This window comes from Heterocephalus glaber, unplaced genomic scaffold, assembly GCF_053883595.1.
Source record: "Heterocephalus glaber isolate CG9 unplaced genomic scaffold, H.glaber_assembly_v1.0 deba00001773, whole genome shotgun sequence".
NCBI classification, from domain to species: Eukaryota; Metazoa; Chordata; class Mammalia; order Rodentia; family Bathyergidae; genus Heterocephalus; species Heterocephalus glaber.
In genome coordinates this window covers 3,980,601-4,268,958 of record NW_028258463.1, presented here as the reverse complement: position 1 = coordinate 4,268,958, position 288,358 = coordinate 3,980,601, and the positions used below count along the sequence as shown (strand labels likewise).

Genomic DNA, 288,358 nt, shown 5'->3' with positions numbered 1-288,358 from the left:
TGAGATATCTCCATATGGATTTCCACAGTGGTTGCACCAGTCTGCACTCCCACCAACAATGGAGAAGGGTTCCTTTCTCTCCACACCCCCACCAGCATTTGTTGTTGGTTGATTTCTTCATAGCAGCCATTCTTTGGGGGGTGAGGTGGAATCTCAGTGTTGTTTTCATCTGCATCACTTGAATGACCAGCGATGTTGAACATTTTTTCATATATTTATTTGCTGTTTTTAATTCTTTGTCTGAGAATTGTCTGTTCGTTTCAGATGCCCATTTTTGAATTGGGTCTTTGAATTTGGGGGGGGTCTGATTTTTTTTCAATTCTTTGTATATTCTAGATAGTAGACCTTTGTCTAAGGTATAGCTGCTAAAAATTTCTTCCCATATTGTAGGTTGTCTCTTAGCTCTGTTGGTAGTTTCTCTTGCAGTGCAGAAGCTTTTTAATAAGATGAGATCCCAGTCGTTGATTCTTTGTGTTAGCTCCCGTGCTACTGACATTTTGTTCCTTAAGTCTTTTCCTATGCCAATGTCAATGAGAGTTCTACCTAACTTATCTTCCAGCAAGTTTACTGTTTCTGTCTTGATATTTAGCTCTTTAATCCACTTAGATCTTAGTTTAGTGCACAGTGATAGGTATGGATCTAGTTTTAATCTTTGGTAGGTTGAAATCCAGTTTTTTCAATACCATTTGTTGAATAGGCTATCTTTTCTACAATGAGGGAGACTGGCTCCTTTGTCAAAGATGAGGTGGCTGAGTATGTCTGGAGTTGTTTCTGTATCTTCTAATCTATTCCACTGATCCTCAGGTCTGTTTCCTTGCCAGTACCATGCTGTTTTTATCACAGTAGCTTTGTAGTATAGTTTCAGGTTGGGAACTGTGATACCCTCAGCCATGTTGCTGTTGCCCAGAATTGTTTTTGCTATTCTAGGTTTCTTCTGCTTCCAAATAAATTTTTCGATTGTTTTCTCTAGTTCTATGAAGTATACTGTTGGAATTTCAATCGGTATTGCATTAAATCTATATAGTAGATTTGGAAGTATGGCCATTTTCACAATATTGAATCTTCTTACCCGGGAACAAGGGATATATTTCCATTTTCTTATATCCTCTTCAATCTCCTTCTTCAGAGTGCTGTAGTTTTCAGTGTAGAAGTCTTTTGCTTCCTTTGTTAGGTTGATTCCTAGATATTTCATATTTTTAGATGCTATTGTAAAAGGAATTATTTCCTGAATTTCTCTCTCAATGGGTCTGCTATTTGTGTATAAGAAGGCTATTGTTTTTTGAGTGTTGATCTTATATCCAGCTACTCTACTGAATCTGTCAATTAGGTCTAGAAGGCTTTTGACCAAGTTTTTGGGGTCCTCTATGTAAAGTATCATATCATCAGCAAATAATGACAGTTTCACTTCTTCCTTTCCTATCTTTATTCCTATTATTTCTTTCTCTTGTCTAATTGCTATAGCTGATGTTTCCAGAACAATATTGAACAGGAGTGGTGATAGTGGGAATCTTTGTCTTGTTCCTGATTTTAGCATGAAAGTTTTCAGTTATTCACCATTTAGTATGATGTTGGCTGTTTGTTTTTCATAGATAGCCTTAATCAGGTTGAGATAAAGACCTTCTATTCCCATTTTCTGTAGGGTTTTTTATCATGAATGGGTGCTGGATTTTGTCAAATGCCTTTTCTGCATCTATTGAGATTATCATATGGTTTTTGTCCTTGACTCTGTTAATATAGTGTACTACATTTATTGATTTACAGATGTTGAACCATCCTTGCATCCCTGGGATAAATCCAACTTGGTAAGGGTGTATGATATTTTTGATGACCCTCTGTATTTTTTGCCAGTATCTTGTTGAGGATTTTTGAATCTAGGCTCATTAGGGAGATTGGTCTGTAGTTCTCTTTATGGGTTGGGTCTTTCCCTGGTTTTGGAATCAAAGTAACACTTGCTTCCAGGAAATAATTTGGAAGCCTTGTTTCCCTTTCAATTTCCTTGATGAGTTTAAAGAGTAATGGTGATAGTTCTTCTTTAAACATCTTGTAGAATTCAGCAGTGAAGCCATCAGGACCTGGGCTTTTCTTTGTTGGTAAATTTTTTATTACATTTTCAATTTCACTCATTGTTATTAGGGTGTTTAGAATTTCTACACCTTCTTTATTTAACTTTGGCAATTTGTAGGTATCTAGGAATCTGTCCATTTCTACTGTGTTTTCCATTTTATTAGAGTACAGGTTCTCAAAGTAGGTATGGATGATCCTCTGAATTTCTGCTGGATCTGTTGTGGCTTCACCTTTTTCATTCTTAATTGCATGGATTTGAGTCTTTTCTTTCCTTTTTTTTGATAAGGTTGGCTAAAGGTTTATCAATTTTATTTATTCTTTCAAAAAACCAGCTCTTTGATTCATTGATTTTTTTGTATTGTTCTCTTAGTCTCCATTGCATCGATTTCTGCTCTGATCTTTACAGTTTCCTTTCTTGTACGAGCTTTGGATTTGTTATGCTCTTCTTTTTCTAGGAGCTTGAGGTTCTGCATTAGGTTATTTAACTGAGTTCTCTCTGTTGTCCATTATGGGCATTCACTGCTATGAATTTCCCACATAGAACTGCTTTCATTGTGTCTCAAAGATTCCTGTGTGTTGTGCTGGCATTATCATTTACTTGTAGAAACTGTATAATTTCTTCTTTAATTTCCTCTGTGACCCATTGGTTGTTCAGGAGAGTTTTATTCAATTTCCATGTGTTTGTGGGTATTTTATGGTTTCTTATGTTATTGATCTCCAATTTTATTGCACTATGGTCTGATAATATACACGGGATAACTTGAATTCTTTTACATTTACTTAGATTTGTCCTATGAGCTAGCATGTGATATATTTTGGAGAATGACCTTTGTGCAGCTGAGAAGAATGTGTATTCTGATTTTGTGGGGTGGAACACTCTATAAACATTTATTAAATCCATTTGTTCAATAGCCTGGTTCAGTTCTAGAATCTTGTTGTTAATTTTTTGTCTAGATGATCTTTCTATTTCTGATAGAGGAGTATTGAGGTCCCCCACTACAATTGTGTTATTGTTTATTAGGTTTGTCATGTCCATTAATATTTGTTTTGTATAGTTGAGGGCATTCATGTTTGGTGCATAAATATTTAGGATTGTCATCTCTTCCTCTTGGATTGTTCCCTTCACAAGGATGTAGTGACCATCTTTGTCTCTCTTAATTAGTTTTGGTTTGAAATCTACTTTGTCTGCAAATAAGATTGTTACTCCTGCTTTTTTACAGGTTCTTGTCACATGGAGAACTGTTTTCTATCCTTTTACTTTCAGTCTATGAATTTCCTTCGAGTTAGGTGTGTTTCTTGTATACAGCATATTTCTGGGTTTTGCTTCTTAATCTATTCTGTCAATCTGTTTCTTTTGATTGGTGAATTGAGGCCATTAACATTGACAGTTATAATTGAGAGATATTGACTCATTCTTGCCATGATGTTTTATTGTTGTTGGCTCTTTTCTTATTTTTCCCCTTTTCCCTTTAGTGCCTTACCTTGCCTGGTGGCTTCCCTGTATTGGGCCTCATGGAGTTGTGACCTTCATTGTCTTTTTCTAGGATATTGCATAATATTGTTTGGAGTGCTGGTTTGGTGTTCATAAAATTTCTCAGGTGTTCTTTGTCATGAAAGTATCTAATTTCCCCATCTATTTTGAAAGATAATTTTGCCAGATATAACAGTCTAGGTTGGAAGTTATTTTCTTTTAGGGCTTGAAATACTTCACTCCAGGCTTTCCTTGATTTGAGGGTTTGTGTTGAGAAATCTGCCGTGATCTAATGAGCTTTCCTTTGTAGGTAATTTGTATCTTTTCTCTAACTGCCTGTAGGATTTTATTCTTCTTTTGGGTTTCTGGGATCTTGACTATTATATGTCTAGGAGTAGATTTTTTTTTTAATCATGGCTGGGTGGAGCTCTATATGCCTCACTTATCTGTGTGTCCAATTCTCCACCTCTGTCTGGGAAGTTTTGTACTATTACTTCTGTGAACAGTTTTTTTATGTCGATTGTACTTTCTCCTATTTTTTCGTGGACTCCTAACAGTCTTATGTTATTCTTCTTTGCATCATCTAGCAGCTGTTGGATTGATTTCTCATGGTCCCTTACTATGTTTAAGAAATCTCTGTTTTCATGGTCCTTTACTGCCATCCTGTCTTCTATATCTGATATACTTTCTTCAGATTCTCTTAGTCTGCTCTGCATGCTTTCAATGGAGTTTTTAATCTGCTGAACATCTGTTTGAATCTGTTTCATGGATTCCATTTCTTTCTTATGTTAGGCAATCATGATTTCCATTTCTTTCTTATGCTGGACATTCATGGCTTCCAGCATGTTTCTGATCTCATCTATTTTCTTGTCTGTTTCTGCTCTAGAGCCTCTAATCATGTCTTTCACTCTACTCGCCATTTCTGTATTTATCTGGGAGATTATTTCTGCTTTGAATTTTTCTAGAGCCTCACGTATCTGCTTTGTTACTTCCTGTGTTATCAGTTCAGGGTTTCCAGGTGGTTGATTATCCGACTTTTCCACCTCATTTCCCCCAGAATTTCCTTTTTGTGGTAAAGAAGCCTGCATTTATGCCTTGCTTAAATGTCTTCTCATTTTTGTTTTTGGTACTGTCCTTGGTTTAATTCCTAGGTTGATATTTCAAAATTGCTTAATGCAGGTATCTTTGTTGCTTGTGTTTAAAACCCTTGTGGAATGATTGCTTTTCAGAGGTGTCTTCCATATATGGCTTGTGTTTAGGTTTTGAGGCTCTAATGATTCTGAGGCTATTTTATTTTCCTTATACCAGGAAGAAAAACTGATTAGATCAATCATAACATGTTAAGGCAGATGTTACAATCAGCAATACCATAGCATCAAGCACAGCTTAGAAAATGACAATTTGTGGTGGTTATTAATCTATCACATTTAACTATGTGAAGTATAATCCCCTGTGCCTCTGTAGTGAAGGACCAGGTAGCAGAAGAACCAGAAGGCAGGGGCCGTGATGGAATTGGGCCTTGCAGGCACCCACATGGCTAAGCAGAGCACCAGATGAAGGCGGGGCTCCAAGCCACTCCTGGGTCCTCACCATGCCGTGGGCAGGAACCATAACACAGGCGAGTAGCCTCAGGCTGCTTGGCTGACCCATGGAGAGAAGCTCCAGATCAACAATGTATTTTTATATAAAACAAACATGAAAAGATCCTATAAGGTAAAACACTAAGATAATACTCATCATGCCATCCAGGGCTCATGAAAAGAGCCCATCTTCCACTTCTGCTGAGGAGAAACAAGGAGTGTCTCACTTCTGGTGTCTACAAATACCCAGTAAGGGATGCAGACTTCAGCCTCTACCGGGTAGGAACAAGGCAGGAACACTTCCTTTCACCAAATTGAGTGGAGTTAGAGCAGCCAGCTAAAACAGGATTACAGAAGGTCCAGAATCTCGTTACATATTAGACAAATGCTCACCTCTCAAAATTAATTTATCAGGCTGGGGATTTAGCTCAGTGGTTCTGCTGCCTGTCTCACAAGCGTAAGGACCTGAGTTGAATCCCCGGTACCAAAAAAAAAAAGAAAAGAAAAGAAATAAGTAAGTCAAAATTAACGTATCATGCCAAGAATTAGGGCAATCTTAAATGAATTTTTTTTTTTTTTTTTGGTTCTGGGGATCAAACTCGGGTCCTTGTACCTGCGCAGCAGGCAGCGAAATCACTGAGCTAAATCACCGGCCCTCAAATGAAATTTTTAAAATGGAACAAATATATGTTAGTAGGAAGAAACGGAGATGCTTGACTTTTGAGGAAAGATGCTCATTGATCCATAATAAATACAATTCAGGAAGCTTTCGTGAACACACCTGAAACAGAAGAAGAGGAAAGAAAGGCTTAGCGATGAGATAGAAAGTTGGAACCAAAAGCACAAAAACTGAAATAGAAACATTCATTGGGTGAGCATAAGCACAGAATAGGTGGAGAGAGGAAAAACTCAGTTACTTGGAATACAGAATGATAGAAATTACTGGAAGTCTCAAAAACAAAATAAGACAAAAAAGTAAGTAGGACTATTGAAACCTGTAGAAATCCAGAATATCTGACATCAGTATTCTATTTAGAGTACCAGAATGAGAGGAGAAATAAAGGGACTATTTTGAAAAGCCCTCGAATGGTACTAAAAACACCAAAAAATTTTCAAAATCTAAAACTTACAATTTCAAAAGGCTAAGCAACCCCCAAAATGTGATAAGTCCAAAAGAAATACAGACTGAGACATCATGATTAGAAATTTAAAAATCAAATGTCTGAAAACTAAGCAGGCACATGCATATGTACATACACACACACACACACACACACACACACACACACTTCCACATTTTAAAAGCAACTAGGGTGGGGCTGGGGAGAATCTCATTTATGGGGAAAAATAATTGAATGACAGCAGATTTCTTATTAGAAACTACAAAATCACAAGTGAGTTACAAAGTATCTTCCAAGTGCTTAAAAAAGAAGAGTTATTTGTCAAGAGAAAATATTCATTAGGAATAAATAGTAAATTGAAATGTTCTCCATTACAGGAAAACTAAGAGATTTTGTTGCAATAGTTTTATTTTAAAACAATGGATAAAGAATGTTCTCTAAGCTAAATGAAAACAGTAAAAGAAAGAAGTTAAACAGCTAGATGGAAAAAAGAACACAGTAATAGAAAATATGTGTGAATACAAAATATATTTTCCTTCTCTTTTGTTTTATAAACTGTATGTAATGGTTAAAGCAAAAATTATTATCCTGTCTGATGTGGTTTTAAATTCATGTAGAGGAAATATATGACAATTATTTATGCACAGAAGATAGGAAATAAAGGAGATAAGGTCTTTATACTTCATTTGAAATGGTGAAATTTCAGCACAAGTACATTACAGTAAAATAGGTATGAAATATGTACTACCTAGTGCAACAACTATCAAAGATGTACAAAGAAATATGCTCAGTATGCTACAGCAAATCAAATTAGAGTACTAAAAGTGGCTCAACACATAAGAAGAAAAGAATTGAAATTTTTTAAAAATTAGAATACTAAAAAATCAAACTGGGAGATTTAGGTTCTTATACATCAGTGACTCCATTAGTCATTGTTCTAAATATTTCAGTTAAAAGATAGAGATCATTGGCCAGGCATGGTGGTGCACCCCTGTAATCTGAGCATTGGGGAGGCTAAGGCAGGAGGATTACTGTGAGTTTGAGGCCAGCCTGGACTATACAGTGAAACCGTGTCTCAAACAAACCAACAAATAAAAAAAAATAGAGATGACAGAATGAACTTTTTAAGCTAACCATGAGCTATCAGCAAAATACTCATTTCAAATATAATAATTATGCTAAGTAAAAGTACCAAAAGAAATAAAAATCATAATTTGCAAATATCAATGACAAGAAAGCAGGAATGGGTGTATTAACATCAGATAAAGTTGACTTCAAATTGAAGAAAGTTACCAGAGGCAGAAAGAGAACTTATATAAAGACATAACAGTAAATCCACTAAGAAGACCTAATTGTGCTACAAAGCATATATTAAACAACAAAATTACGAAGTATGTGATACAAAAACTGATAGAACTGAAAGGAGAATTTAGACAAATTCACAATTACAGTATACTCGGAAGCCTCAATGGTCCCTTTGAACAATTCATGGAACAATTAGAAAAATCCGCAATGATATAAAAGCACACACACAAAAGTGCCATCATCTAATAAGATTAATTGGGATTTATAGAACAATTCACCCAACAACATAACATACATTTTCAGTTGCTCATGAAACATGTACCAAAGTAGACCATACTCTGGGGTATGAATTGAACATCAACAAATTTAAAGTAATTAAAATCCTACAGAATATATTCCTTTATCATAATGGAATCACAGTGAAAATTAATAACAGAAAAAATAGCGAGAATATCTTCCAACACTTGGAAACAACACAACACACTTATAAATAATTCAAGAGTCACAATTACTCTTAAGGGAAAGAAAACATGCATGAAACTGAATTAAAACACAATTGATCAAAACGTTTAGGATGTGGTAGCTAAAGCAGTTCTGAGAAGGAAATTTATGGCATGAGGTGCATATATTGGAGAAACAGAAAGTCTCAAAAGTCAAAACTCTCACCTGAAGAATCTGCATAAAGAAGATCAAAAGGGGCACAGAGCAAAGAGACAGAAAAATAACAAAGAGATTACACTGACAAGAGGGAGAAAATAAATTTAAAAAGAGCTGAAAAATCAGTAAAAATGGTTTCTAGGTGTTAATGAAGGGGTCAGAAGGTAAGAAGTGTGTGTGATTATGAAATAGCAACACACAGGGCCCTTGTAGGGGTGGAAATGTGCTGTACCTTGACTGTATTAATGTCAAATCCTTGTTGTGATATTCTATTCAAGTCTTAAAAGATGTTATCATTTAAAAATTGGGTAAAGCACATGTTGTATAAGGAATCTACATACAATCTTTTAAAACTGTGCATGAATTTAAAATTATTTCAAAATAAAATTTAAGTAAAAACTACATTGTTTGCTCATGTCTACTCTCATTCATAGTGTTTCTGTAGATACAATGAAATTTTTGATTACTTGCATTTTAGCCATGCTTCAAGGGGAAATAAAAATAAGCAAATGATATTCATTCCTCCCTCTTAATGCAGAGAAAGCTTAATTTTCAAACATGTTTAAACTTGTAGAGATAATCTCTATTCACCGTTTGTAATGATTTTTCATTTTCCACTCAGTGAAGAGCAAAATCCTGTTTGTATTTAAAGCCCTTAACCTGTAACCTCAATAGATTTATAATTTTAATTTCTTGTCACCTCCCACAGTGCCTGCTAAGCTCCTATCTCAATGGACTTCTTACCAGTTTCTAGGCAAGCCCCAATATGTCTTGACTTTGCATAGAGATATTTGCAATTGGCAGTTTCTGCAATTGTATAAAAACTTCCTACTGTGCCAGAAACATCCCTACCAATTACAAACATAACATTCAGTGAAAAGTGTAGTTGGCATTTGAGCATAGGCAAGCAAACTCCTCTAAAATTCCAAATCCTAAACACTACACTAAGGCATATTTTACACGTATGTGTTACTATGAATAATTATTTGACAAAGCTATTTATTCTTTTATTCCCACTATGTGCAACACATTAGTAGAATTATCTTATTCATTTTTGTGCTGTCAATGTCCAATGCACTAAACAGAAACTCAACAAATATCTAGTTAAAAAATTAAAAATATAACTTGAAATGTGTTAGCATAAAAATAAATGTTTTTCAATTTTTCTAGTTTTCTGTAAAAATTTTTACCCATTTACATAAGCAAGAATTCCACTGTTTGAATCATAGTAGAGATACAACTTTTCATTCTATTTTACTAACATTACTTCAATATTTTCACATATTATTGCCACATGATATTCATAATTGCCTTTTTAGTTGCAATTTTAAGATTCTGAAAAGTACCTAAGTACAGTAGTTGTTGATTTCTTTTAAAGAGCAATATAATTTTCAGTGAATTGGTGTATTGGTCAGCTTTCGAAATTATTGGGACAAAATACCTGACACGTACAACTTAAAGAGGAAGTGATTTATTTGGCTCAAAGTTTCAGAAGTTTTAGTCCATGGTCAGCTGGCTCCGAGACGTGATGACAGAAGGGAGTGTTGGTTCACAGTGATCAGGGAGCAGAGCATAGAAGAAGAACACCAGAGAGGAAAGGGGCCAGGGACCAGATATAGCCCCCCCAAGTCAACACCCTGTCAACCACCCAGACACAAGTGTCCCTTATTATGGTGCTACGTGTCTCTTCCTGCAGTCAAATTGATAATCCCAATTAACAGTCACAACTGGTTTTTCATCACCTTTCCTACTATTAGATATTTACATGGATAAGATTTTTTGCTGATACAAAACTGAACAAAAGAAATTAAATCTATGAATATAATTTCATCCAATCTCTCCTCTATAAATGGAAATGGATTTTAAAGATACGACATATTAAATCATTTATGATTAGATCTGGGTTACCACTGGCCATGATATAGGAATCTAAAAAGAAAGGAAAACATTAGTTTGTGGAAGGTGAGACAAAGTTTCACAATTTGCCACTTAATGTATTTATAATAAATACCTCATAGATACCTGGGGTCCTTGATCCTGCGACTCCGATTTGGTGTAATGGCATCACAGAAAATCAGAGATAAGAGTGAACTTAAGCATCACCAAATTTAACCACCTCATGTCGCTTTGAGGAAACTAAATTCCAAAGATAATATATGTCTTAGCATAAAGCTAAGAAATTCAGTGAAACTCTCAGACCAGAATGATGATATTTTAAATGTTCTTAAAGTAAAAATAAAATGTGAGGTAATAATTTGAATGTGGTTTGCTCCATGGCTCATGATACATTTATTAACTTGTCTTTTTCTTCTGTAAAGTATTCTTGCTCATTATCTTATAACCTAGAATAAGGATTGAATATCTTCTGCTGATTAACAAGGCCTGAATCACGTGGCTTTCATGTTAGAATCATGTGCTCTTAATCTGAGTCAACTTTCCTGTTTAATAACCTCAGTAAATACTTTCATGGACTTGCAAAATAATTTTCTAACCAGTGTCTTATAAATAATTTGATCTTATTTTGTTTTATTTTCTCTGAGACAATTCCAGTATAAATCAGTTATTCTGGTGTCATTACTAAGAGTGTACATTTAACTATTAAAAGTTACTTTTCCAGTCAATATATTACAAATTCATTATTATAAAAGCATTATAAAAGTTGCATGTCTTCACCAATTACATGTTTATTTACTTATTTTCTATTTGAATTTGTTGTTATTCATTTGCATTTACTCTCTACAAACATGACATTATTTGTTTGTTATAAAATTTTGAAGCATTTTATTCCAGTATAAGTTTTAAAATATCTTTAATTGAATATATTTCTGGTTTTCTATAACCATATGTACCAGTCTCGGAGCTTCTTGGTTTAATTCTATTTTTGAGATTTCTTTATTGAACTTTTTTCTTTTTTCTTTTTAGAGGAAATTTATTGCTTTTTTTAAAAACAATGTGTTTTCAATACACTTGCAGTTCATATTTATGTGTAGTATAAAATACAAATGGAAGCTTCTGGATTTTTGGGGGGGTTTTTGGTTTTCTTTTTTTTTTTTTGGTATTGGGGATCGAACTCGGGTCCTTGAGCTTGCGCAGCAGGCGACGAAACCACTGAGCTAAATCCCCAGCCCTAGCTTCTGTTTTTATTAATAACTATTGTCCCAAACATTTCAGTTATTCCTAGGGTCTTGAAATGTTATTTCTTTTCAAATGTATTATTTATTTATTTGTTTATTCATTTATTTATTTATTTGGATTTGATTAAGAACACTGTGCTAATATTCTGTATTTCCTGAAGCAATTAATCTTGTATTAATTTCAAATATATATATGTGTTTTAAAATTTTTTTCTATCTTATAAACTGAGTTTCTTCATTACTATTCTTCTTAGTAGATTAATTTTTCTATATTTTACTTGTTTTAGGCTTCTGGGGAGCTACATTAGTAATACTTTTCATAGTGAAATAAATCCTTTGCCTCTCTACTTATCAAATTTTTGAATGTAGCCTTTGGCTTACAGCATGAAGATTCAGAAAATTATCACATTTTCCTCCCAAACATTAACCTGTTATCCTGAATTTCCTAACTGAAACACTAAAATCTCATTATATTTAATTACTCCCTTTAATCATAATTCCATTATCATTTAAAACTTATTTTTTAATTGAAATAAGTTTCTTTTGCTGTCAACACTAACAAAGCAATTTCATATTTCATCCTTTGTGTTGTTTTATTCTCAGGCTGACTAAATTTCCTGTCAAGTGGTCATTTTCTAAATGTTTTAATCTGGTTCCTTTTATGTATATGGATTTCAGTTGCATTTTTACATTCTTGACAACCTTCTTGGTATTAATTGTAAGTCCCTCTTTTTTTTCCCCTTAAAAATCTATAGGCATTTATTCATTGTTTAATTCTATCAGTAGTTCTTTTGGAAAAACCACAGGGTAGATTATTTTTGTGATCTTGTAAAAAACTGGGTGTTATATTTGGTTAGTTCTTCTTTCTGTAGTCTAAGAGTCCCTTTAGCTTTATCATTTCTTTGATGAGCCTGTGTTATAATTTCACAGTGTACAAGAATGATCACCTACATAATAATTATGTCTTAACTAATTTTCATCTCTTCGCTCTCTAACCAGGTTTTTATTCATTGTTATTCCATTTTTTTCTGCATTTTGATTCAGGTAATGAAATATTACGTTGAGTTTTTGTTACTTTCCTTTTCGCCGTTTCCAAATCATTTCATGCTTTAGACTTTTTATACTGGACCATGTCTCATTTTTAATACCTGTCCTCTGTGTCACTAGTATAGCTCTCAACCATATGATTTCTGTTGTACTTCTAAAGTATTAATTTGTTCTGATACAGTTTTTAACATTTTATTAACAATTATTATTTTATTATGATGTTACCATTTCAATGTTAAAGTAGTTTCATATAACATTTTGTTGCATTTTCTCACTTCCTTGAAAAGCTTAAAGCTATTGTTGAATTTTTTTTCTTCTTCTATTTCATGGAATATTTTTTTCCCAATACTTACACTATTTTTTTCCTTTCTTTCCTTTTTTATTTTACCATTTCCATCCTTTTGCTTTTTTTTATTAGTATATGTTTGAGATACGTAATAACTACTTTCATTTTGGAGAATGGATATATATACATATTGCATCTTAATCATTTTTCTCCTCTTTCCCCTCCCCAATCAGCCTTCATCTTTTTTTTTCTTCCATTATCATTTGCTTTTATATTTTTAACTTGTCATTCTAGATTTTTCTTTTATGGAGTAGGTAGCTTCATCTGAACTTTACATTAGGCCAATTACTTTGTGAATGTGTTGTTTTTAGAGGAGCTCTGTGTTTGAACTTTCCCATCAGAGCATCAGATAGAAAGGTATGGGTTGTTTGATATTCTGAGTTATCTATCAACTCTATCTTATTAGTGAGGTAGTGCATTGAAGGACTTTGTGGACAGTGTACTTTTCTTACTTTAGAATTTTCATATTGCCTTGTTGCAGTCTCATAAAGTATTGTGGGGAGCAAGGATGGGAGAGTTTTGTGTTTGTGTTGTTGCACCAGTTTAATATGATTCCCACAATTGAGACTAGCTGGCATCCACTTCTATTTCCCTCCAAGCTGGTGCAGGTGCAGCAGGGAATGGAAATGCACATGTGCCACACGGAGCTAACTCATTCCCTAGTCACAGTGAGTAGGTGATGTTCATGTGAGACACTGGGTTTTCCACTGAGTGATACATACCTCTAGGGTTTGAATTGACTCTTTATCTAATCTTTTTTTTTTTTTTTTTTTTTTTTTTTTTTGGTGCCAGGATGGAACTCAGATCCTTCTGCTTGCGCAGCAGGTGGCGAAGCCACTGAGCCAAATCCCCAGCCCCCTTTATCTAATTTTTAAACTCTAAAAATAGTTATTTCTCAATTACTTGTTTGAATAATTGGTATTATTGTTGCCATTCTCTCTGTCAGAATGAGACCAAGTGATAATTCTAGTAATGAGGTCAGTTTCTAGCAAGTCACCTTAGCAATTGATATTCTACTCTTCTTCCTTTTATATTCCTCTCGCTTTCCAATTGTTCCCTGATCTCACCACCAACCCTTCCCTGACTATTTATCTAGGAAACATCCAAAATTAATATAATACTTCTTAAGTCTTGTCTTCCTGTTAATGAGTTTGAGAATTTTCATTTTTTCCTCAATCTCTCAATCACTAAACTCATAACAACTTATGATTTTGGCTACTATTAGGATAATGAAAGAACTTGTATTGATTAGTATGCTTCTCATTTAGGTGTAATAAACTAAATTACTACATTGGTAACCAAAGATATAGCATCAAGCTTTTTGTTAGCTGGCCAGTTTATTCAATTTCTTAATCAATACCCTAATTCTTAAAAATCCTAAAGTTTCATCCACAAATTTATTGGTGACTGAAAATAATCATTTTAGTGTACTTCATAACGTCAAATATAAAACTAACTCAAAGTTCAAATTTTATTGATGGAAAGGCAGTTGTAAATTACTTATGCATGCAAGGGATAGTTTTTAACCTTTCAATGTAGATAAGAAAAAATTTAACCTGGTTAATATTCCCAGGTTGCTTGATGTCATCAACACAAGTGGTATAAATATAAACAAACAAACACACTCACACATACTTTGGCTTTTTTGGAATTTATCACGACTTTCAAAGAAGTTTCAATTGGTTAATTTCTGAAACATAATAAGGGTCTTATTGTATAGCATCTCAAAAAAAAGCCATGACATATCACTCTATAGAATGGTATAAAGTAAATTAGCTGCTGTTTACTTACAGCCTAGGTTTGCCACTGAGAAGGGAAGGTCAAAGTACCTTGTACCTTGGAATAATTTTCTTTTACCTGGGATGTGTCTACCTGAGCGAAATGTTAACATACCTACACAGGCCTTTGGTGAAATGAAGCATCTTTTTCAGAAGTTCAGAGCACAATAAGAACCAAGATATATCATATCAAGGTGCAAATTCCCAATGATGAATGTCATCATATTGTATACCTAAAATGTACCAATAAACTTAAAAAATAAAAAAAGTTGAACACCAAATATTTTAAAACGTATTTTACATTTCAGGTAATCACTCACAGTAAGGCCTTTCATCCAAATCTCTCCTTTACTTGTCCACATATGGTGGCATTTGAAACATTAACTTTCAGACAGCAGTTTCCTTATTCTACTTTCGCCTTTCCTAGCTAGGATTAATTTTAATCAGAGGGTAATTAAAATAGGCACTGCATAACCAACTCACATTTCTGTAGGTAATTAAAGCTTCTAGATTCATGCATTTTTCTCTCCTAGCTCTGTTAGAAGCAGTGGCAGATAATTTGTATTTTTCCTTGCAGCACAGTTCTTGGTGGAGCAACGGCTCATGTTCTAATAAATCTCTTGCAAATAACTTGTCTAGGCTTTGGGTATAAGACAGCAGAAATTATAAACTGTTCATTTGTTCTTCTTTTCCTTAAAAATGTCTAATTCCCAATTGTGTGTTATTGACTCTAGAAAGTATGATTTATCGTTGTTTTATTATGAAATAGTAGGGAGTTACATCCCAGAAGTTAGGTTACTAGCTAAACCTGAAAGCAAAGAAGACTGGCATTTTTATTATTTCCATTCTTATGGCTTTCTTTCATAGTTCTGCATATGATACAAAGGATATTCAAAAAATCATTAATCCATATGGAGAAAAAATATTAGGAGATTTGATTATGTACATTACTCACTCTTTGCTCAATTGCTAGGTCGCCACACTGTAAAAACAGAACACCTACCTACCCACGGTGAAGTAAATACCTGTTGTGATGGAACCATTTCCCATTACAACTGCTTTTAAGATAGACTCAAGTGGTTTATGGCCACACATTAGACAACATGGCACCTGTCAATAAATGGAGCTCCTGTACATGAAAATTTTTAAAAAGCCAAGGTTTTCTTTCAAACAGGGCACCATGTGTTTTTTTTGCAGCTGCTGTCATTCTGCTTCCAACCTGGAGCTGCTTGAATGTCCTTGGCAGCCCCAAGCATGGAGCATTAGGTCACTTGCCCATGGCTTGACCAGGAAACAGCAGCCTGCCAAAATCTCATTTCTTGGGAAAGGGTTGCCTTTGAGTCATAGCTAGAGTCTCCAGTGAGCAGCTCACTATGCATCTGGTAGTTATGAAATCTCATTTCATTACACTACTAATTTACAGGGAATGAAATTATAAACAAGGTGATTACCAAGCGTAATTTATGGTCCATGTAATTATATAGCTGTCAAAGTATTGCTGGCAGCTGAATTGTGCAGGAGACGGCTGCACTTTTGCCTGGTCGACTGAGTGTGTTAATTGTCCACAGCTGAAATTTTTTTTTTTCTACTTCAGCAACCTGCAGTTTGGAGAGCCCAGCTAGAGCTGGTTATAATTACCTGCCCAACCCAAAATGTTGTCTATTGGCTTTAAACACCTTCAGGTGATGGAAAATTACCCCCCAAACTTTTGCCCCATAAAAAAAAGCAACTTACCTTTATGGGAGGTTACTTAAATAGTAGGAAACAACAAAGTACAGAGCCACAAATATGTTACCGCTACCTAAATACTACCTATAATGCACTCATACTTAGGTTTACATAGTGGAATAACAGTGATTGATAGGTAATTTATTATTCCCACAATGAAAATAAATAGAAACATATTCTATCTTTCCCCTTTATCAATGATTTAGAACTTTATATGTGGCTTTATTACATGCATGTCAGTTTTTGTAGCTTCTGAGAGAGCCGATGTTTGTGAATAATCACAAGCAGGTGAAAAATACCCAACTGCTGACTACCTCAACCTGTTGCCAAAACAGACACATGAAAAACAAATCACAGAGGAGGCCCTTAATCCCAAGGTTTTCTTTACACAGATATGATCTGGATAATATTTTTTGCTACTTTCATTTTTTTAAGATATTACCTAGGAGATACAGGTACTTCTAAAAAATATATACCTGAATAGTTTGTGGTTTTGATCTTAAAATTTACACTTTTTAAAATTTATTCATTAATTGGTACATTTTAGGTATACAATACATTTACATTTATCGTTGGGTGCTTGTACCTGTACATGATGTATCCTAGTTCTTACTTTTTCCCCCATCACCTGTGCGCCCTTCACCCGTACTACCCTTCTCTATTGACATAGACTTTGTTTCCATTTTTTTTTCTTTCTCATAATTTTTCCTTTTCTTTCTTCCCCTTCCCCTTCCCCTTCTGCCACCCCTACCCCTTTGGACCTTTTCCTTACATTTCTTATTTTTATTTTTTAATTATTTTTATTTTTTGGTACCAGGGATTGAACTTGGGCCTTTGCACTTGGGTAGCAGGCAGCGAAACCACTGAGCTAAATCCCCGGCTTCCTTACACCTTTTATTGCAAAAATTGAAGTATATAAATCACATAGCATATATAAATGGATCACTTCCGCTCTAATTTTGATTATCTTTTACTTCCTCCACTATTGCATGTGCAGTTGCAAATGAGTAGATAGATATTCCTTTTGCCTTTTCTTGCTGCTATTTCTATGACCCAGACTTCTCTATGTTGGTCCCTTCTGAACAGTAACAAATACGGTAGCAGAGCAGAAGGTCCTGTTCCTGATATATGATTTGCATAAATGCTACTAGCATCAATCATAGGAGGGGATTTTTTAAAGATAAAATTTAAGTTACACTAAGAGGTATTACCACTAGGCAACATTTTATGTGGCTACCATTAGGACATAAATTATTTCTATTTAAAAAATAGCAGTTGAGTTTCTACTATGTGGCAAATGTATTGACCAATTTTCTCATGGCTTGACAGCTGAATGGTTGATCATCAGGAAATAATGTTCGAAGGGGTATGAGAAGGCCTAAATACAGGAAAATTTGTCAAAATTGATAAGATCACCAATTTACTGGTAACCAGTAAACATTTCTTAGAAAGCAATTTATTAATGTTTTCAAGTTTGTGAGGTCTTTTGGATTTAATTTAAGGAAATAAGTAGGCTTTATGATCAGAAAAGTGTTCATATATTAACACCTTATGGGTAGCAGTAAAAGATTAAAAATAGTCTAATTGTGATTTCATGGGACACTTTTAATAAATTATGATATAAAATTGAGTTGAAGAAAAATAAGCTAAGTAAAGCATGTGTCTTTAAGTGAAAACAGAATAAACTTGTAGAAAATCAAAAATAAATGAAAAGAGAAAAATAAAAAGTGGGCCAGTTAGGTTGCAGAATCATGCAAGGTATACTTTTAAAATGTTATTGTCAAAGAGTTATTCTGTAATTTATCTTACAGAAAATTATAATGTAAGGGGAGAGTTGCTCTTTCCCCCTATTCCCTATTCATGTTTCACTAACGGAGGACTTCAGTTTCCAGAAGGGAGCCAGACTTCTCCAGTAATTGACCAGCTTTGTCCTGGCCAAAAGATCCTGCAGACTCATTTGCAGGACTAAAATTTGCTACCAGTTCAGATACATTCGAGCAAAAATTGAGAAAATACCTCGCATGAGCCATGGTTGAGAGGGCTGTCTGCTGAAGAGGGTACATTCAAAACCAGCAACTACTGTAAGTTAATAAAAACTCACAGTGGAGAACCCTATCTAAAGACTCTCCCTTGTCTTTGTGATCTAAGGTTAAGGGAAATTCAACCACTGGTTTACAGATACTGATCCAAACTGATTTTCAGGCAATGTGAATTTTTGGACTAGTGAAAAACTAAAGAAAATAGAAAGCAAATGAAAATTAAATTTCAAGAGAAAAATGTCAAATAGTAATGGGAAATAATTGTTTTAATCGCTAGAGGACTCAATGATGTCTTATTCAGTGACAGTGCCCCATATAGCAAGATATAATTAGTATCAATTCCCCAGCTACCACTATCCAACCATGCAAATCTCTATGTAAATAGAAGCTTTTGATTGAGTTTATTTTGTTTACTGTAATTCAAACACACACCTGTTGGTAACTTATCTGAATAGAATCACTATATATTTCTTAATTCTGCATTATTCTTCATATGGATAAACTTCATTGGACATAGACAAGTTATATCTTCTCCATTTTTTCTACATCCCCTTTCTCTTCCTCAGCATAACTATACTAAAATATTTCCCCATTCGTGACACGATTTCATGTACAGTTGTGTTTCAGTAATTTCTCCAGCTTTCTGTAATCATCAAACCTCCCAATGTGAGGATCTGATTGGGCCACACTAAACCTTCCGTGCTGCAAACAGAAAAGTAGAAGTCAATCACAATCAAATTAACCCACTCTTTCCACTTGAGTATAAAATAACAGAAAATAAAACTAGTTAAAATTCTACCAATAAAAGGAAGAGAGAAGAAAGAAAGATGGAGACAAGGAACACTGTTAATATTAAAATTATACTTTAAGAAAAACTGTAGCTTCAGGACACAAAGTAACCCAACATTACCGTGCCTTTTATGCTTTCAGGAAGTTCATTTTTTTAAAATTCCCAAGGGTTTTAAAGCTACAATATGCCTGTAGACTCAGCCTGGGCTTTTCTTCCCATAGACCTCCATCAACAAGACAGCAACATTATGAAGTGGGCAGCAGGTCTCTAAATTCAAACACAAGCAAAGGGTTTGCAGTCTAAGATGGTCCACACATTGAATAACCTGACAGAGAGAAAGACAGTGAACCCTATCAAACATCTTCAAGACAGCCCAAGACCACATAACTCCCCAATTCCAGACCACACAGCACACTTCTCTCTTGAGGGCTCACACTCTATTCTATGTGAGTATGAACTTCTTTAGCTCCACCTAAGAAACTTTTGGAATGCTTGGAAAAGATTTTTTTGTGTGATGGGATCAGCAAACCTACAACCTAGGCTATGAGTGAGTCAGTTGAGATCCCCATCTTCTCCATACCTTCCATCTCATGGTATCTTGACTTCTCCTACTGCAAATAAAATCCTCTTCCACATGCCCTGACCATGTGTCTCTCTCCCTCCCTGGCTCTCATGAGGAAAGATTACCTTAAGTCTCTTGATGTGCCAGATACAAATGTGTGTTCACATGAGGTAATTAAGGCTTTTTTTTCCCACTAACACTCTAGACTTGGGCCAAATCTCAGCTTTGAGGGAAATAGTCAATCTTGCTTTCTTTTTGCTCTAAAACATGATAATTTATGCTATTCTTTTATCACAATACTTCTTAGATCTCCCCAGTTTATGCAGATGAGGATGGTATTTTAAAATTTATTCCAATAGCTTAGAAAGTGAAGAGTGATTTGCCTTTTAGCTCTTATTTCATCACTGCCTAATGTGGTTGCAATAAACATTTTGATTACCTTCTTTTCCATTTCCAGAAGTGAGGGGATTGGAGAAATCCTTTTTAACAAGGGATGTTGACCTGAATATTCAGAGCATTTTAATTGAGAAGTTTTTGCCACCCTTCTCCAATAAAAAATTTTATGTTCCAGCTGCTGAGAAAAGGGTATTTAAACCTAGACATGATTTTCAAACCTATCTAACTGTATATATTCAAACCAATGACCAAGTAAGCTGTAAAATACCTGATTTGGGTAAAGCAGGTTTCCCAACTAAGAAAACCCACCCTCAAGAAGCCTTCTCAACTTGATGTTGGCTTTGTATGTGCCCTTCTGATTTGTGTTGATCTTTTAAATCTCTCTTCACTTCAGGCTAGCTGGCAGTGATTCCTGCATGTGTCAGATGTCGTGGGAAGGAATAAAAGTATTTATTACCCTATTTCAAAGACAGGCATGCCTATTCTAATTTTGATTTTCTTCTTTTATTTTCTTTTTTTAAAAAAAATATTTTCTCCCCCTAGTGTTTATCTCATTAACACATTGTTGAATTATTTCCAACTGGCAAGCTGGCGAAATTGCCTGGGATTATGGAGACTATGCCAAAAACTAACATGATAAGTTATTTATTAGTTGGGGCCGTTTGGTTTCTTTATCCTAGTGGGGGTTATAGAGATAGCTATTCATTGCTTATTTGTAATCCTTTCATTTAAAGAGAAAGCAAATGCTGGTATTTCTGCATAGAAAAGAAACACTAATACATACCTAAATAAATAAGAAATATTAACTTCCAGAAATAATTATGATAGATATAGCTGCTGAAAACAAAACAGAATGGAGGTTCTATAACAGGGCTTCCTTGCTGATAGGTCAAACTATGGAAATATTACTCAAGTTGGAAACTATGATAAAATGGTGACAAGCTGAACACACATCACCTTAGGAACTATATGCAATCTCTCAGGCTTAGGAAGGAAGAGAAGAGATAATGCATGGAAAAAGAAAAAAAATTGAGAATAATTAACAAGCAATAGACATGGACAGCATGAATTAGGACATTTTCTCCAGTCTTGATGTCCTTTAGGGGAGTCTTGGTATGACAAGACAAGCTGAAGATGTCATGACTTTCAAGGTGTATCTAAAATGGTAATGAATAGCTCCCCTACTACTGCTCAATGATCATAACCAAGGAAGCAAATGGAACATGCCCATATAAAATAATGAAACATACAAGACCCTAAAATGTAAATATTGGGTAACATAGGCTGTAGTGTATTTGAAATAATTAAACAATGAACTTCTCTATTTTTGTTTTGTTTTGGTTCGATTTTTGGTTTTTGTTTTGAGACAGAGCCTCACTACACAGTTCAGGCTGGCTTTGAATTCACTAAGTAGCCCAGCCTGGCCTCAAACTTACAGAGCCCCTCCTGTCTCAACCTGAGTGCTGGGATTACTGCTGTGCACTCCCACTCCCAGCATCGCTGCTGCCAGAAGGATATTTTGATGGTGCAAAGTAAGAAAGGCCATGGCATTGATATATAATAAAAATTGGTAAAAAATGGAAATGAATATAACTAGATGTCTCTACACAACACATTTCTGAGTTATCCGAACCATCTGTCTTTGAGCTATTTCATAGTTCCAGTTGTAGAAAAGAAAAAGCAGTGAAAATGAGCCTTCTTCATAGGCACACAAATAGATTTTGTCTAATTGGGGTACAAATATATCCCTATAGATACTGACCAGCTTATGCATTAATTTTCCTATAGATCCTAACTCTTATTTATAGATTCATTTTAGTTTTGATGATGGCATGTTATGTGTATGTATTTGTGCTTAAATTTTCCTTTGAACATATTGTACTATCTTATTGGAATGAAATTAAATCTTTGTCGTGTGTTTGTTTTCAATTTGTATATGAATCTTAATTATAGCTAAACTGTTCGCCTTTTTTCAGATAATCTTCTCTTACAGAAAGATTTACTTAGCGGGTGGACTAAATTTAGAAAGCAGTGTGGTGACATGGAGAAAGTAAATAGGATATGGTCTGAAATAAGTAACTGCGACACAAAACTTCATACATATGTAATTAACAAAGCCAGTGCTCAAGGTGTGGCACTGACTAATTGGACACTGAACTGAGATTCTTCCTGGCTTGAGTAGCATGCAAATATGAATGGTATGGAAGAGGCATGAGAGGCTTCGCGATACACAAATGGAAGTGAATCAGACACACAAGCTTAAATACCACAGGATATCTCTCATCAGAGTAAAGCAAAGGACAAATAAAGAGCAAATTAAAGGATTCATAGAAGGAAAAAAATGAGATAAATCTTTTGTAAAAGGGAAGGGGTATGGCAGATCAAAGTGAGGGGAGAGGTCTGAGCAAGAAGTTAAAAGATTTAAGATGTGTTTTTTTCAGAATGCTGTAGTTTTCAAAGTAGAGGTCTTTTCTTCCTTCATCAGATTGATTCCTAGGTATTTCAGTTATTTGGATGCTATTGTGAAAGGTGTTGTTTCCCCAATTCCTCTCTCAGTGAGTCTGTTATTTGTGTGCAAGAAGGCTATTGATTTTTGAGTGTTAACCTTGTATACAGCTACACTGCTGAATTTGGTTATTAAGTGTAGAAGTCTTTTGGTGGAGTTTTTGGGGTCTTCTATGTAGAGTGTCATGTCATCTGCAAATAATGATAATTTAACTTCTTCATTTCCTATCCTTACTCCTTTTATTTCTTTCTCTTGTCTAATTTCTGTGGCTAAGATGTGTCATGTACAAGTGCCAAATACCCACAAAGATTGTAAACATATGTCATAAACACAAACTAAAAATAATGATAATAACAATAATAATGAAAATAGAGAGAAGGGATGTAGGGTTGGAGGGAGTGAGGTGAGTGGTAGGGAAAAGGGAATAAAACGGAATCCAGATATATTATGTACCTATACCTACTCCCTAAAATCAGTGTAAACTTCATGTACTGCAAACATGCACACACACACACACACACACGAAAAAAAGAATTCAGACCTGACCAACAGAAAATACATTTTAGCTATACTTACCATAATTTCCTACTGATTACTTAGGGAAGATAAAAATCTTTTTCAGCTTTTTACATTTGTTTTTACCTATATTTGTGCATACAACAGGGGATGAAGTCCTAGTTCTGTAGTATCAGTCCCATTACTATCAATGCTTCCTTCAGTTGTCAAAATCTTAAAATAAATAATTGCTCCCTGGCTTATAGATACTTGATCAGATACACTTTTTCTACCTATGTATTATTGTGTCTTGAATAAAGCCTGATATATAATACTTCTTATAAAAATCTCTCTCATTAAGATCTATACCTCTGCCAGTATGTGGCATATTAGGTTGGAAATTTGAATATCTTTTTTAAAAGAAAGTAAAATTAATAGACATTACAAAATTATAATATTTCTGGATTTTCCCTGCCAATTTCATAGACAGAACAATTATTACATTTCTTTCGGTGTTTTCACACTGCCAAATTGTATTCCATTTCACTGTGTCCCATCCCATTACATGGCTAATGAGTTGTCTTTAGGCTCGTGAATATGAATGGACAATGCCATATCCAGTAAAAATTTTGGCAAACATGAATAACTTATTTGTCTTCAGGATTTTCTCTGTGTTTCTCATTAGTAAGCAACAGTACCCCTAGTGATTGCTGCTTCACATTCTCTCAGTCCTCCAATAATACTCCCAGATAAATGCTCACCTTCTTTCTCAGTGCCCACCTTTTCAAATGACTCAATTTAGTGTTCGAAATTCTCAAGAATAAACATGAGAAAAGGAAAAAAATGTAAACAAAGTCTTTGTAAATAGGAAAGGGTGAAGGGGTTGAAGAGAGGGCAGGGGAATGGGGAAAAAATAAGAACCAAGATATATCATGTACAGGTACAAATTCCCAATGCTGAATGTCATCATATTGTATACCTAAAATGTACCAATAAACTTAATGAATAAAAACAAAAAGAAATTCCCACTCTACTTCAAACTCCAGTGTCACCCATTATTCCATTAATGTACCCCTTCCAAACTTACAAATAAGTAATGAGATATGGTCAGATGATTTTGTTAAATGCACTACTATTACTGTAGTCCCTCCATGCCACAAAACCCTTCACACTGGTGAATTGTGTCTTTTATTTTATTAGTGTCTTAGGAGACACTTTAAAAAGATGTGCAATAGCATATGAAATTTCTTTAACATGTAGAGTCAAAACCCCTTATTTCATAGATGAATAAACTAAAATTGAAGACTGAAGTAACTTGCCTAGTGTTACATCTAGGCAAATGTCAATTCTGAACTTTTTACTCTGTGTCCAATATTCTTGCCATTATACTAGACTGCTTCATAACTTCTGTGTAAAAAGTAAACAAAAAAAGAATTTTGACTGAGAGACTAGGTATAATCTAGTTGTTCTCAAAAACAAAATAAAAATTGTTATTCTATAGCTTATATCTACAAAAGAAAAAATATCTAAATGAATTTGGAAAATGCTTAGTTTTATAAATAGTGCAATTAAATGACAGAGGGAAATCACTGGTTTATTATATTCAGTAAAGTACTTTTGAGAAACTACAGCTGAGATGATTAAATTGGTGATAGAAAATGATTAAATTCTAAGTAAAATTCTTCTGAGTTATCTATGGAAACATAAAGATCAGGTGAGGCAAATGAGGTGAGGCACTATACTATAAATTCTACATATCCTTCCTTCAGTAAAATGGAACACATTCTGGGAGGTCTCCCTAGCCTATGAAAGAATGTATAATTATTTAAATATTATTTTTAAATACTCATATATTCATTGCTGAGAGGAGCCAATATGTCATAATTGAAATGGGATTTCTATTTCAAATTAGCTCTCTGAATTCAGTCTAGTTATTTATTCGCCATTCATCTTCCTAAAATACAAAATGATACTAAATATAATGCCGGGCTTACATTTCATTGGGCAAATTAAATTTGATAATTGTGTACTTGAAATCCTTAGAACACAACCAGGGTAAAAGTGCTTAGCAATGTAACATATTATCTATAGATAAAATTTTAGTTGGATCACAAATCCAAAACTCTGAAGAAATTATCTTTCTGTATATGGTTGACATACAGCTGCTGCTGAGAGTATTATTTCCAATGTTCCTTATCTGTAGAAAAAAATATGGTACAAATAAACCTTAAAATATTAAACAATAATAAATGTGTTAGATATTCCAAAGACAGTATTACTAATACACACAATAGCAGTTAACATTTAGTTCCTTGTCTATGAATTATAACACTCCTCTCTTATGCTATATTCTAGTATTACCTGCATGCCCACATATAAGCTAGATATAATTATTGTCCCGTTCTACATAGCTGGAAACTGAGACCTTTCAGAAGTAAAATGACAGGCTTGGGTTCACCCGCCTTGAACCTAGGGGCACAAAACAATATAAAGAGAAGATACAACATAACAGAATTGTCATCTGATACCTGAACAATGAGTATTTATTAGAACAGGACAGAATCTTAAAAATAATTGCGCACATGTGCTATGGAAGAGATATCCAGAGTATGAAAGCATTTTGAGAGAAAATGTGCATTATTAAAAATATTTGAAGAAAATTCCTAGGATTCAGAGCCTGAGAATATTCTGCATTAGAAAGAAAATACTCTTATAGAAGTATTCATCACACAGAAGCAGATGGCCCTAGTGACAAACAATGTGAGAGGTAGAAGACTATTGAACAAAAGGTGAGGACCTGAACATCACCTGATGCAAGATGCTTTGCTCAGCCGCAGAGGAGCAACACATCCAATGAGGTGGATTGGATTCACAGCGTGTGTGTGTCATGTACACTTTGTTAATAGCTGCCATCTGTCACTAATTTGAGTATGTCTGCTTATGTTTAGAAAAGCATTTAAAAAGCACATAAACAAAAAAGTCATGCATGGTAGCACACACCTGTAATCCCAGCACTAGGGAGGCTGAGGCAGGAGGATTGTTGCGAGTTCAAGGCCAGCCTGAGTTACATAGTGATTTTAAGGCCAACCTAAACTACATAGCAAGACCCTGTCTCAAAAAAAAAAAAAAAGAAAGAAAAGAAAAGAAAGAAAGAAAGAAAGAAAGAAAGAGTTTGTATATCACTGCAATACGTATTTTATTATAGAATCACTAATTTCTCCTAATTCTTTTTGTTGAAATCTTTCACGTGCCTTTAAAAATAGAGATGCAATTGTTCTGGAAGTAATTTTTCAATCACTACATTATGCCCAGAATTCCAAAAACAAATTGTAAGGCAACACAATACACAAAAGATAAATAAGAGTGCTTGGAGGAAGGTGATTATTGGCTGCCCTGTTCCTCTAATTATCTGACATTTTACGAATCTCCTGTCCATTCTGGAAGGTTCTTGACCACTACCTTTATAACATTTAAACAAAATTACTACCTTCCAGTTGTGCAAACTCTAAAAAGTCATGCCCAGCAGTGTGCTGGATACATTTGTGTATACGTACAGTCCATGAGGTTATCTCTTTACCAATGACATTGACTACACCGTCCCATTTCTCATCTCCCACTTATGACCTTGTATTTATCTCAGTTCTCCAGCCACGACAACAGATGCAAAGGGTATTTTCAAACCATCGTTTTGCAATCTCTGCCTCGTTTTCAACAGCTGACTATATCTTGTCCCCAGCGTATCCACACACTGGTTTTCTACACCTTCTTTTGATAAAAACAAAAGTTAAACTCCAACTATGTAGAACTTGACCTGGAGAACAGTATTGAGAGGCCTGCAGCAGGTCCTAATCTGCTCCGTGCTGTGATGCATGGTGAGAAGAAAGACTTTGAGACAGAGTTAAAGACACAGAGATACCGGGAGCCAGGATGGCTCATGCTCCTGCCAGCAAGGCAGAACAAATAAAGGACCTGAACACCCATAGCTGTCGATATTTATTGGTGACATCATAGCTAGATTGAGGTAAAGGGGCTACATGGAGGGACTACCTGAGTTGTTATGGACATGATGCTGATGCAGGCAAGGTTTGTAAAGGTAACGACAAAGCATTATTGAATTAGGAACAGAACAAATTATAGGTTGTGGTTAATAATTAACCTTGTCTTTTCAGTAAAGAAGGTTTTAACTTTGGGAACAGAATTTGGGTGCCAGTCAGTCTGACCTTGGCACATAGGCTTTGGCCAGGCTCACTTCTATAAACAAGCCAATTTGGGGGTTAACTCCTTGGCCTACACTGCTTACAGCCTGCCTGGGGCATAATCAGTGGGGCAGCCCCCCCCCCCCCAGAATATGATCTTTTAATTTGAATTAATGTTTACTCTTCCTTTCTTACTCTTTCTCGTCTCAATATTAGATCGCACACACATTGGGCTTTGACTTGCTTTATTCCTCAGACCTGAGTGGTTGCCTTATCCATGATTTAGTCCCAAATCTGCAACATCCTCCCTACACCACCTCTACCTTGACATGAACAGTGTCTTATTCTTCATGCCAGGTTTTTGGACGTGACCTTGGAAGCCTTTGTACCTTCTCAGAGAATAACCTCTCCTGAATTGGACCCAGGCTTCATGAACTCATGACCTCTGACCAGGACTTTCCCATGGTTTTTATCCCTCTGATTTGCCCATCTGAGTCTAATGTGTCCTGTGTGACAAAATATGTGGTTTAAGACTACTTCCAGAATTGGTATTCCATATTTTCACTGGTCCTGCATTCACGTCCCTCTGGAAGTAGCTGTAACGGACAACCCTTTGAAGCCCTGTCTAGCCTTAGGAGCACGTGTCAGATGACGATGCTACAATCACCTTCTATTTTGTCTATTATTTAATCCATATTCACCAATATCTAATTGATAAAAGCCTTCTCTGTAAAAATCCTTTTTAAAGATCTCTTTCCTGACTTTTTAAACAAGATTAAAAGGATATTTTAAATAGTTACTACAAGCTTTATATGGCCTCCTGTCTTGAAAGTATGCCCATAAAATCTCTTTGATGGAAAAACAGAAAAAATATTAAACATGGGCAAATCAAGTTTAGTTTTTTTGTATGTTGTTTTGTATTTTTAGCTAGTGAACATCACTCTTGGCAAAATAGGTGAACCAGGATGATAAATAATCCCCTTAGGTCAACGTAAAATTTGAGTGCAATTATCAAATTCTTATCTTGGCAATGATTTTTGTTTTGAAAAGCAATTGGAAGATGATGCTAAAAACATTTGTAATGAAGTTTTCTTGCAGATTTACAGAACATTTGTTTCTTACAACATGATACTGTAATATTGTTTTTGCAAGATGTTTCAGGTATACTAATAAGAGGCTTTCTACCATCTTTAATTTTTATCAGTTACTTCTCTACTTACAAAATATATAATTTGATGCACTTAGACCTTGTAGAGGATTCTTTATTTTATTGACTGACTGTGGAGGGGTTTTAAATATTTTTACAGAGTGTACTGGTCCTCTTTCATTTGTGTACCTCAATTATTTTCTCTCAGCACCTTAGACATGCCTAAAATACGAGGATCCAAAAGGAAACAGCACACTGGTACTCAGTGTTGGAGAGGTTTTAATAAAACAACCATTTATAATGCTGTGGATGAGATTTAGGAAAACCAAAAAGGAATAGTGCAGTGCCTTAACACTTCCTTTAGTTGGTCACCCTTACCATGCCAACACCTAGAGGACAAAGAACTGTACTGAGCCAGTCGACAAACTCTGCAGGAAGGAGCCTGGAAGAACAAACATGGCGACTGTAATTGCTTCTGCCCTTCCAACTCCAGCTGGTGACTCCACTGATGAGTGTGAGCAGTTCATCTTCCCAGGAACACAAACAGAGTGGGAAAGCATTTGGCTTGGTCCTTTAGAAGCAATGAAACTGCATCTGCTAAGACATATTTGAATATAGGGTGTTCATCTAAATGCATTTTATCTCGTCTCTTGTGACATGTTTGCTTCCTCAACGATAGTGTAAATCCTCCAAAAGCAAGAAATAACACTATTTTTTCATCTAGGTGTTCCCAGAATTTTGTATTATGCCCAAAACATAGAAGGAAGTACATATTTAATAATTAATAAATAAAGACAAATGTGCTTTTATTTCTAAAAATAACATGAGAGTTGTGATTCAAAATCAGTACAAGGGCATTTTAAATATACTGGGTCTTGTTTTTCTTCTTTCCTTTAGGGCATTCATGTAAATATCGTCTTCTAGGTGAGAGAAATCAATAAGATTTCCTAAATTTATGGAAATCACTTTTTGAGTAAAATTAAATTACTTCAAATACTGCACTAGTGAAACAATTGACTGTCTTAACATGGAAGATACTTAGTTGTTCAATTATACTCATATGCTGAAAATAGGATTTTTTTTTTAGGCTTATTGACTCCAAGCTATTATCTTGGATGATCATCTTTCCACTGCCCTTGTCTGAATAGCAAAAAGCCCTTTGTATATGTTACTTTTAGAAAAATTACACACACAAAATCAGGTTGGTAACACAAAGTGCTATAATTACAATTAATTACCTCTCATTGACTGTGACTCAGTCTGTAATTATTTAGTCAATACACTCATATTTCCTATGAATTGTAAGAGAAAGATTTTTATTTCAAGTATGTGAGCTTTAGCTGTCTGAATCCTCTTCATTTTGTAAAAAAGGTATGGAAAATTTTAGTTCAAATTTGAAATTAAAATTTAAAACAAGAGAAAAGAAGGAATTTAGATATTTTTGATTTTCTCTCTTGGAAAACAAAAAATAGTAATAATATAAAAACAAAAACCGTATGGTTCTCTGGCCCACAGACCCTGGTCTTCAAAATTCTTAGTTAAAAACTATTTCTGGAAACTTGCTAATGGCGAATTTCTTAACTTGTCTGAGCCCAAGATTTTTAATATTAATTTGGTTAAAGGGAATGACTAACTGTAAGAATTAAGAAAAAACCATCAAATATTTCTTGCTTAGTAAAACCACAAAGGTGTTTTATTATTTCAGATATAATTTAAAACTAGTTTCTTAGACTGTGAGTTTCTTATTTATGGACTGGGGAAGGGGTCACATGATGACTGGCTATGAATGGGGTTTGAGATTGTACTCTCTGTCTCAGATGGCCCCTTCCCCAGCCTTGGCTGCTTTTCTCATACACAGTACTCAATTAAGAATTTGCAGAAGCAGACACTCAGAGCTCTCCTAGCTTGTAGTCCCCTCTCAAGTATTTCTCCTTGAAGACTTAGCTGCCTCAGTTTCCCCAGATCTTTAACTTATTATCAACCACGTGAAGCCATGAGGCTCCTCCTGAATTCCTTCCTTCTGAACATGCAAATTTTCTCTGGCAGAAATTCAGGGCAATAATTAGCCTCAATTTGTTATGTCTGTCTCAGAAATTACTGTCTTGTGATGCCTAATATCCAATATGCAAAAATTTTTTCTTTCTTGTATTTTTCCAGTTATTTAACTTATTTGCTTCAAGCAACTCTGTAAACCTGGTTTGTATTTACTCTATTGTGAATTAAAGAGACAGGTGACATACATACGACAAAGGAGTCTATGTCAGCCTGGACTTCTCCTTACTTGATAGGAAGTGATTCTTCCTAGCCCTACCATAACTTGTTCTGGATCTCTTCTATGAGCAAGGAATGAAACTTCTTTCTTTTGTCAATGAAACAAAGAGTTTAATTTGTTAGGTAGCATACCTTTCCCTGTCCTTGTAAACATAGACACTGTGGGAAAATAGTATCAGCTGTGATCACATTGTTTTTCACATACCATTTGGATATTGGAAAACTGTGAGGAAGAAGCATGATGCTTCCCTTCTTACTCTTTGATTCCAAATGCTATTCAAGTGTTGTCAGTTATTTTTTTCTGATAATTTCAGTTATCACAGTATTTCTTACATAGCAACAATCTTTGCAAAATCTTGTAAATTTTTCTATTTGTACTATATTTTCATTCTTATCTTTTCACTCCTTAAAATAAATGGAGTCATTTCCGAAGAAAATTTTCAAACTAAATATGCTATAAATCCACCTGAACAAAAATTTATAGTAAGCTTGAAAATCTCAAGAAGAGTCATATATCACCTAAATACTTTCCAACACAAACGTTAATTTGTTTTATTAGAATACAACAAAATTTACAATCTTTTTTTTGACTGACACATTACTGTTTTTTAATATAATGATAATTGCATTACATCAAGATTTCATACATGGTAAAACATGGACCTTATAATGATCGTTTCCAAATGTATGTACTTGCTACATGTTAAGGTCAAAATATAAGTTAAGGATTTGATTTTTTTCTTTTTGTTTTTTTGTTTTGAATTTATATTAAATGTTTTTTGTAAAGGCTGTAGCATGAAAAAAGAAGAACACAGCACAGATTACATTATGATGACCAAGTCAGTGTTCTACATGACAGAAATCAAAACAAAACAAATGTATACAGTAAATATACCAGTGCTGAACACAGTACTTGAAATTTAACCCAAGCTACATATGCATAAAATGATCTGACTACAGGATTATGCAAAATAAATTTTTTTAGGACACCAGAATGTCAACCATTCTGACTATAAAGTGACTTATTCCCCTAAAGAGTATTTTGAGACAATTTCTGTATGACATGAAGAGAACTGACATAACACTTAAATACTACAAAAATAGTTGAAAACATATTTATAATGCAGTTCTCTATAAAATATACAGTTAATCTTATTACCTAAAAAATAAAAAAGCTAAAGACCACTCTGAATAATGGTGAAAACCTCAACAAAGAAAAATGCTCATCATTTGGATATCACTGGCAGAAAACTGATAAGATTTGGTTGAGGGCAACAAGGAAGGTATCTAATGAAGTCACTCATGTAAAATTCATTCAAAAATGTTCATAAAGTTGTAAATTTCTGCTTGTAACATCTTAAAATATTATACCATGAACACACTTTCTACTATTTAACTTCAATATCTTGAAGAAAGTGTTTCTCAAAATGAGGTTCAAAAGTCCCAAAGAGTTCTAATGTGGGCTCAGTAATAAACATGGTAAACAAACACCCTGGGTGATTATTCTACACTCTGAAATGCTCTATGGAAAAGCGCAACACTTAAAAGCAAGATCCTAAACATATTTCTGACATGTTAGAATTCTCTATAAGTTTATGTTGTGAATACTGCTTTTTGTTTTAAAACAAGTTCCAGGCATTAAGAGAAACATACATGCCTTGGAAATGAACAGGAGAATGTCTATAAACATTTTCCTTTGATGTTTTTGTTAGTTTCAAACTAAATTATATGAAGAAAAGACAATACACGAGTACAAGCCATGGAAAAGTAATACTTCTCATGAAATGGGGCATCCAAAAATGGTCAAAAGATGATTTCCCAAATGTTTACAAATTTCAAATCATTCCAAATCCAAAACCAGATCATTAACCAAAATTAGGATGCTATATATCATCCTTCTGTTTTAGTATCATTTTTATGCCAAGGATGTGAAAGGTAGCCATCATCATCTAAATGTAAATAAGTTATAATGGTGCAATCTTAGTTTAATTTAATTTTAGTCAAAGCTCTAGTCCCAAATTCAGAACAATTCAAAATTTATAAACATTTAACAAATCATCCTCCAATCCTTTTCAGATGCCCCACCTCATGAGAACCACCACTCCTCCAAAGCCTGTAGTTGTATACTGCATTCTCCCCATACAAAAAAGATACAAGTATATGTGTTTTTATTCACAATTCCTCGTATTTTTTGGATTTTCCTGAAGAGTATATAAACTGACCCCAAAAGGTGGTCAGTTTCAAAAGTGTGGTTGGAGAGAAACTAGCATAGGTAAGATATTTTACTGAAAAGACAAATTGTTTTCTTGTATCATAAGTAAAAAGAAAAATTATTAGGCATTATGTCCCACTCAACAAATGGAATGTATATACAAGTGTGGTTAACAAGCAATTGCCTCATTGTTATTTAAATCAGTTCATAAAAATCTAATCTATGAACAAAAAATTCCATATTCTCTATTATAGACTATAAGAATCAAGTATTACATCTAAATATAGCTTCAAAACAATACATTAAAATTAGCTTCCAGACATCCCTGAAATGGTTAATTCTATCTAGGCTGGCAACAAGTTTTTCCAAGAATTAAATGGCAACATAAGCAAAATGCATAGTTGAAAAATGGGGATCAGACCCCTTCTTCTCATACATCATAAGACGATTGATAAACTCGAAACCTTCAAATTGATATCCATCAAGCTCCCTCACGACGTCATTATCATCTGGGGTGAGGTGGACAGGTTCATTAGTAAATTCAGGATCAAAGTTTTCCAAACCGAATCCCTTATAGATATTTGGTTTAAAGGGAGGGACCACCTGCTTTTGCTCCATCATGTTCCAGTCCACATTTTGAAAGAATGGATGCTCCTGAATATCAGCAAAGCCCCTGTGAGGATAACAACACAGTCATTCCTTTGGGTCCTTGTTCAGAAAACACTCTAGTACACTTGCAGCTTGTACAGACAGAAAATGAGGTATGACAATGTCTCTTTCCAAAATTACTTCCAAGACATGCTCGATTGAGTTTTCCTAAGGGTTTTCAGAGTTCTCATCAAGATTGAATGGAGACTCTCCAATCATCATGATATACATTAGTACTCCAAGATTCCACCAGTCCACATTGAAACTGTAATTTTCCCTTCTTATAAATTCTGGAGCCATGAAATTAGGAGTGCCACAGAAAATGCGGGTTGTGTCTCCTGGCTATAAGCCTTCCTTACACAAGCAAAAATCGATGAGTTTAATGTGCCCTTCTGAGTCCAGTAATACATTTTCCAATGTTAAAATTCTGTAAAGTATTCCTTGCCGATGAAGGTAGTTGACTGCTAAACTGATTTCTGCAGAGTAAAACCTGGAATGTTCTTCAGGAAGCATGCTTTGTTGCTGCACATGAAACAGTAGATCTCCCCCACTGACATAGTCTAGAACAAGGAGCAGTCTGCTTTCTGTCTGGAAGCAAGCCTGTAGTCCAACTAGAAAAGGACAATTGGATGCCTGCTCTAGAATGTGTTTCTCTCTCTGTATCTGATCAACTTTGACATACTCTTTTTTCACTGCTTTCATTGCATTCATACAATTTGATTCTTTCAGTTGGACTAACAGTACTTTCCCATAATTTCCTCTGCCAATCACTCAGAGCAAATCAAAGTCCTCAATACCTAGACCAGATGAAGCTTTGCCATTTTCCCCAGTGTTCCCTGCCTCATTCTCTTCATCAACTTGTTCTAAAGACTCACAAGTTGAAAAGTTATGTGGGATCGCTGTGTGTGCAGGGTCTGAAGCCTTGGATGATGGATCGACTGGCACCATGGGCTCTGATGGTAAAGAACGCTGCCCACATTCAATTGTGACAAGTTTGTGGCACTTCTTGTGAACTGAGAGTTTACAGTTGAGCTATTGAAATCTTGATTTCAGGATCTGCAAAGAGGTAAACCTGAAGATAGCTTGTACAGGACAGTCCCCTTTGGAGCACCGCTTGTTTATCCTTCATGACTGTGCGGCTGGCAGGGAGCAGTGGCGTTTATCAGGAAGAGAGTGTCAGGTCACGTGTTGCCAGCAAATTAACTGCTTCCAGATGTGGTGGAGGATGCTTGTAATCCCAGCACCGGGAGACTGAGGATATGCATTTGAAGTCAGCCTCAGGTACATACTGTGTTCAAGGCCAGCTGAACTACATAGCAAGATCCTGTGCCTGGGGCTGGTGTGGCTTCCCCATCTCCATCACAGGGGCTCTCTGATGTCCAAGAGGAGGCAGCACTGCTCCTTGTCCTCCCCTCACTCCCCGATCCTGATGTTGTCACAGAAATCATCATCCTGGTTCAATTATCACTGCAAAACAAACCATCTCAGAATACAAAGACTTCAAATATCTTCAATATTAGCGACCATGAGTCTGGTTGCATCATGGCTTCTTCAGCTGACCCTGCCTGCATCATTCTTGGAGCAACATTCCATTAATGGACATTTTCAGTAGCATACCTTGAAAGAACATCTACAAGACATTGATGGATACCATCGCTGCTGTGCATGATAAGAGGCACAAATCTTTCTTGCTGAGATCAGAAATATGGCAAAGATTTCTCTTCTCACAATTTTTCTTCAATATCATAGCAGAAGTTGTAGCTGTGCCTCAGAGCCGAGCCCAGCAGCAGATGGACAGGAAGGCCTGAGCACCTGTGTGTGGTGGCAGGAGCGCCATGGACTCCCGCTGCAGCTGGTTTGTTCAATGGGGGACCGGTACCTTCCGGTGCGTAGCGGGCATTCGCTGCCCCCTCTCAGCCATGACTCCAGTCCCTGAAGGTCAAGAACAAAAAGCTGGAGGAGGGTGTAGAGCCCAGCAGCTCCGGTGGCAGTAAAGAAGTCACTGAGACAGAGGGTGCTGGACCAGCTCAAGCACTACTACCATGGCTTCCGTCTGAGGGTGACCCTGCGGTCAGGCAGCGTGTCGGGGGCAGGACCCGCACAAGCTCCAAGCTGCTGCACACCACCTTGCCCTGGGCGGGCGCCTCCACCCTACCGCTCCCTCGGGGCCGCCCATCTTGCTTGCAGCCAGGGAGCAGGGCCCCGACCCCTTCTCCCCCTCCCAGCATGGTGACCAGGGCGAGCCTCAAGGCCCCAGGGGCACCACCCGGACGGCTCCATGCTGAGGACCAGGCCTGCAGGCGGGCCCTGCAGGGAGCACCGGCCTAGCGGGCTGCCTCGGCGTGGGGGTGGGCGGGCGTGCTGGGCGGGCCAGGCAGCACGCAGGGCCTCCAGGTGGCCGCAGGGCCCAAAATCTACAATCTTAATAGCATAGCATCTATAATGTCCAGCCTATGGTAAAAAATACTACACATGAGAAGAATGCCATATCAAAAACAGGTGGGAAAAACTCATTGTAAATATAGCCAGAGATGACACGGCTGATGGAATTCATAGGCCATGATTTTATCTCCACTATTTTAAATACTTCCAAAAGATTTAAAGAAAAAATGGACACTATGAGTAGAGTAGAGTAGGCAGAGGGAAGGGAATTATTTTCAAAGAATAAAATATAAAATATATATATTGTAAAAAACTGCATAGCACAGTCCCTACATTTAGTTAGCACTATTCAAATGTTTCTCAGATGCAAATATGTAAATATTTTATCTATCACTTAAGGTAATCAAATCCAATACTTACACTTGATAAACACATATTGTATTTTCTGGCTCAGTCTATTTCCCTTTGTTATTTGGTCCTGGTCAACTTAAAGTTAATTTTATTTATTTTCAAAATCCAATTAAGGGCTCCTTGTTTAACAAAGAAACAACCGATCTTCTTCTATAAATCAATGTTATCTGTCATAACACAGTTCAGAATCTATTCTCTCATTCAAACATTAAACAAATGTGCATTGATTACCATTTAAATGCTAAGCACAGTGTTAAGAAGTGGAAATGCACCTATGCTGCTTATGTTTTATTGAGGAAAAAGACAAATGTGTACATAAAAGAATCTTAGAATTTTAGGAATTTATAAGGTCAATAAAGGAAATAAAACTAAGCAATGTAATTCAGACAGGTAGTGAGTTGTGAAAGACAGTCAAGTTGTGTCATCAGAGAAGACCTCTCTTGGGAATAATATTCCAGCTGGGACCCAAGTTCTATGAAAAGCCAGCATACAAAGTCCTAGGGGAAAAGTCACCAATGAAGGAGCACAGTTGGGTCATGCAACAAAAAAGAAATGAGATCATTGAGGGTTATTTCTCTAACAGGACCCAATCAGGGAAACGGAAAATTTTCTAGTGTTTTTTAAAATTATAAATTAGTTTTTAAATTAATCATGTGTTGAAAGACTAAAAATATCATAAAGTTATTCCTGTATTAAGACAGGGATAGGGCCAGGGATTTAGCTCAGTGGTTCTCCTGACTGCCTTGAAAGCACAAGGACCCTAGTTCGATCCCCAGTACCAAAAAAAAAGAAGATAGAGATAGTTATTGCAGGAGGAGGATTCTCCTTATAGAGCAGTAGAAACCAAAAGAGTAAAGTTCATACAAGCTCAAGGTCTGGAAAGAAAGCCTTGTGTAAATGCGATTTACAGAGAGATTTTTGCAGAAAGAGCACAGTATGGCTAAAAGTGGAATCTTGGGTGGGCATAAAAAGACTACTTCTGGAAACTAGAATTAATTGCCACTGTCAAGGTAAGAAGTGCTATCAAGGTACATTGACACACACACATTATAAGCAAAAAGAAAAATCTTGTCTTTGCCCTTCCTTCAGTTCTCCATTCTCTTTGCACCTCATGTTGGCAAAACCTAAAACTGGCAGCCAACTAGTAAAGCAGAAATATGGTTTATACAGTCTCGGTCCAAACTTAGAATTGGTGTCTTCACACCCAAGACACTAAGGTAAAGTAAGCATAGGATGCTACTGTGAGGAATGTTTATATTGCTCCAGTGAGATAGATACTATTGTAGGAAATGTGCAACAAATAAAGATTTTATTCTATAAGCCAAAATAAAATTGGAAGATAACCAAGAGTCTTAAGTGTTATATGAGATTTTATTTATATACAGAAATAATATTAGAATCCTATATAAACAGTAAATTGTCAGATGATAAGAGAGAAAGCAAGAAAATAATTTAGAGGCAATTGTTACAGCTCAGGCAATTGTTAACCCCAGTGTTAGCAGTAGAGATAGAGAAAAATGAATTGTTTGAGATTATGTTGCAGATATTGCTGTAGAATCAAAGATGAATGTGGAGGAAAAAGAAGAGGAGTTAAGGATGGTCACTTTGATTTTTACTTAAGCAATTACTCAGATGGAAATCATATTTGATTAGATGTGAAAGGTTAGTAGAACAGTTCTATTTTAGATATGTTAGTTTTGAAACATCTGTTGTATATTTAAGGAAAGATTGTTGATTGGCAGTTGAATATATGAGTCTGGAAGATGAGTGAGATAAATAGTTATAGTCAAATGTTGGCATCATGCACATCCAGATGTTATGCAAGGTCATCCTAATTGATGGGTTACAAGCAAGTGACTAAATTCACAAACTGAAGAAGAAGGTCAGGTATGAAGCCTTTGGAGGGTTGCAATTTAGGGTTCTAGCATGATCTCGTAACAGAATAAATGAAAGAGATGCCAATGTGATAAGAAAACAAGTGGGCTCCTCCGATTGCACAGAAGATGGGAAAAGCATAAATGTTAAAAAGTATTGAGTGCTGAAACCTTCCAAAACATGAGGAAAACAAGAATATATGAGTGCATGACTCAATATTTGACAACAGTTTTATTAAGTGATCACAAGAAAAGACAGACTGGAGTTGTGGACAACAGTGGATGGTGAGAGGACAGGAACAACAAGTTCAAACTACTTTTAAGGAAGCTTTGTAGTGAGGAGTATCAAAAAAAAAAAAAAAGGCAGCAGCTGGCAATTAATTTAAATTTAAGGAAGATTTAAGGCCAATTAAGTAAAGATTGTTTACATACACATTGGAATAAATTATGTAAAGCAGGAAAAATAAGATTGTAAGAAGACGGTTTGATAATTTGAGAAAAGCCTTTGAAATTTCCAAGGTGGAAACCATTCAGAGAACAAGTGGAGGTGTTGTCTTTTATTAGCATAAGTGACATTTTCTCTGCTGCAAATTGAAGTCACCAAAGCATTAGAAGCATGGCTTTAACAAAGTATGGCTTTGTTAAGAGAAGAGAAAATTCTTTTCCTTGTTTTTAATTTTTCAAAAAATACAAGGCACATAATCAGTGAAGCTGAGTGGTAGGAAAATTGTCTTAGCAGTTTGAAAAGGAAACATGTAGAATAGTAATTTGAGAAGATCAGGAGTTAATGTAGAAGTTCAACAAGATTTTGTGTAGCAAAATTGCAAGGCAATAGAGTCATGCTCCAAGTTAAGAGGAAATCAGCAAATAGAATTGTGTGATTCTTCATCTGCTTGGGTACAAAGTAAAAAATAAAACCCTGATTCCCTCTGCAGCACATACACAAAAATCCTTGTGTCCTTTACTTCAGTAAGTAACGGAAGTTAATTTTTCAAGCTAAAAACAGGAATCTGTTGTTTCCTTTATCCCCTCCACATCTATCTATCAGCAATTCCTGTACACTTTACTATAATATATATCAGGAATCTGACCACATTTCCTCACTTGTACCTTCTCTCTCCTGTACCTTCTCTCACTGGTTTATTAAGAAAGCTTGTTTTCCTGCTTTCTTGGCTGCACCACAGAGCAATCAGTGCAAGGGTTGAGTTTACATAAATAAGATATGGACTAAATTTTACAAAAGTTTTGTACTACACTTAGAGTAAAAATGGAATAACTAACCATGGATTTTTAAGGCCTTGCACCATTTAATTTCTGTCTGACCTTCTAAATTCACCTCCTCTCAGTCCTTTGCTCACTTAATTTTAGTCACATTGGCCTTCAAAAAGTTTACCTAACACCATGTGTTCTGTCTCACAACATTAAGATCTTAGTGTTTGCTCTTCCATTGCCTAAAATGCAATTGCTCTGAAATCTACTGACTTGTTACTTTGTTCAAATTTCTGTGCAAACAATACCTCCTTATATAGGTCTTCTTTGATCACTTTATATAAAATAGTCACCCCTCACATGAATCTCTATTCTTCGTCCTACTTTAACTTTACTTATAGTACTTATTAATATATAAAAGTGGCATTATTTGTGCTTTTGCTTATAATTAATGTTCCCCAGTGAAATGTAGTACTCTAACTCCAGGAATTTTTTTCATCCCAGTAACCTTTCATTACTGGGCACCCTAAAGCAATTTTATGCATAAATTTATTCAAGTCAGGTTATTTTCATTGTTTTACAGAAATTTTCACTAGTGGTAGAGCTGGGATAAAATTTACATTCACCTCATTTCATCTGATTATATTCCATAGGCAGAATATTACAGTTTGCAATTATATATGCAATTATTCTCTCTGTGATGTTTGGGAAATCCACAAGGACAAAAGACTTGTCTATTTTGTTCACTGAGGTATCATCCTTAGTTCTTATGATTCATGAAATATAGTATGTGCTTAATAAATATTTATTGAATATATGAATTAATAAATTCAAGAATGCATATTTGAAAAATTAATATTTCTCAATTTGTAGGGAAACAAGGAAGCTGAATTGGAATATGTTCTCTCCCCTTTCTAGAGAGGTGGAGCTGTATGTCTAAAGAAGCTATGAATATGCTGCCCTCTCATGGTCCACTTCAGACTCCATTAGAAAAGGCAGAATGGATCCAAATCATTGATATGCAGATTTGATCCTAAAGGAATCTGTACACAAAGGTAACTATGTAATCAAAAATTACAACGGGGCTTTTTAGGCTTGCTGATGAAATTTCCATTGCAATATATCAGATAATAAGACTGTACATGGCAGGACAATTGTAATGAACCCTATTGTGTATATCTTCAGCCTGTATGATTTTTATAATATTTTCTGGATTAAAAATAAAGGGACTTTGATTTAAATTTCAATATTAAAGATGGTCAGGATAATGTAATAATCCTAAGCCACCTGGCTATCAGCACAACTCTCTGCTTATTTGAAATATCTTTGTTTGCTTTTCACACCAACATCACTGTAGCTAGAGGAATTGAACAATCAATTCTACAAAGGTGACTTTTTAAAGAATGTGAGCGCTGTGAGCAGGGGACCAGGATACAGGGGAAGAAACTTGGAGGTTTTTTGCTTTCTGAGTACAGTACTCCTCCTTACCTGGGAGAAAATGTTTCACTTCTACCCCTTCATTTCTCACCCAATAATATGACCTGCATTAATGGTGCTCACAGCAAGAAAAGATGAGAGCAAACCATGGTAGAAGCAGCCAATTTCTTAATTCGCTCATTTGCATTTGTATAGCACATTTTTTCCCTAAATAACCAGGCACTTGCCTGAAATAACTCATTCCCTAGAAAAAGGTCAGTTTGTCACTGGCATATACTCTACTCCTCTCTCCCCAGGGAATAACCTACCCCTTCCCATTTTCAGCTCCCTGCAAACACTTCCTCTCCTCGCTACAAATTTATACTAAGGACAAATATGATAATTATAGTAATTCTGAATATGACCCCAACCTTAAGGGTCTACTGGTCTGAACATTTGCCTGTGGCTTGTCCCTTCTTCATTTCTAAGTAGGAATAAAGAGCAGAAATTATATCAAAGTTTTATTTTTATAACTTATATAACTCTGTAAAATGTAGTAATGCAGATTCCTGATTCTAACTGAGAGGACCTGGCAGGAAGGAACACAAAAATTCTGAAGCTGTGGTCTTAGGAAACATTCCAGTTGAAAGATATCAGTACAAGCATTCTATTTTTTTGATTGGTTTTGTAATTAAAGTTATGAACTATTTTAAGCATTCAAAAAGTCAGGAAAGAATTTAAATGAATTGTTTATTCAATATCCAGATGTACCACAGACCTAATTTTTCTGCTGATACATTTTCTGTCTTATATAGATTAGATAAATTTTAAACAAAATATCACAGGTACATACAAAACTTTATACCTATTCAGTAATAGTTGTTATCCCTTTAGAGCTAATCGAAATATTGAAAGGCTTTGTGCATTTTATATGTTTCTTGTAAATATTTTACTGAAGTACAATGGCATATATAAAAATTCAGAAATGAGTGTAGAGGTCAGTGAATTTCATAAAGTTGTCTTCTTAGGAACCAGTGTACAGAAGGAGATACTGGTTAGAGAATTTTGCCAGCACCTTCCAAGGCTACTGTCTGAAATGACAACTTGAGGGTTGACTTTCAAGTCCTTCCTGGAAGGGTTGCAAACTCTGTTCTCCAATCCTGCCAGTTTCAGCCTTTGCAAGATTCCTTTTGTGAGTTTGTGTGTGATTAATAGAGTGTAATCCTTGAGTAGTTTTAGGTTTATAGAACAATTGAAAGGAAAGAGCAAAGCTCCCTTATTCTTCTCATCCTAGTTTCACCTATCACTAACATTTTTCTTTAATGCGAAGTATAAAATTATACAGCCAGTGATATTGATATAATTAATTAAGTTTATGTTTACAGTAAGGTTCACTCTTTGTGTTAAACATTTATGGGTGTTGATAAGAAAATACTGATTTGTACACACAATTACAGTATCATATTCAACTGTTTTCTACCTTAAAAATTGATTGTGTTGTATCTATTCAATTTTGCCTTCCTAGAAGCCCCTGGCAACCACTGACCTTCTTGCTGTCTCCATTGTTTTAACTTTTCTTCCATATAGATGAAATGATACAGTGATTAACCTTTACAGATAGTCTTCTTTTGCTTGGTGATAAGCATCTGAAGACTCTCAATGTCTTCTTGTGGTTTGACAGTTCCTTTGTTTTCATTGCTGAATGATATTCCATTGTACAGTGTAGGAGAGTTAGTCACAGATTTGCCAATTAAGAGTAACTTGGATCTTGACTGCTTCCAAATTTTGGTAGTGATCAATTAAATTTCTGTGAATATTCATGTGAAACTTTTTGTGTGAGGAAATAACTGAGGACTATGATTTCTGTATCATATGATAAGAATAGAGTTTCTTTTGTAAGCTTTTGATAAACTGCCCTCCAAACTAGTACCTCATTGTTCATGAGAAGTGAATGAGATATCCTGTTTATCCACATCCTCCCCAGTAGCTGTATTTGGGTTTTCACTATACTAATAGACATGTGGTAGTATCTCATTACTATTTTCACTTGAAGTTTCTTAATAATACAAAGCTATTTTAATCATCATATTATAATCATCAGATATTATCATCAGATACTTATCTGTGTGTCTTCTTTGATGAGGTTCCAGATTTTGATATCATAGGGTGATCAATCCTCCAACTGCCTACAAAGGGGGAGGTGAGGGCTAAAGAGAGACAATAGAGGCTTGCAGAATTTCATAATACATGGGGGGCTGGGAGGTCTCAGAGTGGGCAAAGACAAAGACTCTCAGGGCTTACACCATTCATTGGGTGCACACAATAATCCGAGAGAATATCTGATGTCTTAAAGGGTTGTGGAATCCTATGTTGATGAGGATCTTAGGCTGATGAGGATCTTATGTTGATGAGGATCTTACATTAATGAGGACTGTGAGATGGGAAAAGCATTTTTAGGGGAATGGGAAAAAAGAGGCAGGATATACCTTGTACATGTGCAAATTCCCTCTGATGAGTGTTATCAGTAATATATGCCTAAACTGAACCAATAAATGTTTTGTTATAAAAAAAAATTAAATTAAAAAGAATCTGAAAAGATAGTACTTGGGATGATATAGCGAGCTAATAAGAAATTTGTCTTTGCCCAGGTGAAACCTTGCTTTTTTTTTTATTACATTCAGTTCTCAGAAAACTTGGATTCTCCAGCTGATGTACTTGCCCTTGAGCATCACAGCAGCATGGAAACTTTGAAATCTCAATTTGTGACCTAAGGCCAAACACAGTTATGTTTCCACATGCCATAGCCAGCTTACGGGCAAGATGATATTGGACCTCAGATACCTTTACCCATATTTTAATTATGAAATGATTTTTCTCCAAAATTATATAGAATGTCTCTCAACATTTTGTCTAGCTTTTAGTAGAAATTTTAAAAAGTTTTATATATTTTTGATATTAATCCTTTACCAGATATGTACTTTGTAAATATTTTCTCCCAACATGTGGCTTTTCATTTTTGTCTCAGTGTCTTTCACAAAGCAGACTTTTTTTCATTTTAATTTCATATTTATGAAAGCTGAATTATCTTTATTTTCTTTCATGGATTGTGATTCATTGTTATTTAGGTCTGTGATCCGTTCTGAGTTAATCTTTCATGAAAGGTGTAATGTCTACATCTGGATCTTTGCTTTTCTTCCTTCTTTCTTTCCTTCCTTCCTCCCTTTTTTCCTTCTTTCCTTCTTCTTTATGAATGTCTAGTTTTTTCAATACTACATTTTGAAATACTGTGTCTTTTCTCAAATGAATTGTAACTGTTCCTTTCTCTGCGATTGGTTGACCATATTTGTGTGAGTCTGTTTCTAGGCTCTCTGTGTTCCTCTGATCTATTTCTCTCTTCTCACCAATGCCACATTGTTTTGAATATTGTAACCTCGGGGCAGGTCCCAGCAGTTCTCCAACTTGGTTCTCCTTTGATACTGTGTTGGCTATTCTGAATCTTTTGCCTTCCCATATAAACTATAGAAACCTTTTGTCAAGATCCTCAAGTGTCTTCCTAGAATTCTTGCTTGACTGGAATTGCACTGAATCTATAGATCAAGATTGGCAGAACTTCCATCTTAACAATCTTGAGATTTTATACTCAGAATCATAGGCTCTCCATTAGTTTAGAGCTTCTTTGATTTCTCTCATCTGACCATAATTTAATTTTTTTAATGAATCAGACTGAATCACTCATTCTTTTTTTAAAATTAACTTTATTGGTACATTTTAGGTATACAGTATAATGACATTCATCATTGGAAGTTTGCACCTTTACATAATCTCTCTTGGTTCTTATTTTTTCCCCCTTCCCCTGCCCTCCCTTCAACCCCTCCATCCCTCCCTATTTACAAAGACTTTGTTTCCATTTTTTCATTTTCTCATATTAATTCCATTCCCTTCTTTCCTTTCACATACCCCTCCCACTTCCCCTTTGCCCCTTTTCTTCCTATTTCACATTATCTATTATACCTTTTAGTCCTTATTTACACTTTCAGTTTCTCACAGTAGAAAAACTATTCGGTATTTACACGTGTGTCCTATTTATTTCACTTAAGAGTATCAGCTCAGGCCAGGGATTCAGCTCAGTGATTCTGGCACTTGCCTCACAAGCGCAAGGTCCCAAGTTCAATCCCTGGTACCAAAAAAAAAAAAAAAAAAAAAGAGTATCAGCTCAATGTGCATCCATTTAGCTATAAACGTCTCTAATTTCTCACTTTTTGTGGTTGAGTAGTACTCCATTTTATTTAAAAATCACATTTTCTTTATTCAGTCTCCAGTTGATGGGCAACTGAGTTGCTTCCAAGTTTTAGCTATTATGAATTGTGCTGCTATGAACATGGATGCACATATAACACTGTGGTATCATTCTTTTAATTCTTTGGGTAAGATACCCAGCAGGGGAATAGCTGGGTCAAATGGGATTTCCAGTCCTAGTTCTTTCAGTTAGCTCCATACTGATTTTCACAGTGGTTACACCAGTCTACACTCTCACCAGCAGTGGAGCAGGGTTCCTCTTTCACCACATGCCAGCCAGCATTTGTTATTGGTTGACTTCATGATAGCAGCCATTCTTTCTGGGGTGAGATGGAGTCTCAGCATTGTTTTCATTTGCATCTCTCAAATGACCAGTGATGTTGAACATTTTTTCCTATATTTATTTGCTATTTCTACTTCTTTGAGAAATGTCTGTTCATTTCAGATGCCCATTTTTGGATTGGGTCTTTAAATTTGGGAGGTCTGATTTTTTAAAATTCTTTATAGATTCGAGACAGTAGACCTTTGTCTGAGGAAAAGCAGGTGAAAATTTTTTCCCACATTGTGAGTTGTCTCTTCACACTGTTGGTGGTTTCTCTTGCTGTGCAGAAGCTTTTTAGTAAGAGATTCCACTTGTTGATTGTTTTTGCTAGTTCACTGGCAGCTGAGGTTTTGTTCATAAAATCTTTTCCTACACCAATGTCTTCAAGAGTTCTACCTAACCTCTGTTCCAGCCAGTGCAGCATTTCTGTATTAATACTTAGATCTATAATCCATTTCTATTTGTTTAGTGCATGGTGAGAGATATAGGTCTAGTTTTAATTATTGGCAAATTGAAACTCAATTTTCCAGCACCATTTATAAAAGAGGCTATCTTTCCTTCAGTGAGGGTGTTTGGCTCCTTTGTTGAATGTGAGGTGGCTGAGTGTCTCTGGAGTTGTTTCTGCATCTTTAATCTATTCCATGGGTCTTCAGGACTGTTTCGTTGTCAGTACTATGCTGTTTTTATCACTGTGGCTTTGTAGTATAGTTTCAAGTTGGGGGTTGTGCTACCCCCTGCCATGTTTGTGTTGCCTAGAATTGCTTTTGTTTTTTTAGGTCTCTTCTTGTACCAAATGAATTTTGGGGTTGTTTTTTCAAGCTCCATGAAGCATGCTTCAGGAATTTTAATTGGGATTGCAGTGAATCTATATAGCAGTTTTTGAAGTATGACCATTTTCACTATGTTGATTCTACCTACCGAGGGGCAGGGGATGTCTTTCCATTTTCTGATATCATCTTCAATCTCTCTTTTTAGAGTGCTATAGTTTTCAGAGAAGAGTTTTTTAATTTCTTTTTTTAGGTTGATTTCTGGGTATTTCAGTTTTTTTGGATGCAATTGTGAAGGGAATTTTTTGCCCTATTTCTCTCTCAGTGAGTCTGTTGTTCATGTAGAGGAAAGTTATTGATTTTTGTGAGTTGACCTTGTAACCAGCTACTTTACTGAATTTGGTTATTAAGTCTAGAAGACTTTGGGGAGAGTTCTTGGAGTCTTCTATATAGATTATCCTGTCTTCTGCAAATAATGACAATTTGAATTCTTCACTTCCTATCTTTATTCCTTTTCATTCTTTCTCTTGTCTAATTTCTGTGGCTAATATTTCCAAAACTATATTGAACAAGAGTGGTGATAGTGGACATCCTTGTCTTGTTCCTGATTTTAGTGTGAAGGATTTCAGTTTTTGACCATTTAGTATGATATTGGATGTTGGTTTTTCATAGATGGCATTTATCAGATTGAGGTAGAGACCATTTATTCCAATTTTTGGCAGGGTTTTTATCATAAATGTGTGCTGGATTTTCTCAAATGCTTGTTCTGCATCTATTTAGATGATCATATGGTTTTTGTCCTTGGGTCTATTGATATAGTGTATTAAATTCATTGATTTGTGTATGTTGAACCATCCCTGCATCCCTGAGAAGAATTCCACTTGGTCAGGATGTATGATCTTCCTGATCATCATGTGCATTCTATTTGCCAGTATCTAATTAAGGATTTCTGCATCTATGTTCTTTAGCGAGATTGACCTAGAGTTCTCTTTTTTGGTTGGGTTTTTCTCTGGTTTGGGGATCATGGTGATGTTTGCTTTCAGGAATGAATTTGGGAGTATTGCTTCCCTTTCAATTTCATTGAAGAGTTTAAACAGTAGTGGCAGTAGTTCCTTTCTAAAGGTCTTGTAGAATTCAGCAGTGAAGCCATCAAGACCCAGGCTTTTCTTAGTTGATAAGGTTTTAACTACATTTTCAATTTCATTGATTGATATTGGGTTGTTCAGAATTTTTAGGTCTTCTTCATTCAACTTTGGTAATTCATACATATCTAGGAATCTGTTCATTTCTTCTGTGTTTTCCGTCTTCTTGGCTTACACATTCTCGAAGTACATATTGATGATCCTGTGAATTTCTGCTGGGTCTGTTGTAATTTCATCCTTTTCACTCCTAATTGCATGGATTTAGGCCTTTTCTTTCTTTTTTCTGATAATGTTGGCTAAGGGTTTGTCAATTTTTTTATTCTTTCGAAAAACCAACTCTTGGCTTCACTTATTTTTTTGTATTGCTCTCTTTCTTTTTTGTACTGTATTGTATTGCTCTCTTGCATTAACTTGTGCTCTGATCTTTATAATTTCCTCCCTTGTATGAGCTTTGGGTTTGTTCTGCTCTTCTTTTTCTAGAAGATTGAGGTTCAGCATCAGGTTGTTTAATTGGGCACACTCTGTTTTCCTAATATGAGTATTCACTGCTATGAATTTCCCTCGTAAGACTGCCTTCATTGTGTCCCATAGATTCTGATACGTTGTATTGGCATTTTCACTTAATTGAAGGAACTGTCTGATTTCTTCTTTAATTTCCTCTGTGATCCATTGGTTATTCAGAAGTGTATTGTTCAATTTCCATGTGTTTGTGGGGGTTTGCAGTTTCTTTTGCTATTGATCTCTAATTTCATCACACTATGGTCTGTTAATATACAAAGGATAACTTCAATTCCTTTGCACTTAATTACACATGTTCTATATTGAGTATGTTTTCTATTTTGAAGAATGACCCATGTGCAGCTGAAAAAACTGTGTATTCTGATTTTGTGGAGTGGAACACTCGGTAAACATCTGTTAAGTTCATTTGTTCAAGACTTTGAATGAGTTCTAGTGTCTTGTTGCTTATTTTTTGTCAAGTTGACCTATCTATTTGTGACAGTGGAGTATTGAGGTCCCCCACTACTGTTGTATTAGTGCTTATTTGATTTTTTCATGTCCATTAGTATTTGTTTTATATAGTTGGGTGCACTAGTGCTTGGTGCATATATGTTTATGATTGTCATCTCTTCCTCTTGGATTGTTCCCTTCATAAGGATGTAGTGTCCTTTTATGTCTCTCTTTATCAGTGTTGATTTGAAATCCACTTGATCTGCAAAAAGGATAGCTACTCCTGCTTCTTTTTTGGCTCCTGTTGCATGGAGTATTGTTTTACACCTTTTACCTTTCAGTCTATGAGTTTCTTTTTTAGTTAAGTGTGTTTCTTGTAGGCAGCATATTGTTGGATCTTGCTTCTTGACCCATTCTGTCAGTCTATTTCTTTTGATTGGTGAATTGAGACCATTAACATTGATGGTTATAACTGATGCATATTGACTTATCATTGTCATGACTTTTTCTTTTTGTTGGATTCTCACCCTTTATATTTAATTTCTTGTCGTTCCTGATGGATTCATTCTGCTATATTTCCTGGGGTTGTGATCCTCATTGTCTGTTCCTAGGATATTATCTAAAATATTTTAGAGTGCTGGTTTGGTATTCATGAAGTTCCTAAGGTGCTTTTTGTCATGAAAGTGTCTTTTTTCTCCATCAATTTTGAAAGATAGTTTTGCAGGGTACATCAACTGGGTTGGAGGCTGTTTTCCTTTAGGGCCTAAAATATGTCATTCCAAGCTCTTCTTGCCTTGAGAATTTGCTTTGAGAAGTCTGCTGTGATTCTGATGGGCTTTCCTTTGTATTTGATTTGTTTCTTTAACTATTTGTAGAATTTTGTTCTTCTATTGGGTTTCTGGAATCTTAACTATTATATGCCTATGTGTAGTTTTGTGGGTTTTTTTGATCAAAGCTAGTTGGAGTCTTATTTGCCTCCCTTATTTATATGTCAAGTTCTTTCCTCCTGCTTGGGAAGTTTTCTGCCATCACTTCTGTGAACAGCTTTTTGGTTTTTTTAATGTTATCTGCACTCTCTACTGTTTCTTCATTGACTCTGATCAGTCTTACATTATTCTTCTTTGCATTGGCTAGCAGCTGTTGGATTGATTTCTTGTGGTCCCCTACAATTTTGAAACCAGTTTTCTTTGCCTGGTCACTAGTTGCAATCTTATCTTCTATGTCTGAAATTCTGTCCTCATATTGGCTTATTCTGCTGTGTAAACTTTCAGTAGAATTTTTAATATCCTGGAAATCTGTTTGCATCTCTGTTATGGAGTCTATTTATTTCCTATGTTGGGATTCCGTCATGTTCCTCAGCTCCTCTATTTTCTTTTTTTTTTTTTGGTACCAGGGATTGAACTCAGGTCCTTGCACTTGCACAGCAGGCGGCGAAACCACTGAGCTAAATTCCTGGCCCTGCTCCTCTATTTCCTTATCTGTGTCCTCTGTAGATTTATAAATCATGTCTTGCACTATGTGCACAATCTCTTCTCATATCTGATAAATTATTTTTGATTTCATTTTTTCCAGATCCTCTTTGTTGCCAGTTCAGGGAGTCCAGGTGGTTGAATATCAGATTGTTCCATCTCATTTCCCTTTGGGGTTGCTTTAGGTGATCTGGAAGTCTGGTTTTCAGACTTGTGTACATGTCTTCTCATTTCAACTGTGGGGGAACAGGAGGAGGGATGTGTGCTGCTGGTGCCCACATGGCTCACCTCCTCGTTGCTGGGGGTGGTGGTATGGTGGGCTGGAAGTTTCACCTCCTCTGGGCTGGGGGTGGAGGTACAGCTGCCCAGAAGGTTCACCCCCTCTGTGTTGGAGGCAGCTCTGCTCCTCTGTGCTGGGGTGGTGGTACCGCAGCCCAAAATGTTCACCTCCTTTGTGCTAGGGGCAGCTCTTCTCCTCTCGATCTTATTTTAATTTTAATAGACTCTTTCATTAGTTCTCACGAGGATCATAGATCTATTTCAAACTTTTCATCATAGCTGAAAGCTGATTATTTTTCCTCTAGATAATACTTATGGTCTCTGAAAACTGAGGTTCATTGTGATACATAAATATATTTGCATTCAATATAAATATTCATGCATCAAGGATGAGCTTAAATCAAGTGAAGAAAATGAAATGAAACACCCTAGAATTGCAAGGCATGAGCTCAAACTTTGATGTAAAATTTACTGTGAATCTTGGGTCAGGTATTTAATAGTTGTTGCTTAATGTAGGCCCTGAGGATATAAGCATTATTAATTCCATATGTTTTGATGAGAATTGAATGGCAAAGTGCACACAAATTGCATAATAATGTGGTGCTCAAAAATATTTTTGTATGTTTTGTACTTGTTATTGATTGTAGAAGAAAACATGTAGTCTCTTCATATATGAAACACAAATAAGGATATATGGAGATATTCTAGGGCACACATCTTGCCCAAGAAATATCATCCCAGCGATATGGAAGTTTTTGTGGCAAGTCACTAAGACTAGCTTTGAAAGAATTAGGAGGAGGTTATCCCAGTTTTCTCAACTAGATTTGTACTCATTTCAGAAAGACCACAGACCTTAAAACTACTTATATCCCAAATCAAATTCTTTATTTTCCATTATTCTTCAAAACTATTGATGTCCTTGCCTTCAAGAATCTGGGTAATCTGATTTTTTCTTTTTTGTTCTTTTGTGGTTTTTTTGTGGGGGGAGCTTGTTTGTCTGTGAGATAGAGTCTTAGTATGTAATTCAGGCTGTCCTGTGTAGCCCAGACTGGCCTCAAACTTGAGATCCTCCTGACTCAGCCTGAGTGCTAGGATTATAGGTATGTACCAACAAATCTGGCTGCCAGTTTTTAATTCTATCATCATAAAATTTATGAGCATCTATGACTCTACCCACCTACTCAGTTTCTTTTTAAAATATCGACATTATTTCCCTTAAGAAATAGAGATTAAGTAATTATTCATTGCTTCTTATTGAATTAATACAAATTTGTACCATAATAAATGATCACCCTGTGTCATTCTTTACATTTGTGTATGAAAATTATAAGGAAATCCAGAAGAGTTTTCATCTTTTGGTTAAATACCAAGAATAATGTATATATACATAACAAATCTCAAATTTGGTTCTTCTCATGAATAATCTTGCTTTAACATTTCCTCAAGTAAGACTTGATGGATTAATATTTTAAGGTATGGCTAAAAATACATTAAATCACTTGGTGAAATTTTTTTTTTTTTTTTTTTTTTTTTTTTGGTACCAGGGATCGAACTCGGGTCCTTGCACTTGCAAGTCAGGTGGTGGAATCACTGAGCTAAATCCCCAGCCCTCTTGGTGAATTTTTAATGCTTATTTATTTTAAGGTTTTTCTCATTTGCTTATAAGCGTTTTATTGACTTTGCAAAAATAATTTAAGGATTTTAGAATTAAAGGCAATGATTAATCTAAATCTACTTACAGAAATGTCTTCACAGCATTTTAGATAGCAATCATTTCATATAATATGTAAATATCTCTACGAAGAGTGGCTCTGAATAACATAAATGAATAAATGTCTAGTGGGTTACCAAAGCAGAAAAAGCCATAATTAAGTTTTAGGGCCACACATCTATTTAGTTGAACAATTAAACTATTTACTATTTTGTTTTACACACAAAAAATACAGTGTTGACTACATGACTATAACCTGTTGTAAGATGTGATGGAAGAGACACAAATACATGAAACTTGTATTTCCCCAGGACAACAATATGACTAAGTGAACACTTCTATTTGGTTCTGCTTCTCAGGTAAACCCTGGTTCCTCTCATATCTGAATCTAATGACCAGAAAAATAAATATTAATGCATAATTCATATTGAAACATATTTGATTATGAGAGCTACTAAACACAATCACATACATAGCATGTGTAAATATACATATAAATATATTGAGTCAAATTATGTGATTATATTGGTAAACTTGTAAATTGTTCAAATAAAACACTTTTTAAAATTAGAATTTGTCCTAAGACCCACATACATATATATATATATAAATACTATATTGATTATCTAAGTTAAATATTTTATCAGTAATAAAATATTAAAATTTATATTAACATATCAATAGTTAAATATTAAAACATCATAAGGAGGATAGATATTTGATATTTATTAATGAATTTATTTCCTTAGCTCTACCTGATTCTAAAACAATATTACTGAATTTTTCCTGAAAAGAGTTGAATTTTTATCTCAATGTGATCTTATAATTTTTAAAATTCATAAATCTTTTCTGATTAACTTCAAAATTGCATTGTCATTGGTGTCTAACTAAATCAATCTTTCTTTAAATAAGCTGTAATATTTTAATTCTCTTTCTATAAGTGTTAGATACTTTATAAATCAGATAATTCTACAGAATGGAACATAGTCACAGTTGTAATCTGTGTTTTGAACTACTTATGTATTTTATCCAAAGTAATTTTACATGCATTGTCTGACTATGTATTTTCACCAAATATTTTTACCTGAATAGCTCATCAGATAAGCTTTCCATTTATCTGTTAACTTAAAATATAAATTGCTATGATATCATAGTCCTATTTATTTTAAGTAATCAAAAATCTTATCCAAATGAAAAGACTAGCTTGACTAAAGAATCAAAATAATACAAAAATCTTTGTGTGCATTTTTATTTCAAAGTAAATTTTTAGAGTAGCAAAAATTAAACTTTTATAGTTTGATCTCTTACTATTTAAGTCATTCAGTTCTTTCCTCATACTTTTAGGGATGAATTTCAAGGCCTTGCTTTTTGGAAACTTTGTTTTCTGTAATTGTAATTGGCTAACAGTTTTGCTTTTCTTCTCCTTGAATACTTTATAAATTCATACATATCTTAATCTGAATGCTACCAAAATTTATAACTGTAATTTATGAAAATACCCTATACCATTAGATTAACGATTGAAGAATCAAGTTCAAATATATAAAAATCTAAGTAATTATATGATAAAAAGAGAAAGCACAATGTCCTTAGATTTTAATTTGTTTTTTTATTCAATAACATTTTCAGTGCAAAGAATATACAGTTCAGTTATTTTAACTCTGTATGTGAATATGTAAATGCAAATATATATTTGTACATTTAAACAAGCACAGATTACATTTTTGTTTCAACTGATAGTCTGTTTTAGCTTATTTGTACATGATTAATATGTTGAGTGTGCACTATAAATTATTCGAAGTATGAATTTGCTAATTTTAAAATAACATTTTTACTATGAAACTATTGTTTAACAAAACTTTTATTAATATTAACACTGCAAAAACAAAAGTTAAATTTATTTTTAATTTTGGAATTTTTAAGAGAATTTATAAAAGGGCTGGGGATGTATCTCAGTGGCACCACCACGCCTGCCTGGCAAATGGAAGGTCCTGAGTTCATTCCCCAGTATTGTAATAAAAAAAAAAAAAAAAAAAAATGTGTGACGTACATTCACCAACTCCCCATGGGAAATGTAGTCATTGTGCACTGGAAACACGGACTAATAAAATTTTTTAAAAGGAGAGAATTTATAAGAGCATTCACACTAGTATGTCATGTATCAGCTTTGATAATACTAAATTTCTAAAGCTTTATTTTGGGAAAAAAGTTGAATTGGATAAAAAGGAACCATTATTGGAGTGAAGTATGTCTCTATTTGAAAGCTTCCTTGTTATTCATACAATTTGGCTTTATTTAATTGTGTAAGGAGTGAAAAGGATTAATTTAGAAGTCATTCAATCTAAATCTACAGTTATACTACAAAGAGTTTACATTTTACTAAATGCAATATTAAAACATTAAGTTTCTGTGTTCATTAGGCAGCTAAGAATGTTTGAAGTATAAGGTTGTTCTTTTTTTTCATCAAATTTGTTTTTTGTTCTCGTCCTGTGTCATGAATGACTCTCCTATCGGCCCCATGGAAGATGGTAAATATTAAATAACATTTTGTGCATGTTACAAATTCATCACAGCATATTCTATTAATAGAGCAAATTATTTATATTTTCATTTTAAATGAACTTTAATTTTCTAGCTTATTCTTCATTTTATTATAGAATAAAAATTATTCAAAATGAAAATATGAATTAAAAACTGTAGAATTATATAATTCTCTAGTTTTCATTTTTTAGGATCCTCCGTACTATTTTTTCAAAATAATGTACTAATTTACATTCCACCAACAATGTACAAATGGGTCATTTTTCTCCACAACCTCAACAATAGTTTCTATCATTTGTCTTTTTATTAATAATCATTCTCACAGATACTTCACTGTAATTTCAATTTTCATTGTTTTATCTACCTATACTCCACTCATCTCTCTCCTTTTGAGAAATGTCTGTTCAGATTTTTTTGAATTTTAATTTTTTCTCTTGATATTTAGTTGTTTAAATTCTTTGTATATTTTAAATATGAGTCCCTTAGTAGATGAGTGGCTTGCAAATGTTTTCTATCAACTCAAAAATTATCTCATTGTTAATTTTTTCTTTGCTGTATGTAATCCTCTGTGTTTGATGCCATCACATTTGCCTTTTTTTGCTGTACTTTCCTGTGCTTTTGGGTTCTCTCCAAGAAATCATTACCCAGATCAATGACATAGAGCTTTTTTCATATGTTTTCTTCTAGCAACTTTAAAAGTTCAGGTCCTATATTTAATGATTTATCTACTTTGATTTAAAAAAATTCTTCTCAGTACATTTATGGAAGAACATGTTCTTTCTCCATTATGCATTCCTGACACCTATTTTGAAAGTTAATTACCACAAAGACTTGAATTTATTTCTGGACTTAACATATGATTAAGTAATCCCATTTCTAGTTGTATATCCAAAACAACTGAACTCAGTGTGATGAAAAGATATCTACACTCCCATTTTCATTTCAACAGCAATCATAATAACCAAGCTATCTATCAATCTAAGTATCATTAGTGGATGAATGGATAAAGGAAATGTAGTATGTATGCATACATTCACTGGAATATTCTACAACCTTACAACCAGAAGAAATCAATAAGTGAGGAACAGGCAAATATTGAATCATCTGATATATACATGAAACCTGGTCATATAAAACTAGAATAGAAAAATGATTACCAGGGGCCAAATTGTGCAAGAGAAGGATGTAGAATGGAGGAAAGTTGATCAAAGGGTACAAAGTTTCAGCCAGACTGAAAGAATAAGCCTTAGTGATTTATTATGTCACACAGTAACCAGAGTTAATAAAATGTATATTTTATAATTTAAATAAAAATATACATTTTAAATTATAAAATATACATTCTATTCGTGAAATAAAGAGAAGTTGGCAAGGCGATTAATACATCAAACAAAGTTAGAATGCATGTTTTTGCAATCTTTATATACATCAAGAAATCACACTGAATCCAAAGATATAGACAATTATTATCTGTCAACTTAAAAAAATTTTTGAATTCTACGGTGCAGTAATAGGGTCACATCACGTATGTCAAATTCACTGCAGTAAGAAAGTGCGCTCCAAGTTGTGTGTCTCTTGGCTCTCTTGCTCAGCCTCTTTGTCCTGGAATACATTTCCTTTTGTTTTCCAGTGACTGTTGAATAATGACCTGGTGGGTTTGTGCATTTCAGGCCATCAAGGCAAGAGCCTGGAAACAAATTCAGTAATTTAACAAGACCATGTCTCAGGAAAAAAAAAAAATTTAAACAGTAACAATTCATCTGACAGGAGCAGCAGCATCAAACAGCTCATCAACCACTATCCACGATAAGCATGAATTAGCTACTCAGAACGATTTGTTTCTGGGCATATTTTGCTTTGTCAACCGTTGTGTTACACACTTCCTATACGAGTAAGATGTGAGTTACCTTGTGTATGGTAAGGATTATTTGGGTTGGACCACACATTAAAGCAAAACTTATTACTGTTGCATATGTATTTCACATAGAAATAGATGTGACCCTGGCAGTAATTATAATTTCCATGTGGATGCTAACCTGTTGCAATTCAGTTTCCTGAAATGTAATTATTAATAATAATATTCAACAAAAATCCAGGATAAATGTGGAATCACAAGTAATTGTGAACAACAGTGAACATTAAGCCTATGGAGTGACCCATTACAAGGTAACTTTACTCTCATTCACGACGCGGTTTACAGCATACTGTACCCCATAGTACATACAGATAATGTGAAATAGGAAGAAAAGCTCCAAAGGAGAAGGGGAAGTGGGAGGGGTAGGGGAAAGGAAAGAAGGGAATGGAATTAATATTTGTAAATAGGGAGGGATGGAGGGGTTGAAGGGAGGGCAGGGGAATGGGGAAAAAATAAGAACCAAGATATATCATGAAAAGGTACAAATTTCCAATGATGAAGGTCCTTATATTGTATACCTAAAATGTACCAATAAACTTAATGAATAAAAAAAGAAAAATTCAGAAGGGTAAATGACTCACAGAAGTTCCTGTGAATCCTAAGTGACTTTATCCTCTACTTTGTGTGATTATCTTCCACTCACAGCTCGCAGTTCGGGGCACAGGTCCTTTTCATCTTGTACTGGGTCAATTCTCCCGCAGTTTCTGCTGCTGTCCTTCTCTCCTAGTGGTACCCACGTTGACACTGCTGTAAGCAATCTTCTCTAGTGGACAAGTTAAAACAAGAAAACCATTCCTTCCTCCCAAGTACGCCAGCTCACAATCTCAGTTCCTACACAGCTTTATTTTCTGCACACATCATTATATTTCTCTTCTATTTAATGAACTGTAAAAAATACACTCCCTGAAGATATAAATCAGGAGATCATTTGAATGATTCCTCATTTTTAACCTGAATCTCAGGGTACTTGCTTTGGGATAGACACTTTCTTTTACATGAACATGTCCGGATATTGAGAGTTGACTGATGTTTTCTGACTTAATTCGCAATCCTGGAGAACAACTGTCACTCAACGTATTTCATCATAGACCCTCTCCATAAACCAATTGATTATCTGTACACATTAAAGCTCAGAGGGAAGCAGATATACTTACATTAAAATAAATAATTTACATAGATTGCTTGACTTAGTTCCTTGTCCTGGAGTCTTCTACATGTGGATGGTGGTAGTTCAATATATAACTGTTGTAATTCATGTTTCTGTGTCAATAAAAAAATGAAGCTTTAAAGAAAGATATATTGAGAAGGTGACATTTGAGACATTACAATAGATAAATTAGAGTCATGTAGGCAAATAGAGGTAGAAAGGACATTTTAAGTAGAAGAAACCATATGCTTCAATAAATTGAATGTGAAAGTTCATGACTTCCTTGAAAATTAATGGATACTTCTGGCAGATTAAATGAAGGATTTTTGGCAGGTGGTGATAGGAGTTAAGATATTATCTTAAGATAGTATCTTAAGATACTATTTTAAGATATTATAGGAGTTAAGATACTATCCAGGAGTTTGTCACATGAAGAAGTCTGTACCTTTTTGGTTTGTAGAAGACATTAGTCTTTTTTTAAAATAAAGGAATATGTATGTAAATCCTTAGAGTAATAACTCTTATGCCAGGCAGTAAAAAGACTAGGTCTAAGCCAAATAATCTAACTGGGAAGTGATTAAAATATTCTAAAAGGTAGGCTGGTGCTATAATTATGAATTTCCAGGTCCTGGAGGATTGTAATTCAGGAGTTTGACTATGTGTATTTTGAACAAGGCAAAAGCACATTTGTTTAACCAGCCTGATTTTAGTTCAGAAAATTACATACGTATCCTAACAATACTCTGCATAAAGAAGACCAAGATCTCAATTTGTTCTTTGTTGGTTTAAATGGCAGTAAAGCAAATCATGACACAACATCTGGGAAGGGTAGCAAGATAGCCTGGGTGAAGAGAAACTGCACTACTAGGTTGACTCCTACACTAAATCAGGGAATCACAGCAGTCCTCGTCTGGGGCACAACAGCAGAAGTTGCCCAGAAAGGCCTGAGAAGTTGAGTTGCATGGGAGGAGACAATGAAAGATGGAATATTTTGGGTCCAGAACACACTAACTCAGTATGAAAGGAATATTGTAACCTTCCATTGCACTGAACCTATGTGAGAAAGAAGAGTTCAAGGATAAGACAGGAGCAAATAAACTAATTATCTGGAGAAAAGAATGCACCTCGAGAAATTCTGTGATTTTTATAAGGTGAAGGTATCATGAATAAAGCAATGACTCTTCTGATGTTGGGTAAGATGGGACTTTGGGCCATTTGACTGCAATATTTTACAGAAATGAGATCTCATTTTTCACAGAAGACAGAATTATGATAATGATGCAACAATCATGATATTGTTAATATGAGTGCAATTATATAAATTGACTAACTGTGCCAAAGACTTGATTAATAAACATTATTTGTTTCAATTTTCATGGCAATATTATGAGTGAATATTCATATTATCTTAATTTTACTCTGGCATATATTGATGCTAAGACAATGTACCTACATTAACCAAGTTTTGGTTAGGTGGTTATTTTTGTGCTTTACATTTTTAGCTAAATTTAACTCATTCCATGAATTATTATTCTATTTATACTATATCGCCTCTATGCCAATGATCTGGGTTTAAACTTTAAACCTAATCATATCTATTAAAGCAATAATTAGGCCAACTAAGAATATGAGCACTCCAGGGAAAATCAAAGCAACTCTTTAATGTGTGTATCTTAATTCTCAAGCATATGGGGCTTTACTAGTGTCTTTCTGCTGTTTTTTTATAGCTTAATTTCACTATGACTGGAGAAGTACTACATGATATCAGGCTTTTGGATTTGTTGGGAAATGGTTTATGACCCAGCATATGGACAGTTTTTAGAAATGTTGTTTGTGTTCTTGAAACAACTGTTTAAATTGCTGTTGCCAATTGACGTGTCCATATCAATTAGATCAGTTTTAATTGCATTTGTCAAGTAATCCAAAACTTAACATTTTTGTCCATTTATTTTATTTTACCAAATACTGAGAGAAGCATATGAAAATTATATGAAAAATAAGATTATCTCTTAGTTTTGTGGTTTGCTTTTCAATTCTGTAAAACTTTGTCTCTCTCTCTCTCTCTCTCTATATAATCTACTGTAGATATATGTAGACATATACTATGTATATAGTAGATACATGTATCTACTATATATAATATATATTATATATACTATTTACAAAATAAAATCACTATATATTCTTGAGGGGTTCAAACATTTAATATTAAAAATTGCTATAATTTAATTTATTTGTTCTCTTGAAGTCTACTTTATCTGATATTAATTAGTTACATGGGCTTTCATTTAACTATTGTTTATTAATATACTTTTCTCCATTCTTTCTTGTATCCATTTGTTTAATACATTCTTCATGTCATTAGCATATCGTTACCACTGTAGCTAATTTTCACTTTTGTTCTTTAGCTGCAGTATTTAATCAGGTATTCTATCATACCATTACTAATTTGTTTCTGATTAGATCTATCATTTTAACATTGTTTTCAATTTGTTCTATTTGTTCTGTATTTCTGTTTCTCTCCTGTTGTTGTCTTGGTTTAGTCTTCTGAAATATTTTCATATTCTCCATTTCTGGCTTGTTAGTTATGCATAACTTTACTGTAGAGCCTAGATATTACAAAACATATTTTTTATTCAGGATTTTAGAACACACTCACTGCAATTTTACCTCTCCATCTTTTGCGTGATTAATATTATTTTAAGTTAATAGTAAGGAGAATAAGCTTCAATTCAAATCAAGTTTGTATTAATTTTCTTTCAATCTTTGCTTATTGTTTCTGTCTGTGAAAGAGATACATAGATAGAGAGATACAAAGATAGATAGAAAGAAATAGAGTGAACGATAGTACCTCTACCACTAAGTATGGGAATTGATATTGAGAAGGACTTTGATTTTTCTTATTAGTGAAAGTATGAAATCACTATCGTGGAATGTACTCATTCAGGGCTAGCTATGTGTCAGATGCTGTAATGGACTTGGATGAATTAATAGAGATCAAATGAGACATATTCATATTGTCTTCTAAAATATTATAATATAGAAGTAAAGGGATTCAACTCTAGTAGAAACATATATAACTCTAATTCTAATTTTTATTACTTTTATGAAAAATATGATCAAAGTGATATTATGAAAAGGAAAATGTCAGGCAACGTGGATGGTGATGGTTAAAAGAGTAGCAAATAAATGAAACCAAGTTTCAGCATCTTCACTAGAACTTGGTATTGTAGAGTTTTAAAATTTTATTTTAACTTTTGTCATTTGAACAGTTATGGAGTAGCATCTCATTGTAATCTTTTTTTTTTTTAGTACCAGGGATCAAACTCACGACTTTGTGCTTACGAGGCAGGCGTGGTGCCACTGAGTTAATTCCCCTGGCCCCATCTCACTGTAATTGTAAACTATACTTCTGTAGTAACCAATGAAGCTGAATATATTTTTTATGAACTTATTTGCCATTTGTGTGTCATCTTTAATGTACTGTCCATTCAAACAATTTACTTGTTTTAAATTAAGCTAGTTTTATTAAATTTGATTAAAGGGCTCTCGGGAGTTACTGGAGGAGGAGGATCAGTTACAGAAGAGAACATGAAGTAGGTTTTGGTGGTTGACAACAAATTCTTCTATATTCTGATGGGATGGTGAACTCTTGTCAGATACATGGCTTGCTAGTATTTTTGCCAGTCTGTTGCTTGTTGCTTCATTTCCTTAATAGTTCATTTCAGAGAGCAAATATTTCCATTATGGAAGAAAATTAAATCTACTGGTGCAAATTAAAATCCAAATCACAAACCACTCCACACTGACTACAAAGAGGGAAAAAGAAAATACGGACAATACCAAGTGTTAGTAATGGTCTGCCCCAGTGATGGTGAACCTTTTAGAGCTGCAATGATATCAAACAGCCCGCTGCAGCACACGTGGCATCGGTTCACCACCAGTGGTTTATGCCATTCTAACAGGGATATATACATGTGTTAAAAACCGTTGAGGACCGGGGATTTAGCTCAATGGTTCTGGCGTCCGCCTCGCAAACGCAGGGTCCGGAGTTCAATCCCTGGTACCAAAAAAACCACAAAAAACCACAAAAAAACAAGCCTTTGAACTCTGTATTTAATCAAAAAGGTCTCTTTAAACAAAAATAAAAAACCAGAAAGATTTTCTTCATGGCATGATATATGGTCAAAGTTATATAGATACTAGTTCTGGAATCAGTATTATAAGATTATCCTCTATGTCCATGTGTTTTAGAAATAAAATTACCTAGAATATTGCATTTAAAGCTCTAAGAATCATGCTTTATTAATTGTTGGTATACAATTTTTTTTGTTTGTTATTGTTGTTGTTGTTGTTGTTTTGGTACCGCCGATCGAACTTGCGTCCTGCTGCTTGTGAGGCAGATGGCGTACCTACTGAGCTAAATCCCTGGCCCACTGTTGGTATACAATTTTAAATAAGGATGGAAGAAATAACTTTAATATTTAATTTTAAGAAAAATGTAACGTTACATGAACCAACATAATACCACACAATGAGTATTATAAAATATTTCATGTAACTTTATTTGATTGAAATTTTATTATATATCACACTGTAATCTTTGAGGGTGAAAGTAACAATTTCTTACTATCTTGCTGTATTCAGGTAGTGCCAAAGCAGGAGCCTCTGGGAAGGACTTTTTCTTTTTTTGGTACTGCGGATTGAACTCGAACTTAGGACCTTGCGCTTGCAAGGCAGGCAGCAGAACCACTGAGCTAAATCCCTGGCTCTGGGAAGGTCTTTTGAGTGCACATTACAAGATAATAAAAATGTTCATTTTCTTATCTGACATGCATAAGACATAAAGAATACAGACCTGCAGGTACTCCTGTATTACAAATTATTATTTACATATAACTCTCTACTAGTAGTCTCTATGTTCCAAGAAAAGACTATAGTTCTCTTTCATTATCTTCAGTATCCTGGGTTTCTGATGCATTGTACGCCTTCAGTAAAAGAATGTTTCACTAAATGGATGAATGGATGGTAGATGAATGAGTATAAGGAATAATCAAATAATTGATTAGTTAGAAGAGAACTGGTATTTCTGCTTTTCTCCACCTGCATAAAATAACAGTTGGGCTACCATCAACCTAATTATACTCTAAAATAGAAATATTGCATCAGAGAGTCACTCATATATTTTTCAAAGGCTTGAGTGATGTACTTTATTCTAAATATATTTGTTAGGGCAATATGTTCCTTCTGGAGCTATCAACAACATCTACTATAAAATTTCACCTGACTAAGGCTACTTAGAATTCCCTCTCTCTCTCTCTCTCTCTCTCTCTCTCTCTCTCTCTCTCTCTCTCTCTCTCCCCCCAAGTCCATTATCTTTTATAATAAGTGATTTCCTTCCAGGTACAGGTGACTCCCTTTATCTGAATTGATTTAATATTCAATCTGGATTGGGTTGATGTGCCTAGTTGCAAATATTGAGCCATTCACTTTTTTGGCAGGAGAGACTTGTTCAGTGCCAAGTAATTTAGAAAGCTAGAAGGAACTCCATTTGGAAGTCAGGCAGAGCAAACTCTGGTGCCAAGTTTTTGTTTCCCATCAAATGATAGAGCTGGTAAATGAGAGTGAATTTTGAAATTCTTTCACAATAGTAGCAAGGTACAACTCAAAGGACACAAACCAAAAGCTTCTCCTAGGCAGAAGACATATTTAGTGTTCATTTTTAGAACTCCAAACCTGAGTATGTGACCTGGCTCAGAGGTGGTATCCAGTTAGGGCATGTCTTCTAACTCTGAAAGTGTGTGTCTCAATGGGACATTTTTATCTTTTTGCCTGCACATATTTATCACCCTGTTAGAAAACTTACTACTGAGATGACTGCTTTGGCTATGGCCCTCCTTGCCATTTCCTCTAGAGTGTTCTGTGTCTCTTTAAATGTTTTTGGTCTCTATTTTTGGCTTAATTGTTAGCAATTGAGTTCTACCAATGTTGCATAAAGTTGGAAGTAACTAATTCCCAATACATATTCATCAATGTGATTTTATTTAAAAGCAAATGAAGAGAGCGGAGAGAGTGAGGAGGCTGCATCTGGCTCCTGCTCTCACAGCCATTGCAGTACACTGAGCTCCATAGAGACAGCGTAGGGGCAAGTGAGAGCCGGACGGGCCCTGGGTGACTCTTTGCCTCGCTGAGGAAAACAAGTAAACATGGGCAAAGGAGATCCTAAGAAGCCGAGAGGCAAAATGTCATTATATGCATTCTTTGTGCAAACTTGCCGAGAGGAGCACAAGAAGAAGCACCCAGATGCTTCCATTAACTTCTCAGAGTTTTCTAAGAAGTGCTCAGAGAGGTGGAAGACCATGTCTGCTAAAGAGAAAGGAAAATTTGAAGACATGGCAAAGGCGGACAAGGCCCGTTATGAAAGAGAAATGAAAACCTATATTCCTCCTAAAGGAGAAACAGAAAAGAAGTTCAAGGATCCCAATGCACCCAAGAGGCCTCCTTCGGCCTTCTTCTTGTTCTATTCTGAGTATTGCCCCCAAATCAAAGGAGAACATCCTGGTCTTTCCATTGGTGATGTTGCAAAGAAACTGGGAGAAATGTGGAATAATACTGCAGCAGATGACAAGCAGCCTTATGAGAAGAAGGCTGCCAAGCTGAAGGAAAAGTATGAAAAGGAAGGACATCGCTGCCTATTGAGCTAAAGGAAAACCTGATGCAGCAAAAAAGGGAGTTGTCAAGGCTGAAAAAAAGCAAGAAAAAGAAGGAATAGGAAGAAGATGAGGAAGATGAAGAGGATGAGGAGGAGGAAGAAGATGAAGAGGATGAAGATGAAGAAGATGATGATGATGAATAAGTTGGTTCAAGTGCAGTTTTTTTTCTTGTCTATAAAGCATTTAACCCCCCTGTACACAACTCACTCCTTTTAAAGAAAAAAACTGAAATGTAAGGCTGTGTAAGATTTATTTTTAAACTGTACAGTGTCTTTTTTTGTATAGTTAACACACTACCAAATGTGTCTTTAGATAGCCCTGTCCTGGTGGTATTTCAATAGCCACTAACCTTGCTTGGTACAGTATGGGGGTTGTAAATTGGCATGGAAATTTAAAGCAGGTTCTTGTTGGTGCACAGCACAAATTAGTTATATATGGGGATGGTAGTTTTTCATCTTCAGTTGTCTCTGATGCAGCTTATATGAAATGTTGTTCTGTTAACCGAATACCACTCTGTAATTGCAAAAAAAAGTTGCAGCTGTTTTGTTGACATTCTGAATGCTTCTAAGTAAATACAATTTTTTTATTAAAAAAAGCAAATGAATAGCATCAGATTGTCATGCTTTCTAAAATCACAGAATTAAATTACAAACCTTGATTTAAATTTGACAACAAACAAGACCAAAAAAAGGAGAATGATTTGATCCATTATTTTATCTATGATTTTGCAGTCACAGTAATATTGTTTGTATTATAATAGAAAGGCTGCAGGTAAATTGCATTTTCAAATGGCTCTGGGCAAGTGGAAAGAATTGTCTTATTGAATGGTGGTGGAATTCAATCAGAACAAATACAGACAACTTTATTTTAGAAGGACAAATATAGCCCATAACTGCATCATGTGAGAGAACTGCTTAAATATCCATTGTGAACGAAAGTGTCCTGAGGCGGCACACGGTACATTATGAACTGGGCACATAACAATCATGTAGGATACTCAAACAAATAATTCTTTGTTTAAACATTCTCAGCATCTTCAGTTACAAGTATTATATTTAGTAGCAGCTTTAACTTAGACATTGGGTCCAGTGCTCCAGTTCAGAAATGTGCCTCAATGGTAAGACAGTGTTTAAGCACATTTAGATGTTAAGTTAACATTCTGCAGTGAGACTAGCATCTAAGTGCCTTTCAAAATACCACCCTCTCTGCCAAGTTGTGCATAGTATTTCTCAAGCAGCCTTCAATTCTCATTGAGTCTGGAAAAACCTGTTCTCTTGTAAAGCAGTGCTTTTATGCATTCTGGTCCTGCTACAAGGAATGCTAAACACTCAGAATATGCAGGCCCTTCAGTGTTTTGAAAACCCACTTTCTGAACTGTCTTTGCCTTAGGATTTCTCACTTAGAGCATGTGGTTCCTGTATTCATTTGAAAGTGCTGTTTATGGTGCATGTTGAATGACATCATAGATCCATGTTGACATATTGTATAGTTATTGTGAAATGTGGTTTAAGGGAAATGATTAGCCTTTATGTGAGCAAACAGAGCTTTGAATCACTGCTACTAATGGATAAGTGAGTTAACTCCTCTGGACTTCTCTAGAAGGTTCACAGTCATATTGTGTACAATACTAAATAAAATAATAAATGTAATAATGTGAGTACTGGTTGAGAAGCCATGGTCTAGTGTCAAACTGCAAGCATTTAGGTCTTACCTATGCCACATATGAGCTTTCCATACTAAAAAGAGTTTTAAAAGTCTTGTAGGTCTTAGTTTCCATATCAACAAAATGAAGATGATAGAAGTACATAGCCCCCATAAGATGATTTAAATGAATATCACATTTAGAAAGTGTAAATCACACTATCAGAGTACTTAGCACTTAATAGGTATTTGAAACATCATAATCATTCTTATGAATTTTTAAATTTTGTGTGTTTGCTTTGTCTATTGGCTTATCTACTTATTCTTGATAGGTGGGCCATAAAAAGTCAAACAATGGAAGGTAATATCAGGAAAACAGGATTTAGTGAGGGGAAAATGAAAGGTCATCAAACTCTTCCTAGATAAGTGCTCTGCATCTAGCATGAACTCTGTTATTGTAATTAGATTAATGAGAAATTCCAGAGCCCAGAGGAAGGGGCTTCCAGGCCGCCTTCTGTCCCGCCACTCCTGGCCCAGAGGAAGAGGCTTCTGGGCCACCATCCCTACCACCACTCCTGGCCCCTGGCCTACCTGTCCCAGCTCAGAGGAGGTGAGCCACACAGGCGCCAGCAGCACCCACCCTTCCCCCCAAGTCAAAATGAGAAAACCTGTAAATAAGTCTCAAAACCAAACTTCCAAATCACCTACAGCAATGCCAAAGGGAAATGAGATGGAACACTCTGATACTCAACCACCTGGACACACTGAACTGGCAACAAAAGGGGATCTGGAAAAAATGAAATCAGAAATAATTTCTCAGATAACAGGAGAAATTGTGCTCCTAGTGCAAGACATGATTAATAAATCTAGAGAGGAGCAGAGGAACATTATGGAATCCCAACATAGGAAACAACTGGAATCCATAAAACAGATGCAAATAGATTTCCAGGACATGAAAAACTCCATTGAAAGTCTACAGAGCAGAATGAGCCAATGTGAGGACAGAATTTCAGATATAGAAGATAAGATTGCAATTAATGACCAGGAAAAGAAAAATTGATTCAAAATTATAAGGGAATATGAGAAATCAATCCAGCAGCTGCTAGATGATGCAAAGAAGAATAACGTGACTGATCAGAGTCAATGAAGAAACACGAGAGAGTGCAGATGACATAAAAAACCTCTTCACAGAAGTAATGGCAGAAAACTTCCCAAGCAGGGGAAAAGAACTTGACATACAGATAAGTGAGGCATATAGGACTCCAAATAGCCTTGATCAAAAAAAAAATCTACACATAGGCATATAATTGTTAAGATTACAGAAACTCAAAAGAGGAACAAAATTCTACAAGAAGTTAGAGAAAAGAAATAAATCACAAAGGAAAGCCCATGAGAATCACAGCAGACTTCTCAACACAAACCATCAAGGCAAGAAGAGCTTGGAGTGACATATTCAAAGTCCCAAAAGAAAACAGCCTCCGACCCAGATTGATGTACCCTGCAAAACTATCTTTCAAAATTGATGGAGAAATAAGATACTTTCATGATAAAGAGCACCTTAGGAACTTTGTGAATACCAAACCAGCACTCCAAAGAATTTTACACAATATCCTAGGAACAGACATTGAGGATCACAACCCCAGGAAGTAAAGCAGAATGAGCCCATCTGGTATGACAAGAAATTAAATGTAAAGGGGGAGAACCCAACAAAAAGAAAAAGTCATGGCAATGACAAGTCAATATGTTTCAGTTATAACCACAAAAGTTAATGGTCTCAATTCAACAATCAAAAGAAATAGACTGGCAGAATGGGTCAAGAAACAAAATCCAACAATATGCTGCATACAAGAAACACACTTAATTCAAAAGGAAACACACAGATTGAAAGTTAAAGGGTGGAAAACAATGCTCCATGTGACAGGAACCCAAAAAAAGCAGGAGTGGGGCTGGGGATTTAGCTCAGTGGTGCTGGCACCTGCCTCACAAGTGCAAGGTCCCCAGTTCGATTTCTGGTACCAAAAAAAAAAAAAGCAGGAGTATCTATCCTCTTTGCAGATCAAGTAGATTTCAAACCAACACTGATTAAGAGAGACAAAGAAGGACACTACATCCTTGTAAAGGGAACAATCCAACAGGAAGAGATGACAATCATAAATATCTATGCACCAAACACTAGTGCACCCAACAATATAAAACAAATACTAATGGACATGAAAGGTCATATATGCACTAATACAATTGAAATGGGGGACCTCAACACCCCACTGTCACAAATAGATAGATAAACTAGACAAAAAATAAGTAACCAAATACTAGAGCTCAATCGAACTCTTGAACAAATGAACTTAACAGATGTTTACAGAGTCTTCCACCCCACAAAATCAGAATACACATTCTTCTCAGCTGCACATGAGTCATTCTCCAAAATAGACCACATACTCACACACAGAACATGTTTAAGTAAGTGCAAAGGAATTGAAGCTATCCCCTGTATGTTATCAGACCATAGTGTGATGAAATTGGAGATCCATAGCAAAAGAAATGAAAAATTTCATGAACACTTGGAAATTGAACAACACATTTCTGAATAACCAATGGGTCACAGAGGAAATTAAAGAAATCAGACAGTTCCTTCAATTAAATGACAATGACAAGTCATTCAAATACCATCCCAACAACACAAGCACCACCATTGTCCAGGAAGGAATTCTATTGAGAACAGTGCCGACTAAAAGAAAAGGAAAAGAAAAACTCCAAGCTAGATGAGTTTACAAATGATTTTGCTAAGGAATTGATGGAATACAAAAAGACTCAAAAGGTGCTCATTTTCCAGTTCTAAATCTCCCTATAGTGGGTCATCATATTCAAGAAGTCCCTATACTTACTCTAAATCAAGATCTGGTTCAACACGCTCACACTCTTACTCTCAATCACTCAGCCGCTCACATTCTTGTTCCTATTCACGATCACCTCCATACCCAGAAGAGGCAGAGGCAAGAGTCACAATTACCGATCTCAGTCTAGATCCCACGGATATCATCGATCTAGGTCAAGGTCACCCCATATAGCTGCTATCATTCATGATCAAGATCTCCTCAAGCATTTAGGGGACAATCTCCCAACAAACGTAATGTCCCTCAAGGAGAAACTGAATGTGAACATTTAAATAGAAACAGAGAAGTTCTACCACCTTATGACATGAAAGCATATTATGGGAGGAATGTGGATATTAGAGATCCATTGGAAAAAGAGTGTTATCAGGAGAGAAAATATAGAGAGTGGTATGAAAAATACTATAAAGCGTATGCTGCTGGAGCACAGCCTAGACCCTCCAAAAACAGAGAGAACTTTTCTCCAGAGAGGTTTTTACCTGTTAATGTGAGGAATTCACCCTTCATAGGAGGTCACAGAGAAGATTATGTTGGACAAAGTCATAGAAGTTGAAATATAGGTGGCAATTATCCAGAGAAGCTTTCAACAAGGTAGAGTCATAACCGGAAGGATAGTACAAAGACTAAAGAGAAGGACAGTGAAAGTGTTCCTGGAGATGGCAAAGGAACTAAGCATAAGAAAAACAGAAAACAAGAAAAGGCGAGGAGAAATCACGGAAATCAAGAGAACCTACAGGTGTTGAAGAAAATAAGACAGACTCATTGTTCTCCCAAGCAGAGATGATGCTACACCTGTTAGGCATGAATCAATGGATGTAGAATCCATCACTTTTAAATCAGTGTCTAACAAAGGTATACTATCTAGAATCTATAAAGAACTTAAAAAAATCAGACCTCCCAAATTTAAAGACCCTATCCAAAAATGGACATCTGAAATGAACAGACATTTCTCAGACAAAGAGGTAGAAACAGCAAATAAACATATGAAAAAATGTTCAAAAAAATGACAATGACAATACAACATATTGGAATCTATGGGACATAATGAAAGCAGCATTATGAGACAAACTCATAGCAGTGAATACATATATGAGGAAAACAGAGTGAACCCAATTGAACAACCTGATGCTGAACTGCAAGTGTCTAGAAAAAGAAGAGCAGGAAAACCCCAAAGCTCATACAAGGGAGGAAATTGTAAAGATCAGAGGAGAAATCAATGCAACGGAGACTAATAGAATGATACAAAAATATCAATGAAGCCAAGAGTTGGATCTTTGAAAGAATCAACAAAATTGACAAACCCTTAGCCAACCTTATCAGAAAAAGGAAAGAAAAGGCCCAAATCCATGCAATTAGGAAGGAAAAGGGTGAAATTACAAGGCACCCTGCAGAAATCCAGAGGATCATCAATACCTTCTTCCAGAACCTATACGCCAATAAGATGGACAACACAGAAGAAATGGACAGATTCCTAGATACATATGAATTACCAAAGTTGAATGAAGAAGACCTAAAAATTCTGAACAACCCAATATCAACCAATGAAATTGAAAATGTAATTAAAAGCTTATCAACTAAGAAAAGCCCGGGCCCTGATGGCTTCACTGCTGAATTCTACAAGACATTTAGAGAGGAACTACTGCCACTACTGTTTAAACTCTTCAATGAAATTGAAAGGGAAGCAATACTCCCAAATTCATTCCTCGAAGCAAGCATCACCTTGATCCCCAAAGCAGAGAAAGACCCAACAGAAAAGGAGAACTATAGTTCAATCTTACTAATGAACACAGATGCAAAAACCCTTAATAAGATACTGGCAAATAGAATGCAGAAGATCATCAAGAAGATCATACACCCTGATCAAGTGGGATTCATCCCAGAGATGCAGGGATGGTTCAACATATGCAAATCAATCAATGTAATACACTATATCAATAGAGCCAAGGACAAAAACCATATCATTATCTCCATAGATGCAGAAAAAGCATTTGACCAAATCCAACATGCATTTATGATAAAAACCCTACAAAAAATTGGAATAGATGGTCTCTACCTCAAACTGATAAAAGCCATCTATGAAAAACCAACAGCCAATATCATACTAAATGGTCAAAAACTGAAATCCTTCACACTAAAATCAGGAACAAGACAAGGATGTCCACTATCACCACTCTTGTTCAATATAGTTTTGGAAACATTAGCCATGGCAATTAGACGAGAATGAAATAAAAGGAATAAAGATGGGAAATGAAGAAGTCAAATTGTCATTATTTGCAGATGACATGATACTTTATATAGAAGACCCCAAGAACTCCACCAAAAGTCTTCTAGACTTAATAACCAAATTCAGTCAAGTAGCTGGTTACAAGGTCAACACACAAAAATCAATAGCTTTCCTCTACACAAATGACAGACTCACTGAGAGAGAAATAGGGCAAACAATTCCTTTCACAATAGCATCCAAAAAACTGAAATACCTAGGAATCAACCTAACAAAAGAAATCAAAGACCTCTTCTCTGAAAATTATAGCACTCTGAAAAGAGAGATTGAAGACGATATCAGAAAATGGACAGACATCCCCTGCTCCTGGGTAGGAAGGATTAATATAGTGAAAATGGCTATACTTCCAAAACCGCTATATAGATTCAATGCAATTCCAATTGAGACCCCAGCAGCATATTTCATGGACCTTGAGAAAACAATCCAAAAATTCTTTTGGAACAAGAAGAGACCTAGAATAGCAAAAGCAATTCTAGGTAGCAGAGACATGGCAGGGAGTATCACAATCCCCAACCTGCAACTATACTACAATGCTACTGTGATAAAAACAGCATGGTACTGGCAAACAAACAGACCTGATCACCAGTGGAACAGATTAGAAGATACAGAAACAATGCCAGACACACTCAGCCATCTCATCTTCGATAAAGGAGCCAAACACCCTCACTGGAGGAAAGATAGCCTCTTTAATAAATGGTACTGGAAAAATTGAGTTTCAACTTGCCAAAGATTAGAACTAGACCTATATCTCTCAGCACTTACCAAACTAAAATCGAAACGGATTAAGGATCTAAATATTAAAATAGAAACGCTGAATCACCCGAAAGAGAGGTTAGGTAGAACTCTTGAAGACATTGGTGTAGGAAAAGATTTTATGAACAAAAGTGCAGTTGCCTGTGATGTAGCACAATCAACAAGTGGGACCTCTTCATATTAAAAAGCTTCTGCACAGCAAGAGAAACTATCAACAGTGTGAAGACGCAACCCACAATGTGGGAAAAAATCTTCACCTGCTTTTCCTCAGACAAAGGTCTACTGTCCTGAATCTATAAAGAACTTAAGGAAATAGACCTCCCAAATTTAAAGATCCAATCCAAAAATGGGCATCTGAAATGAATAGACATTTCTCAGACAAAGAAGTAGAAATAGCAAATAAATACATGAAAAAATGTTCAACATCACTGGTCATTCGAGAGATGCAGATGAAAACAATGCTGAGATTCCACCTCACTCCAGAAAGAATGGCTGCTATCATGAAATCAACCAATAACAAATGCTGGCAGGGCTGTGGGGAAAGAGGAACACTGTTCCACTGCTGGTGGGAGTGCAGACTGGTGCAACCACTGTGGAAATCATTATGGAGATACCTCAAAGAACTAGGACTGGAAGTCCCATTTGATCCTGCTATTCCACTGCTGGGGATCTTCCCCAAAGAATTAAAAGAATCATACCACAGTGATATATGTGTGCCCATGTTCATAGCAGCACAGTTTGTGATAGCTAAAACTTGGAAACAGCCCAAATGCCCATCAACTGGAGACTGGATAAAGAAAATGTGGGGTTTTTTATAAAATGGAGTACTACTCAGCCATAAAAAATGAGAAATTAGAGACATTTATAGCTAAATGGATGCACATTGAGGCCATACTCTTAAGTGAAATAAATAGGACTCACATGTATAAATACCGAATACTTTCTCTGATGTGAGAAACTGAAAGTGTTAATAAGGACTAAAATGTATAATAGGTAATGTGAAATAGGAAGAAAAAGGGCAAAGGAGAAGGAAGTAGGAGGGGTAGGGAAGGGAAAAGAAGGGAATGGAATTAATATGAAAAAATGGAAAAATAGGAACAAAATCTTTGTAAATAGGGAGGGATGGAGGTGTTGAAGGGAGGGCTGGGCAAGGGTGAAAAATAAGAACCAAGAGAGATTATGTAAAGGTGCAAATTTCCAATGATGAATGTCATTATATTGTATACCTAAAATGTACCAATGATTAGAATGAATAATCAATAATTGAAAATAGGAAGAAAAGGTCCAAAGGGGTAGGGGAAGTGGGAGGGTCAGGGGAAAGGAAAGAAGGGAAAGGAAAAATGATGAGAAATGGAGAAAATGGAAATAAAGTCTTTGTAAATAGAGCAGGGTGGAGGGGGTGAAGGGAGGGCTAGGAATGGGGAAAAAATAAGAACCAAGATGCATCATTTAAAGGTACAATTCCCAATGAGAAATGTAATTGTGTTGTCTACCTACAATTTACCAATAAAAGAATTTAAGAAAAAAAGAAAAAGGAAAAGAAATTGCAAGATAGGGTTTTCACATTGCATTTGTGAGGAGCTACTCAAGCAACTGTTTTTGTCAAACGTTTTTCTAGGACTTCCGTTTTCTGTGTTCAAACCAGCTTTTTGTTAGAGACAAGGCCTGTTGCAGCATAGCTTTTCATATAAGAAAACAATTAATTAATTAATTTGTCGCAATTTTTGTCCTTGTCTGAGTATACAAGAAAGAAGCTCTGTGTGATTCCATTTCTAAGAAATCCCCTCCCTAGGGTTACAGAGCTCTTGTTACCTGACTTGCCATTTTACTTGGGTTAGATGGCAGGTTTTACTGTCAAAATGAGAACAGTGTCAGATGGGCTGACTGCCCAGCCCTTGAGTGAGAACGGCCAGACTCTATGGGTTTTTTCAGTTCCAAAGGCAAATGCTTCTGCAGATCACTGCCTTACTGATACTACTTTGGCTCCTGTTGTTTCTGTTTAAAAAAAAAGAATGTATTTGGGCTGGGGATTTAGCTCAGTGGTTCCGCCACATGCCTCACAAGTGCAAGGTCCTGAGTTCGACCCCTGGTAACCCCCCCCCAAAAGAATGTAATTGACTTCAGATTGTTCAAAAAGGCATAAGTTCAATCCTAGAATAGTATGGAAATAAGTATCACAGTAGAAAATATTAATAACATTTATTTGCCTAAACCATTTAAAACTCTCCTAGTTAACAGGATGTCCTAGTTTTGACCCTGACATAGATCCTATATGGCATGCTTCCTTTCTTCTAGGGATATTAACATAGGTATTGCTGTAACAGATTAATCCTGCTACTGATTGTCCAGGTCTTTAGTCATTGTAGAGTTGCTTAGTATAGTTAATTAACAAGTAAACAAGCAAACAAATAAACAACTAAGCTATATCCCTGAGAACATTGGGGCTCATAATATGGCAGGTACTTTGTTGAATTATCTGCAAATATTAGTATGAACTCAAGTTAGAATGGAAGATTACAACTTTCATCTGAAAGTGGGGAACAATCGTAATGATACCAAATTGATACATAATGTACGAATGCATATATGGTTATCTCTCCTATTCCTAGGGGGTTGGTTTCAGGATCCCTGCCCCCTCTAGTGGATACCAAAACTTTTCCATGCTCAGGACTCTTAGATAAAATGGTATAGTATTTGCATATACTCTATGCATCTCTTTCTTCTATTTTGACTCATCTCTGGTTTAGTTATAATAACTAACACAATGTTTAAGGTCTGATCGAAAAATATAGTGAATGTTTAAATGAAAAAGAATGATCACTTTAAAAGACATATTGCTCTTAACCCCCCCCTCAAAATATTGCCCCTGGCTTAAAGCTCACTTATCCCATCATTCTTGCCACTTTTGGAAGTGGTTCTGGAAGTCCTCTTTTGTGAGTGTCTTTAATTGAGATGAAATATCTGCCTCAATGTCCTACCTTGATAGATTCAAAATGATTACCTTTCATGGTCATTTGAACTTTGAGGAAAGAGCCAGAAGCTGCACAATGCCAGATCCAGTGAAGGGAGGTGGGTGAGGACCGTGTGTAATGGCCTCACAAGCCTGCCTTCCCACTGGGTGGCTCTCTCAAGCAGCACTCCCCATCTATCTGATCACACCTTGTAAGATACAAAAGAGGACTTCCAGAACAGCTTCAGAGAGTGGCGAGAATGATAGAATATGTGTGTCTTAAGCAAGACAGGGAAAAAGAGAGAGTATTTTGAAGGGGAAATTTTTTTTACTGTGATACTTTTCTTAAAACTAAAATATTCAGCATATTAACATAGTCACTTACCATACTGTTTAGGGGGTAATGAAAATCTGTACATGTTCAATACAGGTGCAGTTTCTTTCATTTTCTCAAATATTTTAAATCCACAGTTCATTGACTCTTGGATTGCAGAATCCATGTGTATATATATATGTATAGAGGATCACTATAACACACACACACACACACATGCGTACACCTGCACTTCATATTAGCCTAAACTTAGCCTATACTAGCCTACCAGTTTTCCCCATTTCACAGATGAAATAATTAATGTTGTTTTAGTTAAGAAACTTATCATTGTTACAGGAAAGTATATTATGGAGCCAGGATTCAAATCCAAGCAATCAACCAGCAAGATGCATTATCGTCTTGAACTATGCACATGTAATCTGTGAGCTTTTCCAGAGGATATTCGGGGGTATCTTATAATTTGATGAACCAAGTATAGAGGTCATTTCCAGTATTAACATCATCAGTAGAAATGAAATGAGAAGCAGATACTGACAAGGTTGGACTTAAAAGCCCAAGTGGCTGGCAGTTAACAATAATGTGTAAAGTAAACTATGTGTGGGAATGTTAGGTTTCATGGCTGCAGACATAATATTGAACCCTAATGATGTTAATTCTTGTTATATAGAAATGCATTACCTTCATTAATTCCTAATAAAATACTTGCCATCCATATATGTATGTGAAAATTTTTAAAATGAGAAATCATTTCAATATAGCTTATAGTACTATGGAGTCAAAATAAAGTAATTCTATAGACTGAACTTGACCAATGGGCTAATAGTGTGAGATCTTCATAAAGTATATTTTGAAATCGCAGGCCCTTGAGTGATGAATCTCTAATAAACATTCATATTTTTAAAGAACTGACTGTTTTTGAATGGTGTCTTTCCATTACTAACTTCCTCAAACATGAGAAACCCCCGCCCCCTTGAAGAAATTCCACTTGGGGACTCGGCTTCCCTCTGCTAGTGTGTGCACTGCACTCATGCTACAACACGGAAAAGAGCTCTAGGTGCCCTGGGCTGTGAACTCTGGTCTAATGTTGCTTTTCAAGGTTCAAACAGGATGCTCTGGAGAGGGTCCAGGGCATTTACAAGTCATGTATCTGTCTACCATCTCACTTTGCAAAATACAGTACTGCCACCAAACTCTGGTATTCTATTTTGGGTAAATTTCTTGATTAACTTGAACTAGGATGCTGGGGAAAAATCTCTCTAGTTTCAATTCTGATAAAAATTTTAATCCCTGTCTGTTTTCTGCATTTCCTCTACCATCTCTAGTTGTCATTTAGAATCTTATTTTATTCTAAATAGAGTTATCTGGGAAAATAATATTAAACCCCAACTTAAAAAGCATTAACTCTGCCTGAAGACTTCTGCAACAGAAGCCCAACTACTTAATTGGGAATCTCAATGCTGAAAGGTGTAAACTTGGTTCATCAAATTATAAGATACCCCCAAATGTCCTCTGGAAAAACTCACAGATTACATGTGCATAGTTCAAAATGGCAATGAATCTTGCTGGTTGATTGCTTGGGTTTGAATCCTGGCTCCATAATTTACTTTCCTGTAATAATGATAAGTTTCTTAACTAAAACAACATTAATTATTTCATCTGTGAAATGGGGAAATCTGGTAGGCTAGTATAGGCTAAGTAAGTGTTTTTAAGGCTAAGCTTAAAACACTTAGATTATGCTTGGGATGTTCTATTATGATCACACTTTTTTGCTTTTATTGTCGTATGTGTAGTCTTCAGCTAGCTACTGAAATGTTGACTTTTTATGCATAAGGTCTATAAAGCTATTTAACTCTGTCATGCACAATTAGCAAGAATTTAGCTGGAAAGTAGGTTATTTTTCTGGAAAAGAAGTCTGGTATTTTTTATCATTTATAATTATTATCATGATTTTATCACCATGAAGTTAAAAGAGAGAGGTTTTCTATTTTATTTAGAATGTAGGAAGTTCCCCTTCTTCCAAAAGCAATCACTTTAACTTCATCATCTTCACCACTCCAACCTTCAGCACCTGCATTAGGTCCTACTTTATACTCCTATTCCTGAAGTTAAAGTTCTTTCACGTTTTTTAACCCACATGAGGAGGTTTATGTAATTATCAGAAGAAGGAAGTAAAGTCACATTAATTTAGTTAAAATGAAAATTAAACAAATTTCATCTCCTAGAGTGTGTATACTTAGATCATATTATACATATCATATTCTCAAATTAAGGTAATGAAATCAAAATGCCTCAGAACATAGCTTAGAAAATTGAAATGTTTGACAGCATATACAAGAACATTTTCTTACCTTTTCTAACAGGAAATGAAATGATCATACCATTATAGAAAATATTCTAATCATAACATTAAACATCATTTTCTTACCAGGACAATCAAGGATATAGTTATCAAGATGAATTGCCTTCAATTTATTTTCATATGTCACCTTTTATCCCAAATACCTTCAAAATGGAGGACAAAATCATGAAATGCCATAAATTCCATACTTTGAAGTGAAATTTCCAACTATGTGTACCCCAGTGGATTGATCTGTGATTTTTCTAAAAAAGCAACAAGATAGATAAAATTTATACTGTTCTTTTCCCATTTTACTTTGCTTTTTGCTTTGCGTTATCAGTCACAGAGAATTTGTTATAAGGAAAGCAAGGCAATGCAAGGAAGGGAAGACTGCAATGCCAGGGGAGAGAGATTGCGGAATTTTTTAGTTACAACGAGAGACTAGAAAGCTGGGATTCAGGCTCTGTACTTAATTCACTGAAGGCTGACTGTGGCATCAGGTGAAAGCCAATACTTTGTGAGCAACTAGACAGATCTCTGCGGAAAAATAAGGAAGCTATTTTCTAGTTTTACTTTTTTAAAGTAATGTCAGATCAAAGGGGCAGTGCAAGTGCTTTTGCCTCTTTTTAGTGTTCGAGTTCAGAATACTACAGCACTCTGCTATCCTTCAAAGTGTGATAAAGAATTTCTTGTAATATCCTACCGAGGTCAGCTGAGTTACTGATAGCCCATTGTGGAAATTTCACATTACTCCAGAGTGCACTGATAAATGATAAATTTAGCGGTCCATCAGTAGCAAGTATGAAGGTCACTTTCTAACTGTTTAGCGGGTAACTGACAATTTTCAAAATCACCCCCCACCAACTACCACCACCATAACTCCTTCTTTAAAAATGAGAAGAAAGATTTCACATTATTTGGACCTGAAAAGATCACATTAAAACATAATTATTACATATAACACGCTGGTTGTTACTTGTCATAAGTAGAAGCCATCTTTTTAAAAAACATAGTAACCATCTTTGTCAACACCTTTAATCTTGAGATTAAGTAGTAAACATGGGCCATTTTAGCATTTATGACCCTAATAAATATTGCTTTCATCTTGGAGCTAATCCTGATGCTGCATAGCACTTTTCCCTGAAGTCAAGTAGCTTGAAGTTGTACAGCTATTGTTAGCACAGTCAGGGAAAGGTAAAAATGGAGAAATGACCATTTCTTATGCCTCAGAAACACACTTAACAGTCATAAGCACAATAAGTTTATTCCTAAGACTCTTGAAAGATTATACAAAATCAAATCAGGTCGTTAATGTTTGCCATTTATCATGTACCTTTAAAAATATTTCTATGTAGCACTTAACTCATCTTGTGTCTAGAATTCATTCTCTTAATGAATGCTTCAGCACTAACTATTGAAAAGCAATTTATTTTTATGAAACTCTAAGGATCAAATCTCAGAAGCCATTATTTATATGATGAACCTGTGACTTTCCAAATTACCTTGAAGTGCTGTGCAGAAATGCTCTTTTTGCCTTTTTTATTTTCTTTATAGCTGCATGACATGTTACTATTTGTTCTGAAAAACAAATCTCAAAACAGGAAAAAAGAGGCATGCTATTAAATGTCTTTATATACATCTATGATTGCTTTAAAATGAGCACAGCAATGAAGTTAATAGTGAATGAATTTAACATAAGCGCATTAAAACTGTTAAAATGCACAATAAAACTAATTTTATAATATATGAATGACCTCTAATTTTTTGAAGTATTAAAAAATTGCAAAATTTAAGAGTACCTAAACTTCTGTCCTTATTTTAAGTCATATCTAATAAACTATTAATACCTATTTGACACAAACACAGAGGAAGATTGATATATTTTTGAATACCTTATTAATGTACTTGATAGAATGGAGTTTCTTTAGAGTCTCAATCATATTCCTCATTTAACTCTCTTAGGAAAATTTTAAAACACTCTTAATTTATGAGGCAAAATTCATGGGAAGCAATTTACCCAGAATATTCTTCTCCAGATATATTGGAAATCACCATGCTTCTCATTTCTAGTAATTAGTTGTCTTAAATGAGTCAAAGGTGGATTTACATATTATGGAAACATGTTGACCAGCTTGTCTAGGCCAATTATATGGAAAGTCTGTATGACATATGGTTTCACCATAGGAAAACATCTGAATGGGAATCACACTGAGATATCTCAGACATGGTCATAAAGGGTATGTATGATGCCATGTCATTATGACAATCCACTGATATATCCAAAGAAGTAAGTAGCTCTTGCAGAGTAATTTTATTCATGTTTATCATATGAACTTCATTTTTCAAATAAATCTGTAGTATTTTAAGTTTGCTTTTCAGCTTGACAAAATAATCACGACTTCTTTTGGAATATACTATATATATATATATATGTATATATTATATATTCAGCATATTAATTTGCAAATCAACATTTCACAGGTCAAATATTCAATCTGGGTTAACTATTTCCAAAGCATGATACAAAGTGAATATTAAGATTATATTTACCTGTTGGGAAAAAAAGCCACATGGTATTAGTCTGGTAGTTTGTTAAATTGTAAGTTCCTTAAATCTCATTGACTTCATTTTCTACATGAAGAAATTAAGCTAAAGTTATCATCCAAAGCTAAAGAGCTTCTGTTTTTCTGATATCAATTTGTGCCCACCTTCTTTCCACCATCTTGGTGTCCCCACCTGCCCTCCGCCACCTAACCAAAGGTCTCTGTCCTCTAATACAGATGTTGGTGCTTATGCTTGACATCAGACAATATTTTTTTATGACACCTAAAAAAGATAAATTCAGGTAAAACTGTTCATCTGGCCCTCTCTACACAAAAGATTTTCTATATGCCCTTGAATAATGAGAGTAAAATTAAAATTATATTAATGCTTCATAATGCTTTAATTATAATAATGAAATGTTATAAGTAAAAGAAAAAGTTTGTTTCTACAGGTATACCACCTAGGATGACAATTTATTAGTGTTCTGAATCATTAATGCATAGCATTAGATTTTTCAGAAATGAGAGTAAATCCATGCACATACATCATATATATTATATAAATAAATATACTACCAATATTCATTTAGGAAATAACTTGAAATCACTATTTTTAGTTATCGGATTATTTGTCTTTGACACTCTACACAGTGTCATCTGCTAATTTCCCTTTCTTTCAAAAGCCTGTCTTTTTTCATATGACAAATCTTTTATCTACTCTTCCTTTACATTTGATGAATGATCTTTTAACTTTGATGGCTAATGTATTAGGTTTTTGGCTGTATTTCCTGATTCTTTTCTTTCTACGGCCATGGATTTTCCAGCCTGTTTTGAGATTGTTGCAATTTTTTATCAGTTTGAGTATTGGAGTTAAAGAAGGTGGTGGTGTTATTTTTTTTCCAGCTTCACAAATCAATCTAGAGGTACTTAGGGACCCATGCTGAAAATTGAAAAAAGTCATGTTCATATTATTTAATAATGTTCCCATCTTTAAAATGTGAATCATACCAGCATTTTAATGATTAGATTTTTTAAACTACCATTTCCTTTAGCAGTTATCCAAGAGGTAAAACAAAACTATTTAGGAACTTGACTATAGTTGTATATTTCTTGAAATATTTTCTAATATGCTTGATATAGTTTAAGAAAATTGAATCCAAATTTACTTGGCCAGATGTTTTACAACAAATTACGTCTTTTAAAATATTTACAAGTATATTATTAAAGCATTAAAAATGCTCAAGAGATTATATTGGTCTCTTTGGCACTTGTTTGCATCAAAGAAATGCATTTCTACTGTTAATAACTGACAAATGAACTAATTCTTCTCTTCCTTTTCCCCAATCCTAGCAAAATTCAACATCTGTCTGCTCCTTCTCTTTATTGTATCACCATGCCCTTGTTTCACTGTGTCTTTTGCTTCCCTATGTCTTTTTAAATGTGCTTTAATTTGCTGCCATATTCTTACTTTTCAGCTTACTCTTTAATACTACAGGAGACATTCATCTTTGCAGAGCTCATATGCTACTCCAGCATCTTGTTATCTTGCTTAAACTAGTCACGTGATTAATACCTTCCCTCTCCCACTTACAGTATCACAGTTGAGAAGCAGAGATGATGTCATCTGGGCATTTCAAACTCCCTTCCTAATGTAGGATGATAACCAACAAGTGTCATCTAATACAAATAGTCAATACTTAGAGCTGTCATTTTGAAAATTTCTTATTTATATTGTAGTTTTATTATATCATTACCAACCTGTCCAATTCCCACATCTACAAAAGATTATTTTAAGTTTTGTTTCTAACTTCCAAAACTTAATTTTTACTAACTTTAGTGTCATCAATCAAGTGACAATTGCCTCAAGTGTTTCCACACCTCTGCATTTACTCTGCCATAACCAATTCCGGTTGAGTTCATGGTGGAGCTCTGGATCATTTATTTCATAATTCTCCCTCTAGAAACAATCTACCTACATAATACCTCACTGAAATGTCTCTTATCCAAGTATTCAGCTGACTGCAATGTGCACTATGCACACAGAACCTTGGGTGACAGAAGTGAATTTTGTTTAACTCATGAAAGACTTTTCAGATTTATTGAATTGAATATTGATCTTTCATAAGTTCACTTTGTCCTTTAGAACTTCTTGCACATATTTGTTCTAGTCTTTGTTGCTTTCCCTAAAGTTCTGGAATCACCCTACTCCCTACAGTGTCCTCAAAGGCAGTGCCCACTCTGCTTGTGCCTTGTTCCATTCTTAGCTGTTTGATTAAATTTTGTTGAGTTTTCCAGTACATAAGAGGGGTGGAGAGTCTGCTGTTTTAAGGTATGTCCCTCTGTCTCTCTCTGTGTCTCTGTCTCTGTCTCTCTCTCTCAATAATTTTAGCAGAGCTGGATCCAGGTCAACATGATATTCATTATTTACTTGAATAAAAGCATTAATATATTCTAAGCTAAGATTAGACTATTATCTGTGAGAGAAAGGCTTACCTCCTCCCTCTGCTTCTTTTCTGCTATGAGATGTACTCTGTGATGCTTGCTGTGCAGTAAAGTACAGAGCCTTCTATATCATACTTTCCTAATTTGTGGGTAGCAGAGTTCTGTGTTACTGGAAGTCCGGTGTTCAGAAATGGATCCTAATACAGCGTCTGAGCAATGCAAATACTGACTGGGAACAACAGTTCAATGAAAATTTTCTGTAAATGTAAAATTGCTCCCTATGCTCTCCCAGTCTGAGAACTATGCATAATAGGAAAGGAAATCATTGACCCCGGAAGTAACAGCTTTTAGGTGGAGTGTTGTGTTAACATTCCCAGTTTGAGAAATTCATTATTTTTAACCTATCTGATATTTAAATCTCAAATACTCCAAACATTACTCTTCAAATAATTCTTCCTTTGATACTTTGATCTAGTTCTTCCTATTTTTAGTCAATATAACTGATGATCACTATACTATGAGTTTTGCATGTGGGGACTCATTGGAGTAACCGTATTTGTTCCGAATTTAACACAAGATATCAAATGCACAATTTTGTGTTCCCCAAATGGCCACATAATAGACCTGCTTACAATCAGATATTTCTTTGCAATGCTTTATTTCCCAAATATAATGTCTTAGTTTCACATATTTATTTATAGGGCTTCCTCCCTCTTGGAAGCACTTCCCCTTTGCCATCTAGTCATTATCTATTGTTCTTTTTTAGAAAAGTTCTAAAATAATCATCATCTACATTTGGCTCCTTATCAGTTTGTACCCTGGGATCAATTCAGTGTACATACTCCTCCTCACGGTTCACTCTATGGCTGAAGAACTGATTGAATTAGGACTAACACTGCTATGGTAGTAAGCAGTTTTATCAGTTTTTATGAAATGTACAGTAAGAAAAATATCACTAGCAATTTCTCTTCAGAAGTTTGACCATCTGCACAATTTTCAAAAGTATACATAGCCAGGATCTATATATCTGGGGAAAGGTCAGAGTCAATATTCCAACTTAAAACTTTGGACCATTGATCGGAACACAGGTAAAAGAGATATTTGGGATCAGGACATGAGATTTGCTTTCAGTAGTAAAGAAAGAGAAAGGACACTGCATGATCTATCGCAAGAAACCACATTACCTTTCAGAGCATTCAGTTTGTTAGTTCTTATTCCTACTTTCTCACAGGCAGAAATTAGTAGAAAATGTATTTGGGATCAAATAATTGACAATAAGAGATTGTTATTGGGTGTCAGATACAGGAGAAGTAAGTTTTAAACTTATCTGTTTTTAAAGGCTGGTTACTTAGCAAGTCAATAAATATCTGATTTATAATTTGACACTTGATTTGCTACAAGGATGTGGTCCATTCTTTATTCAAACAGGAAGTCATAACATAAATAAATAAATAAATAAATAAATTTTAAAAATGGATAGGAAGGAACAACTGTGATGGAGTTCAACGTCCAATATTTTAAGGACACACAAGGAAAAAGAAGGAAGAGAAAGAAAAGAGAAGAAGGAGAAAGAGAAAAAGGACGGAAAAGATGAGAAATGTATATAAATTTTAAGGATTTTGAGAATAAAATTATGTAGGAAGTGAAAATCTTTCAAGATCATAAAGTGTTACAAATATTTGTTACTCCTACTTTTCCATGCACAGTGGTTTAAGCCAGTGATTTTGCTGTTATTTTGCTCTTATTCCTATCACTTTATAATCACTCATTTCATCTCTTGCTCAGAATCCACCTTGTCCACCTCTATAACCAAACTCCTTAGCACAGATGATGTGCCGTCATACAAGAAAGACAAGATTCCGTTTCTCATGGATTTGTATTCTAGATCTCTTATCACCTTTGTCACATGGACCATTTTCAAATGTTGAATGAAATACCTACCAGATAACTATCTTAGTTCTTCTACCAATGCTACATTTATACTTATGTAATTACATGAAGGATAATTTAGGAAGGCTCAGATTACATTTATTCATTTATATGTGCATCTGTTCACTACATCAACACTTTCTTTACTGTTAGTTTACTTTATTATTAAAACTCTGAAATTTCTATCCAATTTCCAGGCCTAGTTCATATCTCATCTCTCTAGACTTCATTGATCTTTGCTTCTGTATTGAGTAATTAGACAATAATGATAGGATTTTCTGTTCTTCTCTTTTAACTGCTAAAATGTAGTCTCCTGGTCCAAGTGGGGGGCCTTGAAATGGGACTCAGTATAAAAATATTTCAACAAGCACCTCCATCTGTTTTTTCTGTTGATTATTTGCATATATTTGAGGAATATTGTTAAAGAAGAATTTTCAAATTAGTCACTGTGATATTGCCAAAGTGATAAAATAATAACTAAATGTCTCCAAATTTCATAAAAATAACATCTTATATTCTTGCTCTGTGGAGAAGCCTAGATAACGACAATCATAATAGTTTTCTACACACACACACGTACACACACACACATGAATTTTTTACCTTACATGCTAACAAGAAATCTCATAATGTTTTCATTTCACAGTCATATTCTCCATTGAGTAGCATAGTTATCAAAGAGTAATTGATTTGACTGTGCATGATTCTGTGCTCTATCAGTTGGATTTTCTCAGGAGTACGGAACTTTTAAAAATGAATCAACTTCAAGCAATAATCAATTTGTTTTTATTTTTATTTTGTATTGCACATTATGTATCTTAATCCTGGAAATAAGTAATTAGATTTTTCATAAATGAAATAAAAGAAGGAATTAAAGGACATAGGACATGTGTTATTCATTGACTTTTTAATCTATGCTGAGTGGTCTTTCTGCATGAATTTCCTTATTTTGGGGAAATAATGAGGTAGCTATATCTTTTAATTGTGTACACTTCCCAAGCTGACCCTATTATCTAGGCATTAGCACTGTAGCAGTGAAGAGAATATAAATTTCCAATGAAGTTTGCAATCTGGACAGAGGTACAAAGCTGAATTTCATAATTACGAGGCTCTATCAATACCTCATAGGATTCTCATAGATTCTGTAGCCAGTTAATAAAGGAGGCATTAGTCTGAGACATTAGAGATCACAAAATTATAAACCAAGATTTAATTTCTTCCCATTAATGCAAATATATATTTCAGCACTGCCTCTGTGTCATGTGTTGAGAGATAAAGATATGCAAAATTCAGCCCCATCCTTTAGGAGTTCACTGTCTAGTGGTGAAAATCAACAATTAGAGCAGTGTTATCAGTGTCAGGAGAGAGGCCCGTACATAAAACAAATGTAGGTCTTGTTTTTAAACCCATAAGTATTCTGCTGTGGATGAGTAGAAAACATAACAGACTATACTTCTGTGAATACTACAAAAACAGAGAGACATTTGACCTCCTGTCTGTGAGAGGAATACCAATAGAGGAGTAGCATTCATAGTCGGTGCCATTACTTTTCTCCTGTGCATGCTGCAGGCCACACACCACCATCCTCTGCTGTCTGCATCCATGTGGTTTCATCATGCAGAGTGCCATGCTGACATGCACAGAACCTCGCCTTTCCACCTTCGAGTCACTGACCTTTGCACCGACAGACACCAAGCCCACATGGCCTGGTGTGCCTAAATCACTATGTAGTAAAAACTCATTTTAAGTGCATTTTTAAAATTTTAATTCTCAGACTCAGAAAATACATGGAGGCCAAAAAACAATCCCATACACATTCCAAAACTATTTTGTGTCTCCAATAAATGCAGAATACCACACTAAGTCCATGGCCAAGTACCTGTCTCTATTAACTTTCCCTACTAAAAATATTATCTTCTCTCTCTCAAACGGACTAGTTTCAGAGTAGTTCCATAGACGTGCTCAGGCATTCCTGAGTCCTCAAGCGATTAAGGTAAGCTCTGGTTGAGGTAACTCTTCAGTACCATCAACATACAAACTTGCAAAAAACACTGAATTGGCCCACTGCAGACAGGCAGATCTGCAGACACAATCCCGAGGTTGCCAGTGTCGCTAAAAACACCGAATCAGCCCACGCCCCTGGCAGCAATCCACTGGACCCCCCGCCCCCGCTCCTTTGGACTCTTCTCTGTACAGCCACCTGGTTCCACACTACAAAGATACAGAGGACACCAGACCACCAGACCACTGTACTGGAGCTAATCAAGTTCTCAGCATTTAAAGAAACCCTGCCCAGAGCTAAGGGCTTCTGAGCCAGCGTCCCACTGTTCCTGGTCCAGAGGAGGGACTTCTGGGCCGCCAAACATCCCACCACTCCCGGCCCAGAGGAAGGGGCTTCTGGGCCACCAACCCTACCACCACTGCTGGCCCTTGGCCCACCTCTCCCAGCTCAGAGGAGGTGAGCTGTGCAGACTTCAACAGCACTACCTCTGCCCCTCAAGTCAAAATGAGAAAACATGTAAATAAGTCTCAAAACAAGACTTCCAAATCACCTACAGCAACCCCAAAGGGAAATGAGATGGAACACTCTGATACTCAACCACCTGGACCCACTGAATTGGCAACAAAAGGGGATCTGGAAAAAATGAAATCAGAAATAATTTCTCAGATAACAGGAGAAATTGTGCCCCTAGTGCAAGACATGATTAATAAATCTAGAGAGGAGCAGAGGAACATGATGGAATTCCCAACATAGGAAACAAATGGAATCCATAAAACAGATGCAAATAGATTTCCAGGACATGAAAAACTCCATTGAAAGTCTACAGAGCAGAATGAGCCAATGTGAGGACAGAATTTCAGATATAGAAGATAAGATTGCAATTAATGACCAGGAAAAGAAAAATTGATTCAAAATTATAAGGGAATATGAGAAATCAATCCAGCAGCTGCTAGATGATGCAAAGAAGAATAACGTAAGACTGATCAGAGTCAATGAAGAAACAGGAGAGAGTGCAGATGACATAAAAAACCTCTTCACAGAAGTAATGGCAGAAAACTTCCCAAGCAGGGGAAAAGAACTTGACATACAGATAAGTGAGGCATATAGGACTCCAAATAGCCTTGATCAAAAAAAAAAAATCTACACATAGGCATATAATTGTTAAGATTCCAGAAAGTCAACAGAAGAACAAAGTTCTACAAGCAGTTAGAGAAAAGAAACAAATCACATACAAAGGAAAGCCCATCAGAATCACAGCAGACTTCTCAACACAAACCATCAAGGCAAGAAGAGCTTGGAGTGACATATTCCAACCCTAAAAGAAAACAGCCTCCAACCCAGATTGATGTACCCTGCAAAACTATCTTTCATAATTGATGGAGAGATAAGATACTTTCATAACAAAGAGCACCTAAGGAACTTCGTGAATACCAAACCAGCACTCCATAGAATTTTACACAGTGTCCTAGGAACAGACATTGAGGATCACAACCTCAGGAAGCAAAACAGAATGAAGCCATCTGGCACAACAAGAAATTAAATGTAAAGGGGGAGAACCCAACAAAAAGAAAAGTCATGGCAATGATAAGTCAATATGTTTCAGTTCTAATCATCATTGTTAATGGTCTCCATTCAACAATCAAAAGAAATAGACTGCCAGAAAGGGTCAAGAAGCAAAATCCAACAACATGCTGCATACACAAAACACACTTAAATCAAAAGGAAACTCATAGACTGAAAGTTAAAGGGTGGAAAACAATAATCCATGCAACGGGAACCTGAAAAAAAGCAGGAGTAGCTATCCTCTTTGCAAATCAAGTAGATTTCAAACCAACACTGATTAAGAGAGACAAAGAAGGACACTACATCCTTGTAAAGGGAACAATCCAACAGGAAGAGATGACAATCATAAATATCTATGCACCAAACACTAGTGCACCCAACTATATGAAACAAATACTAATGGACATGACAAGTCATATATGCACTAATACAATTGTAGTGGAGGACCTCAATACCCCTCTGTCACAAACAGATAGATCAACTAGACAAAAAATAAGTAATTAAATACTAGAACTCAATTGAACTCTTGAACAAATGAACTTAACAGATGTTTACAGAGTCTTCCACCACACAAAATCAGAACACACATTCTTCTCAGCTTCACATGGGTCATTCTCAAAAACAGACCACATACTCACACATAGAACATGTTTAATTAAGTGCAAAGGAATTGAAGTTATCCCCTGTATGTTATCAGACCATAGTGCGATGAAATTGGAGATCCATAGCAAAAGAAATGAAAAATGTCATAAACACGTGGAAATTGAACAACACACTTCTGAATAACCAATGGGTCATGGAGGAAATTAAAGAAGAAATCAGATAGTTCCTTCAATTAAATGACAATGACAATACAACATATTGGAATCTATGGGACATAATGAAAGCAGTCTTATGAGGGAAATTCTTACCAGTGAATATGCATATTAGGAAAACAGAACGAGCTCAATTACAACCTGATGCTGAAACTCAGGCTTCTAGAAAAAGAAGAGTTGGATAACCCCAAAGCTCATACAATGGAGGAAATTATGAAGATCAGAGGAGAAATCAATGCAATGGAGACTAAGAGAACAATACAAAAAAATCAATGAAGCCAAGAGTTGGTTCTTCGAAAGAATCAACAAAATGGACAAACCCTTAGCCAACCTTATCAGAAAAAGGAAAGAAAAGGCCCAAATCCATGCAATTAGGAAGGAAAAGGGTGAAATTACAAGGCACCCTGCAGAAATCCAGAGGATCATCAATACCTTCTTCCAGAACCTATATGCCAATAAGATGGACAACACAGAAGAAATGGACAGATTCCTAGATACATATGAATTACCAAAGTTGAATGAAGAGGACCTAAAATTTGAAACAACTCAATATCAACCAATGAAATTGAAAATGTAATTAAAAACTTATCAACTAAGAAAAGCCAGGCCCTAATGGCTTCACTGCTGAGTTCTACAAGACATTTACAGAGGAACTACTGCCACCACTGCTTAAACTCTTCAATGAAATTAAAAGCAAAGCAATACTCCCAAATTCGTTGCTGGAAGCAAGCATCACCTTGATCCCCAAAGCAGAGAAAGACCCAACCAAAAAGAAGAACTACAGGCCAATCTCACTAATGAACATAGATGCAAAAATCCTTAGTAAGATACTGGCAATTATAATGCAGAAGATCATCAAGAAGATCGTACACCCTGACCCAGTGGGATTCATCCCAGAGATGCAGGGATGGTTCAACATATGCAAATCAATCAATGTAATACACTATATCAATAGAGCCAAGGACAAAAACCATATCATTATCTCCATAGATGCTGAAAAAGCATTTGACCAAATCCAACATGCATTTATGATAAAAACCCTACAAAAAATTGGAATAGATGGTCTCTACCTCAAACTGATAAAAGCCATCTATGAAAAATCAACAGCCAATATCATACTAAATGTTCAAAAACTGAAATCCTTCACAGTAAAATCAAGAACAAGACAAGGATGTCCACTATCACCACTCTTGTTCAATATAGTTCTGGAAACAACAGCCATGTCAATTAGAAAAGAGAATGAAATAAAAGGAATAAAGATAGGAAATGAAGAAGGCAAATTGTCATTATTTGCAGATGACATGATACTCTACATAGAAGACCCCAAGAACTCCACCAAAAGTCTTCTAGACTTAATAACCAAATTCAGTCAAGTAGCTGGTTACAAGGTCAACACACAAAAATCAATAGCTTTCCTCTACACAAATGACAGACTCACTGAGAGAGAAATAGGGCAAATAATTCCTTTCACAATAGCATCCAAAAAACTGAAATACCCAGGAATCAACCTAACAAAAGAAATCAAAGACCTCTTCTCTGAAAACAATAGCATTCTGAAAAGAGAGATTGAAGATGATATAAGAAAATGGATAGAAATCCCCTGCTCCTGGGTAGAAAGGATTAATATAGTGAAAATGGCCATACTTCCAAAACTGCTATATAGATTCAATGCAATTCCAATTGAGATCCCAGCAGCATACTTCACAGACCTTGAGAAAACAATCCAAAAATTCTTTTGGAACAAGAAGAGACCCAGAATAGCAAAAGCAATTCTAGGTAACAGAGACATGGCAGGGGGTATCACAATCCCCAACTTGCAACTATACTACAAAGCTACTGTAATAAAAACAGCATGGTACTGGCAAAGAAACAGACCTGATCACCAGTGGAACAGATTAGAAGATGCAGAAACAACACCAGACACACTCAGCCATCTTATCTTTGATAAAGGAGCCAAACATCCTCACTGGAGGAAAGATAGCCTCTTTAATAAATGGTGCTGGAAAAATTGGGTTTCAACTTGCCAAAGATTAAAACTAGACCTGTATCTCTCGGCATGCACTAAACTAAAATCAAAATGGATTAAAGATCTAAATATTAAAATAGAAACGCTGAACCAGTTAGAACAGAGGTTAGGTAGAACTCTTGAAGACATTGGTGTAGGAAAAGATTTTATGAACAAAACCTCAGTTGCCCGTGAACTAGCACAAACAATCAACAAGTGGGATCTCTTCTTATTAAAAAGCTTCTGCACAGCAAGAGAATCCACCAGCACTGTGAAGAGTCAACCCACAACCAACTTTACCAGTGTAAAGAGACAACCCAAAAAATCTTCACCTGCTTTTCCTCAGACAAAGGTCTACTATCTCGAATCTATAAAGAACTTAAAAAGATCAGACCTCCCAAATTTAAAGACCCAATCCAAAAATGGGCATCTGAAATGAATAGACATTTCTCAGACAAAGAAGTAGAAATAGCAAATAAATACATGAAAAAATGTTCAACATCACTGGTCATTTGAGAGATGCAAATGAAAACAACTGCGATTCCACCTCACCCCAGAAAGAATGGCTGCTATCATTTAATCAACCAATAACAAATGCTGGCATGGCTGTGGGGAAAGAGGAACCCTGCTCCACTGCTGGTGAGAGTGTAGACTGGTGCAACCACTGTGGAAATCAGTATGGAGATACCTAAAAAAACTAGGACTGGAAGTCCCATTTGACCCTGCTATTCCATTGCTGGGGATCTTCCCCAAAGAATTAAAAGAATACCACAGTAATATATGTGCACCCATGTTCATAGCAGCACAGTTTGTGACAGCTAAAACTTGGAAACAGCCCAAATGCCCATCAACTAGAGACTGGATAAAGAAAATGTGGGTTTTTTAAAATAAAATGGAGTACTACTCAGCCATAAAAAATGAGAAATTAGAAACATTTATAGCTAAATGGATGCACATTGAGGCTATACTCTTACGTGAAATGAATAGGACACACATGTGTAAATACCAAATAGTTTCTCTGGTGTGAGAAACTGAAAGTGTAAATAAGGACTAAAATGTATAATAGGTAATGTGAAATAGGAAGAAAAAGGGCAAAGAGGAAGGAAGTAGGAGGGGTAGGGGAAAGGAAAGAAGGGAATGGGATTAATATGAAAAAATGGAAAAATAGGAACAAAATCTTTGTACATAGGGAGGAATGGAGGGATCGAAGGGAGGGCTGGGCAAGGGTGAAAAATAAGAACCAAGAGAGATTACATAAAGTTGTAAATTTCCAACGATGAATGCCATTATATTGCATACCTAACATGTACCAATGTTTAGAATGAATAATCGACAATGCAAAATAGGAAGAAAAGGTCCAAAGGGGTAGGGGTAGTGGGAGGGGCAGGAGAAATGAAAGAAGGGAAAGTAAAAATGATGAGAAATGGAAAAAATGGAAATAAAGTCTTTGTAAATAGGGAAGGGTGGAGGGCGTGAAGGGAGGGCTAGAAGTGGGGAAAAAATAAGAACCAAGATGCATCATATAAAGGTACAAGTTCCCAATGAGAAATGTAATTGTGTTGTATACCTACAATGTACCAATAAAAGAATTTAAGAAAAAAAAATACAAACTTGCTCACCTTCCAAGAAACTGGTCAATTTATCCCGTCCAAATCTTCATGATACTGACTTTAAATCATTGCTAGTCACTTCCTTCTGAAGAAAAATGAGGTTATTAAATATAATTCATTTCCTCATAAAGTATTTTCAACCAGATGATCTTTGTAGTTTTAGAAGTAAACAAAGAAAACCATAAAGAAATTCACACAGCTTGGTGAAACCTATCTTCAACAGTAGTGCAGCTTTGAAATGCACCCATCCTGGGTCAAGTCATTGCTTATAAAAATGAGGAAAGAGGAGATGCATCTTTGTGTTGTTTTACTTAAATCTTATTTTCATTTTTTTATTCACTCAAATTTCTCAACTTAACTTTGATAGTATGTAAAGAATGGATCTGAAGAATTTGTATAAACTTATTTTCACCCACTTTGTTGACTTGGTACTCCACATGGCAGTAGTGAAGTGATCAGAAAAGATAATGTGCCATTTTCCACTCAAAAATGCAGAAGCTCCCCTGCAGGGCATCTAACTGAGACAGTGCCCTGTGTAGTTTATATAGAAAAGTATTTTTCATAGGTTCTGTAATGTGACCTCTAGACTAGTATCACCTTGGTACCTGTAAATGTAAATACTCCAGATCCAAGTTACAACTACTAGATCAGAAAATGAGCACAGGGTCCAGATGTTCTATAGTTTATCAAGCTCTCCCTGTGACTGCAGTACAACCTAATGTTTCAGAACAACTATAAAAATAGAAAAGTAAACATCTCCTCCTCTCACTCAGTTCTTCTCTTGTCCTTTATCATATCTTCAGTGCCTCCCTTCGTGCTAAGTATTAGGCAAGACCATTCTTTGGAATTACACCTTCTATCTTCACCATTAAGCTTCATTACCATCTTGTTAATATCAGTAATATCACTAAGAGGCTTTATTCGTCCAGAGATGGAGGATTAAACTATCCAGTTCGGTCTACTCCTGGGACCTTGTAAACAATCATCTGACTCGCTCTGCTTATTGTGCCTGACTACCATCTGCCATTGATCATATACTTATATATAAATTATAAATACATGGATTTTCCCCAATTATCAGTTTCTACTTTTCCTTGTTTATGTAATTAGCTATATATACACTTTACAGGCAGATATATAAAAATCAGTAAAAATACAATCCCATACTCCTCCAAATATGAAAAAAAAGTTTCATGCAAAACTCATTGCTGTAAGGACTTTTTAACAAGAATGTTCATCACCATTTTGGTGTTTTGATTTGCTTTATTAACCATTATTCTTTCTTATTCACATCATTATTCTTACTATAATGACCTCAACCTTTTTATACTCTTGCCAACATTTTCCTCTATAATGATGAGTCTTACTTCTATTTCAGGATGTTAAACAAAACTCTCAATCCAACTTCTGAAAATGAATCAATATCATTTTATCATTTAACATACTTTCGTGTCAATGGGTTATTTGTGGATTAAAGTGCATCATGTAATATCATATCATTATTTATGATTATCATATAAGGCCTTTGTAGCAGTACACATTATTAATTCAATGTCACATTTTTTTGATTTACAATAATTTACCAAAGACCTCACAATTTAAAAATGGCACATTGTCAGATTATATATAATACAAGAAGTTTCATTTTCCTTTCAACTACATCCATTCTAAAAGCTATTTCTTTGGCAAGTATTTCTTGGATTTGGCATGTCTCAGGAACATAATCCTGGGGAGCAGTCTGGTATGCAACCACAGAACCACTTCTACCTCCCCAAATGGTGTTGATGATGCCTCATTTTGCATCATCATAGAAAGTCACTACAGCATAGTACTTATGAAGCAAGTTTTAGCATGGTACTATTTCTATTGGTATGCCTACCTGAGTTAAAATTGCACTACTGGCAATGTAACATTTGTGTGATTGTAGGGAAGTTATTTCAGCATATCTCAGTCTTCTTTTCTCCAGAATGCAGATAATAAGAGAAGCTGCCTTAGGAAATCATTGTAAACATGAAATGTGTTGATATATGTAATGTGTCTGGCATATGGAAAGCATTCTATAGAAGCTAATCACAGCTACATTTCACATGCCAAATAAATTGTATCATGATCCTGGAATCATTCATGTTTATTTTGATTCTTTACAGACAGAAGTTATGAAAATCAAATATCAATGTTTAAATAATACCTTTAGTAATAGGTGTTCATAAAGGGTAATGAACTTTGTGTGACTCATTTACTATTCCAGAAAATCTTATGGAACATCTAAAACTGGATATCTCTTGCCCTGGAAAGGCATATCATCTTGCATGGTTATATCCCTATTAAACTTAGATTACTTTATTTCATACTAGGAAGGTTATATTGGACATATTTGGTTAGAGTCACAGTTAATCCTAGGATTAAATTCCTCCAATTATTTTTCTTCTTTCTAGTTTAGGGAACAGATCAAAGAACAAGAAATGGACAAGTGCATCATGGGGAAGCAAACTTGTAAAAAAGGCAATTGACCATAAATCATTTCTAGGCCAGGGTTATCCAGAAGTAGCCTGCACTCACCAAACAATACCAAATAATTAGCTTTTATGAACTACAGTGTTCTGTATAATTTTAATAATTATCTATACAATGTTACTATGTTGTAGCTACATTATATACTCAAAGTTATATATGTGTCCATACTTTCTGCATTTGAATAGCACAATTCTTAGTATCACATAAGTCTATATTATAATAGCTTAAATTTAAATGTACTTTTCTTGTCGCAAATATCATGTTACCATTAACTTTTTTTTTTTTTTTTTGGTATGGGGGATGGAACTCGGACCTTGCGCTTGCGAGGCAAGCGGCAGAACCACTGAGCTAAATCCCCAGCCTACCATTAACTTCTTAATATTTCCATTGGATAAATATATTTTATTACAGCCTGTCAAATAACACCTATTTTGTATCCTCATAAACAATTAAGAAATTACTTTCTCACACATATTTAATGAGTGAATCTTATTTTATAAGAGATTTCCTTCACTATAAAGTGTTATATCATGGATGTGAAGCAAGGATGTATAACAGCTGCCCAGGAAAAAAGAGTGTGTCCTTACCCTAGAGATTACTGACAGTATCTGTTTACAATAATATAATATAATAATATAATAGATGGTAATGAAATAAAAACATACACAATGAACAGCTGTATGCCAAATTAATTTTTAATATGGGAAAGTTATTTGAAGTGAATTTATAAATGCAAGTAACAGCTAATCTGAAGAAGCTAAGTTTGGCTCTCACCAACTAATGTAGAATCTAAATCAGCCAAATAACCAGATGGTCAAATTTTTATTAATTCTTCATTTCTTATAAACACAGAACTGGTTTTTATATTTATTCCAGGCCAAAATGACAATGAACAAAAAAGCTGACTAGTTTCAAGTATTATTTGCTTTTATAAATTCAGCCAGTACAAAAGAAAGGCCAGGTGATACCAGTTTCTAGGCTAGTAATTAACAACTTTTAGACTTACAACATTTACCAAGAGTTATATGACTTCATTTAATTCTCACAAAAACTCTAAGAGGTAAGGGTACTTTAAAAAATATAACTCCATTCATTCATAATTTTTGCACCTACTTTAAGTATACAGCTTTTGAGTTTGGAAACAGTCATTCACTCATATAAACCTCTACACAGACAAGCCAGCTTAAAAAATGAACACTTAATTTTGTGTTTTCTGACTCCATATTTGTTGATCTTTCCATTACTTTATGCTATTTCTCATCTACTCCATTTCTGCTTGAATGTATTTGGAAGAAAGTACATATAAAAATGTATACTTTGATAGATTTTCCCCCCTCAAAGTAAAATTTAATAGCATTTAACATTATTTCAGCTGAGCTGTTTGGGCAAATGAGGTCTATAATATTAAGCTTGATTACACACTATGATTTTCCAGGTGAGTAATTAAGATCTGAGATATTTCCCAAAGTCTATTTTGTTGTTGCCGTGAGTTTTGAAAACTTTAAGACCTCCAAATAATAAACAGTAGTAAACATATGCACTACCAAATAGATATATATGCAACTTTCTAGAAAAAAACTTTGATATTCTCCTTATACAAACTTTACACACATTTTAAGAAAAAAACAAAGAATCTGCATCTCTTCCCCAACACTGTATCTCTAGAAGCAGGTTCTTATAAGCAGTTCTGTTAGGTATACAAAACTATAAGAGAAAAGGCACAAGATCAAGAAACAAAAGACTTGGCTTTCAGGCCCAATTCTACATGTGATTGTGTTATTTAGCCCTTTTCTTCTCTTTCTTGCCAAGTGTTATATTTAGCATTGTACAAGTTGTTCTAGCTTGGGTCCTCTAGAAGCTATATCTCAGTTGGGAATTCCTAATAATGGAACACTTTCTGGAGAAACAGATAAACAAATGAGGAAAATGGAATAGGAAAAGTGGAAGAAATCACATATAAATCTGGAACATAAATTGAGTCCCAGAGTGTATTCAACATTGAGGCAACAGAGTAGAGCTTTTGTGGTCTCCCCATTGTTCAAGACATCTTTGACCAAAGAGATCTTGAAGTGGGACAGGTGGCCTACCTCCAAGATAGACAGCTTCCAAAAAGGCAGCTTCAACCATCCAAGGGTATTTTGTACAGATGAAAGTCATTTGCCAAACTGCTAGCAGCACCAGGAAGTAAACATAACAACGGAAATGTTGCTACTGTATTTATACTATTTTATTCAGTTGTCACTACAATAGCTCACCCACTTTTCCTGAGATAAACTCAGACCTTAAGAAGCTGAGCAAGTTGCCTGATGTCACATGGTCATTGAGTATAAGGGCTAGAATGAAGATGCCTGTTAGGCCTTCTGTCAATATAACTTCTAGTGTTCAATGGGGAAAAAATGTATAGATTAACCTCCTAAAAATCTAAAACTGATGACAGGCTATACAGATGACAGGGATGACCACCATTAATGCTGGTGTTATTGTTTTAAAACTACTTTCTCTGACTCAACTCAGTTTCCTACTGTGGGGACCTCATTTCCACCCAATGAAATCTACTGAACACTTTCTGGAAGTCCTGCTTTGCCATAGCTTGAGAACTTTGTATCATTTACTTTCAGCCACTCCAGGCTGTCGTTCTTAGCTTACCTTCTACCTTAGCACATGCTCCAAATACCCTCTGGTGGAGCTCTTTTTTTCTCTGGGTTTGATTTTCTATCCTTAATATCCAGTTTTCTGTTTGTAAATATCACAGACTTCTAAAACCAGAACTGAATTTGGAAGAATTCTTCTACCGTTCTGGTCATTTCCCCCCTATTCCTTAATACTCTTTTATTAACTGGAACCACAAAAATACAAATGCACCCTTTAGTTTGAAAAATAGCAAAGGAGAAATGACATGTAACTCCTGGGATTTAGATTGAAAATAGCTCTTAATTCAGTGGCACTCAAACCAGAAACCTTGGGAAGTAGACAGATGACAAGGCGTTAAGAATCACCTACACTGCTCTTTGGAACAGAATATGGCTGTTCCTTAGAACTTTGAACTTATTTTCATTTATTAAATAAAGACATTTAAAGAAAATATTTATGAATTTTCTCCTTCCAAGGTCAAAATTTCCAATGTAAGGGAGCATCTCTTTCTACGAAAAATATGTCTCTCCTTATAGCCTTCTCCCTAGGCCTGTTAGCTCCAAAATTCCATGATAAACCCATTTTATACTATATTTTTATTCTATTTTGAAAAATACATTCTCAGCTACCCAATTTACTGTATAATATAATGCAAAACTGAGCCAAATAATAATATAATAATTATGAAAATCAACTCTGGAGTGATACCAATGCATTCAAATACTTGTTGTACATGAATTGTGCAGGGCTTGGTAATATACTTAATCTCTCTGATAGTCTGATTCCTCATCCTTACTATGAGATAAATAATAGCACCTACTTTGCACAATAGATGTAAATACAGTGAAATAATTAATAGAGAGTGTAGAGAATATTGTCTGGTAATTGGAATATGCTATATATAACATTATGCATTATTATTTCCAAATAAAAAGTCTTTCTAAATAATGGAGAACAAAAGGAGAATTTATGGGAAACTAATGGCCACTGGTTACCAGATCATCCATGACAGCAAAATACTCAAACTATAACAAAAAAATGCAAAATGAACTCCAAAATACAACGATACAAAAATCACTTGCATATTCACAATGTCATTTTGACATCCTCAGGTGTCAAACAAAGGAATGAAAAATAAAAACACACAGAATGAGGAAATAGTTGAAACAGAAATCAGTTACTTATGCTGGAAGAGAATTCATAGCCTTACAAAAGAATTTTTCACAGAAGCACTGATCCTCCTGCCTCAGCCTTCCAGAGTGCTGTGATTATATGTATGCACAACCACGCCTGGCTAAATTTTCTTATTCATCAGTATCTTCAAACTTTAAGTGATTAGCAAGGGGGCTCAAACACTACAATGCTAAATCACTTATAGTTACACATTATAAATTAAACATAATAAAAACTTAGGTCAAGGTTTCAAAGCCTACACTAAGATAAATTAGAAAAATCTAATGGAACAAGCAGTGAATACAAATTTTATTATGGAGAAGAGAGTAATGACTGAGATAAATTCAGGAAATATTTAGCCTGTATTTTCCCAAAACGAAAGAGAGATAAAAATAACTGAAAAGAGTAAGTTTATTTTAGAAGCAAATGATGGGTCATGAAATCAGATGAGCAAGAAAAGTCAACATAATAAATATTGACTAGTACACTGTATTTAGGTCTTTTGATTGATCTTCCAACACCCTCACATTCTTTAACTGTTTATCTAATAAAAGAAAAAAGAAGGAAATTATGCTTTTGCTTTCACTTCCAATGCTCAAGGGAGGCCCAACACCACCAATTCTCCCACACTTCTGTCTTGCATACACTTGTGGGCAAAGTAGGTTCCGAGTGGTAGACTGGTGTCACGAAAACAGAACAGGCAGCGACGTGACGGAGGAAGCACATAAAGCAGATCAAGTTCGATGCAGTCAAAGCTGCCTTCAGGATAGAACCAATGACTCTATCTGTGGTTGGTTTTAAGATTTAAGGCCTAGACAAAAAGTAATGATGACAATTTCACGCCAATCCAAATGTGTACATATGTAGAACATGAAATGTGAATGTTGATCAGTTTTAAAAGTCAAGTGTTTATCAATGGTAAAAAATTAATAAAGTATAAAATCATTATGGACTGAGTATTTACGATCCCCTCAACTCATATGCTAAATATCTAACCCCCAAATGGTGGTATTTGGAGAAAAGGGTCACTGAGTGGTAAATTGGGTTCGATTAGGTCATGAGGATAGATTCCTAATGAAATCTTAATCATTGTTTTATAAATCAAGAAAAACGCCACATCAAGGAAAACTCATGTGATAACAAACGAGAAAGGCCACTACCTGAAGGTTGGGGAAACAGCCTTTAACAGAATCAAATCTGTCAGTACTTTGAACTTGGTCTTTCCAGGATTGGGAATTGTGAGAAATGAGTGTGCATTTCTTAATCCGCTCAGATTATGACATTTTGTTAAAGCTGTGTTAGCTGAGCAAAATGGGAAAAGAGAGTGCTACAAGTGTGCTCTGGAAATAAAACAATATAGATATATCTGAGAAACACAATATAGAGTGAAAGATGACAAACATAGAATTCATGTTTAATAATTTCATTTAAATGTATTTATAAAATTATTAAAGCTAAATTATATTTTGAGGAGGCACAGCCAGATATTAAAGCGAGAAAGAGAAATAAATAACAGGTTAATATAGTAAGGTAATGATAAGGAGGAGGTAATGAAAAAGGACATTATATAATGGTAAAGGACATTATAGAGACTTCTAGTATATCACCATTATTTTATTTCTTGATTTGGATTGTGGTTGTTTGATCTTGGTTGTGTTGGATCCTTGGCTTTTATATGTTGGGGTCATATTCTGTATACATGACAATAAAGAAGGCAAAAAACTAAAATGAGGGAATGAAAACACAAAATTCAGAATAGTAGTTCCTTTAGGCATGGAAAAGGAAGATATATGTAGAGACTTCAAAATCTGTACAAATATTGTATAAATTATTTTGCATCTATTAACTATACTGAAATAAAAATAATTTCTAAAATTTATTTAACTTTATTTTGTGAGAAGTTTAGGTTCAATAGCTCTGAATTTATAATAGATTATCTGTTTTAACTACAATATTTAGTTTGGTAAGATTATTTTAAAGTTTCCTTTTACCTGGAGACCATGATACCCAGAAAGCATGTATAGCTTTTCAACAGCAAATTACATGATGATGATGATGATGATAATGATGATGATGATAGCTATCATTAGTGAGCACTTATAGTTTTATTCAGATGCATCAATACCTCCTTGCAACACTTTCACTGGTTATACATCATTATCGTGTCTGGTTTACAGAAATGGACACAGGCCCCAAAATAATGGTACCATGACACATGTAAGTGGTAAAGCCAGTATTTGAATTGAATAAATGGACTCCAATCCAATAAACAAAATACGCTACTGAATTTTCATGCTATATGAATTATGTGAGTTCTCATGTGTTTAAGTCTCTATATACGTCTATATCTCACATTATTATTTTCTTCTAATGAAGCAACTCACAGAAAACAAGAATTGATTTGTGATTTCAGTGTTGTTCTTTGAATCTGGGTTTTCCTCTGAGAGTCATTTAAAATTGTTTTGTAATTCAGTTTCCCAAGTAATAAAAAAGTGGGACTTGCTCTCTATTACCTTGTGACCACATCACATGGTTGTCCTATAAATCAAAGTATTAGAATTAATGAAAAAAAGAATTTATGCAATTAAAAGGTAGAAATATAAACTAGTACCTTGATATTAATTATTCTTGTTGCAAAATTATATTTGAACTTTGAACAACCACTCAGATGTACAACAATTCAGATGTACATCTGAAAACAATGCTTAACAACTACACATTGCAATGATAACTCTTCAGATGACTTCAGGTATTATCACTTCATATAAGTGATGTATAAGCAATATATTTGTTGAGAAATAAAAATACTGATTTTCATAACTTTTGATCATTTTATTATATCTTTTACTTTTAAGAGATTTTAGCACTTTATGCATACTGATTCAATGATTTTTAGTTTGCTAGCCGGTGCCTTCTAATTAACTTCAGGTTTAGAAACTTTTCCTTTATAATACACAGGTTGAATTGTAATGGCTTCTAAGAGAAACTACATTAGTCTGTGGCAATTTTTTCTCAGAATATATGAAGTATGTCATTTTTTCCCCAAGTAGAGTTATTTTATCCAATATAGCATGTCTCAGTGCTTTTAAAATCCAGGGGGAAATTATATTTTAAATTACTTAAGAAAAAAAGCAGGATTGCTTGACATCAAGGATTAACGACTCCTACATAAGTTAATTTATTTTTAAAATGTGAGATATGTGCACGCTAATTTTAATGTTTGACATTACCGCTCAAATTTTGCAGGTATATTTTGTGCACATTATGCAAATGATGAACAGATTTAATAAAATAAGAATATTTATGAAACAATGTAAAAGTATTAATGTATCTGATTATCTAGAAAGTTTTACATATTAAACAAAACATTATAGGACAGGCAAGCTGGGTTTTTTTTCATAATTACACATAAGAAACAGCATTAATTTAACAGCAATGGAAAAAATACACACTGAGCCCTTCCTACATGGAAAAATTTGTGCTGGGTACAATGAAGGATAAAAGATGTATACGCTAGAGTTCCTTTCCTGCAGTGGTTCACAGTCCAAATTTTAGACTACATACAAAGTGTGATTAGAAAACATGAAGAATATTTAAAGAAATTATTACAGTAAAAAGGACATTGTCATGAATTCCCTTCAAAACACTCTCCTTTGCTTTGAACATATTTATCCCATCATTCTTGCCACATTCTGAAGCAGTTCTGGAAGTCCTCTTTCCTAAGTATCTCCATTTGTACTTTGTGGCTGTCTCAGTGTCCTGAATTGATTCAAATATTTACCTTTTATGGTCATTTTGACTGCAAAGAAGAGCCTGAAGTCACACAGTGCTTGATCTGGTGAATAAGGTGCATGAGAACACACTAATGTTTTTATTTAACAGAAATTTGTATAAACATCTTGAATGGATTCAGAACATCCAGGCAGTACAATAAAATTGTTAGTGTTTATGTCTGAATATGTATGAGTCTATAAATGTAGACAATATATTCATGTTCATGAAACTCTGATATATTGATAGAATTCTCTGATTCTGACTTCAACTAGAAAATAGTTTATCTATGTTACCATGTGTAATATAAATAGAGTAGATTATTGTCCTAGGTATCTTCTCAGCTTTGTATTATATAAAATTTGAAGTTATTTTACATGATTTTGAGTTATTTATGTCTACACATCAGCAATTTATATTTTTTTCTAATTAGAATGAAAAAATGCCAGCCCTTATTTTTACATAAAGAATACTCATATTTTTCTCCCATGTGTATTAAGGACAATCAATTATCTTTGGAAAAAGAATTAATACACAGAGAAATAATAAAATTATTAAAGTTTTTGAGATAATTAAAGGGGATTAACATTCGGACAATGAGACAGGGATTTAGCTCAGTGGTTCCACCACTTGCCTCATAAGTGCAAGGTCCTGAGTTCGATCTCCGGTACCAAAAAAACCAAAACATTCAGATAATTGACCTGTTTTTATTTTTTTAAATTGTGGATATTAAAATTGATTATTGATTTTATTTCAACAATTATTTTATGATTTCATAATTGTGAAATTCGAATTTAATAATTACAAATTCTAAATAATACTAAAAGAAAAAGAAACCTGTATTTGTGTGATGCTTTATAGAGGATACCATTACATAAATTTCAGTTTAGTAAATGAGTTGTCTAAGGATGCAGATAATAAATACCAAAGTCAGGACCAAAAATTCATTTGTTTGACTCTGACTGCTATTCTGTTCCAATTTTCCTATGCTACTGCTTCATTTGTATTCATTAAATAGATCTGAAATTAAGCTACATCACACATTCATTTGTAGTCAACATATCTTTAACAAAAATAACAGTATCTCCCTCATCTTCAAAACAAATTACAGGTATTTAACCAACACCCACATGGGCCTGCCAATCGAGGGGAAAAATTGGAAAACTTTAAGGAATAAGGATGCAGGTATCCACGAAACTCAGTCAAAGCAAGAGTCAAGTCAGCCATGGGGCACGGATTTAGCTCAGTGGTTACGGCGCATGCCTCACGAGTGCAAGGTCTAGAGTTCTAACCAGGTACCAAAAAATAAAACAGTCAGCCAAAACCTTTCACAAAATCCATTACTTATTTTTATATAAGTTTCAAATTAATACGCTAACACAGTTTTTAAAATGACTATATGTTTGCAATACATAATAATTACATTCACCTTGGGGAACTGGGAATTATACAGATCCTGTCTTGATGGTTTTTACTTCCCTGCCCCACACCTGCTCCCTCCCTCTTTACCCTGATATCTCCTTCCCATCTCCACAGAGTCTACCTCTCTATTTTCTACCATTTCTCTCTTATTTTGATCTTTAATTTGTTTATATTTTGAGTCTTTTACATTAGGAAAGCAACACAATATTTAACACTGTATGGCTGATTTATTTCACTTAGCATTATGGTCTCAATTTAAGAATAAAGAAGTTCTATGCTGGAAGATAAGTTAGGTAGAACTCTTGAAGAAATTGGCATAGGAAAGGGCTTTATGTAAAAATCCTCAGTAGCATGAGAACTAGCACAAAGAATCAACAACTGGGATCTCATCTTATTAAAAAGCTTCTGCACTGCAAGAGAAACCATCAACAGAGCTAACAGACAACCTATAACGTGCAAAAAATTTTTTACCAGCTGTTCCTCAGACATAGGTCTATTATCTAGAATATATAAAGAACTAAAAAAAAAAAAATCAGACCTCCCAAATATAAAGACCCAGCTCAAAAATGGGCATCTGAAATGAACAGACATTTCTCAAACAAAAAAGTAAAAGCAGCAAATAAACATATGAAAAAATGTTCAACATCACGGGTCATTCCAGAGATGCAGATGAAAACAAGGCTGAGATTCCACCTCACTCCAGAAAGAATGGCTGCTATCATGAAATCAACCAATAACAAATGCTGGTGAGGGTGTGGAGAGAAAGGAACCCTTCTCCATTGTTGGTGGGAGTGCAGACTGGTGCAACCACTGTGGAAATCAATATGGAGATACCTCAAACAACTAGGATTGGAAGTCCCATTTGACCCAGCTATTCCTCTACTGGGTATCTTCCCAAAAGAATTAAAAGAATCACACCATAGTGATATATACACACCCATGTTTATAGCGGCACAGCTTGTAATAGCTAAAACTTGGAAACAGCCCAATTGCCCATCAACAGGAGACTGGATAAAGAAGATATGGTTTTTTTATAAAATGGAGTACTACTCAGTCATAAAGAATGATAAAGTAGGGGCATTTATAGCTAAATGGATGCACACTGAGGCCATACTCTTAAGTGAAATATATAGGGCACACATGTGTAAATGCCAAATAGTTTCTCTGGTGTGAAAAACTAAAAGTGTAAATAAGAATCAAAATGTATAATTGATATTCTGAAATAGGCAGAAAATGTCTAAAGGAATAGGGGAAGTGGGAGGGGAAAAGGAAAGGAAAGAAGGGAGAAAAAAATATAAGAAAAGGACAAACATGGAAATGAAGTCTTTGTAAATAGGGAAGGGTGGAGGGGGTGAAGGGAGGGCAGGGGAATGGGGAAAAAATAAGAACCAAGATGCATCATGTAAAGGTACAAGATCCCAATGATGAATGTAACTGTACTGTATTCCAGAATGTACCAATAAACTAAATGGAAAAGAAAAAAAAAAGGAATAAAGAAGTTTGAGAGGATGAGTGGTGCAACATTAAGGGAAGCATAATAAAAACAAAATCAAGTGACAGCAACCACTATCCATTTTGGTCATTAGATCTTAGTGCAAATATATATATGTGTGTGTGTGTGTGTGTGTGTGTATATACACACACACACATATAAAATGCATGAAAATTTGTACCACTGCAGTCAAAATAGTGGCTAAATGTAAAAACAATTTTGGAAATATGTCTTTTACCATAAGAGAATCAGCGCCTTTTATAAACATATCTACCTATATACCGTTGTGTTGAGGAAAACCCTTGAACAGCAATTATCATTGCTGTTTCTGTTTTAACTGAAATCTTGTTTGGCACAAGGCTCAGAAAATCCTTTTGGTTTACATTATATCATAGTCATCTTTCCATACCAATCCACATAACTGTGTTTCTTCTTAATGGAATCAGCACTTTTAATTCCTCCTAAAAATCTGGAAGGAAAGTCCCTTTTTAGTCAAACTCATGCATTAACAAAAGTAGGGAATATTTAGTGGGTTTGCATTTGAAACATTCCAGAAACTCTCTAGACCTCTATGCCATATTTTATTAACATCGACTCATGGCATTTTATTAGAATAGATTTTGTTTTCTCTTTATGTCAATTAAATTGACTGACAGTCTATAATGACTTTTCTAGTAACACCTAGGGGATGCTTAGATTTTCTACTTTACTATTCTTCAAGATATTGAGCACCTGTCACTAGAAAGTCACTTTTTTTCTGCTGATGAAAACAACTTTACTTTTAACCTCACTAATAATTTGCCAAATGCAATAAATCTTTAGATTATGCAACTGCTGATACCATGGATTTTTAAAGTTTTTTTTTCTTGCTAATAATCTTTACTTCTCTGTGGTGGTACTCAAGATTCATTCATTAGTTCAGTCATGGCTGTTGGGTCTGTCTACATTAAGAATTTTTAAAGCTTAAATATTAAATAAATAATCATAGAAATACACCAAAAATACCAGGCTTTGGACTCATGAGTTTTATGGACACAGAATTAAGCACAAATAATTAATCTGTAAAAATTTATAAAGATCTATCCTGTGTGAGTAGAAGGGAGCAGTATATCAGGTATTCATTTTAAAAATAATTCCAGATGTATAATAACTCAAAATTGGGTTTTTTTTGAGGCTTAGGTTGCATAAGGTCAATAATGTTCTCTTCATTGTAGAATCTACCCATCCCTATAACCCTTTGCAGAGCATATTCATTTTCCCCTCTTCCGTTAGATGAGAATTTCTCTTATAATTTTTTCTCTTCTGCACCAAGAACCTTACTGTTCAGTGAATGTATCTGACATTGTGAATAAGAAACCCCATGGCTTTTTAAGGAGTACCAAAGGCAGAAGGTTTTTTTCAGGAAAGCCATCAAAAGAAAAGAATGGAAAGGAGAGGTTATAGAGAGGGAAAATACATAAGGAGGTATTTTAAAAATATTATTCTAACAAAAATATTATTAGAAATGTATAGTATCCTGCTCAAGGCTAAGACAAGGTGCTGCACAACTCTAAGACAAGTTACTTTTTGATACTGTAATTTTTCTTGCCTTTTTTGTTTGTCTGATTGTACAGCCACAACTCTGAAGCCAGACCACAGAGTTTACATTTTCGGAGCTATGACATATGCAATTTACTATGACTGATTTGTTTTTCTCTTTTTTCTTCTAAAAGAAATAATGAATGATTCATTTTACCATGCTATGGTTCTTTTACTAGGAATAATTTATAGCTAGATTATTACATACAAAGCATTTAGTACAATGCTTACCCTGTGGCAGACACTTATTTTCACTGTATAGAGTTAATGTAAAAAAAAGTATTGTCATCAGCCTGAACTACTCCAGAACAGGATGTTTTTGCACTTTCTAATTCAGATTATTTCAAATTTAATTTTTTAATAAAAGAGAACTATATCCCTCTGTACGATAATTATGAAACACAGGGGGATATATAATGATTGTGCCAATTGCCCTCTATTTCCCATCTCTGCTTCTCAGCCCTATTCTCCACCCTTGTGTCCCTTGTTTTGTTTAAATGGGTATTGAGCATTGTGGGATAAAATATCTAAATTCCCTTGCAAGCTGGCTTCCCCTGTGTATGGCCAGTGGAAATCACTAGCAGCAACTCACATAAAGGAAGAGAGAAATTAGTGTATTTCTTTCCTTCCTTAACATCATTTCTGACAGAGAGGCATTCGAGTCTAGGATTTATTTAGCTGTAAAATAGAAGCAATCAAGCACCTCCTTTATAACTCCAATTTTCACGGGGTCCTCTGTCATTATCATTTCCTTTACTGTATATTCTATCCTTTAAGTAGAAATAGTTTCTCACAGTTGATGATTTTATAGAGCTTCAGTATCCATATGTTCACCCGTTTAAAGAGGTCCCTGTAAATTCTCCTCATTTTAGTGATTTTTGGATGATTCCAAGGTCTGCTGCAAATGGAGCAGTAGCTAAGCACCGATGAACTATGCCTATATTGGCCTCTAAGTGCCTGGATGACTGAGCACAGTGAAGTGAATCACAGGTAACCCATTTCCTAGGTGAGCCTTCTCCAGCAGGGAGTCAAGGAGCTCACTTCTCAAATGAAAGGTTCACGCTTTTATACCCTTCATCCTGTGATGAGTTGGGTCTTGTTGAATCCTAAGATGCCTTCAAGCCATCTTTTCTGTTGTCCTGATGCAAAATATCTGGGTTCTTTTTAGCAACTATCCTCCCTTTTATCCCAACTTTTTAGCTATTTCCTTTCTGGCAAAACTACACACTTTAAAACTAATATATCTCTGTTTTTCCTCCTAATTTTCACTGTAAATTTAGCCAAAAGCAGCTGACAGTCAGTATTCAAGCCACAGCGTGCATATTGGGCTGCCTTGAAATGTCCTCCACCAAGTTAATTGCTCAATCACCCTTAATGTGTTTCTTGCAACATCTCAGGATGTGGGCAAAATGTAGACAAATTTTCTGCCAAAATACAACACACAGCCTCTGGTTCAACTGGCAGTGGAGTCCTCATTCCCATCCAAAACTTTATGAACCTATCTATATCTTACTGTCTGCATTCTTATCAGCATACTGGTCTTCGGAGTTCTGATGAGAATCTTTCATTCATTTCTTGTTACAGCATTCTAAGGCTTCTCTAGCCAGCTTCTCCAAACTGTTTGAAACTTCCTCAAAACCAAAAGCTTCTGAATCAGATGATCAGGTACAGTCACAGCAGTGACCACACCTTCCTGGTACCAATTTCTTTATTAGCTACTTTCCTGTCATTAGGACAAAATACTTCATACTTGCAACTTAAAGTAGTGGAGGTTTATTTTTGGTTCATAGATTTTAGAGAGTTCACTCCATAGTTAGTTGCTTCAAAGGCAAAAATGGTATGGAAGAAAGCATGGCAGAGGACATTTGCTCATCCCTTGGCAGCCAGCAAGTGGAGAGAGAAGGGAGGAGCTGGGGACAAGAATGCATCTTTGGAGCTCACACTCCCAGTGACCACATCCAACCAGGCCTCAGCTCTGAAAAGCACATCCCGCTCCAGGACTCATCAGTGAATGAATCCACTGATGAGCACAGCACTCTCATGATTCATCCATCTTCCAAACACAGGAGACTTTAAGGGGATGTTTTAGATTGCAACTATAGGAACATTATATTGATGCATAAGATTAGAGGACCAGGCTGGGGTTTTAGCTCAGTGGTGCTGCCACTTGCCTCACAAGCGCAAGGTCCCAGGTTTGATCCTTGGTACAAAAAAACAAAAACAAAAACGATTAGAGGACCTACATCATAAGTATGGAGTAAAGCTGTTAAATGCTGAAGATGACTAATTAATGTCCACTTAAAAAAAATAGAATATTTCCCAGAAATCTTTGGCTTATTGTGAATTTTATATAAATGATATAAATGTATTCCTGAAGTATATATTATTCTGCACATGAAATCTGTCAATTAGAAGTTAATTAATATACTTGTGATCTCATTCCATGATATTGCACATAGGTGTAACCCGCTTGGGTTCAATATCATACAATATTTTACTGTATGATAATATTATAATATGCATATTTGTGTTTATCTTTTATATTAATGGACATCTAATCTTGGCAGTTTTAGGCTATTAAGACTAACTTTTTTAAAGACAAATGTTTTAATAAAATTATTTTACATATATTTTGGTATAATTATTTTGAATATCTGTGAAATGTATATGGATAGAATTGTTGGATCATAACATATGCCCATGTTCAGCTATACATAAACCAGTTTGCAAAATGAATATACAGTAATATCTTGGTTCACAAATGCTTTTGTTTGCAAACAATTAAGTTCTCAAAAGCATTCAACAAAATTTTGTTTCCATTCACACACTTCACTTCAGGTGACAAACACAACCGTGGGTGACAGACACAATTATGAGCATCTTTCTCACACAAACAAACATGGCCATCTTTCCCCAAATCATAAAATAAATAAAATTCATGAATCAGGGTACCACTGCATTGAATTTCAATCTATATGAACAGTATATAGATGTTTTTATTCACTCCTTTCTTCTGTTTTCAATCTTTTGTTCTTTTATTATCTTGATAAAACATTCTGATGAATTTGTAATGGCATCTCGTAACTTTATTTCATATTCTCAAGTTAAATTTTTAGCTTTTACCTGTTTATGGATCACTCTCCCTGCTAGAATGAAAGCTCATTCAAATGCAGGGACGTTTCTTGTTCATTATTATATTCCTGGTATAGATGAGTACCTTGAACCTAGGGAGTTCTTTTGTGTTTTTGGTTGAGGAAGGGAATGATTTTGAGTTGAATTTATTCTACTGGCTTTTCATTAACAACTAAAAATATAGTAGCAAATTTTTACTTCTTATATTGTTTCACCTCCAAGGCTAAAAAAAAAGTCACAATAATTAAACATAGAAATTTATTTTTAGAAATGTTTTGTTTTACCAGATGGTCTGTTTTTAATCTTGGTCTCTGTTGTCATACAATAGTATTGCAAATCTGGGTCCTTAAAGAAATTTGCTTTCTTTCTTCTATTGTAAAATGTATTCTAAAAACTTCTCTTTATAAAACAAAGATGACAACTGGGCCCCTATTTATCACATTGAAAGACTGCTCTCTTTCTATCTCCTGAAAAATATGACTTCCAGAATAATTTCTCAAGCCAGGTGTGGAGGTACAGTCCTGTAATCCCAGCACTCAGGTGGCTGAGACAGGAGAATCACCATGAGTTCAAGGCCACACTGGGCTACATAGAAAGACTCTTTCTCAAGAAAAGAGGGATTAATTTCTCTCATATGAAAAGTACAGTTACAGTTATCCATTCCAAAGGGTTGTGATAAGGATGTCATGTATATATAAGGCAACAGGTTCAATATTTGGCAAGAATTATTATTCAATAGCTATCTTCCTTTAAAAATATTCAATACCTATCCTCTACTTTCAAATCATCTTTTTTGGAAAAAATAATAATGCCATTAAATATTAAGATAAAATATTCAATATTTTCTTCCTGAATTTCTTAGAAAAATAGGAACAAAGATTTTTAGATTTTTTTGTCTGATGACTTGTTGAATACAAAGTTCAATCTTATTTCTATGGGCTTTGAAATCTATAATTTTCTTTATTGACTAATTGGTGATTTCATTTCTCTTGTATTATTATTTTTACCCAATAATATATTCTACATCCAATTAGACCACCCACTGACCATCTTCATGCTTTAAGCACCTGAAGAGCAAGAACCTTGATAATTCTATAGTTCTTAATCTTAATGTTGCACACATTGTAGGATTTTTCTATAAACATGCTAATGTGTCAAGTAAGCTGTTAGAAGAAATTCAGATACACATTCAGAACTTGATGATCCCACTATCTGAAAGTTTAGTTTGGATTTTGGCTAGATTAACTTATATTTAAGACCATTTAGGAAGCATATCTAGAAACTTTCCCATGTTGTGCATACATAATGTGTAAGTTCCCTTGAAACTATGAAAAATTATTCATGCAATGAAGACAGGCTGAGCTGTTTTTGGAAAGGACAGTCTGCTCATTTTTTCTTTCATTCCTAGTCTAATTCTACTTTGGGATCAGGAATTCTTTTTACAAAGAATTGAACTTCACATTCCCCTGAATTTACAGTCAAAAATCCCAAGTCTGAAGAAAAAGGTAGAACAGGGCCAGGGATTTAGCTCAGTGGTTCCTGCCACCTGCCTAGCAAGCCCAAGGTCTGGAGCTCGATCCCTGGTACCAAAAAAAAAAAAAAAAAAAAAAAAAGAAAAGAAAAAAGTAGAACACATATAAAGGAAAAAATGTTATCATCTTCCTTTTAAATCTCTTCAAGTCTGCTAAAAGGCAACCAAACAAAATGCAAAGTTATTCTGGTTCTGATTATAAGATACTAATTTCCAGAAGGCAGTATCTGATGATTTTAGGGGAATTTCATTTTCAAAATAATATATTTTTTAAAAAGGCTGCATCTGAGCTGGGGATTTAGCTCAGTGGTTCTGCTACCTGCCTCAAAAGCACAAGGTCCTGAGTTCAATCCCTGGTACAAAACAAATCAACAACAACAAAAAAGGCTGCATCTACATTTGTGATCAGGAATTAATTCAGTCTGCATATCTGCCATTCCTTTTCTTATAACTAGCCTATTGTCCCTATGTATACCTTTTCTTTAGACTTGAGATAAAGATAAAAGATATGGATAATGGATACAAAAAAATGACGGTTACTATTCATCCATAAAATACAATGAAATCCTACATTTGCAACAACATTGATGGAACTGGAGGTCATTACGTTACCTGAAATAAAATAGGTACAAAAGACAAATACCACCCAATCTCAGTCACATATGCAATATAAAAACATTGATCTCATTGAAACTGAGTAGAATGGTGTTTAGCAGAGTTTGGGAAGAGTGTGGTAGGGAGGAGAGAATGGAGAAAGATTGATCAATAAGTAGTAAGTGGCAGTTAGATAGAAATAAAAAGTTCTAGTGTGCTATTGAGTACTAAGGTGACTGTGGGATAGAAACTGTTTATTGGACATCTCAAAAATCTGCAAGAAAGGATTTAGAACATTTTTATCATAAAAATTGTGATGTTTGAGGAGACATATATTTAACCTGACACTGTCTTTACAGTTGTATTGAAATATCATATGGCACCCCATTGATGAATACAAATTTTTGTGTTTTTATACATTAATTAAAATGAATTTAGATAAGAATCAAAAATAATGTAAGAGCCAAATGTTTGACAAGAGCATTTTTCAATAAATATTTAGAAAAAAAATCCTAAAATTCATATGGAATAAGACAAGACCCAGAATAACCAAAACAATTGTGAATAAAAGAGCAAAGCAGGTGGTATCACCAATATAAGATTTCAAGTTATACTATAAAGCTACAGTAACAAAAATAACATGATAATGACACAAAAACAGACATGTATACTAATGTAGTAGAAAATAACACACAGAAACAATCCCATGCACTACCAGACAACGCATTTTTGACAACCCAGAATTATACCTTAAAGGAAAAAGTCTGTAACAAGGGTGCTAGGAAACTGTTCATTGCCATGCAGAAGGTTGAAGGTAGATATATATTTCTGACCTTGTACTACAATCGATTCAAATGGTACAAAGACCTAGACATAAAATTACAAATTTTGAAACTGCTGGTAGATAACACAAGGGAAACACTCAAAACCACAGTCATAGCCTAGCAGTTCCTGAACTGAAATCCGATAACACAGGAAATGATATCAAGAATCAACAAATGGGATTACATCAAGTTCAGAAGCTTCTTCACAGCAAAGGAAACAATGAACAGAGTGAAAAGATTACCCACAGAAGGGGAAAATATTTCCCAATTACACTTCTGATAAACGACTGATATCAGAATATATAAACTCAAAAATTTACTCCCATGAACAAAATGACCCTATCAAAGTACAGCAAGATGAACTGAATAGACACTTCTCAAAAGAAGTAGAAATGACCAATAAGTACAAGCAATAAGCAATAAGCAGCTTTAGACATTAGGGAAATCCAAATCAAAACAATGCTGAGATCACATCTTACCCGAGTCGGATTGGCTATCATCAAGAACACAGAACACAACAAATGTAGGCACTGGTGTGGGGGAAAAGGAACCTTATAACATTAATGGCAAAGATGTAAACTAATAAAACTACTATGGAAATCTGTTTAGAGATTCCTGAAAAACTTAAAATAGACATTTCATTTCACCTAGCTATGCCTCTCTTGCATATCTTATTGAAACAATTAAAAATATCATAATAGAGTGATAGAAGCATACCTATGTTCATGGCAGTGCAATTCACAATAGTTAGTTTGGAAACAGCTTAAATGCCCATCAACAGGTGAATAGATGGGCCGGGGATTTAGCTCAGTGGCACTGTGCCTGCCTAGCAAACGCAAAGTCCTGAGTTCGATCCCCAGTACCACAAACAAAACAAAACAAAAAACAAGGTGAATTGATAAGGAAAATGTAGTATATATATATGCACAATAGAGTACCCAGCCATAAAGAAAGCTAAATTTAACAAGACAAATACCACATAATCCCTTATAAGTAAATACATAAATAGGGACAATAAAGGAGAGATGGCAGGAAACAGGAAGGCATAATATGTGTAGAAGAGGAAGGGTATAAAGAGGAGAGAATTTAAGGAAAAGGGGAGTAAAGGGATTAAAAATAATTACTGTACTAATTCCTCAAAACAAATATTCCTATTACATACTGCATAAAATAAACACATGGATAAAAATTCTCTCCCTTGGTCTTGGTTTTAGAATGCACAATTAGCATGTACCAAGACCTAGGTTCCATCTGCAAAACAAAACAGAAAAATTACCTGACCCTACTATTCAATTCTCTTCCTCTGTTCTGCTTTCTCAGATATTTTTTTCAAATTTATGTACAGTTATGTTTTATGTCATTTAATTACACAATCCACTTTTCTTTCTACCCACTTGGGGAACTGAGTATACATATCCAAAAGGACTTTGGATAGACTAAATATGATAATAAAATTATCACCAACAATCTCTGCCTTCCCCACTTAGATTCAAAAGATGGAGGGAAGGAGAGGGGAGGGAGGGAAATGGGAAAAAAATAATTAAGATGAGTTGGGGCCACGAACCAACTCCCCACAAAGAATGTAATCATTGTGCAGTGCAAATGTGTACTAAGAAAAAATAAAAACCAAAACAAAACAAACACTCATGACTTGTTGCGAGCAGTCATACATGAGGCAGGAGGACCATGGGTTTGATTCCAGCCTGCAGAATTACCCAACTTGGTCATTTAGTGAGACTCTGTCTCAAAAAATTAAAAAGAAAGAAAGAAAAATATCTGGAATGCAAGTACAAAGGGCATGGTTTCAATCCTCAGTACTGAAAAAAACAAAAAACAAAAAAGAATAAAAATAGTGAGGATTTGCCAGCTTCCCTAATGTTTGTTCTTGTTTTCAATTTAGGGCTAGCTGGGGAGCCAAATATGCTTGTCAAATAAATCATACAGAAACCCCACCTCTGGTTAACCTGCTTCCAGCTTCCCATGCCAAGAGTTTCTAATTGGAGCCCACCTGAGCCCTCTTTAGATTTTTTTTTTTTTTTTAATACAAAGCCTTCCTGCTTACTTTCTCACTTTGAATGTCTGCCAAACACAAGCGACGATAGCTGCTTCCTTTGCTGTAGCAAGCTACAAATAACTAGCATGTGCTTGTTTTCATTCGGGCAGTCTTCATTTATTTCCATCCATTCTTCATTTGAACTTTATCACATTTAACTTTGAATATTTTGGGACTCTCTCTCTCTCTCTCTCTCTCTCTCTCTCTCTTTCTCTCATAATATCTTCCATCCTAACCAAACATCCATCTTGTTAGTAGTTTGATATTTCTAGCATTCAATCTGATTGTGTCAGTATGTACTCAAGTGTTTTCAAATACCCCTATTTCCTAAAAGTCAAGTCCAAAATTTTTCATTGAACATTAAGGTCCAATGATGTAGTACAAGCTTAATCTTTTCTTTTTACCAGTTCGCATTATGACTTGAAATTCAACAACACTGAACTACTCATGTTCCATGTTGATGCCAAGACAAGATAGAGCCTTAACTGAATCTTTAATCCCATCTTATTAGTATATGTTTGGAATATATAATAAATGCATTCATCATGGGGAAGTGGCATAGATGCATATCACATCTTGATTCTTTTTTGTTCCCCTTCCCCTGCCCACTTTTACATCCTCCCTCGTCCCCACATTCCCTTCTCATTTCCACAAAGTCTACTTCCCTTTTTCTTCTCATGTATCTTTTATTTTGCTCTTTAAATTATTTATACTTTGGCTTTCTTATACCAGAGAAACCACTTGATATTTAACCTTCTGTTTTAAATTTATTTCATTTAGCATTATTATCTCAAGGTACATCCATTTTTCTACTAATACCTAAAATTTATCATTCATGGCTAAGTTATACTCCACTGTATACATATATCATATTTTCTTAATCCATGTGTTGATGGTCAAACTTTTGCTTCTAAAAATTTCTCTTGATTTTCCATTGAGCACACTAACTCATTCTTTTACTCTCAAATCAATTGTTACTGCCTTTGATAAACTATCTGATTTTCTCCAAAGCAATTTTGATCCTAAATATAATTCAGATATCTTCATTATAACACATATCATCTAATACTGGAGTGTTGATTACATACTTGCTTCTTTCCTCGATTTTAAGATGGTTAAAGGAATGTTCCTTTTTCCCACTTACTTTCATATTCTTAGCATGTGACACACAATAGGTGCTTTTAAAATGTTTGTGGAAATAAATAGATGCTCCAGAACCTGTCCATGATGCCTACTCTTCCTTTGATTAGCTTCAAGCAAGTTTAAATTTCTCTTTTATACAGACAAACTTACTACAAACCATTTATTTAAAAAAAACACATAAAAATTAAAAAGATGTGGACACACACTACTTAAGTTTGCACAAAATTTGACCACAACCAAATTGTCTAAATTCCTGATAGGTTATTTTAAAATACCATGAAAGGAGCTATGGCAAGTGAAGCACATTTTTATATGTTTTAATATACAAACTCCCCACAACTCCCCAAACAACATAAGGAGAGTTGTCTGTTTGTTTTTTAAAATGAACCTGAATATAATCTTCTGGGAAGTTTTTTTCATCATATTGTAGATTTATTCCAAAACAATTTTCACAGGGGACTATCTTGTACTTCATTATGCTGAATTTTAAAAGCAGTTAGCATGTTATGACAAAGTAATCCAAAACTGTTTGAGCACAAGTGTCATTAAAATTTGCAAACTGAACACTGAGCCTTTGGAGACATGGATGAACTATCTCTTCAAATTCAAGAAGGTTCTGTTCGCTTAATAAAAAGGCAAAATGTGCAAATAATAGAAAAAGCCTCGTGCATATGTTTGCTGTTTCAAAACACATATTGGCTTTTCACTCAAACAAAATAATGTAGAAAAGAAGTTGTGCCAGAGAGAATGACTTGTTGAATTATAAATACTTATAAAATATCCAGGATGATATATCTGGAGTGCAGAGAAATATTTCAGATTGATGCCTTGACAAAAAAAGGTTTTATATGAAATATTGATATGTGTTTATTCAGGTGAAGAGGAATAATTGAAGTGTTGGGTGTAGTACCTAAAAGTAATAGGGAAAGAAGAAGACTGCTGGGCTAACTTCAGCAGCATCAACATTTTAAAGTAGGCAGAGCCAGGCAATCCCATAAAAGAAAAAGGTAAGAATTAAGGCATCATGTTGCATCTACTAAAGACAGTGGCACAAAGCATGACATATAGGATACTTAATGTCTTTACTATAATGTGCATTAAAATGTAATACAAGTAAGACAGTAGTATATTGCTAAAAAAAAGCCACACAGATCAATGGAACAAAATACAGAACTCAGAAATAGGCAAAAAAATACAGTCAAGTTTGACAAAGGAAAAAAAGACGACCAAATGGAAAATATTTTAGCAAATTGTACTGAATTGTTGAACACCCATATGCAAAAGATAGGACAGATAAGTACATATGTAGATAAATAGATACATACAACTATATACATACATATATACATTCAAAAAATATCAGATGCAGACCTTATATCTCCCGTAAAAACTAACTTAAATGGATGCCAGTTGTGGTGGTGCATACCTGTAATCCCAGCACTAAGGAGGCTGAGGCAGGAGGATCTCTGTGAGTTTGAGGGCAGCTTGGGCTACATAGTAAGTTCAAGGCCATCCTGAACTACATAGAGAGACCTGTCTCCAAAAAGAAAGAAACAAAGAAAGACAGAGAGAGAGAGAGAGAGAGAGAAACTAAAATGAAAAGTAAATGTAAAACATAAAACTTTATGTATGAAATAATTAAAGTATGATCCATAAAAGAAAAGTTAGTAAACTGCAATTGATTAAAGTTTAAAACATAACCTCTATAAAATACACTGTTAAAAATTGTAAAGGTCACATAATGATTGAAAAACACATATTTGAAAAATGTGTTCTGTGCAAAATATGTAAGGAACCATTAAAGTTTAGTAGTAATGAAAACAATTTTAAAACTCAGGAAAAATAGGAACAGACATATCAGCAATGATAATATACCATTTTCAAGTAATTATACAAAAAATGATAGACATCATCTATCATTAGGGAATTTTCAGTTAAATAACAGTAAGATAGCACTACATATTTATAAAGATGGGCTACAATAAAAAATGACAATACCAGTTATTGATGATGAATGTGAAACAACCAGGAGTCTCATGCATTGCTAGTGAGAATGAAAAGCACTACTTCCACTTACCAATTTCTTAAGAAACTAAAAGTAATCTTGTCATGTAATCCAGCAATTACATTTCTAGGTAATTTATCTAGCTGATTTAAAAATCTATGTCCAGAAAAACCCTTCATGTCCATAGTAATGGAAGTTTAATTCATCATTGACAACCTGGAACCCAACTCAGATGAGCTGTCCTCCAACAGAAAAATAGACAAACTATGGAATATCCATGCAATAAAGTAAGAAGAACTAGCAAATAGTAAAAATAAATGTACTATCAACGCAGAGGAAGCATGGAAGAATCATAAATGGATACGTATTTCTGAGTGAAAGAAACTACTCTGTAAAAGTTCACCATTGCGTGTGCCCAATTATATGATGTTCTGGGAAAAGAAAAACAGAGTGATATGTTAATTTCCTATGAATCCTGTAAGAGATGACCACAAATTTGTAGCTTAAAGCAACAAATATATTTTCTTATCGTTCCGGCAGTCGCGTCTAAAAGGAGGTGTTAGCAAGTCTCTACTACCTCAAAAGTCAAGAGAGGATCAGTCGTCCCTGCCTCTTTTGTCATCTGAAATGATTCCTTTTGGGGCTGGGAGCCACATCAATCCAATCTCTACCCCAAAACTAATGAAATTTCCTCCTTTCATTGGTTGGTTTTCCCATCACCCACAACTGAAAGGAGAAGTTTAATTTGGATCACAGTTTCATGGGGTTCAGTCTATGGCTAGCTGCAAGGCAGAAACATCATGGCAGAAGGGCATACAGGATCAAAGCTGCTTGGTTCATGATGGTTGGAAAGCAGAGTGAAGGAACAAAAGGATAGAGGAAGGCGTCAGAAACCAAATATTGTAACCCAGATCATGCTGCTATGACCCACTCACTCAGGCACATCCAAATGTACTTTACTCATCCCCTGGGCAGATTTCAGACCAATTGGGTTGATAATCTAGCACTTGTAATTAGATTTAGTGCTTACTTGTGCCATTTAGAATAATCTCGTAATGTTGAAGTTCTTTAATTACATTTGCACAGAATTTTTTGTGTGTAAATATGGTAGCATTCACAGTTTCTGGGATTAGGACAAGGATATAAATTTTGGGGATCACAATCAATCCACTACATGTACACAATGTTTACCAGTGGTTCAGGGAAAGAGAAAAGGGTGACTAAGTATAGGTGATATTTTTAGAGTTTACAAATATAAAAATATTCTATGATAATGGAATGGTAGATACTATTTAAATATATATCAAATATCCATATATTTTTTCAGGTCAAAGTTTGAATATTAATAGATGCAAATTTTAAAAGCTATTTTGTAGGTTTGAGAATCCCAGGACAGAATGAAAATTTATGATAAATCAATTAAAATATATATAAATTCAGGAAACAAGATAATTAAAATAGGTAAGAAAAATAATATGAACCTAAGGAATTTTGGAATTGAGTAGAATCTGTAAAACTAAAGGTACATATATAAACACTGTTCTTTAGTTGATAGAGTTGCTTCACGTAGAGTTATGTGTTAACAATTGTGATACTATGACACATACATACCAGAGTAGAAGTATTATGTAAATGAATTGTGGATGATGGGAGCAGATTTCTTTTTTTTTTTTTTTTTTTGGTGCCGGGGATCAAACTTGGGACCTGGTGCTTGTGAGGCAGGCAGCAGACTTCTTACTGCTGGAGTGAGATGATATTGAAGAGCTAGGAAGGAAGATGAATTGATCTCTGTGTTATTTTATTATAGTCAGAGATACCAGTTTAATATAGATACAGATAACAATGTATGAAAATATTTATAGATATACCTAAGTGTGCTGGTTAGAATAAATATGTATACTTCCTTGTTGTGTCATCTGAGAGTTCATAGAAGACAGGGCACTTTTTAAGGATGAACAAATCTAGCACTTCTATCTTGGTTTCTGTATCTATTCTCCAATAAAAGGTGAGGCACATTTGAGAAGTGGCTAATTATCGAACTGAAGCTAGAAACACACAAGATAAGCCTGGATTATCTGGTACTATCAAAACAGAAGGACACTGTAAACAAATGAAAATGAAACAACCAAAACCAACCCCCAAAATATCCAATAATGATGGAGAGACAGCAATGTCACACAGGAGCCAAGTAAAAGGCCTTGCAAGGGACAAACGGAGACAATGTAGACAACAATATGAAGTTGTGTTGACTTATATCAAGATACAAAATAAATGCCCTTGAGTCAATATTTATATAAATAATTGATTAAATAAATATGTGTGGGAGAATATACAAGTCTCCTATGTAGAAGAAATTTCGTATTTATGCAGACAATATACCAAAAAAAGAGTTGGAGCATAATTCTCCAGTATTGATGTGGGTGGCACATAGTGAGCTTCTTTTAAAGCATGGGAAAAAGAGTGCTTTTATGGTAGAGAAATCTAACAAATATTGTCTCAGCCAGGTGATCAAGGGTAATATCAACAATGATAAATTGTTTATAATATGGATTTTTAATACGATGTGATTTAAATGGAACTTTACTTTTGTGATCTTACACCCCAAACCACATAACCTCAATGTAATCGTGAGAGAAACTTGACATAAGTTTCAGTGGACGATTTGTAAAATACTTGGCCTATACTTTTCCCTCTGTAGAGGTCATCAAAATCAAGGATACTCTGAGAAATTGTCACAGCTAAGTGGAACCTAGGGACATGATGACTAAATGTGATGCAGTATCCTGGATAAATCTGGAACTGAAAAAGTACATTAGTATGTATTTAGATAATTTGAACAAAGCATAGATTTTAATGTGATTCATTGATTTTAGTGAATACACTTACTAGTGTAAAATACTGACAATAGAAACCAGTGTGAGGTACATGAAAGAGAATTTTGGACCATCTTCACTGTTTAACTGTAAATCTAAGAGTGTTATCAAATTTAAGAAGGTTTATTTAAAAACAAAATGTTAGGATAAAAGAACACTGAAAAAATTTAAAGAATTTAAAACACTACACAAGAGTGTTAGTTCATTAACAGCTGTGTACATTATTGTTACATGAAAAATATTAAACATTCTCAAAGATACAAGACTAACATTTCATAAACACATTAGTCTCTCACTTTTGCCAATTCTATGCTTTTATAATTTAAAATATTATAATGATATAACATTTGTATGTATTTATGAAATACTATGATATTTTGATTCATGTTTCCATTGAGTAGTGATCAATTCAGAGTAACTAGTATATCTATTACATTAAATTTTTATCATTTCTTTATGAGGATATTCAACTTCCTCTTTTGTATTTTGAGATATATAATGCTTTATTGCTAATTATACTCACTGCTGTATCACAGAACACCAGAAATTTCCCAGCCTGTCAAACAATAACTTGTATCTAATGCCCCAACCTTCACCCTTTGGTTCCCAGTCTCTGGTAATCAAACTTTTACTCTCAATTTCTGGGATCAAATTATTTAGATTTTATTTATGTATGAGATTATGCAGTTTTTGCTTTCTGTTCCTCACTTTTTTTTTCCCGTACCAGGGATCGAACTCAGGACCTTGCACTGGTGAGGCAGGCGGATGCCACTGAGCTAAATTCCGGGCCCTGTTTCTCATTTATTTCACTTAACATAATGTCCTCCACTTCTGTCCACATTGCTGCAGATGATAGGATTTCATGCTTTTTATGGCTGGATAATAGTCTATTGTGTATATGCCATGTTTTCATTATCCATTAACTCAGTGATGGATATTTAGGTTGATTTCTTATCCTGGTTATTGTGAATAGAACTGTGGCAAATAGTGGGAATGCAAGTGAATAACACCAACATGTTAAAAAGGCAATATTTAGCTGGGCATGGTGGATTATGCCTGTACTTCAAGCACTTGGGAATCTGAGGCAGGAAGATTCCAACTCCAGCAGAGGTTAGATTTTTAAATTCTCACCCGGGAAATGTAGTTTTATTTTACACCAGTTTCAAAGAGAAAAATAAAAAAGGGCTGGAGATGTAGCTCAGTGGTAAAGTCCCCTTGGGTGGGGGCGGGGTGGAGAAAGAGGAAGGAATATTATCCTATTATGCTAATTACCATCATCTTTTGAAATTCAACCTATTTTTCAAGGTCAACCAAAGATCTTTTACAAAGGCTGTCACACTCACCCGGCATAAAAATGTGTTTTCCTTTCTCTGCATCCATATGCCAGTCTACTTATAAGATTGCATTATGCTCAGATTTGGAATTCTGTCTCTGAAATAATGTACATTTCATGGAGTTGGTACAGCAGAGGGGTTGGGACATGGACTCACAAACAGGAGAACCTAGATTTGCATCAAAGTTACCCCATTTTCTAGAAGCAGAAACTTGGGCATCATTTAACCCTTTCATGCTTCAGTTCCTATTGATAAAATGGGTTTAATAAAAGAATTCACCTATAAGATTACTGTCATGGATTAATGAGTTACCACATATAAAAATTATTTTTAAAGGTCTTGGTAGATACTGTAAGCCACCCAAGAGTTTGCTATCATTACTAGTAAGAATATAATATCATTGTTATTGATTTAATATTTACAGTACTATATACTATATGTTATACTAAAGAAAATCATTGGACAGCTTACTCTTCTACTTAAGTTTAACAAATGCCAGGGACCACTGTACAGTCAATTCATTGATCTTCCTAAAGCTGTAATATAACTTCACAGAATAAATTTAAAGAATCAGAAATTCCAAGCATAATCCACCCATTAAAATTGTACTGCCCACTCCACTAAAGCTAAAAGATTTCAATAAATAATTCCCCTCAGCATGAGTGATAGGATAATGATAGAGTCTGTTATATAAGCCAGACTAGATCTGATAATTTTAAATAGCAATGTCATTGGAAATCTGACAAAATACCTTTCACATAAGGAAAATAAGTTGCTTTTAGTGAGGCTCAACATTAATTAGCCAACTGACCCTCTGGACTTGGGTATACAGATAAACAGAATATTTTATATCTCATGTGCACAATGAGGTATTTACATTAGGATATGTAAAATACATGTGAATTTCCATTCCCCAGGTTGTAAAATTCATGAAAACAAGTGCCTGTACAACATCAAGAAATAAAAATGAACAGAGGAGGTTTTTTTGTTTATTTTAGTATAGCACAGAGCTTATTGCAACTTAATCATACTGAAATCCTTTTTCCTAAAATCTTAGAAATATTGTCACAATGGGATTTATTTTCTAAAACTTAAAAACAATTAACCTGCTCTTTCAGTTATTCACTTCAGAAGGATCAGTATCCATATGGTAGCTAACAAAAATATCACAAGGAAGACATACATCTCCAAAATATATACCCTAGTCATACAAATTGTCATGCAATTGCCCCAAATATTATTAAATGATATATGCACACACACTTTATGTATAATACAGAGAAAAACAGAGACAAAGACAGGGAAAAAAACAGCTTATTGGCAGTGAATACAAAGAAGAAAATAATGTCTTACACTTACATTCAGAGATGTTAGTGTCATATTCATAGTATAATTTCCCTTGTGGCATAATTATCAACCTGGGGCTATACAAATGTGAGCATGCGCGCACACACACACACACGCAGACAAACACAAATATTCAGGTTTTTATAACTTCTCCTTGCCATTCCTGTGGTAAAGCAATATGTTCATAAAGAATTACTTTGTCATTTATTAACATATCCTCACAGATTTCTTTCACCTAGCTAAGTAGCCATTCCCGCACACCACAAGTAATCCAACAAATGCATGTATCTCCTCAGGAAAGTCAAGAGAACTACTAGAGCCATTGTATGTCACAAGTCTCTGAACAGGATATTAGTTATTTCTATTGGTAATTTTCCTTTAAAAAAAAATCAAGAGCAATGGGTCATTTTAAACAAGGAGTTATTTCTTACATTTTGGTAATGGTAGTCACTTCAGAAATATGATGAAAACCATAAATCATCTCTACAGAAATGTGAATGCCCACAATATGCACAATTTATTAGAAGACCCAGGGTGTTTATAAATAACACAAAGCTGTTTAAGGGCTAAAAGATTCCAAATAAGAACTCTTATTTTAATAAGTTTCAAGAGAATAAAACTTTCAGTCAATGGAGGAGGGGTGACATTCCCTAGATTCAGTTTTGGCTTTGAACACTTATTCTAAGAGCAATATTAAAATGTAAAATTTTATTGAGTGGTAACAACTCAGTGCAAAATTTCTCAGCCTTAGAATTTACTGGTATACTTGATGGATATATATATATATACACACACACACACACACACACACACACACACACACACATATATATGCACAGTATCTTATTCCTCTTACAATCACTTTTGACTCTTTTGACTGAAGAATGAAAGAATGCTTCAGACTAGCAAGCAATAATATATTCCTCAAAAAACTTATTAACTGTTATCATTTCCTGGCCCTTGAGACAGACACATCTTGCAATTAATTTCAAGATCTACAGAAACACAAGCCATATATGTGTGTTTCTGAAAAAGACAATGTGTCCCATCAAGAATTATTTTGTGTGTTTGTGTATGTGTGTGTGCCCACAGTTAAATTTTAACTGCTATCCCTTTACTTTGTCAGGTTTTTTTGCTCTTTGGCATTCATGTAGGTTCTTGTAATGTGTCACGTAGAACTCAGGATAAAACACAAAGCATTTTAAAACATTTTACCCAGTGATTAGATTTGCATGTATTCACATTGTGACTATCCCAAATGTAATTAGCTTTTTCTGTTTACCAATTATCTGGGAAGATTTGCCAAATGCATCTTGACAGTGTTCTGACAGGAGCTAACAGAAGTTACAAATTATCCACAAAAAAGTTCATTTATACTATAGTGTAATTCTATGCTACATGAAGAATAAATGCTATTTATTCATGTGATAGTAGAAATACTCTAAGGGATTTCTGTCACAAAGAATTAGGTCATTATTTGTTGGAATGAACAAGTCATTAGAATATGTGATATACAAATCTCAACCATAATGCTTTTATTTTTTTATTTTATCTCCATAATTTAAGTTATGGAGATGAACAATTAATATAAAAATTTAAGATTATTTTATCAATACAAAGCAAAGAATAGGCTAATCAGTTCTTGAAAATTCATATTAATAGTGGAAAAGCTAACCTGGTATTTCAGAAAATGTGAATATGAACTTTAAAGGACAATACAGTATTTGAGGGTGTATATTATTTAAATGAAGTAATTAATCCAGATGGTAAGCTTCTGGCCATTACATCATTTCCTGTTAAACACTGAAAATACTGATAAAAAATCAGATTACAAGTAAGAAATTCTTTATTTTTTTGGTACCGGGGATCGAACTTGGGACCTCGCACTTGCCAGGCAGGCAGGGGCACCACTGAGTTAAATCCCCGGCCCAAGTAAGAAAATCTTACTGCTAAATTGCCTGGTTATTTTTATTTTTGAGTGAAAAATAACTGTTTATGTTTTAAATATATTTTCTACAGTCCTTACAAGGAACTATGTAAGAAAAGTAATGATGAATGGCAGTAAAATTATTAAAATATTCAAACTTCATAGTAATCAGCAAAATACAAGTTCATCCAACAATGAAATTCCCTTTTTATAAGATTGGAAAAGATGAATACAAATGACTATATAATAGATTAGCATAACCTACTTTGCAAACATTGACCTGTCTTAGTATGGGATTTGAGACAACATAGCAGAAATATAAAGTGCAGAACAGTAACACAGACAGTCATATAAACTTAAATACATCTGAAAACACACAAACTAATGAACAAACAAGTAAAAGGTAAGGCAGGAATATATTATCAGCCAACAGAGAAACTAGTTTATATAGACAATAATTCTATAGATGTACAAATATAAATATCACATCTCTATGTCACATTTTACAATAAAAATCTCTGAAAGGTGATTTACAGGATCATAGAAAGAGGCATTATCCAAGTTTAATGTGGAAAAGACACTTATGATAATTAACTGATTGTGTAATTTGAGTAATAAACACTCATCTAAATTGGATCAGCACAGTTCTAGGTGTGGCTGAAGGGATTTACTGCAGATGACACACCCCTGGGTGTGAGTGGCACCACCCAACAGGCTCATCCCCTGAATAGAATAAAAGGGAAAGGAAGGAGGAAGGCTCGCTTCTGTTTCTTTGGAGGAGCTCCAGGCTACACCTTTACCTGGGACACTGTCTCTGGGCTTCCAGTGTGGACCCCTCAGCCTTCCAGTGCAAAGGCTTTGTATGTACTCACACGAGACACTACAGTGAGCTCCAGGCCTTCGATCTGTGACTGGATCCTTCGGACCTCCAGCGCTTTGACAGCCCTTTTTCACTCTTCCACAACTGACTCTGTGAGTGGTCACTATCTGCTTATGTTGTAAATCCTTATATATTTATATATTTTATATTAAATTTGTTTCTCCAGTGAGCCCTGACTGATACAACACTCACTTAAGGAGATGAGAAATCTCAAAGTCTCTAAGACCAAGTTACACAAGGAGACAATTTGGGTGTGCCCAGTCAAGGGATGAGTCTTTTGGTAAAAGTTCTGTACCTTATGCGGAACCTTTAAAACAATAACCCAGAAAACTTGGAAGAGAAACGACCTTGCAGGCACTGAAGTACAGGTTCAAAATCATCGTGTGATTAGGGTAATCTGGATTTCTGGTACTTTAGCCACCTGTAAGGAGTTAGCATAAATCATTTATGGAAGAACCACAAGCCTGCTAATTTTTACGTTTTTCTCTCAAGAATGACACTACAGTGTATAGTCGAGGATGTTCCAGTGTTTTCCAGGAACTAAAATACCAGAGCTACAAAATTCAGCTGTTACTACCATAGTATAGTATATGAAGTCTTATAAAACCAACTGGGATAGGCTTTTCATTCCTCAGGAAAAGGGCCCTAAAGGAATCCCATGAGGCTGTTAGTGTGTGTTGAGGGAGAATCAGCACTACAGCAGAAATTGGCTCACTGGGGTGTGAGCAACCTACTTGTGTGACTGTATTATACTTTGAAGAGATAACTGGGTTCATGTTCTGTGTAACTTACATCCCTCTCATGATAACGTGGTGCTGGGAAACTTGGATCTAATGGCCAAGTAGATTTTCACACAGGCCGTTCAGAAGGAGCTACCAAGAAAGACTCAGTTGATGCCCCAGGGACATATAACCACTCTGAAAAATGATCCCTAGCCAGTCAAGAGCTGTTTTCAAAAGTTAATTTCATAGCTACATCCCAAAGAGTGCTCTACAGACCTTCGTACTCCCGGCTGGGCTCTTTTGCCTTGGTTCCCCATCAGTTGGTGCTGAGACTTGGAGCCATATTGAATGTTTAGGATCTACTGTGGTTTGGATCTGAAATGCCCTGACAAGTCTCAAGTTGGGAGGTGGGGGCTAGTCAGAAGTGATGGGACATGAGGCACGTGACAGGGTGTATTCTCTTCCTGGGCTTCTCTGTTTTCTCTCTGCTTTCTGGTCTCCACCTGGTGAACAGCTTTGCTCTGCCATTCTATTTCTGCCTTGGAGCCAGCCTGTTCAGGGCTGACCCATGAAGCAAAGTAAACCTCACCTCCCCTAAGTTGCTGATGTAGTGTATTTTATCCTTGTGACAAGAAAGCTAACACATAATCACAAGTGCTGAGTTGAAGAGACATATTCTGGATAAGCTGAAGCACCCTTCTGGGATGAGCTGGAAGAAAAGCTGGCTCCTCAAGGGTAGCTCGGGAAATGCATTGATATATTCCCCTCAAACGTGATACCTGTGCCTTAAAGTGACTGAGGAAAACCCTTTCTCAGTGTTTTGGGACACAGGGCTAGATAAATTTTCCCATTCCTTCAGAAGGAAAAGGCCTGGCATGTGCCAATCCTTTTGCCCTTCAGAAAATGCTCTGAGAGGTAAGATTACTGTTAGTCTTGTGTCGATCTCAGAATGCATGCATGTTACTGACTTGAATAAAAAACTTACCATTTTCTGGATCAAGTGGTCAAACTGTATTATTATTACTGTATTATTATTATTATATAGTGGATATTATTATTATTATTTTTGGTACCAGGGATTGAACTCGGGACCTTGAGCTTGCCAGGCAGGTGGCAGAAGCACTGAGCTAAATCTCTGGTCCCTAGTGGATATTATTTTGATCTGTTCAATGTTCAAAGTATTTTCAGTCTGCATTGTACTATGTCACTTGATTTGTCTTATGTTGTTCCACAGTTCGTCCACTGCCCAAAAGCACTGGTCTGAAAGAGCAAGAGAAAATAGAGATCCAGCCTGTATTCAGCTCACCTGGCTCTGGGCCTTGGAATTGTGCTGCACTGAACCAGAGAAAGGCATTATAAAAATATATCTAGTTCTTCCCAAGGATCAAATATTTCTAATTTGTATATCGAAGCATCTTATATAAAACATGATAAGTTACAGGTTATGTTTTATTATTGTGTTTTAGGATAAAAGCCAACCTCTTATGCTTGAAATGGGGAAAAAGAATTTGTGAGATCAAAAAGGGTAAGAAGGACTGCTTTGGATGAAAAGGACAATTGAAAAAGAAAATAGAAGCATATACTAGTGGAATCACAGGAGAATCAACATGAAAACTTTAAAGGCTCAAAGATGTTGATTCTTATCACATTCCCATTTAACACTCTATCTTGGCTAACACAAAAGACAAATGGGCCTTGGAGGAGGAAGAGTGGACTATCTTATGCTGAATCACATCATTATTCCAATGCTGTTGTCCTTCCAGATATCATCTGATTATCAAAAGAGATCAATTTAGTTGATCTCACAAACACAAATAATAGTTTTCTAAATCTTTTAAACTTTTCTAACTACAAATTTAATTCAGTATATATGAAAAATTAAACACTATAAAATTTTTAAAAAGAGTAAATAAATTTCTTCCTTAACTGAATCATCCCTTTATGGATAATCTTTATAAAAAGTTGGGATAAGTTCCTTTTTATTTTTCTAAACATGCATTACCGTAAATTCTTAATTAGTATTTTATATTAATAGGATTATATATGTACTGTTCTTTGTTTGATTTCTTAATCCTGACTGGTCATTATGCATAGTTATCTCTCTTTTTTTTTTTTTTGGTACCAGGGATCGAACTCTGGACCTTGCACTTGCAAAGCAGGCGGGGGAACCACTGAGCTAAATCCCTGGCCCAGATGTCTCTTTTTTAAGAGCTCCACATAGAAGACTCTTTACACAGAATTTAATTTTTAAATTTTTATCTTATTAACACAAATGCTATACATTTAATTTACCTAAATTTTGGTATTATTAGGTTACTATAATTAACATGATTGTCTATAAGAGTATCTTACTTTTATTAATCTTTCTATAGGATAAATGCTAAAAATAGAAACCATAATTTAAAGAAAAATGAGGTTGAGAAACAGAACATCAAAGAACACTGAGATTATTCAGTAAGAGATAAGCAGATTCATCAGCCAGGTGTAAGAAAGAAGGGTTGTATTCAGGGAGTGAAGAGAATGGAGAAGTCTTGAAACTGTTAATGCTGCGTGACCCTAATCTGTAGCCTTTTTTCAAATTATAATGCTATTTTATTCTTTCAACTCAAAACCCTTACACAGCTTCTGGATGTAACATAGCTAACCATCAAATGCATTTGTCATTGCTATGAAAAATGGGAAAACTGAGAGTAAAGCTAATATCGCCAGAGCCTCACTGGCCTTCTCATGTCCATTGGTCTCAGTGCCATGTAGAGTTATTAAAAACAGTTCTTTTAAAATAAGTATTGCAGACTGGACCATAGATCCCAGTGTCTGGTTGACTTGAAGGGACAGACACACAGTGATCAAGTTTGAAGTTAGGATCCTGGTAAAATGGACCCAAGTGGCAAATAAATGCCTGGATATTTTTTCTAATATTCTCAAGTCACCCTGCATTACTAGTTCATTCAACCACTATGGCAAGATTTACTGATTCATTGTCCCAGTCTCCTAAAACAACCATCCAATACTGAAATTCTTTACAAAGTCAAACAATGATAGATGTTTTCTTTTTGTTTAATAGCAGGGTAGTTTTAATAGTTCTTCCTTGCCCATTTGTTTAAAAAATGTGCACAGACTAAGCTAATGATTGGAAAAATAGCGCCTCTGATTTATGAAATTTTCAGCATACACAAAAAGGGAAACAGTTCAAATACGTTGTCATAAAAGTCAGGGTGCCATTGTATGAAAATAGAAGTTTGAACAATTTCTTTTTTGAAAGAAAGCATGAATTATTGATAGAACTGAATGCAATTCAGAAGTATTGGATGGTAGGATTTAAAGAGAATATTGTTGAATGGGAGAGGAGTAATGTATAGCGAAAAAGGATAAGATATGACTTAATTTCACATTATTTCTTCACAAAAAATACATATCCATCTAATTTTGTATTTGGAGAAACTAAAGGATTTATACAAAGAATTTCTCAATATTTTCCAGGTATGTGTTTTATTTTTAACATCTGTGTTCAGAGAAGAACCCCCTTGTTATTTTCAAAGAACATATTACAGGAACTCCAAAACTAGGTGGAATTCCTTGCCATTTACAAAATAATAGTAAAGCTGCCAATAAACTTAAGTAGCCTATAGACATGGTTTAACTCTGTTGATTACTGTAAGTAGTACTTCTTTTCAGTTTATAGGCTTCGTATATGTTCCATGACAGAAGAACAAGAAACTTAGTAGCTAGTATATCTAAAATATTTAGAGGTTGCCAAGGGTTAGGTATCATATAAATAGAAACAGTGTATATGAATCTTGGTAACATATTATGTAATAATTACAATCTGCTTCACTGCCTCATTTCCCACCACATCACAATTTCATTTAGAACACCATTTAATCACATGAATCTATCTACTGTTAAACTGGGCATGGTACTGTCAGCCTTGTCGCATCTTATAGCTGGATTGCAGTTTGCTCCTGGAGTTTAGAATTTGCAAAACAGGTTGAAGGCAATCTTTTCTATGAATTAATGAGGCACTCAGATCATCTGCCCCCCTCATCTCCACAGAACAGCTGCAAAAAATGGCTAAGAGATAATTCTTTAAATTTTGTCGCGTATTACAGTCAAATAATGTGTGCACAGGCAGAGCAACATAAACGGCTAAAATAGATGTTAAAAGGCCTAACACACAACAAACTTAAAAATTAAACTCTTGGTTGAATATGTGCATTCAAACTACCAAAATTGCTTCCACTAGATTTTTATGCAAAAGAAACAGTTTTCCTATAATTAAGAAAATAAACATATGTATTCAACATATGTATGCAGTTTACCAAAAATTTATTGAATGCTCATTGTTTTAAAACAGGTTTTCAGACATAAAGGATGCAAAATAGACAATCTATTGAGATTAACTTTCATCTGTGCAGGCTACATTCTAACTGTTTTCCATCTATTTTTAGGAGATTTATGTATTTATTTATTGTTTTCTGTTTCATAGGTTTATATTTTCATAGGTACATATTTTATAGGTTTCATTTTGTTGACCAAGGTTCCATTTTATTGACCAAACACTTACTTAGTAGGTTCTGAAAAATTTCTGTGAAGAAAGGAAGGAAAGAAAGAAGAGTTTGTGAGAGTAAAAAAAGCAAAAAAGGTAATATTGGTTTAATGGGATGTAGTTACTCAGATATTTCCCATATCCAAGAGAATGCATAGATCCACATCTACCCAAGCATGGGAAATACAAAAAGTATTTTGGTGGGGAGATAAACTTTTGAGGCTTTACATCTATGAAAATATACGTTTTTTTTGTCCTCATATTGCATAAATAGGCTAAATATAACATTTTAGTTTGGAAATAAAATTTACCCATATTTTAAATTTTTTATTCTATTTTTCAAATCCCTAAATTGTTAAGAAGTTCAATATCATTCTGCAATCTTGACATAACTGTATCATACATACTTTATTTATAATATTTTGCATAAATATTTAGATCTTTTCTGCTACAAAAATTCTGGGTAAGAACATTTAAAGGATGGTCTATTTTCTTCTGTTCTTCTGGGCATTTAACAGATTTTTTTTCTGTGGATTCATACACTTTCAATTCTAGAAAATATTCTTAAATTATTATTTAATAACCTGCATTTCATTAGAAATCTGTGGATTCATACACTTTCAATTCTAGAAAATATTCTTAAATTATTATTTAATAATCTGCATTTCATTAGAATTTAGCAGTTAACAGCATACAAGCTGGAGTGATAATGCCCAATGGACCCAAATCCTGTTCTTCCTACCTACATGTCCAAGGGCCAAATGGCTTCACCTCTCTTTACTTAAAATTTCTCACCTGCCAAATGTAGATCATAATTGTTGCAGAATTGAGTGAATTAATTTTTTTTTGCAAAATATTTGGAAAAGTGGTTGGCATTCAGGTATTGCTATACTGACGTTTGATTGTTACAATCTTTCACTGTGACTCCTACACTTTGATATATGTTATCATCTTTATTTTCTATATCTGTTTCTTTTAGCTGTGCTTTCAAAGAGGTTTCCTGAACTATGTATTTTAGCTATTTTATGGAGCCTCTTATTTGTGCCACCATATTGTCAATCTTTAGGTGTTTTTCTTTTCAACATGATTCTCTTAGTAGAATTCTGTATGTATGGTATAGATGAAATGTCTTCTCTTTCTGCTCCAACTGTTTTATGTTTTAATGGGAGATAATTTTGTTATGCTTGCGTGCTGTTTAAAGTACTGCCAGCTCATCAGCAAAACAGCTGTCAGCTATACACATTTTGATCTCTCACATCCCCCAAATCACTACTTACAATACTTTTATCTCCTTTTTTATTTACCTATGTATTTGTACTTAGAATATTTATTCTGCTGTTTCATTTCTGTTTTTGTTTTAAAAATTACTATTCACTTCCTACATAGAGATATGAAACTTTACCTCTCTTTATCCTCATTCATCTGCCCCTCATTGAATACACATACATATGTGCATACACAACCTTCTAGTAACCCCTGTTACAACACAGTTATATAATATCTTCGGTTGTCAGTATTCAGTACACATGTTGATACAGTCATTCAAATTCTATTCCTAAGGGAGCCATGTAGTATTTCACAATTATTTCCACTTTCAAGTCATTGTTCCTTTAATTCCTACACTTAATTTTATTATCATTTTGGTCATGTTTATTAAATATTTTTAAAATTTACTAATTCATCCCCATGTTTTTTTTCTGTTTGTTTGGTTTTTTTTGGTACCAGAGATCGAACTCGGGACCTTGCACTTGTGAGGCAGGCGGTGGCACCATTGAGCTAAATTCCGGGCATCCCCATGTATTTTCTCCAATTACATAAATTACTTTTTCTACCTTCCCAATATATGATCCATACCTTCAGTTGATTCTGGAGTCCTCCGACTAACTGTGTTCTGGAAATGTTAGCTCCTAGACCTGCTACAGAGCTCTGATACTGGGAATTATCTTTGCAGCTCTCTCAAAACTCCTCTTCATCCTGTGACAGATTCCTAGGTCTCAGGTTACAAGCTGTTTCTTTATGTCCTTAGGCATCTGAAAAAAGATTCTAATATGAAAGAGAAAGACCAAAACAATCAAACAAATATACTTAATACAAAGCAAGATATGATGTGTTGAAATTTTCAGCATAAAGCCTAAAACTGAAAAATCCACACATACCAGGTTAGGTATCAAGTGGATTTCATGAGGCTTTGAACTCTCAATATGTGAGGTGTTTACTCTAGAAAAAAAAATTAAAAGTGTGAATTAAAAATTAAATACAAAACAAAATGTTTTATTGGAATAGAAAAGAAGAACATTTACAAGTCACCCATTAAATGAGTATGTATAAACTATCACCTCTAGAATTAGGCAGCATCTGATGGACAGGTTAACAGAGGTATAGAAACCAATATCAAAATAAAAATATAAAGAGTCAAAACATTTGCATCTTTTATTAGGAAACTGGAACACCTGCTCTTCATAATAAGTTTCAAATATCTGCATCATTAAATGATATGCACGTTCAGTTTCCATGTAGAGACAAAGAAAATGCATCGACTGAAAAAAAAACAACTCCTGGAAAATACAGTTTTGCACACAGGAAAAATAATCTAGGGTAATTAATCAAAAGCAGCTACACCCAAGGAATGCACAGAATGTGGACTGAGTAAGGAAAGCAGCCAGCCTAAGCTCTTCATAGGAAACTCTGGTGTTGGAGTCTTTCTGTTTTGGCCTTAACTTTAATCTTTATTGACTTGCGATGCTTTTAAATCCTTATCCAAGAGTGGTATAGATGAAAGGAGAGTCCTACCCTTGTGTCTGAAACCAGACTATGTCCATATAAAAATCATTATAATGAATTTCTCCTGTTCTTCTTGTATAAAAAGGATCAAAATCCAAATACAAGCGACAAATTTCAGTGACAGCTATTTGTTGAAATGTGAAATCAACTCAGTTATTCCATTAATGATTGTTTTTAAACCATAAATATAAGCTTGTTTTTAATCCATAAATGTTAGCCTTAAAACAGTTGTTTATTTATTGCCAGCCTGATTAAAAGCTAAAAATTGTCTGAAATATATACCTTCACTGTTAAACACAGTTGTAAACTTGTTGAAATTACTTTCAACATAAGTACATGTTCTACTCCCTGTAATAACTCTTAAGGAATTTTGTAATACTTTTTGTTAGTAATAATTTTAGAGGCAAAAACATATACTATACAATCTGCAGTCTAAAAAGTGTTACAAGGAAGTATAAAGAAAATATAAATGTTACACGTATACCTCAAAAAATTCAGTTATACCCAAAACCATAGGCTTATCAAGTGTATGCTTTCTGAGTGACTATATTAATACCTTAGCATTCTATGTGTAACATTTTCATTGATTATTTTTCATATTAAATAGGGTTGTTATTGATATAAGGGAACTAGATGTAACTCCCAAACCTGCTAGATATCTGAAGCACAAATTTGTGTTCTCTAAAATCTAAGAATGAATTCTAGAAACAATGGAGGTTAAGAGTATAACATTTATTGAGAGAAAGATAGTTTCTGTCCAAGAGAGACAGAAGGGGGAACAGTAAAGTGGGTTGCCCACTGACCCTGCTTCTCAAAGGTGTTTTCTGGGACAAAGCCATGAGGTGAGGCAGGTTCAAGGTGGGACAAAACTAGAGCCAACTAGCAAGACTGCAAGTACAGTCACTTAGGGAATATTGGTCCAAGGAGAAATCACAAGGTGAACATGAGGTGGAACAAAACTGATCAACCAATAAGAGTCACCTAGGTAATACTGATTAAATGGGGATCCAATAGGGAAGCAAGTCACATAGCTAGCATACAAACAAGGATTTTTCCTAGGGGATGGGTCAGGGATTATTCCTGGAAGGGGTGGGTTAAGATTTTGGTTCCTCACCCAAGTGACTGATAGCTATTTAGAATATCAATCACTGCTATTCATCCCTAGGAGTAGTTCATAGGTGTAGTAGTTTCTCTTCTTTTACAATGCTGGCCTTCAGAGACTGTGTCTTGTTTGTCCTCCATGTTGGCTCCTCCTTGTGGGCTAGCAGTACCTAACTGTCTACAGATATCTAGTTAACTTACCTATCTACAATATTACCATCATTGTTAGCCTATGCTGTCTGAGTTCCCCTCCTGAGAAGGGTGATTGGTAGCTATTAATATTGTCTCATGTAGACTGGCTCTGCCTGCCTTTCCACTGTCTGATAAAGGATTCAATGAACTTCTGACCCAATATATTTGAATCACTCCTATGGTTTTTTTTCTCCTTTCTGCAATTTCAATTACTCATAGTAAACCACAGTCCAAAAATTTTAACTGGAAATTCCAGAAATAAATAATTCCTAAGTTTTATATTTTGTCCTATTCTGTGTAGTGAGATGAGGTCTCACTCATCACAGTGTATTTCAGAATAAACCAATGGTTTTTCCTCTGATACACCAGAAGTCTTCCAACAGTAGCCTAATGCTACATACATTACAGTGCATATGTCATTCACCTCACTTCATCTTGCATAAGCAGTATGTAATCACAAGAAGGCAAGTACAATACAATAAGAAAGGCTGACAGAGAAAAAGACCATAACAGACACCTTTTATTACAGTATATTATTATAAATGTTCTATTTTATTAGTAGCTATTGCAAGTCACTGAAAGTTACTAATTTAGAAAATAAACATCATTGGCATGTGTACATAGTAAAAAAGGAGAGTATTAATATGAAGCTTGAGACATCTGGTGCAAGTCCTGAAATGTATTCCCCATGGATAAAGGGAAGACTGCATATCCTTGACCTGAAGATCTACTCACGTTCTCACTTTGTTTTTTGTTTTATTTTGTTTTTTAATTCTTTTACTGGTACATTTTAGGTTTACAATACATTTACATTTATCATTGGGTGCTTGTACCTGCACATGATGTAACTTGGTTCTTAGGTTTTCCCCATTCCCTGTGCTCCCTTCACCCTCTCCACACTTCCCTATTTACATAGATTTTGTTTCCTTTTTTTTTTCTTTTCTCGTAATTTTTCCTTTCCCTTCTTTCCTTTCCTCTTCCATTCCCACCACTCCTACACCTTTGGACCTTTTCCTATTTCAAATTACCAATTATTCATTTTAACCATTTTAATCTTTATTTACACATTCAGTTTCTCACACTGGAGAAACTATTTGGTATTTACATGTGTGTCTTATTTATTTAACTTAAGAATATGGCCTCAATATGCATCCATTTAGCTATAAATGTCTCTAGTTTCTCATTCTTTATGGCTGAGTAGTACTCTATTTTATAAAAAAAACCACACATCTTCTTTATCCAGTTTACAGTTCATGGGCACTTGGGCTATTTCCAAGCTTTAGCTATTACAAACTGTGCCACTATAAACATGGGTGCACATATATCGCTGTGGTATGATTCTTTTAATTCTTTGGGAAAGATACCTAGCAGGGGAGTAGCTGGGTCAAATGAAATCTCTAGCCCTAGTTCTCTGAGATATCTCCATACTGATTTCCACAGTGGTTGCACCAGTCTACACTCCCACCAACAATGGAGAAGGGTTGCTTTCTCTCCACATGCGTGCCAGCATTTGTTATTGGTTGATTTCTTGATAGCAGCCATTCTTTCTGGGGTGAGGTAGAATCTCAGTGTTTTCATCTACATCTCTCGAATGACCAGTGATGTTGAATAGTTTTTCCTATATTTATTTGCTGCTTTTACTTCTTGTCTGAGAAGTGTCTGTTCATTTCAGATGTCCATTTTTGAATTGGGTCTTTGAATTTGGGGGGTCTGATTTTTTTTATTCTTTATATATTCTAGATAATATACCTTTGTTGGAGGTACAGCTGCTAAAAATTTTTTCCCACATTGTTCATTGTATATCAGTGGTGGATTCTCTTGCAGTGCAGAATCTTTTTAGTAAGATGAGATCCCAGTTGTTGAATCTTGGTGCTAGTTCCTGTGCCACTGAAGTTTGTTCATAAAGTCTTTTCCTATGCCAGTGTCTTCAGGAGTTCCACCTAACTTATCTTCCAGCAAGCTTAGTGTTTCTGTCTTACTGTTTAGATCTTCAATCCACTTTGATCTTAGTTTAGTGGACGGTGATAGGTATGGGTCTAGTTTTAATCTTTGGCAGGTTGAAACCCAGTTTTTTCCACACGATTTATTAAATAGGCTATCTTTCCTCCAATGAGGGTGATTGGCTCCTTTGTCAAAGATGAGGTGGCTGAGTATGTCTGAAGTTGTTTCTGCATCTTCTAATCTATTCCACTGATCCTTGGGTTGGTTTCTCTGCCAATACCATGCTGTTTTTATCACAGTAGCTTTGCAGTATAGTTTCAAGCTGGGGATTGTGATACCCGCTGCCATGTCTCTGTTGGCTAGAATTGCTTTTGCTATTCTAGGTCTCTTCTGGATCCAAATGAATTTTTGGATTGTTTTCTCTAGCTCTGTGAAGTATATTGTTGGAATTTCAATTGGCATTGCATTAAAGCTATATAGTAGTTTTGGAAGTATGGCCATTTTCACTATATTGTTTCTTCCTATCCAGGAACAAGGGATGTTTTTCCATTTTCTTATATCCTCATTGATCCCCTTTTTCAGAGTGCTGTAGTTTTCAGTGCAGAGGTCTTTTGCTTCCTTTGTTAGGTTGATTCCTAGATATTTCATTTTTTTGGATGCTACTGTAAAAGGAATTGTTTCCCGAATTTTTCTCTCAGTGAGTCTGCTATTTATGTATAAGAAGGCCATTGTTTTTTGAGTGTTGATCTTACATCCAGCTACTCTACTGAAACTGTCAATTAGGTGTAGAAGTCTTTTGCCTGAATTTTTTGGGTCTTCTGTGTAAAGTATCATGTGATCAGCAAATAATGACAGTTTAACTTCCTACTTTCCTATCTTTATTCCTTTTATTTCTTTCTCTTTTCTAATTGCTATGGCTAATGTTTCCAGAACAATATTGAACAGGAGTGGTGAGAGTGGGCATCCTTGTCTTTTTCCGGATTTTAGCATGAAAGTTTTCAGTTTTTGACCATTTAGTATGATGTTGGCTGTTGGTTTTTCATAGATAGCATTAATCAGGTTGAGATAAAGACCTGTTCCAATTTTCTGCAGCGCTTTTATCATGAATGCATGTTGGATTTTGTCAAATGCCTTTTCTGCATCTATTGAGATGATCATATGGTTTTTGTCCTTGGCTGTTAATATAATGTATTACATTTATTGATTTACGAATGTTTAACCATCCTTGCATCCCTGAGATAAATCCGACTTGGTCAGGGTGTATGATCTTCTTAACCCTCTGTATTCTGTTTGCCAGTATTTTGTTGAGGATTTTTGCATCTAGGTTCATTAGAGGAGATTGGTCTGTAGTTCTCTTTTTGGGTTGGGTCTTTCCCTGGTTTTGGAATCAAAGTAACACTTGCTTCCAGGAATGAATTTGGGAGCCTTGCTTCCCTTTCAATTTCCTTGATGAGTTTAAAGAGTAATGATGAATGTCCTTCTTTAAATGTCTTGTAAAATTCAGCAGTGAAGCCATCAGGACCTGGGCTTTTCTTTGTTGGTAAATTTTTTTATTACATTTTCAATTTCACTCATTGTAATTGAGGTGTTTAGAATTTCTATATCTTCGATTAAATATGGCCATTCATACGTATCTAGGAATCTGTCTATTTCTTCTGTGTTTTCCATTTTATTAGAGTACAGGTTCTCAAAGTAGGTATTGATGATCCTTTGGATTTCTGCTAGATCTATTGTGACTTCACCTTTTTCATTCTTATTTGCATGGATTTGAGACTTTTCTATTTTTTTTTGATAAGATTGGCTAAGGGTTTATTGATTTTATTTATTCTTTCAAAAAACCAACTATGATTCTTTAATTTTTTATATCATTCTCTTAATCTCCATTGCATTGATTTCTGCTCTGATCTTTATAATTTCCTTTCTGAAATGAGCTTTGGGTTTGTTCTTTTTTTTTCTAGGACCTTGAAGTTCTTCGTTAGGCTATTTATTTGAGTTCTCTCTGTTTTCCTAATATGGGCATTCATTGCTATGAATTTCCCACAAGGAACTGCTTTCCTTGTGTCCCACAGATTCTTCAATGTTATACTGGCATTATCATTTACTTGTAGAAACTATTTAATTTCTTCTTTAATTTCCTCTGTGACCCATTGGTTCTTTAGGAGGGTGTTATTCAATTTTCATGTGTTTGTGGGAATTTTGTGGTTTCTTATGTTATTGACTTCCAATTTTATTGCACTATGGTCTGATAATATACAGGAGGTAACTTCAATTCTTTTACATTTACTTAGACATGGGCTATGAGCTAGCATGTGGTCTATTTTGGTGAGTGCCCCGTGTGCAGCTAAAAAGAATGTGTATTCTGATTTTGTGGGGTGGAACACTCTGTAAACATCTATTAAGTCCATTTGTTCAATAGCCTGGTTCAGTTCTAGAATTTCATTGTTAATTTTTAGTCTAGAAGATCTGTCTATTTGTGATAGTGGGGTATTGAAATCCCTCACTACAATTGTATTAGTGCTTATTTAATTTTTCTTGTCCATTAATATTTGCTTTGTATAGTTGGGGGCATTTGTATTTGGTGCATATATATTTAGGATTGTCATCTCTTCCTCTTGTATTGTTCCCTTCACAAAGATGTAGTTACCATCTTTATCTCTCTTAATTAGTTTTGGTTTGAAATCTAATGTTTCCAAAAATAAGATAGCAATCCCTGTTTGTTCTAGGTTCCTGTGGCATGGAGAACTGTTTTCCATTCTTTTACTTTCAGCTCTGAATTTCTTTTTGATTTACATGTGTTTCTTGTATACAGCATATTGTTGGATTTTGCATCTTAATCCATTGTGTCAGTCTACTTCTTTTTCGTTTTTTATAAATTTAATTGGTACATTTTAGGTATACAATATAATGACATTCATCATTGCAAGTTTGCACCTTTACATAATCTCTCTTGGTTCTTATTTTTCCCTTCTTCCCCTGCCCTCCCTTCAACTCCTCCAATCCTCCCTATTTACAAAGACTTTGTTTCTATTTATTCATTTTCTCATATTAATTCCATTCCCTTCTTTAATTTCCCCATTTCTCCTTTGCCTTTGCTCCTTTTCTTCCTATTTCACACTATCTATTATACCATTTAGTCCTGATTTACACTTTCAGTTTCTCACACTAGAGAAACTATTTGGTATTTACACGTGTGTCCTATTTATTTCACTTAAGTGTATCACATCAATGTGAATCCATTTAGCTATAAATGTCTCTAATTTCTCATTTTTTATGGCTAAGTAGTACTACATTTTATTAAAATAAACCCACATATTTTCTTTGTCCAGTCTCCAGTTGATGTGCATCTGGGCTGCTTCCAAGCTTTAGCTATTACAAATTGTGCTGCTATAAACATGGGTACACATATATCACTGTGATATGATTCTTTTAATTCTTTGCGGAAGATACCCAGCAGGGGAATAGTGGGGTCAAATGGAACTTCCAGTCCTAGTTCTTTGAGGTATCTCCATACTGAGCTGCACAGTGGTTGCACCAGTCTACATTCCCACCAGCAGTGGAGCAGGGTTCCTCTTTCCCCACAGCCCCACCTGCATTTGTTAGTGGTTAATTTCATAATAGCAGCCACTCTTTCTGGAGTGATCTCAGCTTTGTTTTCATTTGCATCTCTCCAATGACCAATGATGTTGAGGATTTTTTCCTAGGTTTATTTGCTACTTCTAATTCTTTGTCTGAGAAATGTCTGTTCATTTCAGGTGCCCATTTTCAGATTGGGTCTTTAAATTTGGGAGGTCTGATTTTCTTAAGTTCTTCACAGATTCAGGACAGTAGACCTTTGTCTGAGGAACAGCAGGTGAAGGGTTTTTTTTTCCCACATTGTGGTTTGTGTCTTCACACTGTTGGTGGTTTCACTTGCTGTGCAGAAGCTTTTTAATATGAAGAGGTCCCACTTGTTGATTGTTTGTGCTACATCACGGGCAACTGCAGTTTTGTTCATAAAATCTTTTCCTACACCAATGTCTTCAAGAGTTCTACCTTACCTCTCTTTCAGGTGATTCAGCATTTCTATTTTAATATTTAGATACTTAATCCATTTTGATTTTAGTTTGGTAAGTGGTGAGAGATATAGGTCTAGTTCTAATCTTTGGCAAGTTGAAACTCAATTTTTCCAGTACCATTTATTAAAGAGGATATCTTTCCTCCAGTGAGGGTGTTTGGGTCCTTTATCGAAGATGAGATGACTGAGTGTGTCTGGAGTTGTTTTGGCATCTTATAATCTGTTCCACTCATCCTCACGTCTGTTTCTTTGCCAGTACCATGTTGTTTTTTTATCACAGTAGCTTTGTAGTATAGTTTCAAATTGGGGATGTGATAGCCCTGCCATGTCTCTCTTACTTAAAATTTCTTTTGCTATTCTGTGTCTCATCTTGTTCCAAATGAATTTTTGGTTTTCTCAAGGTCTATGAAGTATGCTGCTGGGATTTCAATTGGAATTGCACTGAATCTGTATAGCAGTTTTGGAAGTATAGCCATTTTCACTATATTGATCTGTCCTACCCAGGAGCAGGGGATGTCTTTCCATTTTCTGATATCATCTTTAATCTCTTTTGAGAATGCTATAGTTTACAGAGAAGAGGTCTTTGATTTCTTTTGTTAGGTTGATTCCTAGCTATTTCAGTTTTTTGGATGCTATTGTGAAAGGAATTGTTTGCCCTATTTCTGTCTCAGTGAGTCTATTGTTTGTGTAGAGGAAAGCTATTGATTTCTGTGTGTTAACCTTCTATCCAGCGACTCTACTGAATTTGCTTATTAAAACTAGAAGATTTTTGGCGGAGTTCTTGGGGCCTTCTATAGAGAGTATCATGTCTTCTGCAAATAATGACTATTTGACTTCTTCATTTCCTATCTTCATTCATTTTATTTCTTTCTCTTGTCTAATTGCTGTGGCTAATATTTCCAAAACTATATTAAACAAGTGTGGTGATAGTGGACATCCTTGTCTTGTTCCTGATTTTAGTGTGAAGGATTTCAGTTTTTGACCATTTAGTATGATATTGGCTGTTGGTTTTTCATAGATGGCTCTTAACAGATTGAGGTAGGGACCATCTATTCCAATTTTTTGTAGGGTTTTTAACATAAATGCGTGTTGGATTTTGTCAAATGCTTTTTCTGCATCTATGGAAATAATCATTGTTAATAATCATTGTTCATAATCATTAATAATCATAGTTTTTGTCCTTGGCTCTATTGATATAATGAATTACACTGATTGATTAGGGTATGTTATACAAACCCTGCATCCCTGAGATGAATCCCACTTGGTCAGGGTGTATGATCTTCTTGATGATCTTCTGCATTCTATTTGCCAGTATCTTATTAAGGATGTTTGCATCTATGTTCATTAGTGAGATTGGCCTATAGTTCTCTTTTTCAGTTGGATCTTTCTCTGCTTTGGAGATCAAGATGATGCCTACTTCCAGGAATGAATTTGGGAGTATTACTTCCCTTTCAATTTCATTGAAGAGTTTAAACAGTAGTGGCAGTGGTTCCTCTCTAAATGTCTTGTAGAATTCAGCAGTGAAGCCATCAGGACCTGGGCATTTCTTAGTTGGTAAGTTTTTAATTACATTTTCGATTTCATTGATATTGGGTTGTTTAGGATTTTAAGGTCTTCTTTGTTTAACTTTAGTAATTCATACCTATCTAGGAATCTGTCCATTTCTTCTGTGTTTTCCATCTTTTGGCGTATAGATTCTCGAAGTAGGTATTGATGATCCTCTGGATTTCTGCTGGGTCCATTGTAATTTCATCCCTAATTGCATCGATTTGGGCTTTTTCTTTCCTTTTTTGGATAAGTTTGGCTAAGGGTTTGTCAATTTTGTTTATTCTTTCAAATAAATAACTTTTAGCTTCATAAATTTTTTGTATTGTTCTCTTAGTCTCCAGTAAATTGATTTCTGCTCTGATCCTTATAATTTCCTCCTTTGTATGAGCTGTGGGTTTGTCCTGGTCTTCTTTTTCTAGAAGCTTGTGTTTCAGCATTAGGTTTTTTATTGCCTGATGTGGTATTCATTGCTATGAATTTCCCTCATAAGGCAGCTTTCATTGTGTCCCATGGATTCTGCTATGCTGTACTGGTATTGTCATTTAATTGTAGGAACTGTCTGATTTCTTCTTTAATTTCCTCTGTGACCCATTGGTTATTCAGAAGTGTGTTGTTCAATTTCCATGTGTTTGTGGGGCTTTTGAGGTTTCTTTTGCTATTCATCTTCAATTTTATTGCACTATGGTCTGATAATATATAAGGGATAACTTCCATTCCTTTGCACTTACTTAAACATGTTCTATGAGCACGTATGTGTTCTATTTTGGAGAATGACCCATGTGCAGCAGAAAAAACTGTGTATTCTGATTTTGTGGGGTGGAACACTCTGTAAACATCTGTTACATTCATTTGTTCAAGAGTTTGAATGAGTTCTAGTGTTTTGTTGCTTTTTTTTGTCTAGTTGATCTATCTATTTGTGACAATGGGGTATTGAGTTCCTCCACTAATACTGTATTAGTGCTTATTTGATTTTTCATGTCCATTAGCATTTTTTTTACATAGTTGGGCACACTATTGTTTGGTGCATATATGTTTATGATTGTCATCTCTTCCTATTGGATTCTTCCCTTTACAAGGATGTAGTATCCTTCTTTGTCTCTCTTAATCAGTGTTAGTTTGAAATCTACTTGGTCTGCAAAGAGGATAGCTACTCCCACTTTTTTTCGGGTTCCCATTCCATGGCGTATTGTTTTCCACCCTTTAACTTTCAATCAATGAGTTTCTTTTTGAATTAAGTCTGTTTCTTGTATGCAGTGAATTGTTAGATTTTGCTTCTTGCCCCATTCTGCCAGTCTCTTTCTTTTGATTGGTGAATTGATACCATTAATGTTGATGGTTATAACTGATGCATATTGACTTATCATTGTCATGACTTTTCTTTTTGTTGGATTCTCCCCCTTTACATTTAATTTCTTGTGGTTCCTGATGGATTCATTCTGCTATTTTCCTGGGGTTGTGATCCCCATTGTCTGTTTCTAAGATATTATCTAAAATATTCTGGAATGCTGGTTTGGTATTCGTGAAGTTCTTAATGTGCTCTTTGTCATGAAAGTATCTTATTTCTCCATCAATTTTGAAAGATAGTTTTGCACAGTACATCAATCTGGGTTGGAGGGTGTTTTCCTTTAGTGCTTAGAATATGTCACTCTAAGCTCTTCTTGACTTGAGTGCTTGCATTGAGAAGTCTGCTGTGATTCTGATGGGCTTTCCTTTGTATGTGATTTGTTTTTTTTCTCTAACTTCTTGTAGAATGTTTTCTTCTGTTGAGTTTCTGGAATCTTAACAATTATATGTTTATGTGTAGATTTTTTTTTTGATTAAGGCTATTTGGAGTCATATGTGCCTCACTTATCTGTATGTCAAGTTCTTTTCCCTTGCTTGGGAAGTTTTCTGCCATTACTTCTGTGAACAGTTTTTTTTAATGTCATCTGCACTCTCTCCTGTTTCTTCATTGACTCCAAGAAGATTTATGTTATTCTTTGCATCATCTAGCAGCTGCTGCATTGATTTCTCATGGTCCCTTATAATTTTGAAGCAATTTTTCTTTTCCTGGTCACTAACTGCAATCTTATCTTCTAGAGCTGAAATTCTGTCCTCACATTGGCTCATTCTGCTGTGTAGACTTTCAGTGGAGTTTTTATTCTCCTGGAAATCTGTTTGTGTCTGTTTTATGGATTTCATTTTTTTCCTATGTTGGGATTCCAGCATGTTCCTCACCTCCTCTATTTTTTTTTTATCTATATCCTCTCTAGATTTATTAATCATGCCTTGTGCTATGGGCCCAATCTCTGCTGTTATGTGAGAAATTATTTCTGATTTCATTTTTTCCAGATCCTCTTTTTTTGCCAGTTCAGGGAGTCCAGGTGGTTGAGTATCAGAGTGTTCCATCTCCTTTCCCTTTGGGGTTGCTGTAGGTGATCTGAAAGTCTGGTTTTCAGACTTGCTTACGTGTCTTCTCATTTCAGTGGGGTGGGTGGTGTTGGCATCCTCATGGCTTACCTCTTCTGGGCTGGGAGTGGTGGAATGGCAGCCCAGAAGCCCCTACCTCTGGGCTGGGAGTGGTGGAATGGTAGCCCAGAAGCCCCTTCTACTGAGCTGGGTGCAGTGCATCCACAGCCCCAAAGCACCAGCCTCTGGGCTGGGAGCACTTTTTCAATTTAATTTATTCAAGACCATCCTCCGGTAATTCTTGTGCGAACTCTCCCTGTGGAAATACCTCTAAGCTGAATCCAGATGCTCCCACTCTTCCAAGGTTACAGACATAGCCTCTAAGGTCACCAATCCCATTCCTCAGGTATCTCAGCAGGAATCTGCTAGCTCCACACCAGTGTTCCTTATCTCAGTCCAGAAATCGTCCTGGGAGATTTGTGTACTGTTTCTTTTACTCTGAGTTTGTCTCACAGGTGAGTTTACCCATGGATCCGATTCACATGCACATTGGCCACCAAATGTAGGGAACAGGGAAAGGTGTATTTCTTTTGACTGGTGAATTGAGGCCATTAACATTGAGAGTTATAATTGATAGATATTGACTCATCCTTGTCATGATGTTTTCAGGTTGTTGGCTCTTTTCTTGTTTTTCCCCCTTTTCCCTTTAGTTTCTTACCTTGCCTCATGGCTTCCCTCTTTTGGGCCTGATGGAGTTGTGACCTTCATTGTCTTTTTCTAGGATATTGCTTAGAATTGTTTGGAGTGCTCCTTTGGTGTTCATGAAATTTCTCAGGTGTTCTTTGCTATGGAAGTATCTAATTTCCCCATCAATTTTGAAAGATAATTTTTGCAGGATACAACAGTCTAGGTTGGAAGTTATTTTCTTTTAGGGCTTGAAATTCTTCACTCCAGGCTCTCCTCAATTTTAGAGTTTGTGTTGAGAAGTCTGCCATGATTCTGATGGGCTTTCCTTTGTAGGTGATTTGTATCTTTTCTCTAACTGCCTGTAGGATTTTGTTCTTCTGTTGGGTTTCTGGGATCTTGACTATTATATGTCTAGGTGTAGATATTTTTTTTTATCATGGCTAGTTGAAGTTCTATATGTCTCACTTATCTGTATGTCCATTTCTCCACCTCTGCCTGGGAAGTGTTCTACTATTACTTCTGTGAACAGTTTTTTTAATATCAATTGTCCTTTCTCCTGTTTTTTCGTGGACTCCTATCAGTCTTGTTATTCTTCTTTGGATCATCTAACAGCTGCTGGATTGATTTCTCATGGTCCCTTACCATTTTTAAGAAATCTCTTTTTTCATGGTCCTTCACCACAATCCTGTCTCTTACATCTGATATTCTATCTTCAGATTCCCTTAATCTGCTCTGTTTGCTTTCAATGGAGCTTTTAATTTCCTGAATATCTGTTTGAATCTCTTTCATGCATTCCATTTCTTTCTTATGTTGGGTGATCATGGTTTTCATTTCTTTCTTATGCTGGGAATTCATGGTTCCAGCATGTTTCTGAGTTCATCTATTTTTTAAAATCTGTTTCTGTTCTAGAGCCTCTAATCATGTCTTCCACTCTGCTCACCATCTCTGTAGTTATCTGGGAAATTATTTCTGTTTTGAATTTTTCTAGAGCCTCATTCATCTATTTTACTTCTTGTGCTATCAGTTCAGGGTGTTCAGGTGGTGGATTATCAGACTTTTCCACCTCATTTTCCCCAAAATTTGGCATTTGTGGGATGAACGTCTGAGTTTGTGCATTACTTAAATGTCTTCTCATTTTTGTTTTGGGTACTCTCCTTGGTTTTATTCCTGGGTTGATACTTTGAAGTTGCTTATTGTAAGTATCTTTGTTGATGTATTTAGAACACTTATGGAATGATTGCTTCTCAGAGGTGTCTTCCAGCTATAGCTGGTCTTTAGGTTTTGAGTCTCTAATGGCTCTGAGGCTGGCTCATTTTCATTATACCAGGAAGGACAACTGATTAGATTAATCACAACACCTTAGCCCAAGTGATACAATCAACAACACAATAACATCAAGTAACTCTTAGAAAATGACAATTTATGATAGTTATTAATCTTTCACCTTTAACTGTGTGAATTAAATCAAAATCGAGGACCAACCCAACATATGTTTATAGTGAATAAACTTTTCAATATAGCAAGTTTACCCTTTGGGATGGGGAGTTACAAGGAGTTGGGGAGGGAGGAATTAGTAAGTAGAAGGATAGGGGAATGTTAGCAGGGAGGCTAGAGGACACAGGCAAGAGAAGGAAAGAGAAGAAAAGATAAAAAAGAAATACTAATTAGGGGCAGAACAGGAACACAAAGGGAGATAAAGTACAATGTGGGACAGCAAGGGAGCAAGGCAGAGAGAGAGAGAGAAAGAAAAGAGAAAAGAAAGAAGAGAAAAATTAAATTTTTAAAAGAGTAGGAAAGAAAACAATTTAAGAGCATAAAAAATAGTGGTAATTTTGAAAATAACAAATAAAAGATAAAAATCAAGGGCCTCCTTCAGGGTATGAATCTGCTGTCACAACAGACAATGTGGGCAGCAGTGTGCAGTTATAAGTCAATGAGTCTCAGTAAGCCAGTCACAGACTCATGAGATTCAGGCAGATTTCTTGCTGCAAGTCCCAAGTTGAGCTCCCTGTCCTCCTGCAGGGTTGAACTCTGCAAGGTTCTACTGTAGGTTCCAGCTGCCCTTCCCCTGAAGATAGTCCAGGTTCAGATGGGAGGTGATGATCCCTCCAACTTACCAAGCATGGTGGTCTGGTGTGCCTTTATTGCAGAAATTCTCTTCACTTTCCAGTGGGCTTCAGTTTTCATCAGGGAGCCTGAGAGAGGTCCTCTCTCTGTTGTTCACTTCTGCAGCTCAGGACAATGGCCTTTATGCTCCCCTGTGCCTCTGTAGTGTAGATCCAAGTAGGGGCTTGGTCTCCTGGTTGAAAGTGGGTGGAGCGAGCCAAACTGAGCAGGGTGCACTCAGCCCGCACCTGCTCTGCCCAAGCTCATGGCCAAGCTGGAGGCTGGTGGGCAAGCCAGGGGTTCCTCACAAGCAGGGTCTCCTGGTCAAAATTGGGCGGAGCAAGCTAAACTGAGCAGGGTGCACTCAGCCTGCCCCTGCTCTCCATCTTCTCAATTTGAACTGGCAAGAAATCTCTGGTTAGATTCACAATTATGGAATTTAACAAAATAGAAGCCCATGCTCTAGTTATAACCATTGTCTCTTTGATTCTAAGACTTCCTTGTTACAGTTCTTCCTGAAAGCTAGGATGAGTTGCCCCATGCCAAAGTTTTCCCTGTGTCTTCCCACATTATTTAAATATACAAGTCAGCCAAGTCATTAGATATCTTGTAGGCAGGTAGACAGGGCCAGCTCTCCAATAAATCCAAAAGACAGTGGAGATGGCCTGGGATTTAGCTTGGTGGTGCCACTGCTTGTCTCTCAAGCACACGGTCCTGAGTTTGATCCCAGGTACCAAAAAAAAAAAACCCAACAAAAAACCAAAAACCCAAAGACAGTGGAAATACATGCACTGAAGGTAAGCAGTAAGCAGTATAAAGACAAAAAGTACTACACTCACATACTTCCCCTAGAGATTAAGAGCAGTGATTGATATTCTAAATAGGCATCAATCACCTTAAGTGGGGACTAAAATCTCCCTAGTCCATTTCCTTTCCAGAAACTTCTTGTTCATTCATTGAGATAGAAAGAGCTGCCATACATAATTTGGAATGGATAATTATTGTAAAATATTTGCTAATGAACTCTGTGCTAAACCCTGTTTGAAACTTGTGTGTAGTTTGAAACTTGTGTGAAATTGTCCCTGCTTGAAAACTCTGGGTGGGCCTCTTCCCTGTTGTGGGGGCAGCTTGCTCCTGGAGAGATTAGAAGTTATCCTTGAAGTGTGTCTTACCTAAGTACCCTGTACCTAATGCTGCTGTACCAGACCCTTGCTACATTCTGTAATTGCAACTTATGCTACCCTTGCCACCTAATGCTGCTTTATCATGCCCTTACCACATTCTGGTGTGTAACCACAAGTTAAGCTGCCCTGTAAAAGGTATAAAAAGGAGAAACTGTCTTAACTTGTGGTCAGCCTAGAAGGACGTGTTTCCTGAGGCTGTCCATTGCCTGGCAATAAACTTCTTTTTTATTTTACCCAACTCTCCTGTCTCTGAAAGATCATTTCGATTTGCTGCAACATCATGACTTATTTTCCCACTTGATCCCAATTAAACAATATTACCTGGGCGATTGTCCTTACAATCTTACTGGTTGATTATGGTTTTGTCCCATGTCATGCCCATCTTGTGATTTTTCCATTGGATCTTAATCAGTTGGCTATAGTTTTGTCACATTTTGTACCTCCCTGGGTTCATGGCTTTGCTCCATAAAATCTCCCTGGGAAATAGGGCTCTGGGAAACCCACTTTGTGGGTGTTCCCTTCTGTTTCTCTCAGGCAGCAGCTGTCTTTCCCTCAATAAATATTCCTTGCTCTTAATCTCCACTGTTCCTGGAATTTATTAGTGGATTTTAGAGAACATGAAATTGAGTATTAGATACCTAGCAGGTTGGGAGTTATTCTTCCCTTGTTTGGATTATTTCACTTGTTTGGATTACTTGGTGCCCTATATCAAAAGGACATAGTATTCATTTTTAAATAAACTCCATTTTTAGAGGAGTTCTGAAGTCATAACAAAACTAAGCAGAAGGTACAGAGATTTCCTATATACCTCTGCCTCTTATTATGCACAACCTACTCCATTAGTAACATCCCACGTCAGGGCTATCCATCTGTTACAGTGACATATCATTATCACCATGTTCAGTCATAGCATTATGTTCTCTAGATCTTGACAAATGAGAATACAAAGTATGTACCTTTGGGGGATCTTTTTTTTGTCTATATAATTGTTTCTAAGACACTCCCTGATAGGCTGGTCTCCACAAGATGCCTTGAATGAAGACCTCATTGCCTGTTTAGGGTTGTAATTACTACTGCTGTATATTGTCTTCTCTGTGCTCTACTCACCTGGGAAGAACTCACTACTTCTTTTTAGAATTTTTATTGAATTAAGCTGACAATTCTTTTATCTTTTTGAAAGTTGTGACTTAAATCCATACCATGAAACTGGGTCAACTTTCGTTTTTACCTCTTACTCCATCCATCCCATATTTAGGGTACTGGATCCCCCACCCCCCCACCCCGCAGCCTCCCTTCCAGGGATCTAACTCAGGACCTTGCGCTTACAAGGCAGGCAGTGGCACCACAGAGCTAAATTCCCGGCCCATAGGCTCTTTTTAATTCTCAAGTATCAGAGTTGCTGTGAAGAGTACACTGCTTACGAATAATGACCTAATTTATTGCTATGAATACTCTTGAATTTTTGCAAGAAAACAGAATAAAAAAGTATCATTTATTTGAAAATTAAACTTGCATTCCATCTTTAGTTTTTTTCATGGTGATCACTGAACAAAAGAGCAACATGTATTTGTTTTAATTTTGAACATTAGAGACTCAAATTTTATTCTCACTACTGATGGCATGTTTGGACTCTGGGACACTTTGGGGGAATTATTCCATTCAATCCACTGTAGCATAAGGGAATGTCAGAACTCAGATATTAAAGATTATTTAGCTCTGTACGTGCGTGCTCCATATGATATTAAAATTCCAGTGGTTGATGGAAGTTTCCCAGCACTCTCAGCTAGTTGATAGCAAAGGTTGGGCAAAAGCCTAAGTTCCTTTCCTTTTGGTTTAGTGTGTTTGCTTTATATATTATCTATGAAGAAGATGCTGAAGTTTGAAGGTGAATGCAGACACGAAGACAGAACTCCAAGATTACTTTCCAGAAGATTCACACTAGATTTCACCAAGGGCAAAGTCTGAGTCTCAGAATTTTAGCTTCCAAAATTTAACTTTATTAACATCCCCTCAAATATCATGTTCTATGATGGCACACATGATAAAAATTATGAGACAGACATTATGTTAATTTCTTCATTTATAATGAAGTATTACTCATATATTTCTTTGACAAAATCGAGTGCTATTTATCCCAGACTTCATAGCACTTTTGAATAGAAGTTTTAATAAGTTATTTTAAAAAATAATAGACCTAATGAGTATTGTTCAAAATAATGGTTACTCTTTGCTTTTATTTTTTTTTCCCCATTAAGTTTATTGGTACATTTTAGGTATAAAATACATTTCCATACATCATTGGGATCTTGTACAATTACAAGAGTATCTTGGTTCTTATTCTTTTTTCCCCTTCCCCTGCCATCCCTTCACCCCCTCCACCCTTCCCTATTTGCAAAGGTTTAGTTTCCATTTTTTTCCTTTTCTCATTTTTTCTTTTCCCTTCTTTCCTTTCCCCTTCCCCTCCCACTTCCCCTGCTCCTTTAGACTTTTACTTCCTATTACACAATATCAATTATACATTTTTAAAATTAAAATATCAAGATCTAGAGGAAATTATCACAGATTTTACAGAATTTAGAAGGATATAGAAAGTATATTTCAAAAATCTGTTTTGAAATAAATTTGACAACTTCTAAGAAGTACCTTGGAAGACAAATTAATGAAACTAACTCTGGAGGAAATATAAAATTTGAATAGCACCTGTTAAAGAAAGTATATTCCTAGCTTGAAAACCTACCTATATGACAACAGGCTCATATACATCTTAACTGATAAATTACATCACACATTTAAAGCAGAAAAAAAAGGAACACTTCCCTCATTTTAGGAAATCAACATTGTGCTAATCCTAAAATTGGATAATGGAAAAAAATTATGAACATACATAGAAATTTGTTTAACAAAACAAACTATTAGAAGACAGATCTGGCAGGATGTAGAGTGGTTTTATTATAGGGATGGCAGTGTTGGTTCTTTGCTTTTATTTTTTGGTACTAGGAACCGAACTCTGGACCTGTGCTTGCCAGGCAGGTGCGGCACCACTGAGCTACATCCTGAGCCCCTCTTTGCTTTTGTATGAAGGGTTTTATTATTTAAGATATACCTGATGTCTTCCATATAAATAGATCATTTATAGGTTATTTAATCCTACAAAGGTAAGAATTTCTGGATCATTTATGATGTTCTTTTTCTCTAAACGCTAAAATTACGATATATTTGCAAGTATGTTTGAGAATAATGTTACAGGATGTGCCATTTTTGGATAAAAAATTATTAATATATCAGTCAGTTGTCTTCAGTTTTGGCAACCTTTATTAGAAGAATATTGTGATTACTCATTGTTTCAAGCAAAGACAGTATGTATGCACAAATACTGTCAACATGGGGCACCTCTAGCAATGATAAATTTTATAGTCAATACGAACAATTGAAATAGATATTATGCTTCATTATTTCTAGTTTATACTTCATCTACTATAATGAAAAGTGAAAATATTAATAATGAACTTATAAGCAAGAGTTATTATAACCAAGTTCAGACTTACAGATGTAAGAACAATTACACTGTATCACTGCTTCAAAATTTTCTCCTAACCACTGTAATTATAAATAAGGATTAATCTAACCTTTTCATTCTGGCTAATGAACTCTGCAGGGATTAAAACAAAGGATGGGTGGTTTGGTTAATGATGATTATTTAGTTGACTCTCACTCTTAAAGCCCTAGTAGAAGGTACTAAATGCCAGAGATGTTTCCTCTAAGCTTACTGAAGCAGCAGGTGTGCCAAGTTGTCATTAGGAATGGAAATGTACCAGTAGTGTGGCAGGCTTCCCAATCTGCCCCCAGAGCCAGCAATGAGCATCAACTGAGGAACAGCATGGTTGGTCTGATAGTCAAAACCTACCTAAGATCTTGGATAAAATTCATCATTACATGCGAAAGACAGATGCCAAATAAGACAATTATTTTCTTGAGTTTGAACCACGGCACTTATTTAATAAGTACCCAAATGTTAATATTGAAAGGAAGCTTCTCTTACCTTAGTGGTCTCCCAGCAGGTATTCTGACAATTTAACATTCCAGAACATTTAAGGGTTCATGTCTTTGTTCTTAAATATTTTGTCTAAAATTATAATACACTGCCAAAAAAAGAATAGTAATCCCATCATGATGGTCACTGGACAACCTTCTATTCTTACTCTCTCACTCCTTAAATTCAATTTGTCATTCACATTGCTATGCTTTTTTAATTTGTGTTCATGCCTGTTTGACCAAATCAATTACCTGTTTAAAATTATTTAGTATCTCCTCTCCCTTTCACCCTCCTATTACGTATGGGAAATTTCAACCTCAGTATAGCCTGGTCATGAATTTTATAAGCTGATCCTTACTAATCAAAAATTTAATGTTGTTTTAAAGAGCAATAATACCAATTATTTGTAATTTGTAATCACTGAGCTACCTTCTCATTGTCTTTATGAAACTTTTCCTTTGAGCTGGCTCATTAGGCATTTTTATAGATTTGATTAACAAAATGCCAGGGGGAAGACTACTACAGCATCTACCTCCTCTTTTCTTCCTTCCTTCTTTCCTTCCTTCCTTCCTCTCTTCTTTCCTTCCTTCTTCTGTATCTTGTCTGTCCAACTGTCTATACATCCATCAATACATTCAGCTAACTTCCTGTTGCAGCAAAATAGATGTTACAAATGTACCTATAAAATGATATGGTTCTTGATTCTAAGAATAAGGGATATATATAAATAATATACAATTATATAAAAATATATAAATTCTAAAAGTATTACTATAGAAAAGCAATTTTCTTACATGCTTTTTGACCCACATGGTTAAGTAGAAAATAGTCATAGTTAATACCTTATATACAACATCTGAAAGTCTTTGATAAACAAAGAAATATGAAAGTGTATTCTGTCATAATTCCATTACCACAGTAATAATCTCCTAAAGAGATTAAATACATATTCAAAATCTTAATACATTTCATTCTGATTATTTTATTTCAAGTATTCTTTTGGTGTAGATTCTTTAGAGGGCAGAATAAATAGTATATTTATGTTGCCATTTATTTATTTAAGAGGGGATGTTTTAGATTGGCTGGAGGCTGAATAGTCTGGCCTTCAGTCTGGAGACCTGGGGAAATCAGTAGCTTCTCATTCTGAGAAGTTGGAATCCTCAGAACAAGAAGTGCCAATGAGAAAGCTCCAATTTGAGGTTGAAGGTTTGGAAGCAACATGGAGCATCACTGGATTGAGTCTACATTTGGGGCGGGTCATCCCCTCCTTAGTGTGCTGCCTCCACACTGATGATCTTCATAGATACACCCAGAAGCATGTTTTATTAATTTTCTCGATCCAGTCAAGTTGACAACAAAACTTAACCATCCAAGGCGTAATCACAAATACAGATGCACAAATGCATCAAAATTAGAAATGACTTAGCGTTCAACAGAGAATTATATTATGCTTTAACCATGTAGCATAATATTCATTCATTAAAACAAGAGAAAGGCATAACAATAAAATATGATAATATTCAGTGAAAAAAGTTTTTAATATATACACATATAAAGTTTTATCACATCTTTGCTAACTGATATTACAAGAATCAAGTGATAGACATTACAGTGAACTATTAGTAATTGTGACACTGGGTAGTAATACCATTTTTTTACTGTTTTCACCATTATTTACTTTTCAAATTCTCTTTAGCATCTCTATAAATGTTATAATTAAAAAATAGACTTCACTGTAACAGGAGAATTAAGGAGAATCCAGGGAATGTGGAAATTCCACAGCAGAGCTTAGAGCATTTGAAGATTTTCTTATAATCTTCCTAAATTTTCTCTTCTTTACTTATAAAGACAGTTTTGCAAGGAACCATACAAATTAAATGATAAAATCTACAAATAAATTCTATAATTTTAGTAGATTTGAAACAGATTATCAGGCAGTTCAGTTTGGAAACATGCAACAACTTCCTTACTGATAGATAGCTTAATAAATTCTGTTAGTAAAAGTTCTCTCAACGAGTTAAAATCATGCCTTCTTCTCCTCATCTATTAGAATTTCAAATACATTCAGAGACACATCATCTTATCCAAGTAAATAAATCAAAGGAACACTAAAATTATCTTTTATTTCTCACTGGAGGCTACTTTTTGTTTGAACTTTCCAAGTTTTGAACTGGGATTTACTGATCATTTTCTCATTAAAAATTGAGGAGGTCATGTAATTTTTATATTTCTCTGCAGAAAAATTTTCACCAACATTAGCAGTCAACTGTTATGAAACTTTTCATTCAGAAAATCTAAAGGAGCTTTGCAAATGTGTTGATTCATCACAAGTATTTCTGAGATCGCTTGTGTAATCAGCTACACCTTTCTGATTACGTAGCTCACCTTAAGTCCCAGTTAATATGGAAAACAGACAAGAAACAATTGCCACAAAATTACCTCCCACAAAGCAATTTTCTCAGGAGACAAATTGAATTTTGGGATCAAATGGCGAAACCCAAAGTCTGTGCTTTAGCAATAAAAAGAAAATACAACATCTCCATAAAAATTATACAATTATGTAAACATTTCTTTATCTAGAAATGAGTCCTGCATGTGTTTTACATCATATTAAATTGAAAGACATCATAATACCAATAACAATGACAAAATGTCCAGTGCTTTTTGTGTTTACCTAATTAGCAGTTGTTTTAAAAAATATTAAATGGATAATTCCATTTAATTGTAAAGAAATATCATCAAAGCACACCACACATATGAAAAGCTCACAAATCACAGGTAAAAAGGTTGTAATAGTCTAAAAAAAATACCTTGTAATAATCACCAATATAAATAAATAGAACACTAGCAGCACCTATAAAGGAAGTTGATGGTGTCTTACACTAATTGTCTTCTCTGCAGAGCAATCATTGTGAATTCCATCAATAGATAAGCTTCTATTTTATGTATGATTAAGTGGCTGAAATTTCCATCCCACATTATGTTTGTGAGATTCATCCAGATTTTTGTGTTTAGGCAGAATTTATTAGTTTGTATTGTTTTCAGCCCTTAGTGCAGGGTCTAAATCCATAGCAAATACCTTGAGGAACAGGCTCAAATCCTTGACTCATTTTCTTTCTATCTTATGTCTTCCAAGCATCTTTGCTTTTCAAGTTCTGCTTGCTTTGAGAGCCCAAAATTTCATTTTTACCTTCTCTACCTGGTAAAATTGTTAAAAGTTCTTTTTTTTTTCTTCCTAGCTTAACCTTATACTATGTACTAATTAACCCCCTAGGGGTACAGTGGCATGCAGAATTCAGTTTCCCTCAATAAACTCTTCTCTCTTGGGAATCTCGACACCTTAACCGCTGAGTCCTTCAGCAGCTTTACAATATCTTCAAAAAATAATTTTTATTCAGTGTGATTTGTATGTTTTTGATGAAGGTGTTGGTCTGCTGCTTATTTCTGTTACAGTTTATAAAACCTAAATGGGGTAAATTCTAGTATAAACATTTAAAATACAGGAGGATTCAGACATAGGAAGCCTAACCAAGGTAACAGAGTCAGTGAACAGAAAATCTGGCTTTTGAATTCAGGTCTGTATGATTTTAAAAGCATTTTTAAAATGTTATAAGAGATGTGATCGAAACATAAGGTGATATTTGAATTTCAAGAGTTTATTACAGTAAAAGACACATTGTCATTAATCATCCACAAAATAGTTCCTCCCCTTCCAACATACTTATCCATCATTCTTGGCATTTCCTGAAGCAGTTTTGGAAGTCCTGTTTCATGAATGTCTTTATGAGGCGTGGTGAGAAATATGGTGAATGCTGCTACCAAGTGCCATCCAACAGAAAAGCAAGCTCATGAACACATTATGGTGTATCCTCATCCTAATCCTAATTCATGAGATCTGACAACGTGCAACTTCTGGCTTCTCCTTAAAGTTGAAACAACTGTGAAATGTAAACATTTTGAACTGATTCAGGACACAAGGCAAACATGATAACACAGAGACTCACCAAAGAGGACTTGCAGAACTGCACTGGAAAGTGGCAAGAACATGGGGATAAGTGTATTTGCAGAGAGATGGAGTATTTTGAGGGGGATTACTGGCAACGTGTCTTCTACTTGTTAGATTTTTTAAAAATTGAAATATTCCTATATTTTTTATCACACCACATACTTTTACTGTCATAATTTAGTGTCTCCAGTTGCCACATATGTATAACATTTTATTAATTCACTATGAATAATTTATAATTAAAAGGGAGAATAGACAAACATTTTTTAAAAAAACAACTTCCATCTTCAAAGTGATTCACAAGAACAAGTGACACACTTCCATGCTTGCCGTGGACCCCTCCTATGTTAGGGATTCTCAAGTTGGCACTGTGACACTTTGTCTTAGCCAAAAGGCCGAGAAGTGATCAAGTTGGCACTATTTTTTTTTTTTTTTGGTACTGGGGATCGAACTCGGGACCTTGCGCTTGCGAGGCAGGCACCGGAACCACTGAGCTAAATCCCAGGCCCCAAGTTGGCACTATTGACACTGGAGTTAACACTTCTTTGCTAAATCTGTCCTGTACATCGGACAGCGTTAAACATCATACCCTCTAGATGCCATAGCATCCCCCAGTTGTGACAACCAAAGTATCACTAGACAATGACAAACGTGTCTTGGGAGATAAAATCACATTCAATTGGTAACCTTTGACCTGGAGTGAAAGCAGGTTGCCTCTATGGTTTCACTCTTATATCAGTCTCATAATGTGTTCCCTTGTCCTTGGCATAACCACTTAACAGTTTACTCCAGTGTCACTTAGGCAGCCCATTTGTTTACATACTAGGTATCTTGAGTGTGCTGGGGCAGGTGTCATTTCAACCATTCAATTCCTGTATTGAATAAAGTTGATAAAATTGTCATTTTTATATTTCTTGTTATATTACCTTATAAAAATTAACAAAAATATGCAACTTCTGGTCATTCTGTATTTAAATAATTAGACCGGTAAGTGTTTAAACTGAAAAGTACAACTTTGTTTTAAAATTTCCATTATATCTGGAAAACAATAAAACTTAAATTTAATGTTACTTGCAATGGAATCAACACATTCCCAAATAAGAGAAAATGGATGAAAATAGTGGTAAGTGTGGCACTGATTTTCTCTTTTTCTGAATAAAAAAATCTATAAAATTATAAATAAATTGCCAAGTTCAGCACAGCTTAGCCTTGTCTTTCATAATTCCCCACACTGTGCTTAGAAAAAAAAGAGTTTGATTCCTACTGAACTTTTATCCAAATTTAGTTAAAAAAGCAATATAATTCTTCCTCTGGCTCTCTGCTATTCCCCTATCTCTCACATCATCACTCTTTTTCTTTCCTGCATTACAAGTTTCTCTTTCTATTTTCAAGAGGGTTGGAAACTGTCACTTAGGCTGCAATTATGAAAAATGTGCTATGAATTTATTTCAACAAAGCAGTAATATGAGGTATGAATGAAAAATGCGGTGTGTTTAAATTTTTAAAAAATATTACAGTAAAGACACATTGCCATTAATCTCCCTCAAAATACTCAACCTTGCTTCAAACACATTTATCTCATTGTTCTTGCCACTTTCCAAAGCAGTTCTGGAAGTCTTCTTTTGTAAGAGTCTTTAGTTGTGCTGCCATGGCTGTCTTGATGTCCTGAATCCATTCAAAACATTTACCTTTCAGGGTCATTCTGACTTTGTGCAAAAGCCAAAAGTCACAAGGTCCCCAATCTGGTGATTAGGTTGGATGAGGACACACCATGTTTTTATGAGTCTTCTTTTGTTCACTGAACAGCATTCTGTGGCAGCATTCGCTAGATTTTTGATTAAAACTCATAAAGACATTCATGAAAAAGGTCTTCTAGAACTGCTTCAGAAAGTGGCAAGAATGATGTTCTAAGTGTGTTTGAAGTGAAACGGAGTATTATGAGGGTGATTCACAGTAATGCCTCTTTTACTGTAATATTTTTTAAAAATTTGAACATTCACCATACATTTCCATCATCCCTTATAGTTGAGACCCTTAATGTGTGAGGTCATTTCAGCCTGGATTTAAGTTAACTTGTCAAGTAATTTCATGTGGTTACTGAGGATAGAAACTTTTGGATATTCTATTTTAATTTCTAACTTTTAACACAGGGGTTAACATGATGTAAAACTACTGCTAGATGTTATCTGTCATATACTTTCAATACTGATTTCCAAAAAACATATTTACTTGAATACATGTGCATGCATGCGTGCGCACACACACACACAAACACACACAAACACACAACACTGTAATGTGCCTCCAAGATCTCTCCTTTGGTGAAGGACTTGCTATCCCAAGTATAGCTATTGCATTTTAGAGGTGTTCTGTGAGCTATATTTTCAGTTCTTATCACACAATAGCATTACCATGTTAGTTACTCTTACATTTTCCAATAGATATCCAACAGTAATTTTTAAGATAAATTCAAAGAAGAATAGAAAGCTACACAGACAAATATGAACATGTTGGGGTGTGCAGATATTGAAAAGGAGTGAGGCTGAAATATACATGTTATACATACATATGATCTTGTTTAAAAAATAAAAAACTCATTACACATAAAGGCATAATCTTCTGTATGATGAGCAAAGTCACAATTAACTAATTCAAAGAATGTAATTACCAGATTTACTACTTATGCTATATACCTGCATTATGTACACTAATGAAGATTTGCTTTTTAATCTTTGGAGAAAGCAGAGATTCATGGATAAATGTGTTTATTTTAGCTATACTCTGCATGTTTTCCTTTCCTTTTTTAACCTGTAATCTGTCTGTTCCTTTCAATACAACAATTAAGTAAAAACTGCAAAATAATACAAGTGAAAGAAAATAATATGACAAATTTGTACTATATACAATATACTGTTAATGAATATAAAATCCTCCAGGATACTATTTGGGTTTGTTTACAGCCAGTATGCTGTTTACATGCAAGGCATCTCATTATATTTGATTTTTTCCTGTCTATGCCTATGTGGTTTTCCTGCCTGGACACATGTTATACCTTATTGAAAGGTATAATTTTCATTCATTTCATGGTCAAATGAAAATGATTTCATGATTTCAAAAACTCTGCTGTTATGCTCATGCTGAGTTAGATTTCTTTCCTGTAGCCCTTAACTACATCTCCTTCAGAAACCTACTGTGGTACTCACTCTACTGAATTACAATTGACAGTTTACTCATCTGCTTCTCCAAAGTGTGTATTACAGTTAGGTGAGGATTTACCTTAATCCTATTATATATTAAGGGGTTAATAAATAAATAAAAGAAAGAAGGAGAAGATGAAGGAAATGTTAAGTTTTCAGTGTAAGTGTACAGGCAGACTGATGTGCTCTAACAAAAGCTAGTAAAACACTGCTTTAGAGGTCCTTTGAAATTACATAAACAAAGATAGTACATCCTAAATTTTTTACTTTAAAAACTGCTAATTTCTAAGACAAAAGTAAAATATGTATGTGAGGGTTCTGGAAAAAAATTCTCATCAATTTTCCTCTACCTTCTCTTTTGCCCTCTTCATATATACATTTTTTTCTTTATGTTCCACATTCATCTTCAAAGAGAAAATACATGAAATCTCTAAGTATCTATAATGCTCCATAACAAACAAGATGCCAGCCATTCATAACCTAGAAGAATCTTTGATAATCAAACAGAGATTCAGCTCTCTAACTATAGACCTTACAATTTTACCTAAAATGCCTCATTTATGTATCACTGCCCTACCAATATCAGAATTGGCTTATCACCGCCCCCCGCCCCCAGTGAAGGAGTATTTGCACTTAGACATCTACTAAGTTAATCTGGCTGGTTGTGTTGTAAATATTTAGTGTCAAGGGTCTAAAATTGCCAATGTTTATACACTTTTACACTTAATGCCACATTTTGCTTATTTTCTAGTACTAACATTCTGCAGTATAAGTTGAATTCTTAACTATTCTAAGTGGGAGATAGTTTGGGGGCTGTACTATGTGTAGACATTTTTCACAGACATACAAGGGAACATTGATATGTTGAATGTATAATATTGAGCAAAAATCTTTCCTAGTATTTAGTAATATTAATCTCCCTGTAATCCAATTCATAGCTGATGGCAACTTTTAGGGGCTCTTCACTCCTGGCAGGGTAGGTCTGCAGATTGCTATGGAAGCAAACTGCAACAAAATAAATGGCACTAGGAAGCCATTTCCAACCAAATTTTTATTTCCAACAAATATTTGTAAATATTTGAACTTTCATTTTCTTGCCCAAATTGTAGGATGCATCTCCTTATCTTTATTTTGGGGTGAAATTCAACAGTAATTCACACCACACATCTTTCTTCAGATGCAATTCAAAAATCAAATAAACCTTTTCTTTTCCTATTCCTTCAGAAATAGTAGAGGAGGAGAAAGTGAAATAATTTTATGCATCTGCAATTGGTGTCTGAGAATTGAGCATCACTATAACTGGTTGTAATAATTTATTCTTTTATTGATGCTCACATAAATGACAATCATTTTTATTATGGCTCTTGAGAAAGTAGAACTCATATTTATTAGACATATTTAATTCAGCATCCCACACAGTGCTTATTCATAAGCATGCATAACACACTGCTACATGGAATAAAAATGGCAAGACAGTCCAGGCAACATTGAGAATTTGGAATGAATTATTATGGATTATCTGGTAAGGGATTTCAGGTGGTTCTCTTTCTATAAGAAATATTATTTTAGGCAGGAGGAGGCTTCCAGTAGGCATGCCACAGCTCCGAGCCCAGAGGAGACCTCCAGATCAGCGTGCCATGGCTCCCAGGCAGGAGGAGGCTTCCGGGTAGGTGTGCCATGGCTCCAAGCCCAGAGGAGACCACCAGATCAGTGCGCCACAGCTCCCAGGCAGGAGGAGGCTTCTGGGTGGGCGTGCCACGGGTCTGAGCCCAGAGGAGACCTCCAGATCAGCGCGCCACAGCTCCCAGGCAGGAGGCTTCCAGGTGGGCGTGCCACAGCTCCGAGCCCAGAGGAGACCTCCAGATCAGCATGGCACAGCTGTCAGGCAGGAGGAGGCCTCTGGGTAGGCGTGCCATGGCTCCAAGCACAGAGGACATGAGTCACACTGGCGCCAGGAACACACAATCCCCCCCACCCCCGTGTCAAAATGAGAAGACAGGTAAATAAGCCACAGAATGAGACTTCCAGATCACCTACAGCAACCCCAAAGGGAAACGAGATGAAACACTGATACTCAACCACCTGGATTCCCTGAACTGGCAATGAGAGAGGATATGGAAAAACTGAAATCAGAAATAATTTCTCACATAACAGCAAAGATTGTGCCCATAGTGCAAGACACGATTAATAAATCTAGAGAGGACACAGATAAAAAAATAGAGGAGCTGAGGAACATGATGGAATCCCAATATAGGAAACAAACTGAATCCATAAAACAGATGCAAACAGATTTCCAGCAGATTAAAAACTTCGTTCAAAGTCTATGCAGCAGAATGAGCTAATGTGAAGACAGAATTTCAGATACAGAAGATAAGATTGCAATTAGTGACCAGGAAAAGAAAAAAATTCTTTAAAATTTTAAGGGACCACGAGAAATCAATCCAGCAGCTGCTAGATGATGGAAAGAAAAATAAAATAAGAATGATTGATGTCAATGAAGAAACAGGAGAGAGTGCAGACGACATATATAAACTGTTCACAGAAGTGATGGCAGAAAACTTCCCAAGCAGGGGAAAAGAATTTAACATACAGATAAGAGAGACATATAGGACTCCAACTAGCCTTGATCAAAAAAATCTACACATAGGCATATAATTGTTAAGATTCTAGAAACCCAATAGAAGAACAAAATTCTACAAGTAGTTAGAGAAAAGAAACAAATCACATACAAAGGAAAGCCCATCAGAATCAAAACAGACTTCTCAATGCAAACGGTCAAGGCAAGAAGAGCCTGGAGTGATGTGTTTCAAGCCCTAAAGGAAAACAACCTCCAACCCAGACTGATGTACCCTGCAAAACTATCTTTCAAAATGGATGGAGAAATAAGATACTTTCATGACAAAGAGCACCTTAGGAACTTCATGAATACCAAACCAGCACTCCAAAAAATTTTAGACAAAATCCTAGGAAAAGACAAAAGGATCACACCCCGAGGAAGCTCAGCAGAATGAATCCGCGGGGCACACAACAAATTAAAAGCAAAGAGGGAGGATTAAACAAAAAGAAAAAGTCATGAAAATGATAACTCAATACATATCAGTTATAACCATCAATGTTAATGGTCACAACTCACTAATCAAAAGAAATAGAATGGCAGAATGGGTCAAGAAGCAAGATCCAACAATATGTTGCATACAAGAAACACACTTAATTCAAAAAGAAACTCATAAGACTGAAAGTTAAAGGGTGGAAAACAATACTCCATATGATGGGAACCTGAAAAAAAGCAGGAGTAGCTATCTTCTTTGCAGACCAAGTGGATTTCAAACCCACACTGATTAAGAGAGACAAAGAAGGACACTACATCTTTGTAAAGGGAACAATCCAAGAGGAAGAGATGACAATCATAAATATCTATGCACCAAACACTAGTGCACTCAACTATATAAAACAAATACTAATGGACATGAAAAACCATATATGCACTAATACAATAGTAGTGGGGGAACCTCAATACCCTACTGTCACAAATAGATAGATCAACTAGACAAAAAAGCAATGAAATATTAGAACTCAATCAAACTATTGAAGATATGACTCTAACAGATGTTTACACAGTGCTTCACCCCACAAAATCAGAATACACATTCTTCTCAGCTGCACACGGGTTATTCTCCAAAACAGACCACATACTCGCTCATAGAACATATTTAGGTAAGTGTAAAGGAAATGAACTTATCCCCTGTATATTATCAGACTATAGTGTGATGAAACTGGAGGTCAATAGCAAAAGAAACCATAAGAATTTCATAAATACATGAAAATTGAACAACATACTTCTGAATAACCAATGGCTCACAGAGGAAATTAAAAGAAATCAGACAGTTCCTTCAATTAAATGACAATGACAATACAACATATCAGAATCTATGAGACACAATGAAAGCGGCCTTAGGAGGGAAATTCACAGCACTAAATAATCATATTAGGAAAACAGAGCGTGCCCAATTAAACAACCTGATGCAGAACCTCAAGCTTCTAGAATGCGAAGAGCAGGACAACCCCAAAGCTCATACAAGGGAGAAAATTATAAAGATCAGGGCAGAAATCAACACAATGGAGACTAAGAAAACAATACAAAAAAAATCAATGAAGCCAAGAGTTGGTTCTTCAAAAGAATCAACAAAATTGACAAGTCCTTAGCCAACCTTATCAGAAAAAGGAAAGGAAAGGCCCAAATACATGCAATTAGGAATGAAAAGGGTGAAATTAAAACAGACCCAGCAGAAATCCAGAGAATCATCAATACCTACTTCCTGAACCTATATGCCAATAAGATGGCAAACACAGAAGAAATGGACAGATTCCTAGATATGTATGAATTACCAAAGTTGAATGAAGAAGACCTAAAAATTCTAAAGAACCCAACATCAATCAATGAAATTGAAAATGTAATCAAAAGCTTACCAACCAAGAAAAGCCCAGGTCCTGATGGCTTCACTGCTGAATTCTAGAAGAAATTTAGAGAGGAACTACTGCCACTATCGTTTAAACTCTTCAATGAAATTGAAAGGGAAGCAATACTCCTAAATTCATTCCTAGAAGCAAACATCACCTTGATCCCCAAATCAGAGAAAGACCCAACCAAAAAAGAGAACTATAGGCCAATATCACTAGTGAACATAGATGCAAAAATCCTTAATAAGATACTGGCAAATAGAATGCAGAAGATCATCAAGAAGATCATACACCCTGACCAAGTGGGATTCACCCCAGGGATGCAGGGATGGTTCAACATACACAAATCAATCAGTGTAATACACTGTATCAATAGAGTCAGGGACAACAACCATATGATCATCTCAATAGATGCAGAAAAAGCATTTGACAAAATCCAACACACATTTATGTTAAAAACCCTACAAAAATTCGGAATAAATGGTCTATACGTCAATCTGATAAAAGCTATCTATGAAAAAGCAACAGCCAATATCATACTAAATGTTCAAAAACTGAAATCCTTCACACTAAAATCAGGAACAAGACAAGGATGTCTACTATCACCATTCCTGTTCAATATAGCTCTGGAAACATTAGCCACAGCAATTAGATAAGATAAAGAAATAAAAGGAATAAAGATAGGAAATGAAGAAGTCAAATTGTCATTATTTGAAGATGACACGATCCTCTATATCAAAGACCCCAAGAACTCCACCAAACGTCTTGTAGACTTAATAACCAAATTCAGTAGAGTAGCTGGATACAAGATCAACACAGAAAAATCAATAGCTTTCCTCTACACGAAAGACAGACTCACTGACAGAGAAATAGGGCAAACAATTCCTTTCACAATAGCATCCAAAAACCTGAAATAGCTAGGAATCAACCTAACAAAAGAAATCAAAGACCTCTTCTCTGAAAACTATAGCACTTTGAAAAAAGATATTGAAGGGGATATCAGAAAATGGAAGACATCCCTTCCTCCTGGGTAGGAAGGATCAACATAGTGAAAATGGCTATACTTTCAAAATTGCTACATAGATTCAATGCAATCTCAATTGAAATCCCAGCAGCATACTTCATAGACCTTGAGAAAACAATCCAAAATTTCATTTGGAAAAAGAAAAGACCCAGAATAGCTAAAGCAATAAGGTAACAGAGACATGGCAGGGGCCATTACAACCCCCAACTTGAAACTATACTACAAAGCTACTGTGATAAAAACAGTACGGTACTGGGAAAGAAACAGACCTGAAGACAAGTGGAACAGATTAGAAGATGCAGAAACAACTGAAGACACACTTAGCCACCTCATCTTTGACAAAGGAGCCAAACACCCTCACTGGAGGAAAGACAGTCTCTTTAATAAATGGTGCTGGAGAAATTGGGTTTCAACTTGCCAAAGACTAAAACTAGACCTATATCTCTCACCAGGCACTAATCTAAAATCAAAATGGATTAAAGATCTAAATATAAAAACAGAAACACTGAACCACCTGGAACAGAGGTTAGGTAGAACTCTTCAAGACATTGGGGTAGGAAAAGACTTTATGAACAAAACCTCAGTTGCCCATGAACTAGCACAAACAATCAACAAGTGGGATCTCTTTTTGCTAAAAAGCTTCTGCACAGCAAGATAAACCACCATCAGCGTGAAGAGACATCCCACAATGTGGGAAAAAATTTCCCCAAAGGTCCCTCAGACAAAAGTCTACTATCTAGAATCTATAAAGGACTTAAAAAAAAATCAGACCTCTCAAATTTAAAGACCAAATCCAAAAATTGAGCATCTGAAATGAACAGACATTTCTCACAGAAAGAGGTAGACATGGCAAATAAACATATGAAAAAATGTTCAACATCACTGGTCATTCGAGAGATTCAAATGAAAACAATGATGAGATTACAACCTCACTCCAGAAAGAAAGGCTGCTATCATGAAATCCAAAAATAACAAATGCTGGTGGGGCTGTGGGGAAAGAGGAATATTGTTCCACTGTTGGTGGAAGCATAGACTGGTGCAACCACTGTGGAAATCAGTATGGAGATACCTGAAGAACTACGACTGGAAGTCCCATTTGATATAGCTATTGCCCTGCTGGGTATCTTCCCCAAAGAATGAAAAGAATCACACCACAGTGATATATGTACACCCATGTTCATAGCAGCAGTTTGTAATAGCTAAAACTTGGAAACAGCCCAAATGCCCATCAGCCTGAGACTGGATCAAGAAAATGTGTTTTTTTTTTATAAAATGGATTACTACTGAGCCATCAAAAATGAGAAATTAGAGACATTTATTGCTAAATGGATGCACATTGAGGCCATACTCTTAAGTGAAATAAATAGGACACACATGTGTAAATGCCGAATAGTTTTTCTACTGTGAGAAACTGAAAGTGTAAATAAGGACTAAAGGTATAATAATGTGAAATAGGAAGAAAAGGGGCAGAGGGGAGGGGGAAGTGGGAGGGGTAGGGGAAAGGAAAGGAGGGGATGGAATTAATATGAGAAAATGATAAAATGGAAACAAAGTCTTTGTAAATAGGGAGGGTTGGAGGGGCTGAAGGGATGGCAGGGGAAGGGGGAAAAAATAAGAACCAAGAGAGTATGTAAAGGTGCATATCTCCAATGATGAATGTCGTTATACTGTACACCTAAAATGTACCAATAAAAGGATATCCAAAAAAATTTTAAAAAGTATGATTTTAACTAGATTAGTTTCCTCAACTCATCAAAATGTTTATGATCTCCTAATTTTAAAATCTTTTAATAATTAAATAATCATCGTCTAAAACTTATTCAAACCAAGCTAAAATTACTCACATAGCAAGAACCCAAGTCTTAGCAATACATATTTAAACATTTAGTACTAAAATCCTCTAAACACATACAAAAAAATTGACCTTATCCCCACTGATGAATACTGGATCTGTTATTTATTATTTTTTTAAATAAATCCTATAGGCACACCCAGGAAATAACCTCCCATAAGTGAATCCTATAAGATTCTTTTATAGTATCTGACATTCTTATGTTTGTACGCACTAGTGATTAGCTTATGCTATTCACTCTTTAAGACATACTCGGTTCACCTTCTAAGCCTTATCTAACCTTCAACTATATCAAAGGTATTTTCTTTTTATGAGATATTTTCTATTAAACTAAGCCTAATAAATGCTTATCCTTAAAACCCATACAACCAAACACCTCGTGAAAACACCTTTATAGTTGTATTCTTCTTGATACCTTGATGATGTGAAGTTGCAAGGTGTCTTAACTTGAATTCTTAGGTAATTTGGGCATATTATGGCCAGCCATTAGTGATTATATTTGCAGAAAAGATCAATATCTTATTATAAAATAATGAAATAAAAAGAAAAACATAAATATATCCACTGAAATCAAAATCTCTGGTTAAAAGGTTCTTGAATTACAAATGGGATATTTTGGACAGAAGGGTTTGAGGAATAAGTATCCAGCTTTTATTTTGGAGACAGTTCTTGTTTTATTAGTAATCTGAGATACTTAGACTAAATCCTAACGCATTAGTTGCTGTGCTATTTGGTTGTCATCCAGCATAAATGACACTACAAGGAATGAAATTCTGAGGAAATTAAAAACCAAGTCACATAAAAGAAGTAAATATAATGGTATTACTAGATATTAAGAAGAAAAGGTTTCTCCCTTAGGGATCTGCCCAAACAGCTCTAACATCTATCGTCTTGACCTGCTTCTAAAGTAGCAAGAGAAACACTAGGGATGATCAGAGCAGTGTGTGATGATTTGAAAGGCTGTTGTTGCCTCTGGACAGCATGTCGCTTTGGGAGCTCCAGGGTAGTAGGTAGATCAAACCAGGAACCATTAGGGATGATGAAAATGCTCAGGATGATCACATGCGAACCAATGGTGAATGCTCCCTGGGAAATGACATTCTAAAATTAAGAATTTCCTTATTTATTATACTTGCTGTGTTCTGAGTTGAGTTTTGATATTACTTCTGTCCTCTTTGACTTAACCTCCTGAGGTGCTAAGTAGAAATTAGGAAAACATGGTTTAAATTTTATTTCCCTAAACTCAATTGCAGAATTATTTTGAGGGAAGTGGCAAATACAAAAATCAAGTCTTAGTGTAAATATTCTAATTTTATATGGAGATTGTTATTCCAAGGAATATATCTGTTACTTCTACATGTCCCTTTAAATAAGATTATAGACTTAATTGCTTTAAATATAGGAAATATCTCGTAAATGTTAGGTTATTTCCCCCAGAAGTATTTCATATTTTATATATTCTTAAAATTAATTCAGGTGCATGGACTTTTAAAAATGGTAGTGTAAATAAATGAATGTCAAATGCGTCTAGATGAAAATAATAATAGTTAAGTAAGCTGTTTCTCATTAACTAAACCAAATGAAGAAAAAAATAAATCTGTTGTTAGAAACACTCACGGTAGAGATATTTTACTGGAATTAAATTAGACTGGGGAGAATTTCCTTAAAGAAAATCAACCTATTACATCTAGCCACATTAATTATTTTCAGTGTTGTAGAGCAGATATATAGAATATGATCAGTGATCCTAATTGAATGTGATGGGTCCTTCATCAAATTCTGATAAGTATCTACATGTGAATGTGCAGTCCTATGACACAGAACCTCATCTGTGGACATATATTGGATGAAAATAAAACAAATTAGAATGTTTTAAGATATACACGTATTGAAAAATTTTTAAAACTATTGTACATACTAGTAACCGAAATGAGTTCTCTAAAATGCAAACTTCATCATATGATTTTGTTTAAAAACATCCTGAGTGCTCCTCACTACATACAATGGTCTGTACTTTGGTATGTAAGCCAGTTCCTGTCTAGCCTTCACCTACTCAATTTACCTTTGCATTACTTATCTTTATTCAAAATCAACACGTCTTAAATCTCTTTGGCTTACGGTCTCTTATGAGAATCTGATGAAACATATGGCCCTATATTCCAGGAGGCACCTACTTATCCAGAACTCTTTTACCATATTTATGGTGAGATTTTACCACTTCCACAGGTAGAATTCATTCTCATGGTTTATTATGTGCATATATTACACAAAATAACCAGAATTAGAATTGTTCACATAACTTTGAGTTTTCCAAATAAGGGATGTTGTTTTGTTTCTTGGTACCGGATATCAAACTCGGGACCTTGTGCTTGCAAAGCAGGTGCCGGAACCATGGAGCTAAATCCCCAGCCCAAGGGATCTTGTTTTGATTATCTTTAAATCCTATCATTAGGTTCGAAATGCAGAATTCTTTGCTAAAACAAAGAATGACCACTGCTGGCTTTATTGAGTTACTTTAAAACAGTAAGTTCCAAAAATAATTAATATTGCAGATGAATAAATACAATCGGTGAACACCTATGGTGCGCAAAACCCTGTCAATAAAAATTTATTTTCAATAATGTACAAAAGAGCACGAATATATCACAAGGATATATATATATAATATATATATATTTATACCTATCAATATCTGTCATTTATCTATGTTTAGTGATTTTCTCAAATATGAAAGGTGAGTGCTATATATATATATATATATATATATGTTTTTTTTTTTTTTTTTTTTCTTGGTACCAGGGTTTGAACTCAGAACCTTGCACTTGTGAGGCAGGTGGTGGCATCACTGAGCTAAATCCCTGGCCCAGGTAAGAATATTTTTTAGCTATACCCTCTTCTGTAGAGCAGTTTAGTTTCATGAGAATTTAAATCCATATAAACATTTTGGGGTTCAACTTCTTCTGATTGCAAGTAAGGTCTTGAGTTGATTATAAGTTTAGTCTATTCATGTATAAGATGGAGATGATGATGATAATTATAATGATAATACTACTAATAAAAATGTCATTTTCCTTTTATGTATCAGTGGATGATTTTGATGACAAGAGTACATACAAAATAACTTAAATTTAATTCATTTTCACATGATAGCTATTATTATGATACAGTGGTTATAAAATGGTAGGCCAACTTTTTCCAAGAAAGCTTGCTAAGCAGAAGAAAAAAATACTGTTTGACCCAGTTATGTTAAGAAGAAAGAATTTAAATATACTACAAACGGAAAGGAGATAGATTGTGTCAAATTTTAAGATGCTTAAGTTTTTAAAAATGAATAAAAGAAAAACCCAAACCCTCAATGTCCTGTATGTGGCTAATATTTGTAGTTAATATTTGAAAGGATGATTGTGTAGCTAACATTTCATGGGAGTTGTTAATTTAAAAATAATTCAGTGCAGGATATTCTGTGTATTTTTAAGAAAAGAGCTGAAGATACAGAGGAGAGATGGAATAACTATTGTTTCAATATTTTTAGTGAACTTTAGTTTATTTCATAGCACATTTTTAGTTACTCACAGCCAAAAGGCTAATTTTTTTAAAAAAGTAAAAACAATTAAGGGAATGTTTTTATTATTTAAAAAATTACCTATCCAAATGAAACTGCAGTAAATATGATAAGCTAAAGAGTAAGCAACAGATCATATAATTTTGGAAATGAGCAAAGGTAAGCTTCTGCGTGTTTGTTATATTAACACAATCTGGACTAATTACCACTGCATATCAATTAATGTTTATGAAATGAACAGGTCATAACAACAACTCTGTGACCTATATATTATTGTTCCCTTTTTGCAGATAAGAACATGGAATACTCAGCTTATTTGAGTAACTTTCCTACTAAAAAACACCTGCAAAGTAGACGCACTAAGATTTTAGCTTTGATTTGCCTGACACTGGAAAGAGTATTCATCGTGATCTGTCCATTACATCTCAAAAATCTCACCTTACTGAAATATAAACAGTTGTTTCTTAACCCACTTTCCTTCTTCTACAGGAAATCAGCTGACGCTTATTAATAGAGACTAGAGGCAGAGGAGTAGAGAAGGAAAGGCTATGAAGCATTTTCCAGAGTGCTCAGGCATGGAGAAGCTCAAAAGGGCTCAAGGTTTCAAAACCCAGGTACTACCTGTAGCAGTTACTGAGAAAGGATTGCTTCTGGTTAACAAAAAGGTTGAGAGTCCATATCCATACCCTGGAGGTATGAACACCCAGGGATGTTTCAGTCACCTGTGGGGTATGTGTTATATTTGTCTTCTTGCCTGGGGAACTCACCAATTATGTGAAAATGTCAACTGGTTTCCCTACCTGATTTTATCACTATCATTCAAAAAGTAAAAAAATGTCTTCCCACAGAAAGAAAAACCATTCAAGATAAAAATACAAAAGGGTATTTTTTTTCCTAAAGAGACAGAGGCAAACTAAAATGTTTTAAGAATGGGCAATTAAAAAAACCATGAGAACAAAAAGAAAAAAAATATTCTGTTCCCAGAGGAATGATGTAGAAATTTTGAGATTGAAGATATTTTTGATAATATAAGCCATAAAAATAGAAAGTCACATGCCCATACATTCTACTACAAATACAGATGTAAAATATAGCCATAGGAACATATTTAAAAGTGCCATCAAACCGTATGCAGAGTTGTCTGTGTGTGGCAGGATCATTTAAAATTTGTCCCCTTTTTACCAAAACTGTATTTTAAATATCTTCTACAGAGAAGATGTAATACTTGGAAGATAAGAGTGTGCCTCTTTCCAAAAAAGATTCTACAACTTTATGCATATGGAAAATCCTGAGGTTTCAGGAAAAGTTGTTACATGTATGAAATGTATTACTTACATAAAGATGTATACAGATTACTTTTATAGAGTCTTATACTGGTATCTAAGAAAGGAGCATGCTTTTTTGGTAGAATTTTGATTCATGTTCTGTTCTGAATTTATTTACCAAGAACTATAACCTCCCTCTTCTTTATCACATACTTTAATTAGAACATGTGAGTAATAGGCATTTTTTGTTTTTTCACTACTGCCCCATTTAATATTTGAACAATTCTTTCATTATAGCCCTTCTGGAGTGGAAGTACCTGCATAAAACTCAGCCTATTGCTAATAGGATATAGGCATATCATCCAAGTTGGCCAATCAGAAACATTCACTCTAGCAGATGGCAGCAGAAGCATATTGAGCTTTCAAGGCAGCAATGGCCAGGTAGAGCCATAGAGACCAGTATTCACAGGGCAGTGTGCAAGCATTCTGGTATACCTCACTCTACTTGCTTTTGTGCCTTAATTTTGACTGTGGTCATGGCCTTTCCTGCTTTGCACTTGGCAATGTTTGATTCTAAAACTTCCCTCTCCATTTTGTAATGTGCTTACCACAATTTTATCCTTAAATCAAACAAAATTGTTTCCTGCTGCCTGCAGTTAAAAACTCATTGATAGTGTAAGAAAATTATTTTAGAGAGGAAAATGTATCCTTTATCATTTTGAAGGTTAGGGCAGAAATTTAAAGATCTTGGAGCGCAGGTGGTGTTGTATATCATTTTCCAGGCAAATGTTGTGATTTTGGAAAAGAAAGGAGGAAACTGAATGTAAAAACACAGATGGTGTTGATAAACTGAATTTGGTTTACTGGACCACAGCTATTGGTATTACTGAAAAAGTTTTTGGCAAAGGGATGATACACACCTCACTGGAGTCGTAGTGATGTTTTGTATATCATTGCTGAAAAAAATGGGAAGGCTTTATAGTCTTAGCGATGAGGAAAAAACACTAATTTAATGACATTATTCATTATGGGAGATGGTGAATAAATAGATGAATGAAAATTCATATAATATCCACTTAGTGCTTGCTTAGTTTCAATAACTATAATAGAGAAAAGAAAAAAACAGCAATCCCTGCTTTCTAGAAATGTCTCATTTAAACTCTACTACTTACTTTTTATCTAGCTATAATAATATTTTTCATTTGCTAGTACCCTATTTATCTGTGAATTTCTTGGGGATGGAAGACTTATTTTCTATTTCTTTATGTTCCCAGTACATATGCAATCTTTGATATAACTGTCTTTTAAGAACTATACAAGGGGCTTTAAGCTCTGAAGCCCCCTACCACCTCAAGGTAGCTGCCTATGCTCTTTTCCATCTTTTTCCCCAAATAAAAAGTCTTTTGTTATGGAAAAAAGAGAACTGTACATGGAATGAACAAATGAATGAGTGAGTGAATGAATAGAGGAAATGACATTACCAGTAAATGAGGCTGAAGAATCAGTCAGTGAACGAGTTTTCTTTGCATTCCAGGTAATTTGCTTTTCTGTAAAATAAAGAAACACAGAAGGCAAGCTTTCTAAGTTTGCAGATACTGTATAGGGGAGAGGAATACCTAAAACATACAGTGACAATCAGAGATTTCAATATTTATCATGTAGTGTAACTCAAGAAAGTGTCTCAAAGAGTTTCCAATGCTTCACTGCAGTTATTAAAAAGTCTTAAACTCACTAGGAAGGTAAAAAGCAAAGAAACAGGATGAAATAAATGAGCCGATTAAATATGGGGATCAAAATCAGTGTGATGGACCAGTGCAACAAAACCCCTTAGAATATCAGGAGGAGCAGTCACATCTTCTGCACTGGTCAAGATGACAAGAAAACTGTTTTCAGATGCCTTGAATTTTTCAAGATCACTGGAAAAGCAGAGCTCATTCAAGAAAGCATGATCTTTACCTTGAAGGGTTCAAAAACTATAATAGACATTTTAATGACCTGAGGACATGGAGGTTTCAAACACTTAGAATGAGAAGAGTGTGATTAGCTCAGTATCTGCTGTGATGAATTTAGTTATCAATTAGAGTTCCAAAGCTTCTGGTCTCTTTTCCAAACTAGGCTTGAGGCAGTGATCAGGAGCTGAGGCTCCAAATCCATAGTTCAAAAGGAAAAGAGAAAAGAACAAGGAGTAATAGATAAAACAGACAGATAAATAGCCTGAAATATGGGCCCTTAGCTTTGAGATATTCAGCACCACATTCATTAAGTGTATGTGTGTGTATCTCACAGATACTGTTATTCATAGCATTAAGCAATCTGACCCTTAAACAAGTGTGCAGCAATGCTTCCTGCTCCTTTGTAACATAACCTGTTTAAATTTATAGGCAGGCCATTGGAGACCCTGTATCAAAAAACAACAAAAAAAAAAAGGAAAAAAAATTATAGACAGATTGCAATTTCACATCATGTGCACTCAAGTAAAGAGCCAGCTAATGACCAGGAGCAGATGCAAGGCCCAAACCTTTCGAGGTTTTACTTCTTTTATCGACACTCTTGATTTAACAAATGACAGAGGTCACCAATCTCATTCCCATCCAAATCTTTTCTTTCCAAGCTGGGGTCAAATCCAGGGCCTCACGCTTACCAGGCAGGTGTTCCACCACACAGCACTGTGCAACACCCAGAGACAAATTCAAACTCTCAACAGCGATCTGTAGCTTCCGGGTTAGGAGCAAAGGCTGAGGCTACGGCACACCCGCGCCTGGAAGGGGCGGGGTGTCACCAACTGCGCAGGCGCAGCAGCACCGTGGGGCCCTCTGGGAAAGCGGAAGGAGCCCGGAGAAGGCTGGGGCCAACTCCACGTTTAAAGGGTAAGTGGGAGGCTTCCACAGAGCTAGGATTAGAAGGTTCAAGTGCTCATTGGATGCATAATTTTAAAACATTTCCGTTTCCTGTAACCTTTTTCAACTAAAATACCTATTAAGTTTCAGAAATTATTGGAATACAAAGACTACACTGCACGTGGAGTTGGGGGAGCGCGGGTTCTTCCTGGTTTTGAAACCCTTTTGAATAGGAACTGTGTAACAACAGGGAAGTCATGGAAAGAAACCCAGTTCGAGTGAAAGTTCTAGTAGAAATCCCCAGTATCATTTCCAGCTAAATGCCCTTCAGTATTTAATTACCCAACTTATAAAAGTAAAAGATTTAAAAAAATTAATATACATCACAAATATACCTGGGAATTTTACTGAAAGTTGCAGTAGGAATGTTTACGTAAACGAATTTTTGTGCACTTGTTTTTATGCTTAGAGAAAAATGGAAGAGTATCTTTAACTTTTAAAAATCGTTTTCTCTGAGCCTGGACGCGCCTGTAATCACAGCACTCAGGAGGCTGAGGCAGGAGGATCACCGAGAGTTTGAGGCCAGCCTGGGCTGCATAGTGAGTTCAGGGCCAGCCTGAACTACCAAGTGAGACCCTGTCTCAAAAAAAAAAAAAAAAAGTCCCATTTAGAAATAACATAGATTCTGAGGCTACCTGAAGTAAATTCTGAGGTCCAGATTTTCTAATGATGTTAAAATATTGGACTTCACATAGTAAATATCTATGTTTTCTTGTCTACCAAAATAAAATAACAATAGCACTTGAGTTGAATAGTATAATAATATATAAAAGTATGTAGCATATGGTATGGACGAATGTTTTCAGAAATGATTTAATAACACTAATGGAACTTTAGTAATGCTATTTGCATCCCTGAGAAGTATATATAATATAGCACTATGTATGCTATGATACATATCCATACAGTCTCTGATATGTAACTCTACCATGTTAACCAGATGTTGTTTTCATTTTTTTTCTAATGGGAATATATTTTGGCTTTTTTAAGATTGGTTCATTAGTCTTATATAACAATCTTCTCAGTGTAGTCTGTTGGTTAATTGGTCAGATTTAAGAATGTTGTTTGTGGATGGAAAGGAGATAAAACTGTGTTAAAAAGTAGCAAATCCACTGACATTTGTATTTTCAGTCTAACACTTCCAAATACATGCACATATTCTTATTTTCCTTTACATTCAAAGACATTTTACGTTAAGTAGTTTAGTAAAGTATACCTACACGAAAGTGCACAAATCAACAGTATATAGTTGGTGAATTTTCAAAGAGAACACACTCAGGTGACCACCATGTAGATCAAGAAATGAAGTAATCTCAATGCCCTAATATTACATCCCGTTGCCCCTCCTCATCACTTCTTCCCAGTAGTTATTTTTATTCATATCACAATAGATTAGTTATGCTTGTTTTTGAGGCTTATAAATTGATAGATGGAATTCCTCAGCATGAACTTCTTTTTTGACTACTTACTTGGAAGTAATGTATTGTTTATGATATTCATCTGTATTGTTGTATCTAGCAATATTTCAATCCATTGCCTGTATGGTATTCGATTGCATGAATCTTCTTTATTTCTATGACTGATGAAAATTTTTATAGTTTTCAGTTTGGACTACTATTTAGACCATTATGCTATAATTATTCTTATTGTTGGGCATGGTGGAGGACACCTGTAATCTAGCACTCAGAAGTCTGAGGCAGGAGGATTGTCATGAGTTCAAGACCAGCCTGGACTACATACTGAGACCCGGTCTTAAAAAAACAAACAAAAAAATTCTTATGTCTGACCATTAGTGAACACATATGTTTCTAAAACTAATGGCACATTCCTAGTAATAAAAACACTTAAGTTATTGCATGTGCACAAGTTTAGCTTTAGTGAATATTGCCAGTTTTTCAAAATGGTTTTACCAGTTAACACTCCCTCCAACAATCTATATGAATTTAACTTTGCTATCAGTGTGATTGAGAGCTAAGTTCTTTTTTTTTTTTTTTGTGCCGGGGATCGAACTCAGGACCTTGCACTTGCGAGGCAGGCGCCGGAACCACTGAGCTAAATCCCCGGGCCAAGAACTAAGTTCTTTTCACAAGATGGGCAGTGAAAATTTAAAGCAATGATAAAATTTGCTGTAGTTTAGCGTCAACTTTTGAAAACCCATACATGTATTAAATTATTTTTCTAAGATACCTTTGCTCATAAATTAGTAAACCCTCCCTCTGAAATTGATGCTAGTCCATCTTTAATTTTTTACTGTAGTGGTCATTAGTACATATTGTTGTTGGATTTGGTATTATATTTTTTATGGAATTTAGTCTGCATTGTTGCTTTGGTATTTCATTAAAATACTGGAAGTGATGAGACAAGAATTTATTATACTCCTACAGGAATCATAGGACTATGCCAGACTTGAGACATAAAGACATTAAAAGCATTGGAATTCTACCTCTAGTGCAGGAAACAGGTAAGAAAAAGGTGATTATAATTGCAGTAATCGTGCATCATGGTCAAATGAAATGAATGAGAGAGGAAAATCTAATCTGAGATAGAAGAAGGGAAGTGTAACGAAAGCTGTTGGAAAGAAGGGACTTCTTAGCTGAATTAAAAGAATGAAAAAGACTTTTAGTTAAGTATATATGAATCTCACCTTGATTACATTTTTTTCTCTTGTGAAGAGAATTCTGTGAAGTTTTTTATATTCCCTTGACTGCAATGGAAATACAAGTAGTGCTTGTTATACAAAGGAGGTAATACAGTAGAAATGTGTGCAGAGGCAGATAAGAACAGAATTTCTCCTGCCCATCTCACACTCCATCTCATTCCCAAACTACATTCAATATTTAAGACCTTGCTTTACTCCTTCCTTTTTTGTGGTGATGCATTGCATATAAACTATAAACCTGCTGTACTTGTATTTTTCTATCTCTATGTAGCTCCTTTGGATTTTAAGAAATTCTAAGTTTCTGTTTAAAAATAATGTTAAATGTATACCTCAGTTCCTTGCTTTTATATTTCATGTAAGTTTGTTCTAATATTGTGTTGTATTTCATGATACAGATCAATATATGGCATTTTTGGTAATATATAAAAATTAGCATCACAAAAACGTTAATAGCTTTGTAGATCTTAGGTGGTGTTTTTTAAGTTGAATCCCTTACCTGTTATCCCTACCCAATGTCACATGCCCACCTGAGAGAGCCACTGTTTTGAATTTTGAGCAACTTGTTTTTATTAACTTGATGAGATACCATATACATCTATATCAGCAGATAGCAGTTTACTCATTTTAAAATTTTTATAAATATACACATTGTGCATAATTTACACAAATAGTGAATTACTCACACTTTATTTCATAGCAATATGTTTTCTTTCCTTACCTCTCACTTGATTTTTTCTCTTTTCCACCCACTTCCATCTTCCCTCATATCTCACTGGTAACCTGTTTTGGAAACCTAGGTCCAATTTTGTATTCTTTCAGACTTTACTCCAGTTTATTTAGCTGTATAAAAACATAGTTAAAAATTATACATTTTTGAAGTATACATAATTATGAGCACAGTGAACTTATTTGTGTATACACACATCAGTGAAAAATAAAAATTAATGTTATTTGTTACATATGTTGTAATTGTTTATTCAGTAATAACCAATAGATTGCTCCATGTTAACTGACATAAATCTATTTTTAATGACTATATAAAACTCCATATTGTGGATATACATGGTTATTCTGTTATTCTTCCATTGTTAATTATCCACTTTACTTACTTATTTTCATTATGAGCATTGCTTTTATAAATTTGCCAGTACATAATACTTTTGGCTGTGGCCTTTAACTCTTTGGAGTAAATTTTCAGGAGTGAGATTACATAAAAGGAATTTTCAGTTTTAGGAAGTGTTGCTAAAAACTGGGTTCGCATTTATGTTTCCAAAAGATATTCATGAGAGTACACTTTTATCATATCCTTGTCAGAAATGGTTCTTATTTTTCTTCTTTAAAATTTTGCCACTGTGGTGGGTAAAAGTGATATTACATTAATTTGTAAGCCCCTGATCAATACCAAATTTTACCTTATTATATTGTAGTTATTTAGTTTTCTTCTAATTGTTTATTTCTTTGTTGTTTGTTTCCTTATTTCTTTTCAATCTTTTACCTATTTTTCAATTTGTAAAAATATTTTCATAGTGTGCATATTATCTCTTTATCTTTTGTTTTATAGTTTCCCTCAATAATATTATTTTCTGTGAATGCTTATTCTTATAAAGAACAAAAATAATGCATAAGAATATTTTTGAAACTATTGCTTTATTGGCTTAAGCGGCAGTCCCAACTAGCTGTCCCAAACTTGAGGAAATAAAATAATTTCCAAAAGCATTCAGAATCCTTTGTGCTTTTTCAATCTCTCCACAAGGAAGATTGTCTTTTGTGCCTGAGGTAAAAGATTTAAAGATTAAACTTTCTGGACAGGTACAAAGGAGATTTAGTTTTGGCAAGTGTTGCACAATTCCAAGGCAGAACCCTTTACTCCTTTAAGCAAGATATGTGCCCTTGGACAATATGAGACAAAATCGTCACGGTTCATGTTAGTACAAATAGTTTTAGTGTGCTGAGGGAACCATGATTATCTCGTTACTTGACCATTTGGATTCTAGCTTTGGCAGAGTCAAAAGTCAGGATTAATTAATTCCTATGAGTAGCATTAAAATGAATTTCCATCAAAGCAAGTTTATGATTGCACCTTACACATGCTCTATTCCTGGTAATGTCAGTTCAGTCCTCTGCTAGTAAATACAGATCATCCTGCCTTCCACGAACTCCTGGGTCATTTCATGATGGGCCAACCACAACCACCTTAACAGAACTAAAGGAAAAAAGACAAAGTTTCAATATTAAAAAACAAAACACTAATATATGTTATGCAAAGATGAGGAAGGGGTCACTAAAGCAAAAAGGCAAGGCAGGAAAATAAACATGATTTATTATTGTAAGCTTTATTTTGCAACATGTTTAGAAACTGAGCCTCAACTCTCTCTGGACCAAGTATTTGATTTATGTTAAACGTATAGCATTTACTTTTTCCAAAATAATTTTAGTATAGCCAGTACCCCTTATTTAACCAGAACTTCATTTTATAAAAACATAATCAACAACCAGGAAAGGAAAAGTTAGAAATAAACTGAGCACTTAATAGAGCAGGGCACTTTACATGACGTATACCTCACTTAAGCCACACAATAAGCCCAAGAAGGAATTATTTCCACTATTTTACAGAAGGAACATTGCAGCAGTGTGAGATTATGTAACTCACTCCAACTCCCATAGCTAGTAAATATTAGAGCCCTGATTTAGCCCTGGGCGTCCTAACTCAGGAGGGTATGATCTTTATATAATGAGTTCTCTACATCTGCACACACAAATCAACACATAGTAAGTTTCTCGTTAGGCCTTGATAGAAAACCATGAGGAATTAAAGGAGATCAAGATTTCTGTGAATTTGGAGAAGGAAGAAAAAAATTAAAGCTCAAGGCAACATATTTGGACAGGAAGTTGAAACAAAGGTTGGAATTGGGAAAACAGAAGGAAAAGAGAACATGTACAGGTGATGTTATTGCTCCATCTCTATCACAGGATGTAAGAGCTTCGATTTTTCTACATTTTAAAAACCAACAAAATGCTTAAAGTCCTCTCCAGCTTGTATTTAGTTTTTTTTTCTTTTTTTTTATATACTTGACAGTTTTGAAGAACACGAAATACATTTTTAAATGTTTACCAATTTGATTTTGTTGTCTTCTTATGATTAGTCTGGAATTATAATTTTTGAAACACTACCACAGAGGTAAAATACCTTTCCCATAACACCATAGGAAAGGGTATAGGATCACAACATGATTTATTATTGGTAATATGAACCTTGATCCCCTACCCAAAACAGAGTTTGCTAGGTTTCTCCACAGTAAGGTTACCATTTTCTTCTTTTCCTGTTCTGTTCATTTAAAATAACTAAATACATCCCAGTTTCATAAGAAGGGAATGAAGCTACATCACCTAGAATGGTGATGTGTCTACGTACATTCTTTATGATAGTTTTGTAAGGAAAACTTCTGCCTGCAATTATTTTTTCATTATTATGTTTGTGTGGATGCCCTGAGTCAAAAAACAAACAAACAAACAAAAAAACCCCAAAAACATAATGTTAAGTGAAATAAATCAGACGCATAGGCTTGAATATCACATGATTTTCTCTGATGTACGAAACTCAAAATATAAATAAATTATTGAGCAAAATAAAAGACAATAGGAAGCAAGGAGAGTTCTTTTGCAACAGGGAAGAAGATGAAAAAAAATTACTATGATGTGTTATGCACATGGACCAACTTCCCATAATTAATACAATCACTATGTACTGAAACATAAAAATATTAATATATACAAGGTAATCATTTCTCTATCAATAATGAATAAATGAAATTCAAAGTTAAGACACCTTTTGCATTAATACCAAAAATATACTACTTATGTATAAATCTACTAAAATATATCCAGGGTCTATGTGAAGCAAAACAAAACCCTGACGACATGAATCAAATAATTAAATAAATGACAAGATAATCCATGTTCACAGATAGACTGAACATTTTCAAAATATTATTGATAGATTGGTACTAATAGAATTCCAATAAAAATCCCAGCACATAAGTGGCAACTGATCCAGAATAGCTAACACAGCATTGAAGGAGAAGAAAGTTGGAGGATTCGTACTGCCCAACTCTACAAATTACTATAAAGCTATATAATCAAGACAGTGTTATTTTGATAATAGAATAGACAGAAACAAGTGGAACAGAAGAGAGAGCCCAGAAAGAGACCAATGTAAATACACTTGACTGGTCTTTGACAAAAGTGTAAACATACTACAGTGAAGAATAGTCTTTATAACAAATGATGCTGGAACAATTGGACATTTACATACAAAAAAAAAGTAACTTAGGGCACCCTACCGAGGTCCCGAGTCGAGTGAAACATGCCGAATCAGCCCGCGACCTGGAAACAATCCACTGGACCCCCCCACCCCCCACCCCCCAACTCCTCTGTACAGCCACCTGGTTCCACACTACAAAGACACAGAGGACACTGTACCACCAGACCACGGTACTGAGTCCTGCTGCTCCCAGCCCAGAGGTAGGGGTTCTGAGCCGCCGTCTGACTGCTCCTGGTGCAGAGGAAGGGGCTTCCCGGCCACCATCCCTCCCGATGCTCCCAGCCCACAGGAAGGGGCTTTTGGGCCACCATCCCTACCACTGCTACCGGCCCCTGTCCCACCTCTCACAGCTCAGAGGAGGTAATCCGTGCAGGCACCAACAGCACCCCCCCAGTCAAAATGAGAAAACACATAAATAAGTCTCAAAATCAGACTTCCAGATCACCTACAGCAACCCCAAAGGGAAATGAGATGGAACACTTTGATACTCAAACACCTGGACCCACTAAACTGGCAACAAAAGGGGATCTGGAAAAAATGAAATCAGAAATAATTTCTCAGATAACAGGAGAAATTGTGCCCCTAGTGCAAGAAATGATTAATAAATCTAGAGAGGAGCTCAGGAACATGATGGAATCCCAACATAGGAAACAACTGGAATCCATGAAACAGATGCAAATAGATTTCCAGGAGATAAAAAACCCCATTGAAAGTCTCCACAGCAGAATGAGCCAATGTGAGGACAGAATTTCAGATATAGAAGATAAGATTGCAATTAGTGACTAGGAAAAGAAAAATTGCTTCAAAATTATAAGGGAACATGAGAAATCAATCCAGCAGCTGCTAGATGATGCAAAGAAGAATAACATAAGACTGATTGGAGTCAATGAACAAACAGGAGAGAGTGGAGATGACATAAAAAATCTCTTCACAGAAATAATGGCAGAAAACTTCCCAATCAGGGGAAAAGAACTTGACATATGGATAAGTGAGGCATATAGGGCTACAAATAGCCTTGATCAAAAAAAATCTACACATAGGCATACAATTGTTAAGATTCCAGAAACTCAACAGAAGAACAAAGCTCTACAAGCAGTTAGAGAAAAGAAACAAATCAAATACAAAGGAAAGCCCATCAAAATCACAGCAGACTTCTCAACAAAAACCATCAAGGCAAGAAGAGCTTGGAGTGACATAGTCCAAGCCCTAAAAGAAAACAGCCTCCAACCCAGATTGATGTACCCTGCAAAACTATCTTTCAAAATTGATGGAGAAATAAGATACTTTCATGACAAAGAGAACCTTAGGAACTTCATGAATACCAAACCAGCACTCGAAAGAATTTTATACACTATCCTAGGAACAGACATTGAGGATCACAACCCCAGGAAGCAAGCAGAATGAACCCATCTGGCATGACAAGAAATTAAATGTAAAGGGGGAGAACCTAACAAAAAGAAAAAGTCATGGCAATGACAAGTCAATACATTTCAGTTATAACCATCAATATTAATGGTCTCAATTCACCAATCAAAAGAAATAGACTGGCAGAATGTGTCAAGAAGCAAAATCCAACAATATGCTGCATACAAGAAACACACTTAATTCAAAAGGAAACTCATAAACTGAAAGTTAAAGGGTGGAAAACAATACTGCATGCAACAGGAACCCGAAAAAAAGCAGGAGTAGCTATCCTCTTTGCAGATCAAGTAGATTTCAAACCAACACTGATTAAGAGAGATGAAGAAGAACACTACATCCTTGTAAAGGGAAGAATCCAACAGGAAGAGATGACAGTCATAAATATCTATGCACCAAACACTAGTGCGCCCAACTATATAAAACAAATACTAATGGACATAAAAAGTCATATATGCACTAATACAATTTTACTGGGGGACCTCAACACCCCACTGTCACAAATAGATAGATCAATAAGACAAAAAATAAGTAAGGAAATACTAGAACTCAATCGAACTCTTGAACAAATGAACTTAACAGATGTTTACAGAGTCTTCCACCCCACAAAATCAGAATACACATTCTTCTCAGCTGAACATGGGTCGTTCTCAAAAATAGACCACATATCCACACATAGAACATGTTTAAGTTAAGTGCAAAGGAATTGAAGTTATCCCCTGTATATTGTCAGACCATAGTGTGATGAAATTGGAGATCCATAGCAAAAGAAACTCGGAAAGTTTCAAAAACACGTAGAAATTGAACAACACACTACTGAATAACCAATGGTTCATGGAGGAAATTAAAGAAGAAATCAGACAGTTCCTTCAATTAAATGACAATGACAATACAACATATTGGAATCTATGGGACACAATGAAAGGAGTCTTACGCGGGAAATTCATAGCAGTAAAGATGCATATTAGGAAAACAGAACGAGCCCAATTAAACAACCTGATGCTGAACCTCAAGCTTTTAGAATAAGAAGAACAGAACAACCTCAGAGCTCATACAAGGGAGGAAATTATAAAGATCAGAGGAGAAATCAATGCAATGGAGACTAAGAGAACGATACAAAAAATCAATGAAGCCAAGAGTTGGTTCTTCGAAAGAATCAACAAAATGGACAAACCCTTAGCCAACCTTATCAGAAAAAGGAAAGAAAAGGCCCAAATCCATGCAATTAAGAATGAAAAGGGTGAAATTACAACAGACCCAGCAGAAATCCAGAGGATCATCAATACCTACTTCCAGAACCTATACGCCAATAAGATGGGCAACACAGAAGAAATGGACAGATTCCTAGATACATATGAATTGCCAAAGTTGAACGAAGAAGACCTAAAATTTCTGAACAACCCAATATCAATCAGTGAAATTGAAAATGTAATTAAAACCTTATCAACTAAGAAAAGCCCGGGCCCTGATGCTTCACTGCTGAATTCTACAAGACATTTAAAGAGGAACTGCTGCCACTACTGTTTAAACTCTTCAATGAAATTGAAAGGGAAGCAATACTCCCAAATTCATTCCTGGAACCAAGCATCACCTTGATACCCAAAGCAGAGAAAGACCCAACCGAAAAGGAGAACTATAGGCCAATCTCACTAATGAACACAGATGCAAAAAGACTTAATAAGATACTGCAAACAATGCAGAAGATCATCAAGAAGATCATCCACCCTGATCAAGTGGGATTCATCCCAGGCATGCAGGGATGGTTCAACATATGCAAATCAATCAATGTAATACACTATATCAATAGAGCCAAGGACAAAAACCATATGATTATCTCCATAGATGCAAAAAAAGCATTTGACCAAATCCAACATGCATTTATGATAAAAACCCTACAAAAAATTGGAATAGATGGTCTCTACTTCAAACTGATAAAAGCCATCTATGAAAAACCAACAGCCAATATCATACTAAATGGTCAAAAACTGAAATCCTTCACACTAAAATCAGGAACAAGACAAGGATGTCCACTATCACCACTCTTGTTCAATATAGTTCTGGAAACATTACCCCCGGCAATTAAACATGAGAAAGAAATAAAATGAATAAAGATAGGAAATGAAGAAGTCAAATTGTCATTATTTGCAGATGACATGATACTCTATATAGAAGACCCCAAGAACTCCACCAAAGGTCTTCTAGACTTAATAACCAAATTCAGTCAAGTAGCTGGTTACAAGGTCAACACACAAAAATCAATAGTTTTCCTCTACACAAATGACAGACTCACTGAGAGAGAAATAGGGCAAACAATTCCTTTCACAATAGCATCCAAAAAACTGAAATACCTAGGAATCAACCTAATGAAAGAAATCAAAGACCTCTTCTCTGAAAACTATGGCACTCTGAAAAGAGAGATTGACGATGATATCAGAAAATGGACAGACATCCCCTGCTCCTGGGTAGGAAGGATTAATATAGTAAAAATGGCCATACTTCCAAAACTGCTATATAGATTTAATGCAATTCCAATTGAGATCCCAGCAGCATACTTCACGGACCTTGAGAAAACAAACCAAAAATTCATTTGGAACAAGAAGAGACCCAGAATAGCAAAAGCACTTCTAGGTAACAGAGACATGGCAGGGGGTATCACAATCCCCAACCTGCAACTATGCTACAATGCTACTGTGATAAAAACAGCATGGTACTGGCAAAGCAACAGACCTGAGGACCAGTGGAACAGATTAGAAGATGCAGAAACAACACCAGACACACTCAGCCCTCTCATCTTCAGCAAAGGAGCCAAACACCCTCACTGGAGGAAAGATATCCTCTTTAATAAATCGTGCTGGAAAAATTGGGCTTCAACTTGCCAAAGATTAGAACTAGACCTATATCTCTCACCATGCACTAAACTAAAATCAAAATCGATTAAAGATCTAAATATTAAAATAGAAATGCTGAACCAGTTGGAACAGAGGTTAGGCAGAACCCTTGTAGATATCGATGTAGGAAAAGATTTTATGAACAAAACCTCAGTTTCCCATGAACTAGCACAAACAATTAACAAGTGGGATCTCTTCTTATTAAAAAGCTTCTGCACAGCAAGAGAAACCATCAGCAGTGTGAAGAGACAACCCACAATATGGGAAAAAATCTTTACCTGCTCTTCCTCAGACAAAGGTCTACTATCTCGAATCTATAAAGAACTTAAAAAAATCAGACCTCCCAAATTTAAAGACCCAAACCAAAAATGGGCATCTGAAATGAACAGACATTTCTCAGACAAAGAAGTAGAAATAGCAAATAAATACATGAAAAAATGTTCAACATCAGTGGTCATTCGAGAGATTCAAATGAAAACAATGCTGAGATTCCATCTCACTCCAGAAAGAATGGCTGCTGTCATGAAATCAACCAATAACAAATGCTGGCACAGCAGGGCTGTGGGGAAAGAGGAACACTGCTCCACTGCTGGTGGGAGTGTAGACTGGTGCAACCACTGTGGAAATCATTATGGGGATACCTCAAAGAACTAGAACTGGAAGTCCCATTTGACCCCGCTATTTCACTGCTGGGGATCTTCCCCAAAGAATTAAGAGAATCATACCACAGTGGTATATGTGCGCCCTTGTTCATAGCAGCACAGGTTGTGATAGGTAAAACTTGGAAACAGCCCAAATGCCCATCAACTGGAGACTGGATAAAGAAAAATGTGTTTTTTTTTTAAATAAAATGAAGTACTACTCAGCCATAAAAAATGAGAAATTAGAGACATTTATAGCTAAGTGGATGCACATTGAGGCCATACTCTTAAGTGAAATAAATAGGACACACATGTATAAATACCGAATAGTTTGTCTAGTGTGAGAAACTGAAAGTGTGTGTAAGGACTAAAATGTATAATAGATAATGTGAAATAGGAAGAAAAGGGGCAAAGGGGAAGGAAGTGGGAGGGCTAGGATAGAAAGGATAGAAGGGAATGGGATTAATATGAGAAATGGAAAAATAGGAACAAAATCTTCGTAAATAGGGAGGAATATAGGGGTTGAAGGGAGGGCTGGGCAAGGGTGAAATATAAGAAGCAAGAGAGACTATGTAAAGGTGCAAATTTCCAATGATGAATGTCATTATATTGTATACCTAAAATGTACCAATGATTAGAATGAATAATGGATAATGTAAAATAGGAAGAAAAGGTCCAAAGGGGTAGGGGTAGTGGGAGGGGCAGGGGAAAGGAAAGAAGGGCAAGGAAAAATGATGAGAAATGGAAAAAAATGGAAATAAAGTCTTTGTAAATAGGGAAGGGTGGAGGGTGTGATGGGAGGGCTAGGAATGGGGAAAAAATAAGAACCAAGATGCATTATGTAAAGGTACAATTCCCAATGAGAAATGTAATTGTGTTGTATACCTACAGTGTACCAATAAAAGAATTTAATAAAGTGCAAAAAAAAAAAAAAAGCATACCTTAGGCACTTTTTTACACTTTTCCCAAACATTAATTCAAAATGGATCATTGGGCCAGGGATTTAGGTCAGTGGTTTCGCCACCTGCTGAGCAAGCACAAGGATCCTAGTTTGATCCCTGGTACAAAAAAAAAAAAAAAAAAGAACAAACAAAAAAAATGAATCATAGACCTACATGTAAAATGTAAACCTATACAACTTCATAGAGATAACAAAGGCATAACCTGGGACATTGGGATGGCTTTTTAGATAGAGCAGCAAAGTACATTCTATGAAATTATTAATAATATAGACTTCATTAAAATTAGAAACTTCTCCACTGTGAAAAGCATTGTCAAGAGAAGGAGAATCGCAAACAGCATACCAGGAGAAAATATTTGCAAAAGATATAATCTGATCAATGATTCTTATCCAAAATACATGAAACATTAAAATTCAATAATAAATTAAGCATCCTGATTAAAAAATGGGCAAACGACCTGAACACTTTACTGAAGAAGATATATAGATGTCAAATAAGCACATAAAAAGATGCTTAACATATGCCATGAGAAAATTGAAAATTAAAACAATGAGATATTATCATGTACCTATTAGAGTGGCCAAAATCCAAACCACTGGCAAAACTGAACGCTGACAAGGATGTGGACTAACAAGAACTCTCATTCATTAGTGGTGAGAAGGTGCAGTAGCACAGACCCTTTTAAAATCAGTTTGGCAATTTCTTACAGAAGTCATCAAAATTGAGTATTATTGCTCCTTGGTATTGACCAAAGGAGTGGCAAATCTGTGTCCATACATAAGCCTGCACGTAGATGGTTGTAGGAGCTTTATTTATAATTGCAAAAATTTCAAACAACTAAGATTTGTCTTAGCAAATGAGTACATAAAAGAGTCATGGTCAAGTAAACCCAAACAGTGAAATATTCAGGAAATGAATAATGAAGGTATGAAAAGATGTTGAGTTGAGCATCTCTCAGTAGCACAGGCACTCAAACTGGAAAGAAGCACATGTCAAATGCATATTACTAAGTTAAACCAATATTAAAAGACTACAAACAATGTGATTACAACTATGTAAAATTCTGGAAAAGGCAAAACTATGAAGTCTGGGAAGATCAGTAGTTCTCAGACATTGGGGGGGGGGGGTCAGGGATGGGCAAATAGCCAGAACAAAGATTTTCGGGCAATGGAAGCATTCTATATGAATAGAAGATGAATTGTTGGAGGATACATGGCATTAAACATTTGTCAGCATTGACAGAATGAACATCCAAGAGTGAATCCTATTGTGAACTGTGCTCTTTAGGGGATAATGATGTGCACTGTAGTCTCAGTGATTATAGTAGATGTTTCACTGTGGTTTGAAACATTGGTAGTAGGGGAGGCTATGTGTACATCGAGGCTAGGTTATAAAGGAAATCTCTTTACTTTCTTCTTAATTTGGTTTCAAACTTAGAACTATTTACAAATAAAATGCATTAAGAAACTTGGAGGAGGCAGGGTGGATACCAAAAAAATTGAATGTAAGGTTAAAAAAAAAAGGGAAATTGTAATAGATGAAAACACAATAAAAAATGGCTTTTACTTTTGCTTAGGCATGGAGCAATTTAAATAGACCTAGGGGATAGCAGCCTTTTCTACTACAAGAATGGCTTTTTGTATCAGTTTGTTAACTTGAAATATGCTCCTGGAGTCCTCAGCCCAAGCTATAAAATCTAGAGGGTTGGGTAAGACCTTCCCTTGAGCTTGTTTATAGTTTTTCTGTATGAACTTCTATCACTGTGGTAAGGTAGCATCAGCCATAAATTTCCCGTTTGGAAATTCCTTTCAATTTCTGAACATGAAACTGCGGCAAGCTATGAGTAATTTGGGATTTCTGCTTCAGTTTCCTCCAGACCAAGGAATAAGCCACACCACTTAGACTATAGCCATGTGTTAGCAATCTGCAGTTTCTGCCTTTGACAGCTGACAGCTTGCTGAGGAAAACTGTATTTTGAAAGCAGTGGGAATTCAATCATCAGCTATGTTCTCATGGGCTCTCTTTCAAGGTATTGGACCTGATTAAAGAAAATGTTACTTTTGGAAGTGTGTATTACTATTGAGCAAAAGCAAAAAAGCAAAAAAAGATAAAACGAACCACAGAAACAAAACCCCGCAAAACCGAGGACCAACAAAACACCTTACAGTTGTCTGTGTTCTTACTCAGCTGTCATTTCCCTATTCACATTTATCTTCTTTCATTGTAGATGTGAGTTTGTGTGTGGATGTGCATGTTGCACACACTGGTGTGCACATATATTACGTAGTTTTTATTTGGGGAGTGGCCAGGCCAGTTATACAATTCAGATATAATTGAATCACAGACTCCTTTTTGATAGCAAAAGGTATCAGGTCAACAGATCATTACCTGCCAGATTTAGGCCAAATCTCAAGGTCTATTGATACAGGAAGTAAGAGCATAACTATAAGTATGTGGCACAGTCTAGGATTTATAATTTAAATGCTTGTAAGGAAAAAAGAATAATATCAACAATTGCAGGTCCGTTATACTTCCTCTCACATGTATCTCCAGGAAATACAGCAGAATACACAGTATGTTAAAGCTAGGAGGCTACTTGACCTCAGATCTGCAGGCAGATGAAGCCCAACTTTGGTTTGAATGATATACAAATAATTCAGACTCACAAAGAAAAATAATAATGAAAGACATACTTTAAAATTAGGGATGTGCGAGATCTTTGAGTCTGGAAAAAGAAAGCTAAATTACAAAAGCAACTGACATGAGTTGTTATGAACCTCTTCTCCAGGGAGTTGCCAGGGAGCAGACTCGGTTTCCTAACCTGTGCAGCCTTTCCCAAGCCACGCTGTAGCTCTCCTAAGAGAATTATGTTTCTAATTATCAAGCCAACCTGGATATTTTTATTACTTTCAATTCTGGGGAATTATTTAGAGTAGTGGTTGAAGGTACCCACTAAAATAAAGCATTTTAGGATATGTCTACTTTTAATTTACTCCTAACTTCTCTGAACTCAAGTAAATCATTGTCATTGTGTTATGAGTGCAGACTCGTGCAACCACTGTGGAAATCAGTATGGAGATACCCCAAACAACCAGGATTGGAAGTCTCATTTGACCCAGCTATTCCCCTGCTGGGTATCTTCCCAAAAGAATTAAGAGAACCATACCACAGTGATATATGCTCACCCATGTTCATAGCGGCACAGTTTGTGATAGCAAAAACTTGGAAATGGCCCAAGTGCCCATCAACTGGAAACTGGATAAAGATGTGTTTTTTGTTTTTCGTTTTTTTTTATAAAATGGAGTACTACTCCCCCATAAAGAACGAGAAACTAGAGACATTTATAGCTAAGTGGATGCACATTGAGGCCATACTTTTAAAGTGAAATAAATAGGACACACGTGTAAATACTGACTAGCTTTTCTGGTGTGAAAAACTAAAAGTATAAATAAGGATCAAAATGTATAATTGACATTGTGTAATAGGAAGAAAAGGTCTAAAAGAGTAGGGGAAGTGGGAGGGGTAGGGGAAAGGAAAGAAGAGAAAAGAAAAAATGTGAGAAACGGGAAAAAAATGGAAACAAAGTCTTTGTACATAGGGAAGGGTGGGCAGGGGAATGGAGAAAAATAAGAACCAAGATATGTCATGTAAAGGTACAAGATCCCAAGGATGAATGTAACTGTATTGTATACCTAAAATGTACCAATAAACTTAATGGAAAAAAAAAAAAACATGTGATGCTAACATGTTATTCACAGGCCATTCTAATATCTACAATAAATTAAAATGCAAAAAAATATATAATAAGAGATTATCACCCATAGACTTTTAGAAATAATTAACTAGAGGAGATACTTCACCATGAAGAAAAATTAAATGTGTAGGAGTCTGATGCAGGGAACATAATGTAATAAGAAATGCTGAAATGTATAGAGCCAGGTATATAGCTGTGTGGTAGACTTACATTATATTGACAATAAAGTAATAACCAATTTTGCCCTTCAATTTTTAGAAAAAAAAGCCATAGGGTAATTTAACACTGTTTAAATGGGAGGTCTGTGTCTACTCGAGAAGAATAGAATGATATTAAGTATTTTTAGAGTTCTTAGAAATATGTATGGTAAATTGTATATGTTAAAATTTTAGGTGGAATCATTGAAAGTATTAAATATACTGTAAAATTTATAAAACAAAAGGAGCAAAATAAATTTTAAACAAATAAGGAATAAAGAAATTTTTACCCAAGCCAAGTGAAAATTTAAAAAAATCTTAATTCTACCATCAAAAAGTAAATGCCAATAGAGTAAGTGATACAATATAATCTTCTAGATTAGATTTAAAAAATCCCAACCACATGCCATTTCCAAGAGTTACTTAAAAAATATTCATAGTGTCCTTAAAGAGATACGTGGGCATGTTAGCAACTGTGAACAAAAGAAGGCTGGTACAACAATGTAAATACCAGACAAAATAAAACTTTAAGGAAAAACATCAGTAACATAGATGTTACTATAAGGAGTAATTCACAAGTCTGAGTTAGAACAACTGTTGCATAAACCACCTCGTGTAGAAGAATCATCTGGCAGCCTGGTTTCAGTTCTTTCCAGACTGCACTACTGAGGGGCCAGTGATAGTACTCTCCCCCTGATACAGCTCCTGCTCCTTCACATGGCTCAAAATCCAGTATCTGCTTTTTTCAGAAAGTACAGGTTCTTTCACGTCTTTCATGTCATTATAAACATTTAAACAGCTCAGCATTATAGGTTAACTGGGCCAAGTTACTAAGCTATTAAATGGCTTAAATGCAGTCTTCCTTTGCAGGGTTTGTTTCAGTCAGAGAAGCTCTTCATGAAAGAACAGCAGAAATAATTTGCTGGAAAAGGAAAGGAGAAAGTGATTCTTTTGTTATCTCTTTTTATGATGATAATTCTTGACAGAATAACCATTTTATCAGTAAATGAACTCCTAAAGGGAAGGAAGGATATTGAATCTCTCTACATTTCTTTTTGTTGTTCACAGAATTCTCACACATAGAATGAAATTTGGAATAAAAAATAATAAACTGCAAAGAAGATATCACACCAGAGTCATTTAATTTCTTTTCTCTAACACACTGATTTTTTTTTCTCTGAAACTCCAAAGTGAAAGGAAAATATAACATTATTGCCAGGAACAGTAAAAACATTTCCCCTGTTTTCCTGTTGCAATAAAATTTGATTTAGATATAAATATGACCTATATTTTCAAATACTAACTTGAGGGTGAATTTACCCAGTAGGTGTTCTTAGGCATATATATCGCTAAGGTATACTTAAAGAGCATATTAATTTCATTGTTGGTCTCACTTGCTATAAGACCTAAAAGTTCTCATTGCACAATAAAGAAATGTAAATGTTGTATTGTGCCCCAAACAGATCTGCCTGTGATTATTAGCACTGATAAGCCTCCTCCAAAACCCTGATGTTCACTAATAAATAGGTCTGTGGTTTTAAGCTCTTTTGTGCTTTTTATTTGCACTTTCTTTTACCCCCTCGGTTAATCTTTATTTTGCTCTCCTTCCCAAAGTAGCTGTTCAGCTCTCTGTCTTTCTCGGCCTCGGCTCTCACAGCAGTCTTTGAACTGCTGGTCTTGCTTCTGTTCTCTCTGCCTCACTCACTGTTCACTTTGCCTTATCACAGAACAGTATTTCTAACGTGTAACAGTGACCATGATGCTGAATTAATGTAATTAGATGCCTAAGATAAAATGTACAGACAAAGTTGAAAATCTTTAGCGTGGCATGTGGGAAGACCTCAATGATCTAATTTTTTAACATGTCCAGTTTCTTCTCATGAGCATGCTCTCTCTACATGTCTCTTCTTCTTTAGCCACACGGATTTACTAATTCTTCCTTTGTGTATCTTTAAGCACTGTTCCTAAAGCTGAGGATCCTTTAATCATTGAAAAATTATAAGGCTGGGGATTTAGCTCAGTGATTCCACTGCCTACCTCAGAAGCACAAGGTCCTGAATTTGATCCCTGGCCCCCCCCAAAAAAGAAAAATTACCATAATTCCACGAAGGCACTGGTATGGTTTGGATAAGTGTCCACAAATATCCATGTGTTACAGGCTTGATCTTTTACGGTGACATCATTGGAAAGTGGTGGATCCTTTAGTAAATGGGGCTCTGTGGGAGGTCTGTAGGTCATGGAGGGTGAGTTCCTGGAGAGGATTTTGAGACTCCATTCTGTCTTCTCTTTCTCCTTTGATTTCTGACCAAGAGCTAAACAGTTTCTTCTGCCAGAAATTCCCTGCCTTTGCCTTCTGGGACCAGACCCTAAGATGAGGGCCCCAAAGCAGTGGGGCCAATTAAACATGGGACTGAACTTCTAAAACTGTAAACCAAAGTGAAACTTTTGTTTTTTAGGTTAATTGTCTTAGGTATTTGGTTATAGTGATGGAAGGCTAACACAAGCACCTTCTTGTGAATAGTCTTGGTTCCTCAAAAAAGAAGTTAAGCATCTTCTGTGTTGGTATTTCACAATACCATATATATATGATATATATACATATATAATGTATGTATATATACATATATATATATATATATATCATATGTAGTAAAATAGGGCAGTGAGGTAGAAAGTTTGGAACTAGGTGCCAGGAAGAAACATGATGATCACAGCTGGGGAAAATGATAAAGAGAAGATGTAGATTTTAGATTTTTTTTTTTTTTTTTTGGTACTGGGGATCAAACTCAAGACCTTGCGCCTGCAAGGGAGGCGGTAACAACACTGAGCTAAATCCCCGGCCCAATTTTAGATCTTTGAATGAGTCGTTTGTCATAGAATTGTTAGGTTCAGTTCCTTAAGTTTCTCCTCCTCCTTCCTTTGGTGCTGGTTATAAAGATGGCAGAATAAATTTAGGAGTGAAGAAGAATATTTAGAAGATCAAAACAAACAAAGGCTCCCATCTACATCTACATGTCAGAGTATGGATTGAATATAACACTAGACAAAGGAACTTTGAATTTAAACCCTCTCAGTCACAATTGTTATGATTTATATGCAATTTACCTATTTTCTCCTTTTCACTATTTTTACAAGTATAATACTACAAAGTTAGGAGTTGTTCCTATTTCATAGATTATTGTAAATATTCAAAAACTGCTATAATTATATATAATGGCTATCTTGACCAGTTAGAGTCCCTGGATAGAGGGTAACTGATCCTCTTTCTTGAGGAACTAACTAAATCCACATCCAACCATTTCTTCAATTGGGTTTTCATACCGGAGACTACTAACATACATCCTAAATACCCTGTGGCAGGTGCCAAAGGATTAGGAATAGCCCATAGTTCATGAGTTCTGTGATATCATTCAAATTATCCATTTCACAGGAAGCTCTGGAAGTTAGCTAAACTCACTCCTCTTGCCTTAGTGAGCTGCCTCCAATAGCAACAGGTTGCTGTTACCCTAACCTCAGATACCGCCCTCTGTGGCCCTCAACAGTAGCCTTTTCTCCTTTGGAGCTCTAAGTAGCGAAGGGTTATGCTTTTTATTAATTCAAGTCTATGTATTATGTCTCATCACCAAAATAATTAAAATTTTAAAAAATGATAATATACGTTTAGAAGCATGCACAAAGTTACTGTGTCTTGCAGATGGCAGAAAAATCATGACTACCACCACATATTTTTTCTAATTCTTTCATGAATTCAATAGCAAGGTCAATTGAAATGTAATCTAGACAGGCTGTAGTATTCTTCACATCCTCTGACATACTATTGAAATCCTTTCCACTAGATAAGTAGACTACAGAAATGTCCATTCTGTCATTACATCTTATCAAAGGGGTACTTCTCCAGTACTGCTGGAGTAGTTTAAGAAATAATAGAAATGCCATTCATAGAAATTGACATGGTATATTTTATTTATGGCAATTGGAATGATGGATGGCATTCTAACTCTTGCATTTATTCAGTCCCACATTCCACACTAAAATATGCACAAATTGCATTAGAAAACATGAAATCCAAGCTAAAGCACTGCCGTAACAGTTCAAAAAATGGGCTATTAACCATAATTCACTATCTGGGAAAATGTTAAGTAAGATATCATTGCCTTGGATATATTTTGGTAGAATATTTTCTGTAAAATGTCATAAAAAGTGTATTGAGTATATCATATGTGGAGATTATTTTAATTACTATTTTCTCTGGTTGCTGAGTTTCTTAAGAGTACAGAATATAAGAGAAAACTTTTAATATGCTTATTGACTATCAGTGTCTATTTACATTTATTTAGGTCTGGCTTGTTTTTCCAACACTCTAATGTCAACGATATGAACTATTGATTGCAAACATTTAATACCAGACACTATTTGAATTTGAATCTACTGGCTCCAGAGCATAGATTCTTAATTATTATAATATAGTCCATCAATTTTTTCTATTAAATGTCTCTAATGATGTACTTTCTGATCTTTATCCACCATCCTCATTGTCTTTGAAATTAGCAGCAAATAGCTCTGAAGGAAATTACTTTCATAACTCTTTTAACCTTTGCTCTACCTTGCTTTCAAGTCATTGCAATTTTCGGTGTTCTGTGTGCTTGCATTTTGTTCATCTATTTGTTTTCTTCTTTTTTCTCCTCCTCATCCTATGTAAGGACTTTGCATTAGTTTCAGTTCTTGATTTATAATTTAATTTTTATTCCCCTTCTTATTTGACTAACCTTTTATCAGGTCCATGATAATTACCATTTTCTAAAGAGACATCTTGGATTTCTGTCTCCATATACCCAGTGTGGAGCCTCAATTCCAAGTTATCGTTTGTGTTTCATCTTCATTTCAATCTTTTTACTAATTGCAACTTAGACATTGCAGTGTTATCCTCTGCTGTAGAGACTTGGAAATCATACCTTTTAATTTTTTTCTTCATTTTACATATTGCTTACATTCTTGATTTACAAAAGAAAACTTTCTATACCTATAGAATTTGATTCTCAAACATTCTACATTGAACTGTGTTTGGTTTTCAATATTGGAGATTGAACCTAAGCCTTTGCTCATGCTAAAAGGAAGTGTTCTGTTACTGAACTACATCCTCAAACCTTTTGCTTTATTTTGAGACAGGGCATTACTAATTGTCCAGGATAACCTCAAACTTGTGAACATCCTGCCTCAGCCTCCCCAGTAGCTGGGATTATAGATGTGCACCACCACCACCAGTGCTGAATTTAACTACAAGTAGCTTTCATAGTACCCTGATGGCACTGTACCACTTTCTCTCATGAACACATTTATTGCCAATTACTATAGATGACATTGTCATCTTCAACAATGGTTATCTTTCATTATAATTATTATAGCCATCCTGTTGAGTGTAAAGTGCTGTATTATCAAGGTTTCAATTTGTATTTTTTCTAATTACTAATAAATGTCTTACTTTATTAGTTATATGCATATATTTCAGCACAATATATTATAATCATTTACTTCTTTTTCAAGACTTTTTCCTTATTTTTTATGTTCAGGAGTTCTTCATTTATGTCGTATAGTGCCCTTCACTAAATTTATGATTTGAAAGTATATTCTTGGTTTCTATCTTATTTTCCTATATTCTTAATGATGTCTTTTAATGCAGTGATGTTTATAGTATAGATGAGATCCTTGCTATAAATATTTTTGTATTATTATTTTGATATATCTAAGAAATATTTTTCTAAACCAAGGACACAAAAATTTTCTTTAATTCTGTTTTCCACTTAGCTATAATTATAGTTATGTTGTATTTATGGGTATGGTGTGGCATAAGTTTGTTAATTGTTGCACATGTATATTCAGTTGTCTTAGCTTCAATTGTGAAAAAAGATTATTATTTTTCCATTGAGTTGTTTTGGTCCCTTTCTTAAATGCCAATTAATTATAAACGTAAGTGTTTAATCTTGAAGCATATATTGTTCATTGATCTACATATCCATTTTAATGCCAACAGTATACTCTTAAATTTGGTAGTTTTTAGTGAGTTTTGAAATTAAGCAGTTTAAGAACTCCAGCCTTGTTCCTTTTATTTTGACTATTGTAAGTTCTTACCAGTATGTACTCTCTGTCCTAACTGGTCTCTCCGATTAAAAGTGCTTTCAACCATTCTCCAGAATACAGTCAGTTATTTCTCTAAAACACATAATTCATCTTGTATCCCTCTGATTTATACTTTTTAGTGATTTTGCCCCAATCCTATAGTGCAAAATTTATTGTATGAAGAACATAAAAATCTTTTAATGGTTTCATTGGAGCATAACACACTCATCATATCTTCAAAATCTTTTGCATATCCAGACATGAACATATACACCTTTGATAAATTTTTTCTTACTTTTAAAAATCCTTGGATATTTCTTCATCTATGCAGAAATCCTGCCACAAGACATGATAGTAAGAAGTTTTATATACACAATTATATCTAATGTTTAGCTGTATTTTAGCGTATGTCACATTTCAATTAATATGTGCATGCCTTTCCTTCTGTAAAGTTATGTTTTTATTAGTACGTGTTTACAGCATATAATGATTACATTTATCCTGGGAAATTGGTACATATGCATAATAAATCTTCATTCTTTTTTCTGCATCACTTACTCTTCTCCTCCCTCACTGCTCCTTCCAACTCTTCATCCCCTTCCCATCTGCAAAGCTCTATTTTTATCATATTTTTCCCTTTAATTTTTCCATCTCCTTTCCTCTCCCTCCTCTCTCCCTCCATCTCCTATTCCTCCTTCCATTTGAAATAGATCTGTGAATTGTAACTTTTGCAGATATGCATCTCCCCATTTAATAAGCTCTGAATGCTTACTAGGCACTGGATAAATGTATACTGAGTAAAGAAATGAATGAAAATTCAAAGTAGTATACTGGTGATACTGGCAATGATGAAAATGGAATGAATCGTTTGTGAGAATTGATTTCCTGCATTTCCATCAATGTCTTGGATCCGGAAACTCTTAATTATTAATAGGGAACAATTCATGTGATAATTTGGTGAGTGTTGTCTTTTTTCCTCTCTGGCAGATAACTAGGTTGTTCATGATGAAAGGACTGTGATTCAATTATTCCTTGGACTGGGCTCTTGAAAATATTCTGAGAGAACAGAATCAAGCTATACAGCTAAAATACAGCTACATGGCTCTTTAAAGCATTACTGGAATTACCATTAAGATTCAAGTACAGTGCATGATCTTTTAAAGAGTGACAAAGACTGTATTTCTCAGTTACATAACTAGACTTTATTACATTGAGAAACACTTGAAGCCATTCAAATTCTTTCCCATTGCTTCCGCATAGAAAAATTACTTTCACATCAGCTATTTATATTGAGTACATGAACAGAATCAACACATTCAATACCAAGTTTAATTTGTTCATCTTCAGGAGGAGCATAAAGGCTATATATTAAGAGAATGAATTCAAAGTATACTCCAATCAAAGGTAGTTTGGCTTTATTTTTAAAGAATAAATATAATATCATGATATATATTCTGCAAGGGGATATTATTGTTTCTGTCTTATCCAAGGATATAAAACACAAAAAATAGTTACAACAGCAAAACTATCTTTCAGTTTTCTCCATAAGGTAACATAGGTATGAAATTCATGGACAGATTGCAAGTTAAAACTCACATGTTCTGTAGCTTTTGATGTCAAATGCATCCAATGGCAAGCATATCAAAGCTTGTCACATCATAAAATTATGATAAGATTCTCTATTACTTTTCTATTGCTGCTGTAAGTCATTCACAACTTAGTGGCTTAAAACTACATCTGTTTATTAACTTATATTTCTATAGGTTAGGAGTGTATGTGCACTTGGAACCTCTGTGCAGGGTCTGTTTTTGTTTGTTTCGTGGTTCTGGGACTTGAACCAGTTACTTCACACTCTGCAGGGTCTTGCAAGGTCTAAGCTGGCTCCTTATCTGGAAGACTCTGCTTACAGGCTTACTCAGATTACTGGAAGAATTCAGTTTCTTGTAATTGCAGGACTGAGACTCCTCTCATTTTTAAGCAAATGGTAGTATGTTGATTGCATATTCTACAAATCTATCACCTCTCCTAGGATCAGCCAGAATAAAATCTTTCAAGAGCTCTTTTGATTATACAAGGCCTGCATAGATAACCCAATTTTTCATTTTGAAGGTTGAGTCATTAATAATCTTAATTACATCTGCCAAGTTCCTTTTGTTAGGTATTCCTAGGAGTAACTCTGGAGGTCAAGATTCTGGGTGCCAAAATTCTTCTTACCCCAGGCTCTCAATCTAAAATTAATATAAGAAATTATATTGTGCATAAAATTTTCCTTCCATTAGTTTTTTAAAAATTATTGTCTCAGCAAGTTGATACCAACAGTAGAGCTAAATGAAGCTTAAATGTACTGTGATTGCTTCTTGGTCCATTTCTTCACTGTCTAACCTCCAGCAAGACATCTCTAATCCCATAAAGAATGCTAAAGTGGGTGCTGGGTTTGCTGTTTTTTAAAATTAACTTTACATGTACTTCTTAAGAATATAATTTTCAGCCTTTGTTGAATCACTGGATTTTAGAAATCACTATTCCCACTCCTAATGACTTCAGGCCAGATTTTACTGTAAATTAATTTTTAAAAGCTTTGGCTTTATATTATTAGAAAATCATAGTGAGAACTTCAGATTTTTTCTCTGTTCAAGTGTATTTAAATTTATATTTAGAATTCATAAGGACGGCAAGTATGCTTTGCTTAAGTGAAGGTTCAGTAATGAGAACTTGATTGTAAGAAAGAACCAAATAATATTGTAACATAATTTAATGTATATTGCACCTGTGCAAATTAAGGTCCTTCACATTTACCACATTAAAAGGTAAAATAAAGGAAACCTACAAAAATACTTTTATTTTTCCTGAAAATAGTATTCTTTATTTCGTTGTATATATTTTATTGAAGGCACAGTTGATATCACTTTAATATCAATCAGCTGATATTTAGATCTTTATTCCTTCAGACCTAGAAGTGTTAACTCAGTTTGCTAAACATACATAGATAGATATATGTCCCACACCCTGTAAAACTGATAAATGTTCCTGACACTAAACAATGATTTCTTTACTCTTTTACTATACTAATAAAATAGGAACCTTTTGATTCAAAAAGTGGCAGATTTTGGTATGTAAATACTGGAGCCTTAATCCCTCTCATTTTAAGATCTCACTTTGTTTTCAGTTTGGGGGTTTATAAAATCTACTGTATTTGATCATTAAGAGGATATTTGATGATGCACCTGTAGAATAGGTCATCATTATGGGTGTTGGCACCTGGTAATAGCCTGAGGATTTCTCTAAGTAGAATTTGGAGAAATGGAATTATCAGTTGAACTCCTAAAAAAATTAACTGCCATAAAAATAAGATGTAAGGTGACAATTGAGAAAAGAAAGGGCGCATGAATAATTTTATTTTACAGTGTTAACTTTTGAAAGATAAGATCACTTGAGAATGTTGGAAGACAGAGAACAATCAATGGAGAGAAACAGAATTTCCAGAGAAGAGTTAATGATGGATCAATGTCATAGAAGAGACAGAAGAGGACAGACCCAATAAGCTAAAGAACTTTTCTGTAGAAAACAGAAATTTATCCCTACAAAAGTAAATGAGGCACAAGGCTTACTTATTTATTTATTTATTTTTTGGTATCAGGGATTGAACTCGGGTCCTTGCGCTTGCGCAGCAGGTGGCGAAACCACTGAGCTAAATCCCCGGCCCAAGGCTTGACTTTTTGACGTGAGAGTTAACCTGATAGGTAGAACACTGCACTGTGAAGTTTAACATATAAGATGATCGCTGAGAGCAGAGTCTTTTGCAATTTATAATGGTCAGCTAATGGTGACAACCCCCATAAATAAGTAGAAGTAGATTGATTAGTGCATTAGTTAGAAGTTTAGGACTACAGTCAGATACAATATAAATCCTAGCTCCTTCATTTAAACTCTATTGAGATCAATTTCACATTCCATAAAATTCACCCATTCAAAGTGTTTTAGTGATTTTCTTCTATTTTAGTATAGTGAGAGTTGTGTAGCCGTGATCAAAATTGAATTTTACATTTTTAACACCCTAGTAAGGATACCATTCCCAGTCATTACCCTTTAATTCTCAGTCTCCCCTTCACAACCCCAGCTCCAGCTAATCACTAATCTACTTTTGGTCTTTACAGATTTTCATATTCTTTACATATCATATAAAACTTGTGGTTGGTACTTCTTTCATGTGTCATCTTTGTGATCATTAATTATGACATGTCAACCTGACTGGATTAAGCAATGCTCAGGATGTTAGTCAGTACACTGTAGATGTGCCTGGGTATACCATGGAAGTGTGACCTGGGCACTATATATGGTCCCTGGGCCCTTCCTCTCTGATGCTGCTCCTCTGCTAAGCTTTGCGGTCACCATGAACAAAAAAAGCATCTTTGCTGTGACACTTCCCTTCTGCTATGAGGTTCCTACCTTGGAGGGAGTCAACCACGGATTGAATCCCCTGAAACTGAGCCAAATTAAACCTCTCCTCTTCTAAGTTCTGGATGTGGGATATTGTGAATCAGCAGTGAAGACCTGAACAATGCAGAAAATTGATTCTGGAGGGGCGGGGTCATTGCTGTATCCTTACTTGATCATATGGTTTAGAACTCTTTGCAGCTGGTTTCCAGGAAGATTTTGGAAAGGTTTGGAGATGTGGGCTACAAAAGCTTTAGAATTCTATAGGGAGAGTGTGATGGGTGATTCTGGCAGGAGCTCAGAAGACCCAGAATACTGATAGAAGTGTGTATAGTAAAAGCCAGACACAACTGGTTTCAATTGAGGACAAGGGGTCCATTGACAAGTGGATTGAAGACTATATGTCTTATGCCATGGCAAGCAAACAAAAAAAATCTGTATTTGCCCATGCCCTAATACTTTGCATAATACTGAGGTTAAGGATGGTGGACTGTTTGATTAACCTGGCAGAAGATATTTCAAGACAGCCCAACATTCAGATTGTGAGATGGATACATCTGGCTGCTTTTATCTAGATTTATGGTGAGAAATGGGGCAAAAGGAGAACAGAAAAAAAATTGAAAAAATTTGGCCCCAAAGCAAACACTTGTATAGTTGGGGCCAAAGAAGGTGTGGTTGCAGAAGAGATAAGCACCATGAAGAAGAAACCAAGTAGCCAAGAGAGATACCTCGAGGGCATCTCAAAAATCAGCAAGACTCCTCCCATCACAGGTTCAAGTGGACAAAAATGTACTTTTCTTTGGAGAAGAGAATCCCTCGGACCCCAGCTCCAGAAGTGTGTCCTAGAGAGTTGGTTCCCCAGAATTCATTTCACTTTGCTCAGGCATCTAGGCACTGAGAGGTGACTAAGCTGTGGATCTAGGGGAGCAGGCTCTTTGGCTCACTGACAGTAGATGATGGTGTAGTCCACATGATGCTGGTTTTATCAGCATTCAGAATGCAAGTGTTGTTGGTTCTGGGAGGCTGTCACCCAGATCTCAAAGGAAGGCCTGGGGAGCCAGTCAAGGATCCTCTGAGATGGCAGTACTTTAAGCTGTGGGAATGAAGCCAATAGTGCTCTTGAGATCCCAGAAAGTCAGAGATGTCAGGAACATAGAACATTTGCCAAGGAAAGCTCAGGCCATGAGTGGAGCCCACCCCCACCCCCCACCCCCACAGCAGAGAGAGGCCACATGGGCTGCAACCAGTAAGGCTATGGGGATGGGGCTGCCCAAGCTGTGTGGAACTCACATCTCACAACTCTGTGCCCGCGGTGCTGAATATGGATATCCCCCTTTCCTCGGGATTTAACATTATCTTCACAGGGATACTTCAAGTTAGAAGAAAGCAAATCTTGCAGTAGTCTATTGCATAGTCTATTAACTCAGATTCATATTCAGGGATCACATTAGAAATAAGTGACATAAAATACAGTGGCAACTGATAAGGGTACACAGTACACATTGTGGTGAGGGATCTTTATCGCACATTTCCCTGTTTTTTAGGTTGCCCTGGTTAGTCCACCTCTCAGGTGCTATCCTTTCCCCAGTGACTGACTCAGTCTCCTCTTCCCACTCCGCCACCCCTGTACACATTGTTTCTTCATTGCTACGTACAAGCATCCAAGGTATTGTTGGCCCACTTAAAATACTTCTGCAAGCTCCTTGGCATGGCCTCTCTGTCTTGCTCGATGTCAGTTTCCCCCTCATCTTTTACCATGCCCACGTGCACACTGAATTTCAGTCAAACTGAGCTCAGCTGGTTTCTCATGGCTTTGCACATTCTTCTTTTTAGGGTGTTACTTTGTAGTTTCTAAACAGCAGTCATTTTTTGAGAAGTGCTGGTTTTACAGTACCTGAGTTAGTTACCTTCTCTTGGTACCTGCATCAGTTACATATTGCTTTGTTCATTTTATAAGACTCACAATTTTTATTCCCTACTGCCTTTCTTCTCTAAATGAGAACTTTTATAATATGAGGATTTTTTTTTCAGTACTGATGATTGAATCCAGAGCATTTTGTACTGAGCTATAAACTCCAAACCCCTTTTTTGATTTTTTATTTTGAGACCGGGTCTCATTAAGTTTCTAAGTTGCTCAGGCTGGGGTTGAACTTGTGATCTTCCTGCTTGAGCCTTGACGGGTGCTAAAATTATAGACATGTCACTATGCCCAGCCATATTTTATATTTCTTATATCTGTATGATTGGGACTTTATATAGAATCTGAGCCATCTAAGCACTCAATAAAAGTTTGCCAAGAGATAATAATTTAGAACTGAGATTCTCAGGATTCATAACCACAGTATTTCCATGGGCCTAATGCTTAAGATGGTTGAAGTATGTGTTTTCTGTTAGTCAGTTTGCAGTTAACTACAGTCATTTAATTTTCAGAAATAACTATAACAAAATATTTGAAATCATTAATTTATAAAAACAAAAAAGGTTGTTTTTTCTCACAATTGTGGAAGTTCCAGTCCACGATCAGTTGGCCCATTGCTTTGGGTCTGTGATGAGGAAACACATGGAAGGAGCAAGTGCAAAGTAAAACTTGCCATATGGCCAGGAATAAATGAGACAAAGAAAGGGAGAGGGATGGGGAAAGGCCATGGTCCCACAGTGCCTTTAAGGGCACAAACCTAAACCCCCCTCTTAAAGGTTTCACTACTTCCAAACAGTACCATCGTAGGGAGCAAGCCGTTAACCTGTGGCCTTTGGGGAATTTCAAGATCCAAACTATAGCACTCAGCACCACCACTTAATCCAACATGAACCTAATGTCTGATTATATTAGCTAAGTAGGGATCCAGGCTATTTTGAACTGTAGAATGAGCCTAACAAGACCCTGTGGGTCTTAGGAAAGCAGGTCATATGGTACAAAAATAAATAAGCATCTCCAATTTGGATTCTATGTTAATTCCATTTTCTTACTGTCCTTTCACTTCTGTGAGTGTATTTCCTCACATATTAGAATGGTTTTGATTTGATGATCTCTTGAGTCTTTCATCTTTAACACTATGTTGATGAAATAAATTAGAAAAGGAAGTATTGGATTGTTTCAAAACTGTAAATGAAACTGACATGTAGAAGGGAAGCATATGTTTAGGACATTTTTAGAAACATTGAAACAAGTCTTCTATTTCTGATGTAGGTCTGAGAGAGATGTATAAATACATCCCTTTATTATTTAGTATTCACTATTATGGAATTTAAATCATGAATATTGTGACTAGAGTTCAAAGCTATTTCTTTCTTTCGCTGGGAGTTGCACCAAAAGAAAACTAAACCAAAGCAACAAAACATAGAAAACTTTGGATGATGTAGTGCTTTATTAATTTCTCTTTGCATAAATTAACTAAAGATTTTTTTCTCCTTCTACAGACTTTGTAATTAAAGGGGAAAATAGGTGCTTGTTTTGAGCCTTAACTTAGAGGAGGAGGATATTAGAGATCATCTAATTTGGAGGTCTTCAACCCCCCCGCTTATGGACTGGTACTGGTCCATGGCCTGTAAGGAATGGCCTTCCAGCAGGTGATGAGCAGTGGGGAATCAACCACTCCCCTTTGCTTCCATTATGTCCTGAGCCCCACTTTGTCTTGTGGTTTCTGTAGCAGTGCCATTACCTGGCTTTAGGTTCTACTAGGAATGTGAACCATACTTTGAAATGTGCCTGCAGTGGACCTAGGTTGCATGTGCTCCTTTGAATCTTCCTGAAACCAACGCCACTCTACCTCTCTATCCATGAAAAAAATGTCTTTCACCAAACCAGTTCCTGGTGACAGAAAGGATGGGGACTGCTGATCTAATTGAAGTCCTAGTCAAGGAAAAATCTCTGTGTTCAGAATGCTTTACAAGTGTCTTTGGTTAAGTCAGACTTTAGGAGATGGTAACCATGTGATGGACCATCTTGTTTTTGTTTGATTTTTTCCATCACCATAGAAGTTCTCTTTACATACAATCTGATACAGTCTGCCTCCCTGAAATTCTTACTTATTCGTTTCAGGGTTGTACCCCTTTCATGCCAGGTCTACCCCTTAGAATTAGACACAGTGTCTTCAGTCTTCCTTTGAAGAAGTGTCTTTTAAATCTTTGAAAACAGTACCTTGTTTCCTTCTTTTGTCTTTTTTAGCCTTTGTTTCATCAAAAGTTAGCTGAATTCAAGAACGTTTTGTAGCCCCCAGTGTCACTTGGCTAAAATCTTTGTTAGAGTAACACAGCTGAGGAAAATCTCTGCAATGTAACTATATTACCATTATAATCCATGATCAAAGAAATAGTACTTAGAAGTGCCACAGCTTTGGATGCAGTAGTTGTGTGTGTATGTGGATGGGGCGATCAGCCTGCTCATCTATTTGGGATGGACTGCTGAACAAGGTTAAAATGTTTCAGCCCAGCAGAAGCAACTGAAATCAATAATTTAATGACCCTTGTATTTACGACTAATGGAAATATAACTGAAATAACAAGGCGTGTACAGATTTTTCTCTAGAAATATTTATTCAAATAGATCATTATTGTAAAGATATCCAAGATAGGTATCAGAAACTATCATTTGGTATCAAAAGAATTGAATATCTGGGAATGTTCAGGAGGTTGGTACAGTCAAAAGGAATGGAATCAGGAAATGGATGGGAAATCATAAAAGTAGGCAGTAAGGGTTTAAAAGTACATTTAACCCTTGAGCTGATTACTTAAAACTCACCACTCCTGCTTTCTCTGGGAAATTATTGGAATCAGGAAATGGATGGGAAGCCATAAAAGTAGGCGGTATGTATGAATAGGAGATACAGTTGCTTGTGCCTATCATCTGTCTTTCTCTTATTCACAAACCATAGTGTGGTTTAAATGAAGATACTTTTAAAAGGCCCAGGGTGGGGGAAAGGAGACAATGTATTGACTAATGCATTAGTAAATAAGGGGGAGAAAGTTAATTTCTTATTATCAAATTATATTGTTTTAAATTTAGTTGAATTTGGTGATTGATCCAGAAGAAGATAATGAATCCATGGCAAGGATACCAGAGAGGAAGGGAGCTGTTATTAATGGAGCACTTGCTATGTGCCATGGGTGAAACAAAGTGCATTGTATGTACTATCAGGGTTGTAATATCAATTATTATAATAATTATTCATGTTAGCTCTGGTGAAAATGGAAACTAGAAATTAAATCATGGTGCAGGAAGCACTTCAATTATTGATGCAAATAGGCTTTTGAAGTTGCCTAATATTTCTAAAAAAAAAATAGATGTAGGCATACCAAGGATTAAACTGGCTCAATGTGCTTTGAAAATACTGCCTTTTTGTCATTCAGTTCAATTGGAATATTTTAAGTCTTTTGTCTCAAAAAAACTAGGTATATGTCAGGCATACATTTACATTTGTTAACACACACTTACAATTCATCTATTCCCAAGACTTTCTTTACAAGGCTTATAACTTGTTTTTTTTAAACTGTAGGGGTTTAAAAGTACATTTAACCCTTGAGCCAATTACCTAAAACTCACCCCTCATGCTTTCTCTTGGAAATTATTGAAATATGTTTGAAGAGTCCATGATGAACTAAACAAAAGGAACAATCTTTGCCTCTGTCTTTCTTCTAATTGCTATTTGGCCTTTCTCATCTGAGGCCAAGTTAATATGAAACATTAGATGCCTCTTGTCATCATGTATCTATATTGATTAGTCAGAGGGAGCTCCAGCACTTCACAATTTAATGTCTTCATTCTAATGATAAGTGATCCTGTTGAGGTGGGTGGGGAAATGATTTTGGAAGATGACTAAAAACTGGGATGCTATTTGATGTAACTTTCTATTTTAATCAGATGAGCCACAGTAAGTATATGAGAGTATGTTGGTAGACAATATAAACGTGAGGAAATGCTTAGTTCAGGGAACTGTGATGAAGAGATTTTTCTCACAAACCAGAAAACTGTATGATCATGGTTAACACAAAACCATACCCTTCTTTAGAGGAGCTGCAAATAGACTTTTGAAGTTGCCCTTAGAGGAGTAAATCTGTTGCTAAAGTGAGAAACCTGAATGAGAATCTAGATACCACTTCATTACTCCCTATGTGGCAAAAAGTCATCTTCTACCTCCCTAAAAGCAATAATGGTGACCACCTCCATTGTGGGAGATAAGTCTTTCTGAGGTCCTAAGGTCTTCAGTTACATTCTTGATTATTTCTACATGTGTCCTCAATTTTATTGTTACAGTCTACCATGAAAGTTGTAGAAGGTTTCTGGCTTTTATTCTGATGGATATTCGAAGCTAAAACATTTTGAAAGGGTAGTTCTGTTGTTGGTTAAGATCAGGAGAAAATCAAGACTGGAAGCAAGAAGTAAAATTAGGCATGTATTTAAAATAACTCCTCAAAATTTAAAAAAAGAAGATGGCTTGAGCTGGAGCGATAGATACTTCTGTGGTAGGAAACGAATGTTAGAGATGTCTTACATTTTTAACTCAGTGGGATTTTCTGGTGGATCAGGTGTAGGGGAAAACTGTGACTTTAAGGAGTATTGCCCAAGCAAGAGGAAATTGCCAGGCAGAGTTGTTTCTGTGTTCATGGCTGAGAGGAAGGTGGACTAGTAAATTCTGTGAGTTAGGCATTAGCTATGTGAAGGTTGAGAGCTTCTCAGAAATAATGAGGAAGTCATTGGAGAACTGAATACATGAGTCTGTGGTTCAGGGAAGAGTTTACAATTCTTTCTGATGCCTCTATATCCAGATGATGCCAAAACAAAAGTTGGACTGGGAAAATTTGAGCAGAAAAGAAAGCTTTTTCAGAATAGGAGAGAGAACAGAGCTGCAGTCTATTTTTCCCTCCGGGGAGAAGATTTAAAACCTGAGGTGTGTGGGTGGGGCTGAGGGAGAACTCCAAGGAAGTGTGCGTGTGTTCCCTGACTGAACTTACCCAGAGGAAAATCATCTTCATCATAGGAGGTAGTTTTACAACTTGGAGCAAATTGTCCACTGAAAGGAAGTCAGAGCCCTACATCAGGGCACTGTCTTCTTTATGGCATTTCAAAGGGATATCTCATGGGAAAGGCATTCCCACCTTATAAAACTGATTAGAAGGTCTTATAAAAGATTTACATCTCAAACTAATAAGGAAGGATTTACAGTTTTACATTTTCTAAAGTGAATGCTCAGAAAAGAGATGTGCGAGGAACTTCTCTAGTTTTCTTTTTTCCCTGTTCTGTAAGGATAGATAATGAGAGGGAAGTCGGGCCTACAGGCAGGAAAAGCTTGTCTTAAATTTAATCCAGTTGGAAGAAATATAAAGCCCACCTTGGCCAGTCTTTTTTTCTTTTGGTACTGGGGATCGAACTGAGGACCTTGTGCTTGTGAGGCAGGCAGTGGCACCACTGAGCTACATCCCCTGCCCTTGGCCAGTGTTTTAACCACATAATTTATTGTTTATGTCAAATTACTCTGAAGGTGGAAGAGGGAACACTGTTAATTATAAAGCCAGATAATAGATGTACACCATGCTTTCCCATCAAATTGAGATGCATCATTTTTCTGCCTTTTGCATTCTTTTCAAATTAACTTTATTGGTACATTTTAGTTATACATTATGATCACATTTATCACTGGAAGTTTGTACCTGTACATGATATATCTTGGTTCTTGTTTTTTCCCACCCCTCCACCTCTCCACCCCCCATTTACAAAAGCTTTGTTTCTGTTTTTTGCTGCATTTCTCGTATTCTTTACTTTCGCTCTTTCTTTCCCCCACCCCCCATGCTTCCTCGTCCCCTTTGAACCTTTGCTTCCTATTTCACATTATCCACTATACATTTTGGTTCTGATTTACAGTTTCAATTTCTCACACCAGAGAGACAGTTTGGTATTTACACATGTGTGTCCTGTTTATTTCACTTAAATAGTATGGTCTCGATATGCATCCATTTAAATGTCTCTAGTTTATCATTCTTTATGGCTGAATAGTACTCCATTTTATAAAAAAAAAAATCTTTATCCAGTCTCCAGTTGATGGGCATTTGGGCTGTTTCCAAGATTTAGCTATTACAAACTATGCTGCTATGAACGTGGGTGGACATATATTACTGTGGTATGATGCTTTTCATTCTTTTGGGAAGATGCCTAGAAGGAGAATACCTGGGTCAAATGGGACCTCTGATCCTAGTTCTTTGAGGTATCTCCATGCTGATTTCCACAGTGGTTGCACCATTCTACACTCCCACCAGCAGTGGAGCAGGGTTCCTTTTTACTCACAGCTCCGCCAGCATTTGTTATTGGTTGATTTCTTAATAGCAGCCATTCTTGCAGCTTGGTAGAGAGAGTATTGTAAGATGTAATATGAATGTAAAGATAAATAAAGCGTGAATTAAAAGTAAGGGAAGGTTGGGGTCAGGGATGCAGTTCAGTGGTCAAGCACTTGCCTAGCATAGCCGGAACCTAGGTTTCCATCCTCAGTGCACACATGCACAAAAATCTTGGGAAATTGCCGAAAAAGTGTATGGACAACAAATATTTCTGTAAGATTGATTACAGAGATGGTTTGGCCTGATTTCTCCTTCCAAATCTAGCTCAGGTGTCGTTCTATATATGTTCAGAGTAGTATGTCTTTTTCTCAGAAACAGGACTTAGCATTTTTCTGTTTATTTGTCTCTCTCCCCAGCAAAACTCAGGCAGTGAGAACATGGACCTTTTCTTTTATCATTGTCACCCCAATACATGAGAGTATGCTTGGTATATAGTAGATGCTCAACAAATATAGACTGATTACATTATTAAGGAGGCTTTAAAAAGGAGTCAAAATTGGCACCAACACTTCTTTTAAGTTTGAAGACTGCAAGAACAGTTGGAAAATGACTGGAAACAAAACTAAGAGAAAGTGTAAGGCGCTGCTAGTTTATTCCACATGGGACTCAAATTATAGTACACAGGCAGGGGAGAAGAGAGACCAATATATTTACCTAATGGTGTCCATGATGCTATTTGTTGTATTCTGTTCTATATTTTCTTCCTGTGGAAGGTGCTTGTTGCACATTAATGCTTCATGAATTAACCATAACTGCCACCAATGTAATTAAAATATTGATTGCCAAGAGGAAGTGAGGATTCAGCATTAATTCATTTAGCAAAAACTTACTGAGTCCCATTATATGTCATTCCTTGCAATAGGCTCCAGGAATGTATATATAATAGCAAGTAATTACCTCGCCTGCACCAACTTGGGGGTAGAGCTGAAGTATTAAAAAAAACAAAGAGAAGCCTCATTTTATGGCTCTGAGCCCATCAGATGTCTTCTCTTCTTCGACTAACGTTGGCCCTAAGCAGTCAAGACTCCCCAGAGCATTTCACAAATGGTATCCGGTTACTGCCCCAGTCCACCATGGCTCATGTCAGTAGGATACTCAGTAACACTACCACTGCTTAATGAATCCATGAACTCAATACTGCTTTTAGGGGACCAGTGTTGTGGCTTCACCTATTCTGGAAATATCCCTTGTTACAAATATTTCCTTGAAGCACCTAAGACCTTTCATTTGGTTCTGTCTGTTTTTCCTACACCTGACTCTTTCTTAATGGGGTCAGCCCATTCTTAATCCTGTGCAAGGGCAAACCCAGTTTATAATATTCACATTAGCTAACATTTATTGAGAATATATGATATGACCGGCAATATCTTATCATATTGAGACCATATATGATATGATCACAATAATCTTTGCAATAATCTAATGAGTTTGACACTTTTCTAACCCTCTGTTTGAATACTGGCATTTAAGTCATTTTCCTTTGTCAAATAGTCTGACTCCAGGGCCCGTATTCTTAAATATTCTCTACAACTAGGAATTTGCTGTCAGCTACAAGTACTTTGTCATTGTTCTTTATCATTAAGTGTCTTGGTGCTTCTAGTAGGAGTAGACTGATGATCCTCCTAGCTTGCTTTCCAGATATATCTAGCAGCAACCTACTAAGCTGAAAATCCAGCATAAAGTCATATGCAGGAAACGTCTTTGGAACACAGATAGGAACAGCAGATGGACAAAGACTCCAATGCCTTGAGAGTATTAAGCAATACAATGGTGCAAAATTTTACTTGAGAACAAAGGAACTGAGGCCTAATGTTGAAGAGAAGCTGTTAGCAAATTCAAATGAGGTATGCACGGACTGTTGCAGATGTGGGAAATTTAGGGATGAGGGTACTACTTGAAAATAAAACTGAACAATTAAGTTGAGAGAAGACTGTTCACTGTCCTGGATACTGTGCTAGGCTTTGGGCTTTATGGTGTTGGAATGAAATGTGCTTTAAGTGTTTATGTGATTGGCCCTGGTCGTTTAAAGGGTCTGAATGAGACTTCTCTAATGACAGTGCAGAGAATGAAGGAAATCGGGATGTCAGATATGGTGGCGATTGTAATTAACAAGCAGGAGATGGTGAGAGCTGATCTAGTGCAGTAATTTTAGAGAGAAGCAAAAGAAGTTACCTGGATATGCCTGGAGTAGATCTATAGAATTTCTTGATTTATTGAATGTCAGGGATGACTTAGAGGAAACAGTCAGATGGCTGAAGTACTTACAGTGATTCCTGCAGTGAATGCCTTATAGCAACTGTGAAGCCCCACACAGTCTGGTGCCCAGTCCCCTCCCTGACATCACCTGCATTACTCTTACCTTTGCCCATTCCCTACAGGTGTATTGACTACCTGAGTCTTCCTGAAATATGTCAGACAGTCTCCCATGTGAGAGCATGGAGTTTTATTCTTCGTGCCCCATGAAGCATTTTTCTCCGAGGCATCTCCATGTCTCAGGTCTTAAGATCCTTTTGCTCTTACTTTCTGTGTAAAGCCCACACTGATTAAACATCTAGAATTGCAAACATGCATACCTAGAGTTGTACACATGTGTGCACACACACACACAACTGTGCAGTGGCTATCCATGCACACATACATACACCATCCAAGTAGGCAATGCCTGTCCACTTGCTTGTACCATTTGTTTCTTAATGTGTATTACCATTTGACATTCATTACTTGTTTTAGTTAATATTTTTGTATTTCTCTTTTCTCCCACTCTAATAGAAGCCTCTTAAGACAGGATTTCTCTTTTTAAAAAAATATCATTAAATTAAAACCCTATAATAGCCAAATCTGTGAATGATGGTCCCCTTTAAAAATGCTGTTTTCTCAAATTTAGGCAACTTCTGATTTCCTTTTATTTTAGATGCATAGATATCATATCTGTAACATAAAAACACATAAAAGCAGTCACACATGCACACACTTACATACTTAGACACATTTACTCATTTATTCACTTACATAAAATGTCCTTTCTCTTGGGGAGGTCATCTCTTGGGACTGGAGGATATGGAATTTTGGCTGTGGCTATGAAATATGCATCATTGTCTGATGAGTTTTTGAAATTGTATTAAACGGTGGCCTTAATGCCACTTGGCTCTGCTAAATTGTGAAGCAAGCTGCAGAAGCAGTTGGGCTTTTAAAAGGCCATGGTTGTGTCTACCTGATGGCAAGGCTTGTGACAGAGTCAGTGATTGAATTAAAATGGTCATGGAGCTAAAACTGGATTGGCTAGAAAGGGCAGAAGAGTATTCCAAAGGCACAATTGAAATGCTCATTTATTTTAACTTCCTTAAGCAATCCCATTCAGAAGTGTGGCATTTTTACCTCACCGACACTTGAATAATATTCCACCATAAAAATTCACATCGGGGATGTCTGAAATGTTGTCTGCTTGTAATCTATCACTGGCATGATCTGGGACATCCGTTTGGGATATACCTATGAGAATTCGAATTGTTCCCATCCATCCATGAAACCAAGTCAATTTGCTGAAAATAAATTCACCAAGTCAAATTATCGAGATTCAGTTTGCCATATAGTAACTCTGCCAAAAATCAGCCTTACTGAAGAACTCTTTACTAATGACTGATTTTAAAATTTATAAAATTGGTCATTGTAATTTTAGTAAATAAACAGAATGATTTGAGGGCCTCAATAGGAACATAGTCAAAGTTTCATTACTTCATATGGAACTTTTCAAACTAATGTAAATTAAAAAGCAAAGCAAAAATCTTTATTTTGGCTTTGGAATCTTTAATGGCTTTTGGAATTTTTTGGCAATTTCAGAGGGAAATTTATATTTCATTTACCGTATCTAGAAATTAGTTGCCACAATTGATTATGTGCTGTGAGTGCTTCTTTCCCTTCCTAGTTTATTTCTAGTCCTAGAGTCAATTATAGTCACCCCTTCAGGTGATCCCTGCCTCGCTTCCTCACTTGGATACTTTCGACCTTTGATATTGTACCTTTCTCCTAACAGTTAATAAGTCAATGTTTTCCATTCCATCTTGTTAGAAACCAAAGTTTCAGTGTTTTATAAATGACATGATCCTTTCATCTACATTAGGTAGACTTTAAAGGCTTTTAAGTGTTATTTTTTACTTTGCAAATTTAAGGCATGTCATGTATAAAGGGTTATCTTTGACACCTAACTGTAACCATAATTAAGTTACATTTAAATTTAAAGTTATTATTAATGGTAAATATACATATGTGTGTGTGTGTGTGTGTGTGTGTGTGTGGTAGATGTGTATATGTTATATAATATTCTGTATCACTAGTGACCAGAAGCATTTATTCCTGTTAAAGGTGCTAATGAATTAATCAGAACTGTTTGCAACATTTTTGATAATGAGTATATTTTGTGAATTTGATGAAATTGTCCATTTGGAAGAACAATCACTTAGAAAATGGATTTTAGCAGTTCATTCCATCTGAATTGATTTCTCACCAAAATTATCCCCGAACATTCGTTTCTCTGAATGTTTACAGTAGTAGCATCCATATGTAAATATGTCTGTGACCTTTAACAGAGAAAATTTTTTTGGAACTAGACACCAGATTCCAACTGAGGAAGTCCTGTGTTTCCCAGAAATCAGTTATTGGAACTGTGACGTGGAGCTGTTTCACCTGGGTCCCATGACGATGTGGCTACCGATGCAAGCCAGGGGGACTTAAGAGAACAGATGGACTTGAGATGGAGAAAGTCAACTTGAAGAAAAGAAACAAGACAGTCAGACAGGCATTAAAAAAGCAGAAATACAGTTTTTAAAAATCCTAATATAATTAGTGTTGTTTCCAGTTTTTCCTAAGGCTTACCTTTATTTGCATCTCTGAATGCCTTGGGGCAGACAGATGTGCCATGGTATTAATAATAACTCTTTGAGGCAGACTGATTAGATAATTATTAATAATTGATGACATTGTAGACTAGTATGGATGTATGTTCCTGGCATTGATGTTCAGTACCTATGAGCTCCAGTGATGCAGACCTGAGTGTATCCTGTGTAGGAGAAACCAGAAAAGGAAGCAAATGGGGTTCGTACTAGTGTATAGCAAAAGGTCGTCTCTTACTGAATCCTCACCCCCAAAATGGGTAGGGTATGTGCCAAATATGAACAGGTCTTTCCTTCTAAAAACATTTGTAAAATCATACTTCTATATTTTTGTATTAATAAAAAGGAATGTACCTCTCACATTTGAGTGGACTTGCATTCTTCATTTTGATTTTTGATAGTCTTAATATTAATCCCATGGCCACATAATAATATTATAAAATACATACAAGTTTTATGAGTATTGAGGCATTCTTCTGCTATAAACTGAGAGTGTTTTAAAATGTGACAGTATCCATTGTAGTCAAGATATAAGGAAATGGTACTGATACACTCATGTGGGAATATAGACTCAAGTAGGTGATATAGCAAGAACCATAACAAGTCTTCAGATATATTTTATTTTTTATTTATTTTGTTTGTGAAATTTATTTTCTCATATACATTATGTATTTCTCTGGGAAGACAGCCTTCACCTTATTGCACTAATAGCACATCTGTAATACCAAGCTACAGGACAAGTTTTAAGAAGAGGTTTGCATTCGTCAATGTAACACTTATCTACCAGGCACTGTAGAAGAGAGGGATGAGGAAAAGCCAGGGCCTGCTCAGCACAGGGTAGGGTGAGGAGGAGGCAATGGGAACTCCTTCCTGGCAACTGGTTTTGCCCCAGGAAGGGGCACATGCAAAGCTTCCATCTGGATTCCGGGAGAGGGAGGAGACGGAAGCCTGAGAAGCCCAATGCAGTGCAACGCTGCAGCCTGGCTCCCTCTGTTTCTCAAGGGTGCAGGGACTCACCTTGCACTCATCTGTAACAAATCACTCTGCCCTAGCTGATGCTCTGGGGAAACCATGGGGCAGGGGTCATCAGCAGATTTAGAATTAGCAGCAATCAATAGGCCACTTCATATACATTTTAATCCCAAGTTTTCCCAATAGAAAATTTTCCTTAGAAAATAGTTGTGAGTGTGGAATCATTTTATATTTTTTATGTAATTTGTAATCAGAAAGCATGTTCATTTTTTAATTTCTAGAAGCAAATTTTTGGTAGCAGAGAAGAAATACAGAATGAAAAAATAGTGGAGTGTCTTATAGTCAGTTAACTAAATATTTTTAAAGTAATTAAATTACCTGAATTTCCTTAGGGTGAAATACAGTATTTTGTTATAAATATTCCATACTGAAGATAAGAGTAATAAATTACCATGTAAATATGGTATTAAATATAAAAGTGTCTACATATACATATGTGAAAATATGAATCTATGTTTGTTTTCTTCATCGGTACAAGTGCTAGGAAATGCTGCTGAGGCCCCAGGAGAAGAAGGAACCTACCTGTCACAGAGATTGGCAGTAGTCCCTTCCAGGCACAAAGCCAGACTACTACCTACTGCAGCCACCTGTGCAGTTAGATGTGGTTTTACAGCTCTTAATCTCCCTTTTGTGCTGGCTTCATGAAGAGTTTAAAAGGTAGTTTTGTAATTTTTGACATACCGATTTTCTTTTCCTCCCCATATTATCATAACAGTTTTCCCTATTTGTGGTTGCTTTGCCAGTGTGGATTCTATCTCCTGTGGTATCTTCTCAGCATGTGACTTGATCCTGGAAGGAATCTTTAGTTGGTTAGTTTCGAGAGTTCACTGGGCCCAGGCCATTCTTCTGAATGTACTTTAGCCACTTTATGAACTTAAGTTCATATTGGAGCTGTAAAAATCCTTTTCAGCTTTTTCTGCTATTCTCAGATTCTGCTATTTCACTGAAGTCTCATTGGCTCTTTGAAGTTTCTCTGGATGACATTTCATCAGAGGTCCCCAAGATTCTTCTTTCTTTCCAACTGCATAATCACTGGAATCATGCAGGTCTTGTTGTCTTGGTGATTTGTTTCTAGTCGTTATGGGAACATCTTGTCACTTAGCATTTTTGTAGATGTTGTGTCTGGTGTTTGGAATTCACCATCCTAACTTTTATTTAGTTTTTATAGGGTAAGGGAGTGAAGAAATAGACACAAAAACCAAAACCAAAAATGATGTTCATACAAGCAAGAACAAATTCATGTGAGTTTCTTCAATGTAAAGCACTATGATTAAAATTGTGAAGGTAGAGGAATTAGAAAGTAACCAATTATATATATATATATATATATATAAAATATGTGTGTGTGTGTGGGTGTGTGTGTGTATGATAATAAGGAATCAGCCATAGCACTGAGTGAATACGGAAAGATATTGACAGGTCAAGACGCCTGATTTTCAATTCTAAATTAACCAATAATTGTTATATGATCTTTCCTGGGTAAACTTTCAGATTCCCACAATGTAGAATACTTAGCTTTAGGTCCACTTGACTTAGACATCTTACCACTTTATAGGGCAGGGAAATGTCCCTTCCATTACATTTATACTGGCAGCATTTAGTCCTACTGAAAAATCTGAGGTTTTTCTTTCTAGAATTAACATGTAAATTCTTTACCATTATATCTGGTGACAACATTCAACCACTCCTTTATGCTTTCCATTCCCAAACTCGCTTCTTGATCTATCCTGAGGTTTGAATCCCCAAATATATGTATATAGACATCCTGATTTCTCTGCTATAGCTCATATGGCCTTTAAATATAGTTTAGACAAAAGAAAATATTTTCCTCCAACTCTGCTGATTGAAATTCTAACTCCTCAGTCACTGGCTGCTTTCAGCTACTTCCTTTAGGAAGACTTCATGTATTTCCTCAGCCGCCCCCTCAAAAAATTGCCTTTCTTTCCCTGATAGCACATTTATGGCCATGTGAATATGTTTGGTCCTTCATTACAATTACACAGAATAGTGCAGAATGAAATGAGCCAACCAACCTTATTTTGGGAATCAGACCAGCATTTGCACAGTGATTTTATCAATTAAAAATTTTACTGCTGCCTGCCTCACAAGTGCAAGGTCCTAAGTTCAATTCCCGGTAACAACAACAAAAAAATAGTAATAATAACTTTAAAGTTATAACTACATTATTTTACTGTAAAGACAATAATGTAAAATACTTTGTAAATATTTAAGGTAATCTTTATCTATTTCACATTTTAGGCTTAATTACAACTGTCTACTTGACATCCCCCACTAACATGCCCAGAACAATACCTGTAATCAATATGTGCATAAGCCAGGTAATAAATCAATCCTGTCTTGCCCGTTAGTGGAGTTACAGTCACCCAGTTACTCAAGTCCAAAGAGTATGGATTATTATATTCTTTTTGTTCTGTCATTAACCTTCCTCCTCCTAGTTCACCAGCCAGCTCAGTCTCTCTAGCCCCGTGATGTACCTCCCTCTCCACTCCTGTCTTATATGACTACCACTAGACAGAGGCAGCCTCCCAATGTCCTGCTTTAACTCATGTTTCTCTTCTACCCAACAGCAATCAACTTTGCTTTTAAAGATGTAAATTATATCACATGCCTGTTTTCTACAAACCGCTTAGATACAGACATATAGTTATGTTCTACTATTCTTTGACCTAATCCAGGCTCATAGCATATCCTACAATGCCCTGTGGGAACAATCCATTATTTCTCTCTGAGCCCCAGTAACCATAACTCTGATGTGTGGATTTTAACTTAGCCTCCATGGCTATATTGTCATTTCTCAAATGTTCCAACATAGTTCTCATATCAGAGCCTTTAAATTTTTGTTTCTCTTGTCTAGGACACTAATTAATCAGGTTTCTTTGAATTTCTTGTAGATTTCTTAGTATCAGTTACATTTTTTTTAATTCAGTTCACTTCAGAAAATGTTTATTATAGCTTGTATTTTTAGTGGCTCCTATGCTGTCCCTGCTATCTTATGCCAGATAAATAATTGGAAGGGTCATCATTAATAAACAAGGCCCTGCTTTCATGTAGAATGTTACAGTGGGAGATAGCAATTGAGTATCACAAGTGCAAACATGAAATTTCAAACCAAGGTAGTTTCTTTTAAAAAAGGAGACCTTGATCATTAATCGTCATGCAAAAAGTCCACCCCCCCCCCAGTGATATCAGCAACTGGACCAGAAGCATCATCTGTCACAGGTAAAAGAGGGAAAAGTGTCAAATTAGTTTTGTTTCATAAGACACTATTAAGATTTCACTGCATCTGTCTGTCATCGTGGGCTTGATGTCAAATATAGCAGCACACATTATCACATTTAAATGTTATGTCATTTTCAGCAATTGGAATATTATGCTTATTGTACTGTACTATTTCAGGTTCTTTGGAATTCTAATTTATTTTTCTGTTATAACTGCTTACTGGAAAATTTCCCTGTAAACTTTTATAATATATTGTTAGACTTAGTATGGAGTATATTTTTACTTTCTTATCCCTTTTATTAGACTTAAAGATCCAGCCTAAATTTATTTTATGTGGTTAAAATATTTTAACTGCTTAAGTATTTTGTTTAACAAATAACAGAAAGTAAAAAGGAAGCATTATTTAGAAAAATCACCTTATAATTTCATTCAAAAATTAAAATTAAAGCCATGACTAGGACATTTTTCTCATTTCCATTTATGTTAGTTATTTATCTCAGTGCTGAGACAAAAGTTAAGGGAGGAAAGATTTATTTGGCTTACAATGTAGAGAGGTTTCAGTCCGCAGTTGGCTGGCTCCAATGCAGAGTAGCACATGGCAGATGGGCATCACACATGAGAAACAGTTCATTCCAGGCAAAGACAGCAAAAACAAGGGACCTTAACAGCGTCTGTCTGCCCCTTTTATCATATCCAGACTACATAGGGCAGGCAGCACACACACCCTTAATCCTAGTGCCCTTGAACCTAGCATTGCATCATGAATCACTTCCAGTGTCACACACTATATCCAGCCACCTCTGAAAAAGCCCCATCTATGACTGCATGAAGGAGGCATCAGGGGACATCTAAACATAAGCCATAACACCATCTGATACAGAAGCTAATTTTTGATTTTCAAATATTTTATGCCAAATTTCTCTGAATCAGCTACTCTTAAAGTGACAGTCAGACATCTTAATATTTCCAACTATCTGGTTTTTGGATATTAGCTAACCACAGTTCATTCACTATTATTCATTCACAATAAAAAATTGATGCTAAATTTCTGCTTTATATATCATTAGATGTCTGTAGTGTTTTTTTGTTGTTGTTAAATTCTTTTATTGGTACATTTTAGGTATACAAAACAATTACATATGTCATTGGGAATTGTACATTTACATAATGCATCTTGGTTCTTATTTTTTCAACATTCCTAGCCCTCCTTTCACCCCGTCCACCCTTCCCTATTTACAAAGACTTTATTTCCATTTTTTCCATTTCTCATCATTTTTCCTTTCCCTTCTTTCCTTTCCCCTGCCCTTCCCACTACCCCTACCCCTTTGGACCTTTTCTTCCTATTTTACATTATCGATTATTCATTCTAATCATTGGTACATTTTAGGTATACAATATAAAGACTTTCATCATTGGAAATTTGCACCTTTACATAATCTCTCTTGGTTCTTATTTTTCAACATTGCCCAGCCCTCCCTTCAACCCCTCCATTCCTCCCTATTTACAAAGATTTTGTTCCTATTTTTCCATTTTCTCATATTAATCCCATTCCCTTCTATCCTTTCCCCTATCCCTCCTACTTTCTTCCCCTTTGCCCCTTTTCTTCCTATTTCACATTACCTATTATACATTTTAGTCCTTATTTACACTTTCAGTTTCTCACACCAGAGAAACTATTCAGTATTTATACATGTGTGTCCTATTGATTTCACTTAAGAGTATTGCCTCAATGTGCACCCACGTAGCTATAAATGTCTCTAATTTCTCATTTTTTATAGCTGAGTAGTACTCCATTTTATAAAATAACCACATTTTCTTTATCCAGTCTCCAGTTGATGGGCATTTGGGCTGTTTCCAAGTTTTAGCTATCAAAAACTGTGCTGCTATGAACATGGGCGCACATATATCACTGTGTTATGATACTTTTAATTCTTTGGGGAAGATCCCCAGCAGTGGAATAGCGGGGTCAAATGGAATTTCCAGTCCTAGTACTTTGAGGTATCTCCATACTGATTTCCACAGTGCTTGCACCAGTCTACACTCCCACCAGCAGTGGAGCAGTGTTCCTCTTTCTACACAGCCCCACCAGCAATTGTTATTGGTTGATTTCATGATAGCAGCCATTCTTTCTGTAGTGAGGTGGAATCTCAGCATTGTTTTCATTTGCATCTCTCGAATGACCAGTGATGTTGAACATTTTTTCATGTATTTATTTGCTATTTCTACTTCTTTGTGTGAGAAATGTCTGTTCATTTCAGATGCCCATTTTCGGATTGGGTCTTTAAATTTGAGAAGTCTGATCTTTTTAAGTTCTTTATAGATTCGAGATAGTAGACCTTTGTCTGACGAAAAGCAGGTGAAGATTTTTTCCCACATTGTGGGTTGTCTCTTCACACTGCTGATGGTTTCTCTTGCTGTGCAGAAGCTTTTTAATAAGAAGAGATCCCACTTGTTGATTGTTTGTGCTAGTTCACGGACAACTGAGGTTTTGTTCATAAAATCTTTTCCTACACTGATGTCTTCAAGGGTTCTACCTAACCTCTGTTCCAACTGGTTCAGAGTTTCTATTTTAATATTTAGATCTTTAATCGATTTCAATTTTAGTTTAGTGCATGGTGAGAAATATAGGTCTGGTTTTAATCTTTGGCAAGTTCAAACCCAATTTTTCCAGCACCATTTCTTAAAGAGGCTATCTTTCCTCCAGTGAGGGTGTTTGGCTCCTTTATCACAGATGAGATGGCTGAGTGTGTCTGGCATTGTTTCTGTATCTTCTCATCTGTTCCACTCGTCCTCAGGTCTATTTCTTTGCCAGTACCATGGTGTTTTTATCACACTAGGTTTGTAGTAGAGTTGCAGATTGGGGATTGTGATACCCCCTGCCATGTCTCTGTTACCTAGAATTGCTTTTGCTATTCTGGGTCTCTTCTTGTTCCAAATGAATTTTTGGTTTGTTTTCTCAAGGTCCATGAAGTATGCTGCTGGGATCTCAATTGGAATTGCATTAAATCTATATAGCAGTTTTGGAAGTCTGACCATTTTCACTATATTAACCTTCCTACCCAGGAGCAGGGGATGTCTGTCGTTTTTCTGATATCATCTTCAATCTCTCTTTTCAGAGTGCTATAGTTTTCAGAGAAGAGGTCTTTGATTTCTTTTGTTAGGTTGATTCCAAGGTATTTCATTTTTTTGGATGCTATTGTGGAAGGAATTATTTGCCCTATTTCTCTCTCAGTGAGTCTGTCATTGGTGTAGAGGAAAGCTATTGATTTTTGTGTGTTGACCTTGTAACCAGCTACTTGACTGAATTTGGTTATTAAGTCTAGGAGAGTTTTGATGGAGTTCTTGGGGTCTTCTATATAGAGTATCATGTCATCTGCAAATAATGACAATTTGACTTCATTTCCTATCTTTATTCCTTTTATTTCTTTCTCTTGTCTAATTGCCATGGCTAATGTTTCCAGAACTATATTGAACAAGAGTGGTGATAGTGGACATCCTTGTCTTGTTCCTGATTTTAGTGTGAAGGATTTCAGTTTTTGACCATTTAGTATGATATTGGCTGTTGGTTTTTCATAGATGGCTTTTATCAGTTTGAGGTAGAGACCATCTATTCCAATTTTTTGTAGGGTTTTTATCATAAATGCATGTTGAATTTGGTCAAATGCTTTTTCTGCATCTTTATGGAGATAATCATATGGTTTTTGTCCTTGGCTCTATTGATATAGTGTATTACACTGATTGATTTTCATATGTTGAACCATCCCTGCATCCCTGAGAGGAATCCCACTCGATCAGGATGTACGATCTTCTTGATGATCTTCTGCATTCTATTTGCCAGTAAGTTATTAAGGATTTTTGCATCTATGTTCATTAGTGAGATTGGCCTATAGTTCTCCTTCTTGTTTGGGTGTTTCTCTGCTTTGGGGATCAAGGTGATGCTTGCTTCCAGGAATGAATTTGGGAGTATTGCTTCCCTTTCAATTTCATTGAAGAGTTTAAACAGTAGTGGCAGTTTTTCCTCTCTAAATGCCTTGTAGAATTCAGCAGTGAAGCCATCAGGACCCTTTTCTTAGTTGATAAGCTTTTAATTACATTTTCAATTTCATTGGTTGATATTGGATTGTTTAGAATTTTTAGGTCTTCTTCGTTCAACTTTGATAATTCATATGTATCTAGGAATCTGTCCATTTCTTCTGTGTTTTCCATCTTATTGGCTTATAGGTTCTGGAAGTCGGTCTTGATGATCCTCTGGATTTCTGCTGGGTCTGTTGTTATTTTACCCTTTTCATTCTTAATTGCATGGATTTGGGCCTTTTCTTTCCTTTTTCTGATAAGGTTGGCTAAGGGTTTGTCCATTTTGTTGATTCTTTTGAAGAACCAACTCTTGGCTTCATTGATTTTTTTATATTGTTCTCTTAGTCTCCATTGCATTGATTTCTCCTCAGATCTTTATAATTTCCTCCCTTGTATGAGCTCTGGGGTTGTCCTGCTCTTCTTTTTCTAGAAGCTTGAGGTTCAGCGTCAGGTTGTTTAATTGGGCTCATTCTGTTTTCCTAATATTCATGTTCACTGCTATGAATTTCCCTCGTTAGACTGCTTTCATTGTGTCCCATAGATTCCAATATGTTGTATTGTCATTGTCATTTAATTGAAGGAACTCTCTGATTTCTTCTTTAATTTCCTCTGTGACCCATTGGTTATTCAGAAGTGTGTTGTTCAATTTCCACATTTTTATGAAATTTTTCCAGTTTCTTTTGCTATGGATCTCCAGTTTCATCGCACTATGGTCTGATAATGTACAGGGGATAACTTCAGTTCCTTTGCACTTACTTAAACATGTTCTATATGGGAGTATGTGGTCTGTTTTTGAGAATGACCCATGTGCAGCTGAGAAGAATGTGTATTCTGATTTTGTGGGGTGGAAGACTCTGTAAACATCTGTTAAGTTCATTTCTTCAGGAGTTTGATTGAGTTCTAGTATTTCATTACTTATTTTTAGTCTAGTTGATCTATCTATTTGTGACAGTGGGGTGTTAAGGTCCCCCACTACAATTATATTAGTGCATATATGACTTTTCATGTCCGTTAGTATTTGTTTTATATAGTTGGGCACACTAGTGTTTGGTGCATAGATATTTATGATTGTCATCTCTTCCTCTTGGATTCTTCCCTTTAAAAGGATGTAGTGTCCTTCATCTCTGTTAATCAGTGTTGGTTTGAAATCTACTTGATCTGTAAAGAGGATAGCTACTCCTACTTTTCTCTGGGTTCCCATTGCATGAAGTATTGTTTCCCACCCTTCAACTTTCAGTCTATGAGTTTCCTTTTGAATTAAGTGTATTTCTTGTATACAGCATATTGTTGGATTTTGCTTCTTGACCCATTCTGCCAGTCTATTTCTTTTGATTGGTGAATTGAGACCATTAACGTTGATGGTAATAACTGAAACGTATTGACTTGTCATTGCCATGACTTTTCCTTTTTGTTGAGTTCTCCTCCTTTACATTTAATTTCTTGTTGTGCCAGATGAGTTCATTCTGGTTTGCTTCCTGAGGTTGTGATCCTCAATGTCTGTTCCTAGGATATTGTGTAAAATTTTTTTTTTTTTGGTTACCGGGGATTGAACTCCGGTCCTTGCGCTTGCGCAGCAGGCAGCGAAACCACTGAGCTAAATCCCTGGCCCGGTGTAAAATTTTTTGGAGTGCTGGTTTGGTATTCATGAAGTTCCTAAGGTGCTCTTTGTCATGAAAGTATCTTATTTCTCCATCCATTTTGAAAAATAATTTTGCAGCATACATCAATCTGGGTTGGAGGCTGCTTTCTTTTAGAGCTTGGAATATGTCACTCCAAGCTCTTCTTGCTTTGATGGTTTGTGTTGAGAAGTCTGCTGTGATTCTGATGGGCTTTCCTTTGTATGTGATTTGTTTCTTTTCTCTAATTGCTTGTAGAGCTTTGTTCTTCTGTTGAGTTTCTGGAATCTTAATAATTATATGCCTATGTGTAGATTTTTTTTGATCAATGCTATTTGGAGTCCTATATGCCTCACTTATCTGTATGTCAAGTTCTTTTCCCCTGCTTGGGAAGTTCTCTGCCATTACTTCTGTGAAGAGTTTTTTTTATGTCATCTGCACTCTCTCCTGTTTCTTCATTGACTTCAATCAGTCTTATGTTATTCTTCTTTGCATCATCTAGCAGCTGCTGGATTGATTTCTCATGTTCCCTTATAATTTTGAAGCAATTTTTCTTTTCCTGGTCACTAGTTGCAATCTTATCTTCTATATCTGAAATTCTGTCCTCACATTGGCTCATTCTTCTGTGTATACTTTCAATGGAGTTTTTCATGTTCTGAAAATCTATTTGCACCTGTTTTATGGATTCCATTTTTTTCCTATGTTGGGATTCCATCATGTTCCTGAGCTCCTCTCTAGATTTATTAATCATGTCTTGCACTAGGGGCACAATTTCTCCTGTTATCTGAGAAATTATTTCTGATTTCATTTTTTCCAGATCCCCTTTTGCTGTCAGTTCAGTGGGTCCAGGTGTTTGAGTATCAGAGTGTTCCATCTCATTTCCCTTTGGGGTTGCTGTAGGTGATCTGGATGTCTGGTTTTGAGACTTATTTACGTGTTTTCTCATTTCGACTGGGGGGGTGGGGGGTGCTGTTGGGGCCCACGAGTATCACCTCCTCTGAGCTGGGAGAGGTGGGACAGTGTCCAGGAGCAGCCATAGGGATGGTGGCCCAGAAGCCCCTTCCTGTGGGCCGGTAGCGGCAGGACAGAAGGCGGTCCAAAAGCCCTTTCCTCTGGGCTGGGGGTAGCAGGAGAGATGTTGGCCAGGAAGCTCCTTCCACTGGACCAGGAGCAGTAGGATGGAGGCTCAGAAGTCCCTGTCTCTGGGCCAGGAGCAGCGGGAGGGATGGTGGCCTGGAAGCCCCTTCCTCTGGGCTGGGAGTAGCAGGAGGGATGGTGGCCCGGAAGCCCCTTCCTCTGGACCAGGAGCAGTGGGATGGCAGCTCAGAAGCCCCTACCTCTGGGCCTGGAGTGGCGGGACCCAGTACCATGATCTCATGGTCTGGTGTCTTCTGCGTCTTTGTAGTATGGAACCAGGTGGCTGCTTGTCTGCAGCAGGCTGATTCGGCATGTCTGTAGTGTTTTTTATTAACTGTGGCCAAAATCTTTTAGAATATATTTTGCTTTCAACAGAGGTAAATAAGTTAAACAAGAAGAAAATGAAAGACCGTATTGTTTGTTTTATATTGAGCAAAATCTTCTTGCATGTACTGTCACCAAAAATGTTCTGTTCCTTGAAATAAGAGGAATTTCCAAGAAGTAGTTGTTAGTTCCTGCCAAAGAATGCAAATACATATAAATGAAAAAATGTTTTAGGACAACAAATGCTGGGTGTTTGGCGGGGTGGTACAGGGAGGGAATGTGAATTTATTGAAGAGCACACTGAGGAATTCAAAGAAACAATATCCAGAAAATGCAACTATCTCAGAAATTAAAGAAAAGATCAAGAAATAAAAGCTCATGTGGATTTGTAGTGAAAACCTACAAAAATCCAACAATTCATCAAGCTTCATAGATTTTGAGCTATAATTGTCTTAGAAGGGATGTGTAAGTGTTTTCATAGCACAAGATTTTATGTATGACAAATTTCGTTCAAATTTTGGCTTAAGAATCTACTAAATATCCAGGCTTGGGAAGAGCAGGTAAGTTTGTTGAGCCTGTTTCCTTACATTTAAAAATAAAAATGGTGATACTATTTGGCTCTGTTTGTATGAGTATTGGATAAGACAATGGGTATATCTTGGCATCTGTTCATTCAATGTATAAAACTAGTGAACATTTTCAAAAAATACTTTCTTATCCACTAGGCACTGACTGGTCTAACTGTTCTGAGTGTATTATGCATTTAATTCCAAACCTATGAGAGAAGCACTATCAATATGATCATTTTAAAAGTGCAGAAAATAACAGGCTCATGGTCTCATTTCTTTTTTCTTTTTTTTGCTACTGGGGATCAAACTCAGGACCTTGCCCTTGTGAGGCAGGTGCCAGGACCACTGAGCTATATCCCCGGCCCATGGTCACATTTCTTATAAACAGCTTTGCTAGTACTCTGGCCAAGGCAGGATGGCTTTTGTGTTTGTGCTGTGAAATCCTGGGCTATACTGCTTCTCAAATTATGTCGGTTTTCATCATATTTCTCCTAGAACAGTTTGTTGATAGGAATAATTGAGTGGATTACCTTAAATTTTATATGTTCAATTAAAAATCTTATATCTGGTTTGAACCCTTAGTACTCCATTTAGGTTATTCCCAATAAATAGTACCTTCCAAAGCTACCCATTTAATAAAGGAGCTACTTTTTTTAGAAATTGCCATGTAATGGCAGCATTACCAGTGTTATCTTTGATCCTGATTGGCCTTATTTTTTCTCTCTCCATCAAAAGACACTCAAGCTGAGATGGATGGTATTAGAATTAGAAATACTACCTCAGTGTAATCTGTGGAAGATCCTGCCCGCTTTTAAGTTCTACGTAACAGTATTTCACCATTTATTTATATGTTGCAAACAACTTGTAAATCAACAAATACTAATTTTAAAAGTCCTACTGTGTAAATTTTTCTTTCTTATGTTCTTTTCTCCACTAAGGAGGTGTTTCTAAGCTGAACAGAGGTCTAATTTGTGGAGATAGGGACCAGTGTCAACTTCACTTCTTTGTGAAAAGTACAAACAGCTTCTTTATTACTTGCTCATGTTTTATATAAGCGCAGCTGGAGGCTTATTCTTACCAATTAGTAGCTGCAGTGAATCCATGCATACAGATGAAAAATAAATAAATAGTGAAAACTTTTATGCTGAGAGGCTGAAAACACATGTATGCTGGAATACTATGTGGCTTTCATTTCCCATCATTGTATTTCAAATCAGCAAATATATTTTGAGCCTAAACATTGGCCACTGGAAAGCAGGTCTCAAGAATTCCATGTAGGTAGGTGGCAGTTCGAAAATGTAAGAAGACTTCAACAGAAGTGTTTTCAACAAATAGCTTTAAACCACTACTGCATCATAGGCATCATTATGGCTATGAGTAAATCCTTGCTGCAAGTGCTTTACATTCTAGGAAGATAGAGAAATAATATAACTTTGACGAATAAGTAATTGAAGTCATCACAGATACTAACAGATTCTGAGAAAAACAAAACAGGTTAAGGAAGTAGAAGTTGATGATTATATTTTTAGGAAGGATATTTTACATGAAATTTTCTATGCCTCACATGATCTGTAAATAGTAACTGGTTGCATGTTCAACTTCTCCTTCCTACCTATCTATTCATTTATCTCCCATTGCAGAGCTCCTTGCTATTTCTTAGACACGGCACTCTCTCTAGTTAAGGTCTTATATTGATTGTCCCCACCTCTTGGAACTCTCTTCGCCCATAGTGCAGACTCCATCATCTCCATCATATTTTGTCAATATGGGAGCTTTTCAATAAGCCCCCTTCTGACCACTCTGTTTCAGTTGCTCTTATCCACCTGACCCTGATCTGCTTGTTCCTCTAATGTTTTGTATTATTTTCTGAAATCCCACCTAAACTGTATGTATTGTTATTCTCCTGTCTCTCCCTGTTAGAATATGAGGTAGACGTGGGCAGATAATTTTTTTTTCTCTTTTTTACTCATTGACAAACCTGGTCCATAGTAGGGTTTCAGTGAGCTATTTGGGATGTGTGTAAAAATAACCACTTTCTCACCACACAAAGAAATGAATTCCAAAGGAGAAGTAGGTGGAACACGGCGTTGGTGTCAAGAAGTGAGACAGCTACGAACAAGTTATGGTTTTGCTTAGAATTAAATGGAACATTTTTGTAGAATGAAAAGATATGAAATTCAGCTGAAGGTTCTTGGAATGCAAAATAATGGGATGTGTGAAAATAGGTATGAAGATGGACTATCAGATACAGAGGGAACCCGCTGATATAACAACCAAAGGAGAGCATGATACGTAGCTGTACTCTCCCTAGAAAAGATGTATATGTCTGTTGAATATGGAACATATAGTGGTTTGATAAAGTATGCATCTGGGGAAAGCAGTAATGAATTTGGCATGGCCAAACTAGGTAATTTATTTGGGAAAGTGCAGGAGTTTAACCTGTCATATGATGCAGTGTCTGCTGTGACATTAAAGAATCCACACATATTCTTGCAAAAAAATTAGAGTTAACTGTTTTGAGGAGTGGATTCATATGATAAAATCGTACTGTTGTCATTTCATTCATTCATCCATTAATCCACTCATTAACTCTCATAAAATATCTGAGAGATCTGATTTAATTTCTTAATATTGTGCTAGTTTCTAGATGCAGAAATGAATATTAAACAGACGCTAAATGGATAGGGCTCACTTCCATTTGTAGAAGTACATATATATGTGTAAAAATAGTTTATATGTAATGTGTAGTCGTATAAGGATTTCTCAGAAAGTACAGAAGAAAGAACATTCTGTAGTTTAGGAGGGAACCCTATAATAGGTGATGGTATTTGAGCTAGATATTAAGGGTTAAAATCTCAATGTATATGGAAATTAGAAAATGTACATAGAAAAATAGCACATGAAAATAAAGTGTGAGGTTTCATAATACATTCTGAGGACAGGTGATTCATCCCATTATGAAACACTGGGAAATGTTACAAGTTAAATTCTGTCCTTAAATGGTGTGTTGGACTCTTAACTAACTCAATTACCTCAGAATATGACCTTATTTGGAAATACAGTCTTTTCAAAAAATAATCCAGTTAAAATCCAGTTAGCTTATTAGAATGGAACCTAATCTAAAATGCCTGGTCCATTTAATCAGAGAAGAATTTGGAAGCAGACATGTTCATAGGAAGAATGCATGTGTCAATTAGTGAAAATTGAAGTGACATTTCTCCCAGCCAAGGAATGCTAAAGATTGCTGACAAACTACTAGAAGCCAGGAGCAAAGAATGAAACAGATTTGCCTCTATAGTACTCACAAGGAAACAACACTGCAGACATCTTAATTTCACATTTCTAGTTTCTAGAGCTGTGAGACAATAAATTTCTGTCATCATTCAGTTTGTGGCACCTTCTCTCAGCAGCCCTAGTAAAGTATTACAGGAAGTAGGGGTGGAAATTATAGAAGGCAAAGATGGAAAGTTGTGGAGGAAGTAACTGGTTCTGAAGATTTTAAGAGAAGATTTTACTGAGGTACTGATTTTTAGTAAATACCAACAAAATAGAAATGAAATAATAAGCTTTGCATTTTGCAGAGAAATGCTGGCTGCCTTAGAAGAGATGCACACAAGTGAGATGACATGTTGAAAAGTCAGGAAACTAGTGGAGGGTATTGTAGTATAGGTGAGAGACAATGGAGGGACTAAAATATGAGATTAGTTAGCATAATGATACAGAGATGATTTGTAAAAAGATTAAGGGGATAAAATTGTAAGATTTAATATTGGAGCCAGGGATGTAGCTCAGTGGTGCCACGCCTGCCTGGCAAGTGCAAAGTCCTGGCACCAAAAAAAAAAAAAAAATTTACATATTGATGAGTTATGTTTGGGAAGAAAAGTGCAGCATTAGATATAACTTTGTCTCAAAGGATAGGAAAATGATGGCACCGGGTTTTACAAAAGGTAATAGTCATGAACTAAGGTAGGAAAAGGAAATAAATTTTAGACAATGTTGAGATCAGTTTACATATGAGATGGCTGTCAGTTTACAGAAATGCTTCCAGGTATTCTCTGGTGAGTTTTGAACTTGATGAAAACATGAGAAAATTAACATATTATGAATAATATTCTTTGTATAGTTTAAAAGATTGAAGAATGAGAATATAGACTAAAGGCTGCATGGTTGGGGTGGAGTGGTGGCAGGAATGTGCTGAAGGGTTAGCTCTAAGATTCTTCCAGTTGTTAAGGCATGAAGGCACGAATGTGCTGAAGGGTTAGCTCTAAGATTCTTCCAGTTGTTAAGGCATGAAGCTTCAAATGAGTAAAGGAAAGAAATAATGACATTTGTAATGAAATAAGTTCATTTTTACCTTAAATACAAAATATGCTGAAAGCAGTACAGAAGTTACTGCTTTAGCAGAGATCTCACCTGGTCATGACCTGTAAGCAATAAGTTTTATTTACATTTTCAAAGTATATTTTATTAGATAAGCAAATACAGAATGCTCAGAATAATTAGCTTCCATATTTTTAGCTAACATAAATGTAAGAATTCTTTTTTATAAATTTTTATTGATGCACATAAATATACAATAGCTGCCTAAAATTCCTTAAATTATGACAGAAAAATGTAAAATGAGAAAGATTCGACCCATGACACTTATTGTCCTAATGAGATATTAGTATCTGACAAAATAATGCACTGGAATGCTACAAGACAAGTATTGTTAGCATATGGAGTCCACCAAAAACAATGTGTACACACATCAGGAAAAGAAAAATAGTATGATGTTTTTGTAACAGATGGTGTTCCCCTTGTATGGGGGACCCTAGAGGATGTCCTGTATGGTAGAAAACCCACTACCCTGCCAGACCTTAGAGAAGAAATTGAAAATGCATGTGCAGCAATCTCAGTGACCAAGGTTACCCAAGCAGCAGCTCACCATATTAATAAATGTGTGGAAACTCATGGCTACCACTTTGAGCACCTCTTGTAATTGTAGAGACCAAAGGTCATTTGTATTAAGCTCATGATATCTCAGTAAGTTTAGTATTAAAATATTTATACAAGTTTTTCTTTTCCTGAAATGTGTATACATTTTTGGAGGACTCTATATTTCCCTGAAGAAAGATAAACAAAAACTAAAGAATAACCAATAAATTTTTGTGGAGTTTGTGCTTAGAAATATCATTGTTTTATCATGCGTGTAACTGATGTTGACCTTTAATTGTAATCCAAAGAAATTAGTCTAAAAATGAAAACAAAAATAAGAATAAAAATAGATAAGAAGTAAAAAGAGATAAAGGATAGTAAACAGAAAAGAAGTTGGCAGTTTGAGTCAGAAAATATGAACTCAAAATCTGTTTTCTCCAATTATTATCTATATGATTATTTATATCACTGAATTTCCTCACATGAAATATAGGCTAGAAATTAGCCACTACAATACTGGTTTAACAAAAGTCAGCTTATAAAAGGATAAAAACTCAAACACATTTGGTGGTAAATTGCAATAATGACTCAAGTTTTTAAATTTTCTCATACCCATGCTTTCTGATCATGTGCTCCTAGAGTGACTAGGAGCTCATTCACCATGACGTTCTTTAGCCAATAGGTTATTAGCAAATTTGACGCAAGCAAAAGTTTGAAAGATAGCTTGCATATTCCCATTTCCATTCTTATACTCTTGGAACAGCTACGAGAACGTGTACAGACCAGCCTACAACAGGGGTGTGAAAACGATAGTTAAGGAAAAAACAAGGCCATCCAAGATCAACCCACAAAGAGCCAAACACAGACATACAAGAAAACTCAGCAAGTATCAGCAGGACCACCTTTAAGACTCAGAGTGCAGACACATGGATGAACTTGGCTAAACTACAGGGAGTGTTTGCAAACTCATGGTCATGTGATCAATAGTAAATGCATTCACCTACTGAATTTCTTGTGAGTTTGTCACACAGCATTATTTTAATAGATAATTTTTACATGAAATTAGAATATTGAGACTGAAAAACGAAAATGAAGGTGTCATAATCAAGGAGGGAATCTTTGCCACATGGAACACTCACTTTGCAAAATGAAGTCCTAAGAACTTTGAGAACTTAACTTCTTGAATTGGATGCCTGAGCTAGAAAGAAAATAACTCTCAGTATGTGTATATCTGTATAAATGGTTCCTGCTGAACCCACTTAAAGCTTAAAATCCATACTCCCATGGAAACTCAGACTATTGGACCCTAAGTTCTCAATGAATCAATACTCTTTAAAAATGTGTTGAAAAGAAAGTTACTTCACAGCTTCTCAGTTCCAGTCACACAGTTGAGCAAATCCAAGCCTAGACATCAGAATGGAAGGATAGCTTTCATATGTTTTGTGTTATAAATAAACTAATGTCATATATTTTTATAAAACTATGGTAGGTACTCAAAAGGTTAGTATGTATTCTAGTTGACTCTTTAAAATGCTTCAAGAAAGATATGAAAACTAGACCGATGGCCATATTTTCCATCAGCCAGAACAGTAGAATGATGCTTTCAGTATATTTTAAAAATTGTCAGGCTAGAATGTTAAATATAGTATAATCATTACTTAAAACTGAAATAAATTTATTTTCATTTAAAGTGTGTTAGATTTTCATCCCATTGACAAAATACCTGAGAAAGTCAAATTAAAGCGAGAAGAGTTTGTTTTGTCTCACAGTTTCAGAAATTTCAGTCCATGCCCAGCTGGTTCCAGTGCTGTGGGCCTAAGGTGACACAAAACATCATGGCAGAAGAGAGGTACTCATCACATGGCAGCTGGAAGCAGAGAGGGAAAGAGCCAAAAAAGAAGAGGCTAGATACAAGGTAGAGTCCCCAGCATCAGGCCTCCAGGATCCACTCCCCTCAACTAGGTCTCCTAAATTTCCATCACCTCCCAATAATGCCATTGGATATGGCTGCAACCATGGGGTAACTGACTGGCAAAGTGGCAGCCCTCCTGTCCAGTGACCTTCTGAAAGCTTCACTTCTGAACACATGGGATTTGGGTGTAGGTACCTTTCCAATATGAACCGGAGCAGAGAGTGGCTGGCAATTTTTTTTTTTTGGGGGGGGTACTGGGGATCGAACTCGGGACCTTGTGGTTGCAAGGCAGGCACTGGAACCACTGCTCTAAATCCCCGGCCCGTGACTGGCAATTTTTAATAATCAGAGATATTTCTGAAAGAGCTAAGTAAGTTTTAAGTAGTAAGTGTCTATAAACCAGATTAGAGGGAAATGACCAACTAATGATTTTTCTCTAATAACCATATGGAAATTAATTGGAAATATGTTACTAATTCAAAATAAGCATTACAGGTGAATAATGCAAAATGCAACCACTTGATAGTAAGGCAAGGCATATATTATGTTTCAGGTAAAAAAATCATAGAAAGTAGAATAAGGAGATCAGAATTAAAGTTCAGATTTGTTTTTCATTCAGTATGACAGATGAAAAATTTTATCCTTTATTATGCAAGGGAATTAAAATTAAACCATAATATTTGAAAATAAAAGAATTAGAATATAATTTCTAAGACAGTAACAAGAATATAGCTTACAAAACAAAGAAATCAAGAGTAAGTATGATAAGTAGAAATCACAATATTATATGATTGTAAAAATGAAATATATCATCAATCACTATCTCTAGAATAAAATTACAGTGATAAATAGTCTCAAATGGGATATAAAACAGTAAGTTATAAGATATTAATAAATATAGTGACTCAGAATATATAATGACTCAAAAATTTTGACACTGTTGGATGAAGAAAGGAATATCGGACAAATTCTAACTACAGATAGCTGTTGGGAAGTACTACTAACTCTTCCTTGAAGACATTATTGCTGATGAAATATCCTTATTAAGGGAAGAAGGATGAAATTAACTACTGACCAGAAGGATGCAACAACTCAGATCCAGGATTTATCTAACAACTTTTAATTAAAACTCAAGACAAAATTATAGATTTTGATAAGTTAGAAATCAGAGAGATTTTAATATCTCTCTGAAATTAAATGTTAATAATAGTTTGAATTTTTTTAATATATAGAAACTTATATACAACAATTAGAGTATATATTGAGGTAAATTACAACACAGATCCATATTTCTATCTTTATATCTATTTCATTTAAGCATACATAGAATTCTTATTGCAATTAATGTAAAAGTCCACTTACAATGACTAATACCTTAGAAAAATAATTTACTTCCAAAATTTACTCCTGCAGAAAAGGAAATCAGAAGAAACCAATGATCATTACATAGATCAAACAGATAAATTATGATTTGTTGCAAATTCTCATTCCTCACACACAAGTATAAGGCATAGTTTATTTTGCTGGCAATTTTTATCAGAATTTCAAGAACTTTATGACCTTTATGCACAGTTTTTTCAAAGAGTAGAAATAGCAAAAGTTCTTCAAAACACTTTATACAACTAGCATAAATTAATGTAAAAACAAGACCTAAAGAATAAAGGAAAATTACATCATAGAAAATGACAAATGAGATGTAAATACTCTCCATAAAATTTTAGTCAAATTACAGTAATATAAAAATTTTCTAAAATCACAATAATACGTTATTTTTCACCAGGGTTCTTAGAATCCTAGCCTTACTTTTCCAACATGATAGAAATATTATAAACGGATAAGACTACTTTTTTATGATCTTACAATTACTTCATGTATAGTCATTCTGAAGAGTTTGAGAACAGGGGCTAATTTTTAATGATTAGAGCTTATCAGTCAATAGTTTTTTTAAGTGTTTCTCTATATGTATTCTAATGTATCCTTAAAACTATATAGTAAATAAGATGAAGAAATTGAGGATCTGTGAAGGTAATTGAAAAGTAGTAGAATGGTTTTGATGGATTACTTTGTCAATCCTTTTAAATAGCAGAATGCTCTTGATGTGCTTGATTTAGGGTTCACACTTACATTTTCCCTTTAATGTACATACCTATCTATTCACATCTGGGCAGTTTCATATCATGTACTCTCGCTGTCTGTTACAATTCATGAACACACATTGAGACTTATTTACTGAAGTGCAGTTCTAGAGGCAGAATCTCGATAATAAGGACATTATACCTTCAATGTTAGGAATATGCTAATTTTGCCATAAAAATCAAGCATAAAAAACTAATTTTATGTTTAAAAATAAATGTGCAAAACAAATCTGTTGAAACATATAAATACAAATGGATAACTAGTGGATATTTTGCATAGTAAAGATATCTCCTGAGACCAAGGTTCATATTGCTGTAAAAGTCATAGTATAAATTCTAGATACCATACTACATTAAATGACTGCAAAAAGAAGATCGGGCTATGCGTTTGTAGCACATGTACATTAATCCCTGCTCTGCATACCTCACTGTTACATTTCAGAATAATAAGTAATCTGACACCATGTCACCCAAAAATTTCGCTACTCTGACATTTTACTCTTTAGTCTTTCTCTGAATGGGAAGGAAGACTCAGGTTATATAATAGTGCAAACCTATTATGCTTGAAGTAGCACAGTTAAACAAAGAAATATTTGAAGAAGTATGTAAAGCCATGGATATACTCACGTTGTAATATACCACACATATGATGGTGTAGAAAGTTATTTTGGAACTATATGTGCTTGCCTGACAGCACATAGTCTTGATTTGCATCAGTACAATAGATTTGTTCTTGGCATACTTGCCAGAGTACTTACCAAGTAATCTGTTACACATTGTATAACTAATTTTCCACTTTCAAAGTTAGGGCATACTCTTATTTTCTGATTTGTAGTCATATTCAGTTACATAGTTTTTCATCTCTTTCCCCCATCCACCTGTAACCCCTTTCTTCCTTTTATATCCTTCTGCATTAGAGATTGCTATTGATCAACATTATTCAGAATGTTTTTACATTCATTCATCTGCCTTGCTCTCAGATTGGAGCTGTCTAGTTCTTGCAGTTAATTGTGGCTAACAGTGATATGTTTCACTCTGTTTATTGGCGTCTAGTTTATTTTCTCCATGCTTTCTTCCTCCACATGAACTAAATTTCCTTAAAGCCAGAAGATAATCTAACTACTAGAGGACAACAGTCTTGTCTGTGAGTCAACAGTTGAAGGAGAGATACTTATAGGATATTCCAGAAGAGTTTTACAACCTTCATAGGAATGAAAAGTGACTGAGAAATAAACATCTGTTAAGAGAAGATGTATTTGGTAGTTTACTGAGAAAATTGTCCATTTTATAATTTCCCTTTCCCTATTTCTTCTCACCTGTAAAGTAATATTTATTGATAGTCTGTAGCATGCGTTATGCAATACATCAGAAACACAAAGATGAGACGCAACACTTGTCTTCAAGATGCTCACAAGATTATATTGAGAAAAGGTGAGGAAGCCATGAATTGCAATGCATTTTACTGAATGCTATTATAGGTTTTCTTTATGAGTCCTGTGACATGAAGGACTTTAGAGAAGGCATCCTAGAAAAAGTGATGGTTAATCCAAATGTAAAGGACCAGGAGAATTTGTACACAAGGAATAGGTTAAAAAAAAAAAAGACATTCCAAACTCAGGAAATAGCAAGTGTTCCTTGAGTTTCCAACTGAGATGATTCAGGATTATTTTCCTTTAGGGTATTTGCTCAAATGAGTGACCTTGCAGTCATTACTGATTAAACTTTTGCTTCAACACCAAGGGGACATCTGGTCTTTTTGTTTTTATTTTTTCAATGTCTGTTGGATCCATTCATTACTTTGCATTTCATCTCCTCAGAAATTACAGTGGGTCATCAATATATCTTATCTCTGCTTTAAACAACCTTAGGTCTGGTCTTTAAGTTCACTTAAATCTTCCATACACTAGTTAGAGTCATACTGCTGAAACTCAAATATAGTCATATTTTTTCTGTGGTTCAAACTCTTTGATCAATATTCATTGCCCTGAGGTTAAAAAAATGTTCACATTCTTCAGTATGGTATATGGGCCTTTATACTATGACCTCAGCAAACCTCACTGGTATGTTTTTAACCAAATGTTACTTCACAGTGTAGTCTAAGCATAGTAATTCTTTGCTTAACCCTGAAATACAGTTCATTATACCATAATGCTCTATAACTTGTCTATGCACCTGATGAAATAACAATAAAGGGCAAGTGCATACATCTTCCAAGTAGATGATGTGTAGGTGTCTGAACAGATTGATAGCTAGGCCATGAAAGTTCTTGTCTAAACATCTACAGACTTCAAAATAATCACTAGGGTTTGTTACCATGTCAGCATCAATTCTCTAAAAAGTTATTGGTTGGTAAAGGCAATTCTATTGAAAAACTTCTTCCTGGTGCCTTTGATTCAGTTGTTTCAATCCAGGTCATTAAAGTCTGATTTTCTTTGTTAAGATCCTGAAAAAAAAGTAAGAGAAATAAATACCTCTTTCTGTCTGACTCCTGTGTAAGTACTTATGTCCCTAAGAGAGGGCGAGCTGCCTACAAATTAGTGGAGATCTCAGATATTGACTGGACTTTGTTGGCACTAGGGCACAGTTGTTGGGCATTCAATTGTGGCTGTGCTCTCCTGGGTTCCCTCTTGGCTTCTCCTTCCATTCTTCAATGTACTGGGTGAGTTCGTTGGCCATGGCATGCTCTGTAGACTTTTTAAAGTATTTCCTTCCCTCCTTGATTTACTTTCTCTGTGTTGCTATCCAGAAAACTTAAGATTTCATGTGGTCTTGAAAGAATAGCATGTGGTATAATATAATATGGTTTTATGTGTTTAGATGCTGTCTTGACCTAGTTTTGAGGATCAGTCATCAGTCAGTTAGTTCCTTTTACTGAACAACTGATTAAATCCACCTTTCAAGTTCTTTTCTTTCTTGGTTTTCCACATGCTGGAACCAGCACATACCTGCCCCAGTGGCTACATGCCCAAGTACCAGATAAATAGACACAGCCCCCAAGCTCCCCAAATTATTCAGATTAGCAATTCCACAAGGAAGTCATGAAACCCACAAGACCACCTCAATTGCCATATACTAAAATTGTCTCCCTCCAACTTGCCAAAATTCTGTCTACAGTGTCAACTTTCTGTGTGGATCTGCCTAATAGGCTTTTCACATAACAAAGAAATCTGATTTTCATCTATCACTTTCATTGTGTTGTATCTTTCAAACAGAAAGAAATAAATTGAATGTTATAAAAGAGATAGTAAGAGAAGAATAGGAAGGTGTGATTATTGTATATCCAAGATTAATATTCTTTTTTTTCCCTCAGTACTGGGATCAAACTCAGGACCTTGTGTTTACAAGTCAGGTGGGGCACCACTGAGCTACATCCCCGGCCCCCAAGATTAATATTCTAACTCAATTTTTACAAATACTCTACATGGGTATTCCTGAAGGATGCTCAGATTTGCTGAAGCACTGTATTTTATTTCCCATATGATTTCTCTTCCTTATATATAGTCCTTGTAATAATCCCAACTAAGATTAGAAAGCAACATCACTAGTAAAGGTACAAAAAGATTCCAGTATTTCCGGGTCCTTAATGATCATGTTATGATCAATGATTATCAATTATTATTATTAATGATCAAACTACCAGTGGAAGTTAACCCTATATTCCAGCATACAAGGTTTGTAGCTGAACAAATATATGGACAAGGATAAATATTTGCAGAAAAATCAGTATGTGAGATGATTAAGGCCCTTGTAGAATTCTAGTAGTGTCAACAGATTTGAGATTGTTTTATAGTTTTATTTCTTTTCTCAGCTGAATCTAAACGATTTTCTAAGGGAAGTAAGGTTCTGTTTCAGCAGAAAAATAAGTGACTAGGCAGTTACACAGTAGACTACCACTGAAATACAGACGGTTACAAAACTCATACAATTTAAAGCAGTATTTGTAGATAACTATATAAAAGTTCATAGTGAGTCTCTTGGAGATCTGAAAGAATTCCAGAACATAAATATGTTTACATATGTGCATATATATCCTTAAGTATATATAAGTATAAATGGTTAAATAAGCACTGGGTTTATGCAATATCCAAATGGTAACTGAAAGTCACTGAGTTGAAAATGCCCATAATACAGTATAATTATCTAAATTACAAATAATGAGCAGATAATCTAATTGATTTTTACATGTATTAGATTCTGAATTGTGGTACACTGTATCTAAGTAGGTGACTGAGGAAAAGATTTCATTTAGACATACCATCAGAAATGCTGCAGAGAAGAACAGAGGTATTAACTAAAGCAATAATTATTTTACTTTTAATTGTGCCTTTAAAATATCATTAGCACAAGTCTGGAAAGAAATTGAACTATGAAATATAAATGTAAAGATCAGAAGCTAAATGATCAGCTAAAAAGATCAGAATTCTAGACTACTGGGATTGTTTTGTCCAGTAAAGTAATTTTTAATGCAGTATTAACAGACTCTTTCATATGAAAGAATTAAGAGAAGAAAATAAGAAAAAGAACCCTGAGTGTGGGTCATTGTTTTTTTCTTTAAACAAACATTTGTCGAGTCAATTTTCATACTATACCTCTTTTTAAAGTTATGAAAATCCTATAGTAAATTTATATTATTTTGTATTTTCAAGAAGAAAATTGTATTCAGGGAGACTGACTGCCAAATTTGCACTGCAAGACCATTTCATGAGACAGAAGCTAAGTTCCCCAAACCCAGTGCATTGCATGTGACATCATACTACTACTGAAGATACAAGATTGTTTCACATCAGAATTCCTTAGAGAAGAAATTGAAAGTTTCAGAAAGATGTGAGATGTGTAGGGACTTTGTTCTGTATGAGTTCCTACTCCTATGCTAGGATATTCTGGACAATGAACAAATGGGTTGTTTCATTGGCTACCATTTTTTCAACGCATACAAAAACTCTACATGTCTGTTTCTGTAAGAACAACCAAAGGAAAGAGATTTTGCCTACCTTTAAGCCAGGATTTTTACATTGATGGTAACGGGGGGTAGAAGTAATGCAGAGAATCACAAAAGATTGTAATATTAAGAAACAAAGTCAAAGATAGCTGCTCCAATCTCCTCTAAACTGGGAAATTTCTTCTGGAATCCTCCTTCCCCAAAACTATGAAGGATGACTCTAATTTAAAAATAAAGCTTTCTCCATACCTGGTTATTTTGGACTTTTTCAATTCCATCTTTCCATTTTTTGTCTACTTTCTATTCATAATTTTCCTACTGAATTTTGGGAGCCCTTGTAAGTTCTTCCAATCCCACTTGATCATAGTGGACAGAAGCAGATGTGCTGCACATAAAGAAGGAAAGCAGGGATAAAATTTAGTAGTTTGGAAATGCAAACAAATTCAGACTCTGCAGTTAATTATTCTTCTAATGTGACTTTTTATGACTATAAGAAGAAATTTAATGGCCTTCTTTAAACATTTTGAGTGAAAGTTAGAGTGATATCAATGCATTATATATGAGCTTTTGCTTAAAATGAATTCATTCTTCAAAATGATAATTAGTGTTTTTTAATAAAGTATTACTTTGAAATAACTGAAATGAGCATGAGGTAGGTCTTAATGTACTCAGAAGCTAATAACATAAGCCCATAAATGACTTATTAGTGGTGAAGAGAGACTACAGAAAATTCATCTATATAATGATAGTGCCAGATTATATTTGAGGAACAGAAATTTAATGTTTTTGTAATAATTTTACTACCTATTAACAAGCACTTTGATATCACTACAAGTCTTGCTAAGTGGAACTATTAACAGTGTCGCTGTAGATATTTTGTTTAGATGTAGGCTTATTAATCACACCACCATGGGAATGATGATGATGATGATGATGATGATGACGATAATAATAATAATGATAATAATAGTTTGAGAAACAATAAAAATTTTCACAAAATGACAAACAAATAAAAATTTTTATATAGAAGGCAGAAACATATGGAGAAAATGTCTAGCTACATCTAATCAATTCTCATGTGCCCGAATCACTGCAGGTGCTATTAAACTAAGCATTAAATCAAGAGAAACATATGCCCATGAGTTGTAATTATCACTCTAGTATCATTCGGTATTCATTTTTAGTAGAAAGTTATTTAACAAAGGTTAAAGTTAAATTTTAGTTGGTGATTGATTTGTTTGTGATTAATTAGTTGCTTTTAGATCTTAGTGTAGTAGAAGAAGACTTGAGTTTGGAATTATAAAGCAGTGGTGGAAGCTGAGGTTATTTCTAGCCAGCTGTGAGACTTTGGGCAATTATTTCATCCTTTTTGGGTTTTAATGTTTTTACCATTTAAAATTGGGGATATAGGTCATATTTATAAGATTGAGAATTAACATGCAGTGTGGTGGGTTCATTACCTGACAAACTTAAATAGACCATCCTCTATATCAATATATGAATTTTATGTTTTATACACAAGGAATATATGTATGTATATTTATTTTATATATTTTACATATATTATACATATAAGTATACATCCATATTTATAAATACATATTTTTATAAAACTATCCTTTCATGAAAATTTAATATTACAATAGATATAAATGAATAAATACTTCTTAGTACTGATACCTACATATAACTGTGAAATTAAAATAATAAAAGAACAGAAAAATAAATACTTATGAATAAAGGCTTGAAACCATAAAATTCCTTGAAGAAAAAGGAGAAGCTCTTTGACATTGGTCTTGGAAATGACTATTTTGAGTTGGAACCAAAAGCAGTAGAAACAAAAAAATAAAATAGCTCCATCCACCTAAAATGTTCCTATACAGCAAAGAGAACAGCAGAATGAAAAGACAGCTTAGGTAGTGGAAGAAAATATTTTCCAACCATGCACTTCATAAGGGATTAAAATCCAAAATATATAGGGAACTTATATAGCTCAGTAACAACAACAAAAAAACACAAAAATAAAAAACAAAAAATTAGCAAAAGACTGGAATTCCCATTTTCCAAAACATACAAATGGCCAGTTTTATGAGAAAATGCACACCATCAGTAATCATCAAGGAAAGGCAAATTAAGACCACAATGAAATATCACTTCACACTTATTAAATGGCTACTATAAAACTAAGTGTAAAAATATTGAGAAAGATGTGGAGAAAAAAGAACCCTTGTATACTCTTGGTGGGAATATAAATAATTACAATGATTGTGAAGATTCTTTAAAAATAATATAAATACTTGAGAGATCCAGAAATCCCACTTTTGGAATGTATCCAAAGAAATTGGAGCAGCATCTCATAGATATTTGCACTCTCATGTTTATTGCAACATTATTCATAATAATCAAGATATGAAAACTACCTAAGTGTTCATCAAAAAAATTTAATACATGTGTATGTTCAATGGCATATTATTCAGTCTTTGAAAAGAATGCACTCTTGTATTTGGAATCATATGGGTGAACCCAAAGGTCTCTATGCAAATAAAATGAGCCAGGAACAGAAATATTAATAGTACAGGACCTCACTTACATTTGGAGTGAAAATTAATTAAACTCATAGCAACAGAGGGTACAATGGTGGTCTTCAGAGGCTCAGGAGTGGATGTAAAAGGGGGATAGTGGTTAGAGGGAACAGATTTTCAGTTATAGATGAGTAGGTTCTAATGAACAGCATGGTTTCCTGTGTACTTTAAAATGTATTCTTTAATTTTCTGGGAGTGATTCTCACCACGCACACACACACATACCCCAGCACTAACCAAAATGAAACAAAACTAGAACTATATGATCTGATGGATATATTAATAGCTGATTGTGGCAGTCTCCTCACAGTATACATATAACAAAACATCAGTTGTACACTTTAAAAATATTCACTTTTACCTGTACACCAATACAACTGGTAAAAGGAGCAAAACCTTTAAAAATCTCTGTCTGGCCAAGGTTGACATAAATGACTTCCATTTGCTCACATACATTGCCAATCTGTTGTTTAATAGCTGATGCTAATTATCACAAAATGAAATTTTTTTTTGCTTTTCTGAATAGATATTCCTTATTTTAGATAAATAGGATCTCTAAAGAACCCATATATGAAGATTTAGAGTAAAATGTATTTATAACATTTCCAATTTTATGGCCATGCCTTTTCTAGTCCTGGATTAAACTATTAAAAGTCAATAATTCTGTGCTTCTATTGTTGATAATTTTATCCCTAGGAAACATATTTTTATAGTTCCCTACTCAAATAGAATTGTGTTTAGCAAATGTTTCCAAAATATCCCTCATTTATTGTCCCAGAACTTTTGCCTAGATATTCTTCCTTGCCCCAAATACTCTCCTTCATCCTTAGCTTTACCAGTTGGTGTTTCTGTGGTGAATGCTTCAAATTAGATTTTGTACCTAGGTCCTCATGGCTTCCTCAGTATCTGAGGCACTCCTTTATTTTGACTGAAATTCTTTCTCTGCTTGCACATTTTTCTTACCAGATTCTGATACGTCTAATTTTGCTCTTTTTTAAAAAACATTTTTACTCCCATAAAGCAGCCAACATCTGACAAAGTTGATGTTCAATAAATGTCTGGTATTTGAATTCACATGTGATTTAAAGAAAGTAGACTTTACTTCACTCAGACCTTATGCACATAACTATGTCTCTCTGCTTGGTTCATGTAATAATAGCAAACATCAGCAAATCATATACTATGCTCTGACATGGTGCCTGGTAGTTTAGGAGCTTACTTTATTTATTCTTAATAGTTGAATAATGCTTATACCATCTGTGTCATATTAAAAGCAAATGAAAGTAAGGTTAGAAATGTTAAGTTGTCCAAGACTACACGGCCTGTTTAGAACACAAGTTTACTAGACTAAAAAAGATGTCCTTTTTTGTTATGTTAAAATGCCTTTCTTCTTTATTAATTCTTCATCAAGTCTGTGTGTATAATTTTGACAACATGTTTAGGTAAAGACTTGTACTGGGGATTGAGCTGAAGGCCTTTTCACTGAGGTACATCCATATATATATATATTTATTTATATAGGTAATTTTTTTTGAGACAGGGCTCTACTAAATCATTAAATTGGTCAGGTTGGACTTTAACTTGTTATTCTCTTGCTTCTGCCTTCCAGAGTCCTGGGAATAGAGGCTTTTCAAACTCAATTTAAGATAGAGTCGTACTTCCAAATAAACAACAGTGAAAAACAACAAAGTACCTACCCCAAAACAAAGATAAAGGTTTTAACCAAATGATTTCATTTGCTGGGCTTTTCATTTTTAGTGAAACAGTAAGCCAATTAGTAAAATGAGGGAGGGGTGCTGAGGATTGAACCTAGGCCTGTGTGCTTGCTAAGCACGTGTTCTAGGACTGAGCTACATCTCCAGGCATTTTGTTAATAAGATATTATGAGTAGTGATTGACTTAAATGTCATTTGATCATTTCTAGCTCATACAATAACAGAATCACTGTACTCACAAATTAGACACTAGAGAAAATACTGTACATGGGAATTCCAAGGGTTACTCAAAATCTTGTAATATTTCAGAGTACCCGCAATGGCAGTACTTTTCATTGTAATGCCATCTATTTGATGGGTAAGTGGAATTTTTTAGTTGTTACTTGCTTTTCTTCTAACTGATATTACTAATTTTGCCACTGGAAAAAGTTCAAAACTCCAGATTCTCTTAGTAGTTTAAATACACGTGCCACACAGACACACCCAAATACAAACATCTGTAGTTTTTTTGAAAGATAGTACCTTTTCTTTGGCATTTTTCTGTCTTGAACAGTGCTCACAGAGGGAAATCTACAGGCATTTGTCTTCAATGCAGTCATTTGTAACCTGTTTGGATAATTGAACTGTCAGCTTGGTCCCAGCCAGAATACCCTGGCCACTAGACATTTGTTTTCTTTATAGTAGCCAGCGCTTCTGTTTTATATGCCTTATTAGTGCGAATAATACTGACTCAAAACTACCACCAAGGAGAAAAAGTAGTCTGTGTTACACATGAGAATAAGCTGCCAAAATAATGTACATATACTTGGAATGATAAGTAATCTGTCACCATATCTAACATATTATTTTATTTCTCTTAAAAGAAATCTCCTGCCTGACTTTCTTATGCTTCAACTGTCTTTGTTAAGCATAAATATTTTAAATTTTAATTTTTCCATGTGTACTATATTGATGTTTATAACCTGATTTGTTCCAGGATAGTACTAAAAAGCATTCACAGTTGGATGAAAACATAATGCAGTTGTGGAATTTTAAGAATTACTTATGCTTCTCTTGATGTTAGATATGTTCTTAAGCAGCTGAACATATTCCATATAAATACATAGTTTCTTTTGACACATTTTTCAGGGATGAGTTCTGGGTTTGGTTTGACCACAGCTGACAGGGATATGCCAAGATGTCAAGAATTTTGGGAATCACAAATAGCTAATACTGCCTGAAATTGGCCACAAATCGAGTCTCAAGATCAATGTAGAAGGGCAACAATGCAGTTACTGGTTCTATTAATTCATAAACAACAAAAATTAAACTGAAATTTGTCAGAAGATTCTCCTTCCACAATTTCAGGAAAGAATTGTTTTTTATATAGCTTCCATCTATTTTAGACACTTGGTACACATCATACAATCAAGATTGCTCAGAGAAAATTGCCAGAGTTGAACAGATATGGTGGAATTCAACAGATGTATAAAGAAAAGAAAATGAAATACAAGTTAGTCCTGTAATTTAGAGCAATTATCGTCCTCTGTATGACTTCAACAGTAAAATTAGAAGGAAGTTTCCTGCTTTGATTATACATATTTAACTGCTCAATGAATTCTTCAATAAATGCTTAATAAAAATCTAACACTTAAAGTAACTTGTTTTTTCCTTTCCACTTATTTAACCTTACTTCGAGGGCTAATATACATGTTGAATCTCAAGCAGCATTTCTAGGCCTTCTAGGAATCAATGTACGTGGTATGTGATGTGATTTTTAGATTATCAGGAAGCTCCTATTTCCACCCTCCCCATCAAATGTTCTATAGTTTGTTGGGGTCTTACAGGCATGGTAATTTAGTACCTCTGAATGTTTAAACTGTTCTTAGATGCATAAAACTGCTGATTATTTGTACACATTAGTAGAGGATGAAGAATCTAATAACAGCTTTGAGAAAGTACAAATTACAAATTAGAATTCTTAGAATTGAGCCTCTCTCATTGGAGCTGTAAATACAAAACCTGACATTGACTGTCTGCCCAGAGCAGCAAGAACAACTGTCACACTAAAGACAAACTGAGATGGATGCAGGCCCTTCTTGAACACTCGCTCCTGGGCTACATCAGGCAGCAAATACTTGCTGTTGAAGATTTGGAAGTATTTAGTCCAGTGGAAAAAATTAACATCTCAAGAAGGAGTATATAATTCTGGTGGATTTTTCTGAAGTTGTAAGTCTTCCATTCATTTCTTCATTTATTTTAACAGTCATTTGGAGAAGACTTAGACAGTAATGAGTAGTGGAGATCAGGGCAGGGGAATGGAAGCAGGAACCTGCTGAGTTTCCTTTGCATACCGAAGCAAGGGCTAATAGGCCTTGAAGAAGTAATTCTAGAGTCTGGGAAAGAAGGAGTTTGAGGATGTATGCAGAAAAATGTGTTTGGGCAGGCATGGCAAGGGAGAACAGAGGGATGAAGTTGATATGCTGATTTGTATTAGCTCTTAGGAGACTGAAGTCACCACAAAATAACTCCAGATCCAAAGTCATGAACAGGTTAATGCTAAAGAGTTGTTTTTATAAAATATGCAACGAATATTTGCTATACAAACAGCAGCAAAATCAGAAACAAGAGCCATGTAGTTGGGTAAGGCCTAAAGCTGAAGTTAGTTATACAAGTGAGGGTCAGATGTCAAGAGAGGGAGCTCATTAGTTTCAATCAAAGTAGGGAGAAGTCAGAAAGAACATCAGGATAGATAGGAGCCTGCCCTGAGGCATGTCTGACTGCAAACTTGCTGAAGAGACACACGCACAGTCTCTCACTTTTGTATGTAAAGGGAATATATTGTTTCAGATTATAAAATAATCCAGATTCATATTTTAAGTTTTGCTGAATTCTAAAGTTTAAGGCTGGGGATTTAGCTCAGTGGTTCCACTGCCTGCCTGGCGCAAGTTCCCGAGTTCGATCCCCGGTACCAAAAAAAAATTATATATATAAAGTTTAGACTCTCAGAGCCCAGGGGTGGTTGGTTGTTGCTTATAATTAGGTTTCCCTTACTGCAGGTGCATTCTGTGTCACCAGGGTAACATGTACCCTACATAACAATTTGATCACTTTCTTTACATGACATCACCAGTGGCTCCTAACATATTATAATTTCATTCACTGCCCAGGAAAAGTTTAAAGTTTAAGACTGTGAAGGCATTTTCTCTATTTCAGATTTTATCTCTGAAAAGATCATGGGTTATGATCTTAATCAATCTTCAGGTAATCAATTCACATCTAAGGAAAATATCAGGATCAAAAAAAAAACCCATTTCACTTTACAAAGAAAGTTCTTGGATAAAAACAAGTGGAAAGAAGTTACCAAAAATATAAATTGGTTTTTACCCCTGGTTTGATATCCTTGAACCTGAATATTCTTTTTGATTAGCCATTATTCTTCTTAGAGAAATTCATCAAGAGTACGAGTCTGATATCTCATGATTTTTCAGATCCTTGCCCTTCAAACTCCAAGTTTATCTACATATACAAGGAAATGAACAAAGTATTTATTCTTAAATAAAAATTTACCAAAATTTCACACACATGTATAATATATAGAGAGTACTATGTGCAATTTGTTTTCTGTAGCTGGGAAGCCAAATTTTTCTATTATGTATGTTAGATATATCATGTTGTTCTCACCAATAAAGACTGAAATATTAACAGTTTCTACCCACACTTGCTAAAAAAAATGCCAAGAACCTAGGTACCTTCAGAGAATAATTGCCCTGTTATACTTACTTATATCACTGTAGATAGTTTATATGTAAAATACCACCAGTATTGAATACTTTGCAATATATTATTATTAATAAAAATGTTGTCACTAATACTGATATGCTTTCAACTGACCTCTTGGGGAAATTCTGTTTTTACTCTTTTAAACAACACAATTATTAAAAAGATGATAGTTGGAACCACAAGATAATGAAAACTGAGTCCAGTTTTCTTTCAGGGTCTATAAGAACTTTATTGAATGTATCTCCTCCACAAATTGTGATTTAGTTGCCCAGAATTCTGATTTAGCTGCCCACTTCTAAAAATGTGATACTCCTCTGTGTTATTCAAGAGCATGATGAGATTTAGGATGCAAAAACATTAAAATTTCATGTAAACATTCTCTGGAGCACAAAACTTGTATAGCACCTTTCTGTCTGTGAATTATGCATGTCAATTTCTGTACTCATCCTATTTTTATGTTTAGTCTTTAAACATATATATAGTATGTTTCCCATAAACTCATTATGTTGTAAATATATTAAAAGAGGTATACTGTATATTTGTTTGGAAAAAAGTTGCATGGAGGATCAGATTGACAGGCATTAATATGTAAGTAGAAACCCCCAGCTGTGATTCACCATCAAAATTTGAAGCCATTCATGCACATAAACTGAAGATTTACTGAAATCTCTAGTGCACACAGCCCCCAGACACTGTAAATTAGGGAGTAAACTGTAAAAGTAGACTATGTGAATTGATGGATAAATTAATTATCTTGACTGTGGGCATCATTTCACAATATATATGTGCATTGTACAACTTCAATATATATGATTTTCATTTGACATAAATACTTCCATAAATCTGAAAAAATATAAATTTTAATTATTGAAAATATGAAATAGGGAAGCGGATCTTAATCTTGAGTGCCAGAGTCAAATCCATGGTAAGAATTTAATGATGATGAAATCACCTTTATACCTATATATTCTATTGATTCACCAAGTTGATGTAATTCTGTGTTGGAAGGTGCAAGACCACCTCCAACTTAACCAGTTTACTAGGAAGATCCACAAAAATCAACAAGAAATCTTTTACAACAAAAGATACAAAGTTAAACCAGCAAAGAGTAAAAGTGCAGTGGGTGAAGTCCAAAAATATGAGGGCTAGGCTTCCAGAGTCAGCCCACACCCTGTGGAGTTGCACATAGACCATGCATTTTAATTCTTTTGGCATCAGTGTTAACACAAGGGAAGTAGTGCTTATCAGGAAAACTCATTTGGGGCTCAGGGCTTTGGCACGGTTCATGCACACACCTTCTGCCTAGCAGGAACCAAAATTCCAGAGTTCTGGGAGGAAAGCTGTCTGAACTTTGTGCAGCTTAGACACAGTGAACCACCTTTCCCAGTTTTAGAGACCTTGGGAATCTTCCTCAAGTCCAAGTTTCCAGACACCAGTGAAGATCCAGCCTTGAAAGCAGCCCTCTATTTTACTCTTTTCTGCACAAATGCTATCATAGGAAAAACTGGTTTCACTTTATATGTATTTCTGTCATATCACTTGTGACTATTTTCATCACGATAATGCCAAGGGTGTGTTCAAATGTGAAAATAGAAATATGTACAGTAGCACAAGGCCCTTAGACTGTATTTCAACCAACTTAGATAAATGTAAATAACCTTGAGATAATAGGAAATAGTAAAATAGCTAGGAAGTATTAAATTTTTAGCATATATTACCTTTGTTATTTTACTAGTTTTTAATCATAGCTTGATTAACACCTGGACTGCAAAATTCCTGAAAACTTCCCTTTATGTTGATCTGGTTTCAGCACACCTCAGTAACACAAGTACTTATCAATCTTGTGTTCTTGTTATGTCTGATGATGTCCTGTTGACTAGCTTTCCAAGTCAAGGGATGGGAGAGTGTACTCTTTCTATGTAAGTGAGGAAGAAGGATAGAAGTTTTGCTGAAGAAACCTCTAGCCTGACATACAATTTCTTATTCTGAATATATTCTTACAGTGTGTTTTTACCTGTCATATCTTACATAACCCTAATCTAATATTATGTATCAAGAAATTAAAGTTCTGGTTTTATATATTTTAAATGGTTTTATTGTAATTGTCCTTTAGTATTACCCACTTAGGAGTAGAATATAGACAAGGGATAGAATATAGACAATGACCAGAGGAGGGAGTTTGTTCTCGGATTTTTCTTTATTTAAGGGTCCCAAATTTAAATGTGGAGCAATGTTTCTCAGCAAAGAATAAAGCTCACTTTGCCAAGAAGCTCATTAACTCTCCCTGGAGTTTTAGTTTATGGTTTCTCAGCAACTTCATTCTGCCGTTCTGTTTAAGATCTCTTCAGATGCATTATGCTGCTTGAAATGGAAGCATTTTCACATCTCTAGTCCATGGAGTTTCCTTCCACCTTACAAGTGCCTCATAGCTAAAAGGCTCAGTTGTGTGTAACTATTTACAAGGCTAGGTGACTGAAAGCAACCATGTTTGATGATTACTATTTTTTTTTAATCTTGGAGAAATGCAGGCTACTGCGAAGGCCATGAAAATATGCTGTACTACACTTGAAAAGCACTAGTATATTTATAACATTATGTCCAAACTGGTAATGAAATAAAAACTGGGGTGACATGTCAACAGACCCTGTAAATCACAATATTTAATGTGATTTACATCAGATCTACACCACCAACAGAATCTTTAACCTTCTTTAAAAATAGACTAGTTCTATTTTATTTTTCTGAGAGTATAGAGGCTCAAAGAAATGACCGGCCACTGTGCTTTAGTGCAGAGCAATATCTCCAGGAGACATTGGCTTATTGGTAGTCAACACCAACACTATCATATCTACCTCTTGTCTAGTTGTTTCCTTGTCTGCTATTAGTTTTCATATGTGTTATATCTTCCAGACCAGCTTATAAATCCTTTCAAGTTAAGAATTTTATCCTTGCAGCCCATCATATCATCTTGGATTCCCTTAAAGCCTATATGACTGTAGTGAGGAAGGATAGCCACAGACAAAAAAGGAATAACAACCTGTGTTTACAATTTCCTTTTAAATGCAGGAATGCTTTCATCCGTGAAGCCTTCATAAAATCCACATTTATATCATGCCAACAAATGTTCCAGGTATGCTAGTGTAGGACATCTGCTGCAATCTTGCCCCAGGTTTATAAAATTATTTCTCACCATCACTTATTTGGTTGCTTTGACTTCACAAAACTGAACTTCCTGCTTTCCTCTCCAGTTTTTCCTAGTTCATGCCTTTCTGTGCACTGGATTTTGTGTCTAGAGTGTCCATTATGCTAATATTTCATCTCTCACCTGTGACTTCCTCTAGAATATTGTCATTGGTCCTGTTACCAGGTTGGTGTCTTGTCCAAATTCTTGATGTCATAAACAAAAAATTGAGCAGAGCACCCATGAACTACAGCAGAATCAATGAGTTATTTGAAAAAGGAGACAGAACACACTCCAAAGAGCGGGAGCAGGCCAGTGAGAAGAATTCACAGCTGTGAGTGGACTTCATGCTGAAGGTTTTAAACCTTAGTGTTTAGAGTGGGATTAAGAGTTTTGTCTTAGGTGTGACTCCTGCTAGTGGTTGACTTGACTTAGCCCTTCCATCAGATGCTGGAAGTTTTTGACCTTTTATGTTCTTTGGAGGAACTGTCTTGATTTCAAAGGCCCACATGAGGATCAAATCTCCGTGGTCAGTGACATGGTAATTAGGATTACTGTTTGCCAAGTGCTGCAGAAAGCCACTGGGTGTATGTCTGGGAGTTTATTATATTCTGTGTAAGCTAATTTACCTCATTACCTTTTCTCACTGTGTGTAGACCTGGGCATCTTGAGCCTGGGCTAATGTTTAACTCAGCAGGTGGATCTAGTTTCAGGAAGCAGATCCAAGGTGGACCCTCCTTTTTTTCCCAGCTGTTTTTTTTTTTTTTTTAACCTCATGTCTCATATGTAGCCCAGAAAGCAGGACTAAGTCAGGCCAACCCTCCCTTCTTTTCAAGCATTTTCCTTAGGTACCTTCTGCCTCAACTTCTTCTTGAGAGATATAATTCTTATAATCCTTATGGGATGTTGAGAGTCTGGTGGTCTCTTGTTTTGTTTGTTTGTTTGTTTTTTTGGTACCGGGGATCGAACTTGGGTCCTTGCGCTTGTGCAGCAGGCAGAGAAACCACTGAGCTAAATCCCTGGCCCAGGTGGTCTCTTGTTTTGGAGCTACCTACAAGTGTAGCTCTTGTTCCTACCTACAGGGGATTATGGAGATCTCACTCTGACCAATTTAGGGCCTGGTGAAAGAGTTGGTCTATTCACCTATAGGATTTAATGATCTAGGTTGGAGGCTGGGCATGGTAACATGGCCTTGGTGGATTAGGTAAGTTGAAAGTGGCTATAAGGTAGAAAAATTGAACCACTTTTTTATGGTTTGGGTCAGAAGGGGCATAGTCAGTTTTCGGGATTTGAGCGATGCTGGAATCCCAGTTTAACCATGCTTTGCAGGTGGAATTGTTGGATTCTAGAAGAGATGAACTTTGTGAAACAGTTAAGTAAACAAGGACCAAACAAAAGAGAAAAATGCTTGGTAACGGGACAAGAAAGGGTAGTAACCAGGAGAGCTAGCTCTAAGTAGGTTTTCAAAAGAGACAAGTATTGAGCCCTGATTTTCTAAATCAGGATGTCTGATCATTTAGAGTATTTATAGCTTGTTGTACAATACCTGATTGGTTAGTATAGTAACAGGATTATTCTCCCAAAGCTATGCAGAAATCTCCTTGTGCTGCAGTTAGAATTTCTAGACTTCTGCAGTTTTGAAGGGCATTGCAGCTAAGGACTCTATTTGATCTTATAAAGCCTGTAAGATAATGGAGACCTGAGAAAGGCCTTCAGAGAGCTCCAGGGAGAGGCACTGAAGCTTGCCAGCTGCAGGTGAAGTGAGGATAACGTGGGAGAAGCTGAAATTTCCTGGTAGGTCTGTTAGAGTACCTTTAAATTGATTTAGGACAAATGTACAGATAGTTATCATCAGGCATTTAGGTTTAAAAGCCCCTTTTGTAATCGCTTCTGTCTCTATCATTTGGTAGAGATACTTATGATTTTGACAGTCTTCACATTTTGTGTTTTTATCTTCTCTTGTCTTTATGAGAACTTTTTAAGCGATCACTTGATTAATCATCATTTTCATTGTCCCTCATTGCAGAAGTGCCATTCTGGGTGTTAGTTTTATTTGGTCCCTCATTGGAGGAGGGGAGTGTCTATTTAGAGTGTGTGTAATAAACCCTTTCTGCCACATTGGAGCAACAAAGAGATTTTATAACAAGTAGCTCTTAGGCCAAGTTTCCTGGAATCTATTATTAAATATAATTGTACCTGTTTTGTAGGTGATAGTCAACATTGTGAAACATTGACTCAGCTCTTTGTGGGAAGTTGTACTTTTGTAGAAGTTTAAGACAATATTTACTAAGTTAAAAAAGGGAATATAAACCAAACCAACCAGAGCAAGCCAGGTTGAATTTGCATAATACTTTTGAACCAAGAAGTGATTTTTCTTTTATCAGTTTTATTGAAGATAATCCAAGAAAAAGCAAATTTTTAGTAGTACTTGTTGGGGATTTTCTTGTTGTTGTTGTTGCTTTATTTTTTATCAGTATGGTTGTAAATATTCTAGAGAAGAGTAAGAACTGTATGAAAAAAGACTTAAAATTAGCAATAATTCAACTTCTGATGAGTTTAATAATTGACAAGATAATTTATTTATTTATTTTATGTAACATTTTAAGGTCATAGTTATGACTAATAGTATTGTATTAGTACTCATGGGCTCTCCTTTGTTTACAAATATATTTCTTAGGTGCCTAATATCCAATTCTTTTTATTATCAAAGTGATACTGTTTAGAATGTAACACATATACAGGAACTCAAAAAGTCCATTATTATAAACAATTTTGATTGGAGAGGGGACCAGTATGGCAAGGTGTCTTTTTATTTTTTTGGTACCGGGGATTGAACTAGGGTCCTTGCGCTTGTGCAGCAGGCGGCAAAACCACTGAGCTAAATCCCTGGCCAAGGTGTCTTTTTAAAGCTTTGTGCTTTGGGGACCAGGGATTTAGCTCAGTGGTTCCAACACCTGCCTGTCCTGAGTTCGATCCCTGGTACCCCACCCCCACCCCCCAAAAAAAGAAGCTTTATGCTTTGGAAGGCTAGTACACTTGGATAAAAAACAAATGTATCTAATGTACAAAGAAGGGAGCAATAGCCAGCATTAGAGTCTCATCAAAGTTTTGGTATAGCATAGAACTTCTTTACAGATCAATTTAGCAATGGTCTGACGTACAGACCTATTGATACTTCCATTTATGTTAAGACTATGCTTACCTTAATGCTATGATTATTGATTAATTTACATACCTCTTCCAAATTTTAAATCCTTTGAAGTAAAGAGCCCTACTTTACTGGGATTTTGCTTCCAGCACCTGTATGAGCGCTAGCACAGATAGGCCTTAAATACAGGTTTAATGACTAAACCATTTGAAGAGAAATAGAGATTTCCCCACCGGAAATTATTCCTGCAAATAACATTTGCATAGGAAGCATGTTGGCAACCATCCTGACTCTGAATCTCGGTGGAAATCTAAAAGGCTAAGAAATAAATAAAGCTGTATTTTTGGAAATGCAATCCTTTTGTGCAGCTAAATCTTATCATTTTCAAAGGATAATTCTATAAATCTCAAAGGGAAACTCTAAAATGTACCATAAGTTTCTGAAATAGCCATTGATATTAAAATTTCGGGTGATATTTTGTTTGTAACTTTTGAATTATTAAAATTTACCAACTTTGTCTCTCTCCACAAAAGGCAGTGCTTTATTGCTGTCATGATCATAGTATTCTTATTCCTTGCACACCAACTTAGTGCATACTCCTGAGTTTCTATTTAAGATCCCAATCTATATTTGACAAGATAATTATTATAATCTGGGTCAAGTAAGTCATACTTCATTGTGAAATTGAACATTTCAATACTATTTCTTCCTCGTATCCACAGGATGATTGCTTAATCTTTAACATATTAAATTTGTTATCTTACATAGCATTTTATAGAAATGCTATGTAATTACTGGAAATCCAGTATTGTGCTAGGCTTTTTCAAAGCAACAAAATATAAAAGAGGAGGTTTGTAAATATATCTAGAGTATTTTATATAAGTAGGTTCTTGATTCATTAAATGAGTAAGTCTATAAATAAATGGATGTAGAAGTTTACTTTAATATTATGGAATAACTATTGAAAAAGAATGGGAAATTATTCTAATTTTCTGTATTGAATTACAGCATTACATGAACTTATTGATGTCTGGATTTTGAACACTGAAAGTTCTTTAAAAATCCATTCTACAACAAAATAAATACTTATTCCAGTATATATTTGAGTCATTAAGCTTATATTTTTAGACATTATTTCTACATTTGCTATTTCTTTTTATTAATTTTTTGATTTCTGGTTTTATTAGTTCATGTTTGTAGTACATAACAGTTGCATTACTTGTGGGGAGTTAGAACATGTATATAATATATCTTCATCATTTTTATTCCCTCCTTCTCCTCTCCCTTGCCCCTCCCTCCATCTCTTGGTACACTGGTTATTTCAAGACCCATTATTATCCCCACTTGAGTGGTGGTCTACCACTACGTAGATTTACCTTAACTGGAACTGTTTCTTAGAAAAAAATTTTTCTATTTAATTTCAGGCTATGCTTAACTACAGAAGGAATTAACATGGGGTTTAAATGCTTTACATGGGAGAAAAGCCATCATTTGCTGCATGTCAGAGTAAGACACTCCACACTGTTGCAGAAATAACCTCTGCATGGCTAGTTTACTTTCTTATAATAGTGTAGCAGCAGTACCTGTAGCTCCTTGATTTCGTAGTATCACCTTCTTCAACTTCTGTGAATCTTAGGCTAAGCTCATATATATTTTAGTGGCTGCAGCTTCTGTTCATCACCCCATCTACAGTGCAGACCATGGGGACCAGTACGAGGACCATGAGGACCAGTACGAGGACCATGAGGACCAATATGAGGACCATGAGGACCAATATGTTTTCATTTTGTCCTCACAGCTACTAGTTTGTCTTCACTCACCCTTGGTTCATGTGCACCATTGCTTTCTGATGACTAGTTTTGCTGATTTAGAACTCCAGACTCTGTTAGCAAAGAGACAGTGGTTCTCCATAGACTTATTCACTAGTTTTCATAATTTTATAAGGTCTAATCTGTATAGATCTCTTGTTTCATATAGATCACATTAATTCTGATTTTTTAAACAAACCCTGTTATATCCCATGCCAGATTAATGTAGGTTTTGTATGTGACCTTGATAGCACAGATAGATTACCACTGATGTGATTTCAGCAGAATGATTCAAAGATCTTATGATATGATATAATCCTGTAGTGTTGGAATTGAGAATTGCATGTAGTGTGTATAATGAAATTAGTGGTGCGCTGTTGTTTTTATTCAATTACAGGTACTTATTTTTATGGTGATTTAAAAAATCTAGAAAAAATAGAATAATGTATGTTATAGGTATGAATGTCAACACTTCATAATTGGTATAAGTAGAAAATCAGTTATAGAAAATATGAGTAACACTATCAATTTATTTCATTAACCTAAAATATCTATGACAATTAGAGTATGCTTCATCCAATAGCAAAATACATAGCACACAACATAATCACTGAGCTAGACTACAGTTTGAGCCATAAAACAGTTCTTTAATGTATGAATATATAAATAGTTGTTTCCTTGGAGCAGAGGTGAATTTATATAAATATTTAGAATAGGTAAATCTAGTTTAAATTCAGATTTGTGTGACTCCACTTTCTTCCACTAAAATTATGTGTTTGTATGTGCTCCTGTGTGTGTGTGTGTGTGTAAGAAGTAAAAGGTGGTGAGAAGTACATTTATAGTATGAATTGTTTCTGACAGGAAAAACAAACTTAGCCACAGAAATAGGTATGGCTTCTAAATACATATCTTGTAAGAACTCATTTTGTTAGAGATACAGAATCAAAAATATAAGCACACAGTGTGGGTGTGTGTGTGTGTGTGTGTGTGTACGTATGTGTGTCATACATAGGACAAGTATAGATTGCTATAGGGGATTTTACAAAGAAAGCATTCAGGTACTAGGGGCATTGGTAGAGATGAATCAAAGAGGCCTTCACAGCAACATTAACAAGGGAGTGGGGTTTTAAAATATGAATGGTGGTTATAAAAAGAACAAGAAGAAAAAAATTAAACATGTAGTTAGCAGTGTATAATAACAAAAACTGCAAAACATCATGTTTGGGAACATCTAAATATTTCAGATTGTCTTCAGTTGTGCAAGAACAGTGTTTAAAGATGTAGCCACATACATATTTGGCAGCTGACTCATGAAAGGCTTTAAATGCCATATAGAGAAGATGATGTCTTTTCATGTAAAGTATGAGAACCAAGATACTGTTTTTATATGTTTGATATTGAATATAAGATTCATGTTCTAAAGTGACCATTGGCAATAATATAAGAAATGGTTTAGGGTAGGGAAAGAACATGAGCAAGTGGACAGATGAAGTGGTGTAGGAGGTTATATCTGCAGACTAGAAGTGTGAGCATCACCACGAGCTTTTGAGAAATGCAATATGTCAGTTTCCACCAGCACTTCAGTGTGAACATGAATCACCTGAGAATGCTTTTTGAGTTCAGGTACCAGTGCTGTATTTTGAGGCTGGAAACAAAGACATTTTTTGCACAACTTCTATCTTCCTGTAGGTTACTAATCTGTAGTCTGTGCTTTGAGAAAGAAAGGTGAAATAGAGGAAGTTTGAGTTGGAGAAATTGGGGAAATAATTAAAGAGCTATTTTGCAAACAGAATAACCAGGAGTTAAAGTAGTAATCATACATTTGGGGTGTTCAAGCATTGAAAGCCATTATTAAGTACTGGTTATTGACATTATTGTTATTCTTGATAATATTTCTTTCATAATTAGAGCAAGATGGGAGTATGAAAGCAAAATATTTGAATAAATATTTTTTAATTACAAAAGTAATATCTGCTTGTTATTGAAAATCTTAACAATACAGAAATGAGGACTAGAGCAGAAACAACTAGTATCTGTATTTTTGTATTCCAAACAGAGCTATTAAATTTGATTATTCTAGTCATTTTTTGATTCATACTGCAGAATCTTATACACTACAAAAAAATGAACTTGAACTGAATGATAATCAAATATGACTGAGTTTTAAGAAGCTGTGGAATAAAGCACTTGTTTGTATTTTATTATATTTTATGATATATGCAAGATATAAAAATGTTTTGTTTTGGTTTCTTAAAATACCTCTGTTGCCCTTGAATTGGCCTGTGCCCTACATTACACTCACAATAATGTGGTACTTCAGATGTCTGTTTAGAGCCACTGGTGAAGCAAGCATGCTCTATCCTCTGTGGTTCTCATTGGGCTTGCACAGAAAACATCACGGTGCAGTCACTTCAAAGTTAAGAGCACTGTTGATCATTTTAGGGACAAAGGCTCAAGAGCAGTTAGTTCGGTGACATTCTGAGAGAGACATGCCTATGGGATTGAGTGCAGCTTGATGATGCGCTGACTTTCCAATTGCAGTGTTGTAAACCAAAAGAAACAGGTCCTGTCACACCTGGAGATCTGTAAAAAGCAGTGTGAAAGGGGCTGTCCTCTCCCTTCCCTGTAACCTGACCACCCTGCTGACCCACCCAGATCAAGCCTCCTTCATTCCAGACCAGCCTCTCCTGATCATGTCCTTCAATTCCAGTCACCTCTTCCCTAATCATGACCTCAGTATCTCCATGGCGACACCTCAGACCACATACATTGGCCTTGCTCAGTGGGATCCCCCTTGTAACAGTAAAGTCTACTTAAACCTTGGTTCCAAAACTCAAAAAAAAATTTACGTGGCTACATGTGTACCTTCTTCTTTTTATGACTTAGAAAATAAACTACTAATTTCTGAAAACTATTTTTCTCTTTTCCCTTTTGTTAAAAGAACCAAATAACTTGACAGCATTCATGCCCCTAGGTAGTAGAATTTGAGATTCTCTTTGCTTACAACTTATTCACAATTCAACCTTGCCATCAACTCCAATAAATTAACAACAAAGAAAGAAAGACATTGGAAAAATTCCACATATATATTTCTTTTTCCTCCAAATCTTTCCCTGCCTGGCAATGTTTAAACCAAGGGAGAACAATAGAGCAGAGCTAGTTAACCCCCAACAACTGGATGCAGATCTGTCCCTCACCTTCTATTCCTAGGAAGGGCCTCTCAAATTGCCCTAGTAGATTACAAATACCCATATACCTCTATAGGCCCTTTCTCTACTGTATTTTTTCCACAGTACTTCTCTTCTGTTATACTTAATGTACTTAATATTTTATTTGCTTGCTATGTCTTCCTCCTACTAGAATGTAAGTTCCAAGAGAGTGAGAATTTTAACCTATTATTTTCCATAGATACTTTGTTTAGAGTATTATCTGAGGCAATGTAAAAACTATGAATATTTGTTGAATTAAATAATCTGTTTTCATCAATTAAAATGAGTGATTATTAAACTTTACCATGGTATAATGATAAAAATGGCTATAGATATTTCTATTTGTTTATAATTTGATAATTATGCAGTCTGAGATTAAAAATACTTTTACTTTTCCTTTCTAATTTTTATTTTATTTTTATTCATGACTTAATTGTACTGACTGTAGCTTTTAATAATATACTAAATATGAGTGAGAGGAAGAGATAGCCTTGAGTTGCTCCAGACCTTAGGGATAAATATAAAATCTTTCTCGCCATTAAGAAGATATAAACTTTTAAAAATACCTTTCAATAAGATACAAGAAGTCTGTATACCCAGTTTTCTGAAATATATCATCAGAAATGCATGTTCAATTTGATAGTGTATTATTTTCTGTGTTAAATTGGATAGTCATTATTTAAATTTTGTTTTGAATGGTGAATTGGATTATGGAGTTTTGAATGCTCAACTTTGTATTCCTGAGATAAATGCAATTTCACCATGCTATAACTGTTGATGTTGCATGAGCTTGAATTCTATTTGCTGAAATGCTGCTATACATTTTGTTTATGTTTGTTTGTTTATTTATTTATTTATTTATTTTTTTTGATACCAGGTATTGAACTTGGGTCCTTGCCGCTTGCACAGCAGGTGGCGAAACCACTGAGCTAAATCCCTGGCCTTTGTTTATGTTTATGAAAGATACATGATTTCACTTATATGAGACAATGTAAATTAACACATAACAATATAAATTAATATATAAACAATATAAATTAAAGAGGATGCACATTGAGGCCGTAAGTGAAATAAATAGGACACACGTGTAAATACCGAATAGTTTCTCTGGTGTGAGAAACTACAAGTGTAAATAAGGATCAAAATGTATAATAGATAATGTGAAATAGGAAGAAAAGGTCCAAAGGGAAATGCAAAGTGAGAGGGGTAGGGAAAGAGAAAGAAGGGAAAGGAATAAATGTGAGAAAAGGAAAAAATGGAAACAAAGTCTTTGTAAATAGGAGTGGAAGGTTTGAAGGGAGGGCAGGGAAAGGGGTAAAAAAAATAAGAGCCAAGATATATTATGTAAAGATACAAATTCCCAGTAACTAATGTCAGCATATTGTATAACTAAAATGTACCACAGTACAATAAACTTAATGAATTAAAAATTAATTTTAAAAAGAGCAAAATAAAAGACAGATAATAGGAAACAGAGCAATAAATTTTTTGCACAAGAGAAGGTAAACAAGAGATAAAGGGAGAGTAGAGGGAGGGAGGGAATGAGCAAGAGATGAAAAAGGAATTAATAAATATATGTTATGTAAAAAAATTGGAAAAGATGTGTTATGTACATGTTACAATTCCCTGAGATAAACGTAATCATTGTGTCCTGTAAACATGTACTAATAACAATTTTTGAAAAAGATAATTGCCTGCAGTTCTTTTCTGGGCATGTTTTTTATATTATCTGGTGAGTAGGATTTCTTTGAATGAGTTAGGAAATATTTCATTCTTCTCAATTCTTTGGCAAAATGTTACTGCTATGGAACCTTTCTTTCCCAATGTTCCTGTTTATTTCCTACTTTATCAAATTGTACTTTTGTGTCAAGTGCAGATTTTTTTGTTTGTGCATTTCATTACTACTTACTGTTAAATATGCATTATGAAGTTTTCCCAAATAAGCAGTATTTGTGAAGGCATTTGTGTAGGAGGAATCAATAAAAAGTCTTGGATCCTCTTCGACTATTTCTGCTCCATGACTACTTCCTCAGATGACTGTGGAACCAACAGGAAGCAGGGAACCTGGTGGCTGGGCAGCTTAACTGGACTACACGGGCACCAGTGGGCTCTGCTCTTTTTATGTGCTGCCTGCTGAGGGGATTCCTGTTCCCTTGAAGTTCTGTCGTGGCACTTTCCTTCATCACTGTAGTAGTCAGCTTTCTTGTTGCTGAGACAGAATACCTTATACCTGCAATGGAAGGGTGAGAGGATTATTTTGGCTCATGGTGTCAGAGGGTTCAGTCCACAGTTGGCTGACTCTAAGGCAGAAGTGGCATGGTGGAAAAGCTCTGCAGAAGAAGGCTGTTTAACCCAGGGCAGCCATGAAGCAAAGAGAGAAGGGAGGGACAAGAAGACAGCATTCCAGGCTATGTCCCCAGTGACCCAGGTCTTCTGATATGGTCACTTTTCCTAACTGCACATTCAGCTATGAATACAGTGATGAATACAGTGACCCCTTAGTCCAATCACCTTCCAAAAGCCTCACCTCTGAACATATGAGACTTTTGCAGAATATTTAAAATCTAAACTATTACATTCTGTCGTCCTTAGCTGCCAAAAGGCTTATATCTGTCTGATTATGAAAAATGCATTTAGTCTCTCTAAGAGTCACCAAAAATCCTAACAGTTAGCCAGCACATAACTATGCTATGTAGGCCTATAAAATGATTCATATAATTATTACTAATATGATATTAGTCTGTATTAAAAGAAGCAATTGCAAAAAGAGGAGGGTTAACCATGGTAGTTCCTATGTGGTACAGTAATGCTACGGATTACTTATTTTTTCTGCTAACATGTTTAATTTTTTCACTGAACATCACACACAGATTCTTAGTGTATCATTCAGTTCAACTCCACACACCACTGAAACCCCACAAAAGAACAGATGAAAGAAAGATGTTTATCACCCAAGAAAGTTCACTATGGCCCTTTTCCCTCTTCCACTCTGCCTAATGTAGCTGTTTCTTATCATCATATGATCATAAAATAGTTTTACCAGTTTTTAGAGGTTGTATAATCCAATCTGTTTCTAAGCCCATGTAAGGAGACTTTCATTTCAGATACTATAATTTTAATTTATAACATTTCCAATATAATCTTTTTTCTGTGTTTCTGTGCTTCAGATAGAGCCCTATATATTTGTATATATTGTCCACATTTTCAACTATACCCTTTAGTCAGTTTATCACAGTTGTTTTAAGTTTTTGAATGATAATTCTTGTGTTTGACCCATCCCTGCATCTCCTTCTGTTACCTATTTCATTTCTTGAAAAAGCAGTAAAACATTGGATTGTAACTTGTCTTCAAGTGTTCCACAAGATAAGTGTTATGGCTTGTATATAGATGTCCCCTCAAAGCCTCATGTGGTCAGAGTTGAGGAGTTTTGAGGTGGCTGAATTAATGTGTGTGAATGTAGATTAAGGGTGTGATACTAGGGTTAAGGGTATAGATATTGGAAGCCCCACCCTGGTTGTGTGTGTGTCAGCAATCAATAGTTTTATACTCTGGGTAGAATATAAGGGGAAAGAGGGAAGGCAGGCTGCTGCTTCTCCTTGCTTGCTGCTGCCTCTTGCTTGATCTGCCATGGACTATTTCTCCTCTATGTTGCCCCTGTGCCATGCTGCCCCACCTTGGAGCCAGAGGTCTATGGACTGAAACCTCTATAAACTGTAAGCCAAAATAAATCTTTCCTCCTTTAACTTTGGGTGTCAGATATTTTGTTTCAGCAACGAGAAAAGTAACTGAGACAATGAGCAATTATTCTCTATAAAATTTAACTTGATAAATGAGCAATGTCTTGTAGTAAAAGGAGGATGTGACATCGAAAGTCACAGGATCATATCTGAGTCAATGGTTCTCCTTTCTCTGTCTTGCTGCGGGATCGTGAGCAATTGTTTCCCAACAGCAAGAGGTTGTGGAGGAGACCTGGGCTCCAGAGGAGGAAGAGAAAAAGCCAGAGGAATGCTTTGCTTCAAATGAGATCAATGAAATATGTAAAATGTGGGAAATAGTGAAAAATTTCGTAGAAAAGCACCACCCAAATAACGCTGTAGCAGGAAGAGGACTGAATTTGTTAAATAGCAATGCAATGTCACATTTCTGCAAAATCCTCAAAAGTAGGCAAAAGCAAGTCTCATTGGATAGGTTCCTTGTAAAAGTTGCATGAAAAGAAAGATTCCACTGAGCCAATAGATGGCAGTGATTCCATTAGTGGTAGTGAAGGTCATCCTATACAATAACCCTCTTCTCTTGTCTCCCTCACACCAGCCACTAAAGTTTTCAAAGTACAGGCTAATTTATTTTTCTTTACATTTTATATTTTCTTTATTATTTTGTATTATATTACAGTATTGAAATCATTTTATATCCATATTTTGAGGTTGTGTTACAAATCATCTGAGTTTCCATTATTTCTTGTGGAGAAATTTGCTTTGGTATACAAATGCTTTGGATTATAAGCATGTTTCCAGAAAGAATTATGCTTACAAACCAAGGTCTTACTGTAATTTACATCTTCTCTCTGTCTCTCTCTGTCGCTCATATGTTTTTGTGGATTTTATAAATTTGTTACCACATGCTGTTTATGTATGTAAAAAATTTAGACAGAAATAAATTGTATTTATGTTTAGAAAAGGAAATTTACCTTTGTGTGATAGGCTATTTATGACACATAGTTTGAGTGGCTTTAGTTTGTGTTACTTCATTACAGTTTTGACATGTTTAGAGATTGATTTGAAGTCTTTCCCTCCTGTGAGGCTTGAGGTCTGAGAACTTGTGAGATTCTAGAGATATCTCTGTGCTTAATAACTGAGCTGCCAGCATTCTGAATGGTGGATTACCTCTTTGTCTTCCGCTAAGACAAGTTTTTCAGTTTCTGGACAATTTCTTTGATCTCCAAACCTGCTTCAGCCTTTCCACAAGTTGAAAAAAATACATATGTGTACCTAATAGGGTGCCCCTGCCTTGTTTTAACGAGGTGAATCGCAGTGTGCCTTGAATTTAGAACCTCAGATGTCCTACTCTGACCACATCTCCAGGAGCTGGTTTCTGAATAGTTACTGGAGGCCACACAAAGCTTAAGTATCTTTCTTAACTCTCCTTTCTGCATCTCAGTCTTTGTTGCACTGCCTATCATTACTCATGAAGACCCACACTTCCGTGAACTGATGAATGAGTACAGTTTTATTCTATGTCTGAGGATTTTAGAATTCTAATTTGTCATATAAGCGAAAATGCAGCTCTGGAGAGTAGTTTAACAATTTTAACCATTCAGTTTGTTTCTTTCTACTCTCATTAATGCCACATTGTTCATTTTCTGATCATTCAGCCAAAGATGTGTCCAGATTCTCTTAGAAAAGACAAATCACTTTCCAGGGTTTACATCATGGTTTATTTGCATGAAGAACTCTCTCATGGGCTCAGAGAAAGTATGTTTTTTGTAGTTTATTGGGCTTTAGCTTTTAAGGAAAAAGATACCACTTTAACTTTTTGCATTCTAATGAAGGATTATTTTTCATTTTATTTTCAAGCTTTATTACAAATTCTTGTGTATTGCTTCAGTTATTATCACAATAAATAGAGAAAATAAATAAGATTAAAACTGATCAAATGCTCCCTCTTTCATGATAAACTGGTTTAAAGGTTAGACCTTAAAAGAGAGGACATTTCTTTTATATTAAGAGGTTGTTTATTTGTTGAGAGCAAACATGTCTTATCCTTTTGCTTGCCTTTTATTTTTTTGCTTTTATGAATGTTGAATTTATAATAAAATTCTGAGTTTATCTTTTATGTTTGTAGAGACTGAAAAATAAAAACAGTAAGTTAGGACACACAGCTAAGAAAGAGTCTTCCATTCAATATTCATAAATACCTTAGAAAATCAACTGAGTTCCCGGTTTTCAGTAATGTGTGATGCACTATAATTACAAATTTTTTTAGAATCTGAAATATTTAAAATCAATAAAAGCAAAGTAAAATAAAGCCAGCTATCCAAAAAGTTATATTAATTGAAGTTGCAATTTATAGAAAATAGATTTTATTATCATCACGTTCAAATCTAAATAGGCACAGATCTCTATGTTATCTTCCCACAATAAATATCAGGCTCATACACTTTAGAAAAATTGCTATGATGTACAGGGAAATGAATGATTAATGCAGAATCAATACCAATAAAGAGTCTACCTGATTTATCTTACAATCAACATGAGAAAACCATTTTGATGTTATGAGTCAGCAGTTTTCACAATATGACCCTCTCACAAAATGATTTCCAGGCAGGAATTTACTTGCTTACTCTGCAGAAACAAGTTATGAGAGAAGATGCTCGTAGCACTTTGCCAAGGACGTACCTCAAGTATGCCATGTGTATTTTCGCATTGTCTCTCCTCCCCCTGTTTCTTTCCCATTTTTCTCTTTCTTTCATGCTCATTCCTCCCTCTCCTTTTTGTTTCTCTTTATTTTGCCCCTCCCTCCCTCCTTCTTATTCTTCCTCTCTTTCTCCAGTAATTTTTGGTAGCCATTTTTTGGAGAACACACATAATTCATTCAACAATAAATTGAATAGAATTCTAGTACCTTAGAGAAATTATGTAGTTGTGAAATGGCTAGGTAAAACCATTGCATCAAAAATTTATTCGGACAAATCTAAGCTAACAAGTGAGGCAGAGAGAGAATTTACAGGTTTTTCTCTCTTAAGAATTCTTCAAAACTTTGACTATTATAAACAAAGGACTTATTGAAGTATTTAAACAGATTAGTTTAGATAAAAGCTGAAGAAATTCTAATCCAGCCAGTCTAAAGTCACCAAGCTGAAGTAAATTACCCAGGGTTCTGGGAAACTAAATACAGGCTCTGTTCAAAGATATTTCATAAGCCTGATTGTACACAATTGTCTTTATTGCAATAAATGCCATTTACATCTTATTTGATATAATTATTTGTATACCACCCCATTAACATTCCCTGTGTTCACTATAGCTTCTTCATGGACTGTCTTCATCCTTTAATTTGAGTATAAATGCCACCTTTAAAGAACACTACTGTGTCTAGTATATTTTTGTACTTCTTATTCTCATCATCAGTATTCTGTTTGTTTCCTTGATGTCTCATATCTGAATATGTTATGCTTCTTTTTGACTTTCTCTGTCACAGCAATACATTAAAGAAGGACAATGTCTCATGGCTTGGATGTACTCTTTAACATGTAGCCCATTGTAAGGCGTAGAAGAAGAATTCAATTAATATTTTCTGAATAATTTAAAAAAACAGTTTTCTCGGACTGTCCTTTGATCCTTTCTTGTAAAAGTATCCACTCTCTTCTCTGAGTCTCTTATCTTAGTGGGCTTTGGCTGTAAGCAAAATAAACACAAACACAAATTAAATTGAACCCGGATGCAATACCAGCTCATGCGATAAACATTCCGAAACTGACATTCTGAAGTAGCAGGAACCAGACTTTAGAAATGGTAACAGGGTCCCAGAATTAATGCTTCCACTTCATCTATCAGTTCTGCTTCCCACTGAGTCAGCTTTGTTTTAAAGGAAATTCTCTGTAGGAATGTAGCAGCTACAGGGCTACATTCAATCAGTTTAGCAACCTCCAAAAGAAACCATCTTCCTTGTTACAACAGTAAATGACCCCCAAAGACTTCAGTCAATCCCAGTTGGATGAATCGTGAGGCAAGGTAATGAAGACACTGAGTTGCCAAACCCAATTCATTGTCCACGTTTATTATCTAACACCCAGTCTCTGAAAGCTTCTTGGCATAGTTTTTCTTTTTGTAACACATGAAAGAGTTTATTTTACTGTAATTTGAAAGTGAGAACACAAGGTACTAGGAAGACTAAAAATACAGCAAATTGGATCTGCCACTTTTCTTGTACATGCTCACTCTTAAATGATTGTATACCATCCTGGGAGTGGCAGACATGCATTCTTGTCACCTGCAGAGCTCTTTACTTTGTGTATCTGAGTTTTCTTTGTATCAAATAGAGCTCCTCGTCTACCATGCACCACAGTAAATGTCCTATGAATGAATTCATGAATAGTGATTGTCTCCTGAGTTATTTGGTAAAAATGAGCTAGATTTCTAGTTAGATTTAGAAGTTAACTTTTGTCTTATGAGACTCACTGTTTTGCTGGATAGAGGGGCAGGGGAGTGAAAGATGGTGTAGGGGGACATTTCTAGAATCAGTGACAATAATTTCAGACAGACATTCCAAAACAGAATCTTGTATTATAATTACATCTATGAAAATAAGGTCAGCATAAGGAAACACAGCGAAATACTTGTGAAAATGTAAACTTAAGCCACCACCATCTCAAATATTATTTATAAGGTTTCGAGTTTCTGTTTTCTCTCTTCAATGACAAAGAAAAATGAAACCCTCACCAACTATGTTCTGATCTCAAAAGATTTACCGAGATTCATCAGTATTTGAGGCACACTTCAAGAGCATCACAAACATTTACAGATTATTTTAGTACATACAGTACTAAATTCTCACTGCCTTGTAATGTCACAGCTATCATACCACAACGTACTCCTCCCAGGATGGTGATGATACTAAATAAATATACTGTGCTCCCAGTTCAGTGAAAGTACAGCACATACAATTATACGCAGTACCTAATACTTGATAATAACTGACAGTGTGACTAGTTTATGTATTTACTATGCTGCACCTTTTAGTGTCATTTCAAAGTTCACTCCTGCCATTTATTAAAAAAATGAAGTGTAATACAGCCTGGGGGGTTCCTTGAGGAGGTGTTCCAGACCGTGGCTCCAAACACGTTCTTGCTTTTGAAGGCTTCCCAGGGTGACAGGATGTGGAGGAGGAAGTCAGTGATGTTGATGACTTTGAACCTGGATACTAGGCTAAGGTGTATTTTTGGCTTAGTGTACTAAATGAACAAAAAATTTAACAGTAAAACATAAAATAGAAAAAGTTAAAAGTAGGACGGAATGTGGTTCGTTGGTAGAGAGCCTGCTTAGCACACATCAGGTCCTGGGTTTGATCCCAGTCCTAAAAAGAGAAGAAAATTACAGTAGAAAGATATAAGAAAAAAATTGTTTTAAATGTTATTTACAAAGCAGAAAAGATATAGTAAACTATAGTCAATGTATTATTGAAGAAAGAAAAATGTTTTTAATCTATTTAATGTAGCCTACCTGCACAGTGTTTGTAAAATACACAGTGGTGCACAGTAGTGCTCTAGGTCTTCACATTCCAAAGCCACTCACTCATGGACTCATCTAGAACCGCATCCAGTCCTGCAAACTCCATTCCTAAGTACCTAGGCAAGGTGTACCTTTTTTATTTTATACTATATTTCACTGTACTTTCCCCATGTTTAGATATAGCTACATATCCAAACACTATGATGCTACAACTGCCTACAATAGCCAGTAGTTTAGCTTGTACAGGGTTGTAGCCTAGGAGCAGGAGACAAGTACACAGAGGCACGTAGTAGGCTTTTCCATTCACGTTTGTGTAGCAGCACTGTGTGATGTTCACCCGTCACAGCAGAGGCACACGGCAGTGTGTTTCTCAGAACACATTCATCCATGACTATATAAAAATGTGAGGCCCATAAATAGTCAAATCAAACATTATCTGAGCATGTTGGAGATTCTGTCATCGTTATTGTAATTTTCAGAAGCCTCAGAATGAAACAAGCATCGAAGTCCTCATAGGATCCTCATTAGTAAAAAAGAAACGAAATCAGCAATTCTCAATTACTTACAATTTTGCTTTCTCTATTAAATAGCATAAAGGGAGCAGTCTTCAAAACCAATTAAATTATACATTACAGAACTGCACTGAAAGCTTATTTATTTCCCAGATGCTTGTTGTGAGACACGGTTAATGCGGTTATGTGTAGGAAGTTAAAACTATGAGAAACTTGTGTGAAAGTGTAATTCCAGTGTCCAGGTATTATCATTTAATTACTATAACTGTTATCTCAATTTAAGAAACATTTTAAAAGGGTATTTAATAAATAGTTGATTCCAAAATTCACAGGAAGGTATAAATAAATAGATATGGAGGAACTATTTTAAGTTAAAATATTAAGAACTATAAAAGTATTTATGTGCTATCAGCTATCAAAATACACTTTAAAGATACACAACTAAAGTGATTTTGGCTACTTCTTTAACACATTTTATTTCCTTATTAGTTTGTCATTGAATCACTTCCCCTATCCCAAAGTGAGTCATCCATATGGTTTTACTGTGGTTGAACTGCCCCCATTATCAGTTGTCATATTGGTGTGTTCTTGCACTTAGCTTTGTAACAGGAGGCCTGAATGTGGACAGCTATGTGGCTACCACAAGGGAAGTAAATCTAATTAAGTATCGTACAAATGATAATTAGGAGAAATTGGGCCAGTTCCCAATCACCCAATAAAGCCATCTTAATGCAGTCTTTATGTTATTTTTTAAACCACTTTAAATCTGGTTTTCCAAACTTTGAAAAACCTCTTGTTATATCTTATAAATACCACATATAAAAGTCAAAACAATATACGGTCACGGTAAAATAAATCTTTTAAAAAGTAGATGAATGGAATAGAACAAATTTTAGAAATCAGCATAAGAAGCCATAACAGAACTTTAAAGAAACATGCTTAAGAATATTGGGAGAAAAAAATTCCAAGACTGATGTTTTCTATTGTATAGAAATAAAATGTTGTAGTGTTGATCTTAGTAAATATAATGGTATGAACGTGGAAAACTAGATGAAAAAGATATACATATCAGTATAGTAAATTAATTGTACATGTGTATGAGTAAAACATTTATAATTTCAACATATGAAGGAATAGAATCTTCAATGAATGTAACTGTCTGTTTGGTGTTTACTTAGAGAAATTTGATATATGTAAAATATTTCATAGCATAATTAAGGTGAAACATTTCCAGATTTACTCTAGGATGACAGCATAATGCAGATTTCAAAAGAAGAAAATAATAACCCAGAAAAATTAACTATGGACATAATTCAGTTGAATTGTGTATTTAAAAATGTAAAACAAATAAGAAGAAGACATATATGTACAAAAATGTTCAATAATTAGCTACATACTATCTATTTTAGGAAATTGGGGGATTTTGAAATTTGAAAATCTGTTACTGCAACTCATTGCAATAATACATTCAAAAGTATAAGATCTAATTCAGAAGTTGCTATTGAAAGCTTTTGACAGAAATAAGAATATTATCAAACAAGAAAAAAAGAAAACTTTAATAAAAAATAATGTTCTGTGATATTCATCACTATTTAAATCTATCCAGTGACATAAGAATAAAACAAAAAGAAAAATTATAAATATTAAAATGATAAGGATACCATATTTAAGTGGTAGAAAAGTATTTAATTGTATTCTAAGAGAGTAAACACTTTTACAACTACTAAAATATTTGGAAAATGTCCAATTACAAAGTATATATTTTCTAGCAATTCTTTTTCGTGTGTTATTGCTAAACTAAGCAAAGAGTGCCCGTATCATATAAGAATACAAAAGTGAAAAAAATCACTTTGGCAAAACATGAAGATAAAAAATAGGAGGAGTCCTTTCATGTTATTGAATAGAGAGAATCAATATTCTCCCCAAAATTCATTTGTGAATTAAATACCTTTCTAGTAAAATAATGAGCAGTTCAATTTTTTTTTTAATGTTTGGTAAGCTAATGCCATTCAAAAGACTGATAGCCAAAATTTTCCAAGAATGTTTTGAAGAGCCAGGGATTTAGCTTAGTGGTTCCGGTGCCTGCCTCGCAAGTGCAAGGTCCCGAGTTCGATCCCTGGTACCAAAAAAAAAAAAAAAAATACCACTTTAAAGAATATTTTGAAGAAAGAAAGGAAAATTTTGTAGTGAGATCTTAGTAAATATAATGGTATGAACATGGAAAACTCTAGAGGAAAAAATACACATATCAGTGTAGTAAACTAATTGTACATGTGTGTGAGTAAAAAATATTTGTAAAAGAACTATTTCAACATATGAAGGAATAGACTCTTCAATGAACATAACTGTTCATTTGGTGTTTACTTAGAAAAATTTGATATACGCAAATAGACATTTTCAACATCAAAAACTAAATATATGTTATTACAACAGTTCTTGAAGGCAAATTGGAAATTTGGTTTTTGTTATCTAGAACTGTGCAAGGTTTTCTTTCATTATGACAAGAACCAAAACTTTACAGAAAAATACTTCCAAGTCTGAGTGGAAAAAGTAACACAATAACATTCCAAACCTACACATAAATAAAGGTAAATAACAAAAGACAAAAGATCAGAGTGAACATATAAAAACAGATGAAGGTCAATTTTTTTCATATAAAATGATCCTCTATAAGTAAATAAGAAAGAGCCAAATGAACAGATGATTAGATTTAAATGACAGGAAAATTCTTGAGAGAAGAATTCAAATGACTGAAGGATGGGTAACACTATAGCTTGTAAGACTGGCAAAATACAGAAGGAGGACAAGTCTCACCCTGTCATGGCATTCCCTTCCATCTGTTAGTGAGTGTCACTGTATTCAATAATTACGTTTTCCTAGAGTGTGACAGCACAAAATTTAGCTATTAGTACAAATGTAAAACAATTTCTGTGTGCTGCTTATATTTCTTAAGCTATTCCAGCATGTATTTAAACAAACTCAATTTCCCCCACCCCAGATAGGGGGAACCAAACTGACATCTCATCTGAGCATTTTGCCCTGTTCAGCTTCCCTGAAATTGTTTCTTGCCATAGAATGTGAAGCGACATAACAGTAAAAAGGGCAACAATGAAATAAAGTGAAAGTTTAAAGATTATGCACCCTAAACTGTAAGGTCCTTATCCAAAGCTAGGTCCAAATTGCATGATGGATGCTTTGAGATTAAAAAAACAGGGAAAAGCACACTTGCAGAAATTAAACTTAAACCCAGCACTGCCTATTGTACTGTAATAATTACAGTAAAAATAGTTTACAGAGCTCAGAAATAGGTAACATGGAAGCACAGCAGGCATGTTTTCTCTCTGGGTAAGCCTTTCACATAAATTTGTGGACAACAATAACAAAAGAAAATCCCTTGAGACCTGGTTATGATTTTATTGACATAGTGAACTAGCAAGCATCCAAGATGTTCTGACTAAGAATTGATCCCTTTTTAATGCTTTTTATAGACCTTTGTTTCTTTCCATCACCGTGACTTACTACAGTCTATCTTGAAAAGTAAATACATACTAAGACACTTTCTAATAAAAAAATGGCTTAAAATTATGAAAGTCACTTTTTTCCTGGAAAATTTCATTTAACTCATGTATAATATCTGAATTAAATATACTCTTTTATGTAACTGTTTGCCTGATAGCAGACTTAAATAACAATATTAAACGTTTAAAATAAAAATAAGTAAGGTCTGCCTAAGTAAACATATCTCATCAGCATATGTAAAAACAGATAATTTCCTAACATACTGTTCTATTAGTAATTACTGAATTTGCTATACATCATTAGATTTAAAAATCTTATAAGGCACAATTAAACACATCTTTAGTTTTTCATCTCCTAAGCTACTAAACATTTAACCCTCTTTAATAATAATGAAAATATATTTTCTTCAATAGAGCATGTCTAGACTACCAACTCAGTTTCTTTAAAATGTGAAATTAAAAGTTAAAGAGCATACGTACAAACGTACTTGAATATAAAAAACATCCAAAGCATAGTCCATTCATACATTAAACTTTTTTTTCTTGCTACCAGGAATCAAACTCAGGACCTTGCCCTTGCCAGGCTTGCGTGGCACCACTGAGCTAAATCCCCAGCCCTCATACATTAAATTTTATTAGATTGTTCACTCTTAAATTAAAAAACAATCTAGGGTCTTTTAAAATTTTTCCTAGTGCCTCTGGCTTTAGGGAAAAATAATCAGCATGTGCAATGAGCTACTTGGAAACTTATTCTGCAGTATTTCTCCATCCTTTATCTTATCAGCTACATTTCTAAATCCAAATGCTTGACAAATGTGTTCTAATAGAATACACCATTTCTGTTTACTTGTTTTGCACAATTACATACAATTTTCTAACCTCTCAGTTAATAGAATATATTCAAAATATTGTTTTTAAAATTTACTTTGTCCTGATCAGTTTTCATCACCAAATACCAGAAACAAAGTCTGAGAGTTCACTTTCTGCACAAAAACCTTATACTATCTGACACAGTCACGGAAGCAGCTTAATAGTAAGATTAACCCCAACTATGCCTGAGGTCAAATGCTATCCACTTCTGCTTTGCAAAACCAAAGTGTGGTCTTTCACTGGAACTTTGGATCAGACACTTTTCGGGAATAGTCTGATCTATTAAATAGCAATATATTTAAAATTACTAAAGACCAACTGGGCAACCGTCATTTCATTTTAAGAGTATCAAGTGGTGTGAATAATAGATTCACAGATCCATTTTTAAGAAGCTTCACATAATCCCGACTTCTCTTCTGAATGTTGGCCCTATGTACTAGAAATGACATAATTTGGAAATTTGGAGATACTATTATGTGTTTCTGATTTTGAGTCTGTTTTATGTGTCTTGTGATTATAGATGATGAACAGACAAGGGCAAAGTTTATGATGAGAACAATGATAACAACAGTTATCTTTTTTTATTAGCTTATCAGCCAGTTATGTACACATATTTATACTAACTATCCCTGAAGGTACATGCCAATGTACCCATGCTATAGATCAGTGACTTGGTTTTACAGTTGGAGTAACTTTACTCAGGATCTCAGGCTAACAAATTTCAAAGTTCAAGCTTCTTATACTGTATCACAATTGTGTTTATTCTTTTGGGAAGAATCACTTTGCAAACCCAAGGCTCTTGAACAATATATATGTATATATATTTTTTTATGTATATAATATATGAATATATATGTTAAAGAATATATGTCTATATATGTCATATATTATGATATATGTGGTGTTGAGCAAGAATTTGCCATGTGGACTAACACTATTTTATATATAAATAAGATTTTTGAATAACTATTAAATATGGTCTTTGTTGTGAGTTAAATACAGATGATCTTATTTTTAGAAGAGAAAACACTTAAAACTCTATGAGGAAAATACTGTTTATATTAACAGATTTCTGTTACTAAACTGCAAGATTCCTGAGGACAGAGATTCAATCTAAGCCCTCTTTGTGTTACACAGAATATAGTATGTTCTCTCCAAAGATGGTTGTTCATTGAATGAATATGCGAATGAATGAAGGCTGTGATTCCATACTTCACTCCAGATAACCATTAATACCCTAATTCTGATAATTTTCCTTAATCTATTTGAATGTATCCCTTTTTAATTTTTTCAATCACTGATAGGTACACAACAAAAGGAAGGCAAATATCGACAACTCCTATGTCTTCTATCAGTAAACAAAAGTAATTCAAAAACTTTTTTCCAGAATTTCCTTCAACCAAAATAAGGCCTAGTTTGCTTTTATATTTCTCTCTAAAGTACAAGTCACTTGCTAAAAAGTGATTGCATTAGGATAACCTATCTTGTACTTTATAAAAACTAGTTTTAATCAAAATTCTGATTTTAAATGTTTGCATCAGTTGCCTATTTTAATATTTCACAGAACATCTGAACTTCTGGCCATCTTTTAAAAAATTAGTAGGAGAGCTACACAGAATCCTATTTTGTAGGTGAAATTGAGTTGCTGCAGCTCCACCCAATTCAACCTACTTACTACGTGTTCACTCATTTTGTCTTGGAATCATGAAGGCCAAATGCTACACCAGTGCTCTTCATTTTATTGCCATCTAGCTCAGGCTGTAATAAATTTCTGCTGTACCTGCCCATTCATTTGAATCAGTGATCACTACTTTCTACAGAAGGTCCTCTTCAGTCTGAAACAGATCTGGTATTCTCTGCTTCTTGTTTGCCATCATTCCTTCATCTTATTGCTGTGGTTTCAGGCAAATTAACATTGTTGAGGTTGTGTTTGCATTTCTTCAGCTATAAAATGGTGCAATAAGATTTTCTACTACTTAATATTTTTGTGAAGCTTAAATGAGATGTTTCTTGGCAAGTACTCAGGACACTATTGGATTATAAATACTTATTTTGATAATGAGGATGTTGATGATGTGTTCTGCCATTCCAATAGGGTAGAGTAGGAATAATATGGGGTAAGAAAGCATAAAAGGGGAAACAAGGCCCATTGAAATTGGTTCAGGATTCCCAAACATAAGATAGCAATTCCAGATATAAAGGGTAGTTCAGAGATAAGGAAAAGGAAAAAAATATGTTTTGACCTATTTATTGGTAAAGTGAAAAGTAGTGGGCCCAAAACAGGTCCAGTAAAAAGTGGCCATTTTTGCCTCCTGGGAAAGAATCAGACCATGGACTGTAGTAGGCACTGTATTGATAAGAAGTGAAGAGTAACAGGAATATGATGGTGGACTCAGCACTTCGTAGTATCAAGCCTCTAGTAATTGTAGCCAAGACAAGGAAAAAAAACTACAAAAGTCACAGCTTTCTAACAGAGTCTGTGTGCACTGTTAGAGACAATGAAGAAGCACATTCTTCAGTGGCTTGTATTTATAAGAGACTCCTTCAGTAGAGAATAATAATAGGTAATAATTAAAGCTGACTGTAGACTTATTCTAAGCTCAGTTTGTATATTAACTCTTTAGTTCTCACAATTCTGAAGTTTACAAAAGAAATAAAATAAACTGGGCTATATAGTAGGGGGAGATGTATGGCTTTTGGAGCTTCAAAGCTAAACAAAGTCAGAGAATGATGGCGTCCATGGGTCAGCAGTGAAAAAAATAGATTTGTTAGCTACAGTTGGTTTTGATGTTCTATTTCATGTTAGGAGAGAAGTGATAGAGGAGTAATAGGGAGCTGAAGTTGTTCTAAGTTTTAACTTAGATGTGTCATTGGGTGTAATTGTCCTTAACCAATGACTATGTGGAGTTAAATAAATTGGTAGGAAAGCAGGGTTATGAAATATATGAACTCAGATATGAATACATTGAATTCAATGTGCTTACGGACAATGAAATAAAAATGCCTGATATTATTATCATTAGTTGACACTTAACACAAAAAATTTCCAGATGCTTAGTATAAAAGTTGGTTTAGAGTTGTTACAGACTGTCTCTATCACCACTGAACTTCCTGTTCTTACAGTAGTTGGGTAACCTTGGGCAAGTTATCTAATTGGAAAATGATGATAATAATAATGCATCATAGTTAGGCTCTTTTAAGAATAAAATGGCATTGTGATGGCCTGAATAAATGTTACTTCACCCATGTGATTATTTTAGAGGAGCATGAAAGATACATTATAAAATAAATCAACTCTTACCAGGTACTAAAAACCATTATTGAATTATGAGATGCTTACAAGAAAATTTTTAGGTATTTTATAGTATGAGCTTATGCATATATATTCAATATTATTTCTAACATATTACTTGAGCCCTACTGTTCTTAACGTTTGTATATGAAAGTCACCTGAAGAAATTTTTTCCTATAAGGCCTATGCCTTCTCACCTCAACTTTTCAGATTTATTAAACTAAAGTCTCTGGGAGCAATTGAAATGGGCTGTCAAAGTTCAAAACTATTGGCACAGCCCATGTTTTTGGGCTGGTTGAAGTCACTTTTTTAAAGACAGTGAAGCTGTATATATACCCTCATTTTATTAATGATGAGCTTTTGTATACTTTTACATCCTAAGATTTGTAGCTAGTGATTTTCAGTTATTTCAGATTTTCTTCTAGAGAATACTATTTTTTTTAAAAGGTAATGCTTAGCCTTGTGATATTTGAATATGACTTCTGTCTCTTGGTTTATTTTCCCAATTTGAAAGAAAAAGAGATGAGAACTACATTTCTAACTATTGTGGGATAGCCTTAAAATATGCTCCTTTCCCACCTTGGCTTAATCAGTCTTTTGAAAATATTCATTAGTACATGTTTCACTTTTAACAACATCCAGATGCAAGCAAAGAATTTCCCAAAGAGAATGAATAAACAGATTACCCAAGAAATGATTTTTTTTATGAGAGATTAACAACTCCTAAGAGAGATTAATTGTTCTGTTTCTTTTGTTGATTTCTAGCTACTTTGTGGCATTTAGCCCAGAAGGTCTCTTTCCACCCATCTTTAATATTTTAAATAATTTAAAATTTTATAACAAAAATATAAACATTTTTGATATTCAGTCTTTACAAATTATATAGTTACGTCTTTGGATAATATTCATTTTATGTTTTATGTCTTATTCACATAAATAGAACAACATCAAATTGATATATTTGATATGTATCTCCCAATTACTATATTGCCATTTTGACCAAAACCTTTAATGCTAGCATAAATTAGAATTATAATATCTCATGTTGTTACTGATTTTGTAAAGCTAAGATACTTTTTCTTTTCTAAGACCTCTTGTGGACCTTTGGTGATAATAGAAGAGTAAGTCAGGTTAGACTGGAATTAGTATTGAACGAGCAATTCTGCATCATGGATGTACATTAAATCCATCCTCACCACCCACAAAGGCCAGTTTCTGAATCTCCAATGCTTAAGCTGCACCCTGGAATAAATATAACTGAGGTGAATGTGAGACAGTAGTTTTTTAACAAGTTTTCTCCCAGTGATTGTAATGTGTGTCAAGCTTGAGAATCCTTAAGGTAAACTGAGGTGTATGGGAGAAGATGGGAAGTTACACAGAAAAACAGCTGTTATAGATTCATATGCATAAGATCATAAATACCCAGTAAGGAAACAAGACCAGAATATTGGAAGCATATTTATGATATAAAATTTTGTATAACTAACATGAGGTTTCAAAAGAAAAAAGGTGCATATATGGACAGCAAACCCCTCGAAGGATTAAAGAGTAAGTTTCTTAGATTTGGAGTATGCAAACCCCAGGACATAAACAGGAATTGAAAAACAATAACATATAGTCATGTTTCACACATTAAATGGAAAAATTTCTGACTAATTGAAAACTAAAGAAGAAAAGTCAGGAAGATAGGCATTTATGCTTAAATCATATGAGAAAAATTTCTAGAGTTTACCTAATCAGATATTTGAAATAACTCTTTAAAGTTTGATAAGTAGCCTTATGTCAAGCAAAAGTGTAATTGCTTTGGTAAAAGTTCAAATAATTTCCTTTATTGAATTACCAACAACAAAAATGAACTTATTCAGAGCATGTAGATGAAGCTCGTAATGCCTTAAAATACTCAATTTAAGAATCCCCTTAAAGTGGGATGTCTTGGTTGTATAATGCATTTGTTAAATATCAAGTGTAGCGCCTCCTACATATTTCTTTCCCCACAATGCGTCCTTGAGTGAAGTGCTTCTTCATTTAAAACTGGGAAATCAATGTGGGAAAAAATAAAATAAAGTAGATAAAATAACAGAAAGCTTTGGAAGGGTGAGAACGAGTTTCCTACAAATGAACATGTGGTCTGGTAAATGTGAAGCTAAGCCTTCTTTCAACGTGCGTAATTATTCTTTTTTTTTTTTTTTCCTTAAACAACACCGCACACCAATAATTGAATTTTTCTGCTATATTAACTGTAACTATTGGAATATGAGCTTGCCATATTTTGTTCAAGTACTTCAATTTTGCTTGTCACCTAACAGCTTGTTAAAAGTCAATCCAATCATTTGAAAAACAGAGAAGAAAAAGAAATCAAATATTTTTCTACCACCGCAACACAGTTTGATGTTTCTGTTGAGTCTATTTTCTGTGATTTTACATATAACTGAAACCATGCTATACAAAAATATTTTATCTTGCTTTTAAAAAAAGTTATTTTCTGTCTTACTGCTTTCATAACCAGTATTTTAATGACTGTACAATATTCCTTTGAGTGAGTTTTTACCCCTTTATTGCTGAGCGTTTTAGTTTATTTTCTACTAAAACGTCAACTCCTGAAGTATTTCCTTTTCTTTATGATCTAGAGTGTCATTCAAATAAATCGATAAAAATTTGAAAATCACTGTGGTGGATATATTCACAGTCCCACTTTCAAATAAGGTTGGAGGAGCAAAATGAGACACTTTCTACCCTTCTTAGTTCTTATGTGGGGTCTTCACCTGGATCTAGGAGCCCAATTAATGTAATAACTAATTAACAAGAGAAAAGCATGGAAGTTTTATTAATTTTCCATGTACCTGGAGATCTTCATGAGAGTCAAGTCCGAAGGAATGACCAAAGCATGAGTATATACTTTTAAAACAAAGAACAGTTAATTTGCAAAAGGATATGTCAGGGCTAATGGCTATCTAGACTCAGGTAGTAAATTCTAGGGATGTTCCTGTGAAATATACAGAGGATGGAGAAGCTGCGTAATGTTTACCTCGGAGTTTGTTTATTTCTGTTCATTGCAGTCCCGCTTACCAGTCTAGTGATCAACGGTGTTCTCAGCTTTTCGATGTGAAAGATACCTCTCTCAAAGGAATCTTGCTGCATGTAGAGGAAAGCAGCCCAAATGGCCTTGTAAAATTACAATTTTCTAAGTTATTTCAACTTGAAACAATGAATATGTCCATTCAGCATATTTTACCTAAATTCTTTCAGTTTTTTAGGTAAGGGAGAAGGTAAGCCCAACCTATTGGTGAATGATTTTTCACATTTAAAATCCCCTCCTGATATTTCTGGGAATGCACCCAAGAGGGCATGTAGTTGTGTCCACAAGTCAGTCATTTTGTCTAGTATGCTAACCGCTGCAGTTACTCAGACTGATGAGTCTGGTGTCACTGTCAGTACTTAGTGCTAGCAATCAAGACCTCTGGCTTCCAGTGCATCTTGGACTCTGTGGGAGTTTCCTTTAGGAAAATGAGCTCTTAAACTTACAGTGCCACCACAACTAGACAATATATATTTTTAAGTAAAAGAGATGATCTTCCCCCATGCATTTAGTGCAATTTTTTTAAACGTTCCCCCAGACAGCTGCATCAGTCTGTATAGAACTGTGCAGAATTTAGTAAAAACTGTGCTTTTAAATTGTAAAAACACTCCTAGATGAATTCATTTTGTTTCTATTTTAGCTATAGCAATATGTAAATATATATATTTAATTATTGCTTAGGAGCAGTAGTTGAATCTGGCTTATGAAATCAGACTATTTACTTCAAAATAAATGTACTTCTCAGGGAACTCATTAAATCTTACAAAATTCTGGTTTCTAATGTTTCTATTTAGTGTTTACACTTACTTTGAGAGTCTATACTTGATCAAAACTCAGTTAGATCAAAGTTTAACTCCCAATTTGTTGAAATATAATTCATTCAAAATTACTGTGTACTCAAGAGTATACAGTGTAATTTGTTGTGATAAAGTATATATGACACATACATAGTATGTATGAATATGTGACATTGATGTTATGACATATATGTAGTCATGAAATCCATGACTAAAATCAGTAGAACAGCATGTTCATCATTCCAGAATGCTTTTCATGCCCAATTGTAATTTGTTTCTCCAACTAACCTCCTCCCCACTTTTTCCACCACCAGAGTAGTCACTGATCTGTTCTCTGTCACTATAGCTTTGTTTGTATTTTTACAAGTTTATATAAGTAGAACCATGTGGTATGTGTCATTTTTTACTCAGCATAATTATTTTCAGACTCATCCATGTGTGAGTATGTGTCAAGAGTTTTTTCTTTGCTGAGTATAAATCAGTTGTATGGATATTTCAATTTGTTTATCCAGTCACCTTTAGCTGAACATTTTAATTGTTTCTAGTTTAGGAGCATTACAAGTAAATAGCTACAAACCTTCTTTTCCCTTATCTATACAGGGTTGTACTTTCATTTTCCTTGAGTAAATAGATAGAAAGAGAATGGCTGGATCACACAGTAGGGGTATACTTACCTGTGTCAGAAACTACCAAATTGTTTTCTAAAGAGGTTGTACTATATTACATCCTTAAAACATGTGGGATAATAGAACCAATTCCAAAGCGTGTATATAAATCACTGGATGAAAAATGCATGTATAGAGAGATTCTGTAACCTAACAAGTCTTGTAGGAATCTCTCTTTTCCTTCCCTGAGGCTTTGAAATAAACCCATCATAGTGTCCTGGTGACATCAGTTTGGAATAATATGTGTCACAGAAACTCCTTTCATACACCTCTGTGAATATTTACACATGTTTTTTATTATTTTTCCTTAAAATCTATGTACTTAGAGTTGAAAAAGGAGACAAAACAGAAAAGAAAACAAAGAAACACCCTATAATTTAGAATCTTCTCCATGTGGTTGTAAATGTGCTATTTTTCAGCCTCCATTGAGAAACATCAAAATGAAAATGCTCTGTAATAGTCTAATTCCTTAAGCAAACATTTAATTTACATTTAATAAGATATTGTGTATTAATTCAAAAAAATCAAGAAATCTGATGCCTACAATGTTAGGTCAATCTGAGGTCTATGTCAATAAAGAACACATTGAATTAAAATAGAAGAAAACCTCAGTTTGTCCTGGGATGCGTCCTGTAGACTTCATAATATTTAAGGAGACAAAATAACTATCATCTCAATTTCTGTCTAGTTTTCACTACTGAATGATAACATTTTTTACTGCCACACATTCCCTTACAGATAAGATAACCAAGTTTTACAAGGTCGAATCTGTGGCTCCTTTTGCTAACAATGTTTTCCAGTGACTTGTGAGTTTCAAGGTTAAAATGAAAGTTGTCAAATGAACCTATGACCCATGTAGGATTTGCATAAAAGTTGAGGCTCATTAGCAGCCTGAAGCAGGAGCTAGAGACTCTCCAAAGTCTGAAGAATATACACAAACCTAGAGATAAAAAATATAGAAGATAGGTTAACCTAACAATAAAAAAGAACAGTAACTTATGAGGTTTTGCAGCTCATCAAGAACTATAAAAGAATTCCTTACCATACTGCAGGTGGGTTGATCAATGGCTGCAAGCTGCCCAAGAGAGTTGGAAGCTGACTCTGTAGCTTGGGGATGTCAGTGGAAGTTGTAACCAAGTGTAAATTCTGAATCTCAAGTGGAAACTTCTATGAAAGGCACATCTGATCCCACTTAGAAAAGTGTACTTTATCAAAAAGTGAGTAATTTTTTGATATAGCAATGAGGGAATGATCATCAAGGATGAGAAACAGATAGACCATTTCCCCAGGTTTTAGGAACCAAATAATTTCAGGTTTCTTCTTTGAATTTAGAAGAGAGAGTTTCTGCAGAGTAATTGATACACTGTGACACTGACAGGATTAAATCTACTTTAGGAAAGTTATGATAGGTGACTTTTTTTTCTTGGAGGGCCTGAAAAGGGTTGATAGTTACTGTACTTATTTTTCATTTTGCATTGCATATAATGGCCTGAGGAGAATTGAAAAATCATAATGCATTTATGAAAGAAATTGTGAGAAAAATTGGCAATTCCTTCTATATCAGCTTGGACATCCCAAAACAGTAGATTCCCAATCCCTTCACAGTGAAAAAAGGTTGTCAAATATTACTGGTCTATGACTACAGTATAATAAGAACATATGTAGTTTGCTTCTTTTCAGTACACTTTAAAACATATTGCCTGGCATGGTGGTGCTTGCCTGTAATCCCAGTACTCAGAGGCTGAAGCGGGAGGATCACCGGGAGTTCTAGACCAGCCTGAAGTACATAGTCTGTCTCAAACAAAAAATGTGTTAATTCATAGGCACCATGTATACAGTAATATCTTGGAATAGTTTGCCATATTAAGATTTCCAGTCTTCATTCTTTTGGTTTCTGACCCATCACTGTATATTCTTTCCTATATTTTTATGTTTTTCCGTAACCCAAATAAGACCTGAAGGAATAAGATCTGAAGGAAGACCCGAAGGAAATAGAAAACATTTTATTTCTGAGTTGCTCTTTTGATATTGCCAATCCCTCATATTCTGCCCAGCAGATGCATTACATACTGTGTTCTAGCTTAGCAGAGGTACTCTGTAACCTGTGTACCGGCTTCTATTTAGAATTACATCTCCGCTAGGGACAGACATGAAGAGATAGATAATTTAGTGTTTTCACCATAATGTTTCCAATTGAAATTTTATGGACAAAACATATTTGGCATGATAGGCCAGAAATAAATTAAAATGTCTGTTCGTCATTGTCTTTACTAGATGGTGAGGTGGAGGTATAGTACAACACACGTTCACGATCTTCGTGAGTTTCTATAGAAATGAAGGAAATCATCCATGCTGTGGTATTTAACAATAAAATCAATAGTTGAGCCTATTTGATATACTATGTAAGCATCAAACAAAAATGTATTAAGTCAGACCATTTCATAGGATTCACTTTGTATGCTTATTGAATTTTCTTCACATTTTTGATAGGGTAAAAGACTCAATAAATAGCACCACAGTCAAAGGAAAAAATGCTGGAGAAAAAAACCCTTGTGCTTGTGCTTATTGAAATAAAAATGCTTTGTATTCTGAATGCATAAGTCTTTATCTACCAAAAGTTTAAAATAATGTGTTCTTTTGAAGTTTTAAGACTAAGCATATTTTGAGAATTATGTATGTAATTTGTATCTTCATGTATAGGTTTGCTACGTACCGAATTTGCCCCAGATTAATTTAATTAGAATTGTGTATAGCTTTTGGATTATTACTGAATATTCTTTTTAGAGTTCACTTTAAAATCCAAAATAATATTATAGTACAAGATAATACATTATTGGAAATAATAGATGAAAGACAATTATGAGTTCCTGAAGTTGATTTTATTATTTTTTCATTATACCAAAGGAGAAATAATAACTGATTATCCAAATGGTGCTATAATCAGTTAGAATTTTTGAATTCAAGTTAATAAATGAATAAGAATACAGTTAGCATTATTGTCATATAAATGATTGTCTATAATTTTGTTTCTTAATCAGGTAAGATTTTAATCTCCCTAGCAACCTCATTGGTTTCATTACAATGTCATTGTTATTTGCCCTGCAATACAGTTGTTAAATATATAATTAAAGAGCTTACTATCAAAAGTTTCATCTTAAAAAAAATCACTATTTTTTGGCAGGGGGGATACCAGAGATCTAACTCAGGACCTTGTGCTTGCGAGGCAGGCATAAGCACCACTGAACTAAATCCCGGCAGAAATCACTATTTTTGAAATATTAAAAGGAGATTAATTCTATTTAATTAAAAGGAAAATACATGTTTACTATGTAAATACAGGTTAGATTGTAGGAATACAATACTTTAAAAATATAACACCTCAAACCATTGCACAGGATAATTGATGAATTTATAGTCAATAACATTATGAATCCTCTATAATATTATGAAGGATATGTTATTGATATGAAAATATTGGTTCATTTTGTTTTATCCTACTTTTACAAAATAGATTGCTATAAGAAAAATTGTTCTGAGACTTAAAAAAAATTCTAGAATGGAAGGAAAACAACCAAAGAAATGGAAAACTGAGAGCATATATAATTTGAGAAATATGAATTAATTGGAATGACTTTTTTCCCCTACATCTTTAGGTAAGAGGCATTTTACTTGAATAGTAAGAAGGAAGATTTACCCAAAAGACCAAAGTGAGACCTTTATACACCCTAAAACATACTAAAATGTTGGACATCATCTTATTATTAAATAATCCTGTAATGAATCAGCAAGTAATTTTGGAAATAAGGCATGCTTTAGAAATAAGACTGCAATGGCAGTGATAAATAAGGATTTGTCTATTTACAAAGCCAGTTAAGAACAACAGCTACACTGAGGTGCAAGAGACGTGTATAAGCTAAGATGAATAATGCTGTCTGCTAAAATACACATGCCTTATAAGTGTCCTTATTATGGCTTAACACAGTTAAAATGTATTTCTTGTTCACTTAATTTCTAATGTATGTAGATCACAAAACAGCCTTCTTTTGTGGTCTTTGGGAAATTTTTGTTTTAATCTTAAAATAGCATCCCTCTCTAGGGCCTTGGTTTCTTCATCTGAATTCTCTTCTGAATGGCAGACTGGCAGAAGGGAGAGTACATAAAAACTTGGGGTGGGGTTTAGGGGCCATAAAACTTGAACTATGACCAGATTCCATTTGCCAAGTTCACCTGGGCACACATAACTGCAAGTAAGGGTAGGAAATAATTGTGTAGCCATGTGCAGCCAAGATCAGTGGGTGACACAAGTTTTAGTAAACACATAGCAGTTTTTGCCATGGTCTTCCCATCTTGTACCAAGTAGCTATTTTACCCTTTTTCCATGTACAGAACATCCTCTCCCCAAGGGGAAAAACATAAAGTCTTAGCCAGCCCCTTCTCCAACTCAAAGGCCAGAGTCTCTGATTATGCATAGTCCTCTCTCTTTTGAGTCTGAATATGGCTCCTGCTGATTTCCTGATGGATAGACTAAAACACAGCTTTCCTCTCAGAATCTCCCTGCCATAGTATGTAAAACTTGCTGTCCAGTTTTCCGTCTGTTACAG

General features: G+C 35.2%; 2 long non-coding RNA genes and 1 pseudogene across 4 annotated transcripts; 2 read left to right on the top strand and 1 right to left on the bottom strand.

Annotated features, from left to right (window-relative positions):
* Nucleotides 1-53,353: 53,353 nt before the first annotated feature.
* On the bottom strand, nt 53,354-175,778 carry LOC110344840 (uncharacterized). 3 transcript variants are annotated; one of them, XR_015447697.1, is made up of 8 exons: nt 175,645-175,778; nt 174,485-174,550; nt 153,646-153,745; nt 133,479-133,654; nt 119,607-119,759; nt 57,330-57,435; nt 56,757-56,938; nt 53,354-55,947 (listed from the first exon to the last, which is right to left on the bottom strand). It is a non-coding gene; the product is annotated as an uncharacterized LOC110344840 (long non-coding RNA). The 3 variants fall into 3 exon arrangements; XR_015447699.1 differs by having other exon boundaries at nt 56,757-56,919; XR_015447698.1 differs by having other exon boundaries at nt 56,757-56,898.
* Nucleotides 63,479-64,193, top strand: LOC101697928 (high mobility group protein B1 pseudogene; annotated as a pseudogene).
* LOC110344838 (uncharacterized) lies at nt 175,769-216,404 on the top strand. Its single transcript, XR_002387715.2, has 3 exons — nt 175,769-175,870; nt 178,285-178,361; nt 216,219-216,404. It is a non-coding gene; the product is annotated as an uncharacterized LOC110344838 (long non-coding RNA).
* The last annotated feature ends 71,954 nt before the right edge of the window (nt 216,405-288,358 follow it).